This window comes from Halichoeres trimaculatus, unplaced genomic scaffold (assembly GCF_033239565.1).
Source record: "Halichoeres trimaculatus isolate MK-OKI-2021-1 unplaced genomic scaffold, fHalTri1.1 fHalTri1_scaffold_18, whole genome shotgun sequence".
NCBI lineage: Eukaryota > Metazoa > Chordata > Actinopteri > Labriformes > Labridae > Halichoeres > Halichoeres trimaculatus.
This window is the reverse complement of record NW_027437196.1, coordinates 710,979-954,771: the sequence shown is the minus strand read 5'-3', so window position 1 is coordinate 954,771 and position 243,793 is coordinate 710,979. Positions and strand designations below refer to the sequence as shown.

Sequence of the window (243,793 nt, the reverse complement as noted above, 5' to 3'; positions counted from 1 at the left end):
GAGTTGTTTTCTTTTTTCTTCAAGTGAATGCTGTACGCTTCTGTACTCTTGTGACATATTAAAGGAAAACTGGTGTAAAAAGAACTGAAAGCAGTGTTTTTAGCTGTGATTCATGTTGACGAACACTCTTTGAAACTTTAATTTCAGGAACTGAAACGACCAGGACCGGTAGTGTTCACTGATGTGTGACATCTGAGAGGAAGGATAGAAACTTCCAGCCTGTCGTCCTTTGGATGGACTCTGATATAAACTTAAAAACAGGTGTAAAGTTTCACCTGGCATCCAGCTGAGAAAATAAATCCTGCACAGATAAGAATCAGTGATTGACAGGGGGGAGGTGATACTGTGGTTGGAGGGAGAGAGGAGTCAACAGGATGAAACCTGCCAGTGAAACAAGGCTTCCTGCGTCAATGTGTTGAAAAACACGCACCAAAGAGACGACTTTGGAGCCAAAATGAGCTAAAGTGACGACTTTGGAGCCAAATCTCACACTACAGTGTCTCTCTGTGTGCAAAAGTTTGACAAAGTGCCCTCCTGTGGGCCAAAATGTGAAGTGATCAAACCAAACTGTACGACATTTCAGAACATCCAGATTTATTCCAGTTCAGCAATCAGAAACCAAGGAGCACAAATATATTGATACGTGTATTTATAGATATAAGAGTTTAAATAAAAAAGAAGTTCACAAAGAGGAGAACACTGAAGTAACATCGAGAACAGACAGGAAACTGAACAATAAATAACATGAACACGAGAGTGAAGGCAGCGGTGTGGACCATTCGTGATGTGTGTGCGGGGTTTAAACCCTCAGAGGGACGAAGGTCACAGGACGTAAGGCACCTGAACACGGACTGACACAGACTTTCTGAGCGTGTGATCCAGGGAGGATGTCGACCATCGCTGCTGCTCTTTTTGAGAGTTGCAGTTCAGTTTAATCTTCAGTATAATGGATGCTTCGTAACAGAACACACACACATTTAAAAGCAAATACAGACACACTAAAGCGCTTTGGTCGAGTGTGACGCAGACTCCGTCAGCTCTGCCCTCACTGAGCAGAGGGAGGCGCTGTGGAGTCACGCGTCGTCCTCCGAGTGCTCGTCGCTCCTCAGCCTCTCCCGCTCCCTGTGCCGCTGGATGGCGCGCCAGATACGACAGAGGACTCCACCCCTGACAGGAAGAAACACGCTCTTTAAAAGTCACTTTCTTTACAACAGGGGAACATTTTCAGGCCTGGACACCGTAAAACAAAACATACTGACTCAGTCTGGAATCAGGGCAGGAGTTTTGAATTTCATGATAAGTTTTTTAGGAAGCAGAAAACAATATGTACAGAGGAGAGACTGCTCATCTGAATGTCTGGATACTGTGTGTGGTGTTCCCCATGGATCAGTACTGGAACCTCATTTATTTCTCCTATATATGATATAAATATATATTATTTGCTGATGACACAAGCATTTTCTGCTCCGGTGAAACTTGGAAACGACTTGTGGATGTCATCACTTCAGAATTAAATAAAACAAAATCATGGTTTGACAAAAACTAATCATCGCTAAATCTGATCAAAACAAAAATGATGATATTTGGAATTTATAATAAAACACAATCAACATTAAAGGAGAAAATGACACATTCTGTATAACTCTAATAACTGTTTGAAAGACGTTAAACACTGGATGGCCCTGAGCTTTTTAAACTTCAATGCCAGTAAAACTGAACTGATTGTTTTTGGCCCTAGTGGAGCCCAGGAGGCCCCTCTCAGGGACCTGGACCCTCTTTTACCTTATTTTAAATCTTGCTGTGAAGGTTGACAGTGATTTTAAAGTAGACAAAAACAACAAATAAATTCAGTTGTTAAATCCAGTTTTTATCAAATGATTCATGTTTTTACTTCTACACAGTTGGACGACAGTAAGGCGCTCTACGTTGGTGTTAATCAGACTTCCCCCACACACTGCTCGCCACGAAAGCAAGAACACATCACCCGATCCTGGCGTCCCTCTTTTAGCTCCCCGTTTATTTTAAAATTTGATTATTTGTAGGGATGCACAGAATATTGCAAAAAAAACACATTTGGCTTTGGGTGAAGTGTGTTTAAAGCAAGGCGGAAGAGTACTGTGTGACGCACAGAAGCGACTAAACAACGTGCAGTGACGTGGTGACCTCTCACCTTTGGAAAAATGTCGATGGTGTGGTATTTTTTAAGTGTTGGAAATCGAAAAGAAGTGCAGTTTGCAAAGAAAAGGAAAGTGGCTTGTTTCAGCGTACCCACTCTGTCCATGGCCGACGTCTTTGAGGAAGAAAAGTTTCGCTCAGGTATAAAAAGTAGTGCTGTCAGGCGATTAAAAAAATTAATCTAATTAATTACAGGTTTTGTAATTAATTAATCTAATTAATCACATTTTAATCTAATATCTGCTTAAGGTCCCAAAATAAAGAATTTGAATTCCAGGACATTAAAATTACATTAAAAAACATTTAAAATAAGGTGGGAATATATACAACACATTTTTAGGTACCCTGAGGCATAAGGAACACATGAAAAAAGTTTTATGGTTCTATCTTTACAAAATCTACACAGTCCTGCACCTAAGATAAGCTGATTTGATTTTTAGACGTTTTTTGCTTCTGTCACATTTTTACTCGATATGGACTCAATTTTCACTGCAATATGAACTTCTATACTTCTATGAGGTCAGGAGAACCAGGGCTAAAGGCTAAAAACTGTGAGGAACTATGTACAAAACACTTAATTCAAGTCTTGGATCAAAGAAAAGTGAAGTATTCTCAGTTTAACATGCTCTGAACACACAAACTGTTGCTGATTGGTGCAGAGCAGCCCCAAGCTGAAACATGACACCAGGAAGATGGAAGCAAATTTTCAAAGAATTATTTAGATTTAAATACAGGACAAATATCGATCATTCAGGGCTTGTTTGATGCAGTAAAGAGTGTAGAATTATCTGTTTTTTACATAATTTAGCAAACGGTTGATTTTCTGCAGATTTTCAAAAAGGACGTGTCAATAAACGAGATGTGGACAGCAGTCACAATCACTCTCGGTTCCCTCCCTCCCGCTCTTTAAAGCATATTGCTGACGTCAGGTGTGATACATTCAGGGACTGTCGGAAATTTTAAAATCTGACGAGAACACCACTTTTTCCAAGTAGGACAAACGGTTTGTAAATGCCAGACATTTAAAAATAAGTGCGTCTTTGAACGCCTCACAGGTTTGGGATCCAGATTAATCTGCATTAATTTTTATAACACGTTAATTTGCGGTGTAATTAATTAATCTAATTAACACGTTAAAATGACAGCCCTAATAAAAAGTCATGGAGTTCACGGTTTTGGATAATCAACCGTTCAGTGATGTGGGGGGCACTGGCTTTTGGAGGCTTGTGGAGGACCATGTTAAACTTGGCATCTGCATTCAATATTCAGTATCCGGCCAAACATTTACATTTAATTTTCACAAATTTTCATTTCGGTGCATCCCTCATTATTTGTCTTTCGGTTCCTGAGGTCTGCTGATCACCTTCACCTCGTGTTCCCAAAAACCTGTTTAAAGACCTGAGGTGATCGAGCCTTTTTGTTGGTAGCTCCCAAATTATGAAACAATCTGCCGCTCTAAATAAAAACGTCCCCCACCCTACCGACTTTTAAACAGTGTCTTAAAACTCATTTTTATTCTTTGGCCCTGAATTCACCATGAGAGCTGTGTGATCTCTGTCCTTTTATCTCTGTTTTTAAGGCTCTTATTGGTTTCCAAGTGTTATTTTAATTTATTTATTTGTTTTATTGGTTTTATTATTTGATTTTTATTGTGCAGCACTTTGGGAAACTTGGTTGTTTTTAAAATGTGCAATATAAATAAAGTGGATTGGATAATTCACTAATCATTCATGATGCTGACTCCTTTTTTAATCCAAAGCTTTAAATTTTGTGACTTTGTGGAGCATTAAACATCTAAACTTCTCTACAAATCAAAGAAGAATTTGCTGCCAACGCAGCGCCATCATCTGTTCAGTTTGGAAAAAGCACTTTTGAAGGAATCATTGAGAGTTTTTAGAAACATTGAGAGTAGCTGCTCACATTCCTGTGTCGATGTTTTCACAGATAATCCTGCAACACTTGGCGAGCGTGCATACCTCAGCTTCCCTCCCTGAGGCTGAGAAATCTGGTTCTGCAGAGCGCAGATTCAGACCCTCTAAGACACTTCCTGACACACAAATTTACTCGTTAATTTACAGTAATTTCTTCCAAACCCTGAAAACAGAGGCTCAGAGAGGTGGAGAGTGTATCTATAAATCAGAAAGCAGAGCTCAGTGTTTGAGTGTTTCTACCGTAGACGAAGGCAGCGGAGGTCGTCTTTGGTAACATCAGTCAGGACGTCAGTCAGTGTGTATTCCTCTAGCACAAACTGGAAAACAAACAACCGTCAGATTAGGATTAATATGATTTCAGGGATTTCAGATTAGGAAGAAGAGAGTCCGATCGTTCACCTTATCCACAGTATCAGCGTCGGCTCCCTGCTCCTTCAGCCAGTCTGTGAGCTGCTTGTCCGGCTCGTGGTCCGCCGGGATGTGGAAGATGGAGGGAGGAGGGACGTCTGTGGAGAAGGAGGAGAAGCAGGAGGTTTAAAAAAAGAAGAGGAGGTTAAATTAACGAGGATCCCTCCGTGTTCAGGTGGGGAGTTTACCTGGAGCTTTGTGTCTGACCCTCACCAGCTCCAGGTCGTGCGTCCTCTGCTGCAGCGTGGCCTTCAGGACCTGCTGGTACTCCTTCTCCTTCTGCAGCAGCTCCTCCAGCAGCCTGCAGGGGGCGCAGCAGAAATAGCAGCACAAATATCACATTTCAAAGCCATGTTCTGTTTCACACGTACGCAGATGCATCATGGTCTGAAAGTGTTGGAGGCCGCCAACGTAGACGCCACCGTCTGACTGAAAGTTTCATGATGATTAAATCTGAATCTTTCCTCAAGCTTCACTCGTCAAATTGTTAAACCAAGCGATGTGAGCGGTGACAGATTCAGCTGAGTGATGAGACCAGTTTCCCCTGACGAACAGGATCACTGAGAGGATCATCTCCACCTGTGCACCGCTGCTCGTGGAGTTTCACCTCCATCCAATCATCAGAAACAGATAAGAAATGAAACTGTGACCTGATTTTCTCACAGCCAACTTCACTTTCACTCAGGGAGCTAAACTTCAGGGTTAAAACCTTTAGACCAGGGGTGTTCAACCTGCGGCTGTTTGACTCCTTTGCAGCAGCTCCTTGTAGCTTCAAAAAATATAATAAAAATGAATAATTTTGTTTTTCTTATAGACGGCTTTGAAAATTAGAACATCGACACTGAATAAAATCATGGGTTAACATTTTGTTATACTAAATATGCATCACTTCTGTCAACAAAGCTTGAAATCTTTTTTTAGTTTTCAACAATTTTTTTGACATTTTTGAAAATAAAAAAATTTGAAATTTATTTTAAAAAAATTCAAACTTTCTTGAATTTCTAAAATTTTGCTAATTATTTAAATTCTTTTTTTTTTTTGCAAATTTAAAAAATTTGGCAAATTTTTCAAATTTCAAAATTTTGGAAATTTTTTGAATATTTTTAACATTTTGAATTTCTTTTTTTAATTTTGTAAAATTGACATTTTAAATTTTGCAGATATTTAAAATAATAATAATAAATTTGTAATACAATGCATTTCTTAAATTTGCAAAATTTATGAAATTTCAATTAGTTGCAATATGTAAAGTGTCAAATTTTGCAAAATTAAAAAAAGAAATTTAAAACGTGAAAAATATTCAAAAAATTTCCAAAATTTTGAAATTCAAAAAAATTGCCAAATATTTTTAATTTGCAAAAAAAATAATTCAAATAATTGGCAAAATTTTAGAAATTCCGAAAAGTTTTAATTTTTTTTAATAGATTTCAAAATTTTTGATTTTCTGAAATGTCAAAAAAAAATGCTAAAAACTAAAAAAAGATTTAAAGCTTTGTTGACAGAAGTGATGCATATTTTGTATAACAAAATATTAACCCATGATTTTATTCAGTGTCAATGTTCTAATTTTCAAAGCCCTCTATAAGAAAAACAAAAATTCTTCATTTTTATTATATTTTTTGAAGCTACAAGGAGCCGCTGCAAAGGAGTCAAAGAGCTGCATTAGGCTCCAGAGCCACAGGTTGAAGACCCCTGTCCTAACTGGACCTCAAACACTAAGGTTCTGCCTTCAAAGCGTTGGCCAATCAGAGTGGAGCAGGGAGCCTTAAGTGTTTTAGACACAGGCTGAAATAAGAGTTTTCTAAAGCACCAGGAAGAAGAAAAACAGAGATTTATTTGAGCTGTAAAGATTCTTTGGGGGCAGAAGAAAGATTAAAGCAGGGCGTAGTACCCCCTCTTTAAGTGACCTGAAATAAAAAATTTGATGTACTTTTATAAAAGTAGCTGGACTCGTGGACTCTGCTGTTTTAAAAAGACCCGCTGTACTGAGCTAGAAGATATTAGCCTTTAAGGGTCATCAACACTGATCGGTCATGTGACCCCAGCGACTCCCAGGAGCCAGGTCAACGACTCTGTAAATGACTCTGATTGACAGGCAGACTGATGACCTCACAGCTGTCTACGGGGGGACAGCTCATGTTGACTTCCTGGTATCAGACTGATCTGGGACTTGCCCTGACCCGGATGACAGAGCGCTGACAGAGAGCTGCGTCTGACGGGCGGGTTGAGGTCACATGGTCACGGGGCGTTGCACGCTCTCTCAGCGGTCTGATGAGGAAACTTCAGGGGGATTTCAGGGACGACGGTAGTTTTCCTCTCAGACAGACCTGAGGTGATTTCAGCTAAATGCTAACACTCCTTTTCTTAGCGTGTTAGCATGTTAGCATCTGTTGGTATAGATGAAGCTAACCTGGAGGAGGAAAACAAACAGCTCCTCCCTCTCAGTTTGTTTGATGAGGTTTACAGGTGTGAGGATCTACCTGACCACAGCTCCTGTTTGATAACCTCAGTGTGTGTCATCATGACTCAGATTTCACAGCACACACATGTTGGTGTGTGTACGTGACTGTGTGTGTGTGTGTGTGTGTGAATATGGGTGTGTAGGAAAGTACAGCTGAACCGCAGCATGCCATCAGCTCACCACAACTTTCCCAAGAAGAACAACAAGCCTTCACTGATGTAATAAAAATAATACAGGTCTAAACACTGATGATTAACCCTGATGATATTTTCTAAAAACATGTTTCTGGATCTGTCTCAGATCAAACAGAGCTCTAACAAACCTGCTGAAGGTTAAAGAGCTCCCTGTGATTTAACAGCTGTCTGCTGTCACTGTCAGGACCTGATTGTGTTTAAATAAGAGGCTGAAGAAAAACATCAGCTGTAGATGGATGGATGGATGGATGGATGGATGGATCAATGGATGGATGGACAAATGAAAAGATGAACAAATGGATTCATGGATTAAGGAATTAATGGTTGGATGTATGGTTAATGGATGGAGTGATGGATGGATGAGTAAATGGATAGATGGATAGTTGAAGGGGTCAATGAATAGATGGATGGACGATCAAAAAATGGATGGAGGAATGGATGGAATGATGTAGGGTTTTATGAAAAGATGGATGGATGGATTGGTGAACAAATTGAAGGAAGGATGGATGGATGGATGGATGGATGGATGGATGGATGGATGGATGGATGGATGGATGGATGGATGGATGGATGGATTGGCGAATAAATGGATTTATGAATAGATTAATTGATGGATTGATGGATGGATGGAGTGATGAATAAATGGATGGATGGATGGATGGATGGATGGATGCATGGATGGATGGATGGATGGATGGATGGATGGATGGATAGATTGGTGAATAAATGAATAGATGGATGGATGGATCGATGGATGGAGGATGGATGGACGAATGGAATTATGGATAGATAAATTAATGGATGGATGGATGGATGGATGAATTGGTGAATGGATGGATGGATGGATGGATGGATGGATGGATGGATGCATGGATGGATGGATGTAGGATGGACGGATTGGTGAATTAATGGATGGATGGATCGATGGATGGATGTAGGATGGATGGATGGATGGATGGATGGATGGATGGATGGATGGATGGATGGATGCATGGATGGATGGATGGATGGATGGATGGATGCATGGATGGATGGATGTAGGATGGATGGATTGGTGAATAAATGGATAGATGGATGAATGGATGGATGTAGGATGGATGGATGTAGGATGGATGGATGGATGGATGGATGGATGGATTGACTGCCTGATGGATGGATGGATGGATGGATAAATAATTGATGGATGGATGAATTGATAGAGGAACTGATTTATAGAATGATGGATGAATGCATGCATAGATGAAGGAATTTATGGTTGGATGGATGGATGGATGGATGGATGGATGGATGGATGGATGGATGATGGATGGATGGATGGATGGATGGATGGATGGATGGATGGATGGATGATGGATGGATGGATGGATGGATGGATGGATGGATGGATGGATGGATGGATGGATGGATTGATGGATGGATGGATGGATGGATGGATGATGGATGGATGGATGGATGGATGATGGATGGATGGATGGATGGATGGATGGATGGATGGATGGATGATGGATGGATGGATGGATGGATGGATGGTTGGATGGTTGGATGGATGGATGGATGGATGGTTGGATGGATGGATGGATGGATGGATGGTTGGATGGATGGATGGATGGTTGGATGGATGGATCGATGGTTGGATGGATGGATGGATGGATGGATGGATGGTTGGATGGATGATGGATGGATGGATGGATGGATGGATGGATGGATGGATGGATGGATGGTTGGATGGATGGATGGATGGATGGTTGGATGGATGGATTGATGGTTGGATGGATGGATGGATGGGTGGATGGATGGATGGATGGTTGGATGGATGGATGGATGGATGGATGGATGGATGGATGGATGGATGGATGGTTGGATGGATGGATGGATGGTTGGATGGATGGATGGTTGGATAGATGGATGGATGTAGTACTTTCTGTCCCTCTGTCCCTCTGACTGCTGGGTGTAGTTAAAGGGGTATTTTTAAAGTCTGTGAAGTGGTGACCACATGAAGCTGAGCTGAGCCCTAACCGTCTGAAGAGGCTCTGATGTCTCAGAGGAAGCTGTTTGAGAAACTTTCACTTCCTCTGAGAGTTTCTGAGTTTCTCAGGTCGGAGAAAAACTCCAGAGTGCAGCTCCACAGAGAGTCACTGCAAACTGTGTCTGAGCCCCAGAGTGACTGAAAACTGAGTTCAGAGAAACCCAAAGAAGACCAGTTAAAGGAAATTCAGAGACTTTATGTTCTGACACTGAAACAAGCAAAAAGGAGAACTGTGTCTGAACGACGCCAGACGACGCCAAGAACAAGGTGACAAGGATGCTGTTCAAAAACAGCCTCTGGAACAGGTTTTTAGGATCATGCACGGTTCGTTTATGACAGGATTTGTTTCAGCGAGCAGCACGCCAAAGATAACCGGATCAGAAACTACCTGAGAGGCCTTCCTCTCTGCGTACCTGTTGGTCTCCTGTTTGAGCCGCCCCAGCTGAGCGCCCAGCTGATGCTGTGAGCGCTGATGCTCCTGGGAGTGGGCGGGGTTTGAAGTGAGAGATATGGAGTGGATGGGGTCAGCCGGCGCCCCGGAGTCGTCGGCGTGAGGAGCCAAGAAGTCGGCTTCCTCTTCATCCACTTCGTCTTCCTTCTCGGCGCCCTCGCACTCTGACGCCGGGCCCAGGTGGGTCTGCAGCTCTGAGGGAAGAGACGGTCAAACACCTGATGAATATTTACCCTGATGTTTATGAAGAAACACGCAGACAGGTGACAGGAAGCTCCTCAGACTGCACACACCTGGGATGAGGATGGTGATGGCGGCCTGCACAGCTCGGCGGATGATGTTATCCATGGCGAACATCCAGTGAGGCTTGATGTGATGGTTCCTCAGGACTTTGTTGACCTGTCGACGTTAAAACGAAGAAGAGAAGAAGAGAAGCTCAGACATGTGATAACGTGCGTGGATTTGAAAGCGGCGTTGGCGCTCACCGAGTCCTGGAAGCCGAACAGAACCAGCTGGATCTGGTTGATGGAGGTGGAGTCGAAGTCCAGGTCCAGCTTGAGCTTGGAGATGGTGGCAGCCATGACGCGTCTCTCTGGGGAATGGATGAAGTCTCGCAGGATGCAGATGATCTGTTTGATGTGATCGACGGACAGCTGGAGCTCCTCGCTGCCCTGCACACACGTGTGGAGATGAACACACGTGTTAGAGCGTTAAATGAGTCCATCAGAGGAAAGATCCTGACGTCAGGCTCAGAAAATCTTTTCGACTCTTCAAACCAAGCATGAAGTCAAACTCTCTGCTCTGCATCAACCTTAACAGCTCCTGGGAAACAGCTCCAGTTTCTAAAACGAGGCTGCAGCTCCCCCTTGTGGCCACATCAGATACTGCGTCTCTTCTGCTCCCCGGCTGTGAGGCTTCACTCAGTTTTCAGAGGGATTACAAATGCTGAGCTGATTGTTTCTGACAATAAAAGTCTGTTTCCTTAAAGTTCAGTTTTGCTCTTTTGTGAATCTGATGAGTCTGATTCCTGTCGTGAAAAAGAGCCGTCAGCTTTTTGAGTCAGTTTCCCTTTACTGACAGAGCTTCATTAATTTAGAATTTATATTAAAATTTAACAAAAACATCTACATCTCTGACCAACTTTAAGTTCAGACTAAAGTCGTTTATAATCCATCAAGACCTAAAGCTTCTTTTTGTTCTCATTCATAATTCATTAATTTACTTATTGTCTGTTGGTTGTTGAATTATTTTGAGTTTATTTCATTGTATTGAATCTTATTTCTTTTTCTTCTTATATTTTTATTACTAACTCTATTTGGGGAGGTATCTCTGATAAGCCCACTTTGGTTTTTTTTATTTTCTCCAGCACCATCTTGTATTTTTTTTTAATGCCAATGTAACTGTTTCTAATTTATGGTGCAAATAAAATAAATAAATAAAATAAATAAATAAAATAAAATAAATAAATAAAATAAAAACATGAATAAAATAAAAAATAAATGAATAAATAAATGAATAATACAAAATAAATAAATAAATAAATTAAATAAATAAATGAACAAAATAAAAAATAACATAAAAATAAATAAATAAATAAAAATAATAAATTTTTAAAATAAAATGAATAAATAAAATAAATAAATTAATAAATTAATAAATTAATAAATGAATAAAATAAATAAAATAAATAAAATAAATAAAATAAATAAAATAAAATAAATAAAATAATTAAAACTAAAATCTAATTAAGTATTTTTGTTGTTTTTTTAGAGAAATTGTCACATTAGACTGTGTGTGAGCCACATTCACCGAGCAAGCCCAGAAAAAGTCTTAATTTAAGGTATTTAGAGGCAAAATGACCAAAAAGTTTTACTCTTTACAAACATTTCCTTCATCATTTTTGCCTTTTGAGATCCCGATTGAAGGGGGTTACTCTCATATTAAGTCTAATTAAACCATTTCTGTTCCTAAATCCTTGTTAAGACTCATTTCTTTTGCAGATTGGTCACAGGTGAGTGAGGCTGTCATCCCTGAGCTGAGTGCTGTGACAAAAGGAAACTCTCTGAGTCTGTGATTATTCTGCTTGTCCCTCGGGGAGAGCTGAGTTTCTGTGTTTTGAAGTTTGATTTTTCCTCTGTTGGGTCGTGTCAGCTTCACTTTCTGCAGATGTTGTGGCGCTCAGCACTTTTGGATTGTTAACGATATGATCAGGATCAGAGCTCAGAGCTGAATCAGACGTTGGAGTAGAGGCTCAGCTGACTTTATCTGATTTCACTTCCACCTGCTTTAAACTCTCTTTCTACATCAGTTGTTTTTACGCTGACACTACGAAAAAACGTCTGTTTCCTTAAATACTGATGTTTCCTTTCTCCATGTTTCTGGTGATCCTGCCTCCTGCCCCCGTCCTGGTCTCAGACTGACCTGGATGTGGTTCTCCCTGAGGTTGGAGATGACCTTGGCCTGGTCTTCGTTCAGCACCTTGTAGAGGATGGCCCGGCGCTCGCTGTCCTTCTTCAGCAGGAACAGGCCGCTGTCCCTGTCCTCGGGGGACGGGGGGGCACTGCGGTACTCTGACACCGAGCCTTCGTCTGGAACACTGCGGCACACACACACACACACACACACACACACACACACACACACACACACACACAGAGTGAGCTCAGTGTAATGTGAGACGTGGAGCGCAGACTGATTTACAGCTGTGAGAGTGTGTCCAGTTTATTTACAGATTCAAGCCTCTCCTGGCTACTCTGTGTGTTCAGGAGAGGAGAGTCAGCATGAGTCAGCACACACACATACACACACACACACACACACACACCGGCATGTGTGTGTGTGTGTGTGCTCAGTCTGCGGTTTGAGCTCATAAAGTTATCAGAGCTCATTATATCAGTGTTGTTAAAGGAAATGGAGCGCGCCGTGAAAACAAAGAGGCCACCTGTCCCCAAAACACACACACTCACACACACTCAAACACACACACACACGATCCGTGCTCTCCCTGCAGGAGATTTCATGCAGCTGCACTGACCTCAGGTAGTTGGAGTTGGGAGGTTTCAGCAGGTTTTCAGAGCCAGAGATTTTCTTCTTCTGGAAGAAAACGTCGTGTTTGGAGTCGCAGTCGGGGCTCACGGAGCCGTGCTCGCTGCTGCTGCTGCCGGCGGCCTCGCACTGCAGCTGCACGGGCAGAGACACGCTGTGGATGTAGTCTGCAGAAAAAACAAGATTCAGGACTCAAACTTTGTCCTTCTGCTGAAAAACGGTGCAGCATCTGTGTTCGACAGAGGAGCACGTCTTTAAAACATCTTCCTGAAATGTTTCTCAGCTGACTGAAGCGTGTTCATGAGGACGGCCTGCAAACAGGAAGCTTCAGAGCTGCACATGTTCAGATCAGGGGTCTCCATCCTTTACTTTCATAGGAACCATTTTTCCTCAGCTCACCTGGATTAAAGTCATTACAGAGCCACAAAATCTACTTTATCTTCACAAAAAGACAAGAAAGGTGTATAAAATTCTATATAAAGTTAAAATCTAATGAATAATTATCCAAACAAGAAGTTTTTTGAATTTTTAAAAAACTATACATGTGATTTGTTAGTTTTTTTATTTTAAATAAATTTGCAAATATTTCCAAAAAAATTTAAAAAAGCAAAAAGAATACTAGTTGTAAGAATTTTTGAATAATTAAAAAAAATTGTAAAAAAAAAAAAAAAAAATTTAAACTGAAATATAATACATTTGCAAAAAATGTAACATTTTTGAAATTTCAAAAATTTTCAAAAATTTTACAAAATTGTTGGAATTTAAAAAATTTGCAAACTCTAAAAAATTGAAATATAAAAAAAATTGCCAAAATGTTTTAACAATTTTGATATTTAAAACTTTTGCAAAAATTTCATAAAGTCATTGGAATTTTAAACTATGCAAAACTCTCAATAAATTGAAATATAAAAAAATTGACCAAATGTTTCAACAATTTTTAATTTTTCATAAATAAAAAAAAAATCAAAATTTTGGGAAATGATACCTGAATTTGATTACATATTTTGATAGTTTTGCTCAACTTATTTTTTTTTGTTGTTTTGCCACATTTAAATCATGTATATTAATCTGGCACGTTGTCAGTGAAATGAATCCATCCACACAGAATTAAAATCAGTATTTTTTCCAGATTAGTCTTTTTGCAGATTCAGTTATCTTTCAAATTTGTTGCATGATTTAATTAAGTGTCAGTGTCTTTAATCATCAATACCCTCTGTAAGAAAAATAAAAACTCTTTAGTTTAATAATATTTTTAAAACTACAAGGAGCCACTGTAAAGGAGTCAAAGGGCCGCATGAGGCTCCAGAGCCACAGGTTGAAGACCCTTGGTTCAGAGGGTTCATCCACAGTCCTCAACCTGAGAAATCTGACAGGAAGTGTTAATCTGGAGGATCTTTGGTACAAAGATCTCTCGTATGAAGTTTTAACCTGAGGGTTTGAAGGCGATCTTGCTCTTCTTCCCCTTCGTGGTCTGTCTGACGAACGTGTCTTTGAGGAGGTCGGAGGCGATGGCTCTCTTGTGAGGATCCGGCTCGAAGCAGCGCAGGATGAAGGACTTGGCCTCCTGGGACAGGGACTCTGGGATCTCTGGGTGGATCTTAAACATGCCCACCTGAGACACAGCAGCACAGACACCTAAGAGGGTCAGCTTCCTCTCCAACACACACACAGAAACACACACACAAACAGAAACACACACAATACCCACCTTAAACATGGCCGCCTGTGGCTCCCCCAGCTCGTGAAACGGAGGCTTCCCTGTCGCCATCTCTATGATGGTGCAGCCCAGGGACCAGATGTCAGCCGGGGCCCCGTATCCTCGAGGGCCCTTATCGATGATTTCTGGGGCCATGTACTGCAGAGTCCCTGCAGGAGGAGACCGGCAGAGACCAGAACACGGATCAGACCAGGAAACGAAGTCACCGAGCTGCTGGTGATTTTAAACCAATGAGACTTTCTTCCCCAGGTGTCTGACCTGAGCTGAGTGTCAGGTGTTTAACAGACGTCAGGCTGAGAACATGAACAAATGGGATAAAACAGAACAAAAGAGCAAAATAATAAAATAAAATAAAGGAAAAAATGGTTTGAAACAGAACAAAACACGAGCTGAACGGCAGATATCTAACGGACGTCAGGCAGAGAACGTGAACAAAGACGAGTACGATCGTTAGTTTTTCAGCCGCAGTCAGCGATCCTGAGCAGATCTGGTATTTGCAGCTCTACGTGCTGATGTAAACAGTCGAGGTGATGACAGCTATAAAAAGAGTGAGAGGGGAAAGAGATAAGGACACACACACTCACACACACCTGCTAATGAAAGGTAAACAGCCCTCTGCCTCTGCCTGATTAGATAATCTAATTACACACCTCGCTTCCTGCTGGAGGAGGCCAGATGGTCAATGAGTGTGTGTGTGTGAGTGTGTGTGTGAGTGTGTGTGTGTTTCCATAGAGGCTGATAGCAGCTCTTGACATTTTGAGGGTCGTTTGATATTTACACTCCAGGCCGCAGCATTTCTATGAGTCCATTAAAGCAGGAAGTGTGTAACCGTGCTGGGAAGAGGAGGTTTGTTGACTCTCCTCAGAGAGCACAGGATCGTTCCTGCTCCACATGAAGAGAAAACTTATAGAAAGAGTTTTTAAGAAGGGAATAATGTCACTGTAGGTCAGAGGAAACAGGTCACCTGTAAACGTCTCTGTACACGGGTTGACTCCAGCCAAACGCTTCGACGTCCCAAAGTCTGAGATCTTCAGGACGCCGCTGTAGGTGTTCACCAACACATTATCACCCTGAGGGAGACACAGAGAGAGGGTCAAACTCAGGAAGAGGGTCAGACTCAGGAAGAGGGTCAAACTGAGGAAGAGGGTCAGACTCAGGAAGAGGGTCAGACACAGGAAAAGGGTCAAACACAAAGAGAGGGTCAGACTCGTGAAGAAGGTCAGACTCAGGAAGAGGGTCAAACACAGGAAGAGGGTCAAACACAGGAAGAGGGTCAGACTCAGGAAGAGGGTCAAACACAGGAAGAGGGTCAGAGACAGAAAGAGGGTCAAACACAGGGAGAGGGTCAAACTGAAGAAGAGGGTCAGAGACAGGAAGAGGGTCAGACACAGGAAGAGGGTCAGACTCAGGAAGAAGGTCAGACACAGGAAGAGGGTCAAACACAAAGAGAGGGTCAAATTGAAGAAGAGGGTCAGAGACGGGAAGAGGATCAGACACAGGAAGAGGGTCAAACACAGGAAGAGGGTCAGACTCAGGGAGAGGGTCAAACACAGGAAGAGGGTCAGACTCAGGAAGAGGGTCGAACTTAGGTAGAGGGTCAAACTAAAGAAGAGGGCCAGAGGAGGGAAGAAGATCAAACACAGGAAGAGGGTCAAACACAGGAAGAGGGTCAGACTAAGAAAAAGGGTCACACAGGAAGGGGTCAGATACCATAAAAGGGTCAGACACAGGCAGAGAGTCAAACTTAGGTAGAGGGTCAGACTCAGGAAGAAGGTCAGACACAGGAAAAGGGTCAGATACCACAAAAGGAGGGTCAAACTGAAGAAGAGGGCCAGAGATGGGAAGAGGATCAGACACAGGAAGAGGGTCAGACTCAGGAAGGGGGTCAGACACAGGAAGGGGGTCAGACACAGGTAGAGGGTCAGACTCAGGATGAGGGTCAGACACAGGAAGAAGGTCAGACTCAGGAAGAAGGTCAGACACAGGAAAAGGGTCAGATACCACAAAAGGAGGGTCAAACTGAAGAAGAGGGCCAGAGATGGGAAGAGGATCAGACACAGGAAGAGGGTCAGACTCAGGAAGGGGGTCAGACACAGGAAGGGGGTCAGACACAGGTAGAGGGTCAGACTCAGGATGAGGATCAGACACAGGAAGAGGGTCAGACACAGGAAGGGGGTCAGACACAGGTAGAGGGGCCGACTAAGAAAGAGGGTCGGACATGGGGAGAATGTCAAACTCAGGAAGAGGGTCAGACAAAGGAAGAAAGTCAGACTTGGGAGAAGGTCAAACATAGGAAGAGGGTTATTAAAGGATGAGGGTCAGACACAATAAGAGGGTCAAACACAGGAAGAGGGTCAGACTCAGGAGAAGATTTTCAACAGAAAAATGGAACAAAACAGAGAAAAAAAACAGAAAATAACAGAATAAACAAAAAAAGGAAGAAACAGAACAAATTGGAACACATTGGACAAAATGAAGCAAAATGGAAATAAACCAAACAAAAATTGAACTCAGTGTTACAAATCGAACAAACTGTAACTGAAATGATCAAATCAACCAAAACAGAACGAAACAAAAGTGTAACAAACAGCACAGACAGCTCTGCCTGAGTCTAATCCTTCTACCTTGATATCTCGGTGAACGATCTGGTTCTCGTGCAGGTATTTGAGCCCCTCCAGGATCTGTCTGGTGTAGAATATTATGGTGGCCTCCTTCAGCGGGCCCCATTTGGACCTCAGCAACGCGGACAGGCTTCCTGGAGGAGGAAGAGAAGAAGAGTTCAGACCAACCTCTCATCAAACCTGTGAAACTCTTCCACCATCAGATCTGATCTCCTGAGGCTCCGCCCCCTCACCTGTCTGAGGTGACCTCATCACCTCACCACCACATACCTCCAGGGACCTGCTCCATGAAGATCTTGATGTAACCGTTCTCAGAGACGGAGCCCAGATACTGGACGATGTTCCTGTGCTTCAGGTACTTGTGGAGGGCGATCTCTTCGTGGAGGGGCTGAGAGTACCTGGATCACACAGACAGAGGATCAGGATCACACCTGACGCACAGGTGAGGGGTTTATCACACGGGGAGGGGGAAGTGATGGTCTACCTGCTGTCCTTCTCTGGGATTTCTTTGATGGCGATTCGGACCTGGTTGCTGAGGTCCCTCCCAGCGTAGACCACTCCATACGTCCCTCTTCCCAGAACCACCCGGTCCCCCGTCTCGTCCGTGTCATACTCGTACTGAAACACACACATCCCCATCGTCAGTCATCAAACCTTTCTGTTACAGCACGTTTGGAGTTGATCCAGATCCAGTCCACCTCCAGAGTGTCCCCGTCCCCCTCGCCCTCCAGCTCCACAGAGTTCCCCGTCCCGTCCACCGTGATCATCTCTTTCACCATGGAGCAGAACCTGGAACAGACGACACGTCAGCGACACGAACCCATCAGGTCATATCAAGACAACCGCACACAGGTACTATACGGACACAAACACAGACTGACACACACACCTACACAAAAACATCTAGAGGTGTGTGTCCTCACCGCCCGCACTGCTCCTCGGTGGAGAAGTAGATCTGGAAGTCGTCCGAGTTGTCGTGGACGTAGAGGAAGCAGCAGCGCTCGTCGAACTTACTGATGCTGCAGAGAAAGAGACGAAGAAAGTTCATCTGCATTTCTGCAAAAAGTGCATCCTACAAGAGTATGTATTCTGCTTTCAGTATATAATAAAGCTGAAAGCAGAGTTTAGTTAAACACCAGGGAAAGAAAAACAAGGATTCATATGAGCTGTGAATCCTGTAAAGATTACTAATGACTAATGACTGTAAATTAATAAGGAACCATAGCCAGGAAAAGCTGTCTGTGCTCCACATGGCACTGCGGAGTATGACATTGAAATGACATTTATTAAATGTAAATTTCGACGTCCAAACCAGGTCTCATGAAGGTGCAGAACCAAAGTTTTTATAATATCTTTTACAGACGTCGTATGGAGGTCTAGATTTGGTCTGCAAATGACGTCCAAATGCTGAACGCCATTGTAATGTCCAAAAAAAGTCAGATTTAGATGTCAAAATTTGTACCTATTTTGCACGTTGCTCTGACGTCTGGATATAGTCTTTGACGGACCGACCCAAAACTGAAGTGATCTGCATGTCTCTCTGATGTCTGATATTTGGTGGGACGCCACAGAATGGCTTTCTGTGCTCTACATGGCACAGACTGGCCGTACCCAGTGATTTTTGCAAAGTGGTGGCCAATTATAAAATGGAAAAACATCAACTAACATTCTGATTGGCTGAGGGGAATATATATATATATATATATATATTAAAGAATCTATAAATTAATAAAAAAATGAAGTAAAAATGAATTAATAAATAAATTATATATAAATCTATAGAAGAATAGCCAAATGAATTAATAAAGTATATAATAATCTATCAGAGAATAATTAAAAAATGAATCAATTAACAAATTATATAAGAATCTATAAAAGAATAAAAAAATGAATTAATAATTAAATTATATAAGAATCTTTTCTTTATTAATTTACTTATTTATTTATTTATTTATTTACCAAGCACTTTTATATATATTTTTTTAATTTTTCTTTATATTTATGTTTTTATTAGCCTTTTCTTTTGTGGATTCTTATATAATTTATTTATTAATTCATTTTTTATTTATTTTTTTCATAAATTCTTAATATTTTTTATTTATTTATTTGTTTATTTTTTCATAGATTCTTATATAATTTATTTATTAATTCATTTATTCTTTTATAGATTCTTATATAATTAATTAATTTATTTATTGTTTTATAGATTTATTTTTGTTATTTGGCACTCTCACTACTCCATAAGTTAATGGTATTGTTTGCTAATTTTATTTTATTTTTTTTCAAACTTAGGTCCAATGCGTCAGCATAGACACATAATTAAAATAAACAATCATAATAAATAGTAAAAAAACAATCATAATAAATAACAAAAGTGTCGCCATTATTGTTTAGTTCTACACATCAAAGCAACATACCAAGGCTAAGTCAAAACTTTGAGATATATCGTCTACGTGACACGGCCCAAAAATATAAAAATTATAAAGAAATCAAAGATCTTTAGTTGCTCAGTTGAGAACAGGAATCCTCCCACTTGCTCTTGAAGTTGGCGGATTCAAAAACATCCAAGAGGAAAACAGACTTTGTGAATTATGTGAATTAAGTGAAGTCGAGAACGACGAACATTTTTTCTGTACTGTCCTTTTTATGATGAGTTGAGAGCTCCTCTGATGAATGAAACGTACGTTAAAAGTCCTGATACGTTTTGGGGTACTGATGATAAGAGATTGAAATGGTTGTTTAGTTATAATATTTACACGTTGGCCTCCTTAGTATCCAGAGCCTGGAAAAAACGTCAGGATAGTTTATTTCTGTGACATTAATATTTATTTATTTATTTATTTTTCTTTGTAAACGTCTACAGTGATCCCTGAACTTGACGACTGACACCATAATAAAAATCAAATCAAATCAATCATCAATATGGAGATGTGGATAAAACGCCACCTCCACCTTTGGTCTCGTACCTTATGCCCTTGATGGACATGGCGGTGAAGTTCCACTCATGGATCCCTTTCTGTGAAGAAGATAACACGACACATTCACACCAGCTCACCAGCAAGAAGGAGAAAAACTTTGCATCCATTTGTTGCACATGTTAAACTCATGAAGGAAACGCCAACATATGCATTTTTTGGACACTAGAACTGAAATGCCCTCAGGAGCAGACACATGTACATGTCATGTTTGCAGTGAGGTTTGGTTAAACGGTCTCACAGTTTCAGCAGGAGAGACGTGCCAGATGGAGACGTTCTTCTCTTCGGCCTCGTTGTTGATGGACACGTAGGACGGCTGGTAAACTTTAGTCGGCTCCAGAATCAACACCTGTGACAGATTTACAGTCAGAGTTCATCTCTGAACAGGAGTTAATGTTTGGTTATTCATGTGTATCAGTGGCGTGAACAAGCGCCCACCTTCATGGGCAAATTGTTAAAAATCACACGCTAAAGTTCCAACTTTGAAGCCATGTTGCACACTATGGTGCACTTTTGGGAGCCAAACCAGCGCTAAGGGCCCCGCTTGAAAGCCCAAAACACAAAATATGTGTCCTCTTTGGGGCCAAGTGCTATTCAAGTGCCCTCTTTGGGGCCAAATCCACACTAATGTTTCAACTTAGGAGCCAAAATTGCACACAAAAGTGCACTTTAAGGGGTCAAAAAGGGCACACTTAATTGCCCTCTCTGCTGGTTAAGACATGAATAACGTGTCTAAAGTGCTACCTGGGGCTCCAAAATGCAGAACAAGTGCCCTCTTGGAAGCCTAAACTCACCACAGTTTACACTTTTGAGAAAAATGCACACTATGGTGCACTTTTGGAAGCCAAACCAGCGCTAAAGTGCCCACTCGAGAGCCACAACACAAAATATGGGTCCTCTTTGGGGCAAAAATGCACACTAGAGTTTCAACTTTGGAGCCAAAATTGCACACTAAAGTGCCCTTTCAGAGGTCAAAAAACACACTTAATTGCCCTCTTTGCTAGTTAAGACTTGATAAACATGCTAAAGTGCCGTCTTGGGCTCCAAAATGCAGAATAAGTGCCCTCTTGGAAGCCTAAACTCACAACGGTTTACACTCTGAAGAAAAATACATGCTCAAGTGCACTTTGGGAGCCAAACCAGCGCTACAGTGCCTGCTTGAGAGCCACAACACAAAATATGGGTCCTCTTCGGGCCAAGTGCCACTAAAGTGCCCTCTTTGGAGCCAAAATGCAAGCTCAAGTTTCAACTTCAAAGCCAAAAATGTATGCTAAAGTGCTCTTTTGGCTGGTTATAACGTGATTAAACCGTCTAAAGTGCTCTCTTTGCTCCCAAATGCAGAATTAGGGCTTTTTTGGGAGCCCAATGCACACTAAAGTGCCCTCTTGGGCTCTTAAAACCATGTCTAAGCTTAGGGGGCCAAAACACATGCTAAAATCCCTGCTTCAGAGCCTAAATGTGTACCTAAGTGCTCTCTTGGAAGCCTAAACTCACCACAGTTCCCGTTTTGGAGAAAAAATGTGCGCTATAGTGCACTTTTAGGAGCCAGACCAGCGCTAAAGTGCCCTCTTTGAGGCCTAAACACACACTAAAGTTTTAACTTTGGAGCCAAAAATATGCGCCAGGTACCCAAAACACACTTTACTGCCCTATTGACTGGTTAAGACATGCTATAAGTGCCCTCTTAGAAGCCTAAACTCACCATAATTTACATTTTGGAGAAAAATGCATGCTAAAGTGCCCTTTTGAGAGCCAAACTAGCGCGAAAGTGTTAGCTTGAGAGCCGAAATGCAAAATAAGGGTCCCCTAGGGGCCAAGTGCCATTAAAGTGCCCTTTTAGGGGCTAAAACGCATCAACTTTGGAGCCAAAAGTATGAGCTAAGTACCCAAAACACACTTTACTACCCTCTTGGCTGGTTTAAATATGATAAACACGTCTAAAGTGCCCTTAATAACATGCAGAGCTTAGCGCCCTCTACATGCTGTTTGAGCACGCCACTGATGTGCATTAACGTGTGTATCTGTACTGGGAAGCGCAGGCGGTTGGTGGTGCCCTGTGTGGCCTCTACGATGATGTCCATCCAGAAGTTGAGCCTCTCCCTCAGAGGTGAATGCTCCACCGACTGTTTCTTAAACCTGAGGATCAGCTGCAGGTTTTGCACCACCGACTTCAGGTACCTGAGACAGAGACAGAGTTACTGAGCTCATCATGACCAACGTTAAAATCAGAGACTGAACCACAGCGCCACCCTCTGTCCTTACCACAGCGGGGGCTTCAGCTTGAAGAGCTTCTCTGCAGCCTGAGTGGCTTTGGGGATGTCGTTAGCCAGCATGCTAACGGTGAAGAACTGTCCGATGTCCCAGTAGTTGTTCATCTTCTCCAGAGATCCTTTCCGGCCCAGCAGACTGTTCAGCCTCACACCTGAGGAGCAGACCATGGAGGTGAAACAGGAAGTTCACTCAGAGAGCTAAGACTCAGCGTCAGGTGCTCTCACCGATCTTCCTCAGCTCCATGGAGCTCTCAAACTGCTGCCCGGCCACGATGAGCAGGACGGCCAGGTTGATCCCAGAGTAGAGCGTGGGCTGCAGCTCGAAGCCCTTCCTGTACCTGCAGGTGAGAAGGTGAGTTAATGATCTGATTCGTTCTAACAGAAAAGCTCTCAGTGAGCGCGCTCACCACTGGATGGCGTTGTCTCTGTTCTTGGTGTCTTTGCAGTCTGAATCCAGGAAGATGTCTTTGTAGATACGTCCACAGAGGCAGAACATGTCGGGGGCTGGATGCTCGCAGGACTGTAACACCTGCAGCATGACGCGCAGAGCCTGCTCCCTGTCACCGGGGCTGTTCCTCCTGCACACACACCAAGCGTTGGTTGAGTCAAAGACGACTCGTGGGCTGTGAGCGCTGAAACGCTCTCTGTGCGTACCTGTTGAGGGCGAAGGCGTAGTGGAACTGGATCATGGGCTGCGTGGCCAGATCACAGGTGGGCAGCATCTCCAGGGTCTGCACCAGCTTCACCATGGCGTCGTAGTCCTGCGTCAGATCAGGAGGAAGCCATGTCAGCTGCTGTGAGGGTTAGGAAGTTTTCTGATCCCACCTGGAGAGCCCGTACCTGGATGTCTCTGTAGGAGAAGAGCAGGTTCATGACGATGTCCTGAGTGAGGACTTCTGTGTTGTCGATGCGTAGTTTGATCCGGGACAGCTCCTTGGCCAGCTCCTCGCCCTGGTACTTCTCTCTGGCCTTCCTGATGTCGTTGAGCAGGGTGTCCTTAAAGGAGGCGCTGCAGAAACACAGAGGAGACGACGAGATGCAGGGTCAGAGAAAAGAGGATAAGAGGAAATACAGCAAAAACAGTTTAATGAGCAGAAATTTGTAATTTATTTTTTTACCTGAAGTGTCCCCACTTTTATTTAATCATAGTTTAACTTTATTTTGTAGACAAAAACATCTTTCTTCAATTAGATTAAAAATTATTTTTTGCAAAACTCAGATTTTCTTCCTTGTACATTGCAAAATAAAAATGAGAACTAAAAAATAATCAATTTTATGCAATATTATGCAATATATTAAGTTATATTATGATATGGTATGTTACCATAACAAGAAAAAAAAGATTAAAACAAAGACACCGTAAAAAAAGATGCATTACAATACCACACATGATATAAAAAACAATTATTTGAAAATGACTGGCATTTATAAACCATTTGTCCAATCCAAAACTGAAAATAACAGGTATAAACTTCAGATTCTCAAATTCCCGTGGGTACCTGAATGCATCACAAGTGATGTTTGGGAACATATCAAAAAAGACTCGAGAAAACTGGAGGATTTTATCAACATATCTTCAAATCTCATGTCTTCTTTAAAAATTTGCAGTAAATAAATTTTGCTTGAGGTAAAATCTGTAAAAAGAAACTTCTTTCTGCTTCTTGAAGCCCTGAACGATGGACACACATCCTGCGTTCGTGCTTCATAAATCCTCCTCTGAACTCACAGAGGTTTAAAACATTATATTACTGTGAAAATAGAGTCCACAGAGGGTAAAAAAAAAGAAAAATCCAAACATCAAATTTTGTAGATTCTCTGATTTAATGCCATCACCAATATTTCCCTTTGATGCAACACGATACAATACATTTAAAGGTCCCATATTATGTAAAAATCACTTAATTTATTCTTTTAGTGAAATTTGTGGGTCTTTGTCTTTCCTCCCAGCCCACAAAATGTGATATTTAATGACCAAACCTGTTCTTAGTAGAGCTTGTTAATGTAAAATCCTGACCTAAAACGAGCTGTTTGGATTTTGGGGATTTGATGACGTCAGCGATTCCCTTTTTTGACCAATCAGGAGCAAGTCTGACCTGATTGGTCCACCGGAGCAGATACCCCCGCACCCCCTCCCCGCCCAACTCCTCTCTCCAGCAGTGAGGAGCAGAATGCCAAAGTTGAAGAGCCATCACTGCTCTGTTTTTGGCTGTAAACAGCCACATAGTTCCATGCTCAAGCTTCCCATCTCAGACAGACTAAGTGTCTAGAGTTCATTTATCAGGAAATGTTCCAGCTACACTCAGTCAAACTGAGCATGTGTGTGCTAGTCACTTCACGGCCGACTGCTTTTCCAACTTTGGACAGTCCAACAGAGGGCTAGCCAATAGACTGGTCCTGAATCCAGGCGCATTACCAACCATCCTCCAACAAACCTGGGACCCTGGAAATGTGAGTATTTTAAATGCTGTGTGCTGTGGAGCAGATGGAAGAGCTTTTCCTCAGTGTCCCCCCTGTCTCTGTGTTAGCTTCAGGATGCTAACTATAGCTGCGGTTAGCCTGTTGTTTTAGCCTGTAATGTTACGGTAAAGGAGCTTCTCTGTTTTCTAAACATTGTGCACTCGGAGCTCGTGGCGCCGCTCTCAGTGACGTGGAAGAGCGGGGCGGTATCAGCGGTGGCTCATTTACATATGAAGGCCACGCCCACTAAATCAGAGCGTTCTGAACAGAGGGGCTATGAGAGCCTGGAAACAATGCTGCTGTGCTTGATTTATTGGCTTTTTGGACCAAAACATGTTACTACCATTTCATGAAGACATCAATGATCCAGATTACACTGCAGGAAAGGAGACACAGTGACCACGCTGATGCTGAGCACGCTCTCACCAGGACGTGACGTGGATGTCCTTCAGCAGGCTGGTGAAGCGGTCCATCAGGGGGACGCAGAGCGGCCCCAGCAGGTTGTCCCAGCTGGGCTGCATGTACTCGCTGGCCCTGCGCTGGGCGTCGCTCTCACAGCACATGTACTCGTGGTTCGGGGTCACGATGTACGGGATGAAGTAGTAGTTACCGCTGGATGCCTGCAGGGCGGCGACAGAGGAGAGGGGGTCAAGGCAGAGAAGAGGAGGAGGGTTGTATCAGCAGTTAACGAGGATCAGGTGAGTTCAGCTAACGAGGCTAACGAGGCTCACTCTGGGTTTAGAGGAGGAACATGCTGTTAGGGCAGTTTGCTCATCACATGACCCAACGACAGGCCTGTGTGTGTGTGTGTGTGTGTGTGTGTGTGTGTGTGTTTTAACTTGTGTTAATCACACATCTTATTATTAGTCTGTGAGGAAATCTCCCATCATGCCTTGCTGCAGCATGGTACCTACTTTATTACGCAATCCAGAGCCTCTGTACTCTGGAGGCAACTGAACCCAGGGAAAACCTAGAGAGGCCTTCTCCACACGCGCACAGAACACACACACACATAAACACACACATAAACACATGAATACACACACACACACACACACACACACACAGAATACACACGTTGAAAATCAGTCACACAGAGGAAGAAATGAGCTGAATGCAAGTTTCCTTCATATGCATGGGTTTGACTGAGTGTGTGTGTGTGTGTGTGTGTGTGCGTGTGTGTGTGTGTGTGTGTGTGTGTGTGTGTGTGTGTGTGTGTGTGTGTGTGTGTGCATTCCTGCATGAGTTGACTGAGAGTACGATTGGTGCTGGTCACAAACATGATTCCAGAAATAGCAGAACACACTGTGTGGCATAAATCACTGCCACACACACACACACACACACTCACACACACACACACACACACACACACACACACACACACACACACACACACACACAGAAACTTACTGTGTTTTTCTGAGCCACCATGTCCTGCAGGGAGATAAAACAAAGAGCATGTGAGCTCAGATTTCAGATCAGAGCGTCGGCGTGAATCCTCGTGAACTCTCTGGTTGTAATTTCTGTCAACTACTTCCAGCAGCTGTTTCCCCCACTGGCAGCACACACACACACACACACACACACACACACACACACACACACACACACACACACACACACACACACACACACACACACACACACACACACACACACACACTCACACACACAGACATCAGTCTGAAAATAACCTGGTGGACCACTTTGTTCTGAGGAGGTGCGCAGGAACGGCATCCATGAACTTTAAAGACATCTGCAGGACACTCAAACAGGTGTGTGTGTGTGTGTGTGTGTATCAGTGTGTGTGTGTGTGTGTGTGTGTGTGTGTGTGTGAGTGTGTATCAGTGTGTGTGTGTGTGTGTGTGTACCTTCAGTGACTGTGCTGTGTCAGGGTCAGTGTCGTGGTACAGGATGACGTTGTTGGCCATGTCGAAGCTCTCTCTGACTCCCAGGTGGTAAAACAGCGATGGCTGCCGAAACACGTCGCTCATGTCCACGACGGCGATGTCTGAAAGCAGAGAGAGGACGGTCAGCGCCACCTGCTGCCAGAGCGCCGCGTTAGATACCAGGCCAGGCTTTGAGGGAAGCAGGGGGACGGGTCAAACAACTTCACATTATGTGACACAAAAACATGTCGCTGCATTTCATGAAGGATGGGCGAGTACTGGTATCAGGCTGATACCAGCAGCCGATACCCAAAGCAAAATCATCTTGTGAGCGGTTAGTCCTCCTCGCCAGTAGTTGGCGCTACATTGCTACAGTTTGACTTCACAGCAGGGCCTGTTCAGACAACATCAATGAACCAGGGAGAGTTAACAGTTTAACCGTTTTATTTTTCTCTTCAGTTTAATTAAAAAAAAAAAAATCAGACAGTTGTTAGTTTAATTTTGCACATTTTTAATTTGCTAAAAACTAATCATAAACTCAAAGGTTTTTGTGTTTTATTTTGACCTGATGTCAAAGTGACCGTGCTGTCTTTGTTAAAGATCATCCGTAAAAGTGATCTGAAATTTTAGGTGCAAAAAGGACGTGTGGTATTAAGGGAAAAAGAGTCAAAACTGACAAAAATAATCTCATTAACTAAGGAGAATAATCTCATAAATTAACAAAAATAATCTCATAAATAAACAAGAATAATCGAATTTATTAAAAATAAAATGATAAATTTACAAGAATTTTTCATAAATTAACAAGAATAATCTAATAAATCAATACTAATTATCTCAAAATTTATTAATATGAATAATTTCATAAAGTAACAAAAATAATAAAATTAATTTATAAGAATAATCTCAAAAATTAACAAAAATAATCCAATTAATTGTTAAGAATAATCTCAAATACTATCAAAAATAATCCAAAAAATACCAAAAATAATCTAATAAAATAACAAGAATAATCTTATTTATTAATAAAAATTGTCCCATAATTTTACAAAAGTAATCGAATTAATTAATAGGAATGATTTCATAAATTATGAAAAAATAATCTAATTAATTAATAAAAATTAGCTCAAAAAGGAAAAAAAAAATCTAAAAAATTAACAAGAATAAGTTTTTGAATTAACAAGAATAATCAAATTGATTATTAAGAATAATCTTATAAATTAGCAAGATTCACCTTATTAAGAAGAATAATCTTATTAATTAACAAAAAATATCACAGAACTTGACAAGAATAATCAAATTTATTAATAAGAATAATTTCATAAATTTACAAGAATAATCTCAAAAATTAATTAGAATAATCTCATAAATTAACAATAATAATCTAATGAAGGAGGAAAATACATACAAATACACATGTCATACATTTCGGAGAATTATCTAAAAAAATAGTTAAATAAAGTCAGTGATTCAGGTGAATAATCTCATCTTATATGGATAATTAAGTCATATATTTGATGATTTAGATGACCCTTCACCTCTTGTGGGTGAAGTTTTTTCATGTTTCTGTTTCATATTTAATCTGTGCTGTAATTAGCAGATGTTTCATTGGAAGAGGAGCCACTAAAATCTAAGTTCCTGGCACTGAGGACGGCTGGTTTGGAGGAAAACACGTTGGTAGCTCTCAGTCTGCCTCGCTGTGATTGCCCTGACCCTCCGTCACAGGAAACAGAACAACACGGAGCAGTTTGTCACCCCTGTAGGAAAATCTGCCTTCGCCGATCCACCGATCACATGTTGTCTTTAGGTGATAAAGGAAAACAAAAAGCTTCCTCTTGTCTTTTTACTTTCTTTCACTCCAGTGGTTTGGAGGCCTTAAATTTCCCTTGTTGTCATATAAGCGGATTAAAAAGATAGAGAGGTGGATATAATTATCCTCTGAGGCTTTGTCTCCATGATCTGTTTACTTCACACTAAGGAAAGTGAGAAAATACAGAATGGATGTTAACACGACAGCAGTGTTTGAGTTTGTCTGTGTGTGATTATGTTCATGCATCGGCCTAAAAAAACAAACTTTAAGCTCAGTGCATGTTAACAACTCATGGATTAAAAATCAGCCTCTAAAGAAAAAAGATGTTTATACAAGCATCCACTGGAAAGGATCTGGCTCCTCTGAGGAAAAGCTGCGTAAATACCAGAGTGATGAGGAAACTACGACTGAAGAAAACGTCCAAGACAGCCACGCAACAACTGCAGGCCTCTAATCTGAACCTCATGGTGGTGTTGGAGGGAAAGTTAAGGAATGACCCACATCACTTCTCATGCAAAGTTACAGAGCAGGCCTGCAAAATGCTTTTCAGATGTGCAGCCTGATTAAACAGATCAGCATGTTGTGCTGTTTTCTGGAAACACACCTCATGCTGTAACATGCTAAACGCCCATTTCTGAGTCCCGTCCCAGCCCTGAGGCGCCCTGCATCTATAGACCGTGCCTTCTTATTAATGTCCACATGCTGCAACATGTTACTTTTTCTTCCCAACAATCATCACACGCCTCTCCGAGATGCTTTAGATGCAGCTTCAGCAATTACTGTGCTCTCAAAGAGACCACACCTTGATAACCAGATAACGTGCAACAGTGAGCAAAGGTTAAAGGCAAAATTTGGACTAAAAATGCATCACCTCTTGGAACAAAGCTTTTGATTTTTTTTGGTAATTTTTTCGCCGTTATCTTGTATTTTTTGGGACTTTTTTTATTCCAATTTTTTGACATTTTTGCAAATTAAGAAAAAGAATTCCACATATTTTGAAGATTTAAATTTTTGAATTTTTTACATAATTCCCTCTTTTTTTGCAAATTTAGAAATTTTTAACATTTTTGGAAATCAAGCGAATTTTTTGAAATTGCATTATTTAGGTTATTGTTTTTTTTTTTTTTTTGCAAATTTATGACATTTCAGCATTTTTTTTAAATTTTGCACATTTTTATAAATTTCATTTTTTTTATTTTGCCAATTTTTGATAATTTTTTAATTTCTAACTCATTGAAATTTCATAAACTTTGCAAATTTATAAAAATCTGTGACATTATGAATTTCTTTTTTTTTTAGCAAATTTTTGATTATTTTTTAATTTCCAACTTATTGAAATTTCATATTTCTTTTCAAATTTATAAAAATCCATGACATTACAATTTTTTTTTTTTTTTTTGCAAATTTATCAAAATTAAAAAACTAAGAAATCACATGTACAAATTTACAAACACAAAAACTTCTCATTTAGATAACTATACACCTGATTATACACTTTTTTGTCTTAATGTGAAGATAAAGTCCATTTTGCGGCTCCTGAATGACTTTGATCCAGGTGAGCTGAGGAAAAATGGCTCTTTTAAAAATAAAAGTTGCAGACCCCTGGTTTAAGAGGTCAAAGGTCATTATGAATCATTTCTCAATGGGCAGATTTGCAGAACAAACGCTGCAAGAGTTTCCACATTATGCATTTCTTGTGATCATAAGTGCAATCACGGAAGTTCAGAGTCAATGCATTTGTATGTTTTGACATATTTTGCACAAGTTTTGAAAAAGCTGAGGTGCTTTTATCTGCCAACAAGATTTCAAGGCTGTAATTTGTTCATCAAAGCATCATGGGATGGGTTTTTGTTACGTCTGACACATGCACAGATTTGATCTTTACACTGATGTGCACATGTAAAAGTATGCATGAGGGTTATTTGTGCAAAAGGAAGAACTGTTTATGAGGCACAGTGTTCTTGGCACGAAATCACCTCACTCAACCTGCTAACAGCTGCTTCAGAGAGTGTGTGTGTGTCTTCTGAGAGTGTGTGTGTCTGCACAACTGTTTTTATATTAGGAAGTAGAAAAAGTAACAACAGATGGACTTTCCATGCAAAGCACCAGGAGGTTTGACAGTCAGGGGATCTTTTCCTAAAGTCAGAGTAGAGTCAGCAGAAATAGAGAGAGTTAAAAGTGGACTGCAACATGTGACCAAAAAATGCGGATGAGAATAAAGTGGAATAAAGTCACGTGATGTTTCATATCAGTGTGCAAGCATGCAAACAATCAGGTAAGGTGACTTTTTGACCATGCATGAATCGAGACCCTCACCTGCATCATAGAAGCTGTCCAGCACCGAGGTCTCCCCAAAGTCCAGCCGTCCGAAGGTGACAGTGGTGAGCAGAGCGCTCTCGGAGTCGCAGGCTCTCTGCAGACACTGCAGAGCTCCAGACTCCGGGCTGCTGGCCATCACCGCCTTCAGCCCGTCGTTCAGGACGTACACAACCCGCAGAGAGCGCTGCTTGGCCGGCGGGCTCGGGCTGGACACCTCGCCCCTCTCCCGGTCCCGCTCCACCAGGCAGACCCCGGCGGAGTGCTCCCCTCCCATGTCGCTGACCTGCGTGTTCTGCCCGGAGTCCATCGCTCGGCTCTGGGACGTGTCTCTGCTTTCCCTCCTTGAGTCTCCAGTAACTTTCCACCTCTCGGTTCCCGTCTGTCCCCTCTTCTCTCCTCCGCTGTGTCCTCCTCTCACTCACTTGTTGCGCACCTGGAGCCGGAGGGAGCGCGTCTGAGTTTGTCCCCCCGCATCTCCGCCTCATTAACTCACATCACCTGCAGATTATCTCGCACCAAGAAGCCCGCTGGACCCAGACCGGATCGGACCAGATCCGAGAGGCAGAGGAGCACAGTTTGGGGGCCGAGAGGGAGAGACAGAAATGCATCCAGAAGTTCCGCCCTCTCGTCTGTGTGTCTGTCTGTCTCTCCTTCAGCCTGGTCTGAGCTCCTCACGCAGGGTTGTTTGTTCAGCAGATACAATCAGGACTGTGCTCTCCTCAGCCGGACACGTTCACGGTCTAAATATAAACCGGTTTGTCCGCCTGGTCCCCTCTCAAACAGCAGCCAAGCTATGTCCTTACGGCCAATAAAACCAGCACATGAATTATTCCTCCTTCACATGCTACACGCTGCGATCTGTCTTATGTTAAGGAAAACTGCACTTTAGAAGAATGCTAACAAATGCTAATCACATAACTAGTTTTCACGCTATAGCTGTCTATTTTACAACAAGATAACATGTCACTGTCGTAGTTAATGGATGAAAAGGTGTCAAATTTTACTCTTTGCACAGTTATCTTCCGCATACGAGAAGAAAATGATAATTTACCGGCTTTTGCGGCTACTTAGCATCGAGCTACTTCCTAGCTAATTTTCCACTAGGCCTAGCATTTACGACGTTCTTTTTAAATCCTGTTAAACCAGCTACAATCGACTTCTGTTGTCACTAAAAGACTATTAAACTGTTTTTATGTTTAACAAAATTTAACCAGTCAGCAAACGGAAAGCTAACAGAGTTATCAACGGCTACACACCACAGTAACTTCAAGCTAACAGCAGTGTTAGCAAGGTTGTTACGGAATGCTAACTAGCGGTTTAATAGCTCAGGAGCTAACAGTAGCTTTCATTTATAATGCTGTGGGTATGTTAGCTTGAAATCCTTGCCTTTTAACCGCTTTTAACGTTAGCTGCTTGCAAAATGTATTTATGTTTAAGTTATTGGGACACTAACAAATGAGGGTTAGTATCAAGAATATGCTTTGAAATTTTAAAACGATATCTTAGATGTTTAAGTGTTGAGTTAGCGTTTGTGTCATGGTATTTTACATGACATTTCTACTATTTTTAACCAGTTAAAGAATAAATCTCATTCAATTTAAAATGGTTTAACCACAAAAATGGCAAGTTTTAAATCATTTAACTTCCAAGAAGTTATAAAAGTGAAATTAAGTTATTTGTTACAAATTATAATCTGAAAGTATATTTAAAATATTTCATTTAAACTTGATAACATGGGTTTTAACATCAGTAATGCCACTGACAACAACGTTTTCACTCTATTTTTGGGTCAGTTGGGTGAAAATGATCATCTAACAGGTTTTGGGGTTACTTAGCATTATGCTACCTCCTTGCTAACAATGCACCAGGATAGACGTTTATGCTGTTCCTTTTAAATCACTGTAAAGATGCTAGTTCCAGCCTGTTAAATACTAACATATTTAGGTACATAGCTAAGAAAATTCTAGCTAATGGTAATGTTAGCTCAAATGTGGGAAAACTAACGTAAGTTGAATTGCTGTGGATATGTTAGCTGGAGAACTGCTACATTTTAACATTAGCTGGTATTTATGGAAGCCACAAAAGTACATTTTAAATGTTATCTTTTCCTGTTTTGTAGCGATACAGAGTTCATTGAAGTTTTTTTCTCAATATTTGCAGAAACAAAGCTAATTTTCCTGGGGTAACAAGATAATTTTCTTGATTGCTAACACTATCCAGACAGCAGGGTGCTGCCCACATGATTAGGTTTTAAAGCTTAGCGCAGCTTTTTAGCGCAGCTTTTTAGCGCAGCTTTTTAGCGCAGCTTTTTAGCGCAGCTTTTTAGCGCAGCTTCTTGGAGCAGCTGAGTGCAACCTTCTGATTCAATTTTAGAAAACAAAAGCAAACAGTGGTTCTTTGGGTTAATTTCCCCATTTAACTGCTGATTTGGGTTAGTTTGTCTTGGGAGAGAAATTGGGTGTAATACTTACCATAAGTTTCCTCATGTGGCTCCTTGGATCTAATTCATTTTTTTAAACTGCAGTTGCAGAAGTTAAGTTGAGGTTTGAGTTCTCCTTAAGTCTAATTCAGTAACTTTCACTTCTCTTTCTCTTTCAATCTGTCTGTCAGTTGCAGTTTTTTACGTTACTGACACAATCACATGAATTGTGTAAATCCTTCTTCCTACGTTTTGACGTCAACAGTTTTACCAGCAGACAGTTGCAACGTTTGAGTCACAGATGAAAAAGAAAATATGCACACGTACAGTACATAATAGCATCTTTATTACACTGAAATATAAAAGTATATATTTATCACTATCCTGGAGAGAAAGGACCAAGTCAAGAAAACAACTTGTAGCCTCAGTTGTTGCAGTTTTCTTGTCGTCATACGAAAGAAACAAAGAAAGAAAAAAACAAAGATCTGGAGTCAAAAACAGGAAGGCCACAGTGACGGGTTGCCATAGATTCTGTGCACATATAAGGAAGGGAGGCAAACAGCCGTACATGCTACCCCAAACACACACACATACATGCATACACTCACACACACACTTTGTCTTCAGTAACCTGGGAGGTCCCTTCAATGACTACATTCCTGAAACCCTGTGTGTAACGTCACCCTTAAACTGCTACTGAAAGAGCACCACGACATCAGATGCATCTCGCTTTGGATGTTTGGAGATGTGATGCGACCAGCACAGTGGGGTTTGATTTAAGGAGCTGTGGAGCAAAAGTGCAAAACAATTTAAAAAAAAAGCTAAATAAAAGGTTTTGTTCGTGAGGCAACACACACACACACACACGACTCAACAGAAATCACAGGGAGGGTGTGTTAGCGCCGGCGTGTGCTTTTCTGCAGATCTGCAGCCAAATATTTCAGAGTGTCAAAGAAATTTCTTAAAATGAAGAAGAGATATGCATCTTTGCTTAATCCTGGAGCACTGAAACCAGTTAGCTTAGCATAACCCAAACAGAGACAGAGAGAAAGCTCACCCTGCAAAATTTAAAGACCAGCACCTGTGAAGTGCAAAATTTGTTCATTTGAAAGATTTATCCAACATCTTGTGCTTTTATGGAGATATGACGGAAAATTTCTTGTTGCTTATTAAAAGTTTTCACTTTAACTTCTCAGTTTTTGTACGAGGCATGTGAATATTTCTGTTTAAGGGGCGCTGGTGAGCTGTTTCCTTCTGCTTCAAGTCTCTTTGTGATGCTAGGCTACTTAGCTGCTATTGTAGCGCTCTCGTTAGTGTGCAGGATTGATCTTGTGAAATGAAACCCAAAAATCTCAACCAGATTTCCAAAGATGTGTCTTTTAAGACGTAACTTGCCACTCAGGCAGGGTTTTATGAAACTGATATTTTATGATGTGCTTTGAGTTTAATCTTAAATATTTAACTAAAAACAAGGGTTGCCTGATTATGTGGCTCATGTCTGTTGCACCTGCTGTGTTTGATAGAAACATGAAGCTCAGTGTGCAGAAGAATAAACCCTAACCCCCAAAATGTGCCTCAAAGTCTTTTCTGATCACCTTAACTCTGAACTTTAGCGAAAGAAGTCAGGACCTGCCGAGACAACCTGCTTCAGAGGGGGGTCCCCACTGTGATAGAAAAATAAAAACACACTCACACACAGTAACAGATGTGAGGCAAAGGCCGCAGAGTGGACACAGAACAGCACAGAGGTCGCCTGAACCAACCGGGCTCTGAAGGTCAAAGTTTCCTTCAAACTCAGAAACTTAAAGTACCGAAGAGGCCGCAGTGACGCCGCCATGAGGCCGCGGTGACGGCCTCGTCAGAGCAGACAGGCCTCGTCAGTCCGTACCGGTGGCACAGCAAGCGTTGAGGAAAAAGCAGAAACAGAGAAGCCTCTTGAACAGAAAGAAAGCGAACACAGGATAAGGCGGCGTGGAGGGAGGGGAAGTGGCTGCTCCCGCTGTGATGAGTGGATGCTGACGCCGATCGTGACGATCGTTTGGCACAAACGTTTTGGCTGAAGTTTCTCCGGCCAACGGTGAGAACGCTTCCAAGTGTTGGCGAGCAGAGTGCACTGATGATGATGATGATGATGATGATGATGATGATGGATTCTTCATTTTGACAGGTTCTTCTTTATGTGCTCTACTTCCATCTGTTGGACACAGACACAGGATGTCAGGCTGAGGATTATCATCTTTAGTTTGTTTACAGCATCAGAGCATCGATCTGTCATAGCTTCATGGAGCATCTTTCTCTGGTTTCAGCATTTTCTTTGTAAAGTTTGAAGACCTGAACATGCAACACCACTCCATCTCTGACATCCAAAGCCTGACGGGGCAGAGATCGATCAGTGTTTCAGCTTTAGGAGCAGCTTTGTTCAGCTTCCTGCTTCCTTCTTAAACCTCCCAGAGTCACATATCACTTCCTGTGGCTGGAAAGCACCAGTAAGCATCTGGCTTAGGGGCATTTTGCCTTCACTTTTGTACATCCAGAGGAGGTGGAAACAGGTTGTGATTCACTACCTTCTGAGGCGTTTAGAGGAAAAATGTCCTCTTGCCAAAACTGCCACAAAAACAAAAGAAATTCATTTTTTCCTAGTTTTTTTTTTCCTGAAATCTTCCAGTCTGCTTCAGTCCAAATTGACAATACTAAATATTGAATTGTTTTTATTATTATTATTATAATTATTATTATTATTATTATAACCCTGTAAATGCCCATTTGATTACATGATGTCACTGTTTTGATTTAAAAAAACACATGAAATGAGCAATTTTCATTTTGAAGGGCAGGGGACTTTTTAAAAATCTGACAATGGAAAAAAAAAAACCCCATCAAAATCAATTTTAGTCAGTTCAAAATGTTATGTTATTTTAAACCTGGTCTTATAAAATAAAATAAAATAAAAATAAATTAATTAATAAAATAAAATAAAATAAATAAAAAATATAAAATAAAAATTAATTGACAAAATAAAATGAAATAAAATAATAAAATAAAATTAATTAAATTAAATATCCAGCCCTTCGAAATGTATTATACAAAAGACCTCAATTTTTTTGCTACAATAAAAACATTGATATCATGTTATTAAATGGGCATTTAAAGGGTTAAAAATCAAAAAAATTAATTATTTGATATGTTTGATTAAGCTTGAAGTTAATTTAAAGATTTGAGCAAAAAAAAAAGGTTGGAAAAAAAAATCATCTGTTCTGTTTTTATAGCACTTTTTGGTAGGGGACATTTTAGCCCTCTAATTTCCTAAAAAGGTTGTAAATTTTCTCCCAGTGTTTGGTTGATCTTAGAAAAATTTGAAGCTTCAATTTAAAGGTTTTTTTTATTAAAAAAATGAACTTCCCACAAAATACTATTTTACGTGGAGTAATCAAACCTAATTAACGGCTAAAATTGAGAAGAATAATTACTTTAAAGGACCAAGATGTCCCTGACTACTTCTGAAGGTTAAGATAAAGATTTCTTGATGCTGTTTGTGTGAAAGTCTTGGGTTTGCATTAAATGCATTGAACCAAACTCAGAACATTTGTCAGTGTTTCAGTCAGAACACACACACTGACAGCTCGTGTTCGTTCAGCGACTTTGGGCGGTAACACTGACTTCCTGTACCTGTAAACCTCTGTCTGTTCTGACTCACCTGTAAACTAAGTCGAATCTTCTTCTCCTCGTCCAACGCACTCGACAGCTGCTTCATCTCCTGCCTGAAACACACACAGCACACACAGCACACAGACACATCAGCGTCGCAGCCTGGTTCATCCACACACACACACACACACACACACTCATTCTGGTTTGAGCCGTACCTGTGCTGGCTCTTCAGCAGTTCTATGGAGGACCTCAGGTCTCTCAGCTGGTTCCTGAGTTCCTCCAGTGTGGGGGGGGTCAGAGGCGAGTGCCGGAGCTCAGGGGAGGGGGTGAGGCCCGAGGAGGAAGACGGAGACATGGAGCGATGGCTGGAGTTTGGCGGGTTGAGGACTGAGGGTTTGGCGGGCAGTGGTGCTTTATTATCAGGAACCTGTGGACAAACGGGGACACAGGTCTGGGTTTTCAAGAAGTCCTGAGCTGAGCCCAAGGAGGTATTAGAATTAAAATATCCCATATAAAAATAAAGAGATCATTTCTTTGTCTTTTTTTAATTAAGAAACTCTTATTAACCAGAAGTAAAGGTCTAATCTGTGAGTGTAAAGTGTAATCATGAAAATCAAGAGGAAGCTTGTTTTCATGTTTGTCTGAAAGCTTTATATCTGAGCTCTGCTGCCCCCTGCTGGAGCAGATAAACACTGAGCAGTGGAAGCAGCCGTACTGAGATGTTGGGGACTCCTTTTCTCAGGGAGACCTCCACAGGTCTGAGTGGGGCGGACTCCAGCTCCTCCTTCCCTCGGTCCTTCCTGTCCTCCACTGAAGGAGCGTCCATGTCCACGCTGGAGAGGAGGGACTGAGAGGACGACAGGAGGAGACACGAGACCCGTGAAAATGAGTGACAGATCAGAAGATGACAAGATCTGCAAACTGTTAAATATGAATGTCACAAAGTTTATATTACGTTAAGGAAAAAAGAGGAGAGAGCCTCAGAAGATTTATCTTAATTTTTCTGTTTCACAGCCTGAGACCTGGGTTACTTTATTTCCCATTTTACACTACAGCTTTTATTTTCAATGTTTGGGGGTCAGCTGATCTGGAGCCGTCTCCATCAAACCACCAGAAACATGGTGTTTTTGTGATGCTATTAGCAAAAAGAATAATTATGATTAACTGAAAACAAGGGTTTTTTTCTAAAGTCTTTCAATTGACTTCAGTTCTTATCCAAAACATCAAATTCTTAATTTTTTAAAATTATTTTAACCCTTTAAATGACCATTTGGTTACATGATGTTTTAATTTTGAAAAACACATTAAATGTTTTTTTTTATTTTTTTAGTGGGCTGGGGATTTTTTTCAAGAATCTGACCATGCAAAAAAAAAAAATATATATATATATATAAAAATTAAATTTATTGCAAATCTTATGTTATTTTAAGCCTGATCTCCAAATAAAAAAATAAAATAAAATTATGAAAATAAAATATAATGAAATAAAAAATAAAATAATAAAATATACAAAAAAATTATTATTATTGTAATTTAAAAAAATCCTTCCAGTTTACAACACTTTAAAAAGTGATGTAATGAAACATTTGCAGTAAGAGAAAAAAAATCTTCAGAAAAAAAAAGTTATAGTCAATATGACGGCCATTTATAGACCACAATAACAAAAAATCCCATAAAAAATAAGAAGAATTAGCAAAATTTAGAGAATTTGATTTTCTTAAAGTTGTAAGTCATAAACATATTTTACATATTATTCTAAAAATTGTATCTTTTCATTTATTCGCTGTCATTTTTTGTGTCAATTTAAGGTTTGGATAAACAGGCCTTGAATTATGTATTTATTTTAATCTGTGTTTGAAATTAAAAGAAACCCACTAAAGAGAAGCTTTTATTTTGAAAGGATGCAGAAAGGAGTGCTGATTGTTCAGTGAGGAGAGGACTTAGAGGCTAAATCTCGTCTCTTTGTCTCTCTGTCCCCTGCAGAGCGTCTGAGCAGACATTACTCGCTGGTTTAATTAACGCCAAAGAAATAAAAACTCAAACTGTTGGAAAATATATTTTTGGAGGGCACCCAGGAATCATCTCTGCTGCTGCAAACAACTCATTTTCCATCTCACTAGTCTGAATCACGCTTTTGTGTTTACTGATTTTTAATTTTCCTGTCAGTTCTGTTTGAAACTCGTCGACTTTTGTCCCAAACATGAGCAAAAACCAGGCGAAGAGCGCAGGAGGATAAACACACTCACTGGCGTGATGATCTGAGAGCGAGGCCGCCGGTCTGTGACTCGAGGCCGTGACGCAGTCGGATGACTCAGCTTCTCTGTTGACGACACGACCGCGTCCAGATCCACATCTACACACACACACACACACACACACACACACACACACACACACACACACACACACACACACACACACACACACACACACACACACACCTGGTTGTTATTCAAGCTTCACAAGCGGACAGAGACAGCAAGAAGCTCTGACAGTTACTCCAGCCCCACATCTTGATCTCATTGGTCGACGCTCCTGTCAGTCAAACTCACCAGGGTCATGTGACCTGTCAGGGGCAGAATCTGGTGTCGAAGCCCCGCCCTCAGACTTGGGGCTTTCACACCTGAGCAGGTAAACCATACAACAACATTAGGCTGTGTGTGTGCTGAGAGGGAGATATGGGACAAGTGTGTGTGTGTGTGTGTGTGTGAGGAAGTACTGACGCCATAGGGGGCGGTCTCTCGGGACGCCGCGGGGGTTGTGAGGAAGAGGAGGAGCCTGTCTTTGGGGGGAGGGGTTTCTTTGGGAGGATGGATGGAAGGGAAGGCTTTGGGATTTCTCCAAACTTCATCTCTTCACCTACACACACGATGAACACACACACAATGAGCACAAAGACACAGTGACACACACACACGTGGATAACAAGGTGAAGGCGTGAGGAGGTATGAGCCAGGAGCTGATGGTTAAAGATGAAAACAGACGGAGAGTAAAGGTCTGAAGCTGCCGGAGGCTGCGAGGAAAGAGGAAGAGGAAGAGGAAGAGGAGCAAAGGTCAAAGCGGGCTCAGGTAACTGGTCTGTCAGGGAGCATCCAGCAGACTGGTCCTGGGTTAGTCGACTTTGAGAGGATGTATGTGTTTTATATTTGATACTCTGCGCTGGTGGAAGCCGTCTGCAGACACCAGTGGAAGTCTGAGTCTCTGTTTCTGTCTGCTGAGACCAAAACCACAGAGCCTGAGACTTCCTGTAGCACAGACTGATGCCGATGCGGTTCCGTCAACAGACGCTTTGTTCCTCTGCTGCACAAAGGAGAACAAACACGCTGAGAGCGATTGTTCTGCCGTCAACGCTCTGAGCTCCACAAAGAAACCTGCTGCACGCTGGCGCTGACGACACGCCGCCTGCAGCCAGTGTTAGTCTGGATTAGAGCGTGTTAGTGATCCGTTCATCGCCAGCTGAACAAATCAGAGGCTGGTCTCACAGATACACAGAACTGATCCGTCTCAGGATAACTCACTCTGTAACTAATCGCTGCGAATTAATGAGGAAGCTTCAACAGTCAAATCCTCTTATGTTTAAATACAACACTGTGAAAAAAACACTGTTAAATAAAACTCTGCTGTCAGTGTTTTACTGTTATTTTACAGCAAAGCCATTTTTGCTGTGATGGTGTTTAGTAACCGCGAGCGAGGAGAGGGACACAGTGGAGATGAGACCCTGCTGAACACTGAGGCTGTGTTAAGACGGCGCCAAAAACAGTCAAATCCGATAAAATTTCTTTGCATTTTGTCGGAAACTCTGGAGAGTTTTCCAAACGCTCCTCCATTCAGCCTCGAATAAACACAGAGCAGAGCATTTCAGGGTGAAACGCCGACGTCACCACATGCGCACACGCAGTTTGAGGTGAAGGTTGCGCGCGCAGCCACAACTTCCAGTTAAGCCATTCCGGTCCAGTTGGTGGCAGTAATGCACCTCAAGGTTGGATTGTCAACTGTCTCACACAATAAAAACGGCAGAAAAAGAAAGAACAACCACAACAATGATGGCTGATTTCCAAGTAGCATATAAACAACCATATTGCCACCTACTGGCCTGGCATGGCCACTACATCGTTGTGACTTGTCCTCTTGGAGTCGTATGAGCGCAGGTGGCTTTTCCAAACGCAAAAGAAGAATCTTTGCGGGCGTCTCTCTGTAAACGTGGCCTGAGATGTTACACTGCAGGGGGAAGACTGTCTGTGCTCCACGTGGCATGGAGCAGCTGTCTGCGCTCTAAAAGGCACAGACCAACTATCCAGGCTCTACATGGCACAGACTAGTTGTCTGTGCTCTATGCAGCACAAACTGGCTGTCTGTGCTTAACATGGCGTGGACAAGCTGTCTGCGCTTCACATGGTATGAAGCAGCTGTCTGGGCACCATGTGGCATAAACAAGCTGTTTGCGCTCCAAATGGCACGGACAAACTGTCCATGCTCTACATGGCATAAACTAGCTGTCTGTGCTCTATGGCTACTGGCTGTCTGTGTTTAACATGGGGTGGACAAGCTGTCTGCATCTCACATGGCACAGGACAAGTTGTCTGTGCTTCACATGGCACAGACAACCTGTCCATGCGCTACATGGTATTGACAGGTTGTCTATGCTCCACGTAACAGGGACAGGCTGACTGTGCTCCAAGTGGCGTGTACTGGCTGTCTGTGCTCCACATGGCGCGGGCCCATTGATTTTTACAGTCTGTTCAGTGTGTTATGCTAATAAACGAGATGTGTTGATAAGTTAGGGTAAAGACAGACAGACAGTCAATGCCATGTCGAGCACAGACAGTCTGTGCCCCCTGCAGTGTAACATCTTAGTGTACAGCTGAGCTCATATCCACTGTGTTCCCTCCTCACTCACGGTTACTAAACACCATCACAACAAAAAAAAAAAAGATTTTTCTTTAAAATGACAGTAACATACTGGCAGTAAGGTTGGCAGGGTTGACTGTTATTTCACATTTATATACTTTAATCAAATATACAGTAATATACTGTGAAAATAAACTACATTACATGCACTGTAAAATAACAGGAAGTTACTGGACATGTCTGATGCCAGGATCCAACCCTTATTTCAAAGAGACATTTTTTACAGTGTAGAGTTGAGACTCTTTTTAAATTACTCATTAAGTGTTAAAGTGACCCTGTGCTACATTATGAAGCTAATTTAGCTGATTCTCAAACATCGAGCGGACGTCTTCCTGTGTATCTGAGTGAAACCAGCCTCGAGCAGAAAGAGGAGAGATCCTGCAGCTGAAGGAGGTCTGGACTCTACCTCGATCCTGGTCTCTCTGAGGCAGATGTTCAGGCCGCTCTGGAGGAACCTTCCTGGCCTCCATCTTTTTCTCTACAGGTCAGAGTTCACACATTTCTCGTCTTTTCTCAAAGCTCAGATGAATAAAGAGGAAATGAAATGTTGGGGGTGTTACCGTACCTGTGCTGGGTTTTGCTGACGGTGCGCTGGGTGGAGGCGGCTTCTTTGGTCTCTGTCAACACAAACAGACAGGAGAATTAGACGCTCTCTGCCTTTAAAACCACCGTAAACAACTGATGCGTGCCTCTGTGCTGGAATTACCTCTTTCTCCGGCTCGAGTAGCTTCACAAAGTTATCTGGAAAAACACCTTGCCTCCCCCCGATCTCCCCCATCCACCAGCCGGCATCCGCACACTCCTGAAAACAAACGGTGTTCGTCTGAGCGCAGGATTAAACGTCTGGTTGGTGCAGGAAGCAGACGCTGGATGCAAACTGTGCTTTTATTATCTGCACTAACGAACCAGAGACACCACACGTACACGTTCACTGACACTGACTGACCTTTGTGATGATGCTGACGATCTCTCCCTCTTTGAGTGACAGCTCGTCTTCATTTTGTGCTTCATACGGGAATAGGACCTTACACTGCTCGCGCCCTGAGGGTCAGAGAGGAGACACAGTCAGAGAGGAAATCTGAGAGCAGAGATGATCTACAGTTTACCAAAAACATTTCACTTCAGAAGGCTTCAGTAAAGTTTTTCCCTCTGAATTTAGAGCTGTATGAGTTTACAGTAAACAGAGTAATCTTGGGACAGGGAGGGATTAGAGAAGGAGACTGTAGGCCAGCTTCAAAACTAAAAGCAAACTAATCACCAAGTGCTGGGATATAAATGTAGTTTAAATATTTCCTGTTCTTCATATTTAAGAATATGAATCAACAATCTGTCCTCTCACTTTGTTTTCATATATATCCAGTTAAATCCAGTCCTGACATCCATCCAGAAACAGAAACATTCATTCTCCATCATCCTAAACTTCATCACCTGTTCAAACTTCTCAGATCAAAAACCTTTCTCAGAGGTTCAGGACCTTATTCTAAAGTACAAAGTGATAGGTGTGCATGTTTTAATAAATATATATATATAACGAGATGAAAATCAAAACTATCTAATAAATACGCTAAGGTGCCCACTCTGTAGCAAAAACACAGAGAAGGAGAAACGGCCAACTTGGGGCCAAAGTGCACACTAAAGTGTTCTCTAGGGGCCGAAAAGCCCGCTAAAGTGTTCTTTTGAGGCCAAAATGGGTGCTTAAGTGTTCTCTTGGAGCCATGATGCATCCTAAAGTGTCCTCGTGGGGCCAAAGTGCAAGCTAAGGTGCCTTCTTTACGCAAAGTGCAAGCTGAGGTGCCTTCTTTACGCCAAAGTGCAAGCTAAGGTGCCTTCTCTAGGCCAAAGTGCAAGCTAAGGTGCCTTCTCTAGGCCAAAGTGCAAGCTAAGGTGCCTTCTCTAGGCCAAAGTGCAAGCTAAGGTGCCTTCTCTAGGCCAAAGTGCAAGCTAAGGTGCCTTCTTTACGCCAAAGTGCAAGCTAAGGTGCCTTCTCTAGGCCAAAGTGCAAGCTAAGGTGCCTTCTCTAGGCCAAAGTGCAAGCTGAGGTGCCTTCTCTAGGCCAAAGTGCAAGCTAAGGTGCCTTCTCTAGGCCAAAGTGCAAGCTAAGGTGCCTTATTTACGCCAAAGTGCAAGCTGAGGTGCCTTCTCTAGGCCAAAGTGCAAGCTGAGGTGCCTTCTCTAGGCCAAAGTGCAAGCTGAGGTGCCTTCTCTAGGCCAAAGTGCAAGCTGAGGTGCCTTATTTACGCCAAAGTGTAAGCTAAGGTGCTTTCTCTAGGCCAAAGTGCAAGCTAAGGGGCCTTCTTGGGGCCATAGTGCAAGCTTAGGTACTTCTTTGGACCAAAACCCACAAAAAAGTGTCCTCTTGTGGGTAAACTGCATGCTTAGGTACCTTCTTGGGGGCCAGAACCCACACAAAACTGCCTCTTGGGGGCAAAGTGCACACAAAAGTGCTGATTTTGGGGCCAAAACGCACACAAAAGGGTCCTCTAAGGGCCAAAGGGCAGGCTCAAGTGTCCTCCTGGGGCCAAAATGCACATCAAGTTCTCTCTTAGGGCCAAAATGCAAGCTAAGGTGCCTTCTTAGTGGCCAATGTGCAGGCTAAAGTGTCCTCTTGGGGCAATACTGCAAGCTTCGGTGCCTTCTTTGGACCAAAACACACACAAAAGTGTTTGCTTGGAGCCAAAGTATAAGTTAAAAAATCCTCTTAAGGCCAAAGCGCACACATAAGTTTCAGCCTGTTGGGGCCAAAGTGCAAGCTTCAGTGTCCTCTTGGGGCCAAAACGCACGCTGAAGCGTTCTTTCAGGATCCAAAATGGTGCCAAAGTGCCCCCTTGGCTAGTCAAAACATGATAAACATGTTTAAAGTGCCATTAAAAACACCAGGAACTTAGCGCCCTCTTGTGTAGCACTAACAAGCAGTAGGTGTGTTTCTTCTTCAGGCTACTGTTCTTTAAAAAGTCTGTGCAAATCACTGAAGCTACACCATCACACTCCTGTTAGTCTGTCTCTGAACGTCTGTATGAACTCATCTCTCTCCTGGTGTCTTGTTTTCTAATCTGGAGCCTCCTGTAATCTGTCCTTCAGAGCAGCTATCTGCCTGCTCTTTGTCCCACTTTGCTCCTGTTTGTCGTCCCTAACGTGGTGTGTGACACTGAAGGTGTCAGCTTGACATTCCTCTGTTTCCCAGAGTCTCTACACTGTGCTCTCTGAGGCTTTAACAAACATTCTTCTTATTATCTGTATCAGATTATTCCTCATCTTTGGCTCCACATCCTGAAAGTCAAACAGGGCGCTGTCATATCTCCACTGTCCTGCAAGACAGGCACCTTCCCCTAAAGAAGTCTGTCAGCGAGTAACATGACTGAAACATGTTTAGGATTAAACCAGAGAAGAAAAATGACACCAGGGGGCGCCAGAAACCAGACAGACTGAGAGTTCCTCACAGGAGCTTTAATTCAATAATCCAAACTGAGACAGAGGAGCTTTAATCTTCTCACCTTTAGCTTTGCCATCAGGTTCGGTCTTCATGTTCTCGGGGGCGGCGCTTGCTGCTTTCTCGTTGACCTGAGAGGAGCAGAGAAACTTTTAGTTTCAGACACATCAAAGGTCTTATTCAGGATGCACAGCATCAAATTAAATCACAACTTTGTTTGTTTCTGCCTCGGCTGGAGGCTGAGTCTGACAGAAACTGTCTCAGGGATCAAAACACCAACATTTAAAGATGAGATAAAAACTCTCTCCTCTGTCCGGCTCCGTCCCTCAGCTCAGACTGAGCGGCTCGTTAATGAGGATGAGATCGGGTCGACTGAGCTGACTCAGAGATGGAGCGTGTGTGTGTGTGTGTGTGTGCGTGTTCTGTTAAAGGAGCCGTTGTTTCCCGGCTGGAGTGGATCCCTCGACAGTGTTTGTGGAACCAGGGTGGCTCTTCCACAGGAAAACACACATTCACAAGACCCGGTCTGTACCGAACACACACTCTGCTCTGTTCAGCTCCAGAGGAGAAAAAAACACACCACACACTCCTCCCTCTCCTCCTCTCCTCTCCTCTCCTCTCTCTGGATAATGAGACCCATGTGGAGCCACCAGCAGTCAGGCTTCATTATAACATCACCGAGAGGTTTCAAAGCAGAGGATCTCCTGTTTACGACGAGCTGCAGAGCTCAGCTCCAAACTCCGACGTGACTCAGCACCACGTGCCATAGATCAGTTTTCATCTCTCTCCAAATAGAGCTGCGTGCAAGAAGCTAAATGACAACGTGAGTTTTTAAAGAGGAGAAAACATCGCGTCCACCTCCACACACCTGCAGACGTCTTAATCTCACTCTGACCACAGACGTCTGTGCTCCTGCTCCACAGCATTTTTATGTTCTGTCAAATTTCACAAAGTTAATCTGAAAGTCTCAGGCTGATTATAAAGTTACATCCTCCCTGAAGGAATCAACAGTAAGTATTCAGGTTATTCACAACAAAGAAAAAAACCCTAAACATGTGAAATTATCAGGATCCATCAGATTATCACAGTTAATCTGAGATAAAATAATCTCTTTAACCAAAATGATTTAGTTTACAGAAATAAACTGAGTCACTAAGTTACCGTCCAAACTGTGGCTTTAAATTTATAACAGTGGAAGAGAAACAGGAAGTGGAAGAGGACAGAGCCAAAGTCTACAGCCTCTGAAATCAAATATTTCAACTTTACTTTTTCTCCAAATGTTCTTCACATTCAACAACTTGTAAAAAAAGTTGTACTGAGACGTAAAAAAGAGAATTAAAGTTGAAAGTGTTAAACCAGAAGTGTTATCGAGTTAAGATCAAATGGACTTTTGCTTTTTTGGTCCCTTGAGCTCACCGTAGTTATAGAAGCTGTAAAGAGGATCTGTGTGAAGTTTGATTCCAGCAATATTTTTTGGCGCAGAGTCTTAGCACGCCGACATGAAGGTAGACCGCTGTCTGTCATGTGTGTTTGTTTAAAAGCTTGTTTTTTATCCTTTAGCTTGTGTTTCAGTCTTTAGCCCCTGTTTTAGACTTTGGTTCATAATTTAGCCTTTAGCCTGTGTTTAAGCCTCTAGCTTGTGTCAACATGAAGTCCTTATTTTAGCCCAAGTTTCAGCATGTCTTCTCTAAGCATGTGTTTAAGCCTCTGGCTCATGATTTAGCCCTTAACATGTGGTTCAGTCGTTAGCCAGTGATCAATTCTTTAGCTCTTGTTTTAGCCTTCAATCTCTGCTTTTTGCTCAAATTTTAGCATTTGGCCAAAATTTTAGCCTTTAGCTTGTATTTTGGCCTTCAACCTATGTTTTAGCCTTTAGCTATTGATTTAGCCTTTAGCACGTGTTTTTTTGTCTTTGGCATCTGTTGTATTCTTTAGCATGTATTTAAGCCCCTAGCCGGTGTTTAAGCCTTCAGCCTGCTTTTTTTAGCCTTTAGCTTGTATTTTTTGTCTTTAGCTTGTGATTTTTTAGCCTTTCGCTTGTTTTTGGGCCTTTAGCTTGTCATTTGGCCTTTATCCTGCTTTTTTTAGCCTTTAGCTTGTATTTTAGTCTTTAGCTAGTGTTTAGTCTTCAGCCCATGTTTTAGCCTTTAGCTCCTGTGTTTTAGCCTCTACCTTGTATCTTAGCCCCTAACTTGTGTTTTACCATTTAGCCTGTGTTTTAGCTCTTAGCTTGCGTCTTAGCTTTTAGCTTGTGGTTTAGCCTTAAGCTCGTGTTTTAGCCTTTAGCTTTTGTCTTAGCCTCTAGCTTGTGTTGTAGCCTTTAGCCCATGTTTTAGCCTTTGGCTCCTGTGTTAGCCTTTAGCTGGTGCTCTATCTCTCTCCTGTTTCTCTTTCTTCTGATCTTCTGTCCTTTTTCTGTCTGACAGTTAGGCTCCAGTCTCCACCATCACTACAAAATTAATCACAGAAATCATTTTCAGTAGAGAAAAACACAGATCTCTCTTCTCTCTGCTAAACTCCATCAGTCGGTGTGGTGTTGTCATGGAGACTTAGCCGTGCTGTAAATCAGTCTGGTCCTGCTCGATCTGATTAGGAAGCTAATGAGTAGCATTTAGGAATAACCTGTATTGATGCTGATAATCTGATTTTGTGGATTAGGATCAGGCAGATATCTAGAAGAGAAACTTTTTCAGGATCACTCAGGAATACTCACAGAGCCTTTCAGTCACTGTAGCATCTCTTGCTTTCTTTTGCGGTTTTAAATGACACCGAGATGATTCAGTTCACACGTTGGAGTAATCTGCACTTTGTGTCAAACTGAATTATAACATCACCACAGTAATCTGAGTTTGAGCGACCACCTACGAGCGAAGCATGCAGGCGCAGCTGATCATGCTGATGTCAGAGGGCGACCACTTCACGAAATCTGACAGAGAGAGAATCAGCGCTGAGTCAAAGACGCTGAGCAGCAGCTGACGAACGAGGAGAGCTTCCAGTTATTACTGTGGTTTAAAACCAGTATCAGAGCGCTCCTCATCCAGTCAGAACAGCCTAACCAATCCTCCTACTGCTAACACAACTTTTTAAAAAGGACTCAAACTTCTTTCAGTTTCTCATCAAACAGCGTCTCAGAGTTTCCCACCCTGAGGCTGAACCTGGGGTTGCAGCTGCTGCAGGTTGCACGATGTGGTTTTGAAGCTGCGTCATTAAAATCTGGAGCAAAGCGTGAGCTGAGGGCACAGAGTTTAAACAAAGATTTCCACTCCAACACTCAGTCATTCACATTTTCAGAGCGTCTTCAGGGAAACTTTATATCTAATCTCTCAGAGAGCGTCTGAGGGATGACATGTCCTCAGGGGGAAACTTCACACTGCAGACTTTTGTTTCATACTCATCTGATCTCAGGGACCAGTCACCCTGACTCACTGAAAGCTTCTCCTTTTTCACAAACACAGGCTGATAGGAGTTTGACTAAACTAAACCATGCGTAAAAAATCCTCCAACGTTTCACTGCAAGCAAACACAGACCCAGAACATCCGATTCCTCCGTGCACGAGCGTCCCCACTCTGAGAATCTGCAGCAGAGCGAACGTGGCGCTGAACGTGGCGTCCTGTGACTCAAACCCCCCCGTCCCGGATGGAGACGGTCTGCTGTCACCTCCTCAGAGCCTCATTAGAGCGCAGAGAGCCTCCACTCACCATAAAGCAACATCACAGCGCCCCGCTCAGCAGGAGCGGCTGACACACATCCTTCAGGCAAACACACACATACACACACACACTCCTGCAGCACAGTCTGATGACATATTCAGTTTGTGAAGCCTTTAAACAAACAGGTTCGTTTGTTTTTGCTCCTCTGTGATAGCTGTGTCATCCTGTTCCTCTGCCTGACTTTCTTTATCTGTCTCTTCTGTCACGGTGACATTCAGCAGCTCGATGTGCTTCGACCTCTGCTCTTATCGTTTCTCCTCCAAGGAGTTTCTCCTGTTTATAAACCTTCCTAGACGTACGTCTACAGAGAGAAACAACATGTTTTAAAAGTTTTCTACCCAATCTAGTCTAGTTTGAGACCTTGGTGTTTAAGGGCAAGTTCACCCAAAGTGAAAAACCTGTTTTATCTGTTTGTATGTTCCTTACACCTGTGTCAGATCCATCCTTTCACACGTGTGTTAGCCTTTGTCTTTGGCTCATGTTTTAGCCTTTAGCTTGTGTTTTCACCTTTAACTCGTGGTTTAACCTGTAGCTTGTGTTTTGACCCTTAGCTCATGCTTTAGCCTTTCGCTTGTGTTTAAGCCTAAAATCTGTGTTTCTGCGTTAAGCTCGTGTTTTAGCCTCTATCACTTTTTTTTAGCCTTTTGGTTGTGTTTTAGCCCTTGGCCTATCTTCTGGCCGCTTAGCCTGTGTCTAGACCTTAGTCTGTATATTTGCCTTTTTGCTGTGTTTTAGCTCATGTTTTAGCCTTTGGCTCGTGTTTTAGCCTTCAGCTCATTCATTAACCTTTGGCTCATGTTTTAGCCGTAGCTTGTGTTTTAGCCTTTAACCTGTGTTTAAACCTTTAGCTCGTGTTTTACCCTTAAGCTCATGTTTAAGCCTTTAGCTTGTGTTTTAGCCTTTATCTCATGTTTTAGCCTTAGCTCGTGTTTAAGCTTTTAACCTGTGTTTAAGCCTTTAGCTCGTGTTTTAGCCTTTAGCCTGTGTTTTAGCCTCAGCTTGTGTTTTAGCTTTTAGCTTGTGTTTTAGCCTTTAACCTGTTTTTAAACCTTTAGCTCATATTTTAGCCTTTAGCTCATGTTTTAGCCTCAGCTTGTGTTTTAGCTTTTAGCTCGTGTTTTAGCCTCTAGCTCATGTTTTAGCCTTGCGCTCGTATTTTAGCCTTTAGCTCATGTTTTAGCCTTAGCTTGTGTTTTAGCCTTTAACCTGTGTTTACGCCTTCAGCTCATGTTTAAGCTTTTAGCTTATGTTTTAGCCTTGTGTCTCTTCCGTCACGGTGACATTCAGCAGCTCGATGTGCTTCGACCTCTGTGCTCATCGTTTCTCCTCCAAGGAGTTTCTCCTCTTTGTGGTGGTCTCAGAGATGTTTAAACCTTCTTAGACGTACGTTTACAGAGAGAAACAACATGTTTTGAAAATTTTCTACCCAACCTAGTCAAGTTTGGGACCTTGGTATTAAAGGGCAAGTTCACCCTTTTTTGTATCTGTTTCTTAGACCAGTGTCACTTTCATTCTTGAACAGTGGTGTGCACAAAAACAGGTGAAGTTTTACCCTTTCATGGTCAAAAAGTTAAAAAGCTAAGCTAAAGTGCCGGCTTGAGGAGCTAAAGCAGAATAACTGCCCAGTTAGTTGGTTAAAACATGATAAACACGTCTTCAGGTTGAGCTTTGTGCCCTACAGAATAAGTTTGCAGCTAAAATTTGACTGAAAAAAACTGCTTTTATTATTTTTTATTGTTTAAAACTAAAAAATATATTTTTTCTTATTTTTAACAAATTAAAGAGAATTCCATTTTTTATTCACTGAGGTAAACTGTGCAAAACAAAATTTGTCCTTTTTTTAAGAGTAGAAGTTAATTTTTATTTTATCTTGAATAACAGAATAAATTAAAAAAAGGTTTTTTCTAAACAAATCTCACATCAAAGTTGCTAAATGAATGATACAAATAAACAAAATTTATTTAAAAAAATACTCTCAGGTTTGCATGTGGTCCAAGTTAGCGATTTACATGTTTTTGTTTTTTTTTCTTTAAGGAAAAACCGCCGCCTGCTGTTTAAAGGGCATTACAATTTTTTTTCTAATCTTAAAACTCTGTGCACGCCACTGTTCTTCAAAAGCAGAAATTTGCAACATTCTCAAATTACCACAGAGAGTATCCGCTTCACCTGCAAAAAAAGGAAGTTTTTCATTCCTGAATCTGAATATTTAAGTCTAATAAAGTGTTTTTCTAGATAATCAGCACGTCTGAAGGTTAACAGCTTTAAAATGATGTTTGATCATCATCAGACTCACAACAAACACTTCTTTAGGGAAATGAAACTCATTCCCAGCCTCAGCTTTGTAATCTGAACGAGAAGACGCCACAAACCTCTGATCTGAGCTTAATTTACGGGTTTCTCAGAGCGTGAACGGTTTGATTTAACACGAAACAGATCACACTGAGCTGAGCCGAGGATCAGAGACAGAAAAACAAACAAGTTCAACAAGTTTAAAAAAATATACAAGAAACTTTAAAGAAAGTTAGAGGAAAGAAGAAAACCTCACCCTGCCGTCCTCTCCTCTGCTTCAGACTGACTGCAGCCGCAGCAGACAGGGTGTGTGAGTGAGTGTGTGTGTGTGTGTGTGTGTGTGTGTGTGTGAGTGTGTGTGTGCCTATGAGCCCTGCTGAGCTCTCACTTCTGCTTTGCTTGTCAAATCCCTGCAGGATATGTGTGTGTGTGTGTGTGTTATTGTGTGAGTGTGTGGTGTTTGTAAGTCAACATTTAAACCACTTCCTGTGCAGTGCATCTGTAAAAGAGGAAGGGGCGGAGCCAAGGCAGCAGACTTCCTTCCTTTACCGCTCACAATACAATGATCATAGTATTAAAAAATGTAGGAGGCGAACGTCTACAAGGTGTGTGTGTGTGTGTGTGTGTGTGTGTGTGTGTATGTGTGTGTGTGTGTGTGTGTCACCTTGTCCCCCTCTGAGTCCACCTCCATAGACCTCGGTCTCAGCTTAATGGGCTGGTCTTTGAAGATGTCCCCAAAGCCGAACCCTCGGACCTGGAGGAGGCAGATTAGATCACAGATTAAGAAAAGCGAGGTGTGGGCGTGAGATGAAACTCAGAGAGAACGCTTTGGTTTTAAAACCCGCCCCCCTGCTGGCTCTCAGAGCGGGCCCGTTTGGACCTTGGTGTGTTGCGTGGTGGGCGGCAGCTGCTGCTCTCAGCTCAAACCGTCTGAGTGGGTTTACGGGGAGTTTTTGCAAATTTCCTCAGCGGAGAGAATTCAAAGAGCCCGCAGTTGTTACCAATGCTCTGTGCGTCTCTGGGGAGCCGCGCCGCACAGCTGTGAAATCTGTTTTCTGCCCTGGAGGACAGCGAGCTGCTTTCTGCGTCCTGACTCTGTTTGTGTCTGAAACAGGCTGAAAAACACCATGAGCAGGAAAAACACAGGAGCTGAGAATGCTATGAGCCTGTCCCTGTTTTACATATTCATGTTACTGCAGCAGAGCATGACTGTGGCTTTGAATGTGCAATGCATCCTGGGACATGTAGGCGTTACTTCATTAAGAAACATCATAATGCTCCAAACAGATTTCCCTTCTGATTCGACTCACTGCATCACTTCTTTATGACTCCTACCTCGATTAGATTAGAATAAGAAACCATAAACATGATGCATTAACTACGAAACTTAACGGGCAACACGAGTTGATATGTTACAACATAAAGCAGTTTGATAAGATTGTGTGTCAACTTCAAGCAACAACCTAGAAATATGAGACGATGCTGAAGTGCCGCTTGAGGCTGGCTCCAAAGGTACCTGAAGTCACAAACACACCAAAACAAAAAAAGCTGTTTACAAAGCAGAAATTAACCTATTTAAAGCCTCGTTCAAAAAACGTCTCCTGTCTGAATCACTACTTTCACAATCAAGATCACGAGCTCGCCCAATCAGAAGCACAGCTCAGCTCAAGTGGGCGCTCTATGGCTGTACTCAAAGCCCTGTCACTTCCAATACGGCCATGATAGCCAATCTGCTTCAAAAATCAGTTTCAGAAACAGGCGGGTGAGCGGGATTCAGTACAAAGGAATTAAAATTTTGCCACTGTCAGTAAAAAATATTTAGATCCGTGTTTTTATTTCAGATAGAAACTTGTGGCATGTTTTTAATAATTTGATTTTACGAAGAAATTTTTGTATTCCCAAATGTTGATACTTTAAACTAAGGCAACAAGTTTTAAGAAAATCCTTGAAAACTGTAAACGACAAGAAAGCCATGAAATTTTTCTCCTTACTGAATGACTTTAATTTTCTTTAAGTGAGCCCTTTGTTGTTGTTTTCTTTATATCTATTGAAGTAATTTCAAAATCAAATAGCTTCCTTTTCTTTTCCCTTCCTGTATGTTCATGTGGCTATTTCATTATACTTTGAATGGAATTGTTTCATCAGATTTCCTCAACCTAAAATGAGTTTGTATTATTTGATGTTAATATATGCCTTTTTTGTTTGGGTTGATAAAAAAGTTCAATTTAATAAAGAAATACAGGTGACTTCGGAAAGACTATGCCCATTAAATATTTAGTAGGGAAGATCAAGGGGTACAGGAAGTCGTGACTGAAAACTACCTAAAACGCAGTGACTTTCAAAATAAAACAAACCGTGTTAAAATCAGTTTGTATTTATCTTGACTACGACAACATACGGACATAAGGAGCGGAGCCAGACCAGGAGTCAACAGGTTTGAGGTTTTACAGCCCAACATGAATGAATGGAGAGAGACTTAACAATGGAGTGGGAAGCGCGGGAACTCATCGGTCGCGTGACTTCAGCTATCGGTCAACCGCAGCTAACACAAAATGGAGTCGAGCTGCGAACGTATCTGGTATATTGCGGCGCAAGCTTAAATTAGATACTGTATAAGTTACATTCAGGTGAGAAACAATATGATTCGGTTCCATTTTACACAAAGCAGACTTTTTTAAGGTATAAAAAGACCAGCACCTCCTGATCCCCTCGTGAAGAACAGTTTTCCCTTCATTTCTTGACGGTTTGATTTGAAGTTGAACGTGTGAGGAGGTCTGGAGCCGGGCTAGCTGTTGTACCTTCAGTTGCTAATACTGTAAAACGATGTCCTCCACTCAAAGCAGTTTGGTAACCACAGCCAAATCATGAAGCAAGTTAAAAAAAATCCAAGGAAAGTCCTAGAGGACAGCATAGTCCAGCATCGTCTCATATTTACAGACGCGAGGATGCTACTCGGCAATACACTGACGGTTACGTTATGATGTGTTCAGGGTCGGCTCGGTAAAATGACCTTCAGGCGACAATAACATGATGTATTCAAATGCTATTGTTTATTCTATTTTTTTTTCTTCAATACTATGAAACAGATATTGAACTTTGAATTAACGTCCATCCATCAGCCCTGATCTTTATTTTATTTTACATTATTTTCATGGTGGTTTTCGCCGTTTATATCTTGTTTTATTCCGTTCAGTTATGTTTTTAATTCTTCTAAACCACTTTGGAACCCAGTTTTTTTTAACAATATAATAATTATTATTATTTATCTGCTTGAAATTTAACATTTAAATTTTCATGCCAAATTATTCAACTAAATATCAAAATTAAAAACGTGACAAATTATTTCCCAGTGCTTTTCACCCTGAGTTTGTCTTTTAAACAAATAATAAAAAAAATTTTTTAAATGAGATTTAAAAAAAGACCTAAAATATTCAGGAATCAAAGCGATAGCATGAATATTAACAAACAAATACCGTAGCTAAAGCAGGAGTTGCTGTGTTATAGGCTGTTTAATATGATTTCATGTGTCACGTTTAACACCGTATAACATATTTTAATGTGAAAAGATAAAATGAAAAGTCATACCACAAAATAATATGGTACAATCAGGCACAGTACAGTGAGGTGTGCTACAGTTTAATGTGCTACGATAATAAATATTATGATATGATCCAATACAAAGGATGCTCTTTCATTTTTATCCCACAGGGAAATTAAGGACTCCAGTAATTCATACTCTTATATAACTCTGCAGATGGATTAATGATAAAAAAAAGACAAACGCTCCAGCAACAACCACAAAAAGTTTGACCCCTCACAACCAACCAACCAAGGTTTATTATTTCCCTTCATTAATAAGAGGAGGAAGAGAAGACCAGACTGAAGTCTAAATCTCTCCGGTGTTCGGTCAGAGGTTGGGGTGAGACCTACCTTCTTGGGCTGGATCTCTCCTGATCCTGTCTCTGAGCGGCTGTCGGCTCCATCGCTCTCGCTGCCCGGGCTGTCTTTACCTTTGATCAAACAGACAGACAGCAGGTGTAACTGTGCAGGTTCAAACATCAGGATTCATCACATCACACCCAGAGCGGCTTCGCTCAGCAGCCACTCACTGATGCGGTTGCTGCGCAGCTCCTCCTGCGACGCGTCCAGAGACGGCGTCTCAGACTCGGCCTGGATTTCTTTGGTGAAGTTGGAGGGAAACATTCCAGTTTTCCCGTTCAGAGATCCTTCCCACCAGCCCTCCTCCACCTGATCACCAACACAGAGATGTGAGGACAGGAAACCAAACAGCTGCTGGAGGATTTTTACATGTTTGAAGGACTGTAGAGTGTATGCAGGGTGGTTTCAGGGTTATTTCAGGGTTATTTGGCTTTTTGCTGCAGAGCGTCAGGAAAAAGCAGATTTGGAAAACTTCCATAAGAGTTCAAACAGAGGTTATGCAACAAAGCTGCAGAAAAGCTTCATTATGCAAGATATTTTAGAAACAATGCATTAGTCCCGGAGTCCACTGAGGTATTTATCGCAGCGTGGAGGTAACACGGGAGCAGAGGCGCTGTGATGTGTAACAGCAGGGTCTGGTAACACACATGGACAGCGCTGTCACGTCTTATCGCTCCACAGGCCGCGCAGACGTCCAGCGTGCTCCGTTACTCTGACAGCAGCTCTGCCTCTGCCCCTGCACCTTTACCCACAGAGACCATCCTGCATCCTCTATTTCTCTTTATTCTTCACACCTGTTTTTGGGTGCATTGAGCTCTCTGGGCCACCATACTTTTACCTTATGACGTAAACCTCCCAGACTCACCTCGGCGATGATCTCGATGATGTCTCCTATTTTCAGCTCCAGCTCGTCTTCATGCTGAGGCACGTAGCTGAACGCCGCTTTACATCTCCGCCTGCGAATCTGCTCCCCTACAACACACACACACACACACACACACACACACACACGGTCAGTCTTCTCCCTCATACACTCCTCACAGTGTGTGAGCAGGCGTTCACTGACTCATTAAAGCCTCGGGTTGACCTCTGACCTTTGACCTTCTGATGAACGGACAGACTCTCTAACAGAGACACCAAATGCTTCACACTGCTCTTTAAGTTGTTGTGCTAACACTCATTAGCCTCCTCATTACTCCTGACTCACTTCAACCAGCTGGGCCACTTTAACACAGCCTGCAGTTCCTCTGCTGTCCACAGGGTGGCAGGCATCCTCATAGTAAACACAGAGCTGTGTCAGGGTGAGTATCTTATCTGGGTTTGAGTTCAGGAAGTGCTAAAAACATCTCTGGAGTCACAGAAACACTCAGTGAAAACACTCAGAGGAAAATTCACTGAGTGGAGCTTTTAAAGGTTTGTTTCTGGATGTTTGATCAGACGTTGAGTTATTAGATAAATGATGAGTGAAATAAACTAGAGATCTGAGTTTGGAGAATCAGCTTAAGACGTTAAGTGCTGTTTAAAGATGAAACACATGAACAAACAGGTCTCATTTCTACACGCTGTGTTAAAGTGACGCACACAGTTTTCACACTACGTTTGTGATTATATAAAGAAACCTGAACCATGCAAAGGTGAGAAGACTGTAAGCTGTGTGTGTGTGTGTGTGTGTGTGTGTGTGTGTGTGTGTGTGTGTGTGTGTGTGTGTGTGTGTGTGTGTGTGTGTGTGTGTGTGTGTGTGTGTGTGTGTGTGTGTGCACTTTAAAGGTAGAGGAAGTTGGAGGTGCAGGTGGTGAGATGGTGAAGTCAGATTATATTTAGTTCATAAACCACAAACATGTTAGGTTATATTTCTGTCTTTAAACAGAGAGGACAAAAAAGACTAAAGGACAAGGGACAGGGGACAGGGGACAGAGGACAGGGACATGGGACAGAGGACAGGAGACAGAGGATAGAGGACGGGGACAGAGGACAGGGGACAGAGGACAGAGGACAGGGGACAGAGGACAGAAGACAAAGGACAAAGGATAGAGGACGGGGACAGAGGATAGAGGACAGGGGACAGAGGATAGAGGACAGGGGACAGACGATAGAGGACAGGGGACAGAGGATAGAGAACAGAGGATAGAGGGCAGGGGACAGAGGACAGAAGACAAAGGACAGGGGACAGAGGAGAGATGACTGGGGACAGGGGACAGAGGACATATGACAGAGGATAGAGGACGGAGACAGAGGATAGAGGACAGAAGACAAGGGGACAAAGGACAGAGGATAGGGAACAGAGGACAGGGGACAGAGGACATATGACAGGACAGAGGATAGAGGATAGGGGACGGAGACAGAGGATAGAGGACAGAAGACAGGGGACAAAGGACAGAGGATAGGGAACAGAGGACAGGGGACAGAGGACATATGACAGAGGATAGAGGATGGAGACAGAGGATAGAGGACGGGGACAGAGGATAGAGGATAGAGGACAGGGGACAGAGGATAGAGGATACAGGACAGGGGACAGAGGACAGAAGACAGAGGATAGAGGACGGGGACAGAGGATAGAGGACAGGGGACAGAGGATAGAGGACAGGGGACAGAGGACAGAGGATAGAGGACAGGGGACAGAGGATAGAGGATAGAGGGCAGGGGACAGAGGACAGAAGACAAAGGACAGGGGACAGAGGAGAGATGACTGGGGACAGGGGACAGAGGACATATGACAGAGGACAGAGGACAAAGGACAGGGGACAGAGGAGAGATGACTGGGGACAGGGGACAGAGGACATATGACAGAGGACAGAGGATAGAGGACGGAGACAGAGGATAGAGGACAGAAGACAAGGGGACAAAGGACAGAGGATAGGGAACAGAGAACAGGGGACAGAGGACATATGACAGAGGACAGAGGATAGAGGATGGAGACAGAGGATAGAGGACAGAAGACAGGGGACAAAGGACAGAGGATAGGGAACAGAGGACAGAGGACTAAAGACAGGGGACAGAGGAGGACAGACAACTGACCTAGGACAGAGAACAGGGGACAGAGAACAGGGGACAGAGAACAGGGGATAGAGGATGGAGGATATAGGACAGAAGACAGAGGACAAAGGACAGAGTATTCTGTTTCTTTAGATAGGTTTTACTTTATAGAATTGATGATGTCATTACTTTGATGACATCACTTCTTTAACATTTTGCAGGCGTGTGGTTATTCTTTTATTTTTCATTATTTTTTTCCAATTACTGTTTAATGTTTAATGTATAACGAAGCAGAGCCACAGACCAGGAGCTCACGTGTTTTTTGTTCACCTCAGTTTTCTCTTCCCATCATCATCTGCTCAGTTTCATCCAGCATCATTTTCCTGTTTTGCCTTCACTGCACGTAAATTCGTTTTTAACCTTTGAGTATGGATAATAAACCCTCTGAACTGATCATTGGACCCTTTTGGATCTTTTGGACGTGTCAGAAAAAAGCAGAGCTTGTTGTTTAAAGCCAGCTGCAACACCCGGTTATTTCCCTGTAAACTGTAGCATCAACACACCAAGTCAAGTTCCCTGTTAGTGCAAATCTACTCAGCAATAAAACCTGATTCTGGTCCTGAAACTGTTGAAGTGTTGGTGAGTGCTTCCCTCTCAGACGTCTCTCTGTGAGGAAACTAAAGTCTGAGGTTTTGATCTGCTGCTCTGACCTTTCACTGTTATTCTCTCTGTCTCTGTTTGGATCGTCTGAGCTGCAGGTTTGAGCCTGAGGAAGGTGTCACACCGATAAAGACGAGTTCAGAGTAGTTTTAGTTTGATCAAAGATCACCCTGCAGCACAAACCAACACCTGCATGCTTCAGCTTCTTTACACCTAACGCAGGTCCAGGTGAACATCAAGTCTCTAAAGTTGGATCAAACTTCTGTCTGATGACCCCCTGACCTCCTCCTCCTCCTCTCTCAGAGTCTTTCCTTCCTGTCGTCGCTGATTCGCCGTGTGAAGCTTTAATCTGCGGCGCTCTGTTTGCGTCTTCATCCACGCTCTGTTTTGACGTCTGGATGAGTGTGGGCGTGCAGAGAGCAGGATGCATGTGTGCTTATTCCCAGATGGGCTGTGAACATCATGTGCACGCTCATATTTCTCTCTGTACCCTCAGTGTTGGTTTAGTGCTGAGATAAATGAGCTCTGCACCGCCCTGCGTGTGTGTTTCCATCAGGTGTGTGAACACAGCGAGCGGCGAGCAGCGAGCAGCGCCTGACCTAAATCCTCCCTCACACTAATAGGATCTGTGTGTGTGTGTGTGTGAGACACTGGAGACTTAAACCTGACGACGACCACAGAGAGTGTGACCCTCAGTGTTTGTGTGTGTGTGTGTGTGTGTGTGTGTGTGTGTGTGTGTGGAGTACCTCTCTTTCCTGGTCGTACGCCGGGGTCGGACACGGGGCTGGCCCTCCCGTTGGACAGCTCTGATCTGATCATGCCGGCCTGTCCTCCATCCCGCTTGGACTCTTTCTTTATCTCCTGCAGAGACAGAGAGAAAGGAGCAGGTGAGGAGGAGGAGCAGGAGGAGCAGGAGGAGGAGGAGGAGGAGGTGACAGAAACGGAAGTAGGGCAAGAGAGTGTCGACAAAACCTGTGCGCAACCAAAACATGAAACTGGATCGCCTCTTTGACCTGAAGTTTTCTGATCTTCCTGGCGGGCCTCAAACACCAAGGTCTGCCCATAGCTCCGCCTCCAGAAGGCCAGCCAATCAGAGTGAAGCCTCAAACAAAGTATTCAAGCATCCCTTGACTTCCCACTTTTTGGTTCCCTTCTGTTGGGGTCAAAAACACCTATTCAACCCCAGGAGGTGGAGCTAGAAACACTGCTGTCTGCTGATTAGTGGAAATAATCATCACTTCCTGTATGACAGCCGTAATAAGGAACAACACAAAACCCTGACATGTTTAAATCTACAATCCACTTCCTGTAGTGAACTTCCAGTTTGTTTGAAAACTGTGTCGCGTTTTTACTTCTTTGTTGGATTTATTACCTGCAACTATTAGCATCCAGCTCACACGCCGTCCAAGAAGGGCATGGTTGGCTGTGGAAACACAAACAAGATCAGGGTTTACTGATCCATACCATACCAAACTGGACTGATCCGTACCGTACCAAACTAGACTGATCCAAACCATACCAAACTAGACTGATCTGTACCATACCAAACTAGACTGATCTGTACCATACAAAACCGGACTGATCTGTACCGTACCAAACTAGACTGATCTGTATCATACCAAACTAGACTGATCTGTATCATACCAAACTAGACTGATCTGTACCGAAACAAACTAGACTGATCCATACCATACCAAACTGGACTGATCCGTACCGTACCAAACTAGACTGATCTGTACCATACCAAACTAGACTGATCTGTACCATACAAAACCGGACTGATCTGTACAGTACCAAACTAGACTGATCTGTACCATACAAAACCGGACTGATCTGTACAGTACCAAACTAGACTGATCTGTACCAAACCAAACTAGACTGATCTGTACCATACCAAACTAGACTAATCTGTACCGTACCAAACTAGACTGATCCGTACCGTACCAAACTAGACTAATCTGTACCGTACCAAACTAGACTGATCTGTACCGTACCAAACTGGACTGATCCATACCATACAAAACCGGACTGATCTGTACCGTACCAAACTGGACTGATCCATACCATACAAAACCGGACTGATCTGTACCTGCCAAACTAGACTGATCCATACCATACAAAACTGGACTGATCCATACCGTACCAAACTGGACTGATCTGTACCTTACCAAACTAGACTGATCTGTACCGTTCCTAACTAGACTGATCTGTACCGTACCAAACTGAACTGATCCGTACTGTACCAAACTAGACTGATCCGTATTGTACCCAACCGGACTGATCTGTACCGTACCAAACTAGACTCATCTGTACCCTACCAAACTAAACTGATCTGTACCATACCAAACTAGACTGATCTGTACCACACCAAACTAGACTGATCCATACCATACAAAACCGGACTGATTCATACCGTACTAAACCGGACTGATCTGTACTGTACCAAACTAGACTGATCTGTACCGTTCCTAACTAGACTGATCCTTACTGTACCAAACTGAACTGATCCGTACAGTACCAAACTAGACTGATCCATACCATACCAATCTGGACTGATCCGTACCGTACCAAACTAGACTGATCTGTACCGTACCAAACTGGACTGATGTGTACCGTACCACTTGGTGGAAATTTGTGTAAAACACCAGGGAAAGAAAAACCAGGCTCAGTGTGACCTGGGATGACACACAGGATGTGAAACCAGAGCCTAAAACGAGTCAAACCTGAACAATAACAACAAATAATCATGATTTGAAGACGTGCATGATGATGTTTTCCTCCATGTGACCACGGCGCGGTTTGATGAAGTTTTAAAATGATTATATGTGATTTCTTCCTGGTGATCCTGACTCTTCACTTGAAGACAAACCAGAGCTCTGACAAACACACACAGGAAATATCTTCCTCCTCCTCCTCCTCCTCTTGCTCCTACTGCTCCTCCTCTCTGTCCACATGACTCGCTGTCACTTGAATGAAGCATCACAAGACGCCATGCGAAACTGATCAAGAGCAGCACGGGGGGTGGGGTGGGGGGCTCGACCAGCTGACGACGAGCAGGGCGACGTCCTGGAACAGAGAAAGACGCACATGGAGCGGCTCGCCATGACGCTTCACATCCCTCTCCTACATTCATCATGACACTGTTTCATAACCTCGGCCTGTGGCGAATGCGGCCCAGTGAAGCAGACGGACCCAGGCACACTGACTCACAGACTCCAGCCCCTCACACACACACACACATACACACACACACACACACACACACACACACACACACACACACACACACTCTGGTTGTGTTTGGCCTGGTGCGGTGTGAAAGCCTTAATGAGCCTCTGAGATCCAAAAATACACGTGAGGAGGATGTTTCCTAGACGACAGCAGAGGACCATCTCAGGCGAGGACCTGGTTTCTCTAAGACCAGGTCCAGGAGCTCTCTGTCACAAAGATCAGCTCTGGTCTGATGATGTTTCACCAAAGACTCCACATCCAGCAGAGAAGATTCACAGCCTCTGAAGCTGAGGAGAAAATCTGACTCTGATAACAGGAAGTGACAGATTAACCCTGGAGGACAGAACAGGAAGTGCATCCCTGAACCAAAACATCAAGACTGAATAAAACAGTCCTACTTTATTTATGATGCATATTTAAAAAACACTAGAGAGGGGTGGAGCTGCTTTTCAGGCTTTAAGTCAGACTCAGTTCAAGTTTATTTTTCTCCTTCCTGTGTTTTAGAAACTCTTATTTCAGCTGCTGTCTCTTTAAGGCTCCTCCCACAGCCCCCTTCACTCTGATTGGCCAGTTCTCTGGAGGTCTGTCAGGGGGCGGAGCTATAGGCAGACCTTGATGTTTGAAGCCCGCTGCCCCTCTAACATGACATGAACCAGTTAGAAGATCCTCATGTGATGACATCATCATTTCAGGAAGTCTCGTTAAGATTTCGTCAGAATCTTGTGAAGACCCAATTATGATCATAGACTGTAAAAAAAATGGACGTCCGCTTACTCAAAGTGAGGTCTCCACAAAAACTGCTCCCCCTGGTGGCTGGCTGCAGTATAGGTAAAAAAAAATCCATCTCCCCAGTCATTCCAGATGGGCTGTGGTCAAACTTTAAAAAAAAAATTAATCCACCTGGTAGAAATGTTTCTCACGTCTGATTGTTGTGGTGATTTGAAGATATCATTTGGCTGTCTTGTATACAAGTCCTCTTTTTTCTGAAAAAGTTTTGTTTTCTTTAGTTATACGAGGTTAAAAACGAGGTTTTGCGTAACGTTTAATGATGATTGACAGCTGACGTTCTCGTGTATTCTTTGGGGGGATTGTAAAATATGTCAGGAGGTAGAGTCAGGAAGTGATTAGACTCTCGAAAGAAAAAAAAACAATATCATTTTTGTCACCCAGCAGTTTGGCTTCAAAACTGTACAATGATAAATGGCAGAGCCACGTTGTCCACTCTTGTACAGTCTATGGTTATGATCTGATGTAGTTGTCTTGACGATCTCATGAACATCTCAAGGTTTATGTGTCTGTAATTGGCAAGAATGCAGAGAGAAAAGACCTTTTTTGATCATGTTCATGGCCACCCGGTAAAACAGAAATCTATCATGAAAATTTTCTTCTTTTTTTTTGAAGATTTTTATATTTTCAGAACATTTTATTCCAGTCTTGAAAATAATGAAAGAATCAGGAATGTCAGATATTTATCTTGTGAACTCCATAAAGTGAAGACAGAAAAAGAAAAACCTCTAAAGTTTTGAGGAGTTGTGTTGTGAAACATCCTCCTCGACCTTGCAGGGCTGATATTTGTTAAGATTGATTCCTCTGAATGAAGCCTTGAATCTTCTTTCCTCTCAGCCAAACACCTGAGGAGAGGATCTGGATCCCCCTTAGACCAGGACCCCTCCCTCTCTGAATCTTATTTTTCAGACCTGCTGGAGCGAGACGCTCGCTGTGACCTGAAAACCATCCTGAATTACTCATTAGACACACTGATTACAGAGCCAGCGCCTGACTCCACGGACATTAATTAGTTAGGATTACATTACTAATAGAAATTAGCTTCACTTAGCTTAGCTTCCTCAGAGGTGCCTTTGGATAAACTCAAAGCTTCTCTGAAAACCAGTTTACCACAAAGTCCAAACTTTAAACCAGAGTCAGGACTGATGCACATCTTTAAAAATATATTATAATATATTAAAAATATTCTTTAAAACAGTTTAAAAGTTGAATTAAGCTAAAATGTTAAAATAGAAATAAGACTGTAAGTAGATAAAATGAATAAAATAGAATAAAAAGAAATGAGGAAATGAAAAATTAAACTAAATAAAGAAGATTAGAGCTGCAGAATATCAAAGCAGAGCATCAGCCAATCAGCACGCTGATCATGAACCAGCGCTCTGTTTGCTAACGGCTCCCTCAGGTTCAGGGCTCTTCCTTGTTTTGTGAGTTAATGGTTTATTTCTTGTTTGCCTTCCTCTGTTTGTGGTTTCGAGAGCCACCGAGGAGTGAAAGTGTAAAAAAATCAGGAAGAAGAGAAACTGGATTCTGCAGTGAGAGTGAGAAACAAAGAGCGAAACTCTGCATGCCGTCACGTCCTGGAAACAGAAGCATTCACGCTCGCTCCGAGGCGTGCACGGCCTCACAGAGCGTCTGCAGAGGAACCAGAAACACTTTGAACTCTGGAGACTCCACCACGCACGAGGAAACCTGCACAGCGGCCTCCTGCAGCTCCCGCCGCCGCCGCTGCAGCGTCCTGAGAGGAGCTGTTTGTCTTCCTGCTGCATGGAAAGTGTTTCCCTGAGCCATCTGCTCCCCATCCAGGCTGCTGGGTGTAAATAATTCATCGATCTGAGTTTGGAGACTAATGATCGCACGGTTAAGCAGAAGGAATCGGGCGGACTCAGCTGTTCCTGGAGGCGTTTGGCGTCTTCTTGGAGCGCGTTCATGGTTTAATGTGAAGGTAGCTCAGAGGAAACACAGCTGAGAAGAGGAAGACGACGTGATTCATCATATCAGGGCAGGAAACACCTGCATACTGTACGCTGTGTGTGTGTGAGTGTGTGTGAGAGAAACTCTGCTGTTGACACCGCACAGCGCTAACGCTACACACCGCTCTGTGCGTCCCCCGTCAGCTGACCTCTGACCTCCTCCCCGAGTCACAGATAAAACCGAACAAAGCAGCCTGGACGCTGGACGCTGGTCGGAGTTTGAAGCAGAGGAATAATCTGTAAATCAGCGAGGAGGAGGCAGAAAAAGGGGAAATAAAGACGGAGCTCAGCTTTTAGAAAAAGCTTGTGTAACGACAGAAATTTGATTTCCCCCACGTTTCATAAGCTGCTTCCTCATTGCTCAACATCCAGCTCCAGCTTCAGCACAAGTCGTCTTTCAAATGACAGCTGTGACGGCTGATAGATTAATCTGAGGATCGTTTCTAATCCCTGCTCTTATTATTCAGACCAAAAAATGACAAACTCAGGGAAATACTTCGCTACTTTTTGCTACTTTTCTCATTGTTACTGTCTGGTCGGCTCAGTTGTTCAACCTTGGGTCTAAAGCAGACGAAGTAAACCTCCAACGTGTATTTTCTGACTCAGACTGAATAAAAACCTCTTTCCTCAGCCGTGTGACTTAGTTTGAAACTTTTTGGATTATAAAAACACTGAAGTTTCCGGACAAACTGCTAAAAAGAGCTAACTTCTGCATCCTCCCTCAGACTCAGCTCCTAACAATATCCCCGTGTGGTCGCAGAGATGATGTTAAAGTCGTTTCAGAGGATTGAAGAAGTCTCTGAGGACTTCCCTGATCTGGAGACACGTCAGCAGATTTCTCATCAAACGACGATTCAAGAGGGTTTGAAGATGTCATAAAGTGTGAAGTCCGAGCCAACGCTTGGAGGCTAAGTCATGAACACGCCTGACCACACTAACACCAGGCTGACTGCACGCTCCTATCAATCCCCACACGCCATATTATATCATATGATCCTCCTCTGGTTCATGTTGGGCTGTGAAACCACAAACCTGTAGACTCCTGGCTCTGCTCATTATGTCCGTTTGTTGTTGTAGTCAAAATAAAAGCCATCTGCTGTGACACAATTTGTTTAATTTTGAAAGTCACTGAATGATTAAAATGGTTTCCATGCACGATTTCCTGTCACATCTCCAGCATCCAGCAAAATGATCAATGCTAAGCAATTGGCACTTGTCACTAAGGGACTGCCACAAGTCATGGAGGGATTCCCATTAAGGAAGTAAGTGAGTTGTTGATGAGCAATTGGCTTAGGTCTCTGAGGGATAGGCATGAGACACTTAAGGACTGACATGTGTCACTTAAGGATTGGCACAAGGGACTTAGGGATTGCCAAAAGTCACTGAGGGATTGGCACCTGTTATTGAGGGACAGGCCTATGACACTAAGGGATTGATATATGTCACTGAGGGATAGGCGTGAGTCACTGACGGATTGCCACAAGTTTCTTACAGATTTCCAAAAGTCAGTAAGGGATTTGCACAAGTCACTGAGGGATTGCCCAGAGTTATTGAGAGTGTCCTAGAGTTGTTAATAGGCAATTGGCTTGGGTCACTGAGGGACAGGCATGAGACACCAAGGAATTGCCATAAGTCACTGTGGGATTGGCATGAGTCACTTGGGGATTGCCACAAGTCACTAAAGGATTGTCACAGGGCACTGAGGGAAAGGCATGAGACACTAAGGGATTGCCACAAGTCACTAATGGATCAGCACAAGTCACTGTGGGATTGGCACAGGTCACTAAGGGAATTGCACAAGTCACTGAGGGATTGCGACAAGTCACTGAGGGACTGCTACAAGTCACTAATGGATCAGCACAAGTCACTGAGGGATTGCTACAAGTCACTGAGGGATTGCGACAAGTCACTGAGGGACTGCTACAAGTCACTAATGGATCAGCACAAGTCACTGAGGGATTGCTACAAGTCACTAAGGGATTTGCACAAGTCACTGAGGGATTGCTACAAGTCACTGAGGGATTGCTACAAGTCACTAATGGATCAGCACAAGTCACTAATGGATCAGCACAAGTCACTGAGGGATTGCTACAAGTCACTAAGGGATTTGCACAAGTCACTGAGGGATTGCTACAAGTCACTGAGGGATGGCTACAAGTCACTGAGGGATTGCTACAAGTCACTAATGGATCAGCACAAGTCACTAAGGGATTGCCCAGAGTTATTGAGAGTGTCCTAGAGTTGTTGATAGGCAATTGGCTTGGGTCACTGAAGGACAGACATGAGACACTAAGGGATTGCCACAAGTCACTAATGAATCAGCACAAGTCACTAAGGGGTTGGCACAGGTCACTAAGGGATTTGCACAAGTCACTGAGGGATTGCGACAAGTCACTGAGGGACTGCTACAAGTCACTAATGGATCAGCACAAGTCACTGAGGGATTGCTACAAGTCACTGAGGGATTGCGACAAGTCACTGAGGGACTGCTACAAGTCACTAATGGATCAGCACAAGTCACTGAGGGATTGCTACAAGTCACTGAGGGATTGCGACAAGTCACTGAGGGACTGCTACAAGTCACTAATGGATCAGCACAAGTCACTGAGGGATTGCTACAAGTCACTAATGGATCAGCACAAGTCACTGAGGGATTGCTACAAGTCACTGAGGGATTGCTACAAGTCACTGAGGGATTGCTACAAGTCACTAATGGATCAGCACAAGACACAAAGGGATTGCTACAAGTCACTAAGGGATTTGCACAAGTCACTAAGGGTTTTGCACAAGTCACTAAGGGATTGCTACAAGTCACTAAGGGATTTGCACAAGTCACTAAGGGTTTTGCACAAGTCACTGAGGGATTGGCGCAAAGTCACTGGGGGATTGCCAAAAGTCACTCGGGGACAGGCATGAGGCACTAAGAGATTGCCACAAGTCACTGAAGAGTTGTCACAGGTCACTGAGGGATTGCCACGAGTCATTGAGGGAGTTATTAAGTTATCGATAAGCAACTGGTTTCAGTCACTGAGGGACTGGCACAAGTCACTTAGGGATTGGCATCTGTCTTTGAGAGACTGGCACAGGTCACTGAAGGACAGGCATGAGACACTAAAAGATTGACATGTGTCACTAAGAGATTGCTAGTAACCACTAAGGGATTGCCACAAATCACAGGGATTGGCACGAGTCATTGAGGGATTATCATGTGTCACTGAGGGATTGCCACAAGTCACTGAGGGATAGGCACAAGTCACCGATTGATTGGCATGAGTGATTAAGGGACAGGCATGAGACACTTAGAGAATGGCATTACTCACAATGTGATTGCCACAAGTCACTTAGGACGTGGTCACACCAGCAAACTGTGCGGTGCTTAAGCACGCTTCAGCCCTAAAGCACGTTTGGAATGGTCAGTGTGACCGCAACCGTGCGGTGCTTGAGCACGATTCATGTGTTTGCTGTGGCACGCTTCGGAGAGGTGGGCTTCGGCTTGGTTTACTTCATACAGGATCTCAAGCAACAGTCTCACGTCCTGAGAGTGAAGCTGATACTGAAGGGTTATAAACTGCAGTTCCTCAGGTGTCCACTTGAGGCAGAAGCACCAGAAAGCAGATACACACCCATTCAAACTTAATGCTAGATGTTACAGTCACTATGTTCATATGTCGCAGAGGTTAAATGAATACTGTAACACAGGCTCCAACACTGCCACCTGTGGTCACTCTGAGAACTGCAGCCTGGACTGCACAGTAAATATAGTCTTTAATAAACGCTCCAGTGAGACGCTCTGATGATCCATCTGTTGTTTCTCGATGATATCTGAGCATCAGCTGCTTTTAAATCTCAGATTAGCAGCTTGTTAGCCGCGGCTAATCCTGCTCAAATTACCACTCTGAGGGTTTAAAACTCAGAAACAGGGAAAATAAATGTGTGTGTGTGTGTGTGTGTGTGTGTGTGTGTGAGTGTGTGTGTGTATGAGAGAGACCTTCACCTCACGTTAGTTATCTGTGTGTGGGGTCAGCTGTGACGGGGGGGCTGTGTGCATACCATCACTTCCTGTTCCTGGCTTGAGACCTGCCTGACCAACATCCCCCGCTTCCTACACACACACACACACACACACACACACACACACACACACACACACACACACACACACACACACACACACCAGCATTACTAAGCTTAATGTCACTGATTCCCATAACCGCAGTCTTGTGACAGACCAGTCTGGTATTACTGCATTACTCACAGCCTCCCCCTGCTTCTCACACACACACACACACACACACACACACACACACTCACACACACACACATCATCACAGGCCCATTGTCCGGCTCCCTGACGCTGAATGAGCGCTGTGGCGGTCGGTCAGCACAAATAAAGCCTCTCTGCACAGTCACAGCTGACAATAGACGCACTTCTTCAGCACATGTCGCTCTGTCTCTACTTCCCCTCGCCGTACAGTAAGCCACACACTTCCTCCTCCTCCTCGTCATCACCACAAACACACACACCGCTCCTCTACACCTCACAGGCTCCAGCTGACTCTTCTTCATTCCCACGCCTACAGAGATACTCTCCTGTGAGCCAGCTGCATGATGGGATTGGAAACAGATCCATCAGACGGAAACTTCTCCATCAACAGCTCACAGAAGAGGCTCAAAGTATGAACAATCATCTGGGTTTAAAATCTGAGGAAGATAATCCTAATCTCCCTCAGATTAAAGAAGTAAAACAGCAGAAAGTGACTCAGAGAAGTCAGAGTCGTACCAGCGTCTCTGCAGCTTCCTGCTCCTCACAGCCTGGCGTGGAGGTGTCAGCGTCTGAAGGTGTTAGGGTGGAGCCGTCACAGTTTAATGTGACTGAATCAACTCACGAGGAGCCTCCCCCACTGCACTCCATTCCTGCCAAAGTCACGACTGTTTGCTGTCCCCGGTCCACGGCGGAGCATCCAGATCCAAAGAGACAACAGACGAGTCCAGTCACAGACGGACGACTCGTCTGCTCAGCGTCTTCACGGCCAGTTTCAACAAAGAAGACATAAAAACATCAACAGTCTCTGACTCCTCTGTCACAGGATGTGTAACGCTTCGTCTTATGCCACTAAGTCTAAAATGTTTGCAGCGTTTCGGGATGAAACTGCACGGGGCACAAACACTTTAACAGCATCAGTGGATCACTGATCTTAACACGAGAAAAACTTTTCAACCAGCTGTTTCTGTGGGAATGCTAACACTTACAGCGCACAAAAGGAAGTGATAAAAGTTGGATAAGAATGAATCACATAAAGTATAAACGAATCCTGAGAAACATCAGAAGTTGACGAGCCGCCATTACTGTGGTGGACAAAGCCCCATAACCAGCAGACGTCTGAATGAAACAGAAACTGAAGTATTTTTGTTTTATCACATGGACAGAACAGGAATGCCCGAGTTTTTAATCTAAGTGAGGAGCACAGGGGCTGTGATACGGTGATCTTAGATCACACACAAATCATAGAACAGGCAGTAGTGCACATTCTATCTCTTTTTGTGTCAAATCATCGTTGTAGGTCGCCGCAGTCCCAGTGCAGAGCCCACGCAGGCAGCCAGACCCAGAACTCTATGAAAAATGCCAGGCAGCATCAAATTACAGGAAACTTAAAAAATTTCAAAAATTTGAAAAAATTTCCATAAAAAAAGTCTTAACAAATTTGCAAAAAAATAAAAATAAAAAATTGTTTTTGCAAATTCAAAAATGTGCAAAAATACGAAAAAATTTGCATTTTTTAAAATTTAAAATACTTTTTTAGTTTAATAAACTTGCAATTTTTTTAAAAACACCTGAATTTTGAAAAACACATATACATATTTTTTTGGGAAATTCTAATTTTTGCAAAAAAAATAAATAAATAAAATCAAAAATAAAATTGGAAAAACATTTCATTGATTTTGAATTATCGCAAGTTTGCAAAAATTTTAATTATTTTTGAAAGAATACTTGAAATTGATTACATAATTCAATACTTTGCTTAGCTCATCATTTTTGCTGTTTGCTAATGTCTTGCAATTATTTTGGAATTTTTTAATTTAAAAAATTTATTAGTTTAATTTGCAAAAAAAAAATAATTTTTAAATACCTGAATTTTGAAAACACATACATTATTATTTTGGAAATTTAAACATTTGTAAAAATATAAAATAAATGTAAAAAAAAAAAAAGATTTTAAAAAACAAAATTAAAAATTGCCATAATTTTTGAAATTTAAGAAGTTTGCAAAACATTTTTAAAATTTTGAAAGAATGCTTGAATTTGATTACATACGTTGATACTTTGCTTAGCTCAACATTTTTTGCTGTTTTGCTAATGTTTTGCAATTGTTTTGATTTCAATTTTTTTTTAGTTCAATAAATTTAAAAATTTTAAAAATAACTGAATTTCAAAAACACATAAATATTTATTTTGGAAACTGTAAAAAAAATTGCAAAAATAAAAAAATATGAATTATTAATTTAAAAAAATTAAAAATTGTCATCTTTTTCGAAATTTAAGAAGTTTGCAAAAATTTTTAAAAATTGAAAGAATGCTTGAATTTGATTACATACATTGGTATTTTCGCTTAAATCATCGTTTTTGTTGTTTGCTTGTGTCTTGCCACATATCAAGCCTGTATATTAATCCAGCACGTTGTCAGTTAAAAGAATCCATCCACACAGAATTAAAATCTGTATTTTCTTCCAGATTAGCCAATTTGTAGAAAATGCTTTTCTGCAGGTACAACATTTCCTTAGTGGCCTGTATGCCTCCTCTTAAATCTTCTGAGGCGACCTGACGAGCTGAGAGGTGAAAACATGTGCAAGCATCCAGTGACGTGCATGAACCAGCACACGCTAACATGCACAGGTTTGCTTTCCAGTAGTGTCTGTATGTTACCAAAGAAAGAAACAGAAAGAGAGAAGAGCTGCTGGCTGCAGACCCAGTCTGTGGGAGGTTTGTCTCAGCAGTAACCTAAACTCAGCTCAGTCTCACCCACTTCTCACTTTAACCCCAAACGCTCTCCGCTCTGTTCTCAGAGACATCAAACCCTCACCGGGGAACGATCTGTTTCCTTTTTCCATAAATAGCAGCAGAAAACACCCCGAGCACAGCAGCGCTGCAGTGACACACTCTGATCTGCATGTGTGCTGCGCTGCTATTTACAGACGGCCTGTTGTGGTTTCACCAAGACGCTGAGGAGGAGACGCCGAGGAGGAGACGCTGAGGAGGAGACAGAAGGAGGGAGGAGAGGATGATGGTTACTCACTCTGACAAAGTTATCAGGGAACAGCCCCCTGCGTCCGCCCAGCTCGCCCTCCCACCATCCTCCATCGTCTCGCCGTATGTTCACGATGATGTCGCCCACCGTCAGGCTCAACTCATCGTCCTGCTGAGCCTCATAGTCGAACTCCACCACGGCCTCCACTAGGAGAGAAACACAGACAGGGTCAGTTTGTGTTTGAGCAGCTTTATTTACTGACTCCAACAGGAAGTGAGAGAGGTAAACACACGCAGCAGATCCTCATCGACGTGTCGCTGTGATTAATCTGGCTCAGAGCTGAAACTGAACAGTTTGGATCATGTGCAGGTTATCAATACAACATGTTAGACGCTGAGAAACCTCTGTTTCAGGTTCCACTTTCAGAGAGGAAACCTGCTTTCACTGATTATAGCTCCATGAAATTCACCCAGAGCAGGAGCTAAAGTGATGCTAGCAGTCAGTGCATGGTGACGACGTCTTCACCACCTCCTGAGGCCAGAGTTACGTCCTTTAGTTTCCCAGCAGGTGGTCAACAACACTTCCTCTCATCCATCCCTACAGATGATTACATAACGCTCAGTGTCTTCACGCTCTCTGAGTCACATTAATCTGTTTCTACCTCAGCCTGACCACTCCTCCAGCCTCAGGGGATCTGGTTTGTGAAATACTCTTTACAGCCTGACAGAAAGCACTTCACCTGACGACCTGTCAACGAAGGAAAAGAGCAATCTCTGCGGTTTCTCTGTCCTGACTTCAACCTGCGATGGCACAAGAGCAAAGTCTTTCACAAGCCCGAGCTAAAAGCCAAAACTCATGAGAACAACCAGCAGAGAGGAAGAGCTGGATACGAGTGATAAACTGTCTTTATATTCTGTCATTAGAGGAGAAAGCCTCTGCATTAAGAGCTATTTTATATCCTTTTATATCACGGTCTGGGTGAATACTGGATTCTGATTGGCTGCAGGGCATTCGTTAAAAAGTATTGAAGAACACCAACAGCCTGATTGGTCTGAATTATTGTGCTAGCTCAAACGCTGGTTGGTAACCGTTCTACAGTTTCATTTATCAGACGATTTGTCCGAAGCGACGTACAACACAAGCAAGAATTTAGACAGGAGGAAAAACCTCATTAGTGCGACAAAGTGCTACAAGTTATTTGGCTGCAGGTGCTGCCATTAAGAGCAAGGAGAGTTTTTGCTTTGTTTTTTGTTTTATCTCCATGTAGAATAATGTTTCCAAAACTAACCACAGTTTGAGATTTCCAAAATGAAATTAAAGTGTTTTCAAAATTCAGGTATTTTTGAAAATTTGGCAATTTATTAAACTTTTTTTTTTTAATTAAAACAATTGCAAAAAAAATTAATTAAAAAATCGAGAAATAAGCAAACAGTAAACAATGATGAGCTAAGAAAAGTATCAATGTATCTATTCAAATTCAAGTCTTTGCAAACTCGTGAAATTTCAAAAATGATGAATATGTTGAATATTTAAAAAAATATGTTTTTATATTTTTTTTTTTAATTTTTGCCAATTTTTAAAGTTTCCAAAAAAATATGTTTATGTGTTTTTCAAAATTCAGGTGTTTTTGAAAATTTTTCAAAATTAAAAAAAAATTTAAATAAAAAAAATGTAAAAACTTCATTTTTGAATTTGCTAAATCAAATCAAATATTTGGCAAATTTATTAATTTAGACTTTTTTAATTAATTTCGCACATCTTTAAAAATGTTTAAGTTTCGTGAAATTTGCTGCTGCCTGGTGTTTTAATGTGTCCTTACATCTTCCACAGAGCTCTGCCTCAGTCTGGATTGGGACTTTGACGACCAATCAAATAGCTCATTGTTGACACGTCACATACTAAAACATTCAACATGGCTGACTGTGTTCGTGTCCCAGCACCTGGTTCTTAACGACAAAAGACGAAAAACCACAAAGATGAAGGCAACGTTTCGAGGAGATTGAATATAACGCCTCCAAATTTTTCACAATTTCCTGCCTAAGTGTTTCCTGAACAGATGAGTCTTCAGACATCTCTTAAAGTAGAAAGGGACTCTGTGGATCGTATAGAGTTAGGTAATTCATTCACCATTTGGGAACAACAGAGGAGAAGAGTCTGGCTAGAGATTTGGAGCCGCGCTGGGCTGGGAGCACCTGGCGTCTTTCACAAGCAGAGCGTAGAGGACCAGAAGGAGGGTAGACCTGGATCAGGGACCCCAGGTAGGCTGGAGCTGTTCTTGTTAATGTTTTATAAGCCAGAAGAAGGGCTTTGGATTTGATTGGCTGAATAAAAGTTACACTAAAATAAAAGAACAAACTTGGTGGAAACAACTTCACAGAAACAAGGATTAGCGAGGTAACAATCACCTTTCAATGAAACTCCTCACAACAGTCACATCAAGCAACATAAAGGGTCATCACCTTTAAATCTACGTGCAGGAAGTGTTGATTATTATGAAAAACCTGAGACAAAGAAAAACCATCAAAGTTAAAGATGAGGAGCTTCAGGCTGATCGAGTCTGTTTCCAGTAACGCTTCATGTTAACACGCCTCCTCTCACATGTTCACCAACACCTCGTGACGGCCTGTGCAGCTGATAATACGGCTAAAAATGTACTGAATGTGTCACATCACACACTGGGTCACTTTCTTTCACTTAAACCTTCACACACACACACACTGATATATGTAAACACACACACACACACACACACACACACATGGAGGCCTGATCCTGCTGAATGAGGGGAAGAGAGGGGGAGTTACTGGACTGCTATGACTCACACATGTTGGCTCCTTCCCCATAAAGACCCCCTCCACACACACTCACACACACACACACACACACACACACACACACACACACACACACACACACACACACACACACACACACACACACACACACACACACACACACACACACACACACACATAAAATTTAACATGTTTCAACACATTTAATGCAGCAACAAGCGAAACCCCCAAATGAAGATCCACTGGATGAAATCCACGGCCCGAGTTGGGAAAGCAGCTGTAAAAGTGGAAGGTCAGAGCGTCTCTGAGAGTTTACATCACAGAGGAAGAGGAGGAGGAAGAGGAGGAGGAGGAGGAGGAGGAGGTTTCCACACTGCATCAGTAGAAAGCAGACAAAGCAGATGAGCACGGTCCAAGTTGGCCTGCTGCTCAGATGGAGAGGATCTGATCCTGGCTCCAGATAACTGCAGAGATTACCCGCAGATGAGACAGCGACGTGGCACAGAGACGATCTGCTCTTCCTCTTTCTGCGCTCGGCCTGTGGCGCTCATGGGGAAGCTGCAGACCCAGTGGAAGCAGAAAGGTTTCAGTAAGAGGAAGTGTGTGTGGGGCAGTGATCGCTGGTCGTCCTGCAAACAGCATCAAGGCTGAGTCCTCCCACCACACACACACACACACACACACACACACACACACACACACACACACACACGGTGCTGAGGAAGGCGACAGCTTGGGCTCTGAACAGGACATCACGGCGTGCAGAGAGGAGTGCAGCCTCTCAGTGACACAGAGTTCAGTCTGAATGTGATTCACGTGCTAACGACCCCATGCAGAAATCCAACGCTCTGCACAGAAACCATCCAGCATCGAGCCTCAAACTGCAAAACCAACGACTGACACTTCCTCAAAAATCCCTCATCAGCCTCATTTCAACTTTTTATAAACGCTAAAACAGGAAACTTGACTTTATTCGAGGAGCTGTGAGACAGATAAGTGTTTTTATCAGGGGTTAGACGGCGAACAGTGTCACGCTAAGCTCCAAGAAGCTTGTTAGCCTCTTTTAGCTCATTAGCTGCATGTTTCTGTCACCATTAAACCACAAACTTCTGTTTTCAAGAGATAAAAAGTTCACTTCAGCTTCTCTGTGCTGCGTTAACCGAGCTCCAGAGCTAATGAGCAGAGAACCAGCGCCCAACAAGCTGTGCTAACAAGCAGAAACTAGCTTAGAGCGTAAATAAGCTCTGCAAATGAGGAATCAGTCGTTTGGTATTAAAAGGAGCTAGTTTGTGAAGTGTTGGGTTCATGATTTTGTTTTCTTATTGGTGAAATAGAGTGGGGCTTTTATTTTGAAGGCTGGGTTTGGTGTAGCTAATGTAGCTATTGCAGGAAATGTGATAAAAACAATGCTAGCAGGTATTAGCTGCGAGAGCGATGTCTGAGGTGAACAAATCGACAGGATAGCGTCCTGCTAAGCTGGAAACAAGGTGCTTATTTCATTGCTTTTGTGCTGTTTGATATTAATTTTTGATGCCAACAAGTAGCTTCTCGTTAGCTCCGTGTCTGGTGACGTCAGCTGAGCTAGTTTTGTTGGATTGTTTGGTATCCTAAATGTTTTCTTAGCTCATGGAGTGTGTAAACTGAAGTGTTTGTATTCATCTTGCAGGGTTTGTACACTGCGCCTTTAAGTGGTTAAATGTAGAAACAGTTTAGCTCCACACTTTGAAGACAATGAAGACTTTGAATGACACCTGCTGAGAGTAAAAACCACGGTCTTAGCTGGAGATGCTACAAGCTCGGATTTGAAAAAGAAAGAGTAACTTTTTTTACCTTAAAGAGGGGTACTGCACTTTTCTGCTCCCTTGGTATCTTGTCTTGATTCACAACTTTAAAAAATCTGTTTTTCTCTCCCTGGTGTTTTAGAAAACCCCTTTTTCAGCCTCTGTCTGAAGCACTGTCTCTTTAAGGCTCCCCTTCACTCTGATCGGTTAGCGCTCTGGAGGTGGACCTACTGGCTGACCTTGATGTTTGAGGCACCGCCCACCAGCAAGAACATTCATATGTGGTCACCTGATTATCCTGTAAAGATGTGGTAAACTTGGGTCCATTTACATTTGTCTGGGTGTTTTTTAAAGTGCACTGCCCCTTTAAAATCAGCAAACAAGCTAATACAAATAACACATGGTACATCTTTATTAACTCACAAGCTCATTTTCTTACTTTTCATCTTTTTAGCCTTACAGCTAACTATGATAAGGCATAGCATCATTAGCTTTCCATTAGCTAGCTAAGTGTAGAAGTAACTTGGCCAAAACTAAGCTAGGTTTAGCTTCTCAGTGACTCAGACGACATTATTTACAGGAATGTGTCCAGCTAGGTCGGTTTAAACTTAAATACATTTATTTAATTTAATATTTGGGAAATATTCTTTGATAATTTGGAGAAACACAAAACTTAACCAAAGCTGGAAGAACTGAAATGGGAGCTAAAATGCAAAAACATAATTTTAACTTTATTTTATGCTTTTAGGAGACGACTTGGTAGGAGAAACAGCATGCTAATTTATAATAATAATAATAATAATAATAATAATAATAATAATAATAATAATAATAATAATCATAATCATAATAAATAAATAATATTAGTAATAATAATAATAATAATAATAATAATAATAATAATAATAATAATAATAAAAATAATAATAAAACAATTAAATTAATAATGATAGTAATAATAATAATAATAATAATAATAATAATAATAATAATAATAATAATGATAATTTGATGAAAATAATAATAATAATATAACAACAGTAATACTAATAATAATACTTGTAATGATAAATAATAATAGTGAGATACAGCTCTGCTCTCTCATGTTGGTTGTGATGCTCTTTGAGTTCAAGGCTAAAAACGACCGTCACAAGGCCTCAAGAAGACAAGACACTGAATGTTTGAAAGCCTGCAGACAAAACAAAACTCCCACGCACACTCACTCACACACACTCACACACACCCAGACCAACAGTCACACACAGTGAGCCAGCGTCCCCTGAGAACAGCTGCAGCGATAAGGAGGACGCTAACACACAGACACAGTGAACTCTGCAGGGCCATGAGGGTCGGGCTGGACCTGGTTTGGTTGTGGTCGTATCTCAGTCTGTGGCTGATGATGTCAGGAACAGCTGCAGGTCTGTGTGTGTGTGTGTGTGTGTGTGTGTGTGTGTGTGTGTGTGTGTGTGTGTGTGTGTGTGTGTGTGTGTGTGTGTGTGTGTGTGTGAAACAGTCAGGCTGGAGCGCAGCCCGATGGAAGTCAAAGCCTCCCACTCCAACTGTGGATCAGATCACACACTTCAGCACATTCTCCCACATTAAAGGGCGATTACAACTATTCTCTGCTCTTCCACCAACCACTCTCCCATCACCTGCTGCTGGCTCATTTATACTCCTTTAACTCTGCGTCACAAAATCCACTTTAGAGCAGAAATGACGACAGCACGGCAGAAGCAAAAATAAGATTTAAAGTTCTCACTTCCTGTTGCAGGAGTCAGAACGTCTTATTTAACAACACTGTGCTTCACATTTCAGTTACGTCCTGATGTAGTGGTGCAATATTCATCCAACTTAATGATTCATTAAACCACCACCGCACATAAACAGAGTCTGGGGACCCTGGCGGTCTCTGATGCTGCTCCTCAGTAATCCAGCCTGGGCGGCGGCGAGTGTGAGTGTTTCCCTGAGGACAGCTGTGTATGGTTTGTTTACGTGCAGCAGAGGCAGATGTCCAGGAGAAACATGCAGCAACTGGGACAGAAAAGGTAACGCTGGGAAGAGCTGCAGCTCCTTATGAGTTTGTGAAACATTTAGACTTTAGAGTATAAATCACAGTGGCGTGCACAGATGTTTTAGGCCCCAAACAGCTCATTCTGGCCACCAAAAAGAGCGCTAAGTTTTTCAGGGCTCTTTCGACAAGTTTCCCATGTTTCAAGCAGCAAAACGAGCAGTTAGTTGAGTTTTGACCATGAGGGCACTTTAGCGTGCGTTCGTCTCACAGGAGGAAACTTATTCTGACACTTAGTGCAGGTTTTGTGTCCCAGGAGGGCACCTAAGCGTGCATTTCATTCTAGTGTGTTTTGGCTCGCAGGGGCACTTCAGCTAACACTTTAGCTCCCAAGCTAACATTTAAGAGTGCATTTTGGCCCACAAGAGGGCCCTTCAGTTCAGGTTTTAGATCCAAGGTGGACACTTTAGCGTGCATCCAGCTTCCAAGAGCGCACTTTAGGCTGCAATCGGCCCCAAGAAGGCACTTGAGTACAGATTTGTCTCCCAAGCAGACATTTAAGGGTGCCTTTTGGCGTCTAAGAGGGCACTTTAGCGCATTTTGGCTCCCAATAAGACACTTCGATACATGGTTTGGATCCCAGGAGGGCAGTTTAGCACATGTTAGACATTAGTGTGTGCTTTCCCTCCAAAGAGGGCTGTTTGGTTGGTATCTGGCTCTCAACTGGCTCTCGACCCTAGCATTGGTTTGGCCCCAAAGAAGACACTTTCCTACAGCAATTGTGTCCCAAAAGAACCCAATAGCGTGCATTTTATTCTAGTGTGTGTTTTGGTTACCAAAGGGCACTACGGCACACATTTTGCGGGCATTAAAGTCTGCATTTTGGCCCCTCAAGAGGGCACTTTGGTACGGGTTTTGGATCCCAGGGGGGCAGTTTAGCACGTGTTTGACTTTACTGTGTGTTTTGGCTCCAAAAGGGGCTATCTGGCTCTCAAGCGAGGAGGCTAGCACCTGCTCTGGCCCCAAAGATAACACTTCAGCGTGCATCTTATTCTCCCAAAAGGGCACTAAAGTGTGCATTTTAGCTTCAAAGAAGAAACTTTAGCCTACAGTCAACCCCCAAAAAAGTCACTTCAGTGTGTATTTGGCTCCAAAGTGGCCATTTAAGTGCGCTTTTTGGCCTCAAAGAGGACACTTTAGCCCATTTTTGCGCTCAATTGGACACTTATTCTGCCTACTGGCTTCCAAGAAGCAATTTAGTTGAGGTTTTGGATCCCAGGAGTTCAGTTTAGCCCAGGTTCGACTTGAGTGTGTGTTTTGGCTCCAAAGAGGACTCTATTATTGTTGGTATCTGGCTCTGAAGTGGGGACTCCAGCATCTGTTTTGGCCCCCAAGAGGACACTTTAGCCTGCATTTGATTTTATTTTGAGCTTTGACAACCAAGTGCACACTTTGGCACACACTTTGTCTCCCAAGCTGACATTTAAGCATGCATTTTGGCCCCCAAAAAGGCACTTTAGCGTGCATTTTAGCTCCTAAGAGGACATTTTAGTACAGGATTTAGATCATAGGGGGGTAATTTAGCGTCCATTTAGCTTCCAAGAGGATACTTTAGCCTGCAGTCTGCATCCAAAATAGCACTTTTATGTTTATTTGGCCCAAAGAGAGCACTTTAGTTCAGGTTTTGAATCCAAGGAGAGACACTTTAGCCAACATTCAGCTTTCAAGAAGGCACTTTAGTATGGATTTCCTTCCCTGGCGGGTAATAAGGCGTGCGTTTTGGCTTTCAAGACGGCACGTTAGCGCATTTTGGCCTCCCAATAAGACACTTCAATACAAGGTTTAGATCCCAGGAGGGCATTTTAGCCCCTGTTTGACTTTAGTTTGTGTTTTGGCTCCAAAGAGGACTCTATTACTGTTGGTATCTGGCTCTAAAGTGGGCACTCTAGTATCTGTTTTGGCCTTCAAGAGGAGAATTTAGCGTGCATTTGACTTAATTGTGAGTTTTGACAACCAAGTGGACACTTTGACACACACTTTGTCTCACAAAAATGCATAAAAGCATACATTTTGGCCCCCCAAAGTGCACTTTAGCTCCAAAGAGGACATCTTAGCACAGGTTTTGGATCCTGGGAGGGCAAATTAGCATGCCTCTAGCTTCCAAGAGGATACTTTAGCCTGCAGTCGGCCTCCAAAGAGTCACTTTAATGTGTATTTGGCTCCAAAGTGGGCATTTAAGCTTGCATTTTGGCCTCAAAGAGGACACTTTACTTCAAGTTTTGGATCCAAGGAGGGACAATTTAGCGGTCTTTCAGCTTTCAAGAGGGCACTTCAGGCTGCAAGTAACCCCCAAGAAAGCACTTTAGACTGGATTTGATTGTAAAGTGGGCATTTAAACCTGCTCTCTGGCCTCCAAGAGGGCACGTTAGCGCATTTTGTCTCTGAATAAGAGACGTCGATACAAGGTTTTGGATCCCAAGGAGGCAGTTTAGCCCCAGTTAGACTTTAGTGTGTGTTTTGGCTCCAAAGAGAGCTCTATTGTTGATATTTGGCTCTCAAGTGGGGAATCTAGCATCTGTTTTGGCCCCAAAGAAAACACTTTAGTGTGCATTTGATTTCAGTGTGAGTTTTGAAGACCAAGCAGACACTTTGGCACACACTCTGTCTCCCAAATGAGCATTTAAGCATGCATTTTGGCTCCCAAAAACGGCACATTAGCATGCATTTAGCTTTCAAGCGGGCATTTAAGTGTGTGATATGGCCTCGAAGAAGGCACTTTAGTTCATTTTGGCTCCCAATCAGATATTATTATTCTGTGTATTGGCTCCAAAGCGGGCACTTTAGTACAGGTTTAGGATCCCAGGAGGTCAATTTAGCCCAGGTTTGACTGAACTGTGTGTTTTGACTCTGACAAGGGCTCTATTGTTGGTTTTTGGCCCCTAAGAGGACACATTAGCATGCATTTTGGCCCCTGAGGAGACGCTTTAATAAATGTTTTGTGTCCAAAGAGGACAGTTTAGCATGCATTTGATTTTAGTGTGATTTGTGGCTCTTTTGTGCACACTTTGGCTCCCAAGCAGGCATTTAAACGTGTTTTGGCCCCAATGAGGACACTTTAGCGATTTTGTCTCTCAAGTGGACACTGAAGCACAGGCTTTGTATTTCAGGATAATTTAGCGTGCATTCAGCTTCCAAGAGGGTGCTTCGGCCTGCAATTGGCCCTGAAGAAGACACTTTAGTGCATTTTGGCTCCCATTAGGACACTTATTCGTCAGTATGGCTCCCTAAAGGAAACTTAAGTACAGGTTTTGGACCCCAGGAGGACAGTTTAGCACATGTTTGACCTTAGTGTGTGTTTTGACTCCAAAGTGGGCCCTGTGGGTAGTATTTGGCCCTCAAGTAGAGACTCTAGCATCGGTTTTGGCCCCAAAGAGGACACTTTAGTGCTGGTTTTGCCTCCCAAAAGGACACTTTAGAGCATGTTTTCCAACAATAGCCCCTCAACACACACACACCCTTGTGCACACCACCTACACAGCAGCTTTCAGTCAGCTGAGTTGGTGTCAGAGTCAGAGAGCACGGATAAAACGTCAGTGACAGGTAAAAGGAAGTGTGAGCCTCAGCGGACACCAGGAGACCATCAGCTGCATCCACTCCTCACTGATTGATCACTCGTGCAACCAAACCTGCAAACAATTAAACCCAGGCAGTGTGAGCAACAGCGCAGTGCTGTGGGAGAGCAGAGGAGGAGGAGGAGGAGGAGGAGGCGGTGGGAGGAGGAATGTCATGAGAGTCAGGCCTATTTCATCCACACAGCCCGGGAAGGGAGTCCAACACGGAGCGAGCAGCACAATGGGCAGAAACACACACTCACACACACACACACACACACACACACACACACACTCAATGTAAACGTGTCAACATCTGCAACCCATCAATGTGACCCGCCGATTTCCTCAAAACGCACCCACACGACCGCGCTGCACTCACACATTCACACACACACACACACACACACACACACGCACACACACACACCCACTCTGATCTTGGACACAACGCTGAAGCCTGCGCGGTCACTTCCACACAGCTCGGTTATGTCTGAAGGGAGACGTCAGGGGAGGAGAGGAGAGGAGGAGAGAGGAGGAAGGAGCGGAGAGGAGAGGCTGAACCAGCGCGCATCTGGAGCGGGCGGTGATTCCTGCTCATCCAGATGCGCAGAGCGCTGGAGGCTATTTTTGGTCATTCTTCAGAGCAGAAGCGAAGAGAAGCGTCACATCTCACCCATTTATGTGTCCCGGTGTGCTGTGAGTGCCGCTGCAGGCTGCTGCTCCACGGGGAGGTGGCTGTTCAGGTACAGACGGGCTCTGAAGCTCCTGCTGGCGCTGCGGATCCGCTACAGCCGCGCTGACACGGGAGGAGCGTCAGATGAAACCATATTCCTTCCTCTTTCTCTCCGGTGACACGACAGAGGAGGCAGAGCGAGCAGCTCCCCACAAAACGGAAAAGCGCTGATGAACAGAGCTCCCTCTCCCCTCCTCTCTCTCTCTCTCTCTCGTGTTGCCTTCGCGTGCAGCTCGGAAATTCTGGCTCCAACAATCTGTGCGTTCATCTGAGGCGATAAGAGCATGTCACGCTAACTGTTACACCCAAAACAGACAGCGGCACTTCAGACTGATGACGAACAGGTTTTAGATGCTATCTGAAATATTTTCATCCTTATCTTCCAAAAATAACCTCCTTTAAAGCTCCTCTGAAGAGCCTGGAATTAAGGCTGAGCAGCAGCATTTAGCAAAACAGATAATATTCATTCATTCCTGATGTAGCCATGAGCTCACTCAGATTATGTGGACAGGTGTTTTGTGAAACTCACACTTCGAAATCCAAAATGTTGGATTTATTTAGACTATCAATAACTAGTGTGATAGAGCACAAGCTAAACACATCCAAAGGCTAACAAAACAGGCTAAAGTCTTGAGCAAGAACTAAAGCCTACAACACAGGCTAGAAACACAAGCTAAAGGCTAGAAACATAAGCTAGAGGTTAAATGACAGGCTAAAGGCTAAAACACAGGCAAAAACAAGCTAATTGCGAAAACCAAATGGAAGACTAGCACATGAGCTAGAGGCTAAATGACAGGCTAAAGGCTAAAGGCTAAAACACAAGATATTAATGCTTAAACGCAGGCTCAAAGCTAATACATGAGCTAAAGCCTAAAAACAGGCTATAAACAAAGCTAAAACAAGCTAATTACTAACACATGAGCTAGAGGCTGAATGACAGGCTAAAGGCTTAAACACAGGCTAAAGGCTAAAGTACAAGTTATAAACACTTGAACACAGGCTCAAGGCTAATAAATTAGCCAAAGGCTCAAACAAGAGTTAAAGCCTAAAACACAGGCTGTAAACACAGGCTAAAGGCTAAAACAAGAGCTAAAGCCTAAAACACAGGCTGTAAACACAGGCTAAAGGCTAAAACAAGAGCTAAAGCCTAAAACACAGGCTGTAAACACAGGCTAAAGGCTAAAACAAGAGCTAAAGCCTAAAACACAGGCTGTAAACACAGGCTAAAGGCTAAAACAAGAGCTAAAGCATAAAACAAAGGCTGTAAACACAGGCTAAAGGCTAAAACAAGCTAATTACTAAAACCAAAGCCAAAGACTGAAACATGAGCTAGAGGCTGAATGACAGTCTAAAGGCTAAGACACAAGTTATAAATGCTTAAACACAGGCTAAAAGATAAAACATGAGCTCAAGGCTTAAACAAGCGCTTAAGCCTAAAACACAGACTACAAACAAAGGCTAAAGGCTAAAACACCAACTAAATGCTAAAACCAGAGCCAAAGGCTAAAACATGGGCTACAGTTCAAACCAAAAGATAAAGGCTAAGACAGGAACTTAAGGCTATAACATCAGCTAAAGGCTAAATGACAGGCTAAACCCTAAAACACAGGCCAAAGGCTAAAACACTTGATAAATGCTAAAACCAGAGCCAAAGGTTAAAACATGAGCTACAGGCTAAATACAGGCTTAAGGCAAAAACACAAGTTATAAACACTTAAACAAAGGCTGAAAGCTAATACATGAGCTAAAGGCTTAAACAAGCGCTCAAGCCTTAAATGCAGGCTATAAACAAAAGCTAAATGCTTAAACCAAAGCTCAAGGACAAAACATTAGCTTAAGGCTAAATGACGGGCTGAAGCGTTAAACACATACCAAAGGCTAAAATACAAGCGAAATGCTAAAACCAGAGCCAAAGGCTAAAACATGAGCTAAATGCTAAAACACAAGTTTTAAGCTTATACACAATTTAAAGGCTAAAATTCATATAAACGTATTGACTGTTTTTGATATTTAAGCAGTGGAAATAAGCAGGATTATCTCTTTATGTTAACTTCTACAGCAAGTTGCTGTGTGAAAACCCATATTTCCTACTGTCTTTGAATGCAGCGTTTGTAAACTCAAAGCCTGACACCTGTGCAGCCAAATCTCAGAGTTAGTGAACCAGGCTCTGCTCGTGTTGAAGTCAGACCAGTGTTTAAATGAGTCTGGATGGATTTTTTTTAACATTTTATAAACATCAAACAGACACACACTCACACACACTCACACACACACACACACACTCACACACACAGCTCACTAAGCCCTGCAGTGTTGTTGCTCCCTCTGGTCCAAACTCGGGGAGAATGTGCTGGCAGCAGCAGAACCAGGACGATGAAATGATGCAGCGGTGGCACACAGAGAGACAGAGAGATGAGGAATTCAGATTTCTCTTTTTTTTCTCCATCAGCTGTCGCTCAGAGACAGACAGAGAGCACAGGGACATGACGAGCTGCTGAGGAGACAATGGAGATGATCTGATGTGATAAAACTCAGCCCGTTAAAGAATGACATTGGTATGACCGCAGCGAGGCGGGAGCATTTTTCTTGATTCATCTCAGGTATCTCTGACGCAACGCCGATGAAACTTCTGAGACCTGGACCTGAATGTGGAAAGGAGTTTGTGGAAAGTGCTGCGAGATAAATAAGATCTGAGTGTTTCTCAGAGACGATTCTCATTGGTTCAACGTTTCATTAATCTTTAAAAATAACTTCTGGGAGTGTTAAAGTCTCACACATCTACCTGTAAATCTGCAGGTGTGTGTTTTGTTTCTGCTCCTCCTCTGTTGTCGTCGTGTTTTATGCACTGAAGTCTGCTCATTTCTCAGAGGAAGCTTTGTAAATAAAGTCCTGTTACTGATGATCTCACCTCTGAAATCATGAAACTCAGGCTGAACTTTTCAGACAGGAAGCAGCCACACTGGGGTATGACTATAAGACAAGTTTGTTTGTTGAAAATAATGTGAAAAAAGGGGGTCATCTCTAACCATTGACACATGCTGATAGTTGTCCCCAGCAGCAGAGAGCAGCAGCTTTATGTAAAGCCAGTGACCTCACCGTGGCCATGGTGACCTGTCGATCCCAGCAGAGACGCAGAGACAGGAGATGAGACATGGAGAGGTGCCTGTCTTTTTTGATTCAAGGATTCAAGGAGCTTTATTGTCATTTCACACATGTACAAACATGAGGTGGAATGAAATTAGTTTCCCAAGTCCCAGTATAAGCCCACATAACCTAAAAAATATACTGTAATACCATAAAAAAACACAATATAAATATAAAAGAAACAGTATAAAAGTATAAATATGGACATCGTCAATAAAGGTTTCCACACTGTCAAGTGGAAGCGATAATATTTACAGCAGTTGGCTGGTTGAAATGAGAAGAAATGACCTTTTATGTGGATAAAATATGAAAAATGTCTTTTTGGCTGGTTAAAATGAAATGAACTGCTCTTTTGTGTGGCTAAAATATTTTTTGGGTAGCTAAAAATAAAAAAATGTCTTCTTGGCTGTTTAAAATGAAAAAAAAAAATACAACTTTTGTGTGGTTGAATAATAAGATGCCCGGTGGCTAATTTGAATTTATAAACTACTTTTTTAGCAGGTTAAAATGAGAAAAAAATGACCTTTTGTGTGGATAAAATAAAAAAAAAGTCCTTTTGGCTGGTTAAAATGGGGAGAACTGCCCTTTAGTGTAGTTAAAATATATGTATATATTTTTTTTAAAAACCCTTTTGGTTGGTTAAAATAGAAAAGAATGCCTTTTTGGCTATAGTCAAAATGAGAAAAAAAGGAGCTTTTGTATGGTTAAAATATGAAAAATGTCTCTTTGGCTGGTTAAAATGAAATGAACTACTCTTTTGTGTGGTTAAAATATAAACAAACTGGTTTTTTGAGTGGTGAAATTGAGGGAAAAAAACACTTTGTGTAGCTCAAAATAAAAAAATGTATTCTTGGCTGGTTAAAATAAAAAAAAAGAATAAATAAATCAATATAAAAAAAAAAAAAAAAAAAAAAAAAAAACTTTTGTGTGGTTGAATAATAAGATGCCCTGTGGCTAATTTAAATTTTATTAACTCCTTTTTTAGCTGGTTGAAATGAGGAAAAAAAAGAGCTTTTGTATTGGTTAAAATATGAAAAATGTCTTTTTGGGTGGTGAAATTGAGAAAAAAAAAGACCTTTTGAGTAGTTAAAAATAAAGGAATGCCTTCTTGGCTGGTTAAAATAAAATAAAAAAAAATGAATAAATAAATAAATTAATAAAAAAAAAACAAAAACAAAAAACCCTTTTGTGTGGTTAAATAATAAGATGCCCTGTGGCTAATTCAAATTTTTAAACTACTTTATTGGGTGGTTAGAATCTAAAAAACTGCCCTTTTTGGGTAATTTAAATATAAAAACAGCCTTTTTGAGTGTTCCGAACTTAAAAAAATGACTTTTTGCGAAGTTAAAAACAGCATTTTTGGCTGGTTAAAAGCTGCCTTTTTGTGTGGATGAATTATAATGAGATGCCCTTTGGATAATTAACATATAGAATATATATTTTTATAGGTGGTTGGAATCTAATAAACTGCCATTTTTGAGTAACTCAAATATAAAATAAAACAGCCCTTTTGAATGTTCAGAATATTAGAAAAATGCCTTTTGGGTTGTTTTAATATATAAAAAATGCCTTTTGGCTCATCAAAATAAGAGAAAAAAAATGACCTTTTGTGTGGTTAAAATATGAAAAAGTGCATTTTTATGGCTAGTTTAGATCTTTAAAACTGCCTTTCTGTGTGGTAGACTACTAATATTAAGATGCCTTTTCAGTAATTTAAATATAAACTGCTCTTTTGGGTAACTCAAATATAAAAAAACAACTCTTTTGACTGTTTATAATATTAAACAATGCTTTTTTTCGCAGGTAAAAATATATAAAAAAATGCTTTTTTGTGTGGTTGAAAAGGATGCCCTTTTGGGTAGTTTAGAAAAAAAACGAATTCTTTTGGTGGTTAGAATCAAATAAACTGCCCTTTTTTGGATTATTTAAATAAAAAACTTCCTTTTTTAATGTTCGGAATATTAAAAAAATGCCTTTTGGGTGGTTTAAAGAGACAAGAAATGACTTTCGAGCTGGTTAAGATAAGAAAAACTGTCCTTTTGGTGGATAAAATATAAGGAAAAACTGCTTTTTTTGGATGCCAAAACATCATGCTTTAGGCCTCATCTTTCTTTTGGCTCCTCCCCTTATCTTATGTCACCTTATGTCACCTTATGTCATTGACTTCATTTTAACATTCAGAGTTTTTTTCAGTGCAGTTTAACTTGTTTGCTCATCAGCTAATGTGGCTAATCTTAGCATCTCTCTGAAGCTGTACAGTGATATTACAGAAACCATCTTTCAGCCAGAGATCTTATATTTAGTCAGTAACATCAGTCTTATGTCTATTTCCTGTTTTTGTTTCCAGCTGTCTCTGTGATGCTCAGATCAGTCAAACCAAGAACAGATGAACTTCTTCAAAGACCAAACAGTCTCTGATCTATGACTGATATATAACACCATGAAGGGTCTCTGCAGTCGCTGGGAGACGTGAGGACAGTGCAGAGCTGCAGAGCTGCAGAGCTGCAGATCACACATGGATGCCATCTTTATGTGCCGCTCGCCGTCAGAGACACAAACTGTTTCCTCTTCCAGATATGGAGGAGCGCGCTCTCCAGAGAGCAGATAATTTTAACACAAAGCACTCAGGTGACACCATCAGGGACTGTGCTGCTATTACACCGTGTGCTGAGCTCCAATTAAGTTCTGCCACCTCCAGAGCATGAGGGGATACACACACACACACACCAACACACACGCACATACACACATGAGCGGTGAGATGTCTGACACGCTCAGAGACTCGGTTTCTAACACCTCCAGTTTTTCTTTAACCACAGTTTTAGTCTGTTAGCATGCTATGCTACAGGTTAGGGTTTCTGGGGATGTAACTCTCTGTTCAAATGGTCACAAATGATGCTCTTTCTGAGACAAACATTGAGCTACAACGTAAAAAATTACTGTGAATGTATGAGAAAATGTCAAAAGAAAAAAAAAACATTTTTAATTACAGCACTGTAAAAAAAATCTCACTGTGATGGTGTTTTGTTTCCGTGAGTGAGGAGGGAACACAGCGGATATGACACCCTGCTGAACACTGAATGAGTTCGCAAAGCTGTCTGTGCTCCACATGGCACAGACTGGCTGTCTGCACTCCACATGAAACAAGCTGGCTGCCTGTACTTCACATGGCACAGACTGGCTGTTTGCGCTCCACATGGCACGGACTGGCTGTTTGCGCTCCACATGGCACGGACTGGCTGTCTATATTCCACATGGCACAACTGGCTTTGTGTACTCCACATGGCACAGACTGGCTGTTAGCGCTCCATATGGCACAGACTGGCTGTCTGAGCTCCACATGACACGACTGGCTGTCTGCACTCCACATGGCACAACTGGCTTTCTGTACTCCACATGGCACGGACTGGCTGTCTGAGATCCACATGGCATGACTGGCTGTCTGAGCTCCACATGGCACAGACTGGCTGTCTGAGCTCCACATGGCACGACTGGCTGTTTGCTCTCCACATAGCACAGACTGGCTGTCTGAGCTCCACATGGCACGACTGGCTGTCTGTACTCCACATGGCACAGACTGGCTGTCTGTACTCCACATGGCACGTACTGGCTGTTAGCACTCCACATGGCACAGACTGGCTGTCTGTGCTCCACATGGCACAACTGGCTGCCTGTACTTCACATGGCACAGACTGGCTGTCTGCACTCCACATGGCACAAACTGGCTGTTTGCGCTCCACATGGCACGGACTGGCTGTCTATATTCCACATGGCACAACTGGCTTTCTGTACTCCACATGGCACAGACTGGCTGTTAGCGCTCCATATGGCACAGACTGGCTGTCTGAGCTCCACATGACACGACTGGCTGTCTGCACTCCACATGGCACAACTGGCTTTCTGTACTCCACATGGCACGGACTGGCTGTCTGAGATCCACATGGCATGACTGGCTGTCTGAGCTCCACATGGCACAGACTGGCTGTCTGAGCTCCACATGGCACGACTGGCTGTTTGCTCTCCACATAGCACAGACTGGCTGTCTGAGCTCCACATGGCACGACTGGCTGTCTGTACTCCACATGGCACAGACTGGCTGTCTGTACTCCACATGGCACGTACTGGCTGTTAGCACTCCACATGGCACAGACTGGCTGTCTGTGCTCCACATGGCACAACTGGCTGTCTGTGCTACACTACGCATAGACTAGCTGTCTGTACGCCACATATTACAGACCAACTGGTGTCTGTGCTCCACATGGCATGGATCATGTACCAATGATTTGTACTGGGTGTTGGCCAATTTTAAAATGTAAAAAAAAAATATTTTGTTTACAGTAATATTACTGGACATTTCTGCTGCTACTGTTTTACAGTGAATTTTTTATAGTGTGTAAACCTCAGGCCTCTGCAGGAAACATAAATTATTTTTGATTCTTTTGAAATGTCACATAAAATTAACATGACGTGACATGTTTTCAAGGAACCAGAGTGACAGGAAACGGATTTACTCACTTTAGAGTTCATGAAGTTTTAAGGCTTTTATTTTGAAAGGTAAATAAACTCAGTCCTCTTAAGACGAACTTTCACATTAATCCAGGAGCACATATCTGACAGATTGATCTTACAGCAGGCTGAACTCAGAGCCGTGTAACACACCCTGCACATCCTTCAGGCTCACCAAAAGCTCGTGTTTACACCAAAGATTCAATCATTTTTCTGTTTTCACTGTAAATCTTACAAAGAAAGGATTAAATGAAAAACAAATCTGGGGTATGAGGAGATTTAAGACTCTTCCTGTCTGCTCCTTTCTCTGAAGCTCAGTGCATTCTCCTTGCAGCTGACTGACACACATAAAAACCCACATTGAAGAGTTTTCTCTGCACCAGTTTCAGCAGCAGACGACTGGCAAGAAACCATCTGTGATGCCACCGAGAACCAGATCGTGTTACTGTAAATCTCTTCCCCCGCAGGATGTGGTTACCCGTGCATTAGCGCCGGTCTGAGGAGATTATTGTCAGAAAACAGAAGCAGAGTCTTCTTCACGGTCACTGTTATTGTCACAGGAAACCTACAAACGTGTTCCTCCTGTGGACAAACATGATTTCATGTGTTAAAAAAATAAAACGCTGTGCTGAAACAGAAAGTTTGGGAGTTTGGGGGAACTACAGGAAGGTCGGCTCAAAGTGACCACAGCCTCCACTCCATCTGCTGAGCCGGCAGCGTTTCTGAGCCTCTTAAAGATCAGGAGGTCACAACACGTACCTGTCGTTGGAGGGAAACTCAGGTGTGTTTTCTATCACTAAAGTGGGTAGCCTGAGATATAAATCTATTGTAAATCACACATTATTTATTCATCACTTATGTAGCAAAGAAAATAAAAGTTCTCCAACTTTGGGGACTTAAAATTCACAACACTTATTTAATTTCATGATCAGATTTAACCCCATGTTCACCTCTAAATTTGATCAACAATACAATAAAAAGTCATCAATTAATCAAATCAAGATGCTCAAAAGCACTTCAGAAACAGAAGTTTTAACAAAGTAAAATTCCCTTTTGAATTTTTTTCCTTTTACATCAGATGTTGCATTTTTCAATATTCACATAATTACAAATATTACATTTTCGTAGGTTTTAATGTATTTAAATGGTTTTACGAAATTCTTTATTCATAGAGGGGAAACACTTTTATTAAAAACCAATTTGGAGAAGTTGTTTTGTTACAGCAGCCTAGATTAAAAAAAATACAAAGTGCAAATTGTGAGAATGAAATTTGAAGCAGTAATAGAAAAAAAAAAATTACATCATGCAAAGATTTGCAACAAATTGAATATTCGATAAGAGAAACAATGAGTATGAAATTAAACATTTAATAATAATAATAAAAAATAAAAAAATAAAAAATAAAGATAATAATAATAATAATAATAATAATAATAATAATAACAATAATAATAATAATAATAATAATAATAATAAGAAGAAGAAGAATAAGAATAAGAATAATAACAATAATAATAATAATAATAGTAATAATAATAATAATAATAATAATAATAATAATAATAATAATAATAATAATAATAGTAATTATTATTATTATTATTATTTATACTATAAATAATTATCCTAATTATTCTAATCCTGTAATTTCATCTTATATTGTATACCGCAAGTTTTCCATCTTACTTTTTTATTTCTATTTTTAATTTTTATTGAAATTATTTTAACCTGGCAGAATCTGTCTTCCATAGGTAGGAGGCATGATTTGTCAGCAGATCTTATAATTTAGTATAAACTGTTGATATAATATCATATATTCTATTTTAGTAAAACGTTTTTATTTAAATGCAATTATCATTTAAACTATTATAAAACAATGATTTCATTCATTTTAAATTCAAGGTTATAACTATTTTCTATTCCAATATTATTTGAATATTTAAAAGAACTTATCAATATCTATTATGATCATGTATTATACTTCATTTTAATGTGAGACTCAAAATGTATTATTACATGCTGCTGTCTTTAGGATTGATTTCTGCTCATGTGAAGCACTTTTTTTATGTGTGCTGAGTCTGCTAGGTCTGAGAGCATAATCTGTCTACGGATGAAGGAGATAGTTTTTAATTTTTTAATTTTATTTATTTTATTTTTTAATTCATTTTAACTATTATTTTAGTAAGATTTCAGTGTTACATCAGTCAGTTATTGCATCATTTATTACAGAGCTAACGCGCTCCTCCTGGGGTGGGCGGTCCCTTTAAGAATGTGTACGTGACTGGGAGCTTCTGAGCAGAGTGACGTAAGCGGAAGTGTTTTAACCTCCTCTTAAGGACAGGATCCGCGGAAGCTGCGAGGATCTGAAACCCCGGGGTGACACAGAGAGCGACCACAGGTAGGAGGACTCTTCTTATCACCTGAGTTATCGATAATGTGATATTATTAATTGATAAATAATTACCCGCGGAGCGTTTATGCTGCTCCGCTCTCCGCTGGAGACAGGAGGAGACAGGAGGAGAAATGAGGAGAAATGAGGAGCTAACTGATGCTCCATGTGTCACCTAGCCCACCTGTCCTCAGGAACACATCAGCACATCTTTAGGGTCATTGTTCATCCACAGAGCAGCTTCAGTTGGATAAATGCAGATTAATTAATCTGATCTGTTCTGTATGCATCAATAATCCTGCTTTAAAATAAGAATTCAGATTAATAACGCAGACACAGCTCATTACATGTGTCAGGAGGATAAACTCATTCTGTATTATCCAGGAAGTGTTCACATATGTTGTTATACAGCCTGCATTACTCTAACCACACCCTAACGGCTCTTTACAGCCTCTAATACCTTTATTATTCTATGTGTATCAACGTTTATTTAATATACACCCTTATTTATAAAAGTGAAAAAAATAAATAAAATGCTGTGGTGCTCAGTTTTACTGGCTATTTTTTTTTCGTAATATTGGTATTTTAATTGCACTGAGGCAACACGTGCAATTTATTTTTAATATATAATTGATATATTTTTATGTTTAGGAATAACATCAATGAACAATAAAACTTTAAATAAAATAATAATGAAATCTGGCTTTTTTAATTTTCAGAGATTTTTTTAAATTTTATTTTTTATGTTTGAATACTTTGCACTTACCTTTCACCTGAACAAAGAACAAAAAAAAAAAAAAAAAAAACAAACAAACAAAACAAAAAGGACTCAAAGGTTTTGTTTTGAGAGATTTTCTTTTCATCGTGTGACCTCTTTTCCTGCACCTCAAAAAACTCCACGTAGCACGCCAAAGAGCCAAAAACCTGACCTCCAAAGCTAAAAGTTATAATTAATGATAATAACACCCTTCATTGATATGTTTCTATCAGCAGAATCAGGCGCGCTGTCTTTCAGGAAGTGGTTTTTGTTTTTACCGCCACACTTGGCACATGGTATTCTAGTTCTCGCTTTTGAGGAAGAAAGTCAGAAATAACAGGTGGGAGCGTGTGGGTGTGAGCTGAGGCTCCTCTGACGTGTTTACACCTGAAACAAAGCTGAAAACTGGAGGTCATGGTGTTATGATGAAAACAAACCTGAGCTCATGTTTTCAGGTATTAGCTGCTTCCTGTTTTGTTGAGGGAAGGTTAAACTGGTTCTTGGAGGACGTTTGAGATCTTAGACATTGAGCAATGAGACAGAAATGATTTTTAAAGCATCAAAAGCTCAAAGCTGACAGAATAAAACATAATTACACCAACATGGCTTAATGATTACAGGCATTAGACTCATCACAGTCAAAGAGAAATACCTCGTTAAAACCCACACTAACAAAAACTGCAGGAAATGAACTTATGACACCGTTTGGTTCTCGTGTTGACTGGCCACCTGTGTCTGATCAATATGTTGCTGGAGTTTTTTGATTATCAGGATTTTTCTTCTCAAACTTGTCTTTGTTGTTTGACACAGGACAAGGAGCTTTATAAACAAACAGGGACAACAGATGTGAGGAGAGTCAGTGGGATAAAAATCAGTGTGATTTCATGTGATTAACACCATAAATTCAGTAAAATGAAAGATAGGTATAAAAAAATTAGAATTAAGGAAAAAAAAAATTACATTAATAAAAATCAATTAGAACAAAGTAAAATAATTTAAAAAAAATTCAAATTGAGTTAATTGAACTAAAATACATCATGTTAGCTAAAATGGATTAAATTAAAATAAATAAATTAAATTTAGGAATAAAATAAAAATGATTTTTCTAATTTATCCTAGCACTTTGTAAACCAGTGTTTCACAAAGCCCTTTATAAAAAAATGTGGACCCTCAACCAACACTACGGGAACAAAGTGGGGACACAGTGTGTCTTCATTTCACACACAGAAACAGAAAGCTACGCTGATGTTTACAGTTTAAACTCCGGGGACTCACAGTACCTGGGTCTGTCAGGTCAGAAACAGGAAAACAGGTGACCCACACCTGTGACATCACCACCACGAAGCAGGTGGGACTGCGGCCGCCGTGATTGGTTGGATGATGTAGATCTCTATTTATTTATTTATCACAGAGAATAAAAAATAATAATTTTTTGTGATTATTTTTGTTTTTTAATCCATTCCATCATTTCTAATACCACACAGGCTCACTGAACAATTCCTAAATCAAAGAGAATAAAAAAACTCTTATAAAAATATAATACAAGTTAATATAAAAAAATCAAATAAAAATATAACATGAAATAATGAATAAAAAATATATAATATAATGTATATAAATAAAATATTTTTATAATAAAATATTTAAATTTAAATGTTAAATATTTTTATCATATAAATAAAAATATTTGTATAATTTAAATATTTAATATTTATATTTGACATTTTACCATTAAAAATATAAATAAATATAAATATAAAAAATAGAATAATATAGTGGAATATGAAACATATCTTATAGAATGAAAATACTCTTATAAAAATATAATATAAGTCAATATATTAAGATAAGTCAAATAAGATAAACTATAATAAATGTAAAATATAAAATTTAATGTCTACAAAATAAAAGTATTTATATTATATAAATATTTAATATTCATATTTGATATTTACCATTAAAAATATAAATAAATATAAATATAGAAAATAGAAAAATATAATGGAATATGAAAAATGTCTTATAGAATAAAAATACTCAGGAAACATAAACCAGTATATAATGTTTTTGATGCTGTCAGATCTGTTTGGGGTTTAGTAGTCTCAGACAGAAAACACTCCTCACTGATCTCTGACAGTAACACAGCCTCTGCTCTGCTCTGTTTCTGTAGAAGAAGAAGAAGAAAACGCAGCGATGGATCGGATCAGGTCGGCGTTTAACAGCGTGGTAGGTGTTTTTGTCTATCATCTGTTTTAATCTGGAGGAGCTGGTTGAGTCAGATTTTGATGTTAGGCGTCAGGTCTTCCAGGAAGGATCTGGTTTCCTGGTTCCTGAACTCTCATGTCCTCTGCTCAGATCAAGAGCGAGCGCTACAGCAGGTTCACCCTGCAGCCTGCGGAGGACGGAGAGAGACACGTGGAGGTCAAACTGTCCGATGACGGAACAGAGGTGGAGGAGGAGCAGGCGGGAGGCTCTCCCAGCTTCAGGCCGGCGCCCCCTCAGAAGCAGAGCCGGCGCCATCTTTGCTTTGTGGTCACAGGAATCGCTGTGGTCTTTACCATCGGTAGGCCGCATCACGCATCAACCATGGAGTCACATGATCCCTTCCAGCTTCCTAAACCATCTCACATATCTGTCTCTCAGGCTTCATGATTGGTTACTTCAGCCAGAGAGAACCAGAGGTGGCGACGGCGAGTGTTGACCTCAGGCCTGGAGCGGCAAACCGTTCTGCTGCTGGACCAACGCTGACGACGGAGCCTCCGGCCGTCGCTCCTGAAGCTCAGGACGCTCAGATGGACTGGGCGGACGTCAGGAAACTCCTCCAGGAGAAACTGACCAGCCAGGCCTTGGAGAAAACTCTGAGGTCAGATGAGTAACACACGACTCACACCTAGCTTCAAACTCATCTTCACCTGAAACGACCCTCTGAAAGTGAAATCAGTTACACAAGGTTTCCACCAACCAGGCAGCCGTGGCCGCAGAGCGATCACAGAGCTTTTTATTTTTAAACCAGTCAGGAAACAAAGAGGCAGAGGAAGGTTAGAGCCACTCACGTTATGTAAGACAGATAATACCAACAAGTTTCAGCTCAGTGATGGACTGACCCAAAGACCTGCAGAGTATCTGGCTGCAGCTGCTGATCTGGGGTCAGGCAGATTAATGAGTTTACAGCCGCGCATGTAGAGTGGGTAAATATCTGTATTTATAGAATAGAAAAGAAAAGAACAGAAGTCTCTGTCTCCTGGATCCTGTCTGCTCACAGCAGGTGAAGCTCTTCCAATGTGGCCTTGGTGTCTGCTGTTAGCTCTGTTAGCCATGTCTGTGAATAGCATGATGCTACTCTGCCCTCTGGTATTCCCTCTATTGCTGGGTTAGCACAGCTAGCTCGTCCATCTTATTGGAGATAGATCTACCTCCTTCTCCTCACCTTGTGGGAGACATCTGGCCTAGCACCACTTAGCATTAATATGCTTCAGGCTGCTAACAGCTGATTTCACATGTAAACAATGCAGCCATGGTTACATGTAGGATCTCCAGACAAACACAGGAAAAAAAGTAGTAAAAATATCACTGAAGACAACCACAAAACTAGCAAAGTAATGACCCACTCCAAATACAAAGATGACGAAAAGATAAAAAAATTACAAGAAACGGACAAAGAGGAGAAAGCAGCCACAACCAGGGTATTATTTGAGACAGGGGTGTTCAACCTGTGGCTCTGGAGCCTCATGTGGCTCTTTGACTCCTTTGCAGTGGCTCCTTGTAGCTTTAAAAATATTATTAAAATAAAGGGCTTTTAATATTTTAATAATAACAACACAGACACTAAGTAAAATCATAATATAAAATTTGGACTAAAACTGCATCACCTCTTGAAACAAAGCTTTAATTTTTTGTGTTTTTTTTTCATTTTTTTATTTCAATTTTTGACATTTTTGCAAATTAAGAAAAAGGATTCTACATTTTTCAAAGATTTTGCAAATTTTTGAATTTTTTATATAAATTCCTTTTTTTGCAATTTTAGAAAGTTTTAACAATTTTTGGAAATTAAGCAAAATTTTTAAATTGCATTATTTAGGTTTTTTTTGCAAATTTATGACATTTCATCAATTTCCCTGAAATTTTGCACATTTTTTAAATTCATTTTTTATTTAGCAAATTTTTGATCTTTTTTTTATTTCTAAATTTTGCAAAATTTATAAAATCTATGACACTACAAATTTCTTTTTTCTCTTAAATTTGCAAATTTATTAAAAAATAAATTAAATAATTAAATAAATTAATTAATAAAAACAAAAAAACTAAGAAATCACATGTACAAATTTATAAACACAAAAACGTCTCGTTTAGATAATTATTCACCTGATTATTCACTTTTTTTTTGTCTTAATGTGAAGATAAAGTAGATTTTGTGTCTCCTGAATGACTTTCATCCAGGTGAGCTGAGGAAAAACGGCTCTTTTGAAAGTAAAGGCTGCAGACCCCTGATTTAAGAATTTGTTATTATTTTACAAATTAAACATATATTTTTGAGATGTGGTTCAAAAAATACTCCAGTTTTGAAACCAATGCATAATCCTGTTTGTTAATCCTGATTACAAAATAATCGTCCAGCCCTCGTCTGAGTCAGTTTCTAATGAGGTCTTTTGTACCTAAGACGTGAGGCCAGGTCAGGATTCACCAGAAACTTTCAATATAGAAACTAAATGATGGTTATTAAGAGCCAATAACGCCCCCTACTGTTTCCTGCTTCGATCGTGGCAGACTCAGGATCACGACTGTGCACTTCAGGGTCAGTAGGAACAAACTGTTGCATGAGATCAAACAGGAAATGATGCATTTGAAGAGAAACCAGACGTGCCAACAGATCCCAGACCTCTGGCCCCACCTCAGACCAGACTGAATCCTGATCCAGAGGCCGCTCTGAGTCCGCTACGGTTTGTTTCCCCGCAGTGAGTTCACGCTGACGCAGCGATCAGCCGGGAGCCAGGGAGACACGAGTCAGGCAAACCACATCTACAACGAGTTCAAGCAGCTGCAGATGGATCCCTGGAACGACGTGCACTACGTCCAGCTGCAGAAGCTCGACAGGTCAGTTCACCTCCACTTCCTGTCACCTGATGATCTGGATCACCTCCAGACCTTCGTATGTTAACGGTAAATGAGTCAACGTCTGCTTCGTCCTTTCTGCAGCTCGCGTCCAAACCGGATCACCTTTGGTCCCAACGACTTTCAGCTGGCCGGGTTCCTGGCGTACAGCGCTGCAGGCACCGTTCAGGTGATGCTTCTTTTACCTGCAGGTCTCACTGAGTTAACTGATGAACGCTGACCTGAATCATGTGACCTCTCTGTGCGTGCAGGGGAAACTGGTGTATGCTAACTACGGCCGCCCGGAGGATCTGCTGGTGGTGCAGGAGAAGAAGGTGGAGATGAAGGGCAGCGTGTTGCTGCTGCGAGCCGGGAACATCAGCTTCGCCGAGCAGGTTTGTGCTGATCCCGTCACTCCTCCTGTGGAGCCTCAGACCTGGTTTTCATGAGTCTGGTTTGTGGTCTTCAGGTGGATAATGCTGCCAACGCGGGAGCCGCCGCCGTTCTGATCTACCCCGACGTCCAGGACTTCAAGTATGTGGCGTACACGACCCTCTTCGGACACGTGAGTTCTCCACCCGTGGGCAGAGGAGCTGAAACACTCTGTGGGACGTGGTGCTGATCTCTGTGTCTGTTCAGGTCCATCTGGGCTCAGGTGACCCCTACACACCTGGATTCCCCTCCTTCAACCACACACAGTTCCCCCCCACCAAGTCATCCGGCCTCCCCAAGATCCCGGCTCAGACCATCACCGCAGACCAGGCCACGCTGCTGCTGGCGTAAGTGTCCCGTCCACACACTAAACATAAGGAGCTGCAATACACGGCCAGACCACAGGGGGCAGCACAACATCTCCTCTCTCTCTCTGTAGGAGGATCGGCGGTCCTGAACCAGACGCCAGCAGCGGGTTTAAAGGCGGTGTGAACTTACGGAATTACAGTCTCGGGGGGATCCTGGACGTCACGGTGGAGGTGAACAACCAGCTGGTCAACACCGAGATCCACAACGTGTTCGGGGTCATCAAAGGGTTCACTGACCCGGGTAGGAGCGGTTTCTTGTCTGGTCTCAGATCAGCTGTTTCCTGGTTAAACACCAAACGTCTGACGCGCTCTGTGTCCCCGTGTCTGACCCGCAGATCGTTACGTGGTTCTGGGAGCTCAGAGAGACGCCTGGGGTCGAGGTTACGCCCGGGCCACGGTGGGGACGTCCGTGCTGGTGGAGCTGGCCAGAGCCGTTCAGGAGATGGTGGAGAAAGGTAACGAGTCAGATCTATGTGAATACATCTACGTTTTGGATAAGGGGTTATCTCCCTCAACCAGCTCAGATCGTCACGCTCAGGGAAAAGTTGATTTTAAGAAAAAAAAATGTTGTTAGTCAGGTCTGATGGAGGGAAAAAGATTAAAGACAGGAAGTGTTTGAGTCAGTTTGAGAAATCTTTACATTACCATGTGCACCGATGACGACAACAACGACAACAACAACCTGCTTCAGACAAACAGGAAGCTGACAGAGGAAAACAACCTTTGTCTATTCTTTTAATTATTAATTCTTTCTTTGCAAACTTTCTATTTTTTTCCTTTCTCTATTCTTTCTGTTGTTCTTAGTTTTTCTTTCTTTCTTTCTTTCTTTCTTTTCCTTTTTCTTTTTCTTTCCTTCTTTCTTTCTTTTTCTTTTCCTTTAACGTCCTTATTCTTTCTTTCCTTTTTTCTTTCTTTCTTTCTTTCTTTCTTTCTTTCTTTCTTTTTTTCTTTCTTTCTCTTTTCTTTTCTTTCTTTTTCTCTTCCTTTTTCTTTGTTTTTTTCCTTTCATTTTTTCTTTTTTCTTTACTTTTATTCTTTCTGTCTTTTCCTTTTCTGTCCTTTATTTTTCGTGTTTTTTCTTCTTTTTTCTTTGTTCTCTACCCTTTTTTTCCTTTTTTTGAATTTGTTCCTTTATTTGTTCATACTTTCTTTCTATCTTTTAATCATTTTTCACTCTGTCTTTTTTCAACCTTTGTTTAAAATTTTTTAACTCTTTTACTTTTTAATTGTTCTCTTCTTTTTGTTTCGATGCACTTCTTTCTATCTTTCTTTTGTCTTTTAATTTGCTGTTTTATTTGTTCCTTCTTTCTTTCAATCTTTTATTCCTGCATTTGCTTATTGGTCTTTTTCTTTGACTTTCCTTCTTCCTTGTTTCGTTTTTTCCTTCCCCACCTCCTTTTTCTTCTGCTTCTTCTTCTTTCCTTTTCCTTTCCTTTAATTTTTGTTCTTTTGTTTGTTTCATTCATCGTATTTTCTTGGGGTCTTTTTTTCACTTTTGATCTTTTCTTTATCATTTTTATCTTCTCAGTTTCTGTCATTTCCTCTAACCCTAATTATTTCTTTTTGTTATTATTTGTTGTTTTTTTCTTTTGATTTCTCTGTTTTTCATCTTCATTGTTTGGATTCTTTAAAGTTTTTATTCATCCATCCATCCATCCATTTTCTTCCGCTTATCTGGGGTCGGGTCACGGGGGAAGTTTTTATTTGTGTTGTAAATTCCTGAACTTATTTAGACTTTTTGCGTGGAGCTGATTCTTCAGTTTTTTAACTCATTAAAGGAAAAACAAAATTTTCAGAGAATATTTCAGAGTTTTGTTTCTTTCTACATTTCTCTCCAGACGGCTTCAGGCCCAGGAGGAGCTTGGTCTTTGCCAGCTGGAGTGCTGGAGAGTACGGGAGTGTTGGCGCCACTGAGTGGCTGGAGGTATGAACTGCAGTTTCTGAGTCCCTGAAATGAAAGGGTTAAAATCTGCTCTAACTCTGCTGCGTGTTCCTCAGGGCTACATGTCGTCCATCGACAGGCGTGTTGTGTCCTACATTAACCTGGACGGCGTGGTCATGGGTCAGTACGCCTCACACCTGTCCTCCTCAGGTGTTTCTACCTGAAAACTCACTGAGTCTGTGTCCTCACAGGTCGTGGGAGCTTCATCGCCTCAGCCAGCCCTCTGCTCTACGGCCTCCTGGAGAGCACCATGAAGGAGGTAGGACCCCGTAGACCTGGTCCGGTCTGACCTGGCAGCAGACGGTCTGGGTTGACCCCTCTGTCCTGTGTTTCAGGTGGACAGTCCTCTGGGATCTGGATCCGTGTACGACCTGGTGGGGAAGGCTGCGTGGCAGACCAAGGCGTGAGTACGGCCTGCTGACAGCGGGGGGCGCTGTGGTTGATCTCTTTGGTTTCAGACTCAACAGGAAGTTGTTTTTTTATTCTGTGGCGTTGTGTTGGTGCAGACTGAGGCCCATGACCCTGAGCGACTCTGCGTACCCCTTCCTGGCCTCCTCTGGGATCCCCTCCGTCTCCTTCCACTTCATCTCCCCTCAGGTGAGTCCTGACGCCGACCAGACGCCGCGCACGCTCACTGATAACGTTTGTTTGTTTGTTTGTTTACGTGGACTGGGTTTCTTCTCTTCGTAGACTGAGAACTACATCTACTACGGCACCAACCTGGACACCCCGGACCACCTGGACTACCAGACCAACCACCGCACCAGTGAGATCACGGCTCTGGCGGCTCAGTTCGCCGGCCACATGGCGCTGCGTCTCGTCCACGACCACCTGCTGAGGCTGAGCGTGGGCCAGTACGGGAAGACGCTCCTCCAGGCCGTGGCGAGGGTGTACGACCACATGAACAAGATGAAGATGGTCAGTTCCTCTGTGTCGCTGCGCGTGTGTGTGTGTGTTTCTGTGTGTGTATATTTACGCTGTGTGTACTCTCCTCCCACAGTCCGGTCAGCTGCAGGGGGTCAGTCCGTCCTGGCTGAGTCAGGCGCGCGGCTCCTTCTACCGAGCGGCTGAAAGCATCAGGAACGACATCATCAACACCGACCTGAGCGACAAGGAGGCGTGTCGCATCCTCAACGACCGGATCATGAAGGTAAGATCCCTCCGCCATCAACGCACAGACGCTTTTAAAGGGTCAATACGTGCATCTGTACACCGTGATTTTTTTATTTTATGATTTTAAGTTTTTAAATCTCATTATTTGGAATTTCTAAGATTTTAATCACCTAACTTTATTTCTGATCCTTTTGTTTTAACTCCTTATCTGATGGGTTCCCAGACTTTACTGTGCCAAGGCCCCAAACAGCATTTGCATCTGGTCAGGGACCTCCTTTAGAAACTACAAGACAACAAAACATGCAAAGAAATGTCAACTTTAAGAAAGTATTTTCTAATTTTATTCACTTTTAATGAATTATCAGATGTTTAGAACAGGAAGTTATAAACAATCAAATCCAGACTCACAGACGTAGGTTTTTGCTAAAGGAGGTGTTCAGGGCTCTGTCAGCTGAGGTGGATCCTCCTTTCCTACATGGAGCCAGTAGTTCGACAGGGAATGAGCCACAAAGTCCAGTTCAGTTTTTTAGATAGCGTAATAACAGTATATAACAAAAAAAAAATTAAATGAAATATAATGATAATTATTATTATAATATTAATAATAATAATAACATTTATAATAATAACAAACACAATAATGATAATAGTAATAATAATAATAATAATAATAATAATAATAATAATAATAATAATGATACCAAGATAATAATGTTTTTTTTTTCAGAAACAAAATTAATTCTGAGTCCCCCCAAGAAGCTGCTGCCACCACTTTGAAATCCACCGCATAATCATATTTTACGTTTAAATACTATTAATTCAAATTTTTATCAAAATTCGAAAAATTTTGGAAAATTTGTTTACAGCTGGAGACAAATGCATTAACAAGACAAATAAAACAACAACTGAATCCTCCACATCAAGTACAAATAACACGAAACGCTCAGCAAAGTCTCTCCAGCTCTGTGATAAGAAATAATGAGGAGATAAAAGAGACAAAAAAGATAAAGTGCAGTTTGTTTTTAATATTTATATTTTTTTCTCATAGTTTTACCTTTATTATACCATTATTCTGTTTTTTCATCTCTACTTTGTAATTTTTTTCGCTTCCTATCTCATTACAGACTTCTATCACCTAATTTTATCTCTTATCTCCTATTGTGTTATATTTGAATTTTTTATCTTATTCTTTTTAATAAAGTCCCAAAATTGTGGGATTCTTATTCATTTATTTTATATTGTTTTAAATTATTTTTCCCACACTATTTTTACTTTTTATCCCATAGTAATTTTTTTCCCTCATAATTTCACCATAATTATACAATTTTTCTGTTGTTTCATCTCAGCATTGTGATTTTTCATTGCATAATTTGAATTTTTAATCTCATTATTTTGACTTTCTATCTCATTAGTTTTTTATCACTTAATTTTATGTCTTATCTTTTCATTTTGACTTTTTATCTTATTCTTTTTAATTAAGTCCCAAAATTGTGAGATTTTTATTTCTTTATTTTTATTGTTTTTAATTATTTTTCTTACTTTATTTTTACTTTTTATTCAATAGTTATGATTTTTTTTAATCTCATAATTTTAACTTCCTTTTCTAGTATTATCAATCAATCAAACAATCAAACTTTATTTGTATAGCACTTTTCATACATAAATCTGTAAAACAAAGTGCTTTACAACAACAGAAAATAAATTTAAAAAAAAAAAAAAAAGATATAACAAGAACTGGAATAAAAAGCAGAAAATCCCCTCACCCCAAATCAAATTCAATAAACACACACACGAAGACAAAAAAAAGGAAATTCTGACAGAAAACATGTTAGATTGAGAATTAGAGGACTGAGGAAGCGCCATCTTGAGTTAAAATGAGGAAACACAGGAGCTAAAATCAAAATAGTAATTAATTAATAAAAAATAATTTAATAAAATAACAATAAATAAAATCAGCTAAAAGCAGATTAAAAAGTTAGATCTTGAGTTTTCTTACATTAGTTTAGTGTAGTTTAGTTAGTCTTTATTTTATTCATGTTGACATAAAAATATATGTACAATATAAAAATTTATAATCTGAAATGAATGAAAAGGAGCAGAAAGAAGAAAAAGTCTCATTATATCTGCCTCTTAATGATCAGAGAAATCACAGATACTGTCACTCAGCAGCGTTTATTATGTTTAACTGTTTTATTTTTAGGCCCAGTCTCCCTCTTTGTTTCCTGTCCCTGTCTGAAGTGAGCTTCATCACTTCCTGACGTGGTTTCTGAGTCTGAGAATAGATCTGGATGTTTTTCTTTGGACCGCAGTAAAAAAGAGGAAACGATGAGTTTGTTTCAGGACCAGAGGAGGCGCTCTCTCTGGTGTTATTCAGACTGAAACAAAGTGAATTAATCTGATGGTGACGCTGACAGTTTTTCCGGACTCTTCCAGGTCGAACACAGCCTCCTCTCCCCGTTCGTCAGCCCCGTTGACACCCCGTTCCGCCACATCCTGCTGGGCCGGGGCCCCCACACGCTGGCCTCCATCGCAGAGACCACGGACGCCGCGCAGCTCCACACCCAGCTGGCTCTGGCCACCTGGACCCTGCAGGGATGTGCCAACGCCATGGTGGGCGACATCTGGGACTTAGACAACGAAATCTAGAGAAGAAGAAGAAGAAGAGGAGGGGAGTGGGGGGAGGAGGTGTGAGGCAGAGGGAGGAGCTCCTAATAAGCACTTAAGCACAAGCTGTCAATCAGAGGTCTAAGCCCCGCCCTTTAAAACCATACCTGCTCTGACCTCGAACCGCCGATCACTGAGAAACCTTATTTCTACTTCAGTTTTTTATCAGTGGCAGTGTCCACTATAAAAGTGTTATTTTGTCTTTTTATACGACGTTATCGGAAGCAGTGCCTTCCATAATTATGACGGTTATACTGTCTCAAGCTACGGCAGCATCTGCTACGCACGCCACTCCAGCTGTTCACGACTAGACGAGGCGACACGTCCGTTCGTTATGGCCTTCATTTCTCCGTTTACGAGCTGACACATCCTGTTTTCATCAGGTTTACATTTCAGAGCTTTAATCACTTCCTGTCACAGACCACAGGGAGGATTTAAAGCAGCTTGATTTGTCGGCTGTTACTGAGATGTATGTTCAAAATAAGCCAAATAATTTCTGATATTTTTGTCTAATAATCATATTTTTTTGAGGAGCAGAGTTTGACAGAGCCTGGACTAACAGGATGAGTTAAAACAGCAATTAACACTTGTAAAATTTTATACCAGAAAAAATCAAATCAAGTGTTTTTGTCTTATTTTGAGTAAAAATGTCACCTAAGATTCAAAATACACTGTAAAAAATTAAACTGGAAATTTTATCATTAAAATCCCATTACGTTTAAATACAACGCTGTAAAAAATGTCACTGTAAAAAATAAAAAAATCAGACTTTCTTCCACCAGTAATAAAATAAACTGGAAATTTTAACATTACATTAAGTTTGAATACAACGCTGTAAAAATGTCACTGTAAAAAAAAAAATCAGGCTTTCTTCCACCAGTAAAAAAAAATAAACTGGAAATTTTAACATTTAAAATCCCATTACGTTTAAATACAACGCTGTAAAAAATGTCACTGAAAAAAAAAAATTCTGACTATTTCTTCAACCAATTAAAAAAAAGTTAGACTGGAAATTTTAACATTACATTAAGTTTGAATACAATGCTGTAAAAAATGTCACTGTAAAAAAAAAAATCAGGCTTTCTTCCACCAGTAAAAAAAAATAAACTGGAAATTTTAACATTACATTAAGTTTGAATACAATGCTGTAAAAAATGTCACTGTAAAAAAAAAAATCAGGCTTTTTTTCCACCAGTAAAAAAAAATAAACTGGAAATTTTAACATTACATTAGGTTTAAATACAACACTGTAAAAAATGTCACTGACAAAAAAAAATTCAGACTATTTCTTCCAACAGATTAAAAAAATTAAACTGGAAATTTTAACAATAAAATACCATTAGGTTTACATACAACGCTGTAAAAAATGTCACTGTAAAAAAAAAAATCAGACTTTCTTCCACCAATAAAAAAAAATAAACTGGAAATTTTAACATTTAAAATCCCATTTGGTTTAAGTATAACGCTGTAAAAAATGTCACTGAAAAAAAAAAATTCTGACTATTTCTTCCAACCGTTTTTTAAGTTTACGCTGACATTTTTAACAGTGTAAGCCATGTTTACCTTACAAGTCTCAAAAAAGCAGAAACACACCTTAATCAACAAGAATAAACTTTCTTTTACCCCATTTCTGTCTAGTTATACCTTGAAATAAAACATTTTCCTCCAGTTTTGATGAAAAATAAGACGAACACTTGCGTCACATCTCAGGAAGTCAAGGAAAAACTGAGCTCGTTCAACTTCTTTGCACTAAAAAAAAACAAACTGTCGATTTCTGTCTGCTTGCTAGCATGCCAAGCTAACATCAATCCAGGATCCTGCTGTTGGATAATCCTCCTCCGGATCTCCAAATTTTCAAGCTGCCGCACAGAAAGCGTCGTTTAAAGGGAGAAATGAAGGTCATGTGATGTGTTTTTCCCGCTCTTATGTTGGCAGGAATCTGAAAATCTGACAAATATGAAAACAAGAAATGATGACTTATTGACTTCACGCTTGGACGTGAAATGCTGGATTAATTCTGAGAGCTCAAAACGCCACAAACATCAGCGCGTCTTCAAACCCGAGCTGATTGGTTCCTGACGTTCTCAAAACGCTGTTTTCTTCGGAGCTGTTGTTACGACGAAGTTATCGGGAGCAGTGCCTTCCATACTTGAAAACCCATTATCGGGAGCAGTGCCTTCCATAATGACGCAGCAGTGATGGTAGTTTTTGTCTACCAGTGAGTGTGTGTGTGTGTGTGAGTGTGTGTGTATTTATCGGGAGCAGTGCCTCTCATATTTCACTTGTAAGGTGGAACAACTTATCGGGGACAGTGTTTCCCAGAGTTTTATACTTGACGTTTATATTTATTTGTCTTTATTTTCACTTTGTGTGTGTGTGAGTGTGTGTTAGCAGGTGTAGTCTTCTTCCTGTGTGACGCAGACAGAGCTCTTAGAGGTGAGGCTTGTGTCTGAACCTCCGCGTCCCTTCAGATGAATCCTCTGCATGTTTCTGACACGTGTCCTCTAACCCGCATGTTTCTGTCAGCTCCGGCAAGCCGCAGCCCAACACAACGTTGATGAAATATTATCAAAGACAAAACGTTACATTAAATTCATAAATTTAACCTAAAAAAAATGAATAACAGTTACAGGAAGTCAACAAACCTGGCGACAGTTGAGGTCGCAGATATGTTTGAAAGAGCAAAATCAGTTTCTTGACGTTAAAATCTTTAAACTAAATTTCTTCGTTCATGTTTAACCTTTGATTAAATCACATGTAACTTCTCCATAATCCAGATTATCTGATGGCTGTCTGTGTTTCCTTTCTCTGATAAAAAACTGTCGGTGAAGCCACGCATTAAGGAAACCCTTTTTCCTCTCACTGCGACTCAAACACTGTATGTTCGTGCTGATACTGTCCTCCAGGAACTCTCCAACACGGTTTCTCTATCTGAAAAGCGAGTTTTGTTTCTGTGAGATGGAAATTTACCAGAAAGAGTCAAATAAATCCTTTGGTTAGCACCCAGTACACCTGTGTTTGGTCTTTATTATGGAAACAGAGAAATCAAACCAGCTCACTGCAGTTGTTGATTGAACAGTTCTGCTACGGAAGCCCTAAGGTAATATAAATCATCATTTTATTGCTTAGTTTTCACATGATAACATGTTGATTTCTGATTGTTTTCTTGAAGTTTCCGGTAGTGTATCACATTAAAATAACAAGGATGTTTTATTCACATTTTACCTGATGTATTTATCTCATCTATTGGTATTAAATGAGGTATTTTGAGCATATTATTTTTTGTGCTTTTGTAGGCAACTCAAAACGTGACTATTTATTTAATATCAACTTTTTTCCAGAGAAAACTGCAGTAGATAAAATCTATGAAAGGATTTCCAGTTTGATTTTCTTTATTATTTACTTTGTTTTTGTTAGATCTTATAATTATCATTTTGTTTTATATTTGTAAATACATAATGTATAATTGTTAAAGCATTTATCTCATCCCTTGAGCATAATTATACGTCACCTGTGTTATCAAACTGTGCTTATTATTTACTTCCTTATAAATATTCTAATTCTTAATTATTTTTCTTAATATTTTCATCTTTATTATTCTTATAGAAGTGTTTACACCTTCCACTTTGCTGCTGTAGGTCAAATAAAGGATTAGCTTATTTTTAGCTGTTAGCTTTAGCTAATTTATGTCAGTGTCCCTTTTCATAAAGACTTGCCTCTGTCATATTTTCTCAGTTAAGGGTCTCCATCAATGTTTTTGTTTGTTTTTGATTGGCCGCACTGGGCTTCCCTACTGTTTGTTTTCGCTCTGTGCTTTTATTTTGAAGGCGGAACCTTCCAAACAGGAAGTGTACGCACGCACGGTGACGCTCGGAGCTCCGGGCAGACGCGTCCTGAAATAAACGGAGCGAAAGAGAGCGAAGAATCAGTGCAGCCTCTGGATTTATGAGTTTGGTGATTATAAAGATGGTTTTTGCCTCCAGCTGAGAGCTCGGACTGACCGGAAGCGGAGGACTGTGACCGGACATCTTCTCAGGTCGGTGTAACGGGCTGAATCCTTCTTCTGTCTGTGTGAGATGTGACCGTTTGCTCCAGCACAAACACACATTAACATTAATTATCATATATTCATGCTGATACTCCGAGCTGTGGAGCTGTGGGGCTGTGGAGCTGCAGTGTTGGCATGCTCTCCCACAGACGGGCAGCGGGAACTCACCGTGACGGACGGAGGAGGCTAATCAGATCAATTATCATCTCCTCATGGAGACACCGACACATCCATCCTCCTCCTCCTTATCACCATCTTTAAGCCTCTCATTCTTTAGATTTCTCTCCTCATTTCACTCCCTGAAGTTACAGTTTGTTCATATAGAAAATCATATCTAAGATGAATTAGCAGTTAATTAGTAAATTAGCATAATAAAATAAGAGTTATAAAGGGCTAATATGCATTTACACTTATCAGAAATATTTGTATGAAATATATTTAAATGGTTTTTTGAATGCTTTTTCTTTGTCAACATGTAGACTTGAAGTATTTGTTGTCCTTTAAGCAGTGGAGTGTCAGGAGGGTGACCATGGGTGGGATAGACCCTCTTTAGAATCTGATTGGCCGATCCATGTGCCATCAAAGAATCCTTGAATATGATTGGCCTGTTGAATTGTTAATGGGAGGGACTTGTGTTAAAGTAAGAATGCTTAGAAGTAGAAAAGAATGGAAGTAGGCTGTTTGTGGCTGCCTTTACATTTTAATATAACAGAGATTTCACATCTTAACAGGAATAATCCTGGTAAAAATGAAATTTAATACAAAAAAAATGTTTTATTTTTACATTTTGACTCAGAAACTCTTGTTATTTTAAAATTCTGAATAAATGAGATGAGGGGATTTATGGATCTGTGTAAGGGTCTGCAACCTTTACTTTCTTGGGGCCATTTTTCCTCAGCTCACCTGGATTAAAGTCATTCAGGAGCCAAAAAGTCTACTGTATATTCACAACAATGACTATAGAGTTTATAAGTTATAAACACAGTTAAACCTAATGAATAATTATCTAGAAGAGGTGTTTTTTAAATTTATGAAATTGTACATGTGATGTCTAATATTTTTGTCAGTTTTAACAAAGTTGGAAAATTTAAGATAAATATATAAATAAATAAAAATCGCAAAAAAATATTTCTTTTCAAAATGTTGCCATTTTTTAATTTTAGAAATAAAAAAGAAAAATGCAAAAAAAAATAAAATTTTAAAAATTTGCAAAAAATTCCAAAAACTTTAAAAATTTTATTTATTTATTTATTTATTTATTTATTTATTTATTTATTTATCTATTTATTTATTTTTATCACAATTACTTTTTTAAGAGACATAAGAAATAAACATTCCTAACATATGTGTGATTCTTTGTGCTTGTGCATGTACTTCATGCCCCCCCTGTAGAGGGCAGGCCCCCCCCTAAATAAAAAAATCTGGACACATCCCTGTTCATTTATTTGAATCTGATATGCAATTAGATTAAAAATCAATAAATAAAACACCTGTCTCTTGTGTTTTTCCACCTGTGTACTCAGATCTGGGATCTCACCATACATGGCCTCCGTCAGGTGACCTCTGCTGACCTCGGTCTCTCCTGGCTGCAGCTTTAAACTCCTGATCCACCTGAAGACTTCAGCAGGGTGAGACACAAACAGCATTAGATCACTGCAGGAAACGCTGGCTGAGCTGTCCTTCACTGCCACGGCTACCACACTTCTTTGTTATGTTTATGTTATGTACAGGACACACAAAGCTGTCCTGTAGCTTTAGTTTGTTAAATAAAACAAATTAGTATTACTAGTGTCAAAAACAATAATTATAAAACAGAGCACCAGGAGGACAAATTAAAGGTTTAAAAAAAACAAAAATACCCTCCCTTTAAGGAGCCTGAAAGATTTCACCCTCTGTAGTTCTTCAACCTACCTCTAGGGGTGCACTTACCCCCTGCTGCACTTTAACAGTAAGCTTCAACAGGTTTGGAAAGGACAATTTTAGAGTTTATATTAATTTATTTGTGTGAATCTGTAAATAAACTAAAGCTAAATAGTTATTGTTGTTGGAGGAGCATAAAAAATAAAATAATCCCCCTAAAAATATAAAAAACACCATCACATTTACCTCGTACAAACCAGTCATTAACCACTGACCGCAGTAAACGTTCGTTTATTCACTCTCGTGGTGTAAAATCCCGACGCCTCCTCTGAGGATTTTAACAAACGACTTTATAAATAATGAAATCTAACAATGCTGATTGGATCTCAGGTGTTTGATACTGCGATGAAGAAAAGCCGCCCTGCTCTCTTCATGTCAGAAGAGCTAAATTTACCCTCTCTATATTTAGATCATCGCCCTGGATAAAACTCAACATGTAGTGTTGAACGCTCTGATTCTGTGCTCGATGAGGACGCTCACACTCAGAAATGAGTATGTTTCACACACACACGTGTGTTTTATTAAAGCAGATTTTCCTCCCTCTTTAAAGTGAAGCTTCACCCGTTCACATGAGCTCTGCTTCAGTCAGTTATTGAATCATTTCTGTAATGAGGCTCACAGGACGAGGACGATTGGATTCATGTGCACATTTTTATTTTAGTCAGGAGCTCAACAGAAGGAAGGAAGGAAGAGTTTTAACAAATCCATATCTCTAGTGTTGGCTACAGCTCTGTGCAAACATGAGCGTTAAGGTTGGAAACCCCAAACATGGTTTAAATGTTCAGGGTCAAAGCCTGGAGGGAAGAAGAGCCAAGCCCTGAATATTAACCCTTCAGTTTCTAAGACTTTTGTCTCATCAGCATGATCAATAGTTTCCCAAAGAGCCTGTTAAAGAAATAAATTAAAAAAGTATTCTGCCCCCTTGAGGATTATCATCCCACTACAGGCAGCTGAAGTTGTATTTTAGCTCTTTTTAGAATGGCTGCTCCCATGAAATCAGTTTTTAATTTTGATAATTTTGTAGAAGTTGCGGTAAGAATAACGTCTTAACTGTTCCTCATTTTTTAAAACAAGTATTTCCTTCATCAGGGAAAAGGATATTAACTAAAAATTTACTAAAAAAGTGGCCAAAACTGCCTAATTATCTTAACATAAAGCAAAAAATGTAATAAACAAATTCAACAATTCAGTTCCAATAAATTATAATTTTCTGGTTGTTTATCAATGTGTCAGGCTTTACGGGGTTAAAACCTTTCAGTAATCAGTTTTAAATCATATTTGAGTTATTACTTATCTTTTATTTCTAACTATATGACTTAATACAGCTTAGGAAAATTTGTCTGGCGTCAGTTTTTTTATTTATTTATTTATTTTTGAGATTTTCAAGAAGCATAATAATAATAATTGTGCATGTGAATTTTCATTTAGGAAACATGATATAAATAAAAAGAAAAAAAGACAAAATGAGATTAAAAAAAATGTAATATAAATAACTAAATAACTTAATAGATTAAACACACCTGGCATCTTTTTTTTAAATTATTTTTTTCAATGAGATTTTCAAGATGCATAATAATAATTGTACGTGTGATTTTTTATATAGGAACATGATATAAATAGAAAGAAAAAAGAAAATAATAAATGATAAAAAACTGAATAGATTTTACACATCTGTCGTCAATTTTAATTAATATTTCTGCACTGGTTTTATTACAGCTAGCTAACTGCTACAAGCAGCATGCTTACTTATTCATGTCCAACAAGAGCATGCTAATGGTTGCTAATCAGCCAGTTTTACAAGTGACATCATCAGATTATGAATGGTTACTATTTTATTAGTATCAAATGTCCAGTTTTCTGTCTTTTTTTGTAGAGATATAACAGATAGAGCTGCTTTTCTCACAGTTCAACACTTTTACGATCTTTGGGTGGTTCTTCAATTTAAATTGGATTCTTTGATATGTCCGATTTTTGTGATTTTAGTTTGATTTTTTAACACAAGACTATATGAAAAGTTGAGTTATGATGATGGTGTCAGCAGAAGTCATCAGGAGCCATATCTTCCCAAAAAATGCAAAAAACAAAAACAAACAAACAAAAAAAAAACATTTCGCCCCCTGCTGGTGAAAAGTGGTAACTGTTTTTCAATCCAGCTGATAAACGAAAAAGGAAATAAATGACTTAAATTTGAAAAATAAAAACAATTTTTTAAACAAAAATTCCAATTTTAATATCGTTATACAAAAATCACAATAATTATGTGAACTAGAAAAGCAATTTCTGAAGAAATTGCGCTGTGAATGCAGAATGCTGAAGCAGCTTGCGCTGAACTGCTAATGCAACAAAATTCTGAACAAGAATGGCTAAAGTTATGTCTGAACTCATTTGAATTAAGTCTTGAAAAGCTTGTGCTCAACTGCAAAAGCAGAATGCTAAACATGAATGACTGAATTTATGTTTGAAAATGGTTGAAATAATTCATGAAAAGCAGGCACTCAACTGCTAATGCAGAATGCTAAATTAACCTGCCATGAACTCTTGGATGAAAGGAAACTAATGGATGAATGAGTTTAATGGATACATGAATTTAAAGTTGAAATGGCTGCATCTTTTAAAAATTTGAAGCAATGAATTAAATTTTAAAGAACAGTTATGGAAATAATGACCTGACTGAGGGAAAATGCAAGTCTCATCTCTGAAACGCTGTTAAAATGAAATTCTGTGTGTCCTGTGTGTGAGTTTTTAATCATGTAAGACTTCTAGCAGAGGCTCATCTGAAGCCAGATGTTGCCATGGTGATCATTGTTTACCAACTGCCATCAGAGAGCTGGTGGAGTCTGTTGATTCCCAACACATTTCCACTGAAATCAGGGTGTCAAACTGCCTACAACTGTGACAAAACCAAAGGGCCGATAAGAAAAATGATCACACCGTAGGAATCCTGAGACCCTGAGGAAGCTGTCCGTGTAAATTTCATGTCTAAAGATGCAGAAGTAGGCCCATGACAGCGATAGATAGATGAGGGAAATTTGACTGATCTCTGAGAAAACCCCTCAGGAATTAACATTGGAGTACATGGGTGCCGGAGCTGACTTGGCCCGACAGTTGGTCATTTTGTGAAAAAGGGCTCCATCCTTTTGCTTTAAAAACCACTTTGTCAGAAGCAGGACAAGACTACTTACATGCTGAGGGCTTATTTGTGTTGATAGCTCAAAAAAATGTGGCCAAGAGAGCAGTTTACCCAGAAGTTTCTCAGGTCTTGTTTCCTCCTCTCCCCACTCTGTCGTTTGAATCTCCCAGTCTAAGCTGAAACATTCCGTCCAATACACACCAATGTTAAATGGCTTGAAGAGCTGAAATGCTTCATGACCTTTGAAGGGTCATTGTGAAGTAACTATGAATGCTAGGAAACATTTGAAACCCACTGAATGGAGCCAAAAGATAGCTGAATATTTTGAAGTTTGAATAGAGTTTGTAGCTGAATGTATGACTGAATGAGGAGGGTTTGAAGCAGGCTGAAATCATGCCCTGAAGGGAGGAAATTTTGAAAATTCCGCATTCATCTCTATGGGACCGAAATCTCGTAAAACGTTGAATATCTCGGAGAGTATTTGTGAAAAGTTTCTGAAGAGTCATAGCCCCCTTGTCCCCACTGAAACACACGTTTTGAAGTTTGAACGGTGAAAATCAGTTGAAGTTTGTAGAAGTTTTAGCGGTCCAAAAAAGCGGGCGGAAGAAGAAGAAGAAGAATAAATTTTTTTGACACAGAAGAACATATGCTGTGAATGCATTACTGCATTCACAGCAATTATTATTATTTTTCTCCTGCTCTTACAGAAAGAGCTGGAAACCAGGAGCAAATAAACAGAGAGATATGAGTGATTAAAAAAAATGCTTGTTTACATTTTCAGTTTGAAAAAATATGGTACGAAAATGATAAAAAAAATGGATTTTAAATGTTTGTACATCATTTAAAACAAAGACTCTGCAGTGGAAGTCACCGCATGGGCTTAAAATCACCTGGGCAAACCAGCATTGCAAGTTTTTCTTAATGGTTTGAGATCATTAAAATTCTTTTTCGATATGTTTTTTTTACCAAATGACGTGCAAACTTTGAGCTAACCAGGGCTGTGTTTGCTCGTTTGTATTCACTCATTAAGAAACACGTTGAGTCTCAGTAAATGTAAAATAAAGACCTGCAGCAGGTGGAGTCGCAGCTCTGCACCGTGCTGCAGCAGACTCTTCAAACTGCTCCTGAAACGATCTGATTCACGGCGTCGTGTCTTCAGAAATGATCCGCCTCTCTGTGTCGATCTGCATGTCTCTCAAATGCATGCTGGGAACTGTCTCCCTGCTATCTCTCTTTGGCTTGACCGTTCATCCATTTACCCATCCATCTGTCCACCTATTTGTACCCAGAGTTCCTCCCTCCTTCCTCCAAGATCTCCCTCCTCCTCCTCCTCCTCCCTGCCCGTCCTCCTCTGGTTGGAGCTGCTGAATTATTAAACATCAGACGCTGGGCTCGGCTGTGGAGCCGGAGGTGGATGCAGAGCTAGCGAGATGTAAAGATGGAGAGTGAAGGAGGGAAGGATGGAGGTGTCGGGCGCCGCAGGGAGCCGTGAGTCAGCAGGGAGGGGAGGAGTTCAGGGGTAGGTGATACGGCTGCAGAGAGCCGCGTCAGATGCCTCCCGCTGCGCCCGTGTCGGTGCGTGTGCTCGAGCCCATCGATTGAAGAGAGAAGGTCACAGAGCGGAGAGGAGATTAGCCAGGCGCACTCGGCGAGCTAACGCCTCCTCTGAATAGCAGCTAGACAGGAAGAGGAGAGACAAAAGAGGCGCAGAGAAAGACGAGAGGAGCCGCCACAGGATGGGGGAGAGCTACATGTACCAGAGACTCCCCTACGCCAGAGGAGAGGAGGAGGGGGAGGAGGACGAGGAGGAGGAGAGACACAGGAGGATCCAGGAACGGGTCGGGGGACAAATGGTAAAGTCTGAAGTTGAAGGCAGACGGTCCGGGTGTGTGTGTGTGAGAGGGCTCTGTCTGTGTGTGTGTGTGTGTGTGTGTGTGTGTGTGTGTGTGTGTGTGTGTGTGCAGACTATTGAGTGTGATGATAATTTGATTAGTCCAGTGGTTCACGGCCGGGCCTGAAGAGCGGCTCAGATCACCGCCATATGTTCTGCCTCTCCTCGCCGTCTGTCCGTCAGGTTCGTTTCCTTTAACGACTCAGCGTGAAAATCACAACGAGACCAAAGTTTAAAGCTCAGGATGAAACAACTTTATCAGCAGAAAACAAGAGACATTTTTCACAGTTAATTAAATTTAGTAGAGAAAAATCCAAATCAGATTATCTTAAAGTCTTAGTTCATGTTTCACGCCAACGTGATCATAAGTTTGTGGTTAACTAGCCGTGCTGTCTTTAATTATAGACGTAAATTTAGAAAGTATGAATGTTTTTTTTACTGTTGTGCGAGATGGATAAGAATATGAGATACTGAAATATCTTATATGGATAAAGAGGGAGTAGAAGTCTGGTGTTGTAGGCTTTTATTTTGAAAGGATTGGTTTGTGGATGTTTACAGGAAGAAGGTTCAGAGACTTCAGCGGTGACGTTAAAGCTCCGCCCACAGGTTTGGCACTTCATCAAGAGCCAATGAGAATAATTTCAGATTAATTCTAGTTCAGTTTGATTAATTTCATCTAGAGCTGTAACTAACGATTATTTTAGTAATCCATAACTCTGAAGATTATATTTACGATTTATATGTTATTTATCGATAAGAAATGTTTCAATCCATGGATATCGTTAGCCTTTGTGCTTAACGATTCCCTCATCAATTCTTTACATTGTGCCGGAGCCGTCGAGCCTTATGTCGACTGGTCTGCTGCAGCTAGCTTAGCTTAGCAGTTAGCTAACGTTTCCCAAGAAAACTCTGATTCAGGATTTTCAGCTTGAAGTTTTCCTGAAGAACTGACTTCTTAAAGAAATGTTCATCACTCTCTCTCAGGAGATTCATATTCAGCACATTCAACATGGTATAAATCACCTTATTTACCAAAATAACAAAACAGCACAAGCTTGATGCTAATGTATATGGGAAACTGCATTGCTATGCTAGCAGTTAGCATACATCAGTATAACAGAATTTTAACTTTCATAACAGAAACATGTCACATCAACTCTTTGTAAAAAATACTGAGAGTTTCAAATGCTAAAAGCTAACAGGCTAATGAAAGGCTAATGGCTGACGGAAAAGTTCCAAACAACTTAAACCATTGCTATAACCACTTTGAGACACTAGATGGCCGACTTGAATTATTAATATATTAAAACACAGAACATCAACGTCACATTGTGTGACATTTTGACCTGTTTCTGTTTAATTATGCCCAGAAATATCCAGACTCAGGGACCAATTACATTTTATTCACTTACAGTATAAACTCAATTAAATGTTGTTGACACAGAAAACCTGTAAAGATACTTTTTGTACCAAGAAAATTCACAACAGGAATCCATAAAGAATCAGATCGATAAGGGCATCGGTATTGACAAAATCTTATCAATTCACATCCCCAACGATTAATCAATGAATCGTTAAAAAAGGATGACAATGCAAAATAGTAAAATTTGCAAAACCAAACATGTTGTTATTTTAGTTGATGACTATTGTTTTCTTAATGATTCAAAGAAACAACATATTTGAACATAATTAAACCAACCAGATGCTACATTTATAACGTATAAAAAGTGACATGAATGTATCGTCACTTAAAGAATTAACAATTTGGGCAAAATAACAAGAAAATATTTTGTTATATCATCAGATTAAGAACTTATTGGGCCAAAAAGGCACATTAAAAAAAAATGTGTCCTCAATCTTTTCACCTGCAGGTCAAAAATTGAGCCCTCTCTGCCCTACCACTATCTGTTGCAGCTAATGCTAATGCTAACTTTCATTTAATGAACTTCTTGTGGTTTTCAAACGGTGTGACGATTTAATAAAGAGACTAAATGAGTGCACTGATCTGTTTACATGTGACGCATACAGCCCCGCAGCCCAGGTAATTACACTCCAGTCCAGCAGGTGGCGGTAATGCACCTTTAGCTAGTTGTTAAAGCTAAATAATCGGACAAAAAGGAAGAAGACAAATAAACTGAAGAATAATATAGATATATTATAATAATTAATACAGTGATGAAGCAGCACAGAGGATTGATTATGGAAAAACATTGTCGATGCTTTTACCAATCGATTTTTGTTGATTTCATCGATTCGTCATTGCAGCCATAGTTTTTTTTACATCCAGAGTTTAATGTCTGTGAGGGTGGAAGAAATGTAGAGCAGGGTATCGTTGGCGTAGCAGTGAAGGGATGAAGATGTAGAGGAAGAACAGGAGGGGACCAAGCGCTGACCCCTGGGGGACGCCATGTGTAACGGGATCTTTGAAGTATTTCTGGAGATGTGATGAAAACCGTCGGAGAGGTTGGATGATATTTATTTAACCCCTGAATCCAGTTACAGGTGTTCAGGTAACAATGATGGTGACTCCTTCTAGCTTTAAGCTAATCTGAAAACAAGTGAAAGATGGCGTTGATGCCGTCTAAATGAACCGACACGCCCACCTGTCGGTCATCTTAGCCACGCCTCTCATTCAGCCAATCATGTGTGACTCTGAGCTTTAGTCAAAGAGGAAATCACTCCCTGATCCGAGCTGATGAACATGTTTTATTTGAGTTTCAGCTCTAACAGGACTCCAGCCTCTAGTGGACACTCAGAGAACTGCAGTTTTACACTTTTCATCACTGATTTGAGGTGAAATCGTGTGGGTATCGTCTCCTCTCTCTGAGCTGGGCTGTATATCTGCGTCAGGCCTGTAGGACGCTGTGGTCTGTAGCCTCAGTGTGACGCTGGGTTTCTGTCTGCAGATGCAGAGCGAGGAGGGCACAGAGTGGCTCCTGGAGCTGCTGACGGACGTGCAGCTGCAGCAGTACTTCCTGCGGATACGGGATGAGCTCAACGTCACTCGACTCTCACACTTCGACTACGTGAAGAATGAAGACCTGGAGAAGATCGGCATGGGGCGCCCCGGTAGGTCCTGTTTATACCGCTCGTTATCAACGTGTTGTTTTCTGAGATCTGAGTCTGAGATGTTTTGATGCTGTGATGATGTGGTTTCAGGTCAGAGGAGGCTTTGGGAGGCTGTGAAGAGGAGGAGAGCTCTCTACAAACGCAAGTCCTGGATGAGCAAGGTGCAGATCCCCCTGCAGGTCAGAAACCCCCCTCACTGTGATAGTGGAGACGCTAACACCTGCTCTCATCCTCCCGGCCTGTAGGTGTTCCCGGTGAAGCGACCTGACGCCGACCCTCAGCTCCCGCTCTCTCAGGGCGCCTCCTCCAGCGCCGCCACAGGAAACAGCGACTCGGCGGCCTCCCTGACCTGCCTGATCAGAGAGTCCGAGCTGCAGCTGCTGGAGCGTCTGGGAGACGGGACGTTTGGCGTGGTGCGGCGAGGAGAGTGGACGGGACCAAACGGGAGAGTGGTGAGACTCAAAGAGACTTCAGGAGCTGAAAAATGCAGATTTAAAAACAAAGGTAGAATGTGAAGTTTTACAGACCTGTAGAGGAGCCAGAACAGAGCCCTGAGGGACGCCACGAACAGGAAGGACAGGAGAGCAGAGGGTGTTTCCTAGCTTAGCATATCTATGTCTAAAAAATGTACTTGAGCTTTAAACAGTTTTATATTTTTAAGTTACAGCAGCGTGTGTACAGCTGATGTGGTCTCTTTGTTTCCATCAGCTGACGGTTGCGGTGAAGTGTCTGAAGGCTGGCGTGCTGGACTCTGACGGTCTGGACGATTTCATCCGGGAGGTGAACGCCATGCATTCACTGAGTCACCAGAACCTGATCCGCCTGCACGGCATCGTCCTGACGCAGCCCATGAAGATGGTGACGGAGCTGGCTCCTCTGGGCTCCCTCCTGGACCGGCTCAGGAAGCGTCAGGGTCACATCCTCATCCTCTCTCTGTGCAACTACGCCGTGCAGGTGAGGTCTCACCTTAAACCCTCAGGTCTGCAACCTTTACTTCTACAGGAGCCATTTTCCCTCAGCTCACCTGGATTAAAGTCATTCAGGAGCCACAAAATCTACTTTATCTTCACAATAAAAACTACTAGGTGTTTAAAATTTAATACATAGCTAATTAGTGAACAATTATCTGAACCAGAAGTTTTTTGGAAGTTATCAAATTGTACATGTGATTTTTAAGTTTCTGATTAAAAAAAAAAATAAATATAAAAATGTTCAAATTCAAAAAAATTGCCAAAATATCAAAAAAAAATTGAAATTCCCCAAATTTCAAAAAAATAAAAAATTTAAATAACTTTCCTTTTTTTGGAATTAATAAGATTGTACATGTGATGTCTACGTTCCTAATTTAAAAAAATAATAATAAATACAAATGTTGAAGTAAAAAAAATTGCCAAAATTTATAAAATATAAAAAAAAAATTGAAATTCCCCAAATTAAACAATAAAATTAAAAAAATTAAATAACTTTCAATTTTTTGGAAGTAATAAAATTGTACATGTGATGTCTTAGATTCTGATAAAATTTTTGCCAAAATTTATAAAATGTCACAAAATTTTTGAAATTTCCCAAATTTCCAAAAACTAAAAAAAAAATTCAATAGTTTTCTTTTCTTTTTCGAATGAATAAAATTGTTCATGTGATGTTTTAGTTCCTAATTTTAAAAAGAATGTTGAAATTCAAAAAATTTACCCAAATTTATAAAATGTCACAAAATTTTTGAACTTCCCCAAATTTTCAAAAAATGAAAAAAAAATCCTTTAAAAAAAATTCAACTCCCATAAATTTCCAAAAATTAAAAAAAGGAAGTTTTACAAAGTTTATCAAAATTTTAGAATATTAAAATTTACAAAAGACCCCAAAAACTTCACTACATTTTCAAAAGGTTTTAAAATTCTAAATATAAAGGAAGAAATTTTACAAAATTTTAGAAATTCCAAATATAAAAATGGAAAAAAATCACAAAATATCTGAAATTGTAAAAATTTAAAGAAAAAAAAATCTTTTTTTTTTAATTCCTGAAATAAAAAAAAATATTAATCAAAAACTGGAATGTCATTTTTTTCTTATTTATGAATTTCCAAACACTAAATATAATGAAAATACATTTGCAAAAATTTCTATTCTTTAAGGAAACTTGAATTTAATAACATTTACTGATAATTTTGCACATCATTTTTTGTTGTTTGCTACTGTCTTCCCACATATCAGTCATGTATATTAATCCAGCACGTTGTCAGTTAAATGTATCCATCCACACAGAATTAAAATCAGTATTTTCTTCCAGATTAGTCTTTTTGTAGATGTAGTTATCTTCCCAGGGCTGTAAAACTTGAGGTTAGCCACAGGTGCATGGAAAGTTGGTGGATGTTGATGTTGTAGGAGGTGAAGTAGAGCGGTGGCAGGCTTTATTGACGGATGTAAATAAAAATAAAAAAAACTTTATTTTAATAATATTTTTTAAAGCTAAAAGGAGCCACTGCAAAGGAGTCAAAAAGCTGCAGGTTGCAGACCCTTGTCTTAAACCCTCAGGTCTGAGCCTCAGGGTGATGCTGAAAGTCAGGTCAGAGGGAGGCAGCAGGAAAATTGCAGCTTTGACAAAAAAAAAAAGTTTATCAGTTGATTGAGTGGAGCTCACTGCTGCCTTCCTGCCTGTAGGTGGCGTGCGGCATGGCTTACCTGGAGCAGAGACGCTTCCTCCACAGAGACTTGGCCGCTCGAAATGTTCTGCTGTCCACCAACGAAACTGTGAAGATCGGAGACTTCGGCCTGATGAGGGCGCTGCCGACACACACGGACCAGTACATCATGGAGGAGGGTCACAAAATCCCCTTTCCCTGGTCAGAGGAGTGTCCTGCAGCCACAGAAACCCCTCCCTGTCTCTGTAAACCTCTAAATTTGTCCTTCCCGCTCTCCGTCCAGGTGTGCACCTGAGTCTCTGAAGTCTCGCTCCTTCTCTCACGCCTCTGACACCTGGATGTTCGGGGTCACTCTGTGGGAGATGTTCACACACGGTCAGGAGCCGTGGCTGGGTCTGAACGGGAGCCAGGTACGTCTACACACACATGAAACAGCTTCTTAAAGGTGAAGTTTTCTTAAAGTGAAAGCACCCACCAGCTGTCTCCATGCACGTGCAGATCCTCCATAAGGTGGACGTGGAGGCTGAGAGGCTGAGCAAACCCGACGACTGTCCCCAGGACATCTACAACGTCATGCTGCAGTGCTGGAGCCCCAAACCCGAGGACAGGCCCACCTTCATCGCCCTCAGAGACTTCCTGCTGGAGGTTGTTAGCCCAGCTGTGAGGAGTTATGACGCTGATCCCTCCTCTGTCCGTCTGTCGTCCTCACTGCTCTCTCTGTGCCTGTTTCTGCGCAGACCATGCCCACAGACATGAGAGCGCTGCAGGACTTCGAAGAGGAGGAAAAGCTCCAGATTAAGATGAACGACGTCATCACCATCATCGAGGGGAGGTCAGTGCGCGCCACAGGAAGTCTCCATCTCTGCAACCAGACAAGTTCATTTCTTTGTAGCAGCAGAAATGAAGGTTCAAGTAGTAGAAGAAGAAGTTTGAGTCGTATAAATAGTGGTGAAAGCAGAATAAGTCAAAGAGGAAGTTATGGTAAACTATCAGTAAATGAAGTGAAATCATGTAAAAGTTCTTGTGTGTAAGTGACAGAAAGAGCATATGTCTGTCTTTGTTCCTGAATGTTTTGGTTAGCTAGTACAAACAGCTGTGTGAGATGTAAGGTTTCCATGGTAACCAGCTCGTTAGACTGTGCAGAGCCGGAGCTGATTGACAAACAAGCGAAACGTAGAGTCTAAACTTCCTGCCACTTAGGCCTGGGCGATGCATCGATTTTAGCGATTAATTCGAATTTTTTCTTGTGGATGATTTAAAAAATGAAAAATTTGATTTTTTTTCCCCGCTGTTGTGCACCTTTTATACCACGACAAGCGCTGACTCCACGTGTGTGCAGCGTGATTTAACAGTTCACTAACAAAACAACAGAAAACCTAAATGTCATAAAATGTTCTTGTGTGTCTTTGACACCCAGCACCTTGAGGGACAGAGATTGATATAAACTAGACCTCTCGTCAGTGAACGCTAAACTCCCTTTCCTCCAATCCTCTGTTTTCTATCTGTCACTTTTCAGGAGTTTAAGATCTTTGACTCAAACATTTCCAAAGCCGGGACCCTTTCATGTTCACCTGCTGATTATTTATGATGTGACTGACGTGTAAAACCTGCTGCTCTTCAAAGTTAATCCTCTGATCATTTTGAGATTTAGATAGTAAAGAAATATACCTCAGTTTATCTCAGAACATCCCCACTCTACTGAAGAAAATCCCCTCTTATGGTGACATGGACGGATCATGATTTGTGAAAGTAGACTGCGGGGAGGGAGACGGGACGACGATGGATGCACTGCTTGGACAGACATGACTGAGAAGGTGTTAAACTTTTACCGGAGGAAAGCTGAGTCCTGTCTTTCCCTGTAACTCCCTCTGTTCCACCAACTAAATCCTCCATTCAGCAGTAATCCATCCGCTGACGAGCAGAGCAACATAACGAACCAGCATCGAGCCGCGCTCTGTCAAGCAGGGGCGGACCAGACTTTTTAGACTGGGGTGCCCCCAACCAGGGCACTGACTTATGCAGGGAGGCATGAAATTTATGAGCCCACACTTGAATAAATAGCATTTATTTTTACTTATTTGTTTGTATCAAAATTAAAGGATAAACAGGCTACAGCCTTAAAAAATAAAACTAGACAGAAACAAAGTGTTTTTTTTTAAATCATTTAAACATAGAGTATTACTAAACAGTGCTGTACTGCACTGAAACAGTACTGTACACACTTTTCCTAGCAGTGTTTTTAAATTCAAAATGTAAAAAATGGTGCAGCTTTCACTGTGAATGTAAATAAGTCTGCCTCCTTTAAAACTACAAAGTGAAGTTAGTGAAACAGAAGAAAAGCTGAAAATTCAATTCCAAGAGTCAAATAGAAGTTACTTTTTTAAAGGTTTTTAAGAAAAAAAAATGGTTTTGAGTTTGATCTGTCATTTGTACTTAGTTTTCTTTAAAAGGAAAAAAAAATGTCAAAAAATTGTAACTTGAATTTTTTGTGAAAAAATCAGAGATTTTATTTTTAGGCCATATCGCCCAGCCCTACTGCCACTGTGTGAAAACAGGAGGAGTTATCAGAAAAACATTGACTTTTTTAAGAATCTAGAGACTCTGAGGGACACAGCGATGTGTTTCACGTGTCTGTAGAGCCAAAAATGAGGGCAGGACAGCGAGCTACAGATGAAGTTACAAATAGCGCTGAGCTGAAGATGTAGGTCAGAAATAACACTGCTGCAGATTATGGGAAAATGAGGTTTTGTCTCACATTTGGACATTTTTTGGCCAAACAGTACAATCTTTAGCTACGATCCTCCCTTTGTTTAAAGCAGGAGAAGCCAGGGAACGTTTTCATGTATTTTTATGTTTCTAGAGCGAAGATTGTGAAAGTTATGACAGTTTGTTCAAGAAAGTCGTAACGTCTCATCAGCAGCCTCCTTCACGCACTCCAAGAGCAGGGATTTTTGTGAAAGTTTGTGTTGCTTTAACAATAAAATCTCAAAAACTGTTAAAGATATCTAAAAGTTACATCACACATTAAAAGCTGAAAGATTTGTGAGCATTTTAAAGCAAAAATGGAGTCTGTAAGTGGAAGTATGCTAAAGTTTTAGCATCTCAAAGTTGAGGGAGTTTTAGGCGGAGGAGGTGAAGTTCCCCATTCATTTTAATGGGCAGATTTTGTCAGAAAAAGGTGAATTAATCAAAATGTTTTAGGGTTAGAGGTGAATCAGTTGAATCAACATAAATTACTGTGCTGACGTTTGTTTATACGTGTGTGTGTGTTTCAGGGCAGAGCACTTCTGGTGGCGAGGTCAGAACAAGCGGACGCTGCGTATCGGTCAGTTTCCCCGTCACGTGGTCACCTCAGTCGCCGGGTTGTCCGCTCAGGACATCAGCCGACCCCTCAAACACTCCTTCATCCACACGGGACACGGAGACACGGACCCTCACAGGAGCTGGGGACACGCCGACCGCATCGACAGGTTGGTAACACCCAGATTTAAAACTAAAACAACAGATTTTTATATTTAAAACTCAAAGTTTTAAACCGTTATCACCTCCTGTGTCCAGAGCTTCAGGGTTAAAAAATTACAGCAGCAGTAAACATGAAGCATTACAGAGCTGCTGTTGTAGTTTCCACTGTTGTCCACTAGATGGCAGCAGAGTGCTCTGATTCTCCTACAGATGTGGTTAAACTTAGAGCAGACTCTACTCAATTGTAAATAGTTCATTCTTGTTAATACAAGTTTTTCTGATCAAAGACCATATGCAAGCAGCTGAGCTTAAACACTGAACACTCCATTCTTTTCTGTTAAGAACTTTCTAATTTCTTTATGGTCCAAAGTACAATGAGGTGTTTTTCTTTTTTTTTTTTTTACTTTTTATTTTATTTTATTTTATTTTATTTTATTTTATTTTATTTTATTTTATTTTATTTTATTATTATTATTATTATTATTTATTTATTTTTTTTTAAATTTATTTATTTATTTTTATGTTGTGGTTGTTTTACTTATATCATTATCTTATTTTATTGTATTTTATTTATTTATCTTTACTTTTTATTCATTTTCCCAACCAAAATTACACTTTAGTTTCTCAGTGTCCAGTATACTTGTTAATAACCACAAACTTGGATATATGTCTACACAGAAACATATTTGGTTTGGACTTGTTTGCACTCTTTCATTCTTTCATTTTGTGTGTGAAAGGGCTTAGACATGGCAGGAAGTGTAAATGCACATTGTTTTTTTTTTTTTTTTATTATGTTACTACCCCTGACTTTTTAATTTTTGATACAAAATTTGCTTTATTTATCTACTTTATTTCATTTTCTTTTAAATTGCTTTCAAAAAAGTTTTTCTTTATTTTTTATCTTTTTTTTATTTTTATTTTTATATTTCTATGTATATATATATATATATATATATATATATATATATATATATATATATATATATATATATATATATATATATATATATACATATATATATATATATATTTGTATATATATATATATATATATATATATATATATATATATATATATATACACATTTTTTTAATTATTTCTACCATATTGTTTAAAAATGGTCTGAATATAACATGTCGTATTTTTTTTAGTTTTTCCTTATTTCTGAAAAATGAATGTAACTTTGTCGAGCTGCGAAACATATTTTAATTTTGCATTGAATAAAAACTTAAATATTAAAAACTTAGAGCAGACTCCAAACTACAGCTGGTGCAAAGACGTGAGAATCCTCAGTTTGTGCTTTTTTAAACACCCACAGAAAAGGCTGGGTGCAAGAACACCAAACCTACCGTCCCCTTTAGTTTAAAGTCCGGTCTAAGGGATGAACCTGGACTTGGATTCTGACCTGAGGGTGTGTGAGCTGAGCTGCAGCGTCTTGGGTTCAGAGACGTGTTTCTCAGACAAACGCTGACAGAATGACAATAATCTGACATTTTCTGAGCAGTAAGGAAAGGAGTGAACCGTGACAGTGACACGACGCTGATCCAGACTCAAAGCCGGGCACGTTTGAACCCCAAGAAGATTAAAAACCCAGATTTCCTCCCTCAGTTTGTGTGACACGCTCCGGAGCAGAGATTAGACCCTCAGCTCTGTCAGAGACAACGATCTGACACGGCGCTGCTTCACAGCTCGGTCAGTCAGGCGTCGCCGAGCGTTCAGAGACGTCTCACAGATCTGAAGGTCATCTCCTTTCTGTTAAACTCCTCACCTTTACCTGCTCCCTTCCTCCTGCCTCCTCTCCTAGTCTGTACTTAGGGAACCCCATGGACCCTCCTGACATCCTGGGGATGGATCCAGGAGCTGCCAGACCCACCAAGCTCCCAAACCGCGCTAAAAGTAAGGATCACAAAGTTTAACACGTTAGGATTCTTTAGAGAGACTCTGAACCTCCTCCTCTCTCCTCCTCAGAGCAGCCTCCTCCTCGCCCGCCTCAGCCGGCCGTCCTGATAAAGAGTGAGTCCTCCTCGCTCCTCTCTGAGCTCCTGTAACCACACGGCGCCGTCACCCTCTAACCGCTGTTTCCATCTGTGCAGAGCCGTTCTACGACTCCGTGATGGACGACTACGACGACGAAGACGACGCCAGCGCCTCGTCGGGGCTGAAGAGGCTGGGGGCGTCTCTGGGCCTGAAGCTGCGGCCCTGGGAGGGCGGCTGCGTGCGCACGGCGAAAAGCGAGGTGTCACTCATCGACTTCACCGACGACAGCTTCAGCTCCACTACGCCCTCGCCGCTCACGGAGACGAGGCAGCCGGACGAGGACACGCTGAAGGTAACGAGGTTTCTCCACGCACAGGAAGCTGAGGAACTTTCTGCCAAGACGTGACCCAGGAACTAAACCCAGAGCCTGGTCCCTGCAGTTGAAAAGCTCCTTCATGTGTGATTAAACGCCGTCTCTCCTTCAGGACACGCCGTCCATCCTGGACTGGCCCCTCCCCCAGCCAGCGTATGACGAGGTCACTGCAGACCTGGAGGACCAATCAGAGGACCAGGAGGTGCGGTCCATCAACAAAGCGCTGACGGAGGAGTGCACGGCGTCCGGGGGCAGCAGCGGGGGGATGTCGGGGAGGAGCGAGTCTCAGTCAGCTGATCTGTTCCAGGAGCTTCAGCGGGAGGTGAGGGTCTCTGAGGGACGGTTCAGGTCCTGGTTCTGACCCGCCCCTCATGGTTCTGTGTTTGTCCCTGCAGGTGATGGTGAAGCTGCAGGTCCCCATGTCCACGGGCCGCTCCCTGCCCTCCTCCCCCCTCCCCCTGCCGCTGGCACCGCTGGGCCCGTACCGTCAGATCCACCTCCCCCCCTCCTCCCCGTCCTCTAACTCCGCCTCCTCCTTCGCGTCCTGCTTCGAGGACCGGCCCGTCCTCCCCCCTCGCAGCCCCGTCCCCCCGATGCGTCCCTCCAAACACAGCCTCTCCACCCGCTCCACCAACCCTCAGTCCCGCACCAGCTCCATCTCCCTGGGCGACCCCGAGGACACGCCCCCTCAGATCCCACCCAGAGACCACGCCTTCTCCCAGCCGGGGTCCCGCTCCTCCTCCCCCCTCCCTCTCATCCCTCCTCTCTCCTCCTCCCCTGTTGTCCTCCCCCCTCCTCCCCTCTCCGTCTCCCCTCGCCGGGCGTCTGGACTCCTGGGTCCCCTGCTCTCCAGCTCGTCCTCGTCCTCCCTGCCACCGGTGGCGTCACAGTCCACTCGTCTTGCTGCTCGGGGCGCCAACTACTCGTCCGGCTCTCTGCTGGAGCCTGTGCCCTTTCGTGAGGGGCGGGGCTTATCCTCGCTGATTGACAGCTCACAGAGTCCTGCTCCCGCCCCTTTGCCTGACCGACCTGCCTACATGGAGAAGTGAGTCTCTGACGCTGAACACAGTTTTCCTGAATCCACTGTTGGTGTAAACTTTCTCTGAGACCAGTTCGCTCTGAAGACCTTTAGATTTTATTCTGCTTCATTTAGTTTCCTCTCCTCTGCTGATAAAAAACTCCTAATCTGGGTTGTTTGGATTACAGACGTTCTTCTAGCGAGAACCAGGATGAGAAACTATAAACACACCAGCTTCAGACAGGATTTAAAAAAAACTAAAGGAAACAAATCAAAACTTAAGAGTCACAAAGCTGCACAGCAAGGTCTGCCTCCAAAGGGCTGGCCAATCAGAGTGAAGGGGGTTTGTAGGCGGGGCTAAAACAAAAAAGGTAAAATAAGTGTTTTTGAAGCGGCTCCTTGGAGCTGAGGAAAAAAATGTAATTGAAATGAACAATAGTTATTTTTCTTAAAGAGCGTCTTGATGATTAACGACACTGACACTAAATACAATCATGTATATTTTGTTAAATTATTAATGCATAACTTCTTGAAATAACTTGAAAAAAAAAATGGATTTTTTTTTGCATATTTCATTTTTTAATTTTTGCATTTTTTTTTAATTATTTCAATTCAATAAAAAATAAAAATAAAAAAAATATTTTTTTTCTAAATTTAGCAAATTTTTGCAGATTTATGAAATATTAGCCAATTTTCAAAATAAGTCATCTCTGGAATCACACTTTTTTTAATTTTGCAATTTTTCAAAAATTTTAATTTTTCTTTAAAATTTCGAAATTTACTGAAATTTCATAATTTTTGCAAATTTATGACATTTTTTTGCTTTTTTTTTTTTTTGCATTATTTTAATTAATTCAATTCCATTAAAAAAATCTTCTTTTTTTTAATTTAGCAAATTTTGCAGATTTATGAAATATTAGCAAGTTTTCAAAATAAGTTATCTTTGGCATCACACTTTTTTAATTTTGCAATTTTTCAAAAAATCTTAATTTTTCTTAAAAATTTTGAAATTTATTGAACTCGAATAATATTTGCAGATTTATGACATTTTTTTAATATTTCATTTTTTGTTGTTTTTGCATTTTTATTAATTATTTCAATTTCATTTTTAAAAAATATATGTTTTTTTTTCAAGATTTAGCAAACTTTTGCAGATTTATGAAATATTGGAAAAATTTTTGAATAAGTAATCTTTGAAATCACACTTTTCAAAAATCTTAATTTTTCTTGAAAATTTTGAAATTTATTGAACTTTCGTATTATTTGCAGATTTATGTCATTACAGAATTTTCTTTTTAATATTTGCAAATTAATTAAATTAAATACTAAGACATAATGTACAATTTTATAAACACAAAACATTTCTTTTAGATCATTAATCCCCTTGTTTCTACTTTGCATACATTTTATACACTTTTTTGCTTTGTTGTGAAGATAAAGTAGATTTTGTGTCTCCTGAATAACTTGAACTAACCTGAATGACTTTAATCCAGGTGAGCTGAGGAGAAATGGCTCCTATGAAAGTAAAGGTTGCAGAGCCCTGCACTAGAGAGACAAAAATAGAGATTTATTACAGATGTAAATCATGTGAAGACACTACGGGAGCCCCAGAGGGACAGAATTAGGTCTTAAAAAAAAGTGCATGACCCCTCTTTAAGTAGTTTTGATGGATTTTCTGTCATTTCCTGTTTCCTCAGGTATGGATCAGTCAACATGGCCGCCGTCAAACCCATGATACAACATCCAGGAGGAGGCAAACCTAACTCCTCCTACAACAACAACAACGGGCGCACTACAGCTCCCAGCATGCACCGGGAGCAGAGCGTCACACAGGTCAGGATCCAAACATCAGGAGCTCATTTAAATGTCTGGGTAGACCAAAATAAGTTTGATTAAGAGCTGAAACTCTCTGATTGGCTGATGCAGTTTAAAGACACATGCATGAGCAGGACGAGAGCAGCTGACCTCTGTGTCCATTAGGGGGCACCAAAACTGCCACAGAGCTGCTGTAAACAGCCTGAGCAGGAAAATCATGAAAGAAATCAAGTTTTGGGGAATGCAGAAAAAGATTTCACCCATGAGGAGAGCAGCATACTTATCCACTGAGATGAAAGCTGATGTGTGTCTTGGCGCAGGTTTGGTCCACACAGTTGTTGTTAATTCAGGATCAACAGCAGCAGGTGCTGTGAGTAGTCCGTTCACACACACAGGGATTAAAAGCCTCAGTGGGTAAATGTGAGCGCTGTCCCGTCACACTCACCTGCTGCCTGCTTATCTGTTTGCTCTGGCTGCTCGCCACCTGTTTGTCTCCTGCTCGTCCCGCTGTGTTTGGACTGAGTCACGGCCACAGGAGCAGATATGAGTTTACTCCTGTGCCACACGAGCAACAAAAGAGAGGAAATGAGAGGAGAGTTAGAAACAAACATGGAGGTACGCAGAGTTTGATGTTTGTCACTGAGCTCAGGCTGTGATCGGCAGGTCCAAGGAGCCGTACACGGCGTCACGCTGGAGGAGTGTCAGAGCGCTCTGCAGAGCCATGACTGGAGCGTCCCTGAGGCCGTCAATCATCTGAAGGTACGCTGACCTCTTCACCTCCTCACTGCTTCACTTTGACACCACCATGGAAACCCCAGAGCTGAGTCTCTGAAACAGGAAAGTTTGTTAGAAGTGAAGCCAAAGTTAATGTAGCGTCAGAAAAATGCACTTCAGAAAAACGACTGAAAGGATACCAGATACTTCCTGCAGGTTTTCATGTGTTTCTGAAGAGTATTTGATTAGCAGAGGGGTGCAAGCATAGACCGAAAAAAAAAAAAATGGACGTCCGCTTGCTCGGCTCGAAGTGAGGTCTCCACAAAAACTGCTCCCCCTGGTGGCTGGCTGCGGTATAGGTTTAAAAATCCATCTCCCCAGTCATTCCAGATGGGCTGTGGTCAAACTTTAAAAAATTATTACACCTGGTAGAAATGTTTCTCACGTCTGATTGTTGTGGTGATTTGAAGATATCATTTGGCTGTCTTGTATCAAAGTCCTCTTTGTTCTGAAAAGTTTTGTTTTCGTTAGTTATACGAGGTTAAAAACGAGGCGTTACGTAACTGACAGCTGACTTCCTCGTGTATTTTTTTCAGGGATTGTAAAATATGTCGGGAGGTAGAGTCAGGAAGTGATTAGACTCTCAAAGGAAAAAAATAATTATTATTTTTGTCACCCAGCTCCACTCAGATTCTCCCAGAATCCCTCACAGTCTCTGCTGCTCAGACTCTGACGTTGTTGGCTCTGACTCTGTCTCTCAGGTGGAGCAGCTGTTTCGTCTGGGTCTGCGGTCCAGAGCCGAGTGCGAGGAGCTCCTTCAGCGCTGTGACTGGAACCTGGAGGAGTCCAGTACCCTCATGCTGGACTCTTATGGACCCCATCGCAGCATGTAGGTGGAGCCTTGTTAAAAAAGACAATCTGTTGTTGGCTGATGTTAGGCTGGGAGAAAAAATGGATTCACAGAAGTATCAGGAAAAGTTTCTTTTATTTAGAGGCTTTCAATTTCAACATCATGCATTTCCCCATTTCCAAAAATCCTGTATTTAGTTTTCCTGGGGTGAAGTTAAGATTTGTTGCCATCAAACCATTTTTAAAGTGTCTGCAGTTCACTCTCCACAGTATCCAGAAGCTGTTTAAGGAGTTTGTTGTGATTGATTGTCGTGTCATCAGCAAATGAAATGGTCCAAGTACTGAACCCTGAGGCACCCTGTAGAAGCCCATAACCCAGGGGTCTTCAACCTGTGGCTCTGGGGCCTCGTGTGGCTCTTTGACTCCTCTGCAGTGGCTCCTTTTGGCTTTGGAAAAATATAATTGATTCAGGGAATTATTTTTTTAATTTGTCTTACAGACGGTTTTAATGAAAACAACACAGTTGATAAATAAAATCAAAGTATAACATTTTTCTGTACTAAATTTGTATCACATCTTGCAATAAAGCTTTTATTTTTTGTGATTTTTGCTTTTTTTCTGAAATTCTTGGAAAAAAAAACAATTTCAATTTTTGAGGTTATTTCAAATTTAGTAAAGGATTTTTAAATTTTGGGGAGATTTTGCAAATTTTTGAAGTTTTTACTTAAATCCTTTTTTTTTTTTGCAATTTTTTAGAAAATTGTATTAAATTTCTGACAATCAAAAATTTAAAATTGCATTATTTAGGTTTGAATATTTTTTTTTTCTATTTTATATTTTTTTCTTTATTTTTATTATTTATTTATTTATTTTTTAAATCTTGTTGGGATAATTATTCACTAGAGTTTTACTCTGTTTATATTTTTATACACTTTTTTTTGTCTCTATTGTGAAGTTAACCTACATTCTGTGGCTCCTGAATGACTTTCATCCAGGTGAGCTGAGGCAAAACGGCTTTTGAAAGTAAAGGTTGCAGACCCCTGCCATAACGTAATAAATTTGGCCTTTTTTAAATGTAATAGGACTATAATGTAATAGCTGACCAATCACGTAATCTGTAATGTAATAACTTTCACTGGATTTTGTCAATGATTAGATTCATAGCGTTCAGATGTCCTGATTTAACCTCTGACCTGAACCTGATGAACCTGATGGTTTGTTAATCCACGCTCTCCGTCTGTGTCTCTCTCAGGAAGTGACAGAGCAAACCGAGCTCCTGGCGCCGCCTGAATCAGTCCGACCTGCTGGTCCAGCTCACCGCTGCGAGGTCGCTCTGCTGTCTCTCTGTGAATGGAGGAGATGAACTGTCTGTGCCTGGCGCTGTGTACTGTGAACACCTGCTTTCACCTGTGTCATACACACACATCTCATCAGTGAATGAGTCACTCTCTACTTGAACAGTTGCTGTCAGTGTTTTTTTTATATCTGTTTGTAGATTTTCTGTTTCCTGCTGCAGCGTGAACCGTGGCGTGGAGGCGTGTGTGTCACGGCGTGCAGCAGATAAACTGTGAGCTTCTCTACAACTCTGTAAATGTCTGCGCTTCAGGCTGTTTATAAAGAAATCAGGGAAATGTCAGCTAAAGGTGTGTGTGTGTGTGCGTGTGTGAGTGTGTGTGGAGAGGATGCTGTGGTGTGTTCAGCACTTTACTGAGTGTGTCCCTCCTCTCAGGACACAAACTGCTGGTCAGACGACGATGAACTCGTTTATGAATGAAGTGAAGCTTTTGAGACTTTAAGGAGGAGCTGCTCGTTTGTCTGCGCCCTGAAACATGGAAACATGGACACAGGCTTTTAGCTCCTCCCACAGATCAGAGATGAACGTACGGATGTCTCATATCTCAGTCTGTGAACCAGCTGCTGCTTGATAATCACACACAGGCTGAGGCGTGGCGTGCTGTTCTCTGTGACGCTGTGCAGGTAGACGTCCGCGCTCTGCAGAAACTGATCCTTAACGTGATGAAGACGTAGAACTAGAGGTGAAATCGTCCGCTCTCGTTGCTGCTTTGCATGAACAGACTCCTTAAGCTGCTTCCTGTTGGTAAACTGGACCATTCACTGGAGGACGGACGCAAACATTCATAACGTGTGTGTGAGAGTGTGTGAGTGTGTGAGAGTGTGTGTGTGTGTGTGTGTGTGTGTGTGTGTGTGAGTGTGTGAGGTGTCCGGGCCTCCTCTGCTCAGCTGTTAGCTCTGTGTCGGTGACGCTGGCTGCTCAGACTGTGACACCACAGCAGCTCATTCATGACAAACGCAAACATGGCCGCTGTGCTTCGATAATAAAGTCAAATGAAGTCGTTCTAGTTTCACGTCTCTTCACGTCTTTGTCCTTTACGTTCAGTGTGATTTCACACACACACACACACATACACACACACACACACACAGCAGGGAAATGACCGGTATGAAGAATTTACTACGAGGGACTGACAGGAGACGTTATCCTGGGTAAAGTTGTTTTTCTTTCAAAGATAATACTTTATCATCAACCACCAGGAGCGTTCACAGACTAAACATCAGACGTCTGATGGACGAGCAGATCAAGTCTGTATCCTGTCTGTGGGTCCAAGACCAACTCTGAACTTCTACACAACGTTCATGGAGCCAAAACATGACTTTATGTTTGGTGTTGAAAATAAAATTTGGGGTTGAACATTTCCTGAAACAAAAAAAAAAACACTGGCATTAACGAATTAAAAAAAAAATCATTGGCATTAAAGAATTAAAAGAATTAAAAGAAATAAACAAAGAAAAAAACCTGAGATAAAAGAATTTAAAAAAACAAACAAAAAAAACCCACTGGTATTAAGAATTAAAACTAAATTAAACAAATAAAAAGAAACCCTGGTAGAAAAGAATTAAAACAACAACAAAAACACTGGCATTAAAGAATAAAAAAAAAAAAAACAAAAAAAACAAACAAAAGTAAAAACACTGGCATTGAAGAATTAAAAAAAACAAAACAAACAAAATTAAAACACTGGCATGAAAGAATTAAAACAAACAAACAAAAAAACCCCACTGGCATTAAAGAATTAAAAAAAAAAAAAACACTGGCATCAAAGAATAAAAAAACAAACAAACAAACCAACAAACAAAAAAAAACACTGGCATTAAAGTATTAAAAAGAATCAAAACCTAAAAAGTGTTGGCATTGAAGTATTAAAAAAAAACAAACAAAATTAAAACACTAACGTTATAGAATTAAAAACAAACAAAAAGAAAAACAAACCCTTTAATTACATATAAAAAAAAACCCAGTGGCATTAGAGAATTAAAACAAACAAATAAACAAAAAAAACCACCGGCATTTAAGGATTTAAAAAACAAACAAACAAACAAAAAACACTGGCATGAAAGAACTTAAAAAAAAAAAACAGTTAAAAAAAAAAACAGTTAGAAGCATTAAAAAGATTTCACTGAAGTCAAAAACAGGAGGTGGAAAGTTCTAACTTTTTATTTTTAACGTTTTATTTATTTAATGTGTCTGCTAAATCAATGACAGTTTTTAACTCAAATTACATTTTTCTTTTTTTCTCACTGTCTTTTGTCAGTTTTAACTTCCTGTCACCCTTTAGGCGTGGAGGGGAGGGTTTGTGGGTGGGGCTAGTATGATGTAATATACATAAAATTTGCATATTGCTGATGAATGAAGCAGCACTCGGCTTGACCACAGGACTTATTTTATAACACACATTTTTCAGTGCCAACATTATTATTTTTCTTCAGTTTCAGGATATTTTTCTTTTCATGACCCCACTTTGACGTCAATATGAAGGTCTGGCCTTCAGGAGACGACGATGAAAAGACACCTCTGAGCGTCAGTGAGTGATGAAGTGAGTAAACAAACAGCTGAAAGTCCTGAGAGTTTAATGCTGGTCAGGAAACAGTGGAATTAACTATTGAGAGAAATAAAAATCACACAAACCACAAATGTCGCAACTCTTCACAGGTGTTTGTGTCTCAGAGATGAAATCATCATTAAATGTTCTCAACTGCAGTTCCACTGAAGGTCCACTAGAGGCTGTCTGCAGGAACAGCTGAAACACACACACAGCCAATCAAAAAGCTTCACCACTCTTTCCCAAAAATTAAAGGGGCGGGGCTAACTTGCTGGTGATGTCACAGGGGACTACAGCCATGGTTTTACACAGTCATGGACTAAAACAACCTTTGAGTTTTGGTTTTTAGGTTTGATTTTTTAAAATCAGTGAGAGTTAAGACTTTGACCACAGGGGGCGCCAAAACCAGCACAAATTGAAACGTCCTCACAGGAGCTTTGAAAATATGTAAAATGAATCAAATTAAAGACGAGTTGAAAGTATTACTGATGTTTAATTTAATAATCCAGATGAAATCCTCTGAAACTCTGAATTCAGCTCAGATTGGATGAAACAAACTAAAATAAAGATTCCTGTGTCTCTGCTCCAGTCACACATCTGCTGTCCTCGTGTCCCTGAGCGTCACTGTGAAGGTTTTCACAGGTGTGTCACACGTACAGGGAGAAGTCCCCGGGTCCCGTTTGATAAGTGTTTGACTAAAACTTGCTTTTAGTCGCCGAGCGTCGCTGAGCGTCCCCGAGCAGAGCGCCGGGTTCACACGGTGCAGGAGTCCTGTCTCTAATGGAAGTCCTGTCTTTACGTCCTCAGAGACGAGACCTGTGACGCCATAAACACACACGCACAAGCACACACACACAGGACTCACACACACTTATCCTGCATTGATTGCAGCTGCAGTGCATTGTGGTCCGACTCTTCGGTGCGATCCCTGAACATCACGGGTCAGCGGCCTTACGCCCGCTCTGCACTTCAGAGCTACAGGAGTAAGCACTCTGTCACATTCAGTGACACACACACACACACACACACACACACACACACACACACACACACTGTCACATCCAGAAACAAACTTTATTTCAGGATTCAGGTTTTACAGTCGGTGTAACCACAGGGTGTCACTGTGCTGCTTCCCGAAGTCACTTTATGTTTTTATTTCTTTTGTTTTTTAAGTGAATGTTTTTTTTTTCTGTTATTAAATCTGCAAACTTTGATTGGTTTGTGTCTTTCTGAGCTCACACAGTCTAGTTTGACACTTCTACCTGCACCAACCTGCACATGTGACGCGTCAGATAAAAGCACCGAACACCAGCAAACCAATGAGCACGCCAGCAGCTCTGCAGGACAGAAGAAAATCTCCAAAATTATGAAACAGGAAAATTGCTGCAGGTGTGAGGATGTGCAGAGCATTAAAATGCCATCACAGTGAGGAAGAAGAGGAAGAAAAAGAAGAAGAGTGGCTTCTGTAACTCGCAAACTAAATCTATCAGCCTCCTGTGAAGATCAGAGCAGAAGTGTTAATTTGTTTTTCCAAACACAGGAGCTGTGAAAATGTCACTGAGGCCTCCCTGTTTCTACCTTTCCTGAAGCTTTCACACACACTCACTGCTCTTTCCCGCTGCAGCACAAGCTGTGGCAGAAAAACACTAACCTCAGCTGTGATCCTTCAAACAGTCAGTCAGGTCTGCTCGTCACTGTCTGAGTTTATGTCCTGCTTTGTCACCTGAACAACCAGCTGGGATATAAAACATTAACACAGAGAGACGTCTCTCTCTACTTCCTGCCAGTCTACAACAACTTATCATTATTAAACATAGAAAGATGTGGCCTTGGTGTCTGCTGTTAGCTCTGTTAGCCATGTCTGTGAATAGCATGATGCTACTCTGCCCTCTGGTATTCCCTCTGTTGCTGGGTTAGCACAGCTAACTCACGGCTAATGTTGAAATGCTAATTCAGCAATAAGTAACAAAATGAACACATGCTTCAATAAATAGCACATGAGTTCGTTTGGAGTAATAATATTGAATTTAGGAGATAATCTGATGTTGGCAAAAAGATCCAGATTAATTCAGAAAAGAAATTAATAAGATTTAATCTAAATCTTTCAGAGTTTACAACCTGTCTCATTTCTTTTAAAAATTGAAAACAATTAAAAAGTAGGTATGGACAAACTTGTGCAGTTATTGTGACATTTCTTTATCGAATCAAAATTGGATTGGTAATTTCTATTTTGTAATATGGATTGAAATGCAGTGCTTTTTTTAGATTTACAAGACACATTACATGTATTAGAAAAGATATCAGATCAGTATCGCTGATACCAGCCTGAGTTTAACTCAGTACTGGATCAGGAAAGAAACTGGCGCTGCCCAAGTAGCCTCGCTGCCTGTTGCAGCAGCTCTCTCTTCTGTCAGTTTCTTGTAATTTTATCGTCTCTTTTTGTCATCTTTGTATTTGGAGTGGATCATTACTTTGTTTGGCTCATTGTTGGTCGTGGACACCAAACTTTTTTTGTCTTCAGTGATATTTTTACTACTTCTTCTCCTGTGTTTGTCTGGAGATCCTACATGTAACCATGGCTGCATTGTTTACATGTGAAATCAGCTGTTAGCAGCCTTTAGCATGTCAGTGCTATCTGGTGCTAGGCCGGATGTTTCCCACAAGGTGAGGAGAAGGAGGTGAGGACGACGTGCTGGTTCTCAGGTGTGAGCTAAGAAGTGACGACATGGACCTGTCCTTCCATCCATCGTTATTGGGAACGTAAGATCTATCTCCAATAAGATGGACGAGCTAGCTGTGCTAACCCAGCAACAGAGGGAATACCAGAGGGCAGAGTAGCATCATGCTATTCACAGACATGGCTAACAGAGCTAACAGCTGACACCAAGGCCACATGTGAAGAGCTTCACCTGCTGTGAGCAGACAGGATCCAGGAGACAGAGACTGAACAGACTGCTGAAGAAGCTCAGTCCTGGACCCTGTGGAGGTGGAGGCTGGCTGACTGGACAATGATGGACAAGCTGTCAGCATCTATTTTCTTATGGAGCTTTTTGCACTTTCTATACACTTTCTTACTTTGGTTTTCTTAAATGCTGCTGTGACTCCTGAATTTTCCCTCGGGGATAAATAAAGTATTTTCTATTCTATTTCTATTCTAGTGGAAACATCTAAACTCAAACTTGTGAAACAAACTTTGTGAATATAAAACCTCGTAAAGCAAACTGTGTGAACTCAGCGACATTACACAAAAATCTGTACCATACAAAAATGATGATACAAATCTAAAAATATAACAGTTTCCCTTTAAAAACAATAAGGCACATCAAGATAGTAAGTGCCATTTAAGCTTCTTCTTCCTGTATCCATAGCAACAGCAACAACGACAACGACAGCAGCAGCAGCATGGCTGACTTCCTGTACTCTAAAGACCAGAGACTGCTGCTTTTTCACACACACGGGGAAACACTGCTGTAAAGAATGAACTCCCTGAAGAAAGCACATTGACAAAGTGTGCAGAACAAAGAGAAGAACCCACGCTCACATCAGGAAAAATACAGAGCATGGGTTTAATGTGTTAGAGCAGGGGTCTTCAACCTGTGGCTCTGGAGCCTCATGTGGCTCTATGACTCCTTTACAGTGGCTCATTGTAGCTTTAAAAAAATATTATTTAAATAAGAATTTCTATTTTTCTCATATAGGGATTTTTTTTAATTCCCAATTTTTTTAATGTGACAAATTTTTGATTTTTTTTTTAATATATTTGTTTTTAAGTTTTGAAATTTCAGTTTTATTTTGCAAATTAACTTAATTTAATAAAATAAAAAAAAAACATTTTTACAAATAAGTGAAATTTGAATTTATTTGTGAGTTTTGTAAAATTCTGCAAATTTTTGCAAGAATTTCTAATTTTCTCATGGAGGGAATTTTTTTTGATTCCCCATTTTTTAATTTCTCAAATTTTTTTTTTGAAAAGTTTTAAAATTTCATTTTTATTTTGCAAATTTACTTCATTTAAATAAAAAACATTTTTAAGAAATTAATGAAATTTCATTTTGTTTGTGAGTTTTGACAAATTTTGCAATTTTTTGCAAATATTTACTATTTTTAAAAATATCTAATTTTTTATTTTTTAACAAGTTTATCAAAAATAAGAAACAAGGACATCGCACACACAATTATATAAATTAAACAAAAAACTGTTACACACAGTTACACATCTTCTTTCCTCACCGCCCCCTTTCCTCAGCCTGAAGCCTCATTCTTAAGGAATCAATGAGGATCCAGCAAATCAAACACAAACGGCCCCATCAGTGAAGAACACCGCGTCCGATAACCTTGTTCCCTGACAGCCAATCAGATTTCCATCTGACAAAGGCTGAATGAAACTATTCTTCCCGCTCACATTAACACAAACACTGGTCCTGGGTGAGATGGAGGAGGTGAAGGAGGTAGAGGAGGTGAAGGAGGTGGAGGAGGAGCTGTGAGCATTGATTTCAGGAATGAACTGATCTTTTAAAGCCGCTCACACGTCCATCTGAGCTCCAGCCTCAGAAACAATCAGCTGGAGGCCGAGCGCCGATGAACAGCGGACGCAGATTGATCACCTGGGCGTTACCTGCTCCCGCTCCACCTGACCGCAGAAGCAAAGCATGCTGGGTCAATGCATTTGTCGATATTATGGATTGGCTAATTGAACAATTGACCCGCTGAATGGGCAGCGAGGCTCCTGACAAAAGAATCAATCCTGCTTTCATTGGGCTGTCAGCGCGGCGTGCTCGCTGAATGCTCTTTCTCTGTGAGTCTGAGCGCGCTCTGAGTGACCTTGGATCATTCAAAATAACCACCATCACTCAAAACACCGTGGAAACGTCTGCTCATAAAGACATTTCATCAACCACAGCCGGAAACATCAGGGACATCAGCGCTCTCAGCGCCTCCTTTCACCGCTCTGACGCTTTCTCAGGCCCTGAAAGCACCGCTCAGAGGAAATCCACTTCATCTCAGAAAACCACCGACCTGCTTCACCTTCAACTGAACAGAATGGGCTTATATATTTTACTTTTAAACATTAAGGAAGTTCTTGTAGAAAACATCTTTTCTACAGTTTTAAAGCAAAATACTGAATTTTTTTGTTATAAAAATGGACGAAATAATCATTGACGATCTAAAAGTTAGCTTGTAACAGTTAAAGCTTGTTTGCCTGACCTTTTCAGGTGAAAAAAATGTCCTAAATAAAAAAAAAAGTAAAAAACTTGAACCTTAATTTTAACTAAGCTATGTATGTATATACGTCTGTATGTATGTATATGTTTGTATGTATGTCTGCATGTATGCATGTATGCTTGTGTCTATTTATTTATGAATGGTTGTGTGTGTATGTTTGCATATATATATATATATATATATATATATATATGTATATATATATATATATATATATATATATATATATATAATTGACTGTAAAAAAAAAAAAAATGGACGTCATCTTGCTCAGCTTGAAGTGAGGTCTCCACAAAAACTGCTCCCCCTGGTGGCTGGCTGCAGTATAGGTTTAAAAAATCCATCTCCCCAGTCATTCCAGATGGGCTGTGGTCAAACTTTAAAAAATGAATCCACCTGGTAGAAATGTTTCTCACGTCTGATTGTTGTGGTGATTTGAAGATATCATTTGTCTGTCTTGTATTCAAGTCCTCTTTTTTCTGAAAAGTTATGTTTTCATTAGTTAAACGAGGTTTAAAACGAGGTTTCAGGTCACATTTAACAATGATTAACAGCTGACGTTCTTGTGTATTTTTTTCAGGGATTGTAAAATATGTTGGGAGGTAGAGTCAGGAAGTGATTAGACCCTCTAAAGAAAAAATAATTATTATTTTTGTCGCCCAGCTCCACTCAGATTCTCCCAGAATCCCTCACAGTCTCTACTGCACAGACTCTGGCTGCCAATGGCTGCTCCTGTGACGGGGAATTTGGCTTCAAAACCGTAACATGGTAAATGTCCACTCTACATACAGTCTGCTACGGCACCAGCTAATGGGGATCCTTAATAAATCAAATCAAATCAAATATGGCATATAGCGTATTAGCACAGCATTAGCATAAATCTGATAGCTTTATTTTCCTTACGCTCATTAAACACAGAGGTGGGTTGGTGGCATTGTGGGAAGGATAGATCTTTTCTTATATTGGATGAAATCTAACAAGTCAGGTATCACTAAAAGCTCTATTTGAAGATTCCTTTATATGTGTTTTTTCATACATCATATGAAGTGATTTCTGGTTGAAGATCAGCCTCTTTCCCCTGGACAGCAGCGCTCCATGCCAACTCTCCTCCCACACCAATAATTTATGTTCACATCATCAGGGTTTAGTTTCTCAGTATCTGTTTTGTGATGCTTTAACATAAAATTATTATTTTTTCAAATGTAAAGAAATTTTATTAGCATCAATTCTGTAATCATCTGTAAAAGCTGCTTCAGTACATTTCGATGGAAACACCAGAGCAGAATCCATCATGTCAGCTTAGCGACAGCTGCCTCTCACATATTTCAGCTGCTGTGATTGGATATTGACAGAGCGATGGATTTCCTTTATGCAGCCTCAGAAACACACTGATATGATTCAGTGTGTGTGTGTGTGATTTTCCCTCAGGCCTGTGTGTGTGGAAGTGTGTCGATACACTCATTAACTGACACGTGTTCAGATGACGGCTGGTTGGAGGTTTGTTGTAGACCTGTTCCTCTCTGCAGGTTTACTGAACCCTCCCTCTTTAACCGTTAGCTGCTCCCCCTGGTCCCCACAAGGATCTCTGCCTGAGAGTCCTGGTCCTGGTCCAGAGGTGGAGAACAACCCTGAGACTTCCTGCCATACTCTTTGATTTTTCTGTCAATCAATCTTTATTTATAAAGTGTCCAAACACAACAAGAGGCGCTGTTGGAAAGCCACTGAGTGGTCACAGTCACTGGGTCCAGATTTTAGACAGTCTATGGTCTTGGTACGGCACATTTTGTTGCGTTTCCTTTGACTAAAACCAGGACAGATCCCCAAATTAACGACCCGTACTGTCCCACTTCTTGGTTCCCTCCTGTTGGGGTGCTGTGATGTGTTTTTCTTCTTCGTTGGATTTATTAGCGGGGTACACTGTGGCTGTGTCCGAAATGTCATACTAACATACTACTCATACTAAGTATGACGTCAAAAATAGTATGTAGTGCGTTTACATTAAATAGTATGAAAAGATTGTGTGCGTGAGAAATACCCGGATGTATACTATATCGGGAAAAATTGTAAGTATGGGAGGTGGGCATACTAGTCGCACTGACACGCCCCATAATGCATTGCGAGCCCTGTATTTATAAACGTAAATACAGAACGAGATGACAAGATGAGAAGCGACTAAAATGGACTTAGCTCTACAGGGAAACCTAAACGTAAGGACAGAGAAATAAAGTGCCTGAGGCGACGGACGGATCGTCTTCGGTGTCTGCGAGCAGTAAACATTTTTTAATTTTCTGAAGAGAGATGAATTCATCTTGAAACCGGTGTTAGCTAAAAATCATCCACTAGCGAACTTCCCGTTTTCAAAATAAAAGCACCCGTTTATCTCCTTTAAGTTCTTTAACGCTTTTGTAAATTGGGCTCTTGTTTTGGAGCGGACCGGAAGTTTCTTCGATAGCATATTGGCGCTCTTAACAGAATGTCCGAAATGTCGAAATTAAATTTGTATCCGTGCGTTTTGTGGCCCAAATGACCACATTTTGGTTTTCTACGTGATGACTTTCTCGCCCAAAATGTTCTTAAAACTTTCAAATATGGCGAATCAACAGAGATATTTGATAGCCTGGTGTGCTTCCATAGACTTATGTAGCTTCCAATTTTATCGTCAGAGGTTTTGAAATGCATCATGGGAAACTGAGTAGTATACTACAGTGTAAACGGTTGGCACTCTAATCATACTTATAGTACGTAGTATACAGTATATACACAACGACCATGTAGTGTGTAGTATGTTAGTATGCCATTTCAGACACAGCCTGTGTCACGCTGCTACGCCGTCATGCTATCACGTAGCTGATAAAGCTATTAGCATCCAGCTGACACGCCACCTACCACGAGGGGACTGATCCGGACTAGACCACTTGGTGGAGGCGGGGCTATAGAGACATGTAGAAACATTAGTTCATGGATACGTAATGATGATGTGTGCCGTGTCCCAGAACTTCAGCTCGTCTTTGTTTGGACCGTCTCAGCCGTGTCTCGTTGGGGTTCAGTGACCTCTGCTCGGTTCCTCTGTGGTTCACTGAATCCAGGTCCAGACCTGCTAATTTAGGAGTCCCAGCACCATCCTGTCCCAGTCTGAGCCTGTAGCACGGGGTCTGGACCGGCTGAAGAGTCTGGACAATGTTTGATGGTCAGGTGGGACGTCCTGACCTTTGCCCTTGGAAACACTTCCTCTGGACCTGAGCTAGACCCAGTTTCTGAGACACATTTTGTCCGAGGGGATCGACAAAGTCTCTGTTCTTCATACCCTGGTCTGTTGTCTGCTCCTGGGTCCGGTCCAGTCCCCAAGGCTCTGAGAGAGAAACACACGAGAGCCAAAACTCATTACGCTGAATTCATCAGCTTCAGTGACGCAGATCTTGGCCTGGAAACACGAGGTCCTCTCTTTGTTCGGAGCCGTTTGTTTGTGAAGCGTGACTTCAGGGGCAGACGACTCGGAGATAAACCCAGAGCCGCAGATCTGTCTGAGCTCCCGCCAGAGCTGACCAAACACAGGCTGGCAACCAGGCCTGAGCCGGGCTCTGATGAGACTTCCTGAGACGGTCCACGTCTTGGAGACAACGAGGGAGACGGACATGAAGCACGCGCGGCGTAATCAGGTCCACAGATCTGTGCAGCGTTAGAGTCCAAAGAGCAGCAGATTCACAGCTCTCCTCTTTCTGACAGAGCTCAGTTTACAAACAGCTGATTGAAGCAGACAGGAAGTCCAGCACAGAAACCACCAACAGTGACTTTCAAAATAAAATAAACCAGACTGTGTTCATCTTGACTCCTGCGACAAACGAACACGACTGGACTCCTTTCGAGCTTTTCAACTTTCACTCATTAAAAATCTCAACTATTTCGTAGCAGAAATCTCTGGATCCATCAGTCACTGAGCTTCGTCCAATCACAGCGTCTCAACCAAAGGCCGGGGTTACCAAACGCCTTCTAATACATCAAACTGTTTCAAACTGTTCGTCACATGAGGTTTCAGTTTGATATAGAAACATAAAATCATGAAAACAGAGTTTTAGACACGTCAGATAAATCAGAGGCTTGTCAGTGTTTTCCCACAGCAGGGGGCGCTGGTGTCCGGCTCTGGGAACTCCTGTCTTTGCCCATCAGGAACTTCAACAGCGTCTTCAGGCTCCTCCCCTTTTCACATCCAGAGCTGTGTGGTTAAAACCTCTCTGAAGCCTTTGGTGATCAAAACTCCCATGATGCACCTGGGTGATGAGTGTGTGTTTTCCTCCCACGGTCCAGAAACTGAACTGAACTGGTCTCTCTGAATTGTATTCGGAGCCTGTTGTTACTTTTTATGTCTCATTCGTTGGTCATTTCCTCTGAACTGGTTGTTTTTCTTTTTTTGCTCGTGTGTATTCCAGCTGTTAGCAGCCTGTAGCATGTGGATGCTAACTGGTGCTAGGACTGGTGTCCCCTGTGAGCTAATATCCACCTGTCCTTCCACCCATCGATATGGAGAAAGTAAGATGAATGTTTTGCACTATATACTTCCTTGTTTTGCTGCTGTGACTCTGACTTTCTCTTCCCTGAGATTAATCAGTTTTGCCAAAGTGTATCACTGTAATTTTCTGCTCACGATAAAAAAATCTCAACGGTACTCATGCAATTTTTTTCTCTTATATGCGAGTAGACAACTTAGAGAAAGAGTTTGGTTTTTCAAATAGTTTCCTGTCACATGACATCATCTGCTTCCCGCTTCTTCTGGCAGAAGATGGTGGAAGTTCGTCCTGGAAAGAAACAATTTTTATTAGTGCTGTCAGGGGATTAAAAAAATTAATCTAATTAATTACAGGATCTGTAATTAATTAATCTAATTAATCGCATTTTAATCTCATATCTGCTTAAGGTCCCAAAATAAAGAATTTGAATTCCAGGACATTAAAATTACATTAAAAAACCTTAAAAACCTTAAAAAAAAGGTGGGAATATATACAACACATTTTTAGGTACCCTGAGGCATAAGGAACAAATGAAAAAGTTTTACGGTTCTATCTTTACAAAATCTACACAGTCCTGCACCTAAGATAAGCTGATTTGATTTTTAGGACGGTTTTTGCTTCTGTTCACATTTTTACTCGATGTGGACTCAATTTTCACTGCAATATGAACTTCTATACTTCTATGAGGTCAGGAGAACCAGGGCTAAAGGCTAAAAACTGTGAGGAACTATGTACAAAACACTTTATTCAAGTCTTGGATCAAAGAAAAGTGAAGTATTCTCAGTTTAACATGCTCTGAACACACAAACTGTTGCTGATTGGTGCAGAGCAGCCCCAAGCTGAAACATGACACCAGGAAGATGGAGGCAAATTTTCAAAGAATTCTTTAGATTTAAATACAGGACAAATATCGATCATTCAGGGCTTGTTTGATGCAGTAAAGAGTGAAGAATTATCTGTTTTTTACAGAATTGAGCAAACGGTTGATTTTCTGCAGATTTTCAAAAAGGACGTGTGAATAAACGAGATGTGGACGGCAGTCACAAATCACTCTCGCTTCCCTCCGGTTTAAGGCATGTTGCTGACGTCATGTGTGATACATTCAGGGACCGTAGGAAATTTGAAAATCTGACCAGAACACAACTTTTTCCATGTAGGACAAACGGTTTGTAAATGGCAGACATTTGAAAATAAGTGCGTCTTTGAACGCCTCGCGGGTTTGGAATCCAGATTAATCTGCATTAATTTTTATAACGCGTTAATTTGTGGTGTGATTAATCAATCTAATTCAAGTGTCTAGAGTAACCCTCCCCCAAAAGTTGTGCTTGGGATAAACATTTTTTGCTGGTTGCTAACCAAAGGAAACACTTCCTGCAGGATTGCTCTTAATTTTCTTAGTTTGAGCCACGACAGGAGATCTGGAGGAAACGCCGTCAGAAAATCGTCCAGATGTTTGATGTTAGAGTCTGATGGAGAGGACGGGCCTGACGGAGAGACGCAGAGGAGAGGAGCTGCTACAGGACAGGTAAAAGAGACACCGCATGTGTGTGTGTCTGCGTGTGTGTGTGTGTGTGTGTGTGTGTGTGTGTGTGTGTGTGCCACCTGTTAGTGGATCTAATTATCAGCATAATGTGAAGAGCCTCCATCGTTTCATCGGCTGCCTGCGCTCGTCTCCTTCCCTCTGGCCCGGCTCGGGCTGCGTGCAGCCATTGTGTGGTGATTTAATTTGATCTGAACACATTGATTGGAGGAAGAAAGTAATTGGATATTTTTATAAATATTTGCACACACACACACACCAAGCGGGGGGGAGGAGGGGGAGGCGGGTGAGGCAGGCAGGGTGGAAATGACTCATCCTTGAACTGGGTTGAAATTGATTGTGACAAACCAAGAGGAAAATGTGCGCTCCCTCAGGACGGGGAAGGACAGAGAGGAGGCAGGAGGGTCAGGAAGGAGGAAGTTTAAGGCTCTTTGAGAACAAAACACACACACACAGAGTGACACGTGTGTGCTTGCCGTGAGCAGAGAGGTCACGACCTTTACCTCCTGCTGTGAGGCGCAGAGACATGACTTCATGTTTGGCTCTCAGTGCAGCGGTCACGGCTCCTCCTTTAACTCCAGCGTTTCCTCTCATTTAGAGATTTTTTCATCTCTTTGACCCTTTCCCCTGTTTCTGAAAAAGAAAGAAGAATAACCAGCGTCTTATTCAGAGGCTCGTACGGCGCCATGACACCACCTTCAACGTTCAGCCTCCATCAGTCAGAGCGAGCTGAAGTCCAAACCTCTGAAATCAGAGAACGCTAACCCACTGATTCCTCTTTGTCCACCCCTTCTCAACATGTTCAGAGAAAAACAGACACAGAGGAGGGGCGGGGCCTCAAACACCGAGGCCTGCTCATGACAGGCCTTAAACAGAGGGCAGGCCAATCAGAGGGCAGCAGGGGGCCTGGTTTAACCTCTGTGTCTCCTCTCCATCGTCATGTCGCAGATTTTCTGCTCCTGTTTGCATCTGTAGGGAAGTTTCCAACGAAACATCCGTTTTTTTTAAAGGGCCAATCAGAGCGAAGGGGGGTTGCTGAGAGAGGAGTCTTAAAGAGACAGCAGCTAAAAACAAAGTGTTACAGAGACCGCAACAGGGGTGTGCCCGGACTAAAAAGTTTTTGTTTTTCTTTACAACCCTGACCCTAAAAAGGGTCGGGGTTGTAAAGAAAAACAAAAATTTTTCACCCAAAAAGCATTTTATCATTTGATGTCTTGTTTTATTTTATTTTTTTATTACATTTAAAAAAAAAAAAAAAAGTTGAAATTTAAAAAAAGGGGAATACATTTCAACAAAAATAAATTTTATAAACTTCATAAATTTGCAAAAATTAAAAGTTTTTTTGCAATCTTAAAAATTTGCAAAAAAATAGAACCATTTTGCAATTTTAATAATGTGCAATAATATCAAAAATGTTGAAGTTTTGTGCAATTTTTTGATATTTGAAAAAATTTGTAATTTTTGTGTAATTTAATACATTTGCAAAAATTTCAAAATATCTGAATTTAAAAAATGTAATATTTTTTAAATTGAAAAAAAAAATTGTAAAAGTTTTAAAACAAAAAAATGTAAAAAAAAAAAAATTCAAAGTTTCAGTAATTTTTTTTAAATTTCACAAATAAGCAAAAAAAAATGTATTTTTTTTAATTGAATTTTACAACTTTTATTGATAGTTTTGCTCAACTCATCATTTTTTTATTCGTTGCTAATGTCTAACCACATATCAATCATGTTTTCAAACCAGCACGTTGTCAGTTGAATAAATCCATCCACACAGAAATATATTTCTTTTAAATTTGCAAATAATTTAAAAAAAATGAAATTCAAAAAAAGTGCTTAATGTAAAATATTGAAACATAATAAATTTACAAAAATTTCAAAAGTTTAAAGGCCTCAAAAGATGCATTAAAAAAATGAAAATGAAATATTTATATTTATTTATTTTGAACTGGTTTGTATAGTTACTTGTTCTGATGTGAAAATGTATTTCATTGTTGTTTTGTAAACTTTTTTATTATTTTATGCTGTTAAATACTGTACATTTTATGACTTTTAAAGGCCCAACTAGGGACAAGAGTTGGAAATTAGCATTTGCTATAAACTCTCTGTGCAGCACATCAGATTCATACTTAGTGATGGAACTATGTTAAACTGCATCGTCCCTATTAACTAAATAAATTCAATACAATTCAATACAAAATAGATTTGAAAAGAAAAAGTAAATTTGCAAATAATGAAAAATAAATAAAAATTTGCTCTTTCAAATGTTAGCAAAAAATTCGTGCAAAAGTTACTTTTTTTTTTATTTAAAAAATGTGCATGAATTTCAATGAAAATCATTTCATAAACTTCATAAATTTGCAAAAGTTCAGAAAAATTTGTCAGATGTGTTTTTGTCTCCTCAGGGAGAAAATGAGCATTACCACTGAGCTGTAATATGAGTTTTCTAAAACACCAGAGAGGGAAAAATATTTTTTTAAGAACTTAAATCATGTGAAGATTCTACGGTGGCACCAGAGGGACAGAATAGAGATTAAAAGCACAACACCCCCTCTTTAAAGCTGTTTTTTCCTGGTGTCATGTGACTTTAACACCACATATTAAAACAACTCATCACTCACTGAAAGTAAAACTCACTCATTTCCCCCCAGATCCTCTTCATTTCCTCCTCGCTCTGCAGACGCCGCAGACGCCGCTGAGGATGGGAGTGACAGCAGACTTATTGGACACGCTCAGTAAAGTAACACTCAGGGGAGCGGTGAGGTCGGAGACTTTTCACTCCTCTTCACTTCACACGAGTTAAAGGAGGAGCTGCAGGAGCGGCGGGCTGTCACTGACTGCTCACAGGTCGGAGGGTCTGTATTTACCATCAGATCATCACCGACGCTCTGGACGACGGCGAGCGGCGCTGACAGACCCTCCGTTTGTCTGACGCTCCTGCAGCAGGACGCCCTGCACGTGAGAGGTCAGGATCCTGCAGCACCTGAAGGCTTTCCATGAATAGCCGTGTCCCAGCAGGTTGGTCTCACCTTCAGCTAATGAGGCCGGATCTGAAGCCCGGGTCCTGAACGACCCGACACATGTTCATGACCGCAGGGCGGACTGCAGATCTGCAACGTGAGGACAGAGGAGGGAGGGGCTAAACCCCCTTTCCTCTGATTGGTCAGCTCCCTGAGGCCTCAGAGGCGGAGTCTTAGGCAGACCTCGGTGTTTGAGGCCCCACCCTGAAACGGGTCAGTCAGGGTCAGCTGGTCTGGTGAAGATCTGGTCCAGCGTGTTACAGATGAAGCATCCTTTATGTGTATGAAGTCAAAGACAGCTGCGTTTGTTTTTGCTGAAATGTCAGAGCACACTCAGGGGGCGGAGCCTAAATGAAACAGAGGAGTATTGAGTCTCTGGATGGGACCTCTGCTGACCCCCCTCTCAGTGCTGGTGTGTCCAAAGCTCCTGACAGCGGCCTGAAGTGACCACATACTGGAGGATTTGCTCCTGGGGTCAGGACTTTGTGGCTCTCTGGTTACTACAGGGCATGGAAAGTGGATTAGTCTGGGACACAGACGCTGGACTAATGAGGAAGACAAACAATGAACTTGAAGTTCTCATCTAAGATCGAAAACAGGCAGGAATAAACATCCTCAAAGACGCTTTTCTCAAACTATGAGTCATAATTTCTGCACGTTGCTGCTTCTCAGTTTGTAAAGTTTTATAAAACTTGGTGAAGATTTTCATTTCAGATCTTTCCCAGAGGTTTGGTTTGTTTGCACATCTACAACTCTGGCGTAGTTTATGGTTTAAGGTTGTGATGCACTGCAAAAAAAAAAAAAAGAAATCTGATCAAGTAAAAAAAATGATAAGTAAAAAAAATTTGATGATACTTGTTTAAATTCTAAGTTGTTCAAAGACAAAAATGAGATCTGAGTTTCTTGTAACCATAGACTGTAAAAAAAAATAAAAAGGAGGTCTCCACAAAAACTGCTCCCCCTGGTGGCTGGCTGCAGTATAGGTAAAAAAAAATCCATCTCCCCAGTCATTCCAGATGGGCTGTGGTCAAACTTTAAAAAATTAATCCACCTGGTAGAAATGTTTCTCACGTCTGATTGTTGTAGTGATTTGAAGATATCATTTAGCTGCCTTGTGTTGACGTCAACTTCTTTCTGAAAAGTTTGATTTTCATTAGTTATACGAGGTTAAAAATGAGGTTTTACGTCACGTTTAACGATGATTGACAGCTGATGTTCTTGTGTATTTTTATCAGGGATTGTAAAATATGTCAGGAGGGAGAGCCAAGAAGAGATTAGACTCTCAGATCCTCCCACAGTCTCTACTGCGGGGACTCTGGCTGCACAATGGCGCCACCTGTGGCGGGATAATCTGGCTTCAAAACCGTACAATTCTAAATGATGGAGCTGTCCACGCTCTGTACGGCCTCTGTGTCTGCCTGTAAATCAGTCATATGAACCGATGAAAATCTGAGTCCAGATTTGACTTTGAGGAGTTGCTGAAAAAATTGGTTTGGCGCCAAGGTTATGACCTCATACGTCCCGAACCGCCACATTGAAAAAATGTGACGTCACATGGAGCGAGGATGGAGTGAAGTTTATTCTCTGAACCAGGCTGTAAACGTGCTCTAAAAACCACTTTTTGAATGTGTGTGTATGTGGTAAAGCCTCTAGTGGACACTTGAGGAACTGCAGTTTTTAACATATTTTTCTGCCTTTTCCAAAAAGTGCAGTTCCCGTCCCTGTTCCTGAACCGTCTGCAGAGGAGGGACTGAACTGAACTGTCTGTGTCTCTGTGCTGGATGTGGAGGTAATGATGTGGATAAATTGATACTGATGCTCTTCCCGGCTCAGCCACTCGCTCATGGCCAAAGGAGTCCCCGAGCGGAGCCGCAGCACAGACCTGGGAGGGACGGGGAGAGGAGAAAACAGAGCCTTTCATCTCACTCTGTCAGTTTCAGTCGTCTTCAGTGAGAATTAATCAAGCAGAATCTTCTGATTGAAGGATATTTACTCAAACCTCATCTCCTGGCTCCTTTCTTCCTGCTCAATCATGAGTTTATTGCTCTGACAGCATGAAAACCAAACAAATGGAAAGGGACGGCGCTTTGAAGTCTTTGAAGAGAAATGTCTCAGTTTGATGTGCTTCAGTTTGATAAGGCCCGATCCAAACCCTGAGGAACGCTTTCATATGTTCTGATCGTCCGGTTTTCCATTAGGGAGCAAAATGTCATGTTTGCTTTCATGTGGGAATAAACACGACATCTTTTAAAGAGAGAGTGTGTGAGTGTGTGTGTGTGTGGGGGGGGGTTAGCTCCAGATACTGGTTTTAATGGTCCATAAAGGCTTTGTTATGGTTTTTATTTCACAGTCTGAAGGTGACTCTGCCTTGGAGGTTCAGGATCCTGGTCTCTTTGGTTCCCTGATGTTTTCAGAAGCAGTAGAGAAACAGGAAGTGAACATGTTGTTACTTCCTGAACATGAAGAGTTATGGAGGTTAAATGTCTGGGGATAAAGTCAGCTCATGTGTCGCCCTCTTGATGGTGAAAAATGTTGTTTAAAGCAGTGGTGTGAACAGGGGGGGAGACTGGGGGGTCCACGCCCTATAATAATGACCCAATTAAAAAAAAAAAACATGCCCTAAAGTGTCAAAATATCCATTAATTGCCCTCCTGAGTTAAAACTTGTGCTAAAGTGTCCCCAAAGGATTAAAGGACTGATGAGTCAGCAGGACCTGGAAAAACTGGTCCCTGTTTTTATCTTCACAAGGCTCGAGTCCTCACTAAGACCAAGAAAGTGGATCACATTCGTCCAGTCTTAGCTCCCTGTTTGTCAGAAAATAAATAAAAAAAAAACTAAAATTCAAAAACACATCACAGTTAACACAAACTAAAAAAACTAGAAAAGAAATCAAAAACGATAAGTAAACTAAAACTGTATCTTGTGTTCACAAAACTAACTGAAACTAACCAAAATTAAAGACAAAATGTCCTTAGTCATCGTTTCTGACAATATTTCCAGCCTTTAGGATTTAAATTAATCCGACACATTTTCCAGTTTTACGACAGTTTTCGGCAGTTGTCAGCGCCGTACAGCACCATCATAGCGACGTACTGGGACGTGCTTGTTTACTGCACTGACTGGCTGTGCTCTGTGCTGAGACCAAACGTAGAGGAGCAACGAATCAGAGCATCTGTAACAGTTTAATTTCATGTTAGTCTGACTTTATTATTACAGAGTCAAAGTTTATAATTATTAAAGCTCATATTATATTGATTTATATAATTTATGTTTATATTATTTTTATTTAATTTATGTTTATATTATTTTTATTTAATTTATGTAAACATTATTTTTATTTAATTTATGGCTATATTATTTTTATATAATTTATGTTTATATTTTTTATATTAGTTTATATTATTTTCTTGTGTTTAAGGCAGCAGCCAACAGTTCAGTATCAGCATTGACTGAGCAGTGAGCTCTATGTTGAACTGGAAAATAAACTGTATTACAAAATATTTACTCTGACCTTTTTGAATCCTGCACCTGGTTAATAAGGGATGAAAAAACTGAAACTAAACTGAAACTAAACTAATACTAAGCCTTGTTACAAAAATCAAAACTAAATAAAAACTAGAATGCCCGCTCTAAAACTAATTAAAACTAAACTATAATGAAAACTCCAAAACTATTATAACCTTGATACTGACTGAATTCTTTCAAAAGTACCAGGTACCGATTCATGTAAAATCAAAAGGTTCCAGGTTTTGGTACCTGAACGCATCCTTGTGACTGTGAGGGAGTAGAAGAGTTGGAGATTTTCCTACTGAACATGAACACATCATTACAAGGCTATAAATGTACATGTTATTATTAAACAAATTCATATTTTTTGCCAAATAAACACAAAAAAGTATGAAAATCGGTACCGTTGAGTACCGGTACCTATTGCCAGGTACCAAGCATCGGTACCGTATCGTTTCAGATGTGAAAGGTAAACATCCCTACAGAGGATAGACTTTAAAATCCTCCTGCTGGTTTACAAACTCTGGATGGATCAGAGACAAAGTTCACCAATGATCTTCTGACCCAGTATGAACCATCAAGACCACCCAGGTCATCTGGACCAGGTCTGCTTTCAGTCCCCAGAGCCAGAACCAAACATGGAGAAGCAGCGTTCAGCTTCTATGCTCCAAATATCTGGAACAAACCCCCAGAAAACATCAGGCTTTATTTTTATCTGCACAACTTTGCTCTGTCATTTTTCTGCTGAAATATTTTTTGCAGTATTATTTTAGTTTTTCCTACTTTTCAGTGATTTTTAGTGGTTTTGTTTGGATATGTTTGTCTGATCAGTATCTCTGTTAGGACCTTTGTCTCCTTCGTGCTCGGGGCTGATTTACAGAACAGCCTCTGGCTCCTGAAAACGTTCAGCGTCCGTGTTTCTCTGTGTGCAAACGGAGCTTTTCATGATGAAAGTCTGCACAGCAGCAAAGGTAAAAGCAGAACGACGGCTTTCTGATCCTAATTAACACATCACACCACGCACAGCCTGAGCCTGGGCTGATGGGGAAACACGGGGAGCGCCAAGAGGAGCACGCTGCTGTGTTTGAGTCAGTCATACGCTGTTTCATTACTGTAAACGGTAAAATCCTTTTATGTTCAAACACAGCACTGTAAAAATCTGTTATTTTTCACTGACATTTTTTTACAGTGTTCCTCCAAACATTCAACCTTGGTCTTGAAGCCGTGTAGGGATCTGCTCTGACCGTAACCATCAGAGGAATCAGCTGCTTAAAGATTCATCAGAGGAATCAGCTGCAGATGTTTACAAGCTGAGGCCGTACTCGAGGTGTTTTTGTCGGCGTGATATCCCATAATTCATCAGAACATGATCTGGAATACAAATGGAGACAGCAGCAATAACAGATACATGATGCTCGCTGTGAGCTGGGTCCTCAGGGTGCTGGATCCCATGTAGACCTCTTCCAGACCTCTGCAGTGGCTCCTTGTAGCTTTAAAAAATATTATTGAAATAAAGAATAGTTATTTTTCTTCCAGAGGGTGTTGATGATTAAAGACACTGACACTAAATAAAATCCTGTGTTAACATTTAGTTGAACTAAATCTTCATCCCATCTGTCAATAAAGCCTGCCACTGCTCTACTTCACCTCCTACAACATCAACAGCCCACCAACTTTCCATGCACCTGTGGCTAACCTCAAGTTTTACAGCCCTGGGAAGATAACTACATCTACAAAAAGACTAATCTGGAAGAAAATACTGATTTTAATTCTATGAGGATAGATTCACATGCCAGATAATATACATAAATGATATGTGGCAAACAGAAAAATCACTGTTTTATATGTTTGAAGATTTTCCATTTCCATTTAAAAAAAAAAAAAACTTTTGGCTTATATTTTAAACCATTTCAACATTTTTGTTGCAAATTTTTGAAATTGTTTTACACTTTATGATTTTTTTTTTAAATATTTGCAATGTTTTGAATTTTTTGTAAAATTACTTATAATTCATTTTTTAAATTTTTGCTTCTTTGTTTATTTTTTTTAAATTTTAAAATTTTTAGTTTTAAAAAAATTTAAAAAATTGTTTCTTTTTCATTTAATTTTTCTATATATTTTTTTAAATTGGAAATACTTTTGTTTATTTATTTTTATTTTTGTTTATTTTTTTAATTGCAAATTTATTTTTTTCATTTTTTTATTTCTGCTTTTTTGTTTATTTTTTCCAATTATTTTCAATAATTTCAATTTTTTTAATTTAAATTTTTTTTTAATTATTTGCAAAATCTTGTTTTGACTTTTCAAATATATTACATACTTTTTTTTATTTTTGCAACTTTTTAAACTTTCAAAACTTTCAAAACTTCTTAAATTTTTACAAATTTATCATAATTCGATATTTTATATTTAGCACATTTTTTGAATTCTTTTTTTTATTATTTGCAATTAAAAAAAATTAAAGCATCACATGTAAAATAATAATAATAAAAAAAATCTTTTATGGATAATCATTCACCAGTTTTTAACTTTGTATATATCTTTATACACTTTGTTGTCTTTATTGTGAAGGTAAAGTAGATTTTGTGGTCTTCTGAGTGACTGACTCTTTTCTCAAACGGCTCCTGTGAAAGTTGCAGACTCCTGCTTCAGACCATCAGTTTGATAAACAGTCACAGACGAAGGAAACCCGAGCCATCGATCTCCGTCTGTTGGCTTTTCCAGCCTCGTCTTTTTATTGATCAGAGCGATTTCCGTGTTTGGAGGAAGGCGGCTCCGTTAATCCACCCTCCTGACTCCACACATGTCACACGTGTTGATGGGCTGACGATGACATGTTGCCTGAGGCTGCGATGATCAGCATCCATCACCACGCTGCAGCTGGAGCACAGGAGGAGGAGGAAATGATCCAGCCAATAAAATATTGAGCTCCTGCTTTGATTGGGACTTGTGGCTTCATGCTTGGTTCAGATTTGATATTTTATTTATTGATCGGTATCACAGCGTCGTCCTGCTCCAGCATCAGGAACATTAGAGGCACATTGTTCACGCGGCTGCCTGATAAAGCTGCTGATGTTTTATTAACGGGAAACGTTGCATATCAAAGCTGCTATTTGAGAATAATTATGCTCCTCGTTCGTCAGTTTCCACCGTCTCTTCCTGCATTTCCTCCACACATACTCCGACTCAATTAGGCCGAGCATTTTAATCAGCTCTGTGCATCGCAGCGGCTCCTCACGCGGAGCTGGGGTTTATAAATAAGAGCAGGCAGCATGAAAACCTCTGCAGAGCGCTGAGTGTGTCAGCGGTCAGCCACAGGTACGCCACAGGTACGCCACAGGTACGCCACAGGTACGCCACAGGTACGCCACAGGTACGCCACAGAGCTCTGAGTGTCTCCAACAAGGCCACAAACAGCCGCCACGCTCCAGCTCACGTGTTCAGCTCACACAGGAAGCCACGATTACAATCTGTTTCAACGCTGCCAAGGCCGCCATTCACCCTCCATCAGCCGCCATTCCTCCTCTTTGTGCCTCGGCTTTTCACACGGCGTCAATGCCCCCTGATGGCTCTCACCGCCGCTGAGCAGAAAGAGCGGGAACAATTAACAGACGTGACGAGGAAACATGGCGGTGAAAAGGAGGAAACATCTCCTCCACAAAGTTTCCTGAGAGCAGGTTTTCCTGCAGCAGGAAGGAGCAGGAAGTCTCAGGCCGTTCAAATGACTGTGAAGCCAGAAGATTTAGAGCTCCCCCTGCTGACTGGCAGCAGTATACAGCGGTATGCACTGACTTTTTTTGGCAGGAGCCAAAAGAGCAAAAAAAGCAAAGAGCGCACGTTTTCAGAAACCAAGACGGCAGATTATCAGATTTCATTCAGCAAAAGCATCAGTTCACCGTGTTTCACCAGCCAGGAGGGATTCTTAGCATGTTCGGGCTCCAAGGGGGCTCTTCAGCGTGGGCTTTCTAACAGCTGGGCCACCCCCAGTGCACACCACTGTCATTATAGGTCATTAACCCTGCTCTGCCACGTTCACAGAAAAAAAAAAACAAATCCAAGCAGCACCCCTTTCTTAAAACGTAAACCCTGAGAAGCAGGAAGAGAAACAACAAGTTTTCCTGTAAACAAACAAGTTTTGTGTTGTTGAAATGTTGAATATCTCTGTGCACGGATCAATTTGACGTTTAAAGAAGGATAAATCTGCTTCGGCTGAGTTTATAAGTTCAGTTTCTTCCTAACACACAGAGCTGACTGATCTCTGACTGACTTTCTTTGACCAGAAACAAGTTGCTCAGATCATTTCACCTCTCCAGTAACAGTGGTGAAAGTAGTTAACTATTTATTTGTTTTATCATTTGTTTGTTGCATTATTAAGATTTGTTTGATTCTGCTGCTGTAACAGACAAGTTTCTCCCATAGGGATCAATACAAAAATATTCTCTGACATTAGATTTATAAAAGTAAGGATTCACAGATAAATATCTTTGATTTTGATCAGTTTGTTTGTTTTTTTCCTTCTGTTTTAAACCCTGACCTCTTCATGTCTTAGAGTCTCATTAAAAGGTTTTTATTCCATTTTTTTAAAACTTTTTATTTAATATTTTTATGAAAAACAAAGAACAGAAAATTCATCAAAACAGGAAAACAAATTATTTAAAAAAACAAAATTCTCAAATATTAAAATTAATTCAAATATTATTTAAGATTTAAAAAAACATAATATTAAATAATAATAATAAAAATAATAAAAAAAGACAATTATTCTTAAAATTAATTTGTAAACAATCAATTTCAAACAGTCATGAAAACAATCTTAATAATTCATTCAAAAAACAAATCATGAGATAATTTCAAAGAAAAGAAAAAGAAATCAACAATGAGAAGCTAAGAGAAAATGCACTCAAATTATATTTTGTGTTTGTATTTGACTTAAGTTTTCTTTTGATTAAATTTTATTTGTTCATCAACAATAAATAATAATAATAATAATAATAATAATAATAATAATAATAATAATAATAATAATAATAATAATGATTATTAATATTATCATTATTATTATTATTATTATTATTATTATTATTATTATTATTATTTATTTATTTTTTTATTCTGGATTAAGTTGCATGCTGAAGTCCTCACTTCATTTACCACTTAGATATTTTTTTCCATTCAGTGTTGATGTTTTTTTTCTTTCTTTTTTTCACCTTTTAAACTCAGGCATTAATTGAATTTTTGGTGAAATCTCCTTTTCAGTTTGAAACCTCCTTTGTGCCCAGAGCTGTGCTGCTCCTTTTCACACGACTGAACACCATTAGCTGTTACAGACCTGCCTCAGGCTGTCGGCGTTCACTGATCCTGACTGAACTTAACCTCAAGCTGGTCACTAACACTCTGATTGTTTTCTATTGAGTTAGAATTTTAATATTTACTTTTTTACAACACTTACTAAGTATATTTATTTTCATTTCCTCTTATATTAGTATTTTAACATTTTGAGCTGTAGACCTTATTTGTTTTCTCATCTCGTCTTCAGTTGTTTACATTGTTTACTCCTCAGTGTGCCTTTAATCTTCACTCTGGGATAAAAAAAAGTTTTCTGAATTGAACTGAATGAAGCTGCTTTTAATTTGTGTTTCTCTTGAGGATGAAGTAAAGACATGTTCTCCATAACTCCCATAAAGTCAGTCACTGACAGACGCTCACATTAGTTTACTCTGAGTGATCACAGCTCAGGAAGTAGAAACGTGGAAATGATTCACTTTTTGTGAGTCACTGAGTCACAGGCAGGAGCAGAGGAATGAGAGGGAGCAACAGGAGCAGCAGGAGCAGCAGGAGGAGCAGGAGAGCCTGTACAGAGGGATTGATCTCCTCTCTTTAGTCTTAATTACATCTCCTGACCTCTGACCTCTGACCCTGCGCCCTCTCTGAGAGACATGGACCCTTCCTCTGTTCAGTGATAATTCATCTGATTTCAATAAAGACCTCTCTGCAGGTGAAGCAGACAGATTGATGTCCCTCAGCTCTGCGCTGATCTCCTCTGATCCATCGATTGATCACTGATCGACTGATCGACTGATCGAGCAGGTGTTGGATCGATGCTCAGAGAAGTGGAGTCCGCTCTGCGCTGCTGTCACACCGTCTCTGAGACAACGTTACGCAATGTTTGAGACCACACACACACACACACACACACACACACACACACACACACACACACGCTGCGGGTGATAAAAGCTCACGCGCACTCGGCGCCGCTCCGCTGCCTGTTCCGGATCAGGGAGCACCTCCGCGGACCGGGAGCGCACGGCGGAGGGGCGGACCCAGCGCGGCTCTCGCAGCTGCTCCCTGCGCCTCCTCTCAGTTGGACAGGAGCTCTCCTGGAGTGAGGAGCGGAGCAGCTTCAACCTTCACTGACTGACTGAGAGCCGCTGTGTGCGCGCGCAGCATACCGCGCTCCCTCGTGCGCTCTGGCTGCTCCAGATGGGCTGACCCACGGAGCGGCACCGGTACCGGGTGCTGGGTGCGGACTTGAGCGGCTGCTCCAAACTTCAGCCCGGAATGATCGTTTGCAACGTGAGCCTGAGCTGCGCGCGCTGTACCGGGGGAGGAGCGGGGGGCGCGGCGGCGACGGCAGCGGCAGCGGCGGCGGACGCGTTCGAGCAGGTGCCCGGGTCCCTGCCTCCTCCGACCCTGAGCCCGCGGGGGCACCTGGTGGTGGCGGTGTGCCTGGGCTTCATCGGAACCTTCGGCTTCCTCACCAACTTCCTGGTGCTCACGCTGTTCTGCCGGTACCGGGCTCTGCGCACGCCCATGAACCTCCTGCTGGTGAGCATCTCCGTCAGCGACCTGCTGGTCAGCGTGCTGGGGACCCCCTTCAGCTTCGCGGCCAGCACCCAGGGGCGGTGGCTGATCGGACGCGCGGGCTGCGTGTGGTACGGGTTCGTCAACGCGTGTTTGGGTGAGCAGCTGGTTCAGTCTAGACCTGATCCCTGATCCTCCTCATCCAGATCCACCTCCAACTGCTCAGAAAGACTCGTCTCATCCTCCTACACACACACACACACACACACACACACACACACACACACACACACACACACACACACACAAACACACACTCTCTCACACTTTGATTCATGAAATTTAATGTTGACAAACTCTGCTCTAACTTTATGATGCGCTCCTCCTCCTCCTCCTCCTGCCTCCTCCTGCAGGATTAGCAGCCTGTTAACGTCTCTTTCTGCTGTTAATTACACTTAAAATCCTGTTATGTTCTGAAGGCGTGTGCTGCTCTCTGCTGATAGTGCTGCTGTGTTCTCTAATCCTGCACGCTGACTCTCCCTCAGGGACTGGCTGACATGCTACAGCACAGGGCTGGGCTTTCTAACTTTGATGCATGCATCATGAATCCACTCCCTTTCAGACTCTCTCAGCGCTTACGCCTCACCTCTGACCTCTGACCTCTGGGTCAAGGTGAAATAACTCCAAACACCAGCAGAGACCCATAAATCTGACACCTCTGCAGAGGACAGATCCAGATGGAGACAGAGAGGAGAGGAGAGATCAGAGCGTCTGTTTTTAGTGACCTCTCACTTTGATTTAAGCATCCTGTGACTGACGACACGTTAAAAATAATCAATGAGTTGATTAAGTAGAGAAGTGTCCTCCCTCTGTGACCTCTGCGCTGGTTTTGTCTCCTCTCTGGCTCCCTGAGGAGTCTTTGCTTTCGTCTGTTGAAGCTGCTGTTTGCAGCAGGAACCTGTTGATCTCTGATTTGCTGGAGTTTGGGAACAGGTGCAGAGTGTTGGTCTTAAATCAGCTGTTTTTCTCTCTGGAGTCTGAGCGGTGAGGTGTTGGTGGTGTCGTCTTTAAGTCTGTTTTTGTCTGCAGCTACGACCTGCAGGAGTGCACGGCTGGCTCTGAATCTTTTTGCACAGAGATTTGTCGTCTGTGTCGTCTCAAAGTCTGTTTCCTCTACCCTGGAGTTCAGTCGTGTTGCAAATCTTTCCTCTTTGGAGTCACGGGTTAAAGTAAGAGCTGTTGATGCTCCTGAATCTGTTTTCTTTCTGCATGAAGTTTGGATTTAGAGGAATGCTTCAGATGAGGAGTGCTGCAAAAAACTGAAATCCTATCCAGAAAAATGTCTGCTTTTAAGATATTTCAAGACAAAATGAGCTCTGATTTTCTGTAACAATAAAAAAAATCTGCTAATGGAAGAAGAAAAGTTTGCTTGATAAGATTTTAGTTTTTGCAGTGAGGAAGCGAGGACAAACGTGGGGAAAGGTTTGGACCACGGCTCAGCCAAAGCGACGCCTGCTGCTCCTCTTGAATCAGGTGTTTTCTGGAGTCAGAAAATAAGAGAAGCAGCTCCTCTGGTGTAAAAAAAGCTGAACTTGTTGCTTTGTAATCTCTTCTCAGTTTGGAGTGTGAAGCAGCTGTGACGACTCGTTAAAAATATATATATAAATAGATAAAATAAATAAATTTCAAAGATTTGAAAAGATTTTAACAAGTTTTGAAATTTGTTTTGTTTTTCCTAGAAAAAGAAAATCAAAATTTACTTAATTACCAAAATTGGAAACATTCAAAAATTTGCAAAAAAAACAACTTTGAAATTTAGAAAAATTGCAAAAAATTGGAAGAAACCTTTTTAAAAATTTGACCTTTCAAAATTTTACAAAACTGAAAAAAAAATCAAAATTAACTTAATTTCCAAAAAATGGAAACATTCAAAAATTTGCAAAAAATAGAAATAAAAAATAAAATAAAATAAAGGAAATACAACAACTTTGAAATTTAGAAAAAAGTGAAAAATTAAAAAAAAAATTGGAAGAAATCTTTTTAAAAATTTGACCTTTCAAAATTTTACAAAACTTTAAAAATATCAAAATTTATGTATTTCCCCAAAAATGGAAATATTCAAAAATTTGCAAATAAAATAAAATAAAATAAAATAAAATAAAATAAAGAAAATACAACTTCGAAATTAAGAAAATTTTCAAAAAAAATTTAAAAAATTGGAAGAAACCTTTTTAAAAATTTGAAATTTCAAAATTTAACAAAACTTTTAAAAAATTATTTTGAACTCCTTGAAACACGTGTGAAAAACTCAAAATCTTTGAAAGAATACCTACATTTTATTTCATACTGATTTTATGTTCAACTCATCATTTTTTGGTGTATGCTAAGGGTTGACAATACCCAGTGTAAGAAAATTAAAAGTCCTCATTTCAATATTTTTTTTAAAGCTTCAAGGAGCCACTGCAGAGGAGTCAAAGGGCCACATGAGGCTCCAGAGCCACAGGTTGAAGACCCCTGCTCAATGAGGTCTCTGGTTTGGGATAAAAATATGACTTAATGATCGCCTGTTTCTGTCTCTAGAGTCTGGACTTGAACTGATGAAACTTAAAGTTTCCTCTTGTTTTAAGTCGTTTCTCTTTCTGCTGAAGGATCTTTGTTGCTGTGAAGCTGTGATGTTGGTCAAAAAGTCATTTAGAAGAGAAGCAGCTCCTCTGGTGTTAAAAACAAACTTGTTGCTCTGTAATCTCCTCTCTGTTTGGATCCTGAGCTGCTTTGTTTCAGTAAATCTAAACTCTTATTCCCTCTCAGTGTAAACGTCTCAGACGTTCCCGTCTGTGAAAAATGTGTTTACCCTCTGGAGTGTGAAGCGGCTGTGACGACTCGTTGCTCTTAAATCATTAACTCTCCAGAGTGCGGAGCAACGCCGCCGGCTCTGAAGTGTGGCCGTTGTTGTTGCTCTTAAATAAGTGGCGTCCTCTCTGGAGTCTGAGCCGACAGTGAAGTGCAGGAAGGTGTTGTTGCTGCTGCTTTTAAACCTCATGTTTCCTCTGTGGAGGTCGGGCTCACAGGAAACTTTTCTGTCTGGAGTTCAGCTCAGGTGATTTTATCCTTTTCTTTCTTTCCTTGGAGTTTGGACTCTTGATCGGGGTCGGTGAGCAGCTGATGCTCCTTTTCCTCTGAGTCAGACAGGAAGTGATTCTTCAGAGTCTTTATGTGACCGAAAAATGTGCAGAGACAATAAATCAAATGTTGAGACAGAGACATGTAACACTGTGAACTTTTCTGGACCAGGAGACCAGGATCTGGAGAATTCAGGTAGGGAGGCACAGAGTCCATGGTTTCCAAAAAGAATGAACTCATCAGACAACAGGACAGTTTTCCACTTCCCCTCAGTCCACCTCACCCAGGCTCAGGTCCAGAATGGTCTCTGCTGTTCCTGGATCAGGTTTATACCTGCTACAGTTTGAACCTGACTGTTGAGCCCATGTGGTGAGTTCCACTACAGAGCCTGTTTCTAATGAAGTGCTGCCTGAGGGCCTGAGGATCACAGTCTGGTCTCTTCTGGGCAGTGGTGTGCACAGGAAAGGGGGGTAGGGGGGGTCACACCCCTTCATGGCCCAACGGTTGAAAAATGAGTGCCCAAGTGTCGCCTTGGGAGCCCAAATTTGAGCTAGAGCGCCCTCTACAGGAGGTAAATATATTTGCCAAAGTGCCCTGGAAGATGTTGAACTTAGCGCCCTCTGCAGAGATGCTAACGCACTGTATGTGCCTTTTTTTCCTGCAGAAAATCAAAGAACAGTTCCTGAGTTTGAGGACCCTGCAGAGGAGTCCAGAACGGTTGCTGGGTTTATGGAGTCTGGGGTTGCAGGAAACGTTGCTCAAATGTCAGTCTTCTGTCAGCTTTTAAGCCTTAACTCAAAGCAAAGACGTTTACTCTCTATGACAGGGGTCTACAACCTTTACTTTCACAGGAGCCATTACCTCAAAGTCATTCAGGAGCCACAAAATTTAATTTATCTTCACAATAATAACAATAAAGGGGATAAATTTCTCTATATATAGTTCAAATCTAGTGAATAATCATCTAAAAGAGATTTTTTAAAGTTTTTTCAATTGCATATGTAATGTCTTAGTCCAGGGGTGGCCAACCAGTCAGAGACCAAGAGCCACAAAAATGGCCGTGGTACTACAGAGAGCCACGTCACCCGCTGGGTCTTACAAACACACTTCCTCCCACACATAAACGAAATGACATAAAATGAAAATCAAAACATTTCCAATTTTCAAAATGAGATTTACTGTTTCTGGTAGTGTGTTTAAATTGGTACTAGAGAAAAGAAACTGAAACTTAAGTATCAATGTGTGCACCCAAACACTGATCAACACTGAACCCAACGCTGGCATCAGTATCTAAATACTTTAGATTGATCGACACACCGCCACTCATAGCTTTATATATATTTTTATACATGGATCGAAGAGCCACACACCAGAAGGCAAAGAGCCTTCATTTCATTTGGCCACCCCTGTCTTAGTTTCATTTTAAAATTAATTAGCAAAAATAAAAAAATATTTTGAAACTTCAAAAGATTGCACAAATTATAAAAAATTGCAAAATTAATTTTTTGAAATTTTAAAAATTTGCAAAATCTTAAAAAAATCTAAATTAAAAAATTCAAGACTGCAATAACTTTTGAAATTTAAATTCATTTATATTTTTTGATAAAATCAACATTTACTAAAATTCCTAAAATCAAATTTTTTTTATTTTTTTTTGCTAAAACTATTGAAAGAAACTTTCAATATTAAAAAATTGTAAAATTTAGAAACAATTTTTATAAATGGTTTTAAAAAAATGTAGTTTCAAAAACTTTCAAAATACATACTGATATTGCACCCAACTCACTATTTTTGGTGTTTGTTAAAAGTTGGCAATACCCAGTGTGAAAAAAAAAAAATTCTTCATTTCAATAATATTTTTTAAAGCTTTAAGGAGCCACTGCAGAGGAGTCAAAGGGCCACATGAGGCTCCAGAGCCACAGGTTGAACACCCTTAGTTTATGAGGTCTCTGGTTTGGGATAAAATACGACTTCATAATCATCTGTTTTTGTCTCTAGAGTCTGGACGTGAACAGCTGAGGCTCTGAAACTGAAAGTTTCCTCTTGTTTTAAGTCGTTTCTCTTTTTGATGGAGGATCTTTGTTGCTGTGAAGCTGTGGTGTTGGTTAAAAAGTCATTTATTGCAGAAAAAGTTGCTTCTCATCCAGTTTTCTGTCTCTTTTGACTCTGGACCCCCTGGTGAGGAGTTTTTCTTGAGTTCTCTGGTTTTCTGTCTGTGGTCTGGACTTACAGTGACCCCCCTCTCTTCAGATCCACTTTGACCTGGATTGTTTTTTATCTTCCTCCATCAGATTGAAGGATTCTGACTAAATCCCTCCCTAACTCCCTGACGCGGCGACTCATGGCGCCACCATCCTTCCTGAACGCCAGGAGCTCCTCTCCCAAAAAGCTGACATTTACTCTGAAATGAGTCATGCATGATTTTTATCCCATTTGCAGTTTCTCCGTGACCTGCAGACTCCTCATGGTTTGTTTTCAGAGGACTGAATGCTCAGCAGAAACGAGGAACGATCGATAACACGGGGCCGGTGTGTGTGTGAGCAGATTTCAGGCCTTTGGCGTGGAGTTGTAGAGATCAGAGCTGGTCGCTCGCTCTGTGAAAGGAGCAGAGACGAAAACCCGAGCATCAAAGATTTATGAGAGTGGTGAATGATTGATGACAGTTTGGTCAGGGCTGATCAGCTGGAGCACGGACAGGAAGAGATGCAGGCCAGTTTGAAAAACACCAGAAATAACCCAAAGGGTCGAGTTATTTCAGCCTGTGCTGCGTCTGATGGGAAGCTCCAGAGCTCGGACTGGAAACTGATTTTTACAGAGATCACTGTGTGCTCGGTGACAAACGCTCCTGTAACACCGTGAGAGATGCTGAACATCCTGAGAGCCTCATTTAACAGAATCAAAGTGTTTTCTTAAACTGATGTAAACGGTCTTTCTGAGATTTCTGAGCTGTGACTGAAACTGAAGGAGGAGCAAACCCAGATCTTTGACCTGGATTCATCCTCCTCCATCATGAAAACCAGCCTCAGACGTGTTGATCCAGCTCTCAGCCTGTTATCTCTGACCCACCGCTCACACCTGTTACTGAGTCTGCAGACAGAGACCAGGACAGCGGCTCAGGTCTTTCAGGTCGTCATGTCGGCAGGGAAACAGCAGGACCCTCTCGTCTCCTCGTCTGAATCCAGTTTATCTGGTAATTAACTAACGAGGCATTGTCCTCTACCCGGCAGTTACCCGGACAACATCAGAGCCCGGGCAGCGCGCTCTCAGGAGCTGCTGTAGGAGAGCAGTCACTTCACGCTGACGGGAACAGGACTCTGTTTCCCTCTTCACTCATTCCTTCCTCCTTTAGCTTCACGTTGGACGGACAGAGCCCAAAGTTTGGCCCAAGGGTTCATCCCATCTTTCAATAAAGCCTCTGCTTCACCTCCTACAACATCAACATCCACCAACTTTCCATGCACCTGTGGCTAACCTCAAGTTTTACAGCCCTGGAAAGATAACTACATCTACAAAAAGACTCATCTGGAAGAAAAGACAGATTTTAATTCTGTGAGGATGGATTCATTTAACTGACAACATGCTGGATTAATATACATGGTTGAGATGTGGCAAACTAAAAAATTCACTTTTATATGTGTTTGAAGATTTTACATTTCCATTCTTTTTTTTTTTTTAATTTGGCTTATATTTTTAACCATTTCATATTTTTGTAGAAAATTTTTGAATTTGTTTTGTACTTTATAATTTTTAATAAATATTTGCAATATTTTGAATTTTTTAGCAAATGACTTATAATTCATTTTTTAAAATTTCTGCTTCTTTATTTAATTTTTTTCATTTTTCATTTTTGTTTATTTTTTTAAATGCAATTTTTTCTTGTTTCCATGTTCATTTTTTTTTTTTTTTTTGTATATTTTGAAAAAAAAATGCAATTTTTTGTTAATTTTTGTATATTAAAAAAAATGCAATTTTTTGTTTCATTTTTAAATTAATTTTTGTATATATATATTTTTTTTAAATTGCATTTTTTTGTTTGATTTTTTTGTATTTTTGTATATTTTTTAAAAAAATTGTAAATTTGTTATTATTATTTTCATTTTTGCTTTTTTGTTTTTTCCATTTTTTTTTCAATTTTTATATATTTTTATAATATTTGCAAATTTAAAATAAATAAAAGAATAAGACATCACGTATAAATTAAAAACAAATTATCTAAACATTTCGATAATTTTTCACTGGATCTTAACTTTGTATAGAATTTCATTCACTATCATGTTCATTCTTACTTGTGAAGAAAAAGTAGATTGTGGCTCTGGATTGACTTTAATCTAGGTAATAAAAGGCAAAATGGCTCCTAAGAAAGTAAAAGTTGCAGATCTAGTTGATCTAGCCCGTAGCTCTTCTTCCAAAGGGCCGGCCAATCAGAGTAAAGGGGGTTTGTAGAGCATGTAGGGCAGAAGACAGACTAAAAAAGGGGAAAGAACCCCTCTTTAATGACAAACATGTCTTATTTTGCTGGATTATTCAGGATGGATAATACTAAGTTTGACCTGTCTTAGTCTCTGTGATGTCATCAGTTTGTTTCTGAAGCTGATTTTTGAAGCCTACGGTAGGCAGCAACATCTTAATCCTGCAGAGCTCATGAGTTTAATGCTGTGGTTATTTCCTCGGTAGAGATCGGCTTTTTGAATGGCTGTGTGTGTGTTTCTGGTGATTTTACTGCCAGCCTCTAGTGGACGCTGAAGGAACTGCAGTTTTTCAGCATCAGCTTCATAATCGGAGACTGAAGTTTGTTGCTTTCTGAGGCTCTGACTCTTATAAAAACTTTTTAAACTAACATCTTGGAAAAACAAAGCAGCAGGAAAATCCTGTCAGACTGAGTCAGGAGAGCTCATCAGCTGCATTCGTGTGAAATTTGATTCCCTTTCATCCCCTCACCTTATCGCTCAGGTGTGTATCTGAGGCTCCTCCCAGGATGACCTAAACAAGTCCACTTCCAGGTCAGAGCTGCTGGGCTCCCTGTGTGCGAGCTGGACGTGCTGCTGAGCGAGAAGTGCCACGGCAGAAACTGTTTGTTTGGCTCCACCGTCAGCTGGACCTGGAACAAGAAAGAAGAAAAGACGGAGACAAAAGAGAAAGATGGGGACACAAATTAGAAAAGACAGAAAGAGAAAGAGGATTAGCTCCTGTGCCGACTCAGGCCGAGGACACGAGGTTGCTCCTCTCCACAGAGGAGCAGGGGGAGGACGGAGCGGGCCCCAGGTGACGAGGACATTAACATGCAGGGTGGAGAATCAAAGTGGGTCATGTCTGAGTTAGAGCCCCCGTTAGGGACTGATAAGGTCCTCCTGAACCCTGCCAGGGCACAGACTGTGACAGGAAGTGAATGTTAAAACCATGCAGGTGAGGAAGAGGACACGCTGCGTTAGAGGCTGGAGGAGGAAGAGCAAACTGTGGACAATGAATTCAACAAACAGAGAAGAAAAATACAGATTATTAAGTTTCTGAGTCTGTGAATCTGAGGTCAAAGCCTGAGTCTGTTTATCTGAGGTCAAAGCCTGAGTCTGTTAATCTGAGGTCAAAGCCTAAGTCTGTTAATCTGAGGTCAAAGCTTGAGTCTGTTAATCTGAGGTCAAAGCCTGAGTCTGTTAATCTGAGGTCAAAGCCTGAGTCTGATAATCTGAGGTCAAAGGCCGAGTCTGTTAATCTGAGGTCAAAGCCTGAGTCTGTTAATCTGAGGTCAAAGCCTGAGTCTGGTTATCTGAGGTCAAAGCCTGAGTATGTTAATCTGAGGTCAAAGCCTGAGTCTGTTGATCTGAGGTCAAAGCCTGAGTCTGTTGATCTGAGGTCAAAGCCTGAGTCTGTTAATCTGAGATCAAAGCCTGAGTCTGATAATCCAAGTCAAAGCCTGAGTCTGTTAATCTGAGGTCAAAGCCTGAGTCTGGTTGATCTGAGGTCAAAGCCTGAGTCTGTTGATCTGAGGTCAAAGCCTGAGTCTGATAATCTGAGGTCAAAGCCTGAGTCTGATAATCCAAGTCAAAGCCTGAGTCTGTTAATCTGAGGTCAAAGCCTGAGTCTGTTAATCTGAGGTCAAAGCCTGAGTCTGTTAATCTGAGGTCAAAGCCTGAGTCTGTTAATCTGACGTCAAAGCGTGAGTCTGATAATCCAAGTCAAAGCCTGAGTCTGTTAATCTGAGGTCAAAGCCTGAGTCTGTTGATCTGAGGTCAAAGCCTGAGTCTGTTGATCTGAGGTCAAAGCCTGAGTCTGTTAATCTGAGATCAAAGCCTGAGTCTGATAATCCAAGTCAAAGCCTGAGTCTGTTAATCTGAGGTCAAAGCCTGAGTCTGGTTGATCTGAGGTCAAAGCCTGAGTCTGTTGATCTGAGGTCAAAGCCTGAGTCTGTTAATCTGAGGTCAAAGCCTGAGTCTGATAATCCAAGTCAAAGCCTGAGTCTGTTAATCTGAGGTCAAAGCCTGAGTCTGTTAATCTGAGGTCAAAGCCTGAGTCTGTTAATCTGAGGTCAAAGCCTGAGTCTGTTAATCTGACGTCAAAGCGTGAGTCTGATAATCCAAGTCAAAGCCTGAGTCTGTTAATCTGAGGTCAAAGCCTGAGTCTGGTTATCTGAGGTCAAAGCCTGAGTCTGTTGATCTGAGGTCAAAGCCTGAGTCTGGTAATCTGAGGTCAAAGCCTGAGTCTGATAATCTGAGGTCAAAGCCTGAGTCTGGTTATCTGAGGTCAAAGCCTGAGTCTGGTTATCTGAGGTCAAAGCGTGAGTCTGTTCATCTGAGGTCAAAGCCTGAGTCTGATAATCTGAGGTCAAAGCCTGAGTCTGTTGATCTTAAGTCAAAGCCTGAGTCTGATAATCTGAGGTCAAAGCCTGAGTCTGGTTATCTGAGGTCAAAGCCTGAGTCTGGTTATCTGAGGTCAAAGCCTGAGTCTGTTCATCTGAGGTCAAAGCCTGAGTCTGTTGATCTGAGGTCAAAGCCTGAGTCTGGTTATCTGAGGTCAAAGCCTGAGTCTGTTAATCTGGGGTCAAAGCCTGAGTCTGTTAATCTGAGGTCAAAGCCTGAGTCTGATAATCTGATGTCAAAGGCCGAGTCTGTTAATCTGAGGTCAAAGCCTGAGTCTGTTAATCTGAGGTCAAAGCCTGAGTCTGGTTATCTGAGGTCAAAGCCTGAGTCTGTTGATCTGAGGTCAAAGCCCAAGTCTGTTGATCTGAGGTCAAAGCCTGAGTCTGGTTATCTGAGGTCAAAGCCTGAGTCTGGTTATCTAAGGTCAAAGCCTGAGTCTGATAATCTGAGGTCAAAGCCTGAGTCTGTTAATCTGGGGTCTAAGCCTGAGTCTGTTAATCTGAGGTCAAAGCCTGAGTCTGATAATCTGAGGTCAAAGCCTGAGTCTGATAATCTGAGGTCAAAGCCCGAGTCTGTTAATCTGGGGTCAGAGCCTGAGTCTGTTAATCTGAGGTCAAAGCCTGAGTCTGATAATCTGGGGTCAAAGCCTGAGTCTGTTAATCTGAGGTCAAAGCCTGAGTCTGTTAATCTTACAAGTCTTTGACCCAAGGTTTGAACATGTGATTTTCTCTTGCATCATCAAACCAAAGAGCTCCACTAACGAACTAATAAACCCAGTGCTCTTTACGCCCTCTTCATCCATCTGCAAACACACACACACACACACACACACACACACACACACACACACACACACACACACACACATATAATTTATTCCATTATTCTGAAGACTCTTACTCCTCCTGTTGATGTGTCACCATGTGGTGTCAGCCAATCAGACGCTCTTGTCCACACTGAGGTGATTGTGGGTAATCAAACGCTCTGAACTCGAGTGATGCAGACATGATGGAGGTGAAGAGGCCTGTGTGCTGATTAGCTGATTTACAAAAGACCTTCACAGACTGGACCGTCTCTGCTCTGTTCATCAGGTGTTTGTACATGTGAGAAACACTCATCTAATGTCCCAACAAAAACAGGAACTGGACAAAATCTTAAAGAGGAGATAAAATACAGTGAGATTTTAAAGAAGGGTCAAATATTAGCATCACAGACTGAAGACGTTTGGATCTCACACAGATTCAGGGATTTCTGCAACACATGAATACGCAGAGGTTTGAAAATCTGCACACGCTCAGTCTGAACATCCATGATTACAAAATGAAACAGTAAAATACCCCCTCTTTAAACTCTAAGAATTTATGCTTTACTCAGTACTCAGGTATAAGTGTTGCAAAAACTTTGGTGAAGTGATCAAGAAACATGACGCTTCATAAGTTTCACAATAGTAGTTTTGTTTACAAAAACAAACTTGTTCACAAAAGTTGCAGAAAATGGACTCATTCAAAGATTAAGACCAATAAGGTTTTTGACATTATGTCGGCAAATTCAGTTACTCTTTTCAAAATGTTATATTTCTGCAATTTTATTAAATTTCTTTTATGTTTTTATTTTTTATTTTTTTTGAAATCTAAAATTGTTTGAAATTTTGCATTTATTATTATTATTATTTTTTCTATTTGAAAGATTTTTTCTTTTAATTTTCACATTTTTGGTTTTAAATTCATGCTAATTTTTCAAAGTTCAATTTTTTCAAAAATTTTTGCAGATTTATTTAAAAAAAGACTTCACATGTACGATTTTATAAACTCAAAAATCATCTCATGTGAAAAATTATTCACTAAATTTAAACTTTGTTTCGAGTTTTTATTCACTGGTTTGTTTTTAATGATAAAGATAAAGTAGATTTTGTGCCTCCTGAACGACTTTAATCCAGGTGAGCTGAGACAAATTGCTCTTTTGAAAGTAAAAGTTGCAGAAGCCTGTGCTAGCATTTCAATTCAATTTCCCATATACTTTAGCATCAAGCTAGCGCTATGTTTCCTAAATGTTTTTTGGTAAATAAGGAGATGTTTACCATATTGAATATTTTGAATATGAAGAAATATGTTTCTTGGGAAACTGTTATCATCTGCTAAGCTAAGCTAAGCTAGCTGTAGCGAAGAGTGGATGTGAGGTGTAGCTGCTCTGTAAAGAATTGATGAGGGGGTTGTTTAGCATAAAAGGCTAATGATGCTGATGGATTGAAGCCTGATCTAACCTCCTCACAGGAACCAGTTTCCAGAGACTAACCCAGTATTAAAGCAGCATTAGCAGCACTTTCCTCTGTTAGCTGCAGCAGGCTACGTGCTGTAAAGACGCTCTACCATTGGTCGTAGGAGAAGGCAGCGCTGCAGCCCGAGTAATAAAATGCTGAAGAAGAATAATCTGTGGTTAGAGATAAGACTTTGTACATGTGTCCATCCCTTCACTAACATCTAATCCTCTCAGATTATTTAACCTTGTCTCATCTTTCTGACCCTCTCTCCCCTCAGGCATCGTCTCCCTCATCTCCCTCGCCGTCCTCTCCTACGAGCGCTACTGCACCATGATGGCGACCACTATCGCCGACGGCCGAAACTTCCGCCCGGCGCTGGCAGGGATCTGCTTCTCCTGGCTCTACTCCATGGTCTGGACTGTGCCCCCTCTGCTGGGCTGGAGCAGGTACGGGCCCGAGGGACCCGGTACGACCTGCTCTGTGGACTGGAGGACGCAGACGGCGAACAACATCTCCTACATCATCTGCCTGTTCACCTTCTGCCTGGTGCTGCCGTTCTGCGTCATCGTGTACTCGTACGGCCGCCTGCTGCACGCCATCAGACAGGTGAGAGTTCAGGAACTGACGCTTTACATCACAGAGGTAACGAGGCCGCTGTAGTCCTCTGATCCAGCTCTGACCTCACTTCCCTTCTCCTAACTTTGCATGGAGGCTGAGCTCTGTTTGCTCGTGCTTGCGGCGCCCGCTCTCTGGGAGCGCCGCGTGCTCAGGTGTTGATGCTGTTTGCACAGGAGCTTGATTTGCCACACCATTTGCTGGTTCATGTAGCATGCCTGTGTCTGTGCAGAGCCTGTGGGGACGCTGAGCCAGAGGCGCCTTAAGGTGACATTTCTCTGACATTATAAAAACAGAGCAGGAAGAAAGGTGCGTCGTTCGTCACGTCTCTGCGCCACGGAAAACGATGCAAACTGGCAGACGAGAGGAAACAAGAGCTTTGACCTTTTTCCTTTAATGCTGCTCCTCTGGTGGAGATTATACATGATGGAGTTACTCTGCTCTGTGGGTGAAGCACAACAAGCGCTGGATTGATTACGGTGGCCCTGAAGTGCAAAACACAACCGCAAAAAGAAACTCACACCAATAAGAAAGCAAACAGTTTCTTTCTTTTTGTGTTTGTTTTCTTTTTTGTGTTCGCTTTCTTTTTTGTGTTTCTTTTCTTTTTTTGTGTTTCTTTTCTTTTTTTGTGTTTCTTTTCTTTTTTTGTGTTTCTTTTCTTTTTTGTGTGAGTTTTCTTTTTTGTGTTTCTTTTCTTTTTTTGTGTTTCTTTTTTTGTGTTTCTTTTCTTTTTTGTTTGAGTTTTCTTTTTTGTGTTTCTTTTCTTTTTTGTTTGAGTTTTCTTTTTTGTGTTTCTTTTCTTTTTGTGTGCATTTTCTTTTTGTGTTTCTTTTTTTGTGTTTGTTTTCTTTTTTGGTTCTTTTCTGTTTTGTGTTTGTTTTCTTTTTGTGTCTTTACTATTTTTGTTTGTATTCCTTTTTTGTGTTTCTTTTCGTTTTTGTGTTTCTTTCTTTTTTGTGTTCACTTTTTTTGCCCTTTTTTGTGTTCACTTTTTTTTGCCCTTTTTTTGTGTTTGCTTTTTTTGGTCTCTATTTTCTTTTTTGTGTTTCTTTTCGTTTTTGTATTTGCTTTCTTTTTTCTTTGAGTTTTCTTTTTGTGTGTGCTTTTTTTGTGTGTGTGATTTCTTTTTTGTGAGAGTTTTCTTTTTTGTGTTTCTTTTCTTTATTGTGTGTGTTTTGTTTTTGCGGTTGCGTTTTGCACTTCAGGGCCACTGTAACTGATGCTTACACCTGGATGAGGATTCATTCACATTTGCACAAAACTCCTTAAAACTTCACTAAATGTCAGGATAGACTCCCTGTGTTACTTTCTGTCTTCACCCACTTCCTGTCAGCGCTCATGAAGCTGCAGTGTGTCTGATTCTGAAGCTAATGTGCTCAATCTGCAGTTCCTCGAAGCATCCAGCAGGGCGGCGCCAGAGGCATTTCTGGTAATACACACAAACAACACAGAGTGAAATTTGAGGAAGCTGTTTCAGATTCAGCTGATTCAGAAAAAACATTTCACAGAGGCATCAGCTGGCCTGGAGAGTGACAGATAAGTGTTTGTGTCTGCTGTCGAGCTGAACAGAGTCCAGATCACAACACGAGACCTGCTCCAGGATCTGGGACTATCATCCAAATGTGCTGATAAGTGATTCAGCTCATTACAACAAACATGTTCCCAGAATATGAAAACAAGAAGTGTGCAGATAACCGTTTCGGTTAATAAGCTGATATCAGTCCTAATTATTTTCACAGCTTTGTTCCAATGTGACGGTTTTGTAATCCAGCGCTGAGCTCAGATCTCTGCCAGATTCCTTAACGAGCCGGAGCCAGACGCTGCTTTCTGCAGACGATCAGGAAGAAACGCCCAAGGTGACAGAGATTGGCATCAGGCGCAGGATGGGTTTAATTTTACCCGTCTGTCTGACAGAGTGTGTGAGTGTTTGGGTGTGAGTGTGTGTGAGTGAGCGTGAATGTGCTGTCGTCTCTTAGCAGCGAGGTGTAAGGTTACAGGGGAGGGAGGATAATCCCCTGCTTACACAGCATGCAGGACGCACGTATGAAGTCATCCTCACAGTTTGGCAGAATGTGATTACATCTGGGCTCTGTGTGTGTGTGTGTGTGTGTGTGTGTGTGTGTGTGTGTGTGTGTGTGTGTGTGTGTGTGTGTGTGTTTATGTACCCATGAGGCCCAGATGCTGATAGACAAACTTTCTGTTGGAGACATTTTTGCAAAGTCCCTGAATAAAACGCTTGAATGAGCTTCTTTCATCTTAATGACACACACACACACACACACACACACACACACACACATATGAAGTCATTCACAGAGTTTTGCTGAATGTGAGTACATCTGCTGTGTGTGTGTGTGTGCATTCTTGTTTTTATGGTCTCGTAAGGACCAGCTGCTGATGGAAAAACTTTCTGTCGGGGACATTTTGTAAAAGTCATCACATAAATTCAGAGGTGAAGAGAATACTAAAATTTACTGTAACACTGCTAAAATTATACTGAATTACAAGTAAAAGAAGTGGTGTTAAAAAATACTTCAGTAAAAGTACAAATCTACTCAGAGTATTAATGACTTTTTAAACAAAGGATGTTTAGTTGGGTTGTCAGTAGCAGACATTCAAACTGATCAGATGTGATGTCAGAGTGATGTCATGGTGCTGATCAGTCTGTCTCTAAACCATTGCACATCATGTTCAAACAGGACTTCATCACATCACTACCACTAACACCGTAGGAAAACATGTTTTTAAAAACTCATCAACCAAGGAAACAATCTGAGCTCATGTCTGATTGTTAGCATCATATGAGTGAGCGGTACATTTGGTGAAACTTTGTGGAAATGTTGCTGTTTTAAGTCACAACTGTGAACACATTTTGGATCATCGCAAGAAAAAAAAAAAATCTATTTCCCAACACATTCTTAATTCTGTAATTTGTATATCTGTAACATAAATAAATAAATGGTAAGCCACGGTGGCGCTGGGTCCTCCGGCTTCCTCCCACAGTCCAAAAACATGTGCACCAGGTTAAATGTCCGCTCCAAATTGTCCCTAGGTGTGAGTTTGTGTGTCAGTCCTGTGATTGGCTGGCGACCAGTCCAGGGTGTACCGCGCACCTCGCCCAATGACAGCTGGGATAGCTCCAGCCACATGCGACCCTGAACACGATAAGCAGTTCAGAAAATGAATGAATGATAATGCACGCATACACACACAGTTTCGACTAGAAATTTTTTTTCCAGTTTTGCAGACTAATCTGCGAGCAGTCCCAATCATAGACTGTAAAAAACATGGACGTCCGCTTGCTCAGCTCGAAGTGAGGTCTCCACAAAAACTGCTCCCCCTGGTGGCTGGCTGCAGTATAGGTCAAAAAATCCATCTCCCCAGTCATTCCAGATGGGCTGTGGTCAAACTTTAAAAAATTAATACACCTGGTAGAAATGTTTCTCACGTCTGATTGTTGTGGTGATTTGAAGATATCATTTGTCTGTCTTGTATCCAGGTCCTCTTTATTCTGAAAAGTTTCGTTTTCATTAGTTATACGAGGTTAAAAACGAGGATTTATAATGTTTAACGATGATTGACAGAGGCCGTTCTCGTGTATTTTTTTCAGGGATTGTAAAATATGTCTGGAGGTAGAGTCAGGAAGAGATTAGACTCTCGAAAGCAAAAGAAAAAAAAAAGATTATTTTTGTCACCCAGCTCCACTCAGATTCTCCCAGAATCCCTCACAGTCTCTACTGCACAGACTGTGACGGAGGAATTTTGGCTTCAAAACCTTACAATGATAAATGGCGGAGCCACGCTGTCCACTCTGTATACAAACTATGGTCCCAATTTGTAACCTCATTGCCATTTGCACAATGCTCCAACAGCATGGGTTTGAGAGTTTGATAGCAAAGGTACAAGAAGAATACTCACATTAGCGTCATAAACTAAACTAAACATAAACTCCTCTGGATGTAGCCACGGGAACTCGTCAGGTATTAACTCAAGTATCAACTCTGTTGCGTTGGTATTTCACCTCCAGATGCCTGTGCTTGCAGTTTTTGAGTTTTCCCTTCCTTGCATCATTGGCGCTGTGATTTTCAGACAGCCTTATTGGCTCCAATACAAAGATGGAGGGTTGAATATTGATCCAAATGGTGGGCATGCTCAGTGGAGACTTTTTTCTATGATTTTAAAAGTAGTGAAGTGGATTACATGGAGTAAATTGAACTCAAGTATGAGTAAAATTACACACTTGAAAAAAAAATCATGAAAGTACAAGTACCTAAAAATCAACTTAATGACAGTAACTTGAGTATTTCTAATTCATTACTTCCACCTTTGCACAAATGGTCACACACACTTCTTAAATCCCTAATAACACACACATGAAGTCATTTCCAGCAACTTTCTGGTTTTATGCAAAGTCCTCTCATGAAATACTTGGATGAGCTCCTTATAACCTCATCATGTCCTGTATTCCACTCAGAAATCACAGGACGTGGTCCTCACAAAGTACCGAAAACACGTTTGTGTGTGTACTGTATCTTGGGGCTGGAGGAAGTTGAGTTTTATCACCCTGAAGCAGCTCTGAGTTATATTTGACACTGATAATCATCTTTATTGACACCAGCAGCAGCATGTTTGGTTTATTTTTAGCTTTAATGCTCCTTATCGTGAAGTTGTGCACCCATCTGCTTGGATGACATCATTAGTTTCCTTTTTCAGATCTCAGTTATTAGCCTAATAGCTTACATTCATGATAGTGATTACATCTGCGTCGGTGCTCGTAGCACAGCTGCAGCGTGTTTTCTCTGCTCCATAACGGGTTTTTATAGCGTCTGATAAAGAGAGAAAATGAGCCACAGCGTTAACCAGTCACTGCCAGCAACGACCGATCCATTTCCATACAAACACTCCTGAAACAGGCACGCTAACGGTGTGTGTATGAGTGTGTGTGTGTGTGTGTGTGTGATGGATCCAGGAAGCTGTGTGCGGTCACATCAGGACACACTCCTGTAAAAGTTGGACTCTCTTAATAACTGCAGTTTATGAAAACCTGGGTCTCGGTGCAGCTGTCAGCGGCCCTCACCGCGGGGCCTCCTCTGCTCTCTGTGACCGTCCCTCCGGCTTACACCAATATTTGTTAGAGCTGACTGCAGCAGCAGCCTTCGCTCGTACACCTGCCAGCTTATTTCTCAGGTGGGAAGAAAAGATTCATCTGTGGAGAGAGGAGAAGCTGGCCTCCATCGTTCAGGGAAAGCTGCATCTCAGCCCATCACCGTACAGGGTTAGAGAAGTTTATATCTGCAGATAGCTTGTTGTTGTTTTGTTTATTTTCAGCAGTGAATTTGTAAATCGGGGATAAATCTGCTGCTTGCAGATTTGTTTCCTGGCACAGTGAGATTCACTGATTCATGGCGTCAGCATTAATCCTGCCTCCAGGTCTGTCCTCCTCTCAGCAGGACGTCCTCTCATTTCTCTGCTCATAATCCAAACGTCTACCGACACACCGTCCTCTGCCCGTGTTACGCTCCGTGTTTGTCTTGTCACACGAGTACAACACCACGGCTGCTTGGGCTGTCACTTCCCCTAACACCTTTCCTCCTCATTAACTCCCCGTGATGGAGCATGTCCTTGTTCCTGTGACAGTGTCTGCTCCAATATTGACCCGGTACTGTCACACGTCCTAACATATCACAGTTCTGCACACATCATCTCCGCCAACAAGAATGAGTCCGGGCGGTCGGTGCTGAGGTGTGAAATATTCTGTCTGTCCATCTTTCAGCTGACTTCCTGTCCGGCTGACGAAGCACACTTTGCTCACTCTATAAGGATTATAACAGGGAAGTGTGGAGGATGGTATCTGTTTGCAGCCATTGTTTTAAACATTAGACCAAGGGTGTTCAACCTGTGGCTCTGGAGCCTCATGCGGCCCTGTGACGCCTTTGCAGTGGCTCCTTGTAGCTTAAAAAAAATTATTTCAATAAAGAATTTGTATTTTTCTTACAGAGGGTGTTGATGATTAATAACTAATAACTAAATCTACGAAAAGACTAATCTAGAAGAAAATACAGATTTTAATTCTGTGTGGATGGATTCATTTAACTGACAATGTGATGGATTAATATACATGACTGATACGTGGAGAAGCATTAGCTAACAAGCTAGAAAAAAAAAGATAAAAGTTGAGCTTAAAATCATATATGTAATGAATTCAGGTATTCTTTCAAAATTTTTTTTTTTTTTTTTTTTTTTAAGTTTCAATTTTTTATGAAACTTTTGCATTTTTTTGGAAGTCCAAATTGTATTTGAAAAAATGTTGAAACTCCAAAATCACTTCGAATTTTTGCAAATTTTCTATTTTTCAAATTTATTAATTATTTTTTTCCAAAGTTTTGCAAATTCTCTATAATTCAAATTTTATTATTCTTTTGTAAAGTTTTGCAAGTTCTCTTTATTTCAAATTTATTTTTTTTTGTAAAGTTTTGCAAATTCTCTATATTTCAAATTTTATTTTATTTTTTGTACATTTTCCAAATTTTCTTTATTTCAAATTTTATTTTATTCAAAAAACATTTCTGTAAATTCTCTATATTTCAAATTTTATTACTTTTGGAAAAATTTGCAAATTCTCTATATTTCAAATTTTCTTAATTTGTTTTGCAAATCTTTTGAAAGTTTTCAAAGTTTTGAAAAAAATGCAATTTTTTAAAGCTATTTTTTTAGTATATATAATGTTACATTTTGGGGGGACTTTCAAAAGTTATTACATTTTTTAAAAACTTTTTAAAGTTTGTTTCCTTTTTTGCAATTTTTCCAATAAATAGTCTTTAAATTTTTGCAATTTTTAAAAAGTTCTGCAATTATTTTTAGTTCTAAAATAGTTCTTAATTCTTGCAAATTTTTTAAATTTCAAATTTTATTTTTTTTCCCTGCAAACCTAAAATAAAAACATGACATCACATGTACAATTTCACAAACTTTGAAAAACTCTTTAAGATAATTATTTTCTAGCTTTTAACTGTGTGTAGCACTTCATACATTTTACAGTCTCTTATGTGAAGATAAAGTAGTTTTTGTGGCTCCTGATTGACTTTAATCCAGCCGAGCTGAGGTTAAACGTCTCCTATGATATAAATGTTGCAGAGCCCTGTATCAGAGGGATGAAGTGATTTGTAGTAACTTATCTCTGCTCATTAAAAACCTCCTGGGATTCCTCTTAAACTCTTCTCCACAGTCGTTCTGATTTCACATCCAGTCTCGTCTCTGCTCTCTCTGAAGCTCGTTTGGTAATTAAGAGTTTGAAACTCACTCCTGCTGATCAACAGAGCTGGGTGGTAAACAAGCAGCTCCTTCATCACAAACATCTCTAAACACGCAGCAGGGCGCAGATTTAGGAGATTAGTTTCAAACATCTTAGTCATGAAGTCAGAAATAGCAGCCGGAGGCAAACTCCAGAAGTCTGTGAGCCGGGCTGGTCCATGTCCAACTCCGTTTCATGATCGACTTTAAGGCCAGAGTCACGCTCAGAGGTTTGAGAGTTTGAGACAGAAGACTTCCAGCTGGGACTGTAAAGACTGAAACCCAACTACAGAAACAAACTAATGCGCTATCTCATAACATTTCTGCAGATTTATTGGCTTTTAATCATTTATGTCTGGAAACACGGCCCGTATTTTCCCCTGAGGGGGTAGTTTTACTTTTCAGGGGTAATCAAGTTTTCTGCACAGCAAAGACTGAAATCTGACCAAGAGTTTGTCTTACTTTCCCTTTCACTTTCAGTTCAGGTTTCTTGTAATAAGAATAAAGTCTCAATACAAGAAACTGCACAAGTGCTTCAAGTCGCTGAAGTCGACGAAGACCGAGCCAGATCAACACGTTTCTCTTCACCCAGAAAATCAGATCCTCTGCAGCCGACATAAAAACTGCAGAAAACTCTTAAATGTTTCAGACAGAGGAGAGAAGGAGAGGAGGAGAGGAGGAGAGGATAGGAGGAGCAGACGGAGGTTTCCACAGAGGTCAAAGCTGACTCACGCCTCACTCTCAGGGTCAGAGAAAAGTCGACTGTCGCGGCGCCGCCTGTTGTTTTTCTCACATGGTCGCTCATTTCTTTACTTTTAACACGTCTCTGTGAGTCTGTGCTTCATCAGGAAGATTCAGGTTCAACAAATCACAACTTTTCACACTCCGAGGCTGAAACAGACGAACACACAGAGCAGCTTCTGGATCCACAGCGATGGTTCAGGGTTTAAAGAGCGCAGAGCTCCGGGAGAGGAAACACTGAGCCAAACTCTGCATCAATCTGACCCATATTTCAGAGACGGATTTAAAATAAGCTCCAGAGGAAGATCTCTCTGTGCTCCTGGTTTCTCTGGCTGTTGTCGGCAGGATTACGGAGAAGCTGGATGGGAAAAGTTGGTGGCGGCGGAGTGTAGAGAGTGCTGTGAAAGAAAAGCACAGCTGAGATGATTATACTGCAGCAGACAAACCATATTTCAGCATAATTTGGAGCTTTTGAAGCTTTGGGAACAGATCCAGGCGTATAAAGTGGATGGATTCACAGATCTGGGTATTGTAGAGGAGGAGAGCAGCTGTCTGCGCCGTTTGAGAGCTCCTCGAGTGGAGAAATGAAACAATCAGTCTGAGGATTTATATTCAGCGTGCTCTCTCTTCAGATTCACGTCAGCTCCCTGAGTCAGCAGATTACAGAGCAGGAACTGTCCGTGCACCAACAGGTGGAGCACTGAATCAAACCAGCATTTTCTGTTTTTAGTGGAAAGACTTTGACTTGATGTGGACGTGGTCTCCCTGACGTCTGTTTCTGAAACGGAAAACGAAGCAGATCGGCTATCACGTATTGGTGGTGGCAAAGGCTTCGCGTACAGCTACAGGGCGCCTGTCGGTCACGTGACCTGAGCTGTGCCTCTGATTGGACGAGCTCGCGATCTTAATACCCTCTGAACGGCAAAGTTAGAAACATTTAGTCCCCTGTGCTGATAGTAAAGTTAGTGACTCAGACAGGAGACACTTTTTGAACCAGGCTGTAAACCTGTTTGGCTGCAGCGTTAGCCGCATGCACAACTGCAAATAATCGTCCAGTTAACTAATTACACCATGAAAACAGAAAGGTGCAGATTACGTCATAATTAAGGGAAACCTCCAGGTAAACCAATCAAAGTCAAACTGTGCATGTCTACCTCTCATACACAGTAATAAACCTGGCAGGCTGAGAAGATCAAGAAGCTCACCTGGATTAAAGTCAATCAGAAGCCACAAAATCTACTTTATCTTCACAATAAAGAGTTTAAAGTGTAGAAAATTTTATATTTGTAGTAAAATCTATTAAATCATTATCTAAAAGGGACAGTTTTTGAAGTTTATGAAATTGTACATTTGATGTTTTTAGTTTATTTTATTTAAAAAAAAAAATCTAAAAATTTCAAAAACATTTGAAACATATAAAAATGGAAAAATTGAAATATTTTAAAACTACAAAAAAATTGCAAAACTTTTTTTAAATTGCAATTTCTTTGAAATTTGTAACATTTGCAAAATCAAAAAAAAAAAAGAATTTGAAAAAAATGAAAATATTTCAATAACTTTTGAAATAAAAAAGAAAAATGCAAAACCTTTTTTAAAAATTGCAAATCTTTTTTTTTAAATTGTGCATTACCTTTGAAATTTTAAACATTTGCAAAATTAGATAAAAATAAATTCAAATAAATAGAAAATATTTCAATTACTTCTGAAATAAAAAGAAAAATAAAAAAAAATCAAAACCTTTATAAAAAATTGCAATTTTTTTTAAATAGTGCAGTTTTTTTAAAAAAATTTACATTTGCAAAATTAGAAAAAATTGAATTTTAAATAAATTGAAAATATTTTAATAACTTTAAGATTTAAAAAAATGCTTCAATTAAAAAAATGCTTGAACTCTTAAAAATTTGCAAAATTTGCAGATTTAAAAAAACACCTGAATTTAAATACATACTGATTTTACAGCCAACTCATCATTTCTTCTTGTTTTCTAATGTGTCGCCAGTACCCTTTGTAAAAATTTAATAAAAAAAGAAATGAGAAAATAAAAATTCATCTTTTTGATAATATTTTTAAAGCTACAAGAAGCCCCCGCAAAAGATTTAAAGAGCCCCATGAGGCTCCAGAGCCACAGGTTGAAGACACTTGGATAAAAGCGTCTCGTTTCACAGAGTGGAAATGTTTGACATGTTTTTATTTGTTGTGATGTATTTTTGTGTTTGGTGATGAAGGTTAATCATCCTCCTCCTCGTCTCCCAGGTGCGCAGCGTGAGCTCGGTGGTGACGCGGCGTAGGGAGCAGCGCGTGCTCCTCATGGTCGTCACCATGGTGGTGTGCTACCTGATCTGCTGGCTCCCCTACGGCGTGGCCGCCCTGCTCGCCACCTTCGGCCCCCGTGACCTCCTGACCCCGGAGGCCACCATCACGCCGTCTCTCCTGGCCAAGTTCTCCACCGTCATTAACCCTTTCATCTACGTCTTCATGAACAAACAGGTGAGGCCTCCTCTCCTCCTGATTCGTCTCTCTGTGTTTGCAGCTGGAGCGTTCCTGACGGGATCATCAGAGGAGTGTGGGAGGAATAATGGTGGACTCAGTGTCCAGGCGTGATGACTCAACGCCGCAGGAAGGTGTGTGAGGTGTGAAGATCTGCAGATTGAGTGTGTGCGTCCAGCTGCAGCTCACGCAGAGTTAACCCGACTGATCTGAAAGTGTTGATGTGAATCGTCGACTTCTTCCCGTCTGGATAATGTTTACACACACGTTTATCCTACAGACGTATCTGCAGGCCTGAACTTCCTGTCACTTCATGTTGCTTAATGCCGCCAGTGGATTCTCACTTCCTGTCAGCGCCAAAGGAAACACAGAGATGTTATTGGGCGATGATTTTTGAGTCGTCGGCTGCTCCATGTTTTGTTTTCCTCAGCTCTTGGTTTTGATCCGGTCTCCGCGCTGCTGGTGGAGAGCGCGGCGCTGTGTGGGCTGCAGGGCTCAGATCTGGTCTCAGGTTAGGAAGAAAGAAAAATCACTCTGTTGGTTTTTTAGCCTCCAGAACTTTTCATTGAACCAGGTTTTTGTCTTTGGGTGTGTTTATTTTCGTTAAAGAGCAGAAAACAGCCTCTCAGCCTCGGCTGGCGCTGACCTTTCCTTCATCTGGCTGGAATAAAAGATGCGAGCAGCGGAGTCTGAATCAATATCTGCAGTTTTTGCCAAGTAGGTTTTCACCTGAGAGAGGAAACGGTGTTTGTTGTGTAAGAGTCACAGCTGCAAAATTCATCCCTTTCAGTTTTCACAGAAAGTTTTTGGATTAAAGTGGAGAAAGAGTCTGAGATGTGATGATAAATCAGCTGCTCATTAACGAGGGTCCAATAAGAGACGAGCCTGAAGCTTTAATGAGAGTTTCTCTTTAATGGATGAGGTTTCTGCAGGCTGACGGCTGGACTTCCTCCAAACTATTTGTCACAGACGGAGGCGGATATTAAATCTCTGATCAGGTTTTTGTTTCAGGTTAAAACGTTGGATGTTAACACTAAATGTGGGAAAGTTTCTGTTTCCTTTAGCTCAACTCATGACATCACAGATTGGTGAAACTTCTTCAAAGAGTAAAATAAAGATGACTGGTTCAGACAGGCTCCAAGTCCAGGTCCGTAGAAATCAAAAATCTGACTTAAAACAAAAAAAAAATCCTCCTCTCTCCTCTGCTGCCAATTTGTCATTCAAACACAGACTGACTTTGTTGCACGGCAACAGTGGGGGAGGCTTCTGGAGTGTTTCAGCCTGAGATCAGTAGAGTTTTTTTTTTGCAATGTAAAGCTACATTAAACCAATGTTCAGAAAAAGAGCGTAACAGCCCTTTAACGGCTGGGCCAGCATCACCTGATCCTGGTCTGACATCAGGTCCAATTAAAGGTCTCGTTACCTGATTCACACCCAGGAGGAGACCAGGGAGGTGAAACCAGACCCTCACTCTCCTCATTTACACCTCCACACACACACACACACACACACACACACACACACACGCACACGCACACGCAAACGCACACACACACACACACACAGATAAAAACTGAGGTGCTACATTATTAGCATAGTGTCAGTGCCATATCACACCTGCTCTCTGTCTGTTTCACACACACACACAATCACACAATCACACACACACACACACACACACACACACACACACACACACACACACACACACACACACACACACACACACACACACACACACACACACACACACACACACACACACACATACACAAAAGAGCCGAAAAAGACACAGGTAAAGGAGGAGATCAGGTGACGACATTTCTGTCAAAGCAAAGTGAACGTAAACAGCTCAGAAACAGACACTCAGACAGACAGAGAAAGGGAGGAAGGGAAGGAAACAAGGAATAAGGGAACAATACATGTTAGACACAAGGAAAAACACAGGTAAGACAGAAAGAAAGAAAGTGATGGAGAAAAAAAGGAATAAGAGGAACTGATTCAAAAATAACAACAAAAAAAGAAAAATCAAGAAAATATGAAAAAGAAAGATGAAAGGAAAAAAGGATTAGAATGAAAAGAAATAAACCAAAGAAAGACTTGATGATAAAAAAAGAGGGACAAAGGTATCATTAAAAGAAAGAACAAAACAGAGAAAGAAAGGAAATATGAAATGAAAACAATAAAATAAATAAAGTTAGAAAATAAGAGGAAAGAAAGGATGTGAGAAAAAAGTATGGGAGAAAGGAAAAAATATGAAAGGATGAAATCAAATTGAAGAAAAGAAAAAGAAACAAAAGAAAGAAAGAAGTGACGGAAAATGAAAGAAAGAAAGAAAGAAAGAAAGAAAGAAAGAAAGAAAGAAAAGGAGATGTGAAGAAATAAGGAATAAAGAAATGAAAAAAAGGAAATAAAAAAGAACAAAAAGAGAAGACTGGAAGGAAGAAAGAATGAAACAAACAGTTACAAAGAAAGAAAGGAAGAAAAGGGAAAGAAAAAAAGAAAGAAAGAAAGAAAGGAAGAAAGAAAAAGAAAGAAAGAAAGAAAGAAAGCAAGAAAGAAAGAAAGAAAGAAAGAAAGAAAGAAAGGAAAAGGAAAGAAAGAAAGAAAGATAGAAAAAAGAAAGAAAAAAGAAAGAAGGAAAGAAAGAAAGAAAGAAGGAAAGAAAGAAAGAAAGAAAGAAAGAAATAAAGAAAGAAAGAAAGAAAGAAAGGAAGAAAAGGGAAAGAAAGAAAGAAAGAAAGAAAGAAAGAAAGAAAGAAAGAAAGAAAGAAAGAAAGAAAAAAGAAAAAAGAAAGAAAGAAAAAGAAACTAAGAACAGAGGAGTGATGGGGAGGAAAGAAGAGGGGAAGAAAAAAGTAAGAGAAAAAAAAAAAAAGAAACGAGAGATTTTGGAGCCACTGACACAAAGAAATGTCGAGGAGTAAAAGGAGAAAAAGAAAAAACTAAGAAAGGAGGACAGACAGAGCAGAGAGGAGGGAAGAGGAGGAGACAGAGGCTGAGAGCTGAGCTGGAGGAAAGCAGGAGACTGTGGGTAACTCTGATAGAATAGAATAGAATAGAATAGAATAGAGTAGAATAGAGTAGAATAGAGTAGAATAGAATAGAATAGAGAAGAATAGAATAGAATAGAATAGAGTAGAATAGAGTAGAGTAGAATAGAATAGAATAGAATAGAGTAGAATAGAGTAGAATAGAATAGAGTAGAATAGAGTAGAGTAGAATAGAATAGAATAGAATAGAGTAGAATAGAGTAGAATAGAGTGTGCGGTAAAGGGACCTTGAGGACCGTCGGAGCTTTGACCCTCCTCTGATGACTGATTCAGACTCCGCCACGTTTCATCCCCGCTGTCAGGACGCCAAGCGCTCAGGAGGCCGCGCTGCGTGGCGCTTTCAGTCTTCAGTTCCTCCCAGCCCATACCTATGGCAGCAGTGTGTTGAGGCGAGTTGAAGACTTAAAGCGCTGCACAGATTCAAGCCGCAGACCTGAGCTGCTGCCGTGGGATGTGCCGACGAGGATGTGCTTTTTAATTTCACACTGTTTGTGTTAACGAGCTCACATCGTCTCCTCATTCTGCTGAAGAGCCTCAGAGTCGCAGCCAATCCCTGAAACCTGTGAATCTGCAGGAGCTAACGCACCGTGTGTGCTTCAGGGACCCCGAGGGGAGCAGGAAAGTTCACCGCTTCTGGCCTCCAGAGCCTGGAGTCCCCTCCTCAGGGTGCGATCACATTTCACTTTAAAGAGGGGGTGCTGTGCTTTTATTGGTGTTTATTTTGTCCCTCTGGTGCCTCCGTAGAGTCTTTACATGGTTAAAAACTCAAGAAATCTCAGTTTTTCTCTCCCTGGTGTTTTAGAAACTCTTATTTCAGCCTCTGTTGGACACTTCCTGCTTCACAAACCCCCTTCACCCTGATTGGTCAGCGCTCTGGGGGCAGACCTTGGTGTTTGAGGCCCAGCCTGATCAGCTGTTGGAGGAAAGGAGGTTACAATTCCTGGCTCTGATTGGTTGAGCTGTAGAGGTCAAAGGTTACAGTGTACCCACTTTGCATTAGTCACATGAGAACGGTTCAGGGTGTAACTTCAGTGCGTGGAGCGGTAACTTCCTGTGTGAGGTTATATAAAGTTATATAACAGAGGAGAAGCAGCAGGAGGGGAGATGGATGAGCTGCTGGAGGAATTTACAAATCAGAGCCTCAGGTACGAGTGGAAAGGTAGAAACAGAACGAAGCTCTGCAGACACACCGAGAGTTTATCAACAGATATTTATATTTAAAGAGATACAGACAGAGACAGAGGAGGCGCTGACAGCAGAGTTTACAGCACAGGTTGAGTTATAAACGTCCACAGAAACAGGGGATTTTTTTAGATACTGTCTGTCTTTAAAACACACACACACACACACACACACACACACACACACACTCGAGCAGAGATCTGGAGCGACAGTCGGGGATTTGGTCTCTCCTCAGCCCTAAGATCCCAATCTGAGTCTGAATCCAGCTCTAATCCACGGTGACGTCAGCGTGTCCTCCGTCCCTGCAGGTCTCAGCTCCTCCAGCCCTCGCACGTCTTCCTGCAGCGTGAAGGATTCAGGATTTCAGAAAGTCTGATGTGGCGCCTGTTGGACTCGTGGCGCCCTGGGGAAATGTAGTAGACTTAAAGTATACGTGTGGACGAAGAGAGTATACTAAGTACACTACGTTTATCCAGGGGGGCCTGCTGCCGTCTGGACCCAGACGGACTCAGGGAGGAGAGAGGATGATGATGATGATGAAACTCCTGACTTCTGAGCTCCCGTCCTTGACCCAGTCTCACGGCGCTGTTTGACCCAGAATCTGTGATATTTTTGCAGCTCTGGTTGGAAATGTCTGCAGTCTGTCTGATGCACGTGCCCCAACTTTAATCTGTAAAACTCCTGCAGACGATGATCATCCTGAAAAGAGCTGTAATCAGACGAAAAATTGGTTGAATCCTCGTGAAAATTCTCAGATTAGGATTTTTTTATTTTACTGAACGCTGCAGGGAAACAAAAAAAAAGAGGCCAAAGTCTGACACCTGGAGGAAGACTTCCTGTAGCTCCTTTAGACCCAAAGATGAGATTTTCAATTGAAAAAAAAAAAAGACAGATCAGCTGCACCATTTGTCCACAGGGGGCGCCAAAGCTGAGTCAACACAAGCACAGAATTCCTTAATCACATGAGTAATGCAGTGTGTGTGTGTGTGTGTGTGTGTGTGTGTGTGTGTGTGTGTGTGTAGTTCTACAGGTGTTTCCTGGCCTTCTTCAGATGCTCCGCCCCCGAGCGAGGCTCCACCTTAAAGACGTTTTCACGAGCAACTAAGACGCTCCGCACCTTCCGCCAGGAGAGGGAGCAGCACGCCTGTCCCCCCGTGCCGTCCGGCGCCCATCCCACGCCACACTCCTCACAGCGAGCCAGTCAGGGCGTCCCGTCTCCGTCCGATCACAACTCCACCGCGTCCCCTCCTCTGCCGCCGCCGCCGCTGCCACTGCTTGATGCTGCTGCCAACAGCCCCAAAGCTAAAGTGGTCCTGGTGGCGTACTACCACGAGTGACGGGAGGCAAATGAAGGACAAAATCCTCACGACGGTCCAGAGGAACTGAGCGCGCTCAGACGGACCACAGACACCAGCAGGAGGATCTGACCCCAGAGCAGGACCGGGACTCACACTGACGCCGCTCTGATCCAGATCACACAGGCTCTGGGTCCTCAACAGATCACTGACAGACCACAGAGAGACCACAGAGCTCAGAGGAGACCCAGGACCAGGTCTCTGTCACCTGGAGGAACCAGGAAGGTGAACTTCCTGTGTTTTAGGATTTGTTTTCTCCTGACCCGTTTCCACGCCGCAGGATTTCTTCAGACGGTTAAAGACCAGTTTCATGCTTCAATCAGGGACAGTTTCTGTTTCATGCCTTCAGTTACTCTGACAGACGGCCTCTGTCTGCAGAGAGGACGACCTTTAAAGGGACATTTCACCACGTTTTAAAGGTTTCACTGTTTTCTGTCGTCTGGATGTTTCTCTGAGTGGAAACGTGCTTTTGTGTTGTCTCGATGTTTTTTCCTTTGCTTCTGTATCATAAATGAAATCATGTCTCCAACAGGTCTGAACGCCTCGCTGTGCTTCTGTCAGAGTACCCACAGCGTGTGTGAAAGAAAGCATCAGGTTATCTCTCATCACTCTCTGATGACGACCCCCGTCTGTGAATTTCCAAACTGAGTTTTCGTCTACAGGACACGGAGCTTACATCCATGTTTTGTCAAATACACAAATCGAGCGGATGTCCCGTCTTTAATCGTCTCTGACTTCCCAAAGTGTGCCTGTCACTTTTCTGAAAACAAAACTTTTATCCAACAGCTGAAAGAGGGCTATCACCACCACGTGTGTCCACTGATAGTAAAAACCAACGAATCAAAAAAACATTTAAGAGAAAAAAGCAAAAATGTATAAGCTTGGTCTCGGGATGGAAAGGCCTGTTTAGCTGTAGCGTTAGCCACATGCACGACGTCTAATAATCATCCAGGTAACGAAAGACACCACGAAAAGGACGCAGGTGCAGATTACATCATCATTCAGGGGAACCTCCTGGAAAAGCCTTCAAACAAACTCAAACTGCTCTGTGACTGAGAGAGATCAGGAAACACATTTTTCAGAGGAAGAAATGGAGATTTAGTTACAAGAAAACACAAACAGCTGTTATCAGAGAGTCCCTCAGAGAAACAAAGAGAAAGAGAAAGTTTGGAGATCTTGATCAGCAGAAAACCTCAGTAATAAAATCAGAAATATAAAAGCTGCTTTAAGAAACAGCGCTGCAGAAATGCCTCATGAATACCTCCATGAATAACTTGTGACGCTCAAAGGGCGTCTGGTTGTTGGAAACACGATGATAGCCTTTGTGAACTCTCAGATTAGACTCTCAGTAATTTGAAAATAACCGTTTGACCTCTCCCATTCTTAATAAATCGTTATACACAAAAAAAAAAAGCTTTCTTTCAATGACGTGCTCTTTAATGTCCGAGACAGCAGACATCTCAATAATAAAATGGAAAAAAACACAAAATACTGTCCAAAACTGAGACTTAATGAATTTATAATTACTCCCAAACAACTCTCTAACGGTTCCCTTAAACAAAAGACAAGTCCTTCCATTGCCTCCGTGCACTTCCTGTCCTGAAAGTTTGGGTCCAAATTTCACAAAACAAAGGAAAAATTGTCCAAAAAAGAATGATCGATCATAAATAATACTCTGAGGATGGGGTCTGGATTCCCTGTTCTACGACACGGGATCACTCCTCAGCGAGGCGAGTCTCCATGGTAATGTACGCTGAACGGCTAACCTGCTCCGGGGCAGGTTAGGTTCCAGATTGAACTCGCGGATTATAAAAACCCCGCCCACTGACCAATGAGCCCTCACGAAAAAATGGCTTGTCCTTTCTTAGACGATCCCGTGGACATCGAAGCCCGACCCACTCTCTTTTTCTGATGACCACCTTTATGAAAGTTACCGGTTTTCCAGGGAGGGGTTGGTCGTATATGACACTTTCTAACGGTAGTTAAAGGGAATGAAGAACTCTCATTGCCGTAATAAGATCTTCAATGCCAACACTTCTGTTCAATGACAATATTTTATCGCCCGTATTAAAATTGTGACAGGAATTCATGTAGGGCTCATGTGGGCTACATATCACACAACAATGTAAACCCGATAGGAATGAACAAATGAATAAACTCATCTAAGAAATAAATTAGATATGTTGCATGTTACAGTAAAAGTGCATGGTGAACAGTGCTATTTCAGGATGATAATGGCACAAAAGATTTTTTTTACACTACACTTACGCATTTAGACTGTCAGCAATTTTCTGCCAGCACTCCTTCCGTGCTTTAGCAGTGGGGACGGTGTTGCTTTTAACGTTAATTACATGTTTCACCTCGTCAAACTTCCTCATGATCACCTCCTGCTCCTCCTGTGTGAAGTATGCGCTCCTTCTCTCTCTGGCCTGCTCTGACGCTCCAGACTGCTCCATGTTCGCGATTGGTCAGATGCAGCGGGCTCCGCCTTATATCTGTGCACGCGCTCATTGCCGAGCTGGATCCACTTATGAGGTTGACAACCAGTGTCGTAAAACCGTGTAGCGAGACCGCCGGCTACCGCACTCAGTTCAACGAGGTAGCTCCAAGGCTATCTCGCTAGGCTGAACTTGCTTCGTAGAACAGGGTCCAGGAAGGAATATCCCTCAGCCACTCGGCCCCAGAGAAAATGATTGCCCACTGTCTTTGAGCATTTCATCTCAAACGCTAACACATCACGCGGTGTCCGCCTCTAAACAGCTGAACAGACGCTGTAATCCTGCCGGTAGCGCCTGTAATGGTGGGGTATACCTCCTGTTAGGGCCATTAACCTGGCTCCTGCATACCACTAATCAACTTTTTTTTCGCCATTGGTTCAAATGGTCCAGTTTTCTTGCTAAAAACGCGCAGTAAAGTGCCCACTTAGGAGCCAAAGTGCACTAAAGTGCCCTCTAGGCTGGTCAAAACATGATAACAAGGTCTAAAGACTCCTCACAACATGTGGATCCTTCAGTGGTGAAAACACACTATGGGTGCCTTTTGTTTTTCTTTTTGCCCCTGTCCTTCAAAAGTCTGTGCACGCCTCTGACCTGCTCCACATGTGCTGATCGAAGTCGCAGCTTCTCCACAAATGTGCAACAGACTCATCAAAGTTTGTGAACGAGCAGCAAACTTTACAAAAGTTAGAGCACAAAGATCCTTCGCAGAATGAAGAAGCGTGTGTTTTTGGTAAACTGGAGGATGACGGTGAGGATGATCTCCAGGTCTGTATCTGTGTGTGTGTGTGTGTGTGTGTGTGTGTGTGTGTGTGTGTGTGTTCAGGGTGTGAGGAGAAACCCAGCCTCTGTCTCATCACACACACACACCGTCAGGTTACATAAGCAGACAGATTAAATATGGGCTGATTATCAGCCTCAGACAGCAGCTCTAACAGCAGCAGCCTTTATGTAACGCCTTGTAAAGTGTCGCTCTGTTCTGAAGGAATGTCAGGACACAAAGTTCAGTTTTCTTATCGAGTTACGCTGAGAGGAGCAGCAGCCAATAAATGTCACAAATTAGAGAGCGCTGTCCTCGCTGGGCCCGGCTCCAGCTGCTTATGTAAGGCTTTGTGTAGAGAGGGGAGCTTCCCACGTCAAACTCGTTAAACTCGTTAACTCCAGGATTCAATCTGCTCTCTGGACGGCACAGGAGACTCGTTAAGACCAGCATCCAGGATCCAGAGCTGGTTTTCAATGTGGACATGAAGTCACAGAGCTGGAGGTTTGGACTGAGCATGTGCAGATCCTCATCCATGAATCTGTCTGGAAACTGATCAAACCGCTTCCTTCAAGACCAGGTCATCACTGGGTCGGAGGGGTGGGGCCTCAAACACCAAGGTCTATCAAAGCTCCGCCCATTATAGGCCTCCAGAGCACTGGCCAATCAGAGTGAAGGGGGTGGGTAAAGCAGGGAGTCCCAAATCCTCAAATCATGGCAACAAAGATGGCGCTGGGAGCTCTCAAAAGACGGCAGACTGTTTTTTTAAATCTGTGTTTCTCGTGGTGGTTGTGACGTTACTTTTCCCGACTTTCTGTTTAATAAATAATAAATAATAAACCACAGACCTGATCCATGAGGGAGGAAAGACACTTTTTCAAGCTCCCGGAGCCAGAGCTCTGTCTATGGACCAAGGGCGTAGGTTTGGTCTCAACATTGGTAGGGACGTATAACAGCATAACCTGTGTGTACACTTTCTGCTGGGGACGGGACGTTAATAAGACCAAACAGACTGGGTGGACGGGGGTCAGGGCTACATTTCTCACTAATATGAACCTAATTAATTGATAGGCTAAATGATCAATGCAAAATAAATCTGTATTGACTTATACTAACTTTCATGTTTATTGGTTGACCTGATACACCAGTCGATTCAAACCTTTACTTTTAAAAACTACTAAAGAAACATTTTGAAAACTTCCAGAATAAATGTCTGGATTTTATTAGCAAATTTAAATTGCAATATTTAAACATATTATATTAGGGGATTTTAATAACGTTCTACCTGTATGCATCTCGACAAAACAAACTGAACAACAACGGTAGTACTTCGGCTGTCAAATCAGCCTCCAGTAGCAAGTTTCGCACGAGTAGGACATTTCCACAGAACAAGCTTCCTACTCGAGTTTTGCAGGTTAGCAAGTTCACAAAGTTTAATGTTATGCTAACTCTGAAGCAGGTCGAACTTTCTGCAGGACACCAGAGATGATGATCTCCTCCTCGTCCTGTAGGAGCACAGACCTGGTCCAACGTCAGCGTCTAATTTTAACCCTGACTGTTTTTATTTTATTATAGCAGAGAGGTGGAGCTCTGACATCCTGCTCTGCTTCTTCCTCTGACAGATTTGATGAGATAAACAACCAAGAAGTAATAAAAAAAACATAATAAACTGCAGTTCCTCAAGTGTCCACTAGAGGGTGGCTCCAAAAGCACCAGAAACCACACACACACCCATCTTCACAGCTGAATTAAACATGACTGGTCCAGGAGATGGTTTTGGTCTGAGTGGACTCACAGCTCTCTCCTCAGCTGAGCGTCTACACCAGAAACCAGACCTCCTCCCTCTGCAGGAGGTGCGCAGGAGCAGAGTGAGGCCTCTCCTTCGGTGACGAGGAGCTGTGTTTTGTTTGGGAACAGTTTATCTCTCCCACCTGGTGATGGAGTCCACAGAGCAGACGAACCGTCAGAGAGGAGTCAAAGAGGGGGAGCCACGCGCTGCCGTGTGTTTTAATTAAATAGAAGTTCAGCTGTGTGTGTGTGTGTGTGTGTGTGTGTGTAGATAAGAGAACAGCAGAGCAGCTACGTGAGGAGATTAAAGCTGTTTTTAATACAAACAGAAAACCTAACCTGTCCTGAGATAAACGAGCTTTCACTGAACCAGCTCCAACAGAATTAACTCGTCAGCTCGTCCTGGAAATAACTTCATCCTGTGGAAACACGGCGCCGCAGCTTCAGTCATGGAAGCACAGGTTTATGAAACACACACACAAAGAAAAACACACACACCTGTTCGTGTCCAAGTTAAAGTTCAGACTGTAACTGTGACTCTCAAACTGACAGAGGAGCACGAAGGCTGTACGAAAGGACGGTGAAGTTTGAAAATCTCAACGAGACCAGCTGAAGTTACGAGGTCAGCACATAATGATCTGACATGTTGGAGGGGTGGGGCCTCAATCACCAAGGTCTCTGCTCAAAGCCACACCTCCACAGGCCTCCAGAGGGCTGGCCAATCAGAGTGAGGGGGTCCGTGGAGCAGGAAGCCTTAAGCCTGGCACACACACACACACACACACACACACACACACACACCCACACACACACACCTGATAAGGAGATCTCTCTCCTGGTCTTAAGGTGTGAAGTGTTCACTACAAAACACTGACCACACACTGACTTTGCTTCACAGGAGCCATTTTTCCTCAGCTCACCTGGATTAGAGTCATTCCAAAACCACAAAATCTACTTTATCTTCACAATGAAGTCTATAAAGTGTATAGAATTAAAATAAAAGAAAACTTGTTAAAAATCATTAAATTTTAAATTGATGAAATTGTACGTGTGATATCTTATTTATTTGTTAAAATTTTCTTTATTTTCGCAAAAATAATCAAAGTTGGAAAAAAAAATCAAAAAATTCCCTAAACTTTTTAAAATTTTAAAAAGCTACAAAAAAACAAAATAATCAGTATTAAAAAAATTAGAAAAATGTAAAATAATTTTTATGTTACTAGAATTTGAAAAAAAAAAGAAAAACCTAATTACATTTGTAATTTCACAAAATTGCAAAAGTTTCAAAAATTTAATAAGAGAGAAAAATTGCAAAAAAAATTTAATTGCCAAAATTTGCAAACATTTATTTTTTTAATTTAAAAGTGGGAGTTTTATTTTATTTTATTTCATTTTTTGCATTTTTAAATATTTACAAATATCTTAATTTAATTAAATTTTTAAAAAAATTGCAGAATATTACAAAAAAAATCCTCTATATATTTAAAAAAAATGATTGCAAAAGTTTCAAAATTTGCAAACTTTTATGTATTTTTTTATTATACTTGAACAGGTATAAACAGACATTTGAGTTGAAAGGGAAGAAGCAATGATTTTTGTTTTTTGCCTTTTTTTTTTTTACAAAAAAAAAAAAAGACACAAAAAAGAAGAACGAAAATGAAAAAAAGTTATGGACACATCGGGAACGTGCGCTGGATGTATCACAGCGTGAGCTGGAGGTCCAAAGAACTTTTGTTTCCACTGGCGCCATGTTTTTTTGTGTTTACTTCATCCTTTGTCAGTCAGCTGAGTCAGCTTGATCGGCTTTAATATTGGTACACGTGACATTTCACTCACCCTGAACACAGAGCACAGAAACGTCAGACGGTCAGGCCTTTGCTGGCTCTGATCGGGATCTGGACTAAAACCAGCCCCATCATCCTGCAGGGCCACGCCTTTAAAGAGACAGCAGCTAAAACAACGTGTTTCAGACGGAGACTGAAATAAGAGTTTATAAAACACCACAGAAACAGAGAAACAGAGATTATTTAAGAGCTGTAAATCATAGGAAGAAACTACGGGAGCACCAGAGGGACAGAATTCAGACTAAAAATAAAACAGAACACCCCCTCTTTAATGTCTCAAATGTTGAATTTCTTTCTTCCTTTGTTGCAGTTTGAGAGCAAACACTGGAGTTTTATTCCTGCATGTTTAACAGAAAGTAATAAAGATTAAATCAGAGTTAAAGCCGACTGTGTTTGAACCACAGCAGAATCCAAATTTAATAGTTTTCATTTTTAATTCAACAGAAGAATTTTATTCTCTTTCATCAGGAGCAGAAACTTAGAGACTAAATCTAAATCTTTTCATTCGTTCGAAGAAAACAGAAAATATTCACTCAGGTCTCCACTGATGACTATTTAAAATCTAACTTTCACATTTAATCCATCAGTAATCCTCTCTGTGTGTCTGACAGTGATGGATAAAACATGTCCCTGAAAGCTGGAGCGACCCTCAGCAGCCTCCAACGCTGCGTCAGAAACAGGAAGTGAAAAAAGCGCCTGATGTGCGAGCTCTAAAGTTCATCCTCTCTTCACGGCAGAGGACGTCGTGTCTGAGCGCTAACAGGTGAGCCTCATTCAGCGCAGCGCTCCTCCATCCACCTGTCGATACAGACGGGCTGTGGTGGAAAACGCCACCTGAGACGAGACGAAGGCAACGCTCTCCTCCAATCAGAGGGACGGAAATAAACTGTGAGGTTTCTGCTGCTGAATCGATCCCCACCCTGAGCGTCAGCTCGTTGACAGGTGATCAATACTAAAATCTAGCAGCTCTGATTGATTTATGGGAAAATTGATGAAGAAATGATTCATTTCAAACAAACTGATGATGATGATTGATGAAGCTGGAGAAGAGGAGGAGCAGAAACACAGCGATGGGGTCAAAGAGGACAAACGATGGTCACAAGAAGAGCTCAGCTGCTGCAGGGCTCTGAGCTGAGCGTTGGTCGTTCACACAAACGGATCCTCCAATGACAGGATGAAAACTCTGGACTGGGCGCCGTGAGGGTGGACTGGGTCGGCGTCTTGCTCCCTCCTATGTTTTTTTTAGAAAGGAGTCCAGCTGGAGTCACATGACCATGGAGCGGAGAGAAAGACAAATGCATCACGCTCCAGAAAGCTCCAGAAAGCTCCAGCGCTGAGACAAAACAGAGCAGGGACACATGGCCAGAAGAGGTAAACACTACGGTGGCCGACAAGGGCCAAAAATGCTGCAACAGCTGAAACGATGTGCATAAGATAAACATGCATCGCATTCAGAAACGGTGCACATTCAGAGGAAAATCCAACGTCTGTTGCCCAAAAAAAGGAACAAAAACCTTTGACCCAGTTTCTCGGTCTACAGCTTTATCAATCCAAGGTTTGATTCCTGAATCATGTAATCCTGTCTTAAGATATTTATCATCGTCACCCACAAGGAGTAGAAGCAACAACCTGTCCCAGCAGAACAACATGATGTGGAGCTGGACAGCGCTCAGGCTTCATCCTCAGAACAAGAGTCTATCAAAGATGTTTTTCAGCTTCATGTTTATTACACAAAAAAAGTGAAAACAAACTTTTAGCAAATCAGCACAACATCAGCAGAAACACCTGCTGACGCACCGGAGCAGGCTGGATATTTATGCCTCAACTCAGTCAAAACTCGGCAAAACTGAGATTTTTCGCACGCATTTTATTGATAACCAAAAATAATTGAGAAATTTCTTGGTTTTGATTCTATGAGGGTATGAAGCTTGTTAGACTGTAAAAATCTGCTATATAGCCTCACCATTGTGTAAGCTGCAGGGTTCAAAGCGTGTGAAAAACGTTTATTTTGAAGCCACTACTTCTGTTAAAAAATGGTTGTGTCTAGGGCTGTCATTTTAACGCGTTAATTAGATTAATTAATCACACCACAAATTAACGCGTTATAAAAATTAACACAGATTAATCTGGATCCCAAACCCGCGAGGCGTTCAAAGACACTCTTATTTTCAAATGTCTGGTATTTATAAACCGTTTGTCCTACTTGGAAAAAGCAGTGTTCTCGTCAGATTTTCAAATTTCCGACGGTCCCTGAATGTATCACACGTGATGTCAGCAACATGCTTTGAACCAGGGAAGCGAGAGTGATACAGTCCAGGTCTCGTTTATTCACACGTCCTTTTTGAAAATCTACAGAAAACCAACCGTTTGCTCAATTCTGTAAAAAACAGATAATTCTTCACTCTTTACTGCATCAAACAAGCTCTGAATGATCGATATTTGTCCCGTATTTAAATCTAAAGAATTCTTTGAAAATTTCCTTCCATCTTCCTGGTGTCATGTTTCAGCTTGGGGCTGCTCTGCACCAATCAGCAACAGTTTGTGTGTTCAGAGCATGTTAAACTGAGAATACTTCACTTTTCTTTGATCCAAGACTTGAATTAAGTGTTTTGTTCATAGTTCCTCACAGTTTTTAGCCTTTAGCCCTGGTTCTCCTGACCTCATAGAAGTATAGAAGTTCATATTGCAGTGAAAATTGAGTCCACATCGAGTAAAAATGTGACAGAAGCAAAACTGTCCTAAAAATCAAATCAGCTTATCTTAGGTGCAGGACTGTGTAGATTTTGTAAAGATAGAACCATAAAACTTTTTTCATGTGTTCCTTATGCCTCAGGGTACCTAAACATGTGTTGTATACATTCCCACCTTATTTCTAAATGTTTTTGGTGTCTTTTAATGTAATTTTAATGTCCTGGAATTCAAATTCTTTATTTTGGGACCTTAAGCAGATATGAGATTAAAATGAGATTAATTAGATTAATTAATTACAATTCCTGTGATTAATCAGATTAATTTTTTTAATCACCTGACAGCACTAGTTGTGTCACATTTTAGGTTTTGAGGTTTGACCATAGACACTTACTTACAGTGATGTACAGACTGTGTCCTGTGTTAGCCGTCATCACACGCATCAGCTGTTTCTCTTTCTACACGCGGTAAATGTTTACTTCACGTCACTGAGTCGGTGCATCTGGACTTAAAGGTGTATTTTCAGAATAACTGTGGCAGAAAAGTGTCTTCTCACACCAGGAGAAATGAATCTCCCACATAGATGAACCACTACTTGGACTAAATTATGTGTAACAAAGCTTTATGAAACCGGTGTACCCCCCTCCCCTAGCTCTCGCTCAAAGTAGCCAGAGGAGCTGCAGTTTTAGGCCACGAGCATATTTCTTTGCACTTATACTGGATTCACAAATTATTTAGCTAGGTGTGTTCGTGTTTATCTCAGGCGTAAGGCACGCAATTTGGGGTTAAAAAGAGGTAAGAATCATCCTTAAGGGTTCAAGACAGCCTTCACCTCGGTTCTCGGGCTCAGGTCCAAACAATCCTGGACTTAATGGCAGCACCTGCAGCCAAATAACTTCTAGCACTTATTGCTCTGGACAAAAGCGTCTGCTAAATGAAACTGTAGAGCTGTAAATGAGGACTTGTGAATCCAGAAACACTGCTAGATTTGTCACAAGCTTCTTGTTTTTAGAATAAGTTAGTACAGGGGTCCAAAAAGATGCTAAATGTAGAGACAAAGTTGCAAAGCTAAAACCTCTTTTTCCTGTCTGTACCTTTTTTCGTGAGACAGACAGCGCCCCCCACAGGCCTGGAGCACTTTGGTTTAAGGCTGAACTTGCACTTGCACTTTCTGAAAACATTATGCTGATTGTTTCAGTTGACTTGAACTGAAACCTCCCAGCTCTGGTGCAGTGATGGATCTGACTCAGATGTGGTGAAATGTGGCCTTCAGAGCTGCAGAGAAGCTCTCACCAAGAAGAAGTTTGACATGTGCAGCCTTAGCTCCTGTTTACTCAGGGTGAAGACCTGGGAGGATGGGAGGGGGGTCTCGTTAGTCCTGCAGGGGGGCGTGTGTGGGGAGCCTCTCTGATCTGATTTTGGTAATTGAGTTTCTGAGCAGGTCGTGAACTCTGAATCTCCACGCTACCTGGAACCAGAAACACACGATCCGTTTCACAACCAAGGCTTGTTGTGTAACGGTCGGTCTCTTGGAGCCATGTGGTCCTCGTAAACCCTGATGAGCGTCTGAATCCTTGAGGCTTTGTCGCTCTCTGTCTGAGCTGTGTGTCCATGGAGGGCTGGAGGAGCTGTGTTTAACATCTGTTTGAGGTTTGATGGAGCAGGTCTCAGAGCAGAGCCGGGGGCAGAGAGGATCCAGTTTGGTGTCCTCAGACGATGAAGAGATGTTGATGGAGGATGAACTCTGGGGTCAGGAGCAGGACGAGGCCTCCAGCAGGAGGTGGAGGAGCGGGACGAGGCCTCCAGCAGGAGGTGGAGGAGAAGGAAGGAAGCTTGATGTTTGTTAACGTCTCATCAAACCTCTGACACAGATCTTTATCCTGAATAAATCTTTCTGATTCTTTTCCATCAAACTTCTGCTTCAAACCGTCCTCTGTCTGTCTCAGTCTGACCTGACGGCAGTGAGCTGCTACAGGTGCTCCCAGCATGCATCAGAAGGAGTCCTGATCCTCTCTGTCCTTCCTGACCTCAGGTAACCGTCCTGACCGTGTGTCCGTGTGTCAGCCTCTGATTATCTCTGTGTGATCATTAACGAGCAGCACGCTCCGACGCTCCTCAGCCTGCAGCTGGCGCTGAGAAATGCTCCAAACACAGCACGCACTGCCTCTGAGCTCCTCCATCCTTCCTTCCTTCCTTCCTTCCTTCCTTCCTTCCTTCCTTCCTTCATCCTTTCTTCTTCATCAATCTAATCTTCCTTCCTTCATCTTTCCTCCCTTCCTTACTTCAATCTGTCCATCCTTCCTTTGCTCCTTCCTCCTTTCTTCCTTCCTACCTTCCATCCATCCATCCATCCTCTTTATCCTTCCTCTTTTCCATCTGTCCATCCAACCTTCCTACCTTCCATCAATCCTTCCTTCCTTCATCATTACTCCCTTCTATCCATGCATCCATCCTTCCTTCCTTCCTTTCCTCCCTAGTCCTTCCTCCTCCCACCCTTGATTAATCTATTCTTCCTACCTTCATCTTTCCTCCCTTTCATCCATTCCTCTTTCCTTCCATCCTTAGTCCCTCATCCTTCAACCCTTACATCCATCTTTCTTTCCTTCCTTCCTTCATCCTTCCTTACTTCAATCCATCCATCTATCCTTCATCCTATCTCCCTTCCATCATCCATCCATCCATCTGTCCATCCATCCCTCCCTCCTTCATCCTTCCTCCCTACCATCTATCAATCCATCCTTTCCTTCATCCTCCCTTCCTTCCCTCCTTCCCTCCTTCATCCCTTCTCCTTTCCATCTGTCCATCTGTCCTTCCTTCCTTCCTTCCTTCATTCCCCCTTCCATCCATCCTTCCTTCTTCCTTCCCTTCCATCCATCCATCTTTCCTTTACTCCTTTATCCTTCCTCCCTTTTATTTGTCCATTCATCCTTCATTCCTTCCATCCCTCCATTTTTCATCTATCGTTCCATCCTTCCTTCATTCATCCTTCCTTCTTTCCTTCCATCCATACATCCTTGTTCCTTCTTCCCTTCTATCTGTTATCATCCTTTCTTCCTTCATACTCCCATCCTTCCATCTTTCGATCCATCCTTCCTTCCTCCCTTCCATCCATCCATTTTTTCATCTATTTTTCCTTTCTTTCTTCCACCCACCCACCCATCCTTCTTCCTTCATTCTCTCCTTCCATCCTTCTGTTCATCCTCACCTCCATCTTTTCTTCCATTGCTCCATCATTTCAACTTTTTTCAGTCATCCATCTATCATCTATTTTCTATCTTTTTTCTTCTTTTTCTCCATTGCCCCTCTTTCTTTCTTTCTTTCTATCTATCTGTCTATCTATCTATCTATCTATCTATCTATCTATCTATCTATCTATCTATCTATCTATCTATCTATCTATCTATCTATCTATCTTTATTTATTTCTTTTAAGGTTTACATTTCTTGAATTATTTAAATTTCTTTGTTTCCAACAGATGAAGAAAAAGTTGTAGGAAAATGATTAATTAATAATTATAATAATTAGATGAGTAATCCAGCAGACTGCCTCATCGTTAATAATCTGTAATAATCTATAATCTGTGATCAGTCCATCAGGGTTTGATCCTGAGACTGTCCCCCCCTCTGAGTGTCAGTGATGGACTCTGGGTTTAGGGTCTGCTCCAGGGACCAGGAGGATTAGATTAGACTGAGTGTGAGGGAAGGGGGTACCCTGAAGACCTGGGTCTGAGGTTCAGGGTCAGAGGGCTGAAACCTGACCCAGGTACAGGAACCTGAACATGGACCCAGAGCGTGGGACGCTGTGTTTCTCATTTTCAGGCGGCGATCGCAAGAGCAAAACACGTCTGAGGAAGAGGGCGCTTCTGCACATGCTCAGTCTCCACTAACAGCACGTCAGCGCCTGGAGGACTCATGATCTGGCCTCACACGTGTAAGTCTTCATCACAGGTTCACGTCGTGGGCTCGCCAACAGCTGAGAGCTCCTACAGCTCTGCTCAGACGTGAGCATCCATATTCATGTCCCCGTGTTCCTCCTCTTGTTTTCTGTTTGTCTTCACTGAACCAGCTCCCACAGGAGGGTCTGAAGAGCGTGCTCAGTAACCAGAATGTGGTCGTCAGAGACGCTGAGAGACGCTCAGACACACCTGAGCTCGAGCAGCTGAAGCACTGATCCATGTGACGCGTGTTTATCATCCTGTTATCCTCCTCCATCCATCACCTCTCCGTCCCTCCTCCATCCTGCAGCGTGTAAAGAACGGCCGCTGGTCGTCGCCTCCTCACTAACACCTCTGACCTTCCTGAGTCCGGCTCCTCCCTCCTCCTCGGCTCTGGCTCCTCCTGCGGTGTGTGACCCAGACTCTGTGAGACCTTCCTGCTGAAATAAAACCTGAGGTGTGCTGAAGAGTCTGTTTCCTGAGCGCGCTCCTCTTTGAGCCTCTGCTTTAGTTTCTCCTGTTGGTGGAAAACGAGAGTTTGACTCTGCTGCTCGTTAGGAGCCTCCAGCTGTGAGAGCCGCACAGACACAGGGACAGGAAGCTGCTGGACTCTGATGGATCCTGTGGGGACGCTGTGTCAGGCTGATGGGGTTTTTCCTCGCGGTGTGTGAGGCCTGTGGGCAGGTTGAAGCTCTGAAATAGCCTCAGCTCTCTCTGAACCTCGCACAGATCCTCGTGGTCTCTCTGCTGACGTCTCTGTGGGGTTTAGTCCACATGCTGAGCGCCTCTTTGTGGGAGCGTGTAAACAAAGGCCAACATGCAGATGGTTTGACACTAAACACGATGGACAGATGATGACTGTGTGGATGTTTTGTGCTTTAAGAGAGCAGGAGATCCATGAGGTGCAGAAAAAACCCTCTATTCATGACTCCAGTTTTTAGTTTTCTTTCAAAGAATAAAAAAAGTTTGGACATTTTTTTTAAATGTCTCAATTTTTGAAATATTTGCAAAAACTTAAATTCATTAAATTATAATTTATTTGAAGTTTTTGTATTTTTTTTAATTAAAAAATGAAAATGTATAAATTTTTGAAATTTAATTTTTTAAATATTTTTTTGATAAGAAATTTAACGTTTGCAAATTTTGGAAAAAAAAAATTGTTGCAATTTTTTTTTCCATGTATTTCTGAAATTTCTTTTTTTTATTATTAGTTTTTAATAAAAAATGTAATGTTTGCAAATTTTGTTAATTACAAAAAAAATAAAAATAAAATTTGTTGCAAAATTTTACCTTATATTTTTGGAATTTCTGAAATTACAATTTATTTATTTTTTTTTTATTTTTTTGGAAATTTTGGAAATTCTTCATAATCTTTGCACATTTTTGGAAAGTTTTTTGAAAGATTTTTCTTTCAACTTTTTAAATAATCAAATTTTAGCAAACATTAGAATTTTCAACATTTTTTAAATATTTTTGCAAAATGAATTAAAAATAAAAACTAAGACATCACATGGACTTTTAATCATTTAAAAAAAAATTAAGAGTAAAATGAAATTTTATCCACCTTTTTGTTTTTATGGTGAAGGTAAAGTAGGTTTTGTGGCTCCTGAATGACCTCTATCCTTCCTGTGACCCCATGAAAAGGAGTTACAGCATCATCATAAAACCCTGAGGACAGATCCAACCCTCAAAACCTGGTCTGGGTCTTTTGTCTGATTCTGTTTGAGGGATGCGGCGTCACGCTTCCTCACAGCCAAAGACGGCGCCCCAGACCTCCAGCCTCATCAAAACATTGAGAGAGGCCTGAAAATAACGGGTCACAGATGTCCCCCCATCTGATACAAACAGAGCCCAGAGGATCTGAGAGGATCTGGTCTGAGAGGATCTGATCTGAGAGGATCTGATCTGAGAGGATCTGATCTGAGAGGATCTGATCTGAGAGGAGGCTGCAGAAAGTGCCAGAGTGTGCAAAGCTGGTGGAGACAGAGGATGCCAAAGAGGATCTGAGAGAAAAAGAAAGAAAGAAAGAAAGAAAGAAAGAAAGAAAGAAAGGAAGACAGAAAGAGGCTAAAATGCTGCGATTCCTGAAATGATGATGAGTCTGCAGAAAGAGGAGGATTGTCTCTGTTGGAGCAGGACGCTGAGCTCAGATTTGTCAGGGAGAAATTTACAAACAACAGGAGAAATATGAGACAGAGGAAACATTCAGAGCTGAACATCAGGACAATCTGTGACGATTCAACCAGTCTCAGAGGAAACGGTCTGACAGCATCCAGAGGAGGACCAGAGGAGAACCAGAGGAGAACCAGAGGAGAACCAGAGGAGAACCAGGAGGTTCACTTTAAACCAACCATCACAGAGAGCTCCTAAAAGTCAGCTGTTCCTGTTAGGAGCACCAAAACATGAGGAGGAAACTCCTGCATGAGGAGGAGGTGAAGAGCATCAGGCTCCAGCTTCATGATCTCCTCCTCCTCCTCCTCCTCCTCCTCCTCCTCCTCCTCCTCTCCTCACCAAGGGTTAAACCAGGAGGTCCTGAGGGAGAGGAGCTGGAGCCATCTGTTGTCATCCCCAACAGCTGCTTCACTGACGTACACACACACACACACACACACACACACACACACACACACACACACACACACACACACACACACACACACACACACACACACACACACACACTCAGACACACACACACACACACACACACACACATACTCAGACACACACACACACACACACACACACACACACACACTCAGACACACACACACACACACACACACACACACACACACACACACACACACACACACACACACACACACACACACACACACACACACACACACACACACACACACACACACACACACACACACACACCAGGGGCATGGGTGATCCAGATGGCACAGCCTCACTGCCAAACACAGGAAGTTTGGGAAATGAACACACACACACACACACACACACACACACACACACACACACACACACACACACACACACACACACACACTCAGACAAACGTCATAAGGACGGACTCTGTCATGGCTGCTCCTCTTTCACGTCTGATTGTGCGGCCGCTTCATTACTTCCTTTAATTAAAAGTGAAGAAGGAGGCGCACAAGGAGCGCGGGCAGAGCACATCCTTCATCTGCTCACTCCTCCAGACTTCAGGAGGCGTCACGACCACGTCCACGTCCAGGAGAGGAAACAAACACGCCGGCGAGGAGCTGGCGCTCTCTAAAAAGGTGATTAATATTCAATCAGACACGCCGCGGCGCCATGATGAACGAGCGCTCATGGCGAAGGATAGGAAGACAAACACCAGAGCATCGCCAAGACGACAGCTGGAGGCGGGGACATCTATCACACCAAGGTTGCTACGACAACCTGTCGCGGGTTGTCGCCAGGCGACCGCTCAGCGCCCGCCTGACTCAGAGAGCGGCGGCCCCCAGCTCCACGGGGGCCAGAGCCCACTAATCACAGGGTGTGTGTGTGTGTGTGTGTGTGTGTGTGTGTGTGTGTGTGTGTGTGTGTGTGTGTGTGTGTGTGTGTGTGTGTGTGTGTGTCTAAGGCTCTGTCCTACAGCAGAAACTCTCTCCAGGACTTTTTGAAGAACCATGAACTTTTCAACTGAAGGAACAAGGCGCTGGCTCTAGTTCTTCAGGTACTTTACAGCGGTCCAGGAACTTTTGGGAGCAGAACCAATCAGATACGTTCAGCTTGCTGGCCCCGCCCCCTTCACCCTTTAACACCTGAGCCTTAAAGATGCCTGCCTGGACCTTTTTGCCTCTATGGACAATAAAACAGTCAAAAAAAGTCCTGTGAGTAAAGCTTTTTCGGGCCCTTTTTTCTGGAACACCAGGAACTTTAAATATCTGGGGTTATTTCTTATTTATGACACGTTGTACGAGAGTAAAACAGTTTAAACTAAAGAAAAACAAAAGAAAACAAAAATGGTGAATGTGGATCTTTTCTGAATTGACCCTGAACTAAGTTTAGATTCTAGTTCCTGCAGTGGAAAAGCACCTTTTGGTGTGATCTCTGCTGTACGGCCTTCATCTCTGTTCTTACTGCCCCCTGCTGGTCTGGAGGTGTCGTGAAGTCACTGGTCTGATCTGTGTTATCTTCACAGGACAAACAGGGTCAACAATGAGCCCAGAGTACCCTTTAGTTCTGTGTGTAAAAGTCAGACTTTAGTTTTTCTGGAGCGGCCCAACTAGGGCTGTGGATCAAAAACTGGTTCCTGTTGAGAATCAATAAGAAATGTTTCAATCCATGGATATCGTTAGCCTTTGTGCTTAACGATTCCCTTATCAATTCTTTACTTTGTGCTGGAGCCGCCGGGCCTTACGTCGACTAGTCTGCTGGAGCTAGCTTAGCTTAGCAGTTAGCTAACGTTTCCCAGGAAAACTCAGATTCAGGATTTTCAGCTTGAAGTTTTCCTGAAGAACTGACTTCATAAAGAAATGTTCATCACTCTCTCTCAGGAGATTCATATTCAGTACATTCAACATGGTATAAATCACCTTATTTACCAAAATAACAACACAGCACAAGCTTGATGCTAACGTATATGGGAAACTGCATTGATATGCTAGCAGTTAGCATACATCAGTATAACTTCAGCTTCAGAATAGAATTTCAGCTTTCATCACAGAAACATATCACATCAACTCTTTGTAAAAATACTGAGAATTTCAAATGCTAAAAGCTAACAGGCTAATGAAAGGCTAATGGCTGACGGAAAGGTTCCAAACAACTTAAACTATTGCTATAACCACTTTGAGACACTAGATGGCCTACTTGAATTATCAACGTCACATTGTGTGAAATTTTGACCTGTTTCTGTTTAATTAAGCCCAGAAATATCCAGACTCAGGGACCAATTACATTTTATTCACTTACTGTATAAACTCAATTAAATGTTGTTGACACAGAAAACCTGTAAAGCTAATTTTTGTACCAAGAAAATTCACAACAAGAAGTGATAAGGGAATCAATAAAGAATCAGATCCATAAGGGCATAAGTATTGACAAAATCTGATCAATTCCCATCCCTGAGCCCAACGATCTGTCCCAGAACCAGGAGCAGAACCAGACGGCGTCTCCATCAGGACGTCTGCATGTGGGTCATCCCCTGGTCTCGAACACACCTCGTTCATCGCCGTAATTAAAAGTCATTTTCATGTAAATCTGGTATGAAATGAGTTCATGGTTCCTCAGTCTCTGAGCGTCCCTGCTCCTCAACGATAAGACAACAGCAGCACCACCCGCTGCTCCTGCTCTGCTCCTCCCTGCTCGTTAGCTTCTGTCTCCTCAGGGGATGGAGGAGCCGTAAAGAGTGGAGCCTATAGGAGCAGAGGACGGTATGTCGGATGGTCGGTCACATGATCTGAGAGGAAAAACTAAACCCTCAGCTCCTGCTTTTGTCTGAAGATGCTTTTTTTAAAATTTGCATCTTTTTAACAGCAAAACAAAAGTGAAACCAGAGCAATCAAAGTCTGACCTCTGCGCTCAGAGTCTGCAGGACCGGATGTCCTGGACCCGGAGCAGGAGTGAAGTCGGGCTGCTCCAAAGTCGAGCAGGACGCAGAGGAAGTCGGTAAAGTTCGCTGTAATCCCTCTGTATTAACACCGAGGACGACTCTTTAATCTGATCCTGCAGACACAGAGCTGCCGGTGAATATCTGCTGACTGCGTCTTCCTCTGACCTCCTCCTCCTCCTCCTCCTCCTCCTCCTCCTCCTCCTCCTCCTCCTTGATGTGGATCCACCATCAGAGGTGAGACGTGGTGCTCTATCAAACACCTCCTCCTCCTGACGGCTTTTATTTGCACAAAATGTAAATCATGTGTTGGAATTTGCAGTTTTTGTGCTGATTTTTCAAACTCCAGGTTTGCTCTAAGAAATTAACTCCAGGATACATGTTTGATTTTGTTATTTTCAGCATTATTTCCTCAAAACAATCATTGAAACTTGGCAGAGCTCCTGACATCCTAACTCTTCAGAGTTCCTTGTGTTTTCAGGACTTCAATCTGCAGCGCTGACCACAACGACCTGCAGGGGGCGTGGCTCGTTATCTGAGCAGCTCACCTCCAGCAGGAGGAGATGATTGCGAAGCGTTTATCCTTCACATTGTGGCTCGATGACGTGAGCAGGAACATTTCTGTGAACGCGGCCTTTCAGCCGGACGCCGTCTTTGTCAGACCATGATTTCCTTTCCTCCGTCTCTGTGCCCTTTCCCCTCTTCTTTCACGTCTCTCAGATTAGAGAGGGAAAACTCAAAGATGGACCATCCTCCTCCTCCTCCTCCTCCTCCTCCTCGCCCTGAGGCCTCATTACGTCTGCTCCCAGTTTCCCAGCTCTGAACTCGAAGTGACAGAAGTAACACCTTATTTCAGAGGCGACGCGTCACGCTGAGCGAGCGTCTCAGCCTCTGACTCATTTCTGATGTCCAGTTCGTAGCCCGCAGCGTGTGAAGCTCTTGCAAATGAAGGCGCTGCTGTTTGTTTTAGGTGTTGGCTAAAAGCTGAACCTCTGTCCCTCCTCTCTCTGTCAGTGAAGGAGAAAATGTCTTACAGTCTCAGCCTGACGGACAGGAAAGTTCAGGCTCTGAAGTTTCTCCGTGGGGTGGACAGAAACAGACTTTTATCATCAGTGGAAACGGCGTTAACAAGCAGAGCTCCTTCATATTTTAAAGCACTTGAAGCGGGTTTGTTCTCCTCCATGTTGCTGCATCCTGATCAGGCTGGAGATCGATACAGCTCCAAACAAACCCAGTCAGGGAACAACACCCAGACTGTCTGTTCTGACGGAGCACATGATGAGAGCAAATTCACCGCTCCATGTTTTAAAGATGGCTGAGAGTCTGAGAGCAGGATGTTCAGACTGAACGTGTGCAGGTTAGCAAACCTCACACTCACATCAGTGAAGTTTTAGTCAGAGATGACGATAATGAAACGATGACGAGCTAAACGAGGCTCTTTGATGACTGCAGCATGATGAGACATCTGAGAGTTTTTGTTGATGAAAAAAGCTCAAAGTCTCCTTGTTTGGCCACGCCCACTACCCCCAACTCCACATGCAGCACATATTCATGAAACATTGATTGGACCAAACATCTGGTTCAGCTTTTGCATTAACAAGTCACATTTTTATGCTTTAACATCAAGAAATAATTTCTTATAACTAGTGCTGGGCAAGTTAACGCGTTAATTTCGCGTTACCCCGTCAATCTATTAACGCCGTTAAATATTGTATCGCACGTTAGTGCATGTTGCTCACATGCTTTTATTTTGTAAATGTCTGTTGCTGACAGGAAGTGAAATTGGCGGAAAAACACGATGAGTAACCAAAACAAGCATGGAGAAGAGGGGCTATATTTTTTCATCCATCGCCAGTGTTATCATAAAGTCAGCTCGTCTACCGTCTTCAGACTACGACTTGGAGTTTGACGGTTGTCCTCACCGGTTTGAGCCTGAGTACACGGACGAGGAGCTCCATGAAAGAAGGATGCAGAGGGAGAGAGACGAAGAGCTGGCTCCAGAACAACAAACAGGAGCACGTCCACGACTCAATGTGAACTGGTGGTGCGCTTGTGGACAGTGTTCGCCTATGGCAACAGAAGAGGAGTGTGTTTGTGATAATGATGGATAGCGATGGATGAAAAAATACAGCTGAAATGAGCGATTTTGCAGAGATTATGTCCCGCGCTGAAGCTCCCTTGCCGTGGCCCCCGCTAAGTGCGGCTAAAATCAGCAGCTAATTATGATTAATCAGGGAAATCATGCAATTAATTACGATTAAAAGTTTTAATCGTTGCCCAGCCCTACTTATAACACATCAGCTGAGGGTGTACCACACCAGATTTTTCAGACTGATATCGATTTGATACCCAGTCTGAAGTACTCACTAATACTGAGTACTGATACCTTTGGTACTTTGAAAAGTGCAAAATAGCGTTTGCAAGTGCCCTTAAAGGAAACCAGTATCAGATCTATTTATTTTTGCTCTTTACAGCTTTTTTTACTATTATAAAAAATATATTTTTTTAATTCTTTATTTTAATAATTTATATATATACATATATATATATATATATATATATATATATATATATATATATATATATATATATATATATATATATATACACACACATACATATATCTGTAAACATGTATATGTAAAATTGAATTGATTCATTTTTGCATGTATATTAGACATTTTTAAAACATTTTTTTATTCATGATCTTACTTTATTTAAATATCTATTTCAATCTCTATATCCATTGTATTATTATTATTATTTTATTATCATTGTTATTATTTTAATAATTATTATTATTATTATTTTAATTTTAATATTATTATAATTGTTTCATTATTATCAGTATTGTTATGATAATTATTATTTTTATTATTCTTATTATTGATCATTTTTTTATCATTTTTATGTTTATTATTGTAATTATTTTTATTATTGTAAATTATATATTTTTCTCCATTTTTGTTAGCTTTTCACTGATTTTTTAAAATTTATTAATTCATTCATTTATTTCATTTTTTATTTATTTCATTATGTATTTATTTCATTATTTTTATTTATTCATTATTTACTTATTTATTTGTTTATTTATTTATTTTTGAATTAGATTTTTCACTGATGTATGCTTATGTATGCCTATAGAGTCAAAAATTAATTAAATTAAATAAATTAATAATTAAAAGAGTGGGGGACAAAAAAAGGAACAAAAAGAAAACACCACAGAGAAAAATAAATATGTACATATATTTTTCTATGGGGGCTCTGGAGGGACAGATTACACCTTCTTGCTCTTCCTGCTGTTACAGTCTCTCATCAATATCTGAGCCAGTTGTTATTTTTGCGTCCTCATCTCCTCTAATTTCCTCCGTCCTGTCCCTGATCCTCACACACAAACACTCTGATGAGATGAACCTGTAGAGCAGCCTGTTAGAGACACGTCCTCGCTCTGAAGAGAACATTTAAGGTAGATTAGAGCCCCTGGTTACAGATTTAAGGTGGTAATAAAGAGCTGTGTGTGAATGGAGCGCTGATGGAGCAGCTAATGACAGGGTGGAGGTGTTAAAGAGCAGCTGTAATCATCCTGACGCTGGGATCTATTGTTGTCTCTGAGAAATAATCAGGCCTGACAGGAGTGACAGGCACGCAGCTCGGCTTTACACCTGCAGCCACAAGAGGGCGCCCTCACTTACAGTGTGTGTGTGTGTGTGTGTGTGTGTGTGCTCCTCCTTGCAGGGGGTTTGACTTTGAGCTCGTCTGCCTCCAGCTGCTGACAGATAAATTTAGAAGTGTCGTTTTCTTCACACACTTGGTTTGAGTCTGTGTCACGCTGTCTTCCTCTGTGGTACGTTTCCTTTTCATCGCCTGTTTGCCCTGCAGGACTCCACAAACACAGCGCAGACAGACGGGCCCTCATGATGGCTGTCTCTGCTTCTTTCTTTTTACAGGAAACACACGCTCCACTAACCCGGCACCAACCCTCATGTAGTGCAGCCACAGCCACCAGAGTCAGGGCTGAAGTCCGAAAGGAGTCCTGGTCACGAGTTCAGGCAAATGATGCTCCCTGTTTCTCCTGCATTAACACAATAACACTCCTCTGTTCGGCTCCTCGACGTATCCAGGTTAACTCTGTGAAGCCGTAATCACTTCAGAGCAGAGACAGAAACAGCTGCTCAGAGGAGAAACGCTGAATCTGTTCAGGGAGGATTTACGGTCAGTCAGAGAAACGTCTGAATCAAAGAGCAGCGCCATCTCATCCAGGACGGAGGTGGTAGGAGCTGTAATTACAGGTGTGTCTGCAGATGGTTGGTGTTTCTGACCCTGCAGCGCTGGAATAAATCAGATAAGAGGCTAACAGTTAACTCCAGCTATGACTTGACATTTGAGCGCCGTCCTGCTGCAGACAACAGATAAAAGAAAGCTTGAATCTTTTTTCTGACATGTTGGAAACTACGTGTGCTCCTGACATTTATTCTTTAGCGAGACGTTTTTATTCCATCCTGCAGAGAGGAGCATTTCCAGCTGAAAACAGCAGATTTCCACAGCACGTTAACAACATGTAAGATCAGACGATAAATTTCTGTGTTCAGCAATGTGCAGTTTCTCTGCAGATGTGTAGCTGTGTCTGTTTCTCTTCCAGCCTCATCAAGCAGCTGAGCTCAGCCTGCGTCAGCGATCACAGCTGAGAGACTCAGATGGACTCATGTCACAAGACCTACACTGAAAAAACTGAAATATTAAATTTTTATTTTTTTTTCTGGGATTAATGTCCAAAAAGTCAGAATCCTAAGATTAAAGAGAGACTTTCGGCTTTAATCTTAAAAAAAATAAAATAAAATAATATAATTTAATAATAATTATAATAATAATTACAATAATGAAATAAGTTATTATTATAATTATTATTATTATTATTATAATTATAATGATATTATTATTATTATTATTATTATTATTATTATTATTATTATTATTATTGTTATTATTATTATTATTATTATGGTTGATGTTGTTGTTATAAAATAATAATTATGGTTATAATAATAATAATTATGGTTATAATAATAAAATTAATTTATTATTATTATTATTGTTGTTGTTGTTGTTATTATCATTATTTAAAAAACAAAAAAAGGATCAGTGTCCCTCATCCTGTTTCTCTTCCAGCCTCATCAAGCAGCTGAGCTCAGCCTGTGTTAGCGATCATAGCTGAGAGACTCAGATGGACTTATATCACAAGACCTACACTGAAAAAATCTGAAATCTGATTAAGTGTTTTTTTTTTTTTTTTAGTAGAAAATGTCCTTTTAGACTTAATCTGAGCCACATTTACCTGATCAGTCCAGAAAAATGTCTTGTTTCAACTTATTTTGAGATAAAAAAAATGAGGTCTGAAGTTCTTGTAAAAAGTTTTTAAAAAATCTGCCAATCAAACAAGAAAAAGTTTCTTGTATTAAAGCACTGTTCAAGTTTAAAGCAATTTTTTTTTTTCTATTGGCTGATTTTTTTTACTTCCTTCAAGTAATTCAGAGCTCATTTTTGTCTTAAAATAACTTAAATCCAGACATTATTCTGGACTTACCAGGTAACTGTGGCTCATATCAAGTATAATAAGACAATTTTTACTTAAATTAGGACAAAAACACTTGATAAGGTTTTTTTTTTTTTTTTTTTGAAGTGAATTCAAACAGCCCCCTCTGCTGGCCACATGTTGTCATTATTCAGGAGGGTTTTTTAGGAAAGAGATTTTTTGATGTATGGTTATCAAACCACACTTTTGGTTCAATAAAAAATATTTTTCCATTTTAATTTTTCATTTTACTCTTTGTTTATAAGCAGAGCTGGGAAAAGTTACTGCTTTTCTCCAGCAGAGGGCGAAATTTTTATTTATTTTTTATTTTTTGACTTTACAGTAACATGATGTCAGATCATCTGAGTAAATCCTAACAACTGACTCACAAGTGTTTTTTTTATTTATTTATTGAAAATATGGCTCCTGATATAATCTGTATCATCCTCATCATTACTGCTCAACCTCCTCACATACTCTGGGGTCAAAAAAAGCAAACTAAGAATCAGAAATATCAAAGATTCTCAAATTAAGTCAAATCAGCACCAAAAACTATAAAATAAGTATATGATGAGAAAAGTGCTTTATTCCAGCTCTGATGAACAGAGCACCTTCTTATTTTGAATTCATGGTAATGACCTAATGAGGGGAGATTAAATTAGCATGCTAATTGATTTCTTTTAACTGAATCAAACAGAGAAAAATCACCTGTTGGTGTCACCTCATAATTTCTGAAGCAGGTGTTTGATTTCCTGTAACAGCTACGATATGTCTGCCAATCAAGCTAGGCCACGCCCCTTTACGCAAACCCTGAAACTTAATCTAATCATTGAACCGGTGATGACAGTAAACAGAGCAGGAAACACGGTGAGAGTTGGCAGTGTCATGCAGGAAAAAGCTAAACCGTTAACGAGAAGTTTACAGCACTTTCTGCACCGGCTTCATCACCAAGCTCACAGGGTTTCTGCTCGGTGCTTCCCCACAGCGCATGCGCAGCTCAGCGGCGCTGATTTAGCCACAACAAACCTCAACAATGTCTAACACCTGGATCAGACTGACACGAACAGCAGCCACAAAACTGAGCAACGTAAAGAGTCTAAAGTTTCCCACATGATGCTCACATGAGCTCCGAGACAAATCTGTAACTCCACCACAGGCTACCACAGAGCAGCGCTGTGACTGATGGAGACACACACACACACACACACACCGACACACACACACACCGACACACACACACCAAACTTTCCCTCTTTCTGTCAGAGTCTCTGTCAAACCGCCAGCATCTTTCTGTCCCTGAGTTATCAGACTGAACTCTTTGTGCTCTTACCTGGAACAGGTGTGTAGATGCTGCGTTCCGCCATGTCCTGCGCGTCACGTGACTCCAAACGAGCAAACCGAGCGCATCAATTCCGCTGATTAAACACAGTGTACGGAAGCTCAGAGTGGCCACATGGTGGAAGAATTTCTTGTTTTTTTTATTTTTTTTTATTTTTTTATATATTTTTTTATTTTTTTATTTTTATTTTCTTTTTCATTTCTTTTTCCTGAAATGTGTGATTTAGTTAAAATACAATGCTTGAAATATGAATGTAACTATTATTTAAGTCATACACATTTTAATGTTACATAAAAATATTTAAAAAATAGATCAATAAAAATAAATAAATAAAATGATAAAAATTAATTAACTTATATAATAATAAAAATAACAATATTTTTTTTCTGGGATTAATGTCAAAAAAGTTAGAATCCTAAGATTAAAGAGAGACTTTTGGCTTTAATCTTAGAAAAAAAAAAAAAATAATAATAATAATAACAATAATAATAATAATAATAATAATAATAATAATAATAATAATAATAATAATAATTTATTATTTATTCTTCTTATTATTCTTATTATTATTGTTGTTGTTATTATCATTAATTACGAAAAAAAAACAAGGATCAGTGTCCCATATTTTTGCGCTTGTGAGGCTGAATGCTGATAACTTCAACCATCATTGCGTTGATTGGACTCTGTCTGTGTGTCACCCTCTCTAAGCCCCGCCCCCTGCCCCATATCTTTCATGTTTTTTTGTCTGACACTGGAGAAAAAGTTGCCCCCAACATTAAGAAGTGGTGTAAACTGTCTGAACTTTTTATCCGTCGTTGTTTGGAAGGTCATTTTCTGTCAGCTCTGACATTTTTCTATCTGGGCCGTCTTTTAAAGACGGGTTTGGCATTTCCCCACCTTCACAGCGTCTGTTTGAGATAATGGAGCAGAGGACTGAACTTCTCACACTTCTTATTCCTCGCCCTGCTCTCATCATGTTTGTTTGATAGTTTTTCAGTCTAGACTTGAAATAAAACATTTATGACGACCAGGAAAATCCATTTTGCAGCGAGCTAATTTGATTCTGATTACAGATAAACCTTCAGTGGTGACCATGAGGGTCTGGCTTTTTACTTTTAGTGAGGATTGGACCAAACATCATTAGCGAATAAGAAGCTTTAATCCTGCATATTTCAGATCCAAACGCTCAGACTGAAGACTTTCATAGGACACATTAAACCCTCATTTATTAAAAAACAAGACTCTCTCTGTCCCCACGATCGCAGCGCGCTCATCTGTGGTTTTTCACAGCTACATCTCTTTTTAACACCACATCTGTCCCAGCGGTTAAAACCTTTTAGAGCCGTTTTTCTCCTCCTGCTTCAGCTCCAGATGAGCTCCCCACAGACCTGAGCGGCTGTCTGAGCGCTCCTGGATCGATACGGCCCGGCCTCTGCTCTCTGTGGCCCCAACACCTCCTGCTGTGAGCGTGTGTGGAGACAGAAAACCAGCAAAGCAAAAGAAATCCTTCAAAGAAAAAAGAAAAACAGGCTCCACTGCTCGTCTGAGAGGGTTCAAGAGCTGTTTGAGTTTTGGACAAACCAAGTGAAAAAAGTGTTTGAGACGCCACGATGCAGGAGGCGCGGCGGGGAGTCAGCGCTGTGGGAGCTGTGAGGAGAGAAATACAATATTTCTACAGAGACAGATTGATTCACTCTGAGCTCGATGTGCAGGAGAGGGAGGCTGATGCATTTACAAGATACACAACAACAACAACAACAACAACAACAACAACAACAACAAACAGTCAAAATACAAATATTCATCATTCTCACTCAGAAACAGGATCATATCTGGAGCCCAAAGGTTCAATGAGCTTTGACAGCCATCCTTAAGGTAACACCTGAAGATCTTTATGTGATTTTAAAAGTACAAATGTGTCAGAGTCAGAAAAATGTGCACAGCTGTTCCTTTAAGGTACCTGCAAAAAGTCATGTGACTCATTTAAGTCGAGCTTTGAGTTAAGAAGAGGTAAAGAGGCGGGACTTAAACCTCCTCACAGACAGCTACAGGCCGCTCACCTGTCAGTCAAATCAGTCACGCCCTTACAGTAGGGAAAATAAGTATTGAACGTGTCAACTTTTTTCTCATTACATTTGTTTCCAAAGCTGCAATCCAAACCAAATTTCTCCCAGACATTGGTATTAACTCAAATAATCCACACATGAAAAGAAATCACAACATTCAGGTCCATAAATGATGATTATGGTGAATTAAGTACGATAACACAGGAAAAAAGTATTGAACACACCATGGAAAGGCTGAATACTTTGGACAGGAAATGCACCATACCACCTGAAATCTGTAGCTAGCAGGTAAATAGCACACACCTCATGATGGGTAAAGGCAAAGAGCTCTCTGAAGACATTCACAACCTGATTGTTGCTCAGCATCAGAATGGAACTGGTTACAGACTTATATCAAAGCACCTGAATATTCCAGTCAGCACCGTTGGGGCCATTATTCACAAGTGGAAGAAGCACCACCTTACCATCAACAGGCCACGCACAGGAGCTCCTTGAAGATTTCTGACCAGGGAGTCAGAAAGATAGTCAGAAGAGTACTCAACCAGCCAAGGACCACCCCGCTCCAGAAAGACTTGGAGGCAGCAGGTACGATTGTTACAGAGAAAACAATAGGCAATGCACTCCACCACCATGGCCTCTATGGATGCTCAGCCCGCAAGACTCCATTCCTCAAGAAAAGGCATGTTGAAGCTGGTTTAAAGTTTGCTAAACAGCATCTTGACAAGCCTGTAGAATACTGGGAGAATGTTGTCTGGTCAGATGAGACCAAAACTGAACTTTTGGGCTGTCATACTACAGACCATGTTTGGAGGAGAAATGGCTCTGCACATCAGCCAAAAAACACTACACCAACAGTGAAGTTTGGAGGTGAAGCATCATGGCATGGGGTTGTTTCTCATCTCATGGTGTTGGCAAACTTCATATAACTGACGGAGCAATGAATGGAGCCATGTATGGGGAAATTCTTGATCTGAATCTGCTGCCATCCACCAGGATGATGAAGATGAGACGTGGCTGGACCTTCCAGCAGGACAACCATCCAAAGCACACGGCAAAGTTGACTCTCAGATGGTTTCAGAAAAAGAAAATCAATCATTATTTATGGACCTGAACGTTGTGATTTCTTTTCATGTGTGGATTATTTGAGTTAATACCAATGTCTGGGAGAAATTTGGTTTGAATTGTAGCTTTGGAAATAAATATGATGAGAAAAAAGTTGACGCTTTCAAAACTTATTTTCCCTACCGTATATGAACAAATATTGTATCTAACGTTGTGTTTGAACCAGGCTGTAAACATGTTTGTTTCTGCTGTAATCCACACAGCCTCTAGTGGACACTCAAGGAACTGCAGTTTGTGAGACTTCTGCATCAGCTTCATGTGTTTAAAGTGGAGGCTGCAGTTTGATTTCAACCAAAAACAAAGGAACTTTAATCCCATTTTTTCACAATAGATAAATTAGAGAAACTGTCCAGAGTCTGTCGCATCCAGATCCTTAAAGTGTGAAACTAAAACTGAGTCTAAAATCCATCAAATGAAACCCCAAACGCAGCTTTCTACAGCTTTTTATTCCAACATTCAAAATGAAAAAAATCTTTACATACATCTTCAGACAAAAAGCAACAAACAGGTAAAATAACGTGAGCTGCAGAGACACAGAAGTGAAGCGGGGCACCGAGACGACCCGACGAGCTGGGGGGGGTTCAGGAAGGTGAAGCAACAGAGACGAAAACAGGATCACACTCTTCTTTCTGAGCATGCTCCGTTGGCTGGGAGCGCCGCGGGGGTGCGCTTGCTCATTGGGTCCATAGGCTGCTCCCATGTCCCAGGGAGGAGGTGCTGCGTGAGGCGATGAGGGCTAAGCTACAGGAACGCAGGAGGCTGTGTGCTCATGTCCATTTGCATGCTGTGTGTGTGTGTGTGTGTGTGTGTGTGTGTGTGTGTGTGTGTGTGTGTGTGTGTGTGTGTGAGTGAGCGCGTCTACTTCTTGCGGTAGTCGTCTGCGTAGGCTCTGTGATCGTCCTGCTCGGGGAACTGGTCTCCGTAGCGCCTCAGGATGTCCTGCAGACTGGGCACACCCTGCGGCAGGGGCTGGTAGGGCGCGTGCGGCTCCTCCTGGCCGCTCTGGAAGGGCTCGGCCTCGTACGGGTCCTGCTCCTGCTGCTCGTGGTGCTGCTCGCTCTCCGCCGCCCTCTGGTGGTGGTCCTCCTCGGGGTACTGCTCGGGCTGGGTCTGCTTGGGCTCCACGCGGCGCAGGCGGCAGTCAGGGTCGTGCTCGGGGTCGCAGTGTGGGTTGGACGGCTCCAGGACGCCGTTTCTGGTGCCGTCAGCGTTGAGGTGCGGCTCGTAGGCCTCGGCTGAGTACGGGATCTGACGGTGGACGCCGGAGCGAGGGTTGGCGGGCTTCACGGGGAAACACTCCCGATCGTAGCCGATGTAGCAGTCGTACCCCTCCTTGGTCTTGCCTGGGGGGCCCAGGGGGTGGCGCTCCTCCTGGCGGGGAGGCTCCTCGTGAGTGGGAGGGGAGAACGGGAACTGCTGCCTCGGGTTGGGAGGTCCACGGCGGTGCATGGCAGCTGCCGCCTCACGGATGGCGGAGAAAGGGTCGTTGGGGTTGGACTCTGGAGCGGTCTCCATGCGGGGAGCGTACGGGTCGCCGGCCTGAGCCTGGGCCATGAACTGGCGCAGGAGTGCGTACGGGTCATTGGCAGGAGGAGCAGCAGGAGCAGCAGGAGCGCTGTGCTGACGGTACATGGCGTACGGGTCAGAAACCCTGTTAGCATTAGCATAAGCATCCCTGAACATGGCGTAGGGGTCGTGGTTCTGCTCAGCAGCAGGAGGCGCAGCACGGATGGCGGCGGCCTCCTCTTTCTGCTCTGACTGGTAGGACTCGGGGGGAGTGGCGAACCTGGTGGCGGTGAGGGGGTTACAGCCTTCTTCAAAGAGAGGGTTGCAGGATCCAGGACCAGCAGGGGCCGGGGGGTTCGGGGCACGCGGCGCCTGAAAGAAAGACGTCGTGATCAGGAGGAAATCTGAAACTTCTGGAAGTTTAAAATCTGCTGAGTCAGAGTAAAGGTCTCACCACCAGGGAGGCGGCGTAGGCGCAGAGCGGGTTCCTGGGGTCACAGTTGGGGTACTGCAGGTACAGACCTGAGGGGGCCTTCTGCACCAGCTTGGCTTTGCATTTTGGGTCTTTGCTGGGGTCACAGCCCAGGTGAGCGTAGGACGGCAGAGGACCGGCCGAGGGGGCGTAGCCGTGGGCGGCTCTCAGGTGGTACTGCAGACACTCCACGTCGTCGGCCGAGCAGATCCGCAGCAGCTCGGCTTTCTGCTCCTGAGGAGGGAAGAGGGAGACGTGATGGAGACCAGGTCCTCAGGAAAACCTCAGACCTGGTTCAGGGTGTCTGGGGGCCTACCTTGGAGAGGAACGGCGTGGCGGACGGAGCGTAGTAGTAGTATCCAGACTGAGGCTCCTTGGCTGGAGCCGCGGCCTTGGTGAACAGAGGAGCCGGGGCCTTCACAGGAGCCGGGGCCGGAGCAGCAGCCGGGATGACCAGAGGCAGGTAGGGACTCTTACCCTGGACCAGCGCCGCGTACAGACAGTACGCGTCCTTGGTGGGGTCACAGGTTTTTACGGGAGCCGGCTTTGGAGGCTCAGGTTTGGGTTTGGGTCTGGTGGTGGCGGAGGCCACGCAGTTAGGGTCGTCAGAGTCGGCACAGGACTTGTAGACCTCACCCAGGTGGCGCAGGTAGGCTTTGTAGGAGCGGCGGCCCTCGTTACGGTTCTTGTTCTGGAGGTAGGCCAGGTAGATCCGGTCCATCTCCTGGACCTGGGACAGGAAGAGGAAGATCAAACCAAAACAGTCGACTTAAAGAGACTGAAGTCCAACAAGTGGTCCGGTTTGGATCAGTACAGTCTGGTCTGGGTGAAGCCAGATTCTAAACCGGATGCCGATAGCCGCTTCAGCTACGTTAGCATGATGCCAAGGCAGCGTGATTCAGTGCACCACGCTAATAAATCCAACGAAGAAGAAAAACGTGACGCAGGAAACAAAGATGAAGACATCCAGTGATTCATCAGGAAGTGGACCAGAGGTTTAAACATGTCAGGGTCACGTGTTGTTTTTTATTCCCGCTGTCACACAGGAAGTGACCGTTCTTCCCACCAATCACAGACTGCAGTGTTTCTAGCTCCACCTTCTGGGGTCAGATCAGTAAAACTGACACGCCAACAGAAGGGAACCAGAAAGTGGGACGGTACGGGTCGGTGCTCCGGGGACATTTCCTGGTTTAAGTCAAAGGAAACACCATAAAATGGGTGCAGTACTGAGACAAACTGAACTGGACCAGTTGGTGTAAACGGGTCTTGAGGGACTCTAGAGGATCTGCAGGGCTGGGGCTCCTTCAGTCTGAGAGGAACGAGTCATGTTTAAAAATGGACTTATAGAGGGGGCATTGTGCTTGCTCTTTGATTTGTCCCTCTGGAGCTCCCGTATAAGGAGTAGTGAGAGTTTCAAATTACAAAAATAAATCTATAAAAGTATTAAATAAATAATAATATTATTATATTATTGTTATTTTTAATTAATATTACTTTATATTGCTACTTTCTTTCTTTCTTTGTTTTTTTATGAAGCACTTTTCTATTTATTTTTTGATTTGTCTTTATATCAAAACTTTTATTAGCCTTTTCTTTTTTAGTTTCTTATATAATTTATTTATTGATTCATTTTTTAATTATTTTTTTATAGATTCTTATATAATTTCTTTATTAATTCATTTATTTATTTATTTTCTTCTTTTATAGATTTATTTTTCTAATTTGGTATCTCTCTACTCCATACCCGTAGAATCTTTAATTTTCTACTTTTCTCTTCCTGTTGTTTCAGAAAACCCTTATTCCAGCCTCTGTCTGAAAGCTGCTCTCTGATTGGCCAGTGCAGTGGAGGCCTGTGGGGGGCGGAGCCACGGTCAGACCTTTGTGTTTGAGGCCCGCTCTTTCACTTGGCGTTTCATTACTGATACACTCTTTAAAAAACTCTTTACCTTTCCTTTCGTGTGTGTGTGTGTGTGTGTGTGTGTGTTTGTGTGTGTGTGTGTGTGTGTGTGTGTGTGTGTGTGTGTGTGTGTGTGTGTGAGCACTCACTGCCTCCTGGTTTCCGTTCTCGGTGAAGAACTTGTACCATCCCCAGAAGTCTGAGTGTTGTTTGTACCAGCTGATGTTCCTGCGGTTACGGATCAGTCTCCTGTGGAGCTCGGCGGCGGCGGCGGTCTCTCGGATGTTTCCTCCTGCTGAGGACGGAGACAGAGAGAGGACACACTGGACGTCAGACTTTGTCGCGACTTCAACAAGTTATTCAGACGTCGTGAGGATGAAGTCAGAGAAAGAAGCTCTCATATTTACCGTCTCTTTTCTGCTTCTTTACGACTGGCCCTGCCGACAGGAGCGCTGCAGAACACAGGGAAACAAAAACAGATGTTTATGCTTTCTGTTTTTATCAGATGATCCTCCTCCTCTTCCTCCTCCTCCTCCTCCTCCTCCTCTTTCTCCTGGTACAGGTGGAGGTAATTGGCTGGGCCTGCAGCTCTGCAGCTCTTTGTAGATTTTATGATGGAGCTGTAACATCAGACCCCTCGCTGTGTTTCCAAAGAGCTGTGTTTGCACTTGTGTGTGTTCATGTGTGTGTTCCTGTTCCTGTGTGTGACCCCATGCCGCTCGGGGAACAGCAGATTCAGCTCTGCTCCCGCTCTTTCATCTCCGCAGGGAAAAGGTGTTAATGTCTTCCAGAGGGAGAGGCCGAGGCCAGCAGGTTTAGAGACCGACCCAGAAGAGGGGATCAGTCAGAACCACGTGAGGCGGGGTCCAAACGCCGGCCTCCTGATTAAAACGCTTCCTGATAAGCTTTGATGAAGCAATCAGCGGGATGTGATGGCGTGATGCGATGGTGTGATGCTGTGATGTGCACGGCGGCGTGAAAGGTCGCACGTGAAGCATGAATCTGCAGAAGAAGAAGCTCAGACTCACAGAGGATGAAGGTGACCCGGGGTGATGGAGGAAGAGGAGGGTGGGCTGGAGGATGCTGTCTCTGCGTCTTTACGAGCCCGTAAAAAAGGAGCTGGCACATCTGGAAACAGCCGCGCTTTAGGAGGGCAGAGGAGGAGGAGGAGGAGGAGGAGGAGGTGATGCTGACAGCTACTCATTTTTTACAGGAGCAGGGCGATGAAAGAAACTCCTCCTCCTCCTCCTCTTTCTTCCTCCTTTTGAACATGAGGACGTGTGATTTTAAAAACCATCTTTAGAGGAGCGATAAAGTGCTGCTGTAAATCTGTCAGCCGGGAGCAAAGAGGAGGTGGAGGAGGCGCAGTCTGAGTTATGGAGGAGGCTGCAGAGACACATCGGGACAGAAACGCTGCAGAGACGAGCTACGACCTCTGACCCTGACCCGGTGCAGGGCCGAGACCCTGAGCCCGGGACCTCGTGGATCTGAGTGAGGAGCTACGACTGAAATCAGATTTATCTCTGAGGAGGAGGTGTAACTCAGCAGAGGAGCAGAGGAGCAGAGGAGCAGAGGAGCAGAGGAGCAGAGGAGCAGAGGAGCAGAGGAGCAGAGAGGCTGATGCTGTGAAAGAGTTAACACGATGAGGAAGACAAAACACATCAAGCTGCTTCTGAATCAGAAAATAAAGTTTGATCCATAAAGTTTTCAGTTAAATTTTTAATCATGCATTAAACTTTACTAAGATCATTTTTCTCTTTCATAAACTTTGCTTTTATTTTAAAACATCCACCTGTGCTGAAACTTTTATCAGAGATCAGTTAAAAAAATTTCCTGCCATCCAACATTTTAGCAGCTTCTCAGTCCAGTTTCATAAAGAAACATGGAACAACTTCAGGAACTCTGAAAGTTTTTAATGATCTTTTCAGTTGTGATTGACTGGTTAAAAATGTTTATTTAGAAAAACAAAAAAAGAAATAATGAGGAAAAAAAAACCTTACAAATTTGGAAAAAATCTAAAATAAAAACAAAATAAATTGTCAAATCAAGGGTGTAACTTCTTTTCTCAACAACTCTGGTTAAATAAAGATTTTCTGTCCTTTTTATTTAAATTTTATATATGTATTTTTTTCTATTTTTATTTTTATTTAAATTAAATTTATATATTTCTTTTGATTTGAATTTTTAAAATTTAAATTTTACATATTTTTTCTGCATTTATTTAAATTTGATATTTTTTTCCTTTATTAAAATTTAAATTTTATATTTTTTCCAATTCTTTACCTTTTTATTTAAATTATATATTTATTTATTATTTTTTTAAAATTCAAATTTCATATATTTATATTTTTTCTATTTTTTATTTTAATTTGATATATTTTTCCTTTTTTAATTTAAATTTTTACATTTTTTTCAGATTTTTTTAATCTTTTAATAATTTATTGTTGTTGTTGTAGTGCTGTCAGTAGTGTTTTAATGTATATTTTTAATAATATTATACTTTTATAGATTTTCTGTGCTGTCTATGTCATGTCCAATCATATGTTTTCGTTTCGTAAAAAAAAAACTAAAGGAATAAAAAGTTAATTACACTTTTTAAAAAAATAAAATAATATAAATATTAAAAATAAATTAAATTTACCTCTGCAGAGCTCATCTGTTATTATAAACTTGCACTTTTGAGTATTTATTTTACTAAAAATATTTTCTCATTTTATTCCTTAAATTCTTTTTTAATATCTTCAAATGTGTTTTTTATTTTTTTTCCAACAGAAGCTGAAAAATGTCTCTGACCTGCAGCACAAACAGTAACACGTTGTCCCCTGTTTTTCTGCGCTGAATCTTTTAACGTCTGATGATACATTTTTCTGCATTGTGTCTGAAACTTGTGTTCACAGCCTGTTGACTCCGACCTGCTCTGGTGTTGGCGTGTGTGTGTTTCAGCTCCCTGTGAAATCACCATCACGTGTGTTTTCTGATCGTACTCACCGGGCAGCAGCATCACAGCCAGCAGAGCGGCCACCAACACGGCAGAGAAACTGGTTTTCCTCCTTCCAGCCATGACTTCTCCTCCTCCGCTCTCCTGCTCTCACACACACACACACACACACACACACACACACACACACACACACACACACACACACACACACACACACACACACACACACACACACACACACACACACACACTCAGGTGATGCTGTACTTGCAGCTTTAATCTGGTGAAATCTGTAAAAATCAGCGTCTTGTTTCTCTTCGTTCAGCTCTGGACTCTGGACTCTGGACTCTGGACTCTGGATGCTGCAGAGACTCAGAAAAGCTTCAGACGTTTCCTCTAAAACAGATCTGAGCCACGAGTCCTGCAGGGAGATCTGAGACCAGTGGTCTCTACAAAGGACCTGGTTCAGACTCTAACCTGGAGCGGTCTCAGCTGAACAAACAGGTCCCTGCGGCTCCTGGCTCCTCGTAAACCTCAGACCAGGTGTGTCTGGAGCCCAAACTTGACTCCAACCTGACCTTGAATCCCTGGAAGTACCTGAGTAAACACACTCACCTGTGGTTCTTCCTCGGCGCGTCTGATCCAGGTGTGGACTCAGATGAAGCTTCAGGACTCGGTCCACCTGGGCTCAAACACTCAGAGTGTGTCAGTGTGTGTGTGTGAAGGTGTGTGTGATGCTGCACCCTGTCCCTGAGGTCTGCCCTGACGGAGGGACCGGGCCGGGGTTTTAAACCAAACACACACCCACAACAAGCCCTCATTAACACACACACACACACACACAGAGGCAGGGATCCACCTGAGGGGGTCAAGGGCCACCGCAACAAGACGCCTGATTGGCTGGAAGCCCTCCAGAAGGTCTGAGCTGATTGGAGGAGGCCTAATTAAAGACAGGAAGAGGGGGAGGTGGGCGGGCCCAGAGCGGAGACGGAGACGTGGAAAAAGATGCTGAGAAGTTTTTTTTTTTCTTAAAGTTCATTAATGAATCCTTCATCACCACCAGAACCAGAACCAGAACCAGAACCAGAGTCAGATCCAGAACCAGAGTCACAGTTTTGTTTTTCTGATGAAACTCTTCAAAAAATCAGGAAACACAGAGACGTGACGAGAGAAAGAGCAGGAAATAATGAGAGAGGGGGGGGCAGAGGTGCCACATAAGCAGTTCTCAGAGACCCTCAAAGAGGGCCAAACCACAGCCTGTGTCTAAACCTGAGCACACACACACACACACACACACACACACACACACACACACACACACACACACACACACACACACACACACACTTAGAGGACAGCTGGTCCACACATGAGGAATTTGTTAATCTACAGTTTCCTCGTCTCTTCAGCTGTTGAGGCACGCCGCCCCGTCAGGCTCAGGCTCCGTGGTTTCAGAGGGTCCCTGAGTCCCTGAAGCTGCAGAGTGGAGCAGGATCAGCAGGTCTGGGGGTCTGGAGAGTCCAGCTTCTGGGTCTATGAATGAACCTGTATCCTGCAGTAAGGGGTGATGCTCTGAGTCCTGACGGGCTGAGGACGACCCGGGTCTGAGGGGAGGACGGTGTCTCAGAGCCGTCTCCATGGACCCGGGTCACTGTGATCAGGTTTTCCTCTGTAGCTGCTGAGAGCTGACCCCCTGACCACGTTAGACTGATCTGGATTAAGAACTGAGAAATAACCAAACACAGACCATGAACTCAACATGAAGAGGCCAAAAATGAAGCTCTCAGGCGTCTCACTCTCCTGTTCTTTATCTCCAGAGCTTTAAAATGATTTTTAGTTTACTCGTGTGAAACTTCTGCTCGTTGAGTTCAGCTCCTCTCTTTGATCTAAAATGCCCTGAATGAGGTGAAAGGTGATTGTTTCTGATCTTCTTCATAAACCTTAAAGGAGCAGTCCGTATGTATATGTATTATTTGTTTTTGTCTTTCTCTTTTTTGTGTGTGTGTTTGTTCTCTACTCTTAAAATGTATAAATCTAAACTAAATCATGAACACAAACATGTTAATTGATAACATCAGTGTGCTTTTGACTATCGAAGTGCCTTTTGCTCTTTTTGTACACACAATAAAAATATAAACCCTAAAGGAGCAGTCCGTAGGAGCTGTCAGCGTTTGAGCTAATGTTTAATATAAGTGAACAATAATCCCCATAAAACTTTACTTTTCGTTTTTGTTCAGTCAGAAAAAAACATGCTATGTTTAAATGACTCTGGGTCCTCTTCACAGACACAGGCATAACTAACGGCCATGTTTGTCTACGGTAGATTTCTGGGGACAGAAAGAGCGAAATGTGGTTTTTAATATGAGCCTGGTCCTGAAATCTACCTGGAAATCAGGAGGAGAAGAAGAGGGGGAAGAAGAAGAAGAAGAAGAAGAAGACTAAAAACAAGAAGAAGAAAAGGGAGGAGGAGATAAAAGGGAAAAAGAAGAAAAAAAAACAAGGAAGAAGAAAATAAGAAGAAAAAGAAGAAGAAAAAAAAATAAAAGAAGAAGAAGGAAAAAGGAGCTAAAAAACAAGAATGACAAGAAAAAAAGAAGTGAAAAAGAAGTTAAAGAATAACTATCAAAGGGGGAGGAGCTTCATGGAGCTATCAGAGGGGGAGGAGCTTTGTGGAACTATCAGAGGGGGAGGAGCTTCATGGAGCTATCAGAGGGGGAGGAGCTTTGTGGAGCTATCAGAGGGGGAGGAGCTTTGTGGAACTATCAGAGGGGGAGGAGCTTCATGGAGCTATCAGAGGGGGAGGAGCTTCATGGAGCTATCAGAGGGGGAGGAGCTTCATGGAGCTATCAGAGGGGGAGGAGCTTCATGGAGCTATCAGAGGGGGAGGAGCTTCATGGAGCTATCAGAGGGGGAGGAGCTTTATGGAGATATCTGCCTGTGGTTTTTCCAGCATTAGCATTAAAGACATCATCATTAGGATCGGAGGAAATGACGCCACCTGCAGGATCCTGGTGATCTGCAGAAGCTGAGAGTTGCTACATGACGCTAACATGATCATTTCTACGCACTGCTCCTCTAACCTGTGATGTTTCTTTAAGAAGGAGGAAGAGGAAGCAGCTCATCCTCCTCATCTCCTGTAGCTATGATTTTCTTTAAACAGTGATTGTGTTAAGCCCCGCCCACTTTTAACCAATCAATCACGCTCACACCTGCTGTTCTGTGCTGTTTTCATAGGGGTTGTTAAGCTCCAGTATGTACACTGAGGTGTTTCAGGTCAAAACGATTCAGAAACCTCAAAATATTTTCTGCAGAAGTTTTCGCCCTGATGTGGTTTTTAGATTTTGAGCGTCAGACAGAGCACACCTGTAGACAGTGCACAGGTGAGTCAGAGTACAGCTCTGTCTGAGTCTCTTCTTCTCTGGTTTTACAGCCTCACTTTGCTCCTCTTCTTCACCTCTTTTCAGCATTTCCACGTGTTTTACACCCTCCCTCTGTTTTCCTGTCCCGTCCCGTGGAGGCCCGGCTGAGGATTGAGCGCTCATGTTAACACTGTATCTCGTATGTAATTAACGTGAGCCAACAGGTGTTTCACAGAGACCGCAAACCTGCAATCCAGCCGCGAGCAGATTCAAACACGACGACACCAAAACCATACTCATAATTTTCTCTGGAGCAGGAATTTGAGGGATCCTCAGAATTCACAGACACCTGGTTCAGCAAGACCACGGCTCCGCTACCGAAACACAGGCGGTCTTTATTGGAGAGCGGCGGGGAGGGTGTGTGTGTGAGGGGTGTGTGAGGGGTTAAATAAGACAGAGCATGTGTCAGAATCAGCACGTTTACATTTTCTTATTTACACGTTCACAGTAAAACACACAGGCCGGCGTTCAGGCGTTCAGGCGATGAGGAGGTGTCACTGCAGGTCGTCGTCGTCGAACAGATCCTCAAAGTCTGCAGAGGAGACAGAAACAGGAGAGAGGGGTCAGACCGAGTCCAGCTGGTCCAGGCACTCTGCACGGTTTCTGTCTGTCCCAGCAGCTCGTCTCTCTGCTCATTTTACATGAAAACAATAAAAACTCAACAGGAAGTGTTTCTGAGTGAGGAATCCTGAACACCAGTAGAAAAGAGAAATCTTTATCAAAATAAATCTCGTCCTCTTCCTGTCACTGTTCCTCTCTTGTCTGATTTTTGTCTCTGTAATGAAATTTAAAGCTGAAACATGTTTATGAACGTGACCCTGTTTGGTCTGTTCGGCTCATTTTTTCCTCCAGTTTTGACCAAAACTCTGGTTGTGTTGCTCCACGTGGAGAGTTACTTTATAACAAGTTTTTCTCATGAAAAATATGAAAATTCAACTTTTTTTTTCTAAGGTCAAAGATACACTGAGGCGTGAACATTTACCACCAAAAACTGCTTCAAAAACAGAACAGAATAATATTTTGTTTCTATTTTTTTGCTCAAGTTTTTGAATCAACTTAGGCCCTAATTAAATAAATGAAATATAATATATATATTTATATGTGGATATTTTTAAAATACATCGGGCTTTGACAATGAAAAAATGATTTTGATGCTTTTTTTTTTTTTTTTGCAGAGTCAGATTCTTAATTTCTGACACTTTCAGCTTAACAGAAATGTCCCACCTGGTCTCATTAAAATCACAGTTTTTAAAGCAGTCACAGAACAATATAATCCTGATTTCTCTAATTTCAGAGTTAATTTTGGAAAAAGTTTATTCAATTTGTCATTTCCACTGTTTAACATGAGATGGGACAATTTCCCATTTTACATCAAAACACATCACACTCACATTTCTGAATTTTAAAACCTCTTTAAAAACATAAAGGAAATTAAAAAGGTTAAAATAATGAAAAAATTAAATATTAGATGTTTTTTTATTAGGACTGTACTTAACTGAAAGATCTGAGGAAAAATAAGCAAAATAGTTCTGTGTGATGTTTCTAAAGCAGTTTGCTTCTGTCCTTTTTCTTCAAAGAATCAGACCCTGAAAAAAAAATAAAATGCATCAAAAGAAATTTGATTAATAATTTTGTGTATATAGAAAAAAGTAAATTATGTGATAAAAGTTTTTTTTTTTTTCAAAATATGAGATGGGACAATTTCCCATGTTATAGAATTGTGGCATCATTTAATAAATAGGCTTTTCAAATTATTAAAAAAAAAAAAATTAAATATTTGATACATTTAATTATTTTTCAAAAATAAAAGAAATTAAATATTTGATCAATTTAATTATTAAAAAAAAAAACTTAAATATTTGATAATTTTAAGTGTTTTTCCAAAATAAAAAAAAAATAAATATTTGATCAATTTAATTATTTAAAAAAAAATAAAGAAAAAACATAAAAATTTGATAATTTAATTATTTTTTTAAAAATAAAAATAATTAAATATTATAAATTTAATAAGGATTAAGTTTAATTCAAAGTTTTAAGTTATAAAGGAGAAAAATAGTTTTTGGCAGAGCACATTTTCATCCTCTAATGTCCTCATAAATTCATGAATTTTCCCAGTTTGTGTTGTTGACCTTAGAAAAGTTTGAAACTTGAGTTTTAAGATTTTTTAATGTAAAAAAAACCCCCTTCATATTAAAAATCATCCCACATGGAGTAATACATTGAAAATGAGCTGAAAGGACGCCTTCTTTTACCTTTCTTTCTCTTGTCTTTATTTTCTGTCTTTGTGGTGAAATTAAAGAGCGGAGTCTGAGGAATTATTGTTAAATATATGAAACATACTTTCAACATCTTTTACGTTTCATTTTTCATAGTTTCAGTGAGCAGCGTCTGATTTAATGTCCTGAAGTTTTATTTCTGTCTCATTTATTCACCTCAGCTCGCGTCCTGACAGCATCATGTGACCCTGATCAGCTGACAGTGACTGGTTTATGGACCAGCATGTTGTGCAGAGCGTCTGTGTGGAGCGTGGAGCGTGGAGCGTGGAGCGTGGAGCGTGGCCTTTCAGAGATTCATGTTGGATCAAACGCTGCTGATCAGACACCAACAGGCTGTAAGTTTGTCCCCTGACCTTTGGAGCTGTCTGTGTCTCAGGGACACGTCTTCCTGAACATGTTCAGCTCGTTACTGCAGGAACACAGACATGTTTCCCTGGACGTCTGAGAGCAGCTGTTTGTGTGTGCAGCTCTGACTCTGTGCGTGCAGCTCTGACTCTGTGCATGCAGCTCTGACTCTGTGCGTGCAGCTCTGACTCTGTGCGTGCAGCTCTGACTCTGTGCGTGCAGCTCTGACTCTGTGCGTGCAGCTCTGACTCTGTGCATGCAGCTCTGACTCTGTGCGTGCAGCTCTGACTCTGTGCGTGCAGCTCTGACTCTGTGCGTGCAGCTCTGACTCTGTGCGTGCAGCTCTGACTCTGTGCGTGCAGCTCTGACTCTGTGCGTGCAGCTCTGACTCTGTGCGTGCAGCTCTGACTCTGTGCGTGCAGCTCTGACTCTGTGCGTGCAGCTCTGACTCTGTGCGTGCAGCTCTGACTCTGTGCGTGCAGCTCTGACTCTGTGCGTGCAGCTCTGACTCTGTGCGTGCAGCTCTGACTCTGTGAATGCAGCTCTGACTCTGTGCGTGCACCTCTGACTCTGTGCGTGCAGCTCTGACTCTGTGCGTGCAGCTCTGACTCTGTGCGTGCAGCTCTGACTCTGTGAATGCAGCTCTGACTCTGTGCGTGCACCTCTGACTCTGTGCGTGCAGCTCTGACTCTGTGCGTGCAGCTCTGACGCTCCATGGAGCAGTCGTCTCCTGGTGTGTTTCCACCAACCAGCTGAACGTCGGCGGCTGGAGCTGGGCGCTCCCCGGGCTCTGGGATCGCTGTCTTTCATGTCTGTGTGGTTTCCAGGAACGGGACATTCCTGTGTTCAGCCTAATCAGGGGCAGGCAGCACAAACAGCCTGCCCCACAGCTACCCATAACCCTTTGCAACTGTAATAACTAAAAACAAGCCAGACCCTCTCAGACAGCCTGGTCCCTGAGACGGACTTTCAGAGCTGACCTTTGTCAAACAGCCAGACGCCGCGTTGGAGCGTCCACGCCACAGACAGCGGGCTGTGATCAGACGCTAATGAGTCCTGAAAAGACCAAAGCTCAGGGTGTCAGGTCCTCACCCCCACAGCAGGAAACAGCACCAGAAATAAAACCACCTTTACCCTGAGGAACCACAACTTTAGGTCCCAGGAACCGTTTTCAGAGAGCACAGAGACCCCTATGTTAGTTCCTGCTTGTGTTTTCAGGTCCTGAACCTGGGTGCTGGACTCTGAAGCAGAGGTAAAGATGTGTACGGCCCGGTAACCTCAGTGTTTGATATTCTCCACAGCAGCTCAGGGAGGAGTTTATCAACACACACGTATGTGACGTATTCTCCTGGTTTTGTCTCTGTCGTCAGACCCTGGGATCTCTGTGTCTGTTTCTGTTTCTGTTTCTGTGTCCGTTCGTTTATAGACGAACTCACAGAGACTTCAGGAGTTTTCCTGTCAGAGCCACGACAAACGTTTCACCAAGAGAGACCCAGCTGCTAACATCCCAGGTGATACAGAGCCAGAGTAAACATGTGTGTGTGTGTGTGTGTGTGTGTGTGTGTGTGTGTGTGTGTGTGTGTGTGTGTGTGTGTGTGTGTGTGTGTGTGTGTGTGTGTGTGGGTTCAAAGCAGCTGACTGGCGAGGCGTCCCGCTGAGTCTCAGTCTGACTGCAGCCATAAACTCTCTTTAATATCCTCCTCTCCTCTCCTCTCCTCTCCTCTCCTCTCCTCTCCTCTCCTCTCCTCTCCTCTCCTCTCCTCTCCTCTCCTCTCCTCTTCTTTCCTCTCCCCTTCTTCTTCCTCTCCTCCTTTCCTTTCCTTTCCTACTTCCATTTTCTTTTCTCCTCCCTTCTCTCCTCCTCCTCCCCTTCTCTGCTCCTCTCCTCTTTCCTTCTCTCCTCCCCTTCTCCTCTTCCCTCCTTTCCCTTCCTTTTCCTCCTCTCATCCTCTCACCCTTCCTTTCCTTTTTTCCTTTCCTTTCCTTTCCATTATCCTTTCTTTCCTTTTTTCTTTTTTCCTTTCCTTTCCTCCTTTCTTTTCCTTACCTTTCCTTTCGTCTCCTCTTCTCTCCTTTTTCCTCCTCCTCTCCTCTCCTCCTCTCCTTTCCTTACCTCTCCCCTTCTCTCCTCCCCTCTCCTTCACTTAACTTAACTCTTCTCCTTACCTCCTTTCTCCTCTTTTCCTCTCTCTTCTCCTTGCTTCTCTTCTCTTCTCTCCTCTTTACTCATCTCCTCCCTTTGTTTCCCTTCCTGTCGTTTCCTTCCCTTTTTCTTTCCTTACCTCTCCTCTCCTTCACTTCACTTTTCTCCTCACCTCTTCTCCCCTCCTTTTCTCTCCTCTCATTTCCTTTCTTTTCCTTTCCTTTCCTTTCCTTTCCATTCCTCCTCTCTTTTCCTCCACTCTCCTTTCCTCTCCTCTTCTCCTCTCTTCTCCCCTCTCCTCTGTCCTTCTCTCCTCCTCTCCTCTTCCCACCTTTTCCTACTATTTTCTCCTCTCTCCTTCTCTGGTCTCATCTCCTCTCCTTTCCTTTCATCTCCTCTTCTCTTCCTTTCCCTCCTTATTCTTCCTCTCCTTCCCTTTCTCCTCTCCTCTCCTCTCCTCTCCTCTCCTCTCCTCTCCTCTCCTCTCCTCTCCTCTCCTCTCCTCTCCTCTCCTCCTTTTTAACAATCAGCTTTTTTCTTTTCTAGGTCAGGAGCTGCTGAGCCAAAAATTGTTTTCGCCTGCAGCCGACGCTGCAAGACGGGAAAGCGATTAGCTTTGTGTTTTTTGTGTGTCTTCTGTGTGTGTGTGTGTGTGTGTGTGTTTACGTGTGAGAGAAACACATAAACTGGTGTTTACAGGGAACAGGAGGATTTCTGAGGGTTAATTAAAAGAAGAGAAACCCGATGATGTGCTCACACTGGAGCGTGTCAGTAATCCTGTTTCTCTGCTTCACTTCCTGACGACAAACATTCGACTCTTCCTGAGCGTCAGAGTCTCAGGCTCCTGTTAGCGCAGCGCTGCATGGACGGACATGTTTCCTCTTTGTTTAAGAGCTGAAACATTCAGTTTAACACAGACACTTTAAAGAGCCAGTGAGGGCTTCCTCTGAGTGACAGGGATTTGTCTTAGCCCAGATTCTCCTTTTGTTGCTGCGCGCTCAGATAACGTGGACGGCGTTCATGTGTAAGTTGCTGGTGTCTATTAATAAATGTGGGTAAAGAGCCAGAGAGCAGATGGAAACCAAAGATAAGAGTCATCTTGTTCCAGTGATTAACACTTTAAGGCCTTAAAGGCTCGTCAGCACAGCCCTGTGTGTCAGAGAGGATCAGTCAGAAAATGAGTTTCTCTGCTGGTTTAGCTGCACCGTGCTCTGTGGTTTGGGTTGTTTTAGTTTCAGCAAAGACACAAATCAAGGAATTTAAAGCTCAGTGTTCACACTGCTAATTACATTAATGCAGCGTTAAAAGAGATTAGTGTTATTAAGTTTTCAGTGTTTTTCTGACGTTACAAGCCTTCTTTAGAAAACGTGTCTGCTCATTCAGCGCTAAAACCTTCGCTGTTCACGACGGCACCACCTGATGCACGCATGACTGAATCACCAAGGACTGTGTTTCAGAGATCGCTGCGTCACGATGGGTGACGGAAATGGATGTTCCTGAAACTGCAGCCTGCGGCTCTGCAGACACAGTTTATTAAACATCTCTGCTGGTAAAAGAAAAACCAGTCCATTTTTAAGAGATTAAAACTTAGATTTCTATCTTAACTTCATTTGATGTTTTAGGATTAACCCTGTGACCTGTTCAATCTCATTTCCAAGAGAAGTTACGACAGGAATCACACCCTCTGATGTTTCAGGAGTGTTAAGAGTAAGGGTGGCACAAAGGGTCAAAAAGAAAAAACAGTAAATTAACATAAAAATAGAGGGAATAAGACCAACACTCACCGTTAAAGAAGTCCGAGTGCACGGCTTTCTCATTGGCTGCCAGGTCCATGAGTAGGCCACTGCTGCCCCCTGCCTGTCAACACACAGCAGTGCAACCGTCAACAAACTGAAATCACTTTTTTCCACACACACTTTATTTTTTCCTGTCAGGCGACTTCTACAAAATATTCTTAATAAGTAAAACAAATATTGCTTTAATAAAAAAACATTTTTTAATTTTCAAGTCTGAAAGCAACTACGTTGGCTTAATTTAAGATTTAGCTCAATAAAAATTTGGTTAATGTATTTTAAACCACTAAAATGGGATCTTGATGTATCCTGTTTGAGCTCTCAAAAATCTATACAATTTTAGATTTTTTTCAGATCTACAGCAGTGGCAAAAATGGTTCAAATACCTGCCATATTTGAGGGGGTTCAGATTTTTCTTTGAATTAAAATATTCATACTATGAATGAAATATCTCCACAGTCATCCTGGTGAGGTATGAACCATAGAACAGAGCCATCATAAGGAGATTTTTTTAATTTCCCTGATAAAAAAGAACATTAAAAATGATGGACTGGACCTCCTCAGGTCCAGATCTCGGACCCATCCCGGGAAAACATGAGTGTTGAAGCTGTCAGGAAAGATACTGACACTATGTCAGAGACATGTACAGCTGTAACTGCTGCGAAACGCGGACAAACCAAATATTAAAGTTTAAAGCAGATAAAAACAGAAGGAATCACTTCATCTAATATTTGCTGAGCTCAGAGAAAACATTTAAACTAGTCGTGATCAGGAGTTACAGACTCCAGAGGTCGATACTGGCCTCCTCTGTGTATCCAGACTTCACTAACAGTAAACAGGATGTCACTTAATCAGCCGTTATTGTTTCTGACACAGTAAAAGATAAAAACTCTTGTGTTGGCTGAGACGAAGACGTAAAATCTATCTCTAAATGTCTTTTTAACTCGTAACTTTATCAATTAATAACGTAAAACTATCACCGAAACTCCGACTATCTCATCACTCTTCATAGCACTATGCTAAGCTAACCGTAGCTTCAGCCTGTGGTTCTTCCGGTCCGGGTGTTAACTCCTGTGTTAAAGTACCTCATCCAGGTCCACGTAGGGTCCGGCTCCTTCTGGAAACATCTCGTCCACAGCAGGTTTCATTTTTTCACTTCAGCAGCTCTAAATGTTAAAACAAGAAGTCTGAAAGAGACCCTGTTAGCTTCAACACACGTAAACAAAGCAGCGTGTAACAGCGAAATGGGTCCGGGTTGGTTTAAAGCACAGCCGGGGGCCGGGGCGCTCTTTTCTTAAAGGTTCCGCTGATAAAAACTCGGCTCAGTTTCCGATGTCTTCAGTTTAAAAAACAGATTTCTCCTTTAAAAAATACTCTTTGACTCCTTCCTTTGGTTTAAGGGATTAATCACCTAAATAATACCTTACAATAGCCTAAAATTAGGAACAATACAGTTTAATTCAAATTAATCCAGTTTAAAGTTTTTGTTTCTAAAAAAATGTTTCTTGTAAATCAGGGATTTAAAATCTTCTTCTTCTTCTTCTTCTTCTTCTTCTTATTATTATTATTATTATTATTATTAGTATTATTATTATTATTATTTATATATATATATATTTTTTTTCTTCTTTCTTTCGTTGGCTGTGTCTGTAACGTTATTCTTCTTCTACATTTTCAAAATAAACTTTCATTCATTCATTCATTCATTTCCTTTTCTATTTCTTTTTTAAGTCTTTTTTTTTTTTTTTTTTAGCTGTGGTCAGACTTAATTATTATAAGACTTTTTTATTAGTGAACTTTTAGACCAAGACCTCCAAAAAATAAATAAATGAATACATTAAAAATACATAAATTAATTATTATTATTATTATTATTATTATTATTATTATTATTATTATTATTATTATTATTATTATTATTATTATTATTAATAACAATAATAGTAATAATAATGATAATAATAATAATAATAATAATAATAATAATAATAATAATAATAATAATAATAATAATAATAATAATAATAATAATAATAATAGACTGTGTTGTTACTGTGTAAATTTCCTCTTATCTGACATACTGAAAGTAATGTCCCATCTCTTGTCATTTTAGCTTAAAGTAGGATAATACATGCTCAATACTTATAAATGAGAATCATATCATTTCAAAGACATTCTTTATTTTTAATTCATTTTAAGATTTTTGCATGATTATAAACAGTTTACTGAGGGTCTACACTCTACATTACCTCTGTATTTATGTCTAAGCTACAAACAGTTAAACACTTCCCATGCCTCTTCTGTCTTAGAGTGAATTTTTGTCGTCATTAATCTTTAATAATCCAGAAAATGCTCTGAGCAGCTCCTCCTGTCCCTCCTGGCTCCGTCCAGCTCCTCTCAGTGCTCATGTCCAGCATTGGTCTCGTATCCCAGCGTGTCCCCCAGGTGCTGGTGGGCGAAGAAGGCCTGGGCCATCTCGTTGATGTGGTTGTAGGCGCCGATGGATCTGAAGTATTCGATGTAGTTCCAGAAGTCAGAGGTGGAGTACGGCCAGTAGGGGACAGCTGGAGGTTCATCGTACGGGACTGAAGAGGAGGAGAGACAGGGAGTTGATTTGACCTCAGGGTTATGGTTTAAAATGTGACTTTTTCCAAACACAGAGGCGTTTGAATCTACTGTACCTCCTTCAGGGACGACTCTGGCCTCTGTGAGGAGGAAGGAGAGAAAAATTAACATTCCCAAACATTCCAGGTTTTCCCTCAGCACAAAGACGGGATTCAGGCTCAGAAAAGTGATCTCTGTGTCCCAGAGGACGGCTGGATACCTGCTCCCTCCTCAAACATTACTACGGTCCAGTCCTCACACACATGCTCTGCTGTGATGGGAAACACTCAGACAGAGGCTCTCTGTGAACATGCAGCTGTCAAAAACAAATAAGCTCCTAAAAATGCAGCTACAGAACGGGGCACGCTGAAATGTGGAGAAATAATAAAAAAATTAAGAAATAATTACGGCATCAACTTTTCTTTCCCATAATAAAACTGATGAAGGAAGTTTCTTCATCAGTTTTACTTTTTAAAGACTCACCGCTGAGATGACCGGCGTACAGACAGAGGAGAACACTGACCCACACCAACAGCTTCATCTTTCCTCCTGCAAAGAACAACAATACCCAGCATGCCTCAGGTTTCAATCCAATGAGTACAGAGTAAATGCAAAATATTCGTGTGTTTGCTGTGAAATGTTGAAATGAGGAAGTTTTACCGTTTCCTGTGGAGCTGAGCAGAGACAGTCTGATCCTCTCTGGTCCTCTGAGCTCTGTGGAGTGTGAGGCTCAGTGAGGAGGAGCAGGAGGACTTACACACATACACACATATACACACACAGACACACACACACACACTGAACCAACTGTTCAGAGAAATTCTCCCATGATGTTTCCAGGTGTTTATGCAGAAAAAGTGTCCTCTTTAAGAAGCTTGATTTCTGAATCAGAAATCTTCAAACCAACATTTTTGACAATTTGTGAAACTTTTAGACTGAGATTAAGCATCAATTTCTCAAAAAAGATTTATTCTCTTGTTTTTAAATGCAACTCTGAGGCTTTCGTTACTTTTATTGTTTCTCTTTTAAAGAATCAGTGAGGAGGATCTGTTTTAATCAGACTGCAGCGCCACCTTTTGGCCTGGAGTCTCACTCACACTGTGGTGAAGATGTGACTCTGAACAAGGTGTGTATTTTTCAGATTTTCTTTTTAACTCGACTTTTCTTTGTTTAAGTCAACCTTTTCCCAGATCCAGCTCCACCAGGTAAGGTATTTATCAACAGTTAGAGCTACACTTTGAAACCTGACAACAAGCTAACTTTGTCAGTTTGTAGCGTAGCTTAGCAGCTGCTATATTTCTCTCTCCTCACAGCCCGGTGCTCTGAGACGTGTCTGTAACGTGTAACGTTAGTGAATCCTGGTTCTGTCCTACCAGAGCTCATCTACCAACTCCAACCTCACCAAGCAGAGCTAACGTAACCTGGCTCTTCATTTTATTGATAGACTCTCAAGTTTGAACAGACCACTGCAGAATAACTGCTGACTGTGGGTTGGAGGCAACGTTAGCACGGACAGGTTAACCTGGGTTTTAGCATTTAGCTCATGATTTAGCCTTTAGCTCATTTTTTAGCCTTTAGCTTGTGTTTTAGTCTTTAGCTAGTGTTTTATCCGTCAGCTCCTGTTTTATCCTCAAGCTCCTGTTTTAGCTCATGATTTAGCCTTTAGCTCATGTTTTAGCATGTGTTTTAGCCTTTAGCTCAGGTTTTGGCATATGCTTAGCCTTAAGCTATTGTTTTAGCCTGAAGCTCATGTTTTTAGCATGTGTTTTAGCCTTTGGCTGGTATTTTAGCCTTTAACTTGTGCCTTATGCTAGTGTCTTAGCCTTAAGCCCATGTTTTAGTCTTTAGCTTGTGTTTTAGCTTGTGTTTAGCTAGTGTTTTATCCGTTAGCTCCTGTTTTATCCTCAAGCTCCTGTTTTAGCTCATGTTTTAGCCTTTAGCTCATGTTTTAACATTAAGCTCATGTTTTAGCCTTAAGCTCACGTTTTAGCATGTGTTTAGCCTTTAGCTGGTGTTTTAGCCTTTAGCTTAGGTATTAGCATGTGTTTAATTTTGGCTAGTGTTTTAGCCTTTAGCTTATGGATTAGCTTGTGTTTAGCCCTAAGCTCATGTTTAAGCATGTGTTTAGCCTTTAGCTAGTGTTTTAGCCTTAAGCCCATGTTTTAGTCTTTAGCTTATGTTTTAACTTGTGTTTAGCCTTTAGCTCATGTTTAGCCTTCAGCTTGTAGCCTTTAGCCTGTGTTTTAGCTTTTAGCTGGCCATTTAGCTTGTGTTTAGCGTTTAGCTAGTGTTTTAGCCTTTAGCTCTTGGTTTAGACTCTCAAGTTTGAACAGACCACTGCAGAATAACTGCTGACTGTGGGTTGGAGCCAACATTAGCACAAACAGATTAACCTGGGTTTAGCCTTTAGCCTGTGTTTTATCCTGTAGCTTGTGCTCTATCTCTCTCCTGTTTAGGCTCCAGCGTCCTTCTCAGAGACTGTGATGAGCTGTGAAACAATCTGGACTTTAAATAATTAAATAAAAGAGCAGACACAAAAAAATTCTTGTCATTTTTTAAAATCATTTTTAATAAGAAGATTAAATGAGGTGATGGTATTCCTTCAAAGAAACCTAAAAACTTAAACTCTTTTACCCACTGAGGGACCATGAACTCCCTGAAACTACAGCCATGAAACAACAGAGGAAGTCCATCACACCTGTCTGACGTACACACAGCGTTTCCTTCACCTGTCGCAGTAACTTCATCATAAAACATCAACATTTATTCTTCATGTGTCAAAAAGGAAACAAATGTCTTCATTTAGTTTCTCTGAGCTGAATCTGACCAGGGGAACAACGTTATCTTTCTCCTCAGTTTAAACCATCTTTAGTGATTCAGCATGTGGTAAAATAAGGCAGCATGAGTCCATGTTCGTTGTAAAACCCAGCGTCTGAGCGTTCCTCTCAGTCGTCTTTGCAGCCCGTCTGAATCGTGGGCTTCATCCCGTAAATATCGATCCCTTCCTCTATCATGATCATCTTGGCGTACTCGATGTCGCCTTGAGACAGGAAGCGTGCTCGGCTGAGGATCCAGGCATAGTCCACGTGGAAAATGCGGAGGATGTCGGTGCAGGAATACACCACGGCCAGTTTGGTGTAGTCTGTGGTCAGGATCCAGTACGGGCTGTAGGGGGTGACTGAGAGCAGAGAGGATGAGAGGATGAGAGGAGGACAATGACATTTCAACCTCGAGAAAACTCAGGAAACCAAACTTAGACGCGTTCAGTCTCTAAGTTTTGAGTTTGTTGTGGCTGGAGTTTCCCAGAGGAGCTGAACCCTCTGAGCGTGCTCCCTGACCTGATGCTCAGACATGTTGTGGAAACACAGATGACCAAAATAACTGATTCACAGCTGAACGGCCTCATTGTGGCTGACATTACAGCCGCTGCTCATCATTCAGATGGTATGTCTGCTCACAGGCTCAGTGAGGAGAGGAAGCTGCTGCTTTCAGGGCTTTTCTGGAAGTTTCTCTCACAGCTGTGGAAGAATAAAACACGCTCTCTGTGAGGATGGAGAGGAGGACTTACAGTACGAGAAGCTGACTCCCAGTTGAGCTGGTTCCCTCATGTCGGGGATCACCGCCGTCCCCTCGGCCACCCTGGTCTTCTCCTTACTGACACACAAACAGGAAGCAGAGGTTACTGACGCCGCTCCCCGTGTGCTGACTTCATTCAGAGCTCCAGCTGACAAACAGGAAGTACTCACTAGAACTGGGAGTTGCGGACCTGGATGGTGCCGTCCTGCCGTACGGCGTAGTTGGCCTCGATGCACTTCCCTCTCTCAAAGGAGGCTGGGAGCTTCTCGATCTCGTACCAACGACCCAGATACTGAGGAGCCAGAGGCTGGGTTAGCGCTGTTCACTCTGTGTGTGTGTGTGTGTGTGTGTGTGTGTGTGTTTACCTGCTGAAGGTTGAAGCCAGGCTGCACCTTAGGAACCGGACAGGGACCCCAGTGGTAGGTCTGAGCCGACACCAGGGGGAGCAGGAGGAGGAGAGCGTAGAGCGCAGACATGTTTCCTTCAGAAGAAGAAGAAGAAGATGAAGGTGTTAACGTCAGAGCTGGTCAGTGTGAACACATGAATTCATCCCGTGGTGTGTTCGGTGCACTGCTCTTCAAAAAGTCTGCAAGCAACTGATCCCTCCCCCAAACAAATCCTGTTTTCAGTCCTTCAGAGTCACTGTGACCAAAACACAACAACCAAACTGAAACCATATCCTCACGTTATGAAACGGTGTCACTGGAAGAGGCCGCAGGCAAGTTTTCTGCTTTCATGCTCTGAGGTTGGGCGGCACGCCCTGGAACATGTATAAAAGACAGGTGTGTTGTCACACCCCCACTTTTGTTTGAAGCCAGGAGTGTGTGGTCGTGTGTGTATGTGTTTTTGTGTGTGTGTGTGTGTGTAGGAAATCTCACGTTAAGTGTGTGTAGTATTTCATTTTTTTGTTCTTGGTTGTTTGGTGTCAGTTTTTTTTGGCTTCTTTAATTGTTTTTATTTTATTTTTTGTTTGTGTTTATATTGTGTTAATCCAGCAGCAGTGATAACTAAAGAAATGAGTCCAGTCTTAGTTGAGTTTTACACCTTTAGCAAGCAAACTGAGATAAATGGATATCAGTGGTACCCAAACTATGGCCCGGGGGCCGGATATGGCCCGCCTCCACATTCTGCCCGGCCTCCCTGAACAATACTAGAGGTGCATTAGGTTTTTTTTTTTTTTTTTCAGTCTGGCCACGTGATGGAGACTTACACATGCACAGAACGTAACTTTCTATTCAACCCTTCTGCAGCTTGTGCCCTATCTGAAACCCCTCCCTTAAAAAAAAAAAAAAAAAAATCCTGTTAGACAACCATACTGTTATGGTTGCAAGAGTGACTGCCGTCCACGTCTCGTTTATTCACACATCCTTTTTGAAAATCTGCAGAAAATCAACCGTTTGCTCAATTCTGTAAAACACAGATAATTCTTCACTCTTTACTGCATCAAACAAGCCCTGAATGATCGATATTTGTCCTGTATTTAAATCTAAAGAATTCTTTGAAAATTTGCTTCCATCTTCCTGGTGTCATGTTTCAGCTTGGGGCTGCTCTGCACCAATCAGCAACAGTTTGTGTGTTCAGAGCATGTTAAACTGAGAATACTTCACTTTTCTTTGATCCAAGACTTGAAAAAAGTGTTTTGTACATAGTTCCTCACAGTTTTTAGCCTTTAGCCCTGGTTCTCCTGACCTCATAGAAGTATAGAAGTTCATATTGCAGTGAAAATTGAGTCCACATCGAGTAAAAATATGACAGAAGCAAAAACCGTCCTAAAAATCACATCAGCTTATCTTAGGAGCAGGACTGTGTAGATTTTGTAAAGATAGAACCATAAAACTTTTTTCATGTGTTCCTTATGCCTCAGGGTACCTAAACATGTGTTGTATACATTCCCACCTTATTTTTAAATGTTTTTAATGTCTTTTAATGTAATTGTAATGTCCTGGAATTCAGATTCTTTGTTTTGGGACCTTAAGCAGATATGAGATTAAAATGCGATTAATTAGATTAATTAATTGTTAATCC

General features: G+C 41.5%; 9 protein-coding genes across 15 annotated transcripts in view; 3 read left to right on the top strand and 6 right to left on the bottom strand.

Annotated features, from left to right (window-relative positions):
• Positions 1-603: 603 nt before the first annotated feature.
• map3k15 (mitogen-activated protein kinase kinase kinase 15) lies at positions 604-32,050 on the bottom strand. Of its 2 annotated transcripts, XM_074693467.1 has the most exons (29): positions 30,750-32,050; positions 26,606-26,745; positions 26,145-26,168; positions 25,158-25,351; positions 23,115-23,283; positions 22,929-23,035; positions 22,682-22,852; positions 22,500-22,612; positions 22,267-22,426; positions 22,032-22,182; positions 20,246-20,353; positions 19,996-20,045; positions 17,953-18,048; positions 17,728-17,818; positions 17,514-17,647; positions 17,300-17,427; positions 17,033-17,163; positions 15,373-15,478; positions 14,400-14,557; positions 14,120-14,303; positions 12,681-12,858; positions 12,068-12,242; positions 10,132-10,317; positions 9,940-10,045; positions 9,609-9,840; positions 4,703-4,815; positions 4,506-4,612; positions 4,347-4,423; positions 604-1,167 (listed from the first exon to the last, which is right to left on the bottom strand). In XM_074693467.1, exons 1-29 carry the CDS (start codon positions 31,057-31,059, stop codon positions 1,074-1,076), a joined length of 3,993 nt encoding a protein of 1,330 aa, XP_074549568.1. In that variant the 5' UTR covers positions 31,060-32,050; the 3' UTR covers positions 604-1,073. The 2 variants fall into 2 exon arrangements, with proteins under 2 accessions (XP_074549568.1, XP_074549569.1); XM_074693468.1 differs by lacking the exon at positions 26,145-26,168.
• A 1,445-nt stretch (positions 32,051-33,495) lies between these two features.
• Positions 33,496-83,089, bottom strand: sh3kbp1 (SH3-domain kinase binding protein 1). 4 transcript variants are annotated; one of them, XM_074693473.1, is made up of 19 exons: positions 82,829-83,089; positions 72,006-72,163; positions 59,473-59,587; positions 55,959-56,065; positions 55,264-55,402; positions 55,085-55,164; positions 51,819-51,908; positions 45,219-45,285; positions 42,674-42,768; positions 42,434-42,529; positions 42,293-42,344; positions 42,134-42,205; positions 39,543-39,678; positions 39,372-39,442; positions 39,066-39,172; positions 37,535-37,666; positions 37,035-37,246; positions 36,866-36,929; positions 33,496-35,365 (listed from the first exon to the last, which is right to left on the bottom strand). In XM_074693473.1, exons 1-19 carry the CDS (start codon positions 82,830-82,832, stop codon positions 35,327-35,329), a joined length of 1,836 nt encoding a protein of 611 aa, XP_074549574.1. In that variant the 5' UTR covers positions 82,833-83,089; the 3' UTR covers positions 33,496-35,326. The 4 variants fall into 4 exon arrangements, with proteins under 4 accessions (XP_074549574.1, XP_074549575.1, XP_074549577.1 ...); XM_074693474.1 differs by lacking the exon at positions 42,134-42,205; XM_074693476.1 differs by lacking the exon at positions 72,006-72,163 and having other exon boundaries at positions 82,829-83,088.
• A 9,760-nt stretch (positions 83,090-92,849) lies between these two features.
• On the top strand, positions 92,850-106,058 carry tfr1b (transferrin receptor 1b). The gene is made up of 19 exons (XM_074693610.1): positions 92,850-92,936; positions 95,858-95,910; positions 96,040-96,247; positions 96,328-96,547; positions 98,638-98,775; positions 98,878-98,962; positions 99,045-99,167; positions 99,242-99,337; positions 99,412-99,551; positions 99,644-99,813; positions 99,908-100,027; positions 101,411-101,496; positions 101,571-101,634; positions 101,706-101,773; positions 101,850-101,917; positions 102,021-102,111; positions 102,205-102,432; positions 102,515-102,664; positions 105,061-106,058. The coding sequence occupies exons 2-19, from the start codon at positions 95,878-95,880 to the stop codon at positions 105,271-105,273; spliced, it is 2,301 nt and encodes a 766-aa protein (XP_074549711.1). The 5' UTR covers positions 92,850-92,936; positions 95,858-95,877; the 3' UTR covers positions 105,274-106,058.
• A 3,085-nt stretch (positions 106,059-109,143) lies between these two features.
• tnk2a (tyrosine kinase, non-receptor, 2a) lies at positions 109,144-134,543 on the top strand. 3 transcript variants are annotated; one of them, XM_074693592.1, is made up of 20 exons: positions 109,144-109,327; positions 110,863-110,967; positions 119,187-119,349; positions 119,440-119,510; positions 119,595-119,801; positions 120,058-120,303; positions 122,005-122,186; positions 122,269-122,395; positions 122,484-122,630; positions 122,723-122,817; positions 125,261-125,455; positions 127,253-127,344; positions 127,417-127,461; positions 127,542-127,777; positions 127,911-128,120; positions 128,194-128,843; positions 130,514-130,649; positions 131,295-131,390; positions 132,107-132,234; positions 133,447-134,543. In XM_074693592.1, the coding sequence occupies exons 3-20, from the start codon at positions 119,187-119,189 to the stop codon at positions 133,451-133,453; spliced, it is 3,033 nt and encodes a 1,010-aa protein (XP_074549693.1). In that variant the 5' UTR covers positions 109,144-109,327; positions 110,863-110,967; the 3' UTR covers positions 133,454-134,543. The 3 variants fall into 3 exon arrangements, with proteins under 3 accessions (XP_074549693.1, XP_074549695.1, XP_074549692.1); XM_074693591.1 differs by lacking the exons at positions 109,144-109,327; positions 110,863-110,967 and adding an exon at positions 115,644-116,242; XM_074693594.1 differs by lacking the exons at positions 109,144-109,327; positions 110,863-110,967; positions 131,295-131,390; positions 132,107-132,234; positions 133,447-134,543 and adding an exon at positions 115,641-116,242 and having other exon boundaries at positions 128,194-128,754; positions 128,817-128,843; positions 130,514-130,616.
• Positions 134,544-160,263: 25,720 nt separating this feature from the next.
• Positions 160,264-190,164, top strand: tmtopsb (teleost multiple tissue opsin b). Its single transcript, XM_074693586.1, has 4 exons — positions 160,264-160,846; positions 173,195-173,523; positions 183,817-184,050; positions 189,308-190,164. The coding sequence occupies exons 1-4, from the start codon at positions 160,447-160,449 to the stop codon at positions 189,620-189,622; spliced, it is 1,278 nt and encodes a 425-aa protein (XP_074549687.1). The 5' UTR covers positions 160,264-160,446; the 3' UTR covers positions 189,623-190,164.
• Positions 190,165-219,601: 29,437 nt separating this feature from the next.
• and1 (actinodin1) lies at positions 219,602-226,713 on the bottom strand. The gene is made up of 7 exons (XM_074693664.1): positions 226,228-226,713; positions 225,660-225,753; positions 223,079-223,123; positions 222,821-222,966; positions 221,091-221,504; positions 220,757-221,008; positions 219,602-220,674 (listed from the first exon to the last, which is right to left on the bottom strand). Exons 2-7 carry the CDS (start codon positions 225,730-225,732, stop codon positions 219,655-219,657), a joined length of 1,950 nt encoding a protein of 649 aa, XP_074549765.1. The 5' UTR covers positions 225,733-225,753; positions 226,228-226,713; the 3' UTR covers positions 219,602-219,654.
• Positions 226,714-228,408: 1,695 nt separating this feature from the next.
• Positions 228,409-236,860, bottom strand: cops9 (COP9 signalosome subunit 9). The gene is made up of 3 exons (XM_074693626.1): positions 236,674-236,860; positions 235,580-235,652; positions 228,409-229,563 (listed from the first exon to the last, which is right to left on the bottom strand). The coding sequence occupies exons 1-3, from the start codon at positions 236,734-236,736 to the stop codon at positions 229,526-229,528; spliced, it is 174 nt and encodes a 57-aa protein (XP_074549727.1). The 5' UTR covers positions 236,737-236,860; the 3' UTR covers positions 228,409-229,525.
• A 965-nt stretch (positions 236,861-237,825) lies between these two features.
• On the bottom strand, positions 237,826-238,958 carry otos (otospiralin). The gene is made up of 4 exons (XM_074693901.1): positions 238,853-238,958; positions 238,676-238,741; positions 238,270-238,293; positions 237,826-238,173 (listed from the first exon to the last, which is right to left on the bottom strand). Exons 2-4 carry the CDS (start codon positions 238,731-238,733, stop codon positions 237,986-237,988), a joined length of 270 nt encoding a protein of 89 aa, XP_074550002.1. The 5' UTR covers positions 238,734-238,741; positions 238,853-238,958; the 3' UTR covers positions 237,826-237,985.
• A 1,770-nt stretch (positions 238,959-240,728) lies between these two features.
• The window catches only part of apodb (apolipoprotein Db), a 4,645-nt gene continuing 1,580 nt past the window's right edge, over positions 240,729-243,793 (bottom strand). The window contains exons 2-5 of the mRNA XM_074693698.1: positions 242,134-242,249; positions 241,939-242,060; positions 241,761-241,846; positions 240,729-241,370 (exon numbers count right to left, since the gene is read on the bottom strand). Of these exons, the coding sequence (XP_074549799.1) occupies positions 241,138-241,370; positions 241,761-241,846; positions 241,939-242,060; positions 242,134-242,244 (552 nt within the window). The 5' untranslated portion in view covers positions 242,245-242,249 and the 3' untranslated portion in view covers positions 240,729-241,137. The remainder of the gene's footprint in view (positions 241,371-241,760; positions 241,847-241,938; positions 242,061-242,133; positions 242,250-243,793) is intronic.

Coding starts and splice junctions, on each gene's coding strand:
- map3k15 (XM_074693467.1), bottom strand. CDS start 31,059: ATGGACTCCGGGCAGAACACGCAGGTCAGCGACATGGGAGGGGAGCAC. Junction 25,352..26,144: donor TGGTGGCTCAGAAAAACACA/GTAAGTTTCTGT, acceptor GCCGCCCTGCAG/GCATCCAGCGGTAACTACTA. Junction 12,859..14,119: donor GATCGCCTTCAAACCCTCAG/GTTAAAACTTCA, acceptor TTTTTTCTGCAG/ACTACATCCACAGCGTGTCT.
- sh3kbp1 (XM_074693473.1), bottom strand. Junction 42,769..45,218: donor ACCTGATGGCAAAGCTAAAG/GTGAGAAGATTA, acceptor TCTGACCCTCAG/GGCGCGAGCAGTGTAAGGTC. Junction 39,679..42,133: donor TCAGAGAGACCAGGATCGAG/GTAGAGTCCAGA, acceptor TCGTGTGTGTAG/GTGAAGAGATGAAGTTTGGA.
- tfr1b (XM_074693610.1), top strand. CDS start 95,878: ATGGATCGGATCAGGTCGGCGTTTAACAGCGTG. Junction 95,911..96,039: donor GGTCGGCGTTTAACAGCGTG/GTAGGTGTTTTT, acceptor TCCTCTGCTCAG/ATCAAGAGCGAGCGCTACAG. Junction 101,635..101,705: donor CCTGGACGGCGTGGTCATGG/GTCAGTACGCCT, acceptor GTGTCCTCACAG/GTCGTGGGAGCTTCATCGCC.
- tnk2a (XM_074693591.1), top strand. CDS start 116,126: ATGGGGGAGAGCTACATGTACCAGAGACTCCCCTACGCCAGAGGAGAG. Junction 116,243..119,186: donor AACGGGTCGGGGGACAAATG/GTAAAGTCTGAA, acceptor TTCTGTCTGCAG/ATGCAGAGCGAGGAGGGCAC. Junction 128,121..128,193: donor TCCAGGAGCTTCAGCGGGAG/GTGAGGGTCTCT, acceptor TTGTCCCTGCAG/GTGATGGTGAAGCTGCAGGT.
- tmtopsb (XM_074693586.1), top strand. CDS start 160,447: ATGATCGTTTGCAACGTGAGCCTGAGCTGCGCGCGCTGTACCGGGGGA. Junction 173,524..183,816: donor TGCTGCACGCCATCAGACAG/GTGAGAGTTCAG, acceptor CTCGTCTCCCAG/GTGCGCAGCGTGAGCTCGGT. Junction 184,051..189,307: donor ACGTCTTCATGAACAAACAG/GTGAGGCCTCCT, acceptor GTGTGTGTGTAG/TTCTACAGGTGTTTCCTGGC.
- and1 (XM_074693664.1), bottom strand. CDS start 225,732: ATGGCTGGAAGGAGGAAAACCAGTTTCTCTGCCGTGTTGGTGGCCGCT. Junction 221,009..221,090: donor CCACGCCGTTCCTCTCCAAG/GTAGGCCCCCAG, acceptor TTCCCTCCTCAG/GAGCAGAAAGCCGAGCTGCT. Junction 220,675..220,756: donor CCTACGCCGCCTCCCTGGTG/GTGAGACCTTTA, acceptor TCTTTCTTTCAG/GCGCCGCGTGCCCCGAACCC.
- cops9 (XM_074693626.1), bottom strand. CDS start 236,736: ATGAAACCTGCTGTGGACGAGATGTTTCCAGAAGGAGCCGGACCCTAC. Junction 235,653..236,673: donor CCTACGTGGACCTGGATGAG/GTACTTTAACAC, acceptor GTGTGTTGACAG/GCAGGGGGCAGCAGTGGCCT. Junction 229,564..235,579: donor GCACTCGGACTTCTTTAACG/GTGAGTGTTGGT, acceptor TCTCCTCTGCAG/ACTTTGAGGATCTGTTCGAC.
- otos (XM_074693901.1), bottom strand. CDS start 238,733: ATGAAGCTGTTGGTGTGGGTCAGTGTTCTCCTCTGTCTGTACGCCGGT. Junction 238,294..238,675: donor GTACGCCGGTCATCTCAGCG/GTGAGTCTTTAA, acceptor TCCTCCTCACAG/AGGCCAGAGTCGTCCCTGAA. Junction 238,174..238,269: donor CAGAGTCGTCCCTGAAGGAG/GTACAGTAGATT, acceptor CCTCCTCTTCAG/TCCCGTACGATGAACCTCCA.